Source organism: Setaria viridis, chromosome 4 (genome assembly GCF_005286985.2).
Source record: "Setaria viridis chromosome 4, Setaria_viridis_v4.0, whole genome shotgun sequence".
NCBI lineage: Eukaryota > Viridiplantae > Streptophyta > Magnoliopsida > Poales > Poaceae > Setaria > Setaria viridis.
Genome location: NC_048266.2, coordinates 31480776 through 31757873, shown reverse-complemented (window position 1 = coordinate 31757873; position 277098 = coordinate 31480776). Strand labels below are relative to the sequence as shown.

The window sequence follows — 277098 nt, the reverse complement described above, 5'->3', positions numbered from 1 at the left end:
GGATAACTTTCATGACTAGTGGCATGAGATGATGAGACTCATTAGCCAAAAAAATGACTTCATTAGTACCATAAAATGCAATTTTCCAAGCAGAAAATAAACCAAGCACTTATTCAAAAAGTTAAAACAACGTAAACAGATACCTACTTTGCACCAAGGCAGTCCATGGTACAAATAAACGGCTCGTTGTCTTCTCCAAGTCCAGCAATGACTGGCTGGCACAAATATGGCCCAAATCTGAAAGTTTCATGTGGCATGATAAAAATTAGATGAATATTGCCAAGTGCTGTAAGTCAGTATCAATACTGGAACTCAAAAACTAATTTATGACCAACTACGAATTAAAAGGCTTGAAAACCGGTGCTTATCAATCAGAATCTTCGTAAATACGAGCATACCTACCCTAGTTCCTCAGATAATGATATTCACCTTCCTCCTTGAAGAAGAAAAAACTTTGCAACATATCATCCTAGTTGTAATAAGGCTTCTTTAAAATTATCTACAAGGTTGGTTTATGTTCAGCTAATTCACTAATAGAAAATAGACAACTCATAGCTTGACCATAACAAGCATACAAAGTATATCTGAAGTACTCTCTTAGTGGAGTGACAAGTCTAGACAAAATTTTATATATGCATCTAGCGTCAAAGTTCTTTATCCCAAAACACCAATATAGTATGGTGTTGAATATTCTCACCAATTACAAAAAACTAATATCTTCTGCACAGAAAAATATGTACTTATTTATGGATCTAAATGAAACAACTGATGGTGACAACACGGATGTAGTTCATCGAAAGCACATTCAGCACAGAGCCACTAACCGTGCAACATACAGTGGTATAAAACTTTAGACATAACCCAACACTTTCATAGCATAAGTGCATAACAGTTAGTTACCCAGGTGCGGGAGCTGCTGGCCAGGGTACAAACCATGGTGGCACAAAAAAAAAGGCCCCTCGCTGGCAAGCCCTAAGAAATAGTGGCAGGGCACCGGCCTGTAGTGCAGCCCTAATAGGGGTGAAGCCAAGGTTTGGGACCTTTCCTCAGTCGGACGAATTGCTTCTTCTTAGTGCAACACCGTGGGGCGGTCTTTCCCCACCGGCTGAATTTTTTAAAACTCTAGCATAAATTTGTGTGATCACAAAGCTTCACTTCCATCTGTTCCCAAAAGTACATATCAACATTAAAATCAATTTTCTTGTCTCCGATAGACCTTCCTATGACCAAACACTCAAGCAGCATCAACCTATATACTAACAGCCAACATATCCAGTAAATTTTTTCATGGATTGTCTCATGATCTGGCAGGGAACTAAAACAAAAACTACCAAGCAAGACCTATCCACTATCCTACGCAATTCCACTAAAATTGCGCTGGTAAAATTCTCACCTCTTCTCGTAAAGGAGCGCAGAGACGAGGCTGGCGAAGGTCTCGGGCTTCATGTCCCTCTCCTCCCGCAGCTGATACAGCTTGTGCCTAAACACCAGCCGCTGATACCTGCACAGGAACCCAAAACCCTAAGCCGCCGAACCAAAAACAATATCCCGTGGGGCGGGCGGGGGGAAATTCGGCAACCGCGACTCACAGCGTCTGGGCGTCTGTGCCGAGCCCCGAGAGGCCGATGTAGAGCTTGTCGTGGATCTTGAACACCCGCTGGAAGTCGGTCGCGATGGTCTGCAGCTGCACGCCCAGCCGCCGGTCGCTGGCGATCGCGAAGCAGTTCTTCCCCACCATCGCCATCACGGCGGACCCGTTGTACTCGAAGATCTGCGAGGGGCGGGGGCCGAACCCGTCAGGAATTCGAGATCCGGGGGGGGAGGGAGGAAGGCGCGGTGGGCGTGGGAGGGCGGGGCACTCACCGACATGGCCGGAGCTGCGGCGAGGTCGCGGAGGAGGGTCCGGAGGGATGCGTCGCCGTCGAGGAGAGGAGCGGAGCAGGGGTAGTAGCGATGGAGATGGGCTTATGATGGAGGCCGAGTTGGGCTTCTTGGTGAGCAAGAAGGTCCAGCGATGCCGAATCGCCGAGCCGGAGCCGTCCGAGTCCCGACCTCAGTTCGTGCGCGGATTGTGCTCTCCTGGGTCTGTATTCGAGTGAACGTTGACTTATAAACACTAAAGTTATCCAAAAACGGATTACTGCAAAATGATTCAAGCAAGTATACTATAAATTTTCCGATTGTATTCTCCCTACATCCTATATGTTTAAGAAAACTATGTACCTAGAAAAATCAAAACGATTAGTAATTTGGATGGGGGGAGTAGTACCTAAAAATCTTTTTTTCCCAAACTAGCTCCAATTATTTTTCTTTTTTCTAGTTTGGCATGATTTGGTTCAAAATCTTTTTACCTTCACATAAGTTTTTCGAGTCAAATCAAGCCTACTCCCTTCGTTGATTATATTTGAAGTTATGATATGCGAAGAAGAAAGTGTGAAGATGACAGATTTCTTTTTTTAAAAAAGAAAGAGGGTCATAGATATGTCCAATTCATAGTTTAGAGGTTATGTTTTTCATTTCATGTGATCTAGCCTTATAATTGACCACAAGAGGAAATGTTAAATCTATATGGAAAAAAAGCCTCTAGAAAAACCTTGATCTTCATCTCATCTAGCCTAAAAGATTACCCGGTCCATGCAACACCCTACCAATCAAAATATCGCACAAGCATGGATTTACTAGAGCTCTTGATTCGATTTGCAACTATCATAACTTTTTTTCTCTTCCACCCTAGTGGACGTTCTCTTATCACCACTAGTCACGAGGCAACTCTTTTGCCTACTAGTTTTCGAATGGCAAAATAACCGAGTACATCCTTCAACTTCCCTCAAGAGGTCACTTTAGTTGATGTAGAACCGGTTCTACCGGTTTACATATTAATTTATAACATTTAGGAAACAATGAAATGAGAGAGCTCTATTATTTCTATCAATGAATTTACAAAAAACCCTTAAGAGAAATCTTTATATATTATTCTATAACCTACAATACTTTTTCTGTCTTTGCTTCAAATTATTTTTCCCCTTATTTTTTTGCCATCCAAGTCATCATTGGACCATCTTTATTTAACCATCCAAAAAAGTCACTAAGTTGTTGCGGTTATCTTAGGCACCATTTCCTAGCCATCACGAGCATGCGACACTCTTTGTCATTCAAAGATTGTACTGTCTTACTTTCCGCAAAATCGCATTACCGATAGAACTCTGTTGGCACCTTGTTATCAAAGATAACACCATGAGTTTTATTACTTCATGTCTTTCTCACCTATTGATCATAAAAAGTGTGAGGTAAAGAACAAGAGCACGAGCCAAGGGTATAGTTAGTAGAATCACACTGTGAGGAAAGAAATGATGGAAAGCAATTCATTCCATATGCAAATCCTAATAAATCCTAGTAGAAATTAATTAATGACTTAGTAATCCATGGATGTATATCAATAACAGCTTGCTTACATGCATTATACGTAGGCATATTTCGATGTTTCCGCTATCAACCAGCATTATATAAGTAGCTTCAACACTTAATGCGATCAATTGTGCTCCATCCATTATATTTGTTTGAGGATGGTGATGAAGATTACTAGGATGGGGAGGAAGACGATATTGATCCTCCTGTTGAACATTATCACAACAATTGCATCCCGTAAGTTACACATATAGTTGATCTAGTATGCCACAATTATTGGTCAGCTAGCTAGCTACTATATTCTCTTATATAATTACAATTATAATAATGTAGTCCTTCCATCAGTTAGAACTGACTAGCAAATTCTATTATGAATGTATACGATCAGATAGAGGTGGCCAACATGGGAGTAGGCGCTGGTTGTGGCGACAGGCCATCATAACATGTGTGGCAATGTGCATGCTGTCGAGCGAGCGTAACGAGTGCTGCAAGCAACATGGCTTTGTCCATAGCAAGTATACAGTGCTTGGCTGCTACTGCTGTACGTCAGAAGAGAAGACAAGACCACTACTTGACCTCTCATAACACGATCAGGCTTCCATCTTACTTCTTGGACCTAGCAAAATAATTACTATATGTATGAATGGATGTTCCTATCTGTGATGCAATTTTGGATTATAAGTCACATCAGTATTAACACGATAAACTAGTGCTCACTTATCAGTATGTCATATTAGACCGGAATCTCTTATCACAGCACAGTTATATGCATATTAAATTTTAGCGTGGAATGAAATGCCAACCTCTCTAAAGCCTCTACGATAAAAAGGTGAATGAAATGGATTTCTGGTACGAAGCCTCTATGCAAGAGTATTTTATGTAGCAGTATAAATTCTGATGGTATCTAGACTTCTGACAGTCCTTGGTGGCTTGTTGGATGCGCATGAACGGTGAAAATATCACTAACATGCATATTAAACTGTGAAAATTCACAATGGCACACCGTTTGAAGAATTCTTTCCACAAAATAGAAGCAAAGTCAACCAAGAAGGAACGTTGGATGCACATGAACGGTGGATACGCAGCCGAAGGGAACCCCGTGACTTACCATCCACGTCCAGGACACGGCCGCCACACGACGACCCCACACGCAGCCACCGCACGGAGTCCCTCCCCCCAAACGGCTGCGCGTTGCCGTTGCTTAGCCGTGTTGCCCCCAAACCGCGTGGTCTTCTTCCCCGATCAAAATCGTATCCAATCCCCCAATCCGATCGCCTCGACAAAATCCCCATTCGTTCCCCTCCTCGCCGCCGCGAACCCTCCCCCGATCCCCCACCTCGATCTCCCCCAAACCCTATCCTAGCCCCAGATCCAGCCCAGCCCTATCGACCCCCACTCGCCGGCGGCCATGGGGAACCCCGAGAAGCTGATGAACCAGATCTTCGACCTCAAGTTCACCTCCAAGTCGCTGCAGCGGCAGGCGCGCAAGTGCGAGAAGGAGGAGAAGGAGCAGAAGCTCAAGGTGAAGAAGGCGATCGAGAAGGGCAACATGGACGGCGCCCGCATCTACGCCGAGAACGCCATCCGCAAGCGCACCGAGCACATGAACTACCTCCGCCTCGCCTCCCGCCTCGACGCCGTCGTGGCCCGCCTCGACACGCAGGCCAAGATGCAGGTCATCGGCAAGTCCATGCAGTCCATCGTCAAGTCGCTCGACTCCGCGCTCGCCACCGGGAACCTCCAGAAGATGTCCGAGACCATGGACAATTTCGAGCGCCAGTTCGTCAACATGGAGGTCCAGGCCGAGTTCATGGAGGGCGCCATGGCCGGCTCCACCTCCCTCTCCACGCCCGAGACTGAGGTCAACAGCCTCATGCAGCAGGTCGCAGACGACTATGGGCTCGAGGTCTCCGTCGGCCTGCCTCAGGCCGCTGCGCACGCCATCCCTGCTGCCAAGGATAAGGAGAAGGTCGACGAGGACGACCTCTCTCGCCGCCTTGCCGAGCTCAAGGCCCGCGGCTGAGCGCTTTTCAGCGTTTTCAGGTGATGATAGATTGATCCTAGCCCCCCCGTACTAAATGTATGTTTTTCTGCGGCAGCCTATGAATATTGTTGCAAACTGCTATGTTGATCGCGTTGCTGGATAACATTGTGCCTGATTGCAAGTGGTGGTATCAGTTGAGAACCAAGCTTTTCAGAGTTTTTGAGTGTCACAATAAGAGTTTTTGAGTTACACAATAGAGCAGATAGACTCGGCAAATAATGATGTAGCTTCTCTTCAATCTTTCACTACTAAAAAGGATGACGATATCTTATCAGTGGTGGGGTACCTTTGTGTTTGGCATTTAAAATAACTGTATAGTTGTTTGTTTGTTACAGCTAATGTTAGAGATCATTATTAGTATGTAAGATGCCTAAAGCAGCATAGCACTCCCTAAAACCACCATCATGGGGTTAAGTGGTTGGCAAGGACTTGCATTATTATAACTAATCTCATACTGTCATAGATAGAAGTTTCTCTGGGTAGCATCTTGGAAGTTTCGCGTGACACCTGAAAAAACTATGGTTAATTCCGAGCGTGTGGGCTATGTTGTTTAACGCATGTGTCACAGTAATATTTTTGACTTCGAAGACCCTGCACATTTGTCGTTCCTTGTAATATTCAGGTTCCGTTTGTCTTAGGAACTGACCACATGAATACCTACTGTGTGCTGGCTAGTTAGCTGTTCCATACGATGCTAATACCAGATAAAACCTACATGTGTGCTTGGCAAATATTAATGGGAACAATAGTGTAATGCTTCTTGAACTTCCAGTGTTTGAAACACACTGATCTTGTGCTCCAGTGTAATGTCTATATCCATTTGTTGATGGTGCTGTTACCTGTGTGGCTGTGCATACTGACGGGGTGGTAATGGATCATGGCCCTCATGTCTCCTTCACAATCCAACTCAACCCTATATTTATTTAGCTCAAAATCACATATTATTTCAACCCGGCCCTTATTGAGCCCGATCCTTAAATTTTCTAGGCTAAATTAGAGGGCCCTTTACCACCCCTACATACTGTTGCAGTTTTTTCCTTCGCTGAAGGATGTGCATAAATATGCCTGAGAGATAAAGTTATAGTAAAGTTGTTTGATTGATTGGTTGGTGTTTTATGCATGAGGTTTTCCAGTGGGCATGCTAGAATATGCACATTTAGAGTTTATCAGATGATCCATATTGCCACATCTTTTTGCTTTACCTTATCATGTCAGGATGCTTGTCAATGAATATATATCTGTCCAAGCTAACTATGCAGGTTCGATTCCCGCTACCTGCTCCATTTTGTAGAAAAAGACTAAGTAAAAAGCTGGTTGTTCTGATAGTAGAGAACTGCCATATGACTGTCTCACTGTGTGAATGTAAGAGCATGTGTGAAAGAGATTGGTTTGTCTTACCAAGTTAAAGGTAGTTGAAGTCACAAAATTAAGGTTGGGATGAAATTAGTTCTAACAGTACCAGTGATATAATTATTCAATATATTAGCATGTTCACATTATTAGCTGAGCCCTTTGCAGTATGCGATGAAGTAGTGTGGTTCATGGTGTACCCCTTCAGTGTTATTATGATGCGCTCAACAGTGATTATGCATTACCATTTATATTGCATACCTAGGTGTACAAATATATTTCTGAAGCATGTTTTGCATTTTGCACACTGCCAGTAGATTTTGTCTTGTATGAAGCAGTTTTGGCTCGAATTTTATACCTGAGTAGCTGTTACTCATTTACTTGTGATCAAGACTTTCAATTTTCTCAGCTAATATTTGTTAACTCTGGTTTGTTTACGATAAGCCATAAATGCTCTGCAAATGTGAGGTTATCTGTGTGCAAATCTGAGTATTCCTCATTATTCTTCTCTGATTGCACATTTCCATAATGCGAATGCTTCTGGTTCATACTTTTGATTTATTGAACTTACCTTCTGTATACTAATGTTGGTGTACCTCTTTTGCAGATGCGATTCATGCTATATGCTGTTGAGCCGCAATGTCACGCGGACTGCTACTCTTATTTGGTAGATTCGTAAATACTGTTATGCTTAAGCGTGAGTTGGCATCACCATGTGGGGTCTGTGGACTTAATGAAAACTTTGCTGTGTCATATTGTACTATAAAATCTATAAATTGCGGGCTTGCAAACATCTGTGATTCTGTTGCTATCTGGACACTCCACATCTGTCCGAAAAAGTTAAGTTGTCGATGCTTGTCATCAGTTTGCCCTACAGTTTATTCTTTTATTTCCTTGGCCCTTGCCCTGAGATCAAACATTGTCAACAAGTTCAGTGTGGTGTGTATCAGAACATTGGCAGATTACTCGTGATATGGTACGGTTACTCCAATTAAAATGTGATCCAGAATGTTTCTAAATTGTTTCGATTGTGAATTGATCACAGTCACAATGTTGATTATCCTTTTAGTGGCATTTGGATGCACCATGGGTTTGGGGTAGTGATACGAAGCGATAGGTTTGGGAGAAGGATATGTGTATCCAGTCTTTTGCTAATGTTTGTAACGCTGGGTTTAAGATTGGAATTACAATATTTAATATCAAAATGCCCCTCATTAAATCAGAAGATAACTCCAGTTCTTTTCTTTCGAGTAGGCTTCAGCATATGAGCACAGCTCAAATGTCGTTATGACATCCGAAAATTTTCATCATATACCCCTCATTAAATCAGAAGGTAACTCCAGTTCTTTTTCTTCGAGTAGGTTTCAGCATATGAGCACAGCTAAAGTAAATCTGCAAATGTCGTATGACATCCGAAAATTTTCATCATGCAATCTCTTAACAAGGCCCAATGAAGAAAGCAGTAGGGACAAAAAAGAAGAGTGGCACTATTCAATGAAGAAAAACAGTGTCTCATCACCAATTAGGCGAGCAATGGGAGTGTGGGTAAAAGTAATTTTGTGCACCCGTAGGATTAAAAGTTGACAAAAAAAAAAAGATGGTGGTTCGTCGGAGTAGGCTGCGAGACCCTGTTGGGCCGAGAGCGCAGCGGCCCGTTATCCTTCCACCGTTGGAAGCGGGCAGTTATCGCTGCTCTGTGAAGCCAGCCTCACGCTGTGCCTGCCGCATTATGGATCGTGAGGTCAAGCTTTCGCACAAACCCCGCCGACCCACTACCAACTTGGAACGGGCGGGCCAGCAAGAGCGCAATCGGCCCGAGCCCGCAGCCATACGCCAACGTCCACACCACCTCAAAGCCCCCGCTCGGGTTACAAGCTCGCGCTGCTGAGCTCGGCGAGGGGCAGGGTGGGAGCCGAGTTTTTAAGCTGTGCTGCGCGCCTCTCGTTTCCCGAGGTGGGACTAAACGAGGCGGAATGGGAACTGTGTAGTCCTGCTGCTGGTGTCCTGGTGGGGACGGGGGGGAGTGCGGGCTGAGCTGTCAAGTCACATTAGCTCCCAGCCCAAATCGGAAACGAGCCCAGCTGCGAGTCCTGCGACCAAGCCTATCTGCGTGTCTTGCAAACGTGGTGCCTCATTACTCCTTTCCCTGAATTTCTGTAGGATAATGATAACTGTCTCCAATTTCATAATTAACCTTTGATCCAATCTGCGACCGTGTTTGTCAAATCAAATCACAGTTGAACGAAAATCTGTTATCCATGATATGTGGTAGCTGAGGTTTTCTCTTGCTCGGATATTTTCTTGGTACCTTTTCACTTGAGGAATATGGAAAAAGCTTCTATGCAAAATGGCTCAGGAAAGAGCACCTAGCAAAACACCACAAGTTATGTCAATATTCTGGATGGATGCCTGGCGCCTCAACCGAACATGATTATCATAGTCCTGATCCCGGGTGACAGGGAGGACATTGCTTTGGACCATGAGATAGAAGCCAGCTTAAGCTTTATCCGTCGACTGGCACATCCATAAAGCTTAGCTTCAAACTTAATCTGCCGACTGGCGATCAGCTGCTGATCATCACCCTCTCGCGTTCCATTCTTGATCCTCGTGTCAAACTCTACCAGAACAACGGAACACCATTCGATGCCTCTCTTGGGGCCGATCATCCCGTTGGCGGAACCCTCCTGCACGACGATGGGATCGTCCCTGCTGTAATTCACGACGTAGTTGAGCATGCCGTCCTTCTCATCACGAGCCGCTATGTACCCGTACAGCTGTACCGAGCCGTTGCTGACGACGGGACTCCGTGGACAGAACTGGAGCATGTCTTGTGGAAAATAGAGCATACGTTCTTGTGACCTTGCAGAGGACATCATCGGCTCCAACCGAGTCTCGCTGCGGTCGGCGATGTCGCATTCCCAATCCTGCAGGATTGTTGCCCCCTTGTTCGCCTCCGTCGCCATCGTATCTGCCGTGTCCACGCAAGCAACCTCGTTGCTGCTGCTTAGGGCTAGCGAGGGTTATGGAGTTCCTGCTCGCTGCTTGCTTGCTTGCTGTGTTGTTGTTGACGTATTTTTTGGCCAACACACACGAACGCATACGACCGTGCGGCGCGTGCTGGAGCTCGGTGCAGCACCTCGGCATAGGTCGGTCTGACCGGTTACAAGGATCGGTCTGATCGGTTGTCGGACAGGCCGACGGTAGACCTTCGAACGCTCGCGCGGGAAGGATCCTGTCGGGCAGGCGCATGCAAGGTTGCTCTATGATCGGCAGACCACCCAGAGCGCCTTCAAACGTCGTCGAGATAAAGGAAGAACAGCAAGTAGTAGATTGAAAAAGCTAGAGCAAAAGAATAAAGGAAAAGATACAAAATAGTAGATTGATTTTTGTCGATTGGGTTCTGTTCTCAATCGGCCGAATCCCTTCGGGAGGGAAGGTCTTCCCCACGCAGGAATCGAAACCCTAATACAAATCGTGCTAAATTACAACTCCTACTCGGATTACACAGAACCAGACTGGTCAGACCGGCCTGGGCAATCGGTCTGACCGGTCTGGCCGGGTGTAAATCTTGCAAAGGTCGTATCTCCCTCATCCAAACTCCAACTCGGACGTTCTATATATGAATCTTGATCTACTCGACGAGATCTACGCAATGATGAAGTCCAATTTGCACTTTAAGAACTTTTCCTAAACCGGTCCGACTGGTCTAAACAGGTGTGACCAGATTTTCCCAGCCACTTTTGGGCTCCAACAGTTGTTGCTTGGGGTTCATCAAGGAAATAAAACGAGCAGCCCACGGAGTGATATTAGAATTTCAGCAGTGGGTACAGCCCAGCCCAGCCCACCCATCCCTGCTGACAACTCCACCACGCGTGTCGCTCTGTTCACTTGTTCAGCTCCGTGCGGCCACGCATCCGGGCACTGCAATTGCAGCCGTTCTGAAACCGAATAGACGAGTAGATTCGTATTATCTTTTTTTTAAAAAAAAATGATACACTAGTTTAAATTCTGTTGCGAGCATCCAATTGGCGAGCAAGTTGCGCAACGCGACATGACACGTTTATCCAGGCAATGAATAAAGTTTGTCCCCGTCACTTGTGAATCGCACGGTTTATCTTAGTACGGCCATCTCGTGACATGAAAACACAGCCCCCCACATCTCCGAGAAAGACATGTGCGTATCGGGGGCGAATGCACATGCATGGGCCGCGCCACCGTTGCAATTAGCAGGACGGGAACAAGAGGATTTTTAGGCAGGACACATCTCGATATGATCCAACCTTGGACTTCCACGCAAACATCCAAATATACATGTACCCCGTGCATGCATCCTCTCACGTGGACAAATTAAGACATATGGATAGGAACAGTGATTATTTTAAAGGATCCCTAATCTACAATACATTAGTACCGATCGAATTGTCTACCGTAGACAATTCGATCGGTACTAATGTATTTGATCGTGTATAATATCGTTAGATTTATTGTACAAATTAAATGTGTTATATCTGCTGTTTGGTTCGGAAGTCCATTTATTTCTTTCATTCTATATATATAAAAGACATAGGTACGTGTTCGAATATTCAAGTTTTATAACATCTGAACATCTGACCAACTATTTGCCTGTCGATGTTTAGATACCACAACACATGTTTGAAAGTATGTTCGAATGAGAATGATATTGTTGCAAATATGCATTATACAATCACAAAAATGATATTATTGCTCATCAGCATCAGCAATTCAGCATGCGTGTAAATAGATGCATCTTGATCCCTCACGCGCAATCTACCACCTCAAACACAATCATCATCGTAAAGCCCTGCACTGCAGTAGGGCCGCCCGGCGTCGATCCTAGCTAGCCAAGGAAAACCACTCGTCCAATCGGACGCGCCGCCCATAGACTAGCGCGAGAGACCAGAGCCGGAATGGACAAGGCGACAAGGGCGGCCATGGCCAGGCCACGCAAGGGGACGAGCCGATGAGGGAAAAAGATAGCGCCGGCCAGCTAGCGATGGCCATGACCGGAAGAGGATAGCTGACCGGATAGGGTGTGGCGCGCTGGCCCCGGCCGGCCGCCGGGTTCACGAGTCGCACAAGGCCACGTCCAGTCCGCGCGCCCGGCCCACACCCGCCTCACGGACGCCGGATCGATCCGTCGTCTGCGGCTGGGGTACGGTGGCGCAGGCCGCAAGTGCAGTGCATGTGCATGATACATGGCCGCCGAGCGGGAAGCTGCTGCGTGTGCGTCGTCCGTCGCCTCCCACCGTCTCACGCGCGCACAGAGGAGGGACCAGCTGAGGCGTATCACACGCGTACTGGGCCGGTCGCCGCCGCCGACGAGGGTGTCTGGCTGGATACGAGCGCCGGCCGGAATCTCGTCGTGCGGGTGATCGCGCGCGCCCGCCGACGACGAAGCTGCGGCGACCGGTCAGTGGAGTGGTGGTGGTACGGTGGCGGCATGCTGGCATGGCCATGGCGTGTACCCCCACCAACCACGAGCTTGTCGTTCGTACGGGGCGCGTGGCGCCGACACGCAAACTGTGGGGGGAGTGCATGCAGGCGTATCCAATCGGCAGCTAGCTAGCAGCAATCCAATCGTGGGAGCGGCTGAGTACGGCGAAGGATTCGGGGGCATGAACCGAGTACGTACGCACGCGTCGTCGTCGCGCCTCGCCGCGCACGACGACGAAGGGCAGCGTTGGTCGGTCGGTCGCCCGGCCGGCCGGCCCGCTCCATCTCCGGACTACCTCCCACGACGCGTGATGTACCGGTGTGTACTGCAGTGCTTCACCGGCACCCAAGCTGCGTCCCCCGTGCATGATTTGCTCACCATGTGCAATGTGTGTGCGTACGGGATTTCGCTAGACTTTGGAGCTAGCGAGGACAGATTGATTCCTAGGAAACATACCATTGGGTTTGATTTGAGATTGGTGCAACTTTCTTCTCAGGCCAGTTTCTACTACTTTTCTTTTTGAGGGGGCTCAGGGGCACCTTTCCTTTATTTGTCCCTCTCTCGACCCCGTGCATTATGAATTGGTTTCATTGATGAATAACGAGTTTCGAAAATCTTTTGGCCTAAAAAATTTGTCAACCTATAACTACCATAACCCTTCTTGTTATACGACATATTAGGCTTTATACAAGTAGATTAACTTCTACACTAAGGCTTATTTGGCAGGGCTCCGGTTAAAACGGCTGTGGCTGCGGCTTCTTCGATGGAGCAGTTTGTAGAAAAACGTTTGGTAAAACAGCTTCTCTCGATGGTAAAAGATGTAAAATATCTATAGTACCCTTTTCTCTTTTTTTTCTTTCTCTTTTCTTTCCATTATTTCTTCCCTCTCTTTCCCTCTCCTTCTCTATCTTCTTTATCCATTCGTCACCCTCCAGCCCCCGCTGTCCTCCAGCCTGTGCCGCCGCTGCCGGCCTCCAGCTCCTCCACGCCCGAGCCGCCATCCTCCAACTCTCCTGCGCCCACGCCGCCACCTCTCCCTTTTCTCCAGTCTTGTTCCAAGCCGCCACCTCCAACTCCCTGTCACCGTCCTCCAGCCTCGCCACCGTACAACACCGCCACCTCTCACTTTTCTCCAGCCCCTATTCCCGTGCCGCCACCGCCATCCTCCAGCTCCCTGCCACCGTCCTCCAGCCTCGCCATTGTCCAGCGTCGTCGCCGCCTCTCCCTCTTCTTTGGCTCCTCTGCGCCCGTGCCACCGCCGCCATCCACAGACCCCCCCCCGCGCTGACGACATCCACCAGCCCTGCCGCGCCCTAGGGGCAAGTCCTCGGCGTCCTCGTGGGGCCCACCGAAGGGCAACTAAGTCCACCAACGCGAGGAGCCGCGGGGAGCCTATTTTTTTATCCCTCCCCACCGAACGGCTTCAGTCATCGGGATTTCAGGGGCTTCCCTCCTGAAGCCGTTTTCCACCGTGCCCTTTGATAGGGCTCCAGCAGAAGCCATCCAAGGAGCCGATAGGGCTCCAGCAGAAGCCATCCAAGGAGCCGGAGTTAGAGCCCTCCCAAATGGATTTTGTTAGTTTGATACTAAAAACTTATCAAAAGAAGACGGAGAGAAAGAATATAACACATGCACCCTAACTCAACTGTTACACATCCACGTGATCATCACGAAGAGATGAACTGCCAGTAAATCAAGTTAGTTTACTGCAGTCCACACACCACAGTAACTTGAGTACGTCAGTGCAGTGACTCCCACACTTGTACACATCCAGTACCCTAGCTACACTAGTACACTCCTAGCCAGAGTGCCAGACGCCCTAGTGTTCACTCACGGGCGTCACTTAACAAGCTCACTCTCTCCTATAAAACCACACCACCTCGAAACCCTAGAGTGCACACTCCTGCCCTCTAGTACCACCACAACCCACCAGCAGCCATGGCGGCGAGCGGTAAGAAGCTCCCGCCGTTCCTCTTCACGCTGCTGCTGCTGCTCTCCACCGCCGTGACGCCCATCCTCTCGCTGCCAGCCGCCGCAGCAGACCACGAGGTGGACTGCGACTGCGACAAGCCCAAGGCGCCCAAGCCGTCGCACCCGCCCAAGACCAAGCCCAAGAACCCCAAGCCGCCCAAGGGCCCCTCCTACCCGTCGCCGGTGACGCGCCCGCCCAAGAAGGGCCCCTCCTACCCGCCGGTCACTCGCCCGCCGGTCGTCGGCCCGCCCAAGGGCCCCGTCTCGCGCCCGCCGGTCGTCGGCCCGCCCAAGGGCCCCGTCACGCGCCCGCCGGTCGTCGCCCCGCCGGTCACGCGCCCGCCCGTCGTCGGCCCACCGGTCACGCGTCCGCCGGTGACCTACCCGCCGATCACCGGCCCTCCGACGACGCCGCCGGTCGTCGGCCCGCCGGTGACGTACCCGCCGATCACGGGCCCACCGGTCACAGTCCCTCCGATCACCGGCCCCCCAGTCACCGTCCCTCCTATCACCGGCCCGCCGTCGACGACGCCTCCGGTGACCGGCCCGCCCGTCACCTACCCGCCCGGCGGCGGAGGCGGGGGCAGCCCATCGACGCCGTGCCCGCCGCCGCCTCCCTCGACCCCGACGACGCCGTCGTCGCCGACTTGCCCGGCGGACTCGCTGAAGCTGGGGGCGTGCGTGGACCTGCTGGGCGGTCTGGTGCACGTCGGGCTCGGCGACCCCGTGGTGAACAAGTGCTGCCCGGTGCTGGAGGGGCTGGTGGAGCTGGAGGCGGCGGTGTGCCTCTGCACCACCATCAAGCTCAAGCTCCTCAACATCAACATCTACCTACCCCTGGCGCTCCAGCTCCTCCTCACCTGCGGCAAGACGCCGCCGCCAGGCTACACCTGCACCGTCTGATCGACAAGTTCATGCAAGTGACATACGCATGCTAGAGTGACTCTGTGTTTCTACGTGCAAATATGCAGGGGTTTTGTTGTGGGTTTAATTTCTTTGCTAGTTTGAAGAGAGATGGACATGAGAGGATGCCATCTGCTTCCTAGCTAGGCTCCGGAAGAGGATCGCTCTAGCTATGCTTGGTTGTTTAATTTCTGTCGTGGTTTCGTTCTTAAGCTGCTCAGTCAATGACCGGCAGCTAGCTTGATTATTTGTGTGGTGTGGTTTTCAGTTTGATGCATGCAAGATGCATGGTGTTGATGATGGTTGATCTCTATTGCCATGAGGTCATGAGATGAAGAAAGTTAGGAGACATTGTTGCGTAATGTCTCCAATAATTTGTGCACTTTGTTTCTGCCTGTGGTTTATGCTTGCTTGATGTGGAACTTAATTCTAGCACTCTCGAGTGAGACTGAGATCATGCACGAGTACGACATCTTTCGTACGGCAGACGATAAATAAAAGCGTGAGGTGTCGGTGACTGATTTGCTGCACGCGCTGTCGTGTACACGGATCTGAATATCTAATTGGAATTTTGGATTTGTATGCTTGGCCTCTCGATGCCAGTAGTGCGTGTGAGACACCGCACTGCACAGCCACAGGTCGAGTTGTTGCCGGGGCCCTCGGTCCGAGCGATCTCTCACTCACATGAGAGCAGACAACGCATCGACGTGCGTGGGGATCTAGCTAGCTACCAGTCTCCGCGAAACCCTAGAGAATAGTTTGACGACGACGGCCCGGCCGGAGCTGCAAGCTCTGCATAATGCGGCCGACCGGCGGCACGCCATGATAGGCGCAAAAGTGACGCGCAGGGCATGTGTCATTTGGCGCGACGCCACCCGTGAGCCGTGAGCGAGCGAGCGAGGGCACCCATCCTGCCATCCATCAGGCCCTCTCCAACGGACAGCTCTAAGGCAGCTCGTAGAGTTTTTTATTCGATGAACAGTGACAAAAGTGAAGGGTTAGCGCTAGAACCAGAGATGGCCTCGCACAACTCCCAGTACATTTCTCTCTTACGGCATGTCTTCCAATACTACCTGCTGCTCCTGTTTTTCACCTCTCTCTCTTCCGACTTAAAGCTGGCTGCTGGCTTATACTGTTGGAGAGGGCCTCAGCTGATTGCTGTTTGTTTCGATCCATGTGGCCTACAACAGTTGCTGCTTTGTACTACGCCGCGTCCTTGATGCACATAGCTTTCGAAAGCCGGACGACATGCACATGCATGTGAAGAAAGAAACTTGGAGTCGAGTCTTGAACGCCAGTCGGCATGCATTCTCAGCATGGCCCCCTCTGTCAGTCTGTCAGCCATCAGTTCATCATATACGATATGGTGGGTGAGTGACTGGCTTCTCATTCTCAGTCCACAAGATATAAACTCTGTTCATGCACCATCTTACTGCTTTCATCAAGAAAAGCTTGTGGAATCTTACTTTTCCATCTCAATTCAACGGTCCAGGACACTCGGGTCGGCCTTTCCGAACCATCCTTAAGGTAGATCCAAATTTGAGAAAATGACCGATCTTCAGAAATTTTCATTGGGCAGATATTCAGCAATGAAACAAGATTGAAGAATCAAACAATCGCGTATACTGCAGGTAGAAAATCCATTGTGAAACAGCACGCGCCCAAACACAGGGAAGTAAAAAGCCTTTACCTCTTCCATAGCATCTTGGAGCACATAAACACCAATGCATTATAGTACCTAGACATATATGTTTCTGTTCATAGCACTGGAGAGCTTTAGTTCCAAAAAAAAAAAAGCACTGGAGAGCTGCGGCACTCACAGGAGGACAGGGCAAATGTGGCCCTACAGCAAATTCCCCAAGAATACCCAACAGGCATATACAGTGAATCAGTGATACATACAATGAACCAGAAGACAAAGCGCGAATGGTTCCTACAGGTTTCAAGGGATTTCTCTCAAATGAGTAGAATATGCTGGCAACATATATACATCAATATGCTGTTTCCAAATTTCCATTGAAGACTAATGGATTGATTCCTAGCTCTTGTTCTGATTTACTTACGGGGTTTCACTTTCCTTGATGATCTTCTTGTAACCTGATCTGATTTATTGACTGCATTACTGTTGGCTTGGTCCAAACCTTGCTCGCCATTGCTATCAGTGACAGCCGTTTTCAGTTCCCCGGCCTCAACATGGGTACCTGGTTTCTTACTGCCACCACCGCTTCCCCTTGCTTTTCTGGAACTGGCACCTATGGTATCTTTGTTTTGCTGTCCCCTGGCAGCTCTGGAGGTGGCGGCTCGCTTTTTTGGCTTCAAATTATCAGCATCTTCTCCATCAGTATCTAAATCCTTGGCATCACCGTTCTCAGCCAGTTGCTCCAGGTTAGCTGCTATCATTTTGCTAGATTGGGTTCCAGTCAGTTTTTGCAATTGTGGCACATAGGCTGTTGTCTGTGTAAAGAGAGTAGATATAAGATCAGAAGCTAGATGAAAAGGTCTAATACTGAAGAGAGGACAAGCGCTTACCCTGCCACCAGCTGTTATGAATTCAATCTTCTTTCCTGCAAGGGCCAGGAACTTGATAAATCCTCAGAAGGAATCAAAATCCGATAATGCATATGAAGAATTGGAATTAACATGTTTGATTTGTTATATAGCATCACACCAAAAACAGAATCAGCAATCTTTGCTCATTCAGGAAAATCATGATGAATGAAACTTCACGAAAAGAATCTCACCATTGACTGTACCAGGCTTCTTGCCCCAACGATGATGAAATAACCATTCCTTTGGAAAGCGCTCAAGGTCAGCATCAACTTCAACAGCATATTTCACAACCTAGTAAATTCTTGGTCAGGACTTATGCATTCGGCAAGGCTACTTCAGCAGAATGTAATGCAGTTCCTCAAAGCAATCTGAGTTTAACGCACCTCTTGGATACTTCGGTGCAATGCTTCACAACCATCTCTAGATAGATTTGAAGCAATCTGCAATGGATGGATCCTTGACTGAAAAAAGGAAACAGATCAAATTTAATTGCTACCTTTTATGCAAGCTATACCAATTGTTGTAGAATGTACAAATACCTGATAAAGCACCTCATCTGCAATCCAATTACCAATGCCTGATATAAAGCTCTGCTCATTTTACAATAAGTGCAACAAGTCAAAGTGTGTATATTGCAGGGTAAACTTTTTTGCTGAGACAAGGCTTATATTGGTAGATGCTGATCACCTGATCAAGTAAAAGAGCTTTTATTCCAATCTTCTTTCTACCCAAGGAGTCCAAAAAATTGTCAACAGACATTGGCTCAAAGAGAGCATCTGGACCTAGCTCAGAAATTGGGGGTACAGTTTCTGGCTGCAAGCATTACCAAGGTGAGTAAATTTGGATGGTAAGATAGAAAGTAATAGAACGAACCTGTGACAGTACTTACATCTTCAAACAAACGAACTCTTGCAAAGCGCCTTTTATCAGTGAAGGAAAACTCCAAGCCATCATCAAGCTGTAAATCAAGCAAAAAGGGTTACAGAGTTCAAAATGGACACTACCCAAGTCAACTTTTGAGTTTTGACAGGATGACATTGAATTGAGATTTCATTAATTATAATTTTTCTTTCAGTCTTTCAACTAAACAACCAAAAAAATAGTCACCATAGGTGAAGTTGAGATTAAACAACAATAGAATATGTTTTTTAGCTTGCCTGCCATGTCTCCAAACTATACATCCGATCAGCCACTGGGAAATCCCGGACTTTGTTACTTATCCATGAGCCTATTCATTTTTATCAAACTAATTCATCACCTACAACCCAAGCCCTAAGTTGATCCCCAAGTCCTGCTTAGCAAGATGGGGGCATTAACAATCACTGTCCATTGGTCTCGTAAACGATTAGTCATTGGCTCATCTGAAGATGTATTTTGCTGGAAGGCATTTCTATTGAATGTCATGCTACAAACGAACAATAGTGTGCAAGAAAAGGAATTCTTTGTTGATTAACTCACGGATTGCTACATTCACATCACATTTCCTAGTCTATACAAGCACAATTGCAAAAGCAGCATATTACCAATAAGAGCATGGGCACCATGCTAAAAGGGACTGATGATATACTGTGTCTGGGCTTGTTACCTCAGCAAAGAATTTAGAGTACTTGGAGGGCCACTCCTCTTCAGAATTGACAACTGATCTGTAGCCATATGCGAAGAATTATTACTAACAACATATTACTGAACTCGCATAACCGCGAAGTATGAACCAGAGAAGACCACTTGCCTCTTATAATTCGTAACAGGAACGCCCTTTATGTATATCGCACCTGCCATCCCTGCAATCCACACAAAACTCTTACAAACTCTCACTTCCTCAGTATTAGACAGATGCAAAGCAGCAGAACTAGTGTGATTGCTAAGGAGAATTATAATTCAACATAAATCACAACTAACCATAGCAACTTTTGTACAATTGCATAGGAGCACGAACTAAATGGGGGCATTTCACCTAACAATTTCTGAATAGCAAGACAATAAAACAGGTTCGAAACAACAGCAAGACAAAAGCTGGCAGTGCCATTCTTCATGGAAATTATCATCTTAATGTCATGGTGCATCTGGACAGCGAGGAATGATTGGTTGTTCAATAACATTGACCCCTCAGTTGATTCTTGTCGAAGGAAGTTCATCTCTGAGTTTTCCTTAGTTATTTTGAGAGCAAAACCATCTTTGGCATCCAGCATGACGGCCTGGGTTCAATCCCTGTAATTTTCAGTTTTTTCTTCCTTTCTTTCTTTGTTAGTGTAGTTTCGTTTTGAACTCCTAGCCTGTAATTCTGTTCTTTACCTTTTTTAATATATATCCAGTAGGGGCTTGCCCCTCCTGCGCTTTCAAAAAAAACAAAAAACCAACAAGACATCGGGTACCGAAGCTAGTAGTAGCGAAGAGCCAAAGACCACCCGACCCATAGGGTATATAGTACGCGGAGACACTGACCGAACTGGAAGGACGGGAAGGGCGGCGCATCCAGCTGGAGCCAGAGGTTCTTGCCCTTCCGGCGCGCGGCGACGATGGTCTTGCCGACCATGGCGCGCTCGAAGACCGCGCGGCCGGCAGCCGCGACGACCACCTTGGAGTCATCCGCCACGACGCAGCGCGCGATACGCCTCCCCACGCAGTGCGCCTGCAGCGCCCGCCGCGCCGCCTCCACCTCCGGCAGCTCCGGCATCGCCGCTCTCTCTCTCTCTCTCTCTTCCCCTCTCGTGAGTCGTGCGTGTGCTCGTGTGAGAGGCTTCTTCCGTCTCCACACGGGCCAGTGACAGTGAGCCCATTCATTTGATTAGAGCGGCCCACGTTATCCAAGTCGAACAACCGAACCCTTTTTTTTTTCGAGGACACAACTGATCTTGTTTGAATGTTTGTGAAGAAATAATAGAACAGAAATCCGTATCCTATAAAACCTGAGATCGTACGGCTCTGCTACGGCCTACGGATGTACCGAAGTTGGATGCTAGGCTAAACTTTAGTAGTATCACATCAGAGGTTCGGATGCTAATTAGAAAAATTAAATATGAGCTAATTATAAAACTAAATGCAGAACCCTGTGCTAATTCGCGAGACAAATCTATCAAGCCTAATTAATACATCATTAGCAAATAGTTACTGTAGCACCACATTATCAAATCATGGACTAATTAGGCTTAATAGATTCGTCTTGTGAATTAAACTCAATTTGTACAATTAGTTTTGTGATTAGTCTATATTTAATACTTCTAATTAGCATCAAACATCTGATGTGACAGGTGCTATGAACTTTTAAACTTTAGTAGGGTGTTCCACCCCTTAACCGTGCCATCGCAACCGTCTCCGGCTCAACGCCGTGAAGCCGCTGTCCTCTCCGGCCGGCGGCATGTGGGCACGTGGGGCCAGGCCGACGACCGGCGGGGCCCTGCGCCGTGGGCCGTCTCGCGCGCAGTCAACTCCACCGCGGCCAGCTCGGCGGCCGTGGCAGGAATGCCTCGCGGTCGCGCCATGATTGGGTTGGCGCGGCGGGCACTTGGGCGCGCCGGCCCGGCTGACGATCGAAATGATGCCGACGGCGAAAAGCTCCCCCGCCGGTGGCCGAACGAGGCGAATAAATGGCACGAATGGACGGCCGGCCGGTCTACTGGACCGACAGCCAGCCAGGCACGACAGCCGCGGCCTGCACGCAACGGGAGGTCCATTCGGTTGTTGGGCGGGTCGTCCGCCGCGCCATTTATGAGTCCGGCCAGCCAGCCGGCCGGTGAGCGGCTGAGCGCCATCTCTAGACTACGGCTGACTTCTCCGTCTGTACAGTACAGGGCCTCGTCGTCTAGGCCACTCCGCCTGCCCTGAAAGCAACTGTGTACTCGAAGAGAAGAGTAGCTTGCTCGCGTCGTCACTACAGAGTACGCGAGACGTGTGACGCAACGATCGAGAAGCTTGGCATTGGCAAATGGCAAGCAACAGTAGTATCTCTACCTGCATCACCTCTTGATGAAAAACATTTGGATTTGCAATTTTGCAGGATCTTCAAGCCGACAAAGAATCTATTAGCTCAATCATAAGCTTCTTCTATGTACAAATTGAGAACGAATCTGTAAAAATTCCAATCAACTGTCATTCATCGGACGGTAACAAGACTAATATTGCACACTTGCTGCTGTAACTGTAAGTAAAGCCGCTGTAAACAAAACGAATCCTTTTCCACTCCATGCGCTAGCTCCCGGTCACTTTGCCGGGCATCCCATCTCGTCGCGGGCCTTGAGGAACACGATGGCGGCGCCGTAGTGTGCGAGGGCGCCGGCGATGACGAGCGCGTGGAAGATCTGGTGGCTGTGGCCGGCGAGGTCGAACGCCCCGGGCCTCCACCGCTCGGGCACCCGGCTCAGGTAGAACGCCGTGCCGACCAGGTACGACGCCGCCATGGCACCCTCGTACGCCAGCGTCACGTTCCGGGCAGGCTCGTGCCAGTTCACGGCGGCCGCGTGCGCCGCCGGCACCACGCCCGACAGGCCCATCCCGACGAACAGCAGCGCGCGGTGGGCGCGGTACCGGGCGGCGCTCAGCCGCGGGGACATGAGCGCGTACACCGTGCCAACGCCCGCCGCCGTGATCGCCGACAGGTACACCGCCTGCCACCGCGGCTCGCACTGGAAGATGTAGTAGATGGGCGGGAAGAAGGAGACCACGATCATGACGGCGATGCCCGTGTAGTCGAGCCGGATCAGGAACAGGTTCAGCCGGTGGGAGTGGCACGACAGCAGGTGGCACGCGCTGCTGCTCAGCAGGCAGAACATGGCGCCGGCAAGGAACACGAAGAAGGGCCACCGCGTCGTCTGCGACGCCACCGCCGTGCCGTACGACGCCAGCGTCGGGTTCGTCTGGATGAACATCGCCGCACCCTGACACATGCATCAATCAAATATACTTATATATGTGTATGTACCAAGTTAATCACTGTGCCATGTCACTTATTGCCGGAACAAACAAGTAAATTAGCATCGAATTAAACATCTGAAAGCAATGTTCTCCGAATGATTGACAGGGAATTAACAGTACATACTGCACCCAAGTACCCAACCATATTCTGGCTAATCAGGTTACTGCCCTTTGAACAGTTGGGAAGCCATGAAAGGTTTGCTATACATGTCGCAATTTAGGAATGTGAAAATGGAAGGCTATATGAATTATTTTATTCCACATAGCTTGATAAGAAAAAATTAATATTCACATGGAAATATGGCATAGCCTCCAAGATCATGCGAATTGAACCGAGTGCTACAATACCAAGTTAACCATTGGCATGACAGTTACCGAAAACTAACAAGTAAATTCTAACATACTGCCATTAAACATCTGAAAACGATGTGCTCCAAATAGTAGTAATTGTCTGCGAAGTGACAGTACAGTGTGAATACTACATCCAACCATAATACCATATTCTATTTGGACATTTGGGAAGCCATGACAAGCAAGTGATAATTCAGATGAAGACTTGCTATACATGGTCAGTTAAGCATCAGTATGTTGCAATCCCGGATCAACAGTAAAAAAAATCAAGTGAAAATGGAAGGTTGATATGAAATCCTTTAGGAAACAAGGGTTCATAAGAAAGATCAGTACACATATGGCATAGCCTCCAAGATCACACAAATCGAGCCCAGAGTGCTACAATACGTGACCTTTTCGCACCTAACCTCCAAACAATATTCATGATGATATATTGTTTCGAACAGTGTCTTGCTACTCTATAGGTAGACAAGCACGAGGATTTGGCCCGGAAAGAAAGCCGCGGCAACACAAGAGCCGTGTCGTGGTGGTCATGTTACTTGGATGAACATGAGCACATCACTAGATCGCAATCCTCTGAACACATCACGGAAACTTGTTGTGATGAAGTGAAGCAACAACACATTTGTGCCTTTTTATCATGGGGACCAGAAAAAAGGCGCCATAAAAAAAGTTAAATCTACCCATCAAGCCAAGCAATCAGAAGCTCACCCACCCTTGCCTTCCATATCATGCACATCAGAACAAACAAAAGGCAACAGACCAGTACAGAAAGGTTGATGCATTCAAAGTAGCAAAAAGAATTCTAACCATGGCAATTTTACTGCAATCCAGTATATTCTCCTAGAATTACCATATGGATGAAATGTTTCATGAAATGGAAGTTACTCACCGATAAGACATCCCCGATATTGCTGGAGACATTTTCAGCAACCTTTGAGATTGGCCTGCAGTAAAAACAAAGAGAGAGAATTTGTATAAGTAACTTCTCAATTGTAGAACTACTTTCTTTAATCAACGACCTCATCATAGCTGAAGCAAACATATGTACTATCGCTGTCGAGGTTGAGTATCAGAATTAAATTCAGTTGGTGAGACCTGCGAATACAGCTAGATTTACTTGCACAAAAGTTTCAGTACGAACTCAACAATCATTGGCCCTTGAACCAGAAGCTAGGCATGATGTAAAATCCTACTGGATAATTTATGGTGCTTCCTTAGTGTCACTGTAGCATCATATTGCACTTCTAATTCCGACCATGCATTCAACAAGATTAACCAATTTGCACTGAAACAAAGTAGCAGAATCTGAAGAGAAGCTCACCAGGAAAGGTGCCCAATCAGATCAGCAACCTGGGGGAAGTACTGGCCAAGATGCACCAGGGTGAGGCCGAAGAACAGCATGAAGCCAAGGAGATGCCTGAATTGAACCCACAAGAAACACCAGCAACAAGATTCAGAGGAGAAGAGACGGCGATGCGACTGAATCCAATCCACCGCATACTCACGTCCAGATGTTGATGGTCTCGTTGTGCCAGGAGAAGAGGCTGAGGACGGCATTGAGGATGGGCCACTCGGAGCGGTAGTAGTTGAGGATGAACTCGTTCTCCTTCATGTAGTCCGGCAGCTCGTGGTAGCTCACGAGCTTGTACTTCTTCCTCTCCCCGCCTGCTTCTCCCCCTCTCCTCTGCCCCTTCTTCCTCCTCTTGCCCCCTCCTCCTCCCTTCACGGCCGCCGCCGCCGCCGCCGCTTCTTGGTGGCCACAAAGTGTGGCTCCCTCCTCACTACTCTCCATGGCCATGCCTTCTCAGCTCTCTCTCCCTCTCTCACCCCTCTGTCCTCCTTTCTCTCTCTGGAATTATCACGGGGCCAGAAAAGGCTAGGCTATAAAGGCCTGGAGCTGGAGATGGGCGCACACTGCGCTGCAGCACAGACAACAGCACAGTGATATGGTGTGAGGCTGTGAGCTTACACACGGATTGAAAAGGAAGCTGCAAGCCAAGCCAAAGCCTGCAAGAAGCTGTTGCAAACAAGGCACACGCAAGGGGTTCAGGGGGTGAAGTGCTATTTAAGCCGCTCTCGTTTCCTCTCCCATGGTCCGCAGCTGAAGCGGAAGCGTCCAGCGCTGTGTTGCTCCAGGGCTCACCTCACATGTCGCCGGCCACGCACAAACTGAAGTTATTGTAGATGACAATGCCTTGTTTTTTTTTTGGCTGTGGTAACGTGCGTACACACGAGGGGGGAGGGGCTTGATTGCTTTGAAGGCGACATGGACAATACAGATACAGGTAGTACAGGTAGGGCAGGAGGACAACCACATCAACACTGTTGGGAAGGTGAATGGCAAGAGCCCCCACATTAGTCATCTTTTTTCATTTTATTAAAAGGACAAAAAGGCAGGGGAACGGTAATAATCAAACAGTACCAGCAGAACAGTTTTCACTGGCATGTGGCCCCCGACCGATTCAATTCCGAAGGGCGGACCATTTGTAATCTCAGAGCAGCATCAATATGGTAGCAAGAAACTGCATCTCTCTTGCTACATTTCCCCCAAATTTCACTGTTTCTAATGTAGACTCATCACAAGATGCGCGTACTTTTGTGTTTGTGAATGCACAGATCCTTGCACCCAAACCCAAATTCAGAGAGCTGAAGAATTTTGCTGCGTTGTCCAGCTAATCGCATGCATCTTTGCCAATCTTAGTAACCTTTTACTTTCAAACAAATAGTTCCATGTCCCAGCAGTCAAAAAAGAAAAAGAAATGCTTGCAAATCCATCACGGTGGCCTTGCACGTACAGTTTGGTGGTTTTTGCTCGCCCTGGGCCACTTGAAAGTTGAAACCTCCGAGTTGACCCGTTCGTTGGAGCTCGTTGGTGTTTGCTGGCCACCCATCCATCCGTCCTCCCCAACCGCCGCAATGAATTCTCCAGCCAACGCGCGCCCCCGCTGCCAGGAACCTTGAGGCGCCCGCCCCTTCTCCTCTTCTTCCCGCTGTGGCGTGCGGGCAACCCCGTTGGAACGCCGAGAAACAGCGCGGCGGCCGACCCTCCTGGTTGGTTGGGAGCTCGCAACCAACCGCCTCCATCCATCGACCCGGCAAGGGATGATAGGATAGGCCGCGTTCCGACTGGGATCGGACCTGGAGACTGAGCTCTTCAAGTGGAGGCACGGTGTGGCCGTGTGACTCGATCGACGTGTGCCGGTGGAGGCTGGCTGGTGTTAGCTGAGGCTGAAAACGTGCGAGGTGAGGATCGCCGGGCCGCCGATCGGTGATGATTCGTGAATGATGGTCGATGAGGAGTGCACGAACAGGTCAGAGAGGCTTCGAGTTCAGTGATGCCGATGGGGAGGCTTTTAATTGAGTGTGCATGTGCTATTTTGATACAGGAAAAGATGGTTAAGGGTTAAGAGCATGTCCTGTACACATACACGCGTCTCGGCCTTTCTTGAAGCGTATTGTCAAGAACGAACTTCTAGCTAGGTCGTAGGATCCACTTTTTACTTGAAAGGAAGGATGGAATCATAGAATCAGATCGCAAATATTACAATATTGGGAAAAAAAATCTGCTCCATATAACAAAGAAAATATACTAACGATGAAGTCTACGATGTTGTTTTTGGTAAAGTTGAAGTTAAAACTATTTCACGTATTCATGCAAATTTCAATTCAACTCAATTGCAAACATTATTCAATCATAATTAAACATTTAAGAGGTCGTACTAATTAATTATCACATTACTTAACATATGAGTATATGGCAGGGTAAAAAGATGTCAGATTAAAATGGATAGACTTAAGTGCTCAAAATATTGTCCAATTTTATATGCTGACAAAGTTCGTTAAGAGGACCTAGATTCAATAGTATGATCTAGCGATCATCGTGGGATCGTAAAAGATCCTACATACACCAAAGATTATTGAACTATGAAATTCAAATCGACGAAAGGATAGGATTATAGACAGATTCTAAGGTCTGTATTGAGATCCTGACAACATTGGTGAGTTGGTGTGAATACAAGGGAAAAAATGAGGGCTTGTGGTTACTCATCTGGAAATGTAAAAGTATATATAGCGACATCCCCGTGTAAAATAAATGCCACCCTAAAATCCATGTAGCCAATGCTTTTAAACATTAGCCACGCATTTTAGATTTGTTTTGCGCTGGTGATATATTTCATCATGGAAAGAACTCATTTACGACTGTTTTACCATTTTTAGGATTTACGACTGTTTACTGTTATACTTACAGAATCAAAATGGAGAAAACACATATGCATGCTTAGGTCAGCTTGAACTTGTTCTGTTGCATGAAGTTGTGTACAGAAATGGCAACTGTTCCTCCTAATGAACAAGAAAGGCAGAAACAAACGAGCTCAGGTGTGCAACCCACATTTTCTTGGCCAACATTTTCTCCATCTAATAGACACCTAATGCATACCCATAGCTATCACGACTTTGACTCTGATATTATTCCATGCATGTGTTCGAAAAAAGCAGCCATATCACAATCGTTCCTGATATAGATGGCCAACCATAAACCAATAACCAATCAGTCCAACTGCTCTCCAGTTTTTTCGGAACTGGTATCGGTTACCATCAATATTAAACTCTTTAATACATTGGAAAAAGGCTAAACGAAACCATTCCATGAACTCAGATGAATAGGCAACATAAGACCAAAACAGGTCAAACCAATGGCAAAAGGAAGTAAAAATGTTAAGTGTTTTACTGAAAAGATGACCATGGATGTGATGGCAGCAGTTTCAGCCATATGGAGCAGAAAATTGGGGAATTTTGATTTGTTGAACTCAGCCTACATCACCCTCCTGCCAAAGAAGGAAGAGGCCACAAGTATTAGAGATTTCAGGATGATAAGCTTGGTTCATTCATTCGCCAAACCCATCATGAAAATCTTAGCTAACAGATTGGCAAGTCGGCTGGACCAGATGATCTCCCCCAATCAAAGTGCATTCATTAAAGGTCGTTTCATACATGATAACTTCATGCTAGTCCAACAAACTGCACATTTTTTCCATCACCAAAAACAATCCTGGATCTTGCTGAAACTTGATATAACAAAGGCTTTTGATTCAGTGTCATGGTCTTTTCTGTTGGAAGTCATGAAAAAATTGGACTTTGGGCCGATCTGGTGTGACATCATTTGTGGACTTCTAGCCTCCTCATCCACACAGGTGCTGCTCAATGGTACTCCTAGAGAGAAAATTTTACATCGACGAGATCTTAGACAAGGTGATCCGCTGTCCCCAATGTTATTCATCTTGGTCATGGATGCCTTGTGCTACACGGTGAAAAAGGCTGCTGAGGAAGAAATACTACAACCTCTTGCTAGAAGGGCCCTACAACATCGGATATCCCTTTATGCAGACGATGTGGTGATATTTCTCCAGCCTTCAGCTAATGACATTGGTATCACATTGGACATATTACGTCTTTTTGGGGAAGCCTCAGGACTGAAGACCAATATACAGAAGAGCAATGTACTACAAATTCAATGCATAGATGAAGACAAGGAAAGAACATCTCCCCTACCAGTTGCTGAAATTTTCCTGCAAATACCTAGGAGTACCCAGTTGACAAGGGCTCAAATCCAACCAATCATCAATAGAATAGTAGACCAACTTCCTAGTTGGAAGGCTGATTTGTTAACAAGAGTAGGGAGAAAAATTCTTGTACAATGTGTGCTCACCTCTATGCTCTTGATCATGGCTTTGGACCTCCCACCTTGGGGCCTTAAAGCCATTAATAAGATCAGAAGAGGTTTTCTTTGGAAGGGGAGGAAAGATGTGAAAGGCGGACATTGCATGTGGCTTGGTCCAAGGTCACGCGCCCACCAGAGCTAGGAGGACTCGACATATCTCACATGCAGCATCTAGGTTGGGCTCTTAGAATGAGATAGCTTGGGTTGCAGAAAACAGAACGTAACAAGCCATGGGTTATCTTCCCTATTCAAGTTCACCACTCAGTCAAAGTGTTTTTCTCTATGGCCATCACTTCGGAAATTGGCAATGGCAAGAACACACTGTTCTGGATAGACAGGTGGTTGCATGGTCAGAGCCTAGATAAACTTGTCCCTCACCTCTTTGGCTCTGTATCCAAAAGAGCAAAGAAAAGATCCGTTTATGAGGCTCTTACAGGGAGGAGGTGGATATCGGATATACGAGGGGCACTCACAGTGGCTGTCTTGTCTAAATACCTTGGGCTATGGGATCTGCTCTCTAAGGTAGTACTGCAGCCAGAGGTAGAAGACCTGCACATATGGTGTTTCTCGACTTCAGGAAGATATTCAGCAAAATCAGCATATGAAGCCCTATTCATTGATGCCACTCAATTCAGACCTTATGAAAGGATTTGGAAGAGCCGGGCACCGGGCAACTGTAAATTTTTTATATAGCTAGTAGCACACAATAGATGTTGGACGGCCGATCATCTTGCCAAGAGAAATTTACCTCACCCTGAGCGTTGTTCATTGTGTGACCAAGAGAAGGAGATAATTAATCACCTGCTGGTCTCTTGTATGAAGACTCCTCAAGTATGGTTCAGCATACTTCACAGCGTTGGCTTGTAGACTTTAGCTCCACTGTTGGAAGATTCCTCCTTCGATGATTGGTGGGCAAGAGTGAGTGATAGAGTGGATGGTTAGGTGCAAAAGGGTCTTTTAACTCCATCATAATTCTGTGGTCTGGTCTGTTTGGAACCAACGCAATCGTTATGTCTTTGATGGTCTACCACCTGATGTGAATGCAGTTCTATCTTTCATAAGAGATGATATGCACTTGTGGGGTTTGGCTAGGGCTCGGAATTTCGCATCTCCTCACCCTCGTACCGTAGCTTTATTTTTGTAGGTGTTTTTCTGGTTCAGTTTGGGTCACATCCGGCTAGAAAAACGAAGTGTAATAGTTTTTTTTGTTAGTGTGGCGGTTTTCAGGTTGTTTTTTTTAAAAACCTGTGTAAATTTGCTCGGGTTCTATACACTTTCTCCTTCTTAATATATTGATATAATATATTGATATGCAACTCTCCTGCATGTTTGAGAAAAAAAAAAGATAACCATGGAAGCAAGTGTTCATCCCTGGGATGGTGGTATGTACAAGAAGAAAAGCATATGCACATGGTGTAATTGTTGCAGCTACTACACCAAACATAGCAGCTGCTTTGAGTGCAAGTCATATCAACAATGATTTTTATGTAGATAATACAAGGGTTACATGATGAGGTCATAGTTTGGTGAGAGCACTACAGTTGCCACAATAATTTCATAACCACCACAGCAGCAGATAGATACAGTTATTAATCCTGTAACCACAAGCTGTTGGAAAAACACTCAAGAAAAACATTTTTTTGCATACTAATTCGTGAAAACAAAAAAAAGTTGTATATATGTATAATGCTCAATTATGTCACACAGTATTTACACAATTGTAAGGCACCCCTCCTAGAGCAAAAAAAGAGTTTAGAGGGTTGCACAGTAATCATTTGCTCAACTCTGAAGTGATGTAAAATTGTGAGCTCAGGCAGCTTTCGTATATTGGAAGCTTGTTTGCTGAAAATGCTTCCATAAGATGTTTTTACTATCGACATTTGAACAAATTTGTTTCATCTGTACAGCTCGATGTATCCATTAACACGCTCTTCACTCCAAAAATTCCAGTGTGAGGATCCAGGGGAATGTCAATCACAGCCCAAGCAGGGACCACAGACACTAAATGACTGGCAGGCAAAATCGGGCATTTCCAATAGAGTGGAAATGATAGTATTTGTATCGTATATTTGTATTAATAAAAAATAGATTGCACTTGGTGTCATTGTGTGGGTATACCAAGCTGTTGCATTGCTGACCTGATGTCACCACTGCTGAAACCCTCAATTCCAATTATATTTGAGCTATCAAGAGCAACAACGTCCTGTAAAGGGTACCTTCTGACCGTATGGATCCTATTTGCGGGAGTGTTGAATCCACCCTTAAGGATGATTGTCTTGTGAAGACCTCCAAACAGTTCTTCATAATCAGAATCACCAGTCTCACCAACGACAACCATAGCATCCGGCAACTCTATGCCCCAACGAATAGACAAATACCTATAAACAGAAAATTTTGTTACTAGGTTTGCACAGGTTCGATGCAAGGTGCATATGGAAATTGGAAATTAAATACATAAAACATTTCCGAATGACCCCAATGAAAAAGTACGGATGCCGCATCAATTTACATTTTAGTGATGTGAGGCAGTATTCACTATTGCAAAACAGTTGACGATTTTTGGCAGGTATAAAATATAGAAACATTCATTTTTTACCAAAAAAAAAAGCACCCCTTGTACCATCAACTTAAACACTCACTTAGCCAAATTGGTTTTTGCTCATCTGAATTTAAATTGGTTCACAGCTTAAACACCTATTTACATCTAAATTTAAACTGGTTCGCATCTTTAACACCTACTTACATCTGACCCTGACCCATTTTGACCAAGTTATAGTTTCCCTGCTATATTCTGGTAACCATCCAGTTCCTGACCATGTTCCAGCAAACTGATGGGTTATGAGACCAAGAAGGTGAGAGCCACCCCTAGTTTTGGTATAACCCTGGTTATAGATAATCAGCTGGAATCCAGAAAAAGCAATAAGGGAAGATTTCTCAGTCTCACTATATGTCTATTCTTCTATTGAAAGTATTTTATTGGAATAGACCATCCAAAGTGAAGGAGAATATTGCTCATTGCCATCACAATGATTGCCAAGTTAATCAATAGAATCCAGTGTGGCCTTGAAATGTGGTCTCTGGCGCTACAGATCATTGTCACAGTTGATGGTATCTTCAATTGGCACCTTTTTGTGATAGCAATGATATAATTTCTCATAAAAAGAGGGGAAATCTGCATCTTGGAAATTTATTTCTTTTAAATAAAAGAAGTCTAAATTTATTTCTTTTAAATAAAAGAAGTCTTCGCGTTCAATTATGCTGCAACTAATTTGCAACAGAAAAGATAAATGATTCTTCTAGAAAAAAGGGAACATTTAATAAATAGTAGAACAATGAAGAAAATCAAGCACCAGACCTTAGAGCCTGAGATCGTGATGCATGAATTGGAATCACAGATAGCCTAGTAGCACCATGGTTATACAGAGCATGACATCGCAGTGACTGGATTCTCATCAACTTTTGCAGTTCCTTCAACGGAGGCAACTACAATATATAAATATAAACAAAGTTAAAAACAAAAATATAATGAACTGTAATAAAGCAACGAATCCGAATGGCCCAAATAATGAGAGTAAATTTTCAACCAAACGCTAGAAAATTCTGGAAAGAAGCTTACATGGTTTGGATTAACCACTCTAAATGCAAGACAGTATGTTGAAGAGTGTTCTGAATCTTCAAAGATGACTTGCTTTTCAGTTCTTCCCCTTCTCTCTACCACTGAAGAAGCCCACTTAACCAAGTACTTCCTTAAACCCTCCCCTCCCCAACGATACTCGATATGTGATCGGTAATTATTGTCCAGTGCAAATGTAACATGGGAATTATTTGGCAGTGAAGGATAATAAATATCACTCCCACTATTGCATATGAAGGCATCAAAATCTGTAGGGTGCATGCCTGTGCATTTTATTAGAGAACGTAGTTCTGCTATCGTCAATGAAGTCGACAGCACAAAACCTGTTGAACCTGACAAAGTACCAGTGCGTGTAGCCTCAATAGAATTTCTGATGATTTGGACTAAATCTTCCTTGCTAACAGAGTCTACAGCAATAACAAGGATATGCTTCCTGCAGTTCACAGGCACCTTCTGTTCTTCTTTGTTTCCAAAAGCAGGATGTCTTGGGCCAAGAGTTAATATCCTTGACAAGTAATTCTTGCAATGTTCAGGCCAAGAAAATTGGTGTATATTTTTCAGCCCATTCTCTCGACATCTTGACCAAAACTGCTTTTCAGAAAGCATCTTGTAGAGGGCATCTGCGATTGAATGCTGATCATGAGGATCAACAAGGAGACCATTGTCCAGAACCTGCGAGCAAAGATCCAGTCAGTTACAGCTGTAAGTTGGTAAGATATTAATTCAAGAAATGGTACAATGTGATTCATGAACCTGATGGATTTCAACAGGAGCCCCATTTTTTGTTGCAATTACAGGCAACCCATGCATGGCAGCCTTCACACCAAATGAACAGACAGGTGGTAAGGATGCAGAAATGATATGGCTACAAAAATGAATTTCAATTTCAATAGTTATTACCTCTATCAATGTGACACCAAATTGTTCAAAGTAAGCAACATTTACAAAAGCACCCTGCCGATGTTCAACAGATGATGTCAGCATTGATGTACATATAAAAAGAAAACTTGTACAGGTGAATGCCACTTAAAATAAGAAAACAGCTACTGTATTGCACACTTGGATATAATCATGAATACTTGTCGGAAGAAAATCAAACCAGATAGATATCAAAGGCAGGCACTTCAAGTTCTTGACATTCAAAAGGAAAAAGAAAGTACGGCATCACCAATTTTTCTTCGGTAAAAACAGTATACCTTTGTTCTTGCTGCTAAACGATAAATATCAGGAACTTCAGAGTTCTTGTGATGCTTTGGGTATGCCACTTGACCATATAAATCATATTCATCAATCAATGTAAGCACTGATGTCAAAACAGCCGCACTGACTTTATTCATTTTGGAAATAGCCTCACGGTTACCCATTATCAATGTCTGGAATGCAAAATCAAAAGGTAAAGGAAAAGAGTGTCAAAGTTCAGCTTTAATGCACTTATGATATTAAAACATGATATGTCCCAAACACGAAAATGTTAGGTTCTCAGTCTTATCTTACAAGATTAGCAAGTTCCCTCAATGCATGACATTCACCAAATGCCTTCACAAGTGTTGTAATATTCTTTTCAGCATATGGACGGGCAATAGCCAGAATCATAGGTTTCCTAGGATTTGTGAAGAATCGCATTATCTGCCACAACACACATATCATCAGCATACAAACTTTAAAAAGAACATAGGGTTAAAAGGAATACATTAGTCATGTTAATATCAATTATTGAATAAGTCAAATAAAAAGTGAGATCTTGCATGTACAAATCTGAAGATAAATTTCACGACCTCAAACCAAATGGATGGATCCTCAGAGGCTGGAGATGGGCTATCTTCATCTCCATACAAATCAAAATCATTAATCATGTGGCCAAATTCAACACCTGGAGGAATTATCTGCAGAGCAAGTATTTTAAACTTCTATAATAGATAAAAAAAACAGCAAGCTTTCAAGAAAATATAGTTGACATAAATGCTAGTAATAATTGATTGTTCAAGGACAGAGTAATAATGTTTACTTACAACCATACGAGGCATATAGCGACCATAACAGTTAGCACCACGCTTGACTAGCGCACGGAGCTTCCTTGCAAGCATGACCTCAAAACCATCATACAAGTTCCACTGCTCTTCTATCTCTTGCCTTGTGCTTGCGATAACTATTTCAGATGCATCAAGGGACAACTCCTCTGCCTCAATTCGGCGCATTATTTTGTACGTCATGTTTATTTGTTCCCTCGTCTGTCTCCCTTGCTTGAGAAGCCCTTCCAACTTATCTTTCCCAAGAAAATGCCCCGTAAACACCATGGGAACATTAAGTGCTCCAGATAGTAGGGTAGCAGCAACTCCTGCACTGGCATAATGGCCATGAATCACAGCAGGCCACACTGGACAACCACTGCCAATTTCTTCACCTATTGTTTTTGACATCCGCACTACATGACCCAGTGCACCATCAACAAATTCTTGAATGAAAGGCCAGATATTTTCTTTAGCTAGATGCTTGTCTTTGGGGCCAAATGGTATTCTGACGATATGTGCACCACTGTTCTCTCCTCTTTCACATTTTAAGTTCTTGAAGCTTGTCGAAGCCAGCATCTCATCTCGTTCACCGTAGCCACGATCAAAATTTGGGGCTAAGATTTGTCTTGTTAATAGATCAACCCGGTAAACTCCCGGAGATGAACTTAATGCTTTAGCAAGCTCCACGACATATTTGACCTATGAAACAACAGCACACAGCGGGTGCAAATGAAATTATGTCCTTTTATGATATTCTTTTAGTGGATATTTTCGAAGGATCAAATGCAAGTAAGCAAGTGACAGCGGCTCCCCTTAATTATAGGGTATGGTTTGAGTTATTCACTCTTAAGAAAGAAATGCACTTTTGTTTGGTTCTATAATAAAAAACACTGGTAATACTATTACCTGGCCACCAGTATCTGAATCACGGCCAAGCTCCATATTCTCTCCACGAATCAGGCCATGGAGGCTACAGCACAATACATCATAACACAAATTCAATGGCAAATAGATTTCAATACAAATACCAACAAGCCAAAGGATTAGATCATATTTAAACTGGACTATATGGACAAACATGTGAAACCACCAACTCTAAGAATACTATAAACAGTGTGTTCTGTTCAGGTTAGGAAACTGATTTCCTTGTGCGAACAAATTTCTTCAATTTGTTGTAGGTCATTTTGTAACAAATATGAATAGCATCACGTTACATGATGAGTTAGTCACATGCAACTTAATCAATTTGTAACATGTACTTTACATAAAAGTATTAAAAAATATACAGTAGAAATTGTTAATTAAGATACTCCATACCTGATCAACACTATGTATAGCTTGTCAAATGAACTGATCTTAGGTGTGTTCCCAGTTGTGCTGTCGCCATAGGCAACAGATGGATCGCCAGCATCCTCTCCCTTCACTCCTTCAAAGAGATCTTCAGACATATCTGCAGTAGCATCATTTCGTTGCTTCTCAGTCTCTAGACGGCGTTTTGACAAGCGATTGGCTTCCTCTTTCTCAAACTGAATTTTTAAACATTTATGTAACAAAGAAACACTACATTAAATGGAAGAGATAGAAGTTCAAATGTAAGTGATGAAGTAATCATCACAGAAGGTGGAAATGTAAAAATAAACTGGACAACAAATCTGCATTTCACGATAACTTATCAGACTAAAAGTCAAAATACCCAATGCACCAAGTGCACAAAAAAAATCTTGCTTATAGTGCTTAATGCAGTTGTCATCCAGCCAGTGGATTGCGCAGGAACAATAACGTTTATCTTGTATCCATATATCCCAAGCAGTCCAGACTCCAGATCATCTAAGACCTTGGTGTCTGTACTGCTGGTAACTAAAAGGAACTGCAAATTCATAAGAAAAAGGAGGAAAATGGCTATGTAGCATCTGAAGATTGACACTTTAGACAAATACCACAAGAAGGGTTCCATACACTCTAATACCACCCATTAGTCCTTTTTTCATCCCATCAACTTAAAGCACATTTGTTGTTTAGGACATCATTTTGCCCCTGCAGCTATTTTCTTACAAGTCGTTGAATACACTCATTTGTACTTTGGCCGGCACAGATGCAAAAGATCCCAAGCACTGGTGGCAGGAGGTAACAGTAACTAGGATGGCAAACGGCATAAGGCAAGAGACTTCATCAGGTGGGAGGAGCTCCTTAGTGATACAATTAACGCCACTGTTGACACTGAGGTGCCTCACCCTCAAATACCCCAATTGCGATAATGAAGTTCGCCACCTTGCTAAAGTAGTAAAAGTTTAATCCATCGTATCCTCCTAGTTGCGTACAATAGGACAAATTTTTATTATATTCTTTCCCACCTGCTAGTAGGTCAAAAACCCCAGTTTGGAGGCTTAGGTTTGGTGAAGACCAAAGAGTAAGGGCGATCTTGGAAGTTTAGGTAGGTCTTTACTATCTGTTGATCTTAAGAATGTGAAAATTTGGAGAAAGTCTAGTGGATGTTAACATAGTGGTAAAAGACTGACATACTGAGCAGAATTAAAATGTGCCAAAATCTTTCAACAGTGCATTGATAATGTGTTATGGAAGCTATATAGACAATTTTTCCCAAAATGAATCTTTGGCACATTAAAATCCAAATTCGCAGTGAAGACCTTGAAATAAGGTGTACACAAAAGTTGCTTTGCGTGAATGTCCTTCAGTTGAAAGTTCCACTTCAGCTTGTTCATCCAAACAAATATCAAATTATAGGTTTAGGGGAGTGTAAATGGAACACCCAATATACTTCCTGGGAGCGGATACAAATTGGCAACCAGGAATGGAGAAGACCATCGAGAATGTTTCCAGATTTTTTTTTGGTTGCCGTGTTTTCTTAGCCTACTACAGATTTAAATCTTTAGTCTCTTTCAACCACATGAGGCACACCTTGGCTGCTTTGTGGGCATTGAATGATGAATAGACTTAAGGGGCAGAATTAAATGCAGAAGTAGCAACTGATGGAATTGATAGAAGAAAATGGAATATTAAGATTTGAGAGTAAAACAGAGAAATTTAGTCTTGGTAGATAAACTTCTTGGCTTTTGAGTTTTTTTCCCAACACTTCTTGGCTTTTTAAGAGGTCATAGTACAGAAACAACCTAAATGGACCTGACACTCCTGCCAAACACAATATCCGGTGCATTTCTCTATAATTTTCTATTAGCAAAAGAAAAATGTCCTTTTCAGAATAATTTGGAGAACACCACGTGGCCTGCACTCTATTACCAACATGAGTATGCAGTTATTACATATTTTCCAAAGGAAAAGGAATATTATTCCATTGCCAGCAGCAGTATTGCGGATTTAGGTGACACTGATAGCAGTAAAACGCACTTTTGCTCCATCTAGCTAGATCTATAGAGTTTCGAGCTAAATTTCACCAGTCTCACTTTATCTGTTAGTATCGCCACTGCTGAAAACAAAAACAGACTTGTACGAGTGGCTGCTTAGTAGAAAGATTTGCAGTGCAGTGCGTCCTATTCTGGAATTAGTTTGATCAATCAGCACATGGTGATTATAACAGTATTTCCGTACATCTGTAAGGGAAGTGCTGATCGCCTGTATGCTCTTCACATTATACCACTTTATAAAGCAAATTTGATAGTATGACAAGTTACCAAGGGGAAAAGATGGCGAACAGGAGGCAAGGTGATGATATAATAGCTGATTTAAATAACCAAATTACTCATGGAGCTTAAAAGGCTTGGTATATTGTTCCACATCATTGTGACACTTCTTCCTCAATATCGCTCATCAAGAGAAATGAGCACTCGACTGATGCATTCTATCAAACAGATCCTGATGCTCTCTAAAATGCACCTAAGCCAACATCAATCCCAGTCCCAACTAAACGCCAATCTAACCCACGGCTCTTTCCGCAGCCCAATACGCGGATTGAGTTATCAAAACATCCCCTCGCACCGTATCAGGAACATAACAAGCAGCACGAAGAGAGAGAAGAAACGAACCAAGAGCGAAAAGGCGCACCTCCTTCTTCTTCCTGGCGAGGTTCCAGATCCTCCAGGTCATGTTCTCCAGGCGCGTGTTCTTCTCCTGCGGGCTCCGCATCGCGTTCGCCTGCGCCCACCCACCACGTGCACGCGCGGTCACACACAACACACAGATCGATCAGCACATCCCGCGGATCGCCAGCGAAGGGAGAACGGCAGCGAGCAGGGGAGCCAGGGATTCGGAGCGCGTGCTCGCCCTCCACCCGCAGCGCACGCTGGGGGAAGGAGGATCGGAGCCGCGCCGCGAGAGCACGTACCCGGAGCCAGGTCTTGTAGAGGTCGGTCTCGTCGTAGCCGGTGATGACCTCCTCGACGAAGTAGCGGGCGGGGGAGAAGTGGCCGCGCTCGCGGAGGAGCAGCGAGGGCCGGTCCCCGTACCCGCCGCCTCCGCCTCCTCCCCCGCCCCGGCCCCTGGCGGCGCCGGCGCCGGCGCCCGCGGCGCCCTTGCCGGCATCGAGGATGGCGTCGAGGTAGCTGTTGATCCAGTTGTCGTTGCCGTACATCGCCGTCGAAATCGAGGCGAATGAGGGCGCGCGGCGGGTGCGGGGTTGGGGGTGAGGGGGAAGTGGTGGTGGTGGCGACGAGGGCGGCGACGAGAAAGAGAAAGAAGAGAGAGAAACGGAAATGGAAAAGAAATGGGCAATGGAATTGGAAATGGGTTGTGGTATATCGCCTTCCCCCCGGATCGCCAGCGGCCACTCCACCGGGCCGAGTGCCGTGTGATCCTGGCCGTTGGGTCCGGACCCAACGGTGCAGTACCGATCGTATCTCAGTGGCCGTCCTTTTTGCAATTCAGTTTCTCAAGAAGAAAAGCTCATTCATTCAAATTCACAAGAAATTTAACAGGCAGTTGAAATACTAGTTTGCAATAATTCCATCTGGTCGTATCTTTGGTTTTTCGAAAGACCCATCCTAGCCGGGCGGCGTCCTCTCCCCATACACGATAATGCGTTCAAATGATATCCTGAGAATTTCAATTGACCTCCAGGAGAAGAGATTCTCGCGCGCTACTTGGTGGGCCAGCTGGATTGTTCGAGAACTCTACCAGTACGAGATGGGCATTTAATCATGTTCGTTTCACAAAGTCTATGCCATGCTCTGCAGGAAAAGGCATTTCGGCGAGACCATTTAATTTGCTCTACGTAAAGTCACGAAAAGCTTTTTTCAAAAAAAATAATAAACGTCATGAAATCATGATATATTCCGCAAAAGGGAAATTGAATGCGCGCCTGACCTTAGGACGCTTTCTCCCCCAGCTTTGTACGGATTCGGAAACCTTGCAGGCTTCAGGTCAGGCGTGACCGGGGCAACGGCACAGCATCGTTTACCTTTCCCGCTTGTCAAGGCAATTGAATTTGACCTGCTGGTGCTGCAGCAGCAGGGCTCTCTGCCTCTCTTGCCGTCAGAGACCATGCCACCAACAGGGCAACGGGGGTTTGGAAAGACGAGTCTGATTCGGCATTGACGCAATTTTAATCATGTTCGCTCTACCGATCGGTCAACTCTGAACGACTACACATGATTACAATACCATACGCTATGCGATGTACTAGTATTTACGTAACGTTTTGATGTTCTTTCACGGCTCGAGGGGACAAGGCGTTATTTCAGCTAGAGCAGCGTTCGAGCACATGTCAGCAAAAATCACTGAAAAAATCGAGATACCATGCAGACGTTAACTTCGAACTCCAAGAGGATTTCAAAAAGGGACAAAGGAATTGAATTGTATCCTACGGAACCACCTCCTACGCGGCTGCAAGCAAAAGCAACCGCGGTCCGAGCGATCCTAGCTGTCGCCATCCCCGGCCTCGTTTATTGCCCCACTTGCCGTTGTCCGGGCGCACCCCGCTGACGCGGCGGCAGTCGGTCCCTGTCCGCGCCCGCACGGCGCCCTTACCGTGCGCCAAGCGACGGCGGCGGCGGCGGCGGCCGCCGGAGCCAGCCCGGCGGCGCTGTCAGGTCCGCGGTCCGCCTCGCCGGTGACGCGATTCTCCGCCCGCGAGGTCACTCGTGGTGTCCGGTGATCATCGTGTGGAGTGATCCGAGTCACCGTGATCGAAGCTCTGAGCTGACCTGACCATGTGGAGTGGAGTACGGGCTGGGCTCAGCTATACCATCACCTGCAGTGGGGTGATTTTATTAATGCCCGTGCTTATCCTGAAGGAATATTAGCATACTAGGAAGGAAGGAAGGAAACCTGATTAGATTAGGTGTGATCTCCTCCTGTACAGCTTGGATTTAGTGTAGTTTATCTCTCCGTGGCAGTTGGATTTGCTCTTGGTTGGAGATGAACTTTCCCGTCTGGCCGTCTGTGAGACTGCTTGTGGCGATGGGGATTTCTATTCTTGGGAGAGTCGCTCTCCTGGCGCGACCCTTTTTTTTTTGGCCACGTCGATCGCGAAGCGCACTATCCCACTTGCCGGTCTTAAATTCTTGGGATCAAGTTTTTGAACCACTGGTAGGATCGGCCGTGTTTCAGCTTTTTTCAGTTTTTTTCTTTGTTCAAAAAAACTTTTTTTTTCAGATTTCCAGAGGGGCAGAAAAGAGGGCTTTCTTTGTGACACGAATTCAATTAACTTTATTCGAATAGTAAAGCGAGAGCACGTAGATTCTGACTGTGATGCGGATGATGAGGTGACAGGCAGTAGATTATGACTCTGTCTGACGTGGACACGATTCGGTGAGACGGCAGAGAGCCATTCAGGTGACGCGTGACCAATACAAGAAAGACACCGAATGGCTGGGCAGAGAACGTAGATTAAGAGATGTGGAAACCCGAAAGCTACCGGTCAAGTAGGACTAGTCCGTCATTACCAATTCCGGGGTTGGCTGCCTTCATGGGATTGGGCCAGGTCTCTCTGGATTTAAGAAATGGCCTAGTTGACCTACTGCACTTGGCGCCTGCCCGTTTCTCGATGGAACGGGGAGAATTCAGAATTCGTAGCACCAGCATGTGTTGTCCACATCAGCTCGTAACCCGGTGATGGCATGGAGAGGGATTAACAAACTCCTACCGGCAACGACGCTGTTTACTTTGTGTAAAATTTTTACATCCGACCTCGTTTTATTTTCACCATATTCACGCAGTCCAGCCTTTCAGATCACAGGGGCAGCATGGCTCCTTTGGCATGAAATCAGGTAGCTGGACTTGCCATTGCCAGTCTGATCATCACAGGTGCTGCTGCTCCGAAGAGCAACGGACACTAGCAACGGTGCTTGCTATCCTGCCATTGCTCCACAAAGTTTGTGCTTGTGCAGCGTATCGGCTCTTAGAATAGGGAGATCAGACCCTCAAGGTTCTCCAGATGGAAATGGTTCTTCTTCAGTCTCCTGCGGCGCGTGCTGCTTGTCCTGCGCACCAAACATTGTCCGTTCGATCAGATGGATGGCACCAGGAGTTAGAGGTTAGAAAAGCAATCGCAAATTATCAAAGGTTATAGTCTGCCTATCAGGACAAACTGGCAGGTTATTAAGCTCATAAACGAAGCAATCGATGAGCATGGCATTTAAAACAATACTTGCCACAGATATATAAAAGCTGTTTGTAGGGCACTCACCAGTATTGGTTATGGAACACCACGGTGTCTGCTGGAACGTGATTCCCATCGTCATTTCTATTCCAACAATAGACAGCATGAGTCCTGTTTTTCAGTTGTAAAATTGAATGGCCATAACTAGCTTCCCTGAATGCAGAGTAGTCTGGCTGGGGGTCCAAAAACCTGCAACATGGTGGGTTAGCCCATCAGGCAAGCCTCGTAAGAGTTTGGTAAAGCAAAAAAAGGAGCAATGTACGCAGGAGAAGTCTATCTCCAATGCTAAGGTGGCCAGGGACTTGAAAGGTCAAACCATGACCTCAACCACCACAACCTTATCGCAAGTAGGCCAGATGGGTGTAAAAGTTCAGTAAACGGAATAGTACCAATAATAAGTTTGCAGCTATTCCTCTCACCTTGAAGCAAGTCCTTCCTGGTTGCCTCCATCACCAACAGTTATGTAAACAGGAGCAGATTTGTTTGGCACCGGATATCTATTTCCTGATGTTATGTTGTAGTTGACATTTGAAATGCGATACTGCAAGTAATTTATAAGGTATCAATGAGAAATCAACATTCAGATCTCTGATTCAACTCCGACGGAACAAATTCGCAAAATGCAGACCACACTAAGCATTTCTACCAAGCGAAAGAGTTCAAATGGAAGGACACTGTGCCAAAGGGAAGAACTTACTGATCTCTCATAAGCATGAACATGTCCCGCAAACACCAAGTCAACCTTGTACTTAACAAACCATTTCTCAAAAGCAGCCCTCATGCTCTCTCCCTCCATATAGTGTGCCTCATTGCTGTTGTACATGGGAGAATGCATGAGAACTATAAGCCAAGGTGTCTTCTCCCTGTCCACACGCTTGAGTTCATTCTTCAGCCACCACCACTGAGGAGTGTATTTTACTAATAAACATCAGAAGTTTAGAAGTTAGGACACATACTTGAATTGGAATACGACACAAAAAAAAACTAACAAATCAGTTAACTTGGTAAAGGCGACCCAGCTACTAAATCAAATATGCTTCTGAAATCTAGTAATACATATATATGATGTCCATTTAAAGGGATTATTGTAGGCATGTTCTCATTAAAGAAGCATCAACACCTGTTGCCACACAAAACTACAGGTTACAAGTGCTTATCACTTAACTGCAGTTTCAAACTTTCACTAAAACCAAAAGAAATCTTAGATACAGAAATCAAAAGGAACAAAGTGTAACAGACAAATGACTTTAAACTTCTTGCAGACAAAAAAAAAGTCCATATTGCAATATGCACGGCAGAAACAAAAGAAAGCAAGCTGGAAGAGCATGTTACCAAATGGAGAGTAGCTAGACAGCACAATGATATGAGCAGATGCACGCCTGACAGCATACCACATAGGAGAACTACTCTTTGATGCCAAATATGGAGTCATATATCTATGCAGATATGGCTTGAACGTAGAAGTTTCTCCCTGAAAATATCAAATAAGAATAGAGATAAGAGTTACTGAAAGAAAAGACAACAAGCATTGGTAAAATTTTCCTTTTCAAAGCAGGTTTAGAAAGTTATGTTCAAATGAAAGGTATTGCTCTGATCATGTGATAATGATATGCGAATAAATCATTGGCAAGGTATGAAACCGCATAGCTATATTGTAGCTAATACTGAAATTGTCACCTTAAACCTAACTAATAAGAACGCAATTGTAGTCTATATCATGACCTCTCTGCAGTGGCCTTTTAGTCGCACTTGCCATCGCTTGAAGATGCTTAAACAAGATACAATAACACAGAAAAGCTTCCAGAGGATGCACGGTAAATGTCAGGAATTTTGCTAACTTGTTAGCATTGTCTGGGGCTTTCACTAACAAAAAATTGCAAAACCATGAAGATAAATTACCAGATCAGGCCTGTATTCTATTTCATGGTTTCCAGAATTCCAAATCCATGGCTGGTATGCAGTACTGCGTTCAACAAGTCTACCCCAAGAATCCCAACGAATGCCATCATCATGTTCATATCTATCAGCGTATGACAAGTCCCCAACAAATAGAACAGTTTGTCCTCCAGTTTTCTCATAATGTTGAAGAGTTGACAGAGAATTAAATGTTTGCCCCAGATCACCTGGAACAACAGAGACAGGAAGAGCTGAGATCAAGCTGCTCAAAGCACTAAATCAATAAGGCAATATCATCCACCTAACATTTGTCCATGATAACTAGTTGATTTTCCATTTTCCCAGTATGCTTTATATGGAAGGACAGAATGCATTTCGGGAGTGGTTTCAGGATATAAACTCAGGTAAGGTTGTAATTATAACCATTAGCCATGCTCAATCATTACATAGTGTAAGCTGATTAAAATCAACATATACTTGCTGTGCTCAAATGCAGCTCTTTGTGTCTCATGCACCACTAGGGCAGGAGTTGTTAGAGTTCCAATGCAATTACATGACAATATGAGTGAACCAAAAGTAATAGTAATTAAATAAAAAAGACAAACCTATGATGCCAAATGTGTAAGATGCATCTGGGTCAATTGCTGGAGGCGTTTCAAACCAAAATTCTCGAGCTGAATCTCCATTACCAATCTTATAATAATACTTAGTGTTATACTGCAAAGTGCAAACAGTAAAATTATATCATATATTTTAAGTTTACATAGAAACTGACAGTACAAAGGGCTAAAGACAACTCTGCAGAAATGAGAAAATGTCTCAAATCATCTAAAAAAAATATAAATGTCTCAAATTACTTTCAATAGCTGCACATCATGTTTCAAAGAAAAAAATTCTGTGGCCAGACCAACATGTGCATAATAATTGAATGGAAGCTGCGCAAATAGCATTCTAGAAAGTAGCTGCACTAATAGATTTTTTTCAACAATGGAAGTCATCTCTATCAGAGAAGCGTTGTGTTTGAACTATCATATTTAGCAGGGAGAAGCGTGCAGCGCAAACATTTTGAATAAGAATATAACATAAAGCCTGAAGTATATGAGAAGAAAAATGAAACCTATTAGCATATTACCTCAAGGCCACTAACAAGGCAGTGGTGTATGTATCCAGATTTGTAGTCGTAAAATGTATAGTTTGTTGTTGTTCCTTCTGCTTTCTGGTCATATTGCTTCTCCTTGCCATAAAACACTTCACTTGGCCCAGGTTCTTCTTGAGTAACCCAAGATACTATAACTGCCTTTCCATCATAGTCACCTTGGGTGATATGAACCTGAAACAACATGATGTAAACAATAAACAGAGTATACATGATAGCACTGATAATGAGCTGGAGTCTAGTGACAAAATTATTTTACCTGCTGTGGAGCATTGTATCCCTTCGGAACTGCAAACCATTCACTTTCTAGAGGTATATCAGTAGATGGGAATGCTGTACGCACGTAAGAGCTTGTGCGACTAGAGGTGACACCACTAACCAGGCATGAAAGAGCATGTAGTGATAACACCAGCAAACCCCAGCACATCATTGATTCAGGAAAGTGTTGATGCCCTTCAGCCAAGAATACAAAATCAATTTCTAAGAATGCTTAAGAGATTAATGGGATTGCAAATCTATTTTTTCTAATCACTGACCACGCAACAGAAATATTTACTGATGAACTAGCAATGGCATATTGCTACTCAACAAAGGACTTGGTGAGAAGGATAGCAACTAAAATTATTGTATTGTCTAAGTGCAGAAGAACACATAGGTCACATTAGTTTTGTTGGAAATCACTCACTATCTCGCTAGGTGTTTATCACAAACACACTAGCATTTCTTCTCTGGTGGTACACACATAAGAACACAACAAGACACAAGTATTTTGGTTGACACAAGCCACACTAGTCCTCGTCGTTTTCTCACGTATATATAGCTAATACAAGGCTACACACCTGCCCATGATATCCTTCTAATTAATGCAGTAAATGCCTCATGATCTGCATATTATTCTCTTAAACTACAAGCTGAAATCTAGCTAGCACTGATAGGAATGAACCTAGACACTAGCTGAACCTGGACAACTCTCTAGTAACAAGATTAGTGCTAACACGTTTGATATTGCAATAATTAGTTTGGCATCACCATTGCGCTCGTAGATCCAATGCCAGCAGATGGGATAAAGAAAAATTAACCCTGCCTAATTACTTGCCAAACCTTCTTTCAAAACAATTATTTGTCAAACCATGGCAGAATTGCCCTTACATGCAAATACGATTGCTCTTCTACACATATTAAAAGTAAATGGCAAGTTTTTTTTACGGATACCAAGGAAAGAGGAATCTTTTGGAAAATCTGACAGAAAAGGACACATCCAATTTCAAGCTATTAATTTGGTGGACCCTACCCATGACTATAGATTGTAACCATTTGTGGTTACCAGGAACCTATTTATATCCTCTTGCAAAAAAGATAGATAAAATTTTGAATAATAGAAACTGTGAGAAGGAGAAGAATAAGAGAATTCCACGATGATTCTCATTCATGTCATGCCGTGTATACACACAAGGCAGGCTGGATTTCAGGAGGGCAGGATTACACGCCTAACCATTAGTGTACAGCTAAGGAGACAGCTAGGGGATCTACAGCAATAACGCTATGGTCAATGCTATTAAACCTATGGTTAATGCTAGGATCCTGCCACCTGCTATCCAGGGATGCTCGGCTGCTATTATCCTGAATAGCAGCAACCAAGATTAATATTCCAACAGAAACAGCAGTCGTAAGTAAACCCCTTGTACCACAGAGTAAGAGAATAAGATGACACAACCAAACTATGCCTTTGTTGGCACGTAGGGCTGTCTTTCAAGAAATAATAAGAACAAACAATAGAAGAAAGAACACATGTATGAACCAGTGCCAAGTGTATGAGTGAGGAAGGTCAAACGAAGACAAAGAAAGTCTTATCAACAGGTTCCTTAGCGCGCTCAACCTGACAACAGGCTACCTCTCTTTACTGTTTTTTTTCCCTTAATGAGCTAAAGGTGTGTAGAAACTAGAAAATATATCCTAACTCCTGGATTTATTTCAGCTCGGGATTTGTACTCCTCACATCATCTTCATATGAGTAGTAGGCTGTGAAGGAATTTTCTTAATATATCAGTGGGCCATGTAAGATAACCAATGCAAAAAATGTTTGGTTTTGTTTATACCTTCTGCATGAAGGGCACAAAGAGTTGCGAGATCGCACTGGATTCAGTTGAATCCCGACATTTTTTTAATAATTTGTTTGGAAATAAGCTGGAGCAAACCTTAATCGGGCCCAAAAAGTCGTGTGGTGCCAACTACTCTTGACTCTTGATCCTGATACTCAAGAAGCAAACGAACCTAGCCCAAACATGGATGGATGGATTTGGACTAACAGCGCACTACGCAGCACAGAAACGCACAATACAATGAATGAATATAGAGATAGAGACAAAGAGATTTGGATCTGGTTGAGAACTAAGACACAACTGTTAGAACAATGGAGGCCGTCCTAGGATTACCTGCCAACAAAGAGGAGACCAATGGGCGCCTCGGATGAATGAATGGATGGGTGGATCTCCGCCCCCTACGACAGAGAGCGACGGTGGCGGCAGCGCACTCCGGAGCGGTGGGAGGAGGTCTGGAGGAAGCTCCCGGCGGTTTCGTGCTCGGCGGCGCTGCCGCTGCGTTGGCAAATCACTTTGGCGACTGGCGAGCAAGCCAAGCCGTTACGGAACGGGAAAGAGCCCACGCCACAGGTGAGTCGCTGAGAAAGGCAGCCGTATCCGTCACGATTCCCCCTCGTAACTCGTGAGATTGGTTGGAGGGCCCTGTCACTGTGGGCCCGCCGTTCTCGCCCCCATACGCCAGCAAAGCACTCTTACAAGATTCCATGGTCTTACGGGCCGGATCTGACCTTCCCGATTCACTAGCCCAACAGGCCCCAATACATAGCCCATAGAGTCTGAGCCCAAAAGAAGAGCCCCTTATTCTCCGTGTCCTCGAAGCCCACGCCGAGAACAACCCAAACCGAACCGAAGCAAGCCGAAGGCCGCGACGAGCTCTCGTCTCTCACCTTCCGGCCTTCCGCGACCGCGACGACCACGGCGAAGATGGCCGCTTCCTTTCCCCGCCACGGCCGCCTCCTCGTCCTCCTCGTCGTCGCCGTCGTGTCGGCGTGCCTCGGCGCCGCAGCCGCGCATCAGGCCGGGTAGGTGCCCCGCTGCCTTTGCCTCCGCTCGGTTTCCTCCGTGATCCGATCGGCCGGATGCTTTGCTGACCGCTCTCTCTTGTTGCTGGCAATTCTAGATCTGGCGAGGGGTACACGATCTCCGGGCGTATCAAGATCGAGGGTAAGTGATCCAGCTCCTATCCAACTCTTCCGGATGCGTATTTGAGTTGTTGCTAGGTTTGTAGCGTTTAGGGATCGTATACCTGTAGCTCAGTGCCAAATTAGATGCGCCAGCTGTTACATTTAGGAGTCTGATCTGCTGGAATGTTTGTTCTTAGATCTCGATGTCGCTTGCTGTGGACTTCAAACAACTTGCTTGTCTAAACCGGACATTGAAACAGTTTGGATTACTTGGATTTATTGGCCATTGCTCCGATGGGAAATGATTTTGGGCAAGTTTTAGTAGCTAAGGTTATAGCTTATACAGACTTAAGTGTAGTCCTTAATTGTGGAAGAGTGTGCTATACTGCTATTCCTGCTATCTGTTGTTTGGAATAACTGAATTAACAGGTGTGTTCTGTCCAAAATAAGGAGTTGAGAGACGTGTAATCTGTTTTTGAAGTTGATTTTTGCTACTTTATTTCAGTAACTGAATGAACTGGAGATGAGAATTCACTTTTATTTTAGATTAATTGATGCTGTGCCAGCATGGCTTCTGAGAAATCGCATGAAATTAGAGTAGACATTTTGATATACTTCTCCACCACGCTGCCCTACTCCAAGCTAGTTTCTTTCTTTCGTGAATGTTTCGCCATGATGTCTGAACCAATATTTCTTGACCGAGCTTACTGGAAGTGATCATTAGCACATTTAACAGTGAATGTTAATGTAATGTTTCCTTTTCTAGCCAGTCATAGTTTTAGAATTATGGAATTTTCAGTGTTGGATTCATTATCTAGATTGTTACTGCTCCTTGAGGTGTTTGGAGCCTAAGTTTCAAGCTGAAAGCTTACCTCCCTGTTGTCAGTCTGGTACTTTGGTGTCTGATGTTATTTATTTGCTATGGCTATAGGTGCGAATCCGAAGGGCTTTGGTCTTCCAGCTAAAACATCAAACACAAAAGTGATACTTAATGGTGGTCAGCGGGTTACGTTTGCCAGGCCAGATGGCTACTTTGCATTGTATCCTACAAGACGTGAATACACAAGTTTCAGCTTTATCTTGAAATTCTGATGGACGCAAAATCACCTATCAATCTATCATACTGTGCTACCATACTAAAGTAAATTAATAGATTTTGTTTTAAGAAAAAAGATACAATACAATAGTAGTGTGCTAAGCAAAGAAACTGTAGCTCTCATCAAGTGCATGCCACTGGTTTCTTGTCTGCTCTTGTGTAAATCTTTCATTGTAGATATTCTTAGTGCAGTATTAGCTTAGTATACTATATTGCTCTATTGTTGCTCCTTGACCATATATACTTAAGCCACAATGTGCCAGCTGGAACTCATTTGATTGAAGTCTCCTCAATTGGTTACTTCTTTTCTCCTGTAAGTACATATTACTACCTCTTGTCATGAATGCTGGAGGGAGTACTTGAATTGGTAAGATGAGCAAAAATGGGCGTATAAATTTACTCCCTGTTCTGTTGCATGATAGGTTCGAGTAGACATCAGTGCCAGGAATCCTGGTTATATTCAAGCAGCACTGACTGAAACCAGAAGAGTTCTGAATGAGCTTGTGCTGGAACCTTTGAAAGAAGAGCAGTACTATGAGGTAGCTATTGCTTTCTTAAAAAAAAAGATCTGTTTCTTCACTTGTTGATTTAGTAAAGTATCTTACGAAAGCAACCTCCGTAATTGTTTTCCTTTTCAACCTTTTAAGGTGAGGGAGCCTTTCTCCGTTATGTCACTTTTGAAGAGCCCCATGGGGTTGATGGTCGGTTTTATGGTCCTAATGGTCTTCGTGATGCCCAAGATGATGGAGAACATAGGTAAGCTTTCAACCCTTTTGCATCCATGAATTGGATTACTTCAGTTGTTAGTATATTACACTATATGTACTAGCCACCAGCACATAGCAGCTTTGGAGTAGTAGTATGCTCTTATGTATTAAGCTTTGTGCACTGGATAAATTATTGGATCAAGTATATTAGTTGAAACTGTTACTCTTCTGTACCATTTGTTCATGCCTGTTAAACAGTTTATGTATCTTTAGTTCATCATCTGCTATCTATACAGTTTTACATTGTCTTGCCTGTTTCATTGTAATACTATAAACTGACAACACTGGCGTTTGCTGATCATATGTAGGCTTCATGATGTCCTTGCAGTTATGAATCATATGTGCCCTTTAGAGAGCTTGTTGGTTGATTCTCTGTAGATAGCCATTATCAATTATTGATTCCGGATTTTTTTAGTTTTCGATAATAGTGAAATTGCAGTTGTGCTTTAATTCAATAGCTTTCTTGCTGAGGCATCAGAAATGCTAATGTTGATTTCATTTATATATGGGTAACTGACTTTACTCTTTGTGGTTGAAGATCCTGAGGAAATGAAGCAAGCTCAAGAACAAATGAGGAACAACCCTGTATCATTCTCTAGCTTGCTATCCAGAGCGCAGGGCTAGAAGTAGAACATGGGGATACTGCAAAGATGAAAGGTCTAGTCTATAGTGTGATGAAAAGCAGTACTAAAGTGCTTGACACGTCGCTCAGAGTAATTTCCTGGGGGAGAAGGTGGAAACTCTTTCCCCAATTTTTAATGTATTTTAAGCTGTAATTTGTCTGCGATGTAGAACATTCTGAAACCTATAGCTGAATTAGTCATGGAGTACATCAACATATACCTGGCAGATTGAGATATTTTGTTGGATATGTTTTGCTTGAATCAGTTCATTCTTTGACGCCTTGCCTAGTCATCGACCACAGCTATAGACATACTTGTTTTGACTTGTGGTGTAGACGCGTAAGAGACCTCACTGGATGGGCAAAGGGATGCCCATTCTTCTGTTTTGGTCAAAGGGTTAGGTCTATGCTGTACTTATCGAGCCCATGTAAGAAATTGACCCATCGTGCCCTTTTAGTAAGATTTTGGCTTTAGCATGTATGGACTTGGCTACAAGGATGATAAATTATGATCTGTCAATGAAAGTAGACGAATTTTACCATTGTCCAAAAGTGTTGGGGTTAGTAGTTGACAAGAGTACGTCTCTTGTCCAGCATTATGCTAAATGCTAAACGGTAAACAGTTGGTCACATGTTGTTTAGCCATTATTCGGTCTAAACGGCTGATTAAACGGGTTAAACAGTCGATTAAATGGAAATGGCTTGCCACCGTTTAGCGTTTAAATGCTGTTTAAACGGCCTAAATGACAGTGCTCTCGTGTAAAGGCACGCATGGATCATCATTAGCAGGGGAAGACATCAAGCATATCCTAAATTCCTAATCTATAACAGTTTGAAAATTGGTTATGCACTAAAGCAACCTACAGTCATTGGTTACCACACTCATGTCTTCATTTGTTTTTTTAACTTTTGCATACCGTGTCTTGGCAATTGGCATTAGTGGGTGTCGATACTTCTACGAAGATTGCTAGAACATGTGTACATCTCTCCTAAAGGTAGAAAGGGAGATTGTCACCAACTACGTAGACTTGTGAGTCTCCTATCTGCTGAAAATGACCATGCAGTAGGTAACTCGGTTGTGTGAATTCAGACGTTCACGTCTCTCTTAGCACTTTATTTTATCGAAAACGTGTGTGATCATCCTTCCAGATCTTTCCTAGTGATGTAGCTGATGCTTAGTATATTTCTTCATCTAGCCTTTCTATGAGCAAGAGTTCGAGATGTACAATAAAGAACTTATGATGCTGACACAGGATCAATTGCTTCATGCATCCTTTGAACTTTCAACAAAATTGTTAAATGAATTTCAACTATGAATTAAAAAAAGGTGGTTGTGTCGACATATTCTACGGTAAACCTTGATATACACACACAAAAAAAATGATTCCTTAAAACACTTGATCTGACATCCTTGATCCCTGCAAAGTGAAACCTGATGGAAAGAAAGTGGAAAAAAAAGTGACTATCAGAAAAAAAGGAATCCTGCTTAATTTGATATTTGGGCAACATATGATCTACCAGACAGGGCCACAGAACATGCTCTGCTCTAGAGTACAATATCTATGTACTACCTCGCTACATCCGGTCACATTCACAAGTCCCAGCCATGGGAATTTGTGTCTCCAATGGCTCGAAAGAGATAAGACGCCAACGGAAGCTGGACAATGCCTGGACCAGGTTGCACCTTGGGAGCCTGACGGTGACGGGGACATGCTCCATCCACAGAATCACAAGCCTCTTCCTGTGCTGAAGAACACACCATGCTGCTTCTTGATTTGGGGGCTTTTGGATCGGATCATCTGCCTCCCTGGCATTTTTTTTCCCCTTCCCAATCTGACTGTTTTCCAAGGGCGAAAGCTCTCCAAATTTGCGCCTTCGTCTCTTGTTCGAGGTTTGGAATCAGAGGAGCCATGGTGCTTTGGGACCATGATCATGATGGCCTTGGTGGTCCGTGCTGCTAGCTAGCACAAGAAGGATGTCATCGTCGTCTTCGATGCGTCGCTTGCAAACCCAAGCTGCAATTTGGCATTTCTTTCCTCTCTTTTTTGGCGTGCCAGTTTTGCCTCTTTTTTTTTCTTCTTTTTGTTGGAATATATTCCTGACAAAAAGATAAAGAATAATGTAGGGAAAGAGAAGGCCACTAGCAGTAGTAAATGCTGTGATAGATAGGAATCGAAGGTGATAATTAATAGAGAAAGGGCTGTTTGAGCTGCACCAACAGTTACTTCAGGCCACTTGATGTACACTGACAGTGCACCGCATAAACCACCTACCGGGGTTTCTATCTTTGTGGCAACCACCAAGAACATGTCAGTTTTTTGCACTTCCTCTCTAGGTGCACAGACACAGAAGCTAGGGCACAGATAGATTGACTTCTCTTACAGTTACAGGGCACTTCCATTTCAGATCCAAGAATGCTAATCAGGATTGATGCAAAGGTGTCTAGTACTAATTGATTAGCCTGCCGTGTTGATTCTCCTATGTGTTAACCGTGAATTATTGCAAGTAGGTCCCGTTCCAAATCTGACCAAACTGATGTGCTGCAACTTTCCCCCTTTGTATCTTTATTTATTCTTCCTTGTAGAGAAGAAAGTGTCGGCACCACCCCGGTGCATGGCAATATGCTGCTCCCATGAATCTAGAGAGCATTGGCATAGCATCACTATCAAGTGCCTCACCTGCCATTAACATCAAGACAAAATACGATTAGTAAATTAATCAAATAAACAAACTTCAATTCTTTGATTGAGAGTGAAAAAGATCTAGACCAGCCTACCTTACATGCTGGTTGCGCGTGAGAGAGATCTGCCTACCGTCCACCCACGGCTATGTGGGTGTGACAGATCATCTGTAGACAAACGTGAGCCGGCCGGATGCTTCTCCATAACTGAATCCATCATGTAGTACCAGAGTTTACTTTGTGTTAAATCATGAGATGAAACATCAAACATTGTTACTGCTAAGTAGCACCTCACAAGCATATGCTCACGTGCAAGTGGGATCTTCTTGTTCTTGATCCCATTCCTTGACCCCCAACTACCCTTGCTATGAAGTCTTCCAAGATGTATTCATTGTGAAACCAGTCATGCAACCTTTTTGCCCAGTTACACTACAGAAAATATTTTAGGATTATGCACTACAGAAAATGTTCTTATTGATTGGATCCACGGATTGCTCCGAAGACGCCATCAGGTCCCATTCGGATCAGATCCGTTACAACTCAATGCCAACTGCCATGAGAATGCACTCACGCATGTTACATATCCACATCACAAAAAGGTTCTATTTTAAAACGGTTATTGCATAAAGAGTTCCAGACAATATTTCCTTTAGTTATTACATTATAAGGTTCTATTTATCGTTTTGGCTTTGGCCGGGAAATTAATCACTCTGCATATAGTGGAAATAAGTGGCATTTAGTATTTACATTATAAAGTTTTTCAGGAAAATGTTGGTTTGGGAAGATGAATTAGCATGGTAGATCCACTAACGTTTGCAGCAGGTTCTGTCGGAGGATAACACAAAACATGTGTTAGTTAAAAAAAAAAATCGGGACCTCTAGATCTAACAAGTGTTAGGAAAGCTGTTGCTATTTCAGTGATGCAGCTGATGTTTCCTCCAAACCAACCAACCAGCAGCAGCTTTTGCAAGATAGTATAATTAACTATTTAAGCAATCCTGCTGCTAGTCTGTCACTGCAATACCGAGCTGCTGATCTTTACTGAGCATAAGGCACATGCAGTAAACTAGCATTATTACTTTATTAGTATATTTGCCCGGGCATGAATTTTTTTCTTCTCTTGTCTGACATAGTCATTGCTGTTATCCAATTAGATCTCCAAATCCAGCTCAAGTCCACTTCCGTGGCTGCACAGCACCATGCTTTTCTGAGCTGTACTTATGTCAAATCGAAAATATAAACCATAATTTAACCAAAAAAATGATGCATTTTATAAGCTAAGCACCGACATTGATTTATTATTACCTATGTCAAGTCCAAATAATTTAGTACAACAACAACGATACAGGGTGACGTATCTTTCTGAAGAGCATTTGGTGGATGCATGCAAACGCAATCATAGACCAAGGTGGTTAGCAACTAGCAGGTTTTTTGTTTTGTTTTTTTTTTTTGCGAAAGCAACTAGCAGGTTTGCCCAGGCCCATGCAGGCACCTAGGTGGCGTTTGGTTCAAAAATCGTAACGTAAACGTAGATGATATCAGGTCACAGCGTGAATAATTACCGAGGAAATGATTACTCGTTTTGTTTGGCTCAAGCTGAACAGCGAGTGCCGCAAGCGCTGCGGAGGAAGCAGGCCAGCAGGGTGCTTGCCAGACTTACAGCGACAGGATTCAATTACGCGCATGCGTGAGCGGTATCGGTTAACGCCACATTTTGTATTGGCCTGGGACTGATTACAAGACAAACAAGTTTAACGGAATTAGCTTGCGCTGTGATCGGATACCGCCCGCAAATTGCTGAACGAAACGGCTCCTATAGATCGATCACACCCCCTGCTGAATAGTTTGCAAGTAAATGACACCACAATTATCATAATTTTCCCTCAAATAAGCAGAAGAGCTTCGCATCATTTAGAAGAAGAAAAAAAAGTTGTAAAAGATTGAAGACTTGAAGATATGTCCAAGAATCAATTTACCGAAGATTCTTCGTAGTGCCAATTATATATTATGTGCAACCTTTATTATCTTAATGTCGCTACCGCGAGTAACTTTTACGAAAGTGAACCTAATGAATATAATTATTGAGGAGTGGAGTGCCATATAGAACTCGCTCTGCCTGCCCACCTCGGATATCACGGATGCTTCGTCTTTCTCCTTCCTTTTTGCGTGTGGATGTTTTGATTAAGTGGTAAAGCATCATACATGATTCCCACAACATTTTTTATAGGTCCTACACTTCTTTTTACAAGCACTTCTACATAATCTTTATCAAAATCATATATCCGATGGTGCATCGGGAAGGAGTTCCTAACACTGTGGCTGTACTCGGACGTGTTGGCTGTGCAGCGCTGCAGCTGCAGCTGCAGCAACCAGCCTCCAAACACTGTATCAGCTGCAGTCCTTGCTGCAAGCGATTTGATTGTTGTGTGTGTCAGAGAAGATAATATGCCGTGAATATCTTAGCAGGTTGCGGTGCTGCCGAGCGGTAGCTGCAGCCAGTGGATGTAGCACAGCCGAGCTCTGTATTTCTACGTAGTCTTGTGCAAATATAGTGCATTTTTCTTTAAAAAACTGTAAAATTGAATCCGTATAAGCATGAACGCTAGTACAGTAGTAGCAGCTAACATTGATCTGTGTGTTTCTGGAAAGTCGAGTGGTTGAGGGCTTGAGGCTTTCCTTGCCCGGACGCAACGAAGCTGACGTGGAGCCGAGTCGTACGAGCCCAGGCCGCCTTCAGCCGGGATTTCCCAACTACTTCGCCGCCGCTGCCGTTCTACGCAGGGGTCCGCCGCACCCACCAGTACCAGGCCTCCACGTCGGATGGCCTTGGGCCTGCGCGTGGAGTAACCTATCCTGTGGGTAACCCGCGACCGAGGGGAGAGATAGGGTACGTGGCCGCACGCTACCCAATGAAACGGATTGCCATTTGCTGCCACGTCACTTACCTCCAGTGTTCCTACCTTTTCGTCTCCACCAAAAGCGGGAGTAGCTGAGCTGAGCAGAGCAGTGCTAGTGAACTTGCTCCAATTTTTCTTCTGTATTACCGTAAGGTTATTGTATTAGTATTTTAGCGATAAATTCAATTCACGACGAAAGTGTATTACCATAAGATTATTTATATTACTCTCCCTCCCAAATTACTATTTATTTTAGCTTTTCTAGATACATAGTTTTTGCTACGTACGTAAATATAATATATATCTAGGTGCATAGTAAAAGCTACGTATCTAGGAAACTCAAAACAAATAGTAATTTGGGATGGAGAGAGTATTATTTAAATGTTGGAGAACTATTCCAACAGTACATGGTCATGTATAGTTATGGAGGACCATCTAATTTTAAATTAAACAAAAAAATAGACACCAATTGGGATTTTGTACTAAACGTAATTGCGTTACAAGTAGTTCTATTGTATTTGTAACACAACTGAATTTGTACTCTTCAGAAAAGAAAAAACCCTTGTGTTAGTTGGTAAGCTGGGAGACGAGGATTGAATGAGCAGAGTCAAGTAGAGTTTGGCATTGACTAACAACATGAGTAAGTGATGAGTCATCGCCTTTTCGTTTAAGCAACTGTTCAAATATACTACTACCACCGCTGTCTTGCTTGCTGCACGTTTCAGGCCGGGGCATATATTAGTGGCAGTCAGATCATGCAGGAAACATAATTATATACCACGTCGTTAATTAAACGCAGTAAGGAATTGTATATCACACGTATGACGCACCACAGATCATCCATCCATATCCAAGTTTGCAAGTAAAAGATCAAACATAAAAATACGTATTACATTTCGCATTAATTTTCTCATCAAAGGCAATATAAGCGAATGGGTCTCTTACAACTCGAAATATTTTTGTGCTGGAAAAGGAAATTATATTTCTTTAAATGAAAAAATGCTGTAGGGTTTATCCTGGATTCCCGGTGGATGGATAAAGATGAGCAGAATTCAAGAGAGTCTGATCCACATGCAAACCTTTATCACTGCGGCAACTGTTGGAACGAACTCCAATAGTACTGGGCTGGTAAAAAAAAATACACGATCAGTCCAAGAGATGCAGTAGGGTTTATAAAAGAAATGCTCTAAGTTTATTCTACTTCAAAACACTCTATTCAGTTATACGCTACAATTCTCTACAAGACGTACAATTTACTCTGGATGGTAATGCACTAGCACGACTCCCTTTCAACGCGGTTAGTCCTAAACACGATCAGTCCCAAATGGTAAAAAACATGGCAATTAACAAAAATTTTTACTCGTGGTCATACATCATGGGAACACATTTACACTAAAAAATAAATTAAAAAAACAGAGTCAAGATACGCACGGAATTTACCAGAGCACGGTAACAAACAGGAATCCAAACTCCCGAAAATTACCGAAATACCCTCATCCTCATCGCCTACACTCCCTCGTCCTCCAGTGGCCTCGCCTCCCTATAAAGCGGCGGCGACTCGCACCACCCGTCTCCTCCTCTCCCTCCTCCCTCCCTCCCCCGTGCGCTCGAACGAATTCCGCACGGAATTCTCCGCGTAGAGGAACCCTAGCGCGCCCCGGATCTCGCCGCGGGGGGTGCAATGGCCTCGCCAGCGTTCCTGCCCGAGCTGGCCACGCAGGTAATAGTGCCCGTCGCGGCCGTGGTTGGCATCGCGTTCGCGGTGCTGCAGTGGGTGCTGGTATCCAAGGTGAAGCTCTCCCCCGAGCCCCGGCGCGGGGACGGCTCCTCCGGGAAGAGCGGCGCCGGCGCCAGCGAGTACCTCATCGAGGAGGAGGAGGGGCTCAACGAGCACAACGTCGTCGTCAAGTGCGCCGAGATCCAGAACGCCATCTCCGAAGGTGAGGCAGAGCGCCCGTGGCCGTGCTCGTGTTTTTTGAATTTTGTGGATCTGAGGGCGCTTAATCATAGATGTTACGCTTAGTAGCTGATATTCGGAATTAGGTGGTAATTTTGCTGTTCTGGTTATTTTGTTTGCTTGCGGGGTGAACCTGAAAAATTGCTTTTCATATGAGGCATCTGAAGCGGATCGGTTTGCTGCAGTACAGAGTCCCTATTTAGGCATAGGAATAGAATTTTACTCGTTAAGGCAATTCACTCTAAAACTATGCTTTGGATCATCTGGTGTTGCGTGTTTAGCGTTTGTTAGTTTGTCGCATCGTCCTCGGTATTTTTTTTCTGCTATGTCTCCTGCGTTCATGGTAGCCGTGTGCCTGTGACCTGGGTTACAGATATTTACTGTTATATTACTCCTAGTTGCAAGCTGGATCTAACAATAAACTACTGATGTTCCCGCTTTACCCAACACGTGTTATAATAATCCTTGGTCCAGTGTGTCCTAACTGCAGTAAATAGTTTTTTTGCTTGCCCCACTAGATTTTGTTTTGTGAGATATTTGTGGTGGGGCGGAAGGTGTTCATATAGAAGTGGTAGTGCTCTGTTCTTAAGAGGTCCCAGTAAAATCTCTGCGGTGACCATGCTGTGGGGATAGGATAAGTTACTGCAGGTGGCAGATGCGTTGTTGCTGCACCTGTGGTCCTTGCTGCCTGATGTAGGATAAGAAGATACGAACTTTCCGTGCGTCCACATTATTGTAGTAGGTAGGAATTAGTTTTGTTTTCAACCGCATCCACCTTGCTTGGAACTTGGAAGGAATCCTAGAAACGATGCACATGGACCAGAGATCTTGTGGTCCACTAAACAGTGTTTCATGTAAGGTAATTATTGGAGCACAGTTCATGTCTGAAGGTACATGCTAATTCAGTTTGTCCTGTGCTGATGCTGCATTGTTGGCTGGTTCATGTTAGCAGTGATATTGGCTGGCTTCTGTCCATGTCTTCAGTCAGGATTTCTTTCTAATAGGATTAGGATGAGGAGGCTCTGGTTCTGCTTTCTTTGTGGCACCACATGAAAGCAGCATAGAAGGCACAGAAAGATTTTTTTTATGACTCTTAGTATGTGGACCCTATTAGTTACTTCAGCGTAATTACTTCTTTCTTTGCTTCCCCTTGTGAAATAGGAATTAAGCTTTGTTGGTTTTGTTGGATTTTGAGAAGATAAGGATTGCAGTCCATCATTTATTGTTTCACTTAGCTATTATTTCTTTGTCTGTTTTGATGCTTACAGCTTCTACAAGAAAATAGGATAATTGCTGCCATTTTTTTTTGTAAATATCTACTGCTATGTTGCTTAATCTTCAGTATTTTGATATTTGTGTCATCATTTTTCTTATTGTTAGGCCTTCTCTTGTAACGGCTATTCTCTAATTATGTTGTATAATTGTATACACACTTGTGTTTCTAAATATCCTTGCTTTGTTTTAACAGGAGCAACTTCTTTCCTTTTCACTGAATACAAGTATGTTGGACTATTCATGGGCATTTTTGCTGTCCTGATCTTCCTCTTCCTTGGCTCTGTTGAGGGGTTCAGCACCAAGAGTCAACCTTGCCACTACAGCAAGGGCAAGATGTGCAAGCCTGCCCTTGCTAATGCTCTCTTCAGCACCATCGCCTTTGTGCTTGGTGCAGTCACCTCACTTGTTTCTGGGTTTCTTGGAATGAAGATTGCAACATATGCAAATGCCAGAACAACTCTTGAGGCAAGGAAGGGTGTCGGAAAGGCATTCATTACTGCCTTCCGCTCTGGGGCTGTGATGGGCTTCCTGCTTGCTGCTAGTGGCCTTTTTGTCCTTTATATTGCAATCAACTTGTTTGGAATTTATTATGGTGATGACTGGGAGGGCCTTTATGAGGCTATCACTGGTTATGGTCTCGGTGGTTCTTCTATGGCTCTTTTTGGCCGTGTTGGTGGTGGAATATACACCAAAGCTGCTGATGTTGGTGCAGATCTTGTTGGGAAAGTTGAAAGGAATATCCCTGAAGACGATCCGAGAAACCCAGCAGTAAGTCTTTTCTTAAGAGTCACATCTTAAAAAATGTTTTAATGAAATCCTTTGTGTTGAAGTTTTGTAGTGACTCTATTGACCGTGGTAATGTCATTTTGATGTATATTTGTATTGAAATAGTACAATGAGCACTTCCTTCTGCTTCTTGCAGGTCATTGCGGACAATGTTGGTGACAACGTTGGAGATATTGCTGGAATGGGATCAGACCTCTTTGGCTCCTATGCTGAGTCTTCATGCGCTGCTCTTGTCGTTGCCTCGATCTCTTCTTTTGGGATCAATCATGAATTCACTCCTATGTTGTACCCACTCCTCGTTAGCTCTGTGGGTATCATAGCTTGCTTGATAACCACTCTTTTTGCAACTGATTTCTTCGAGATCAAGGCTGTAGATGAAATAGAGCCGGCTCTCAAGAAGCAACTTATAATTTCCACTGCTGTGATGACTGTTGGCATTGCACTTGTCAGTTGGTTAGGGCTCCCATATACATTCACAATCTTCAACTTTGGTGTGCAGAAGACGGTGTATAACTGGTACTGCCATTTCTTAAATGGATTTTCCATATTTTGATCAAAATCTTTTAGTACATGATCTCACTTTGATCTTAATTTGGTAGGCAATTATTCCTATGCGTGGCAGTTGGTCTGTGGGCTGGACTAGTTATTGGATTTGTTACGGAGTATTACACGAGCAATGCATACAGGTGCCAACAGTTTTGATCATATTTAGTAGTGGATGTAATTTGCAGAATTTTTTCAAGCATCTGACAACTTGAATATCCTTTTTGCAGTCCTGTGCAGGATGTTGCTGACTCCTGCAGAACTGGAGCTGCTACTAATGTCATCTTTGGCCTTGCTCTGGGATACAAATCAGTCATTATCCCTATTTTTGCTATTGCTTTCAGTATTTTCCTCAGCTTCAGCCTTGCTGCAATGTACGGTGTTGCTGTGGCTGCTCTTGGAATGCTCAGCACAATCGCTACTGGCCTTGCCATTGATGCCTATGGTCCTATCAGTGATAATGCTGGAGGAATTGCTGAAATGGCTGGCATGAGCCACAGAATCCGTGAGAGAACAGATGCTCTCGATGCTGCTGGAAACACTACTGCTGCCATTGGGAAGGTAAATGCCAATCCCACTGTTAGTTGAAATGTGCTTCTTCAAAGATGGGCCGACTTTGAACAAATGTACAATTTTAAGTACTAAATTCTCATTCTCATGATTTTGTGCATGTAGGGTTTTGCCATTGGTTCAGCTGCCTTGGTGTCTCTTGCCCTCTTTGGTGCTTTTGTCAGCCGTGCTGAGATCTCAACTGTTGATGTTTTGTCGCCTAAAGTTTTCATTGGACTGATTGTCGGTGCCATGCTTCCATACTGGTTCTCAGCAATGACCATGAAGAGTGTTGGCAGTGCAGCACTCAAGATGGTTGAGGAAGTCCGCAGGCAGTTCAACACCATCCCTGGGCTCATGGAGGGCACCACCAAGCCTGACTATGCGACATGTGTCAAGATCTCCACTGATGCGTCTATCAAGGAGATGATCCCCCCAGGCGCACTTGTCATGCTCACCCCGCTTATTGTTGGGATCTTGTTTGGTGTTGAGACCCTCTCTGGTGTTCTTGCTGGTGCTCTTGTTTCTGGTGTCCAGGTTGGTACTCTTTCCGTGGTTGCTTTCATTGTTATAATCTCTTGCGATGTCGGCATGTTTCATTCATAACTAATTATCTATATTCTCATTCAGATTGCAATCTCTGCATCCAACACTGGAGGTGCCTGGGACAACGCAAAGAAATACATCGAGGTAGAAACAATAGCACCTACCAATCAGCAGGTTTCTTCCTATCCATATTTGTCAAACTTGACTAACTTCGGTTCTCTCCATGGTTTTACAGGCTGGTGCATCTGAGCACGCAAGAACTCTGGGCCCCAAAGGCTCCGATCCACACAAAGCTGCTGTCATTGGTGACACCATCGGTGATCCGCTCAAGGACACCTCAGGCCCATCACTGAATATCCTCATCAAGCTCATGGCCGTCGAGTCCCTGGTCTTTGCCCCCTTCTTCGCCACCCATGGAGGCATCCTCTTCAAATGGCTTTAGAGGAAGAAGATCGATGGACCGGTTACTTTAATTTTGCCGGGGAGAGCACTAGATTTATCTATGCCATAGAGAGAAGTTTCAGTTCCCCATACAGTGCCTTTCTTCCCTTTTCTGTGTTGCAATCAAGTTGAACTTATCACTATCAGCCATGGTGTCACCTAAGTTTTTGGGTCTAGTTGCAGTAGCCGTGTGGAGCAAATCTCTGGCCATTCTACAGGTTTGGAGTTTGGCATTTGGTGTATTGGGAAGTTTGTATTGACTGTAGATATTTCGATGATGATGATGAAGGAACGCACAATTCGGATTCTTGTCTTTGTGAAACACTAGAGTTTTTGTTGTATATGCGGATGATTGGATGCCCGTTTCCTGTGTCCTGCCTCTTTTTTCTGTCAGAGGCCAGTTGGCAATAAGATGCTCGATGTCAGGAGCCATCACAAACAGGGGCGGACCAGAACGGGGCTGCGGCTGAATTGCTCGTTTGTGCCCAAAACACAGTGTAACCTTGCCTCCTTGACCTCCTTTTCTCTAATTAAGATCATACATTTTTTAGTCTAAACACCACAGATGCTAAAGGACTATATGGGCAGGGTCCTAGATCCGCCCATTCACAAAAGGAAAAAGAAGAAAAAAAACAATGGCTGTAAATTTAAAAGGTCCTCCTAATTTATAACTTATCGAACGAGGCATGATCACCAAAATGCCAATCATCCTGTCACATTTTTATTCTCTCACAAAAGCAAAATTGGTGATAGTCCTAATCTTGACAAGTCGCGGGGACACCACTGTCGTTTCAAGGACTTTGACGGATAGCTGATGACAGTCATATGGTCATATATTGGAGCCAATTTCAAAAGCAATGGAATTGGGCCTCATTCCATGTGAAATGATGGATTGACGAATTATCAATTTGGCAAGTAAGAAATTGTGGTACTCCTCGGGTTCATAGGCACATAGTGACAAATGGCTGGCGGGTCTAGAAAAGTTTTCCTTGGGTGCGTATAGTACAATTAGCTATACAATTAGGTTGATAATAAATCATGACTCTCGTGCTTCCTTCACAATCCAACTCAGCGCTACCTATATTGAGCTCAAAATCATATAGTATTTCAACCTGGTTCTCAGTGAGCTTGATCCTTAAATTTATTAGTTAAATTAGAGGGCTCTTTCCAACACAATTAGACCAACTAGTCCATCAACCTGTGCTCCCGCACGAGCTAATGTTTTTATAAGCTATTGGATTTGAAAATTATTTAGAAATAAAACTCTTAGCTAATAATCAAAATTGTTTACCTACTAATCTTATTTTTCCAATACTTCAACATAATACTTATATAGATATGTATCTATCTTTGTCCAGTTGTGATTGATTTTTAATTAATAATTATTCTATGCACTTTTTCATTCATATTCATACTTTTTCCATTTTGTATCGCACCTCCAATCCTCTATACATTATGTTTAGCATACAAATCAATATTTTTCATCGATTCCGCATATACACATACATGGTCTAATGGTGGCACTCATCATGTGTATATACTTTAATGTAGTATTTTTATATTAACAATGACATAAATAGGTAATTTAGAATCATATATTAGTTTACTTTTTGACATTTCTATATGATGCACATGAAGATAATTAAATTAAAATTTAGGTATTTACTTTAGGTTATTTTTAATAACAACATACGTGGGTAACATAGATAAAATTTTAGAATGACATTTTAAGTTATGCTTTATAATGATTTGCATTAGTAAATTGGATGAAGATTACGGGGTTACTTTAGATTATGTTTTATAATAGCTGAGCTCGGTAATTTAGATATAGGTTTAGAGCTCATTTTTGAATATTTCCACAATGACAGTGGTGGATAACTTTTTAGAAAATATAATAAATCAATTGCTACGATTATTAGAGTTTACAGGATTGGTGTTAGATGTTTTTAATTTTTATGAGAATCTCTCTTTTTTCTTGCTTGTCTCATGGGAACTAATGCGGAGTCTCTAATTGAAAAAAATGAGATTACATTGGTACAAAACTATTACCATAAGCTACCTCTCGTTTGTTAAATATTCGAACAGAATACTTATGTAGATATTATACTTAATATCTTCATCCAATTGTGATAGATTTCAATTAGTAATTACTCTATAATATTTTCATCCACATTTATAATCTTTAACTTTTCACTTTGGACCGCATGTATGGGCTTGAATTTTGTTTAATGAACCCTAAGTTTGAGTGCTCATAAATTTAATAGAACTATCCATAATGCTAAATATAATTTTAGCATACAAATGTACATTTCCATAACTTTATATCCTTATAAATGGTGACACACATCACACATCATGCGTATAGGCCTTAATTATTATATCGTATACCAATAGTGTAAGATATAGACGATTTAGAATCATATATTGTTGTATATTTTTAATTAAGGTTATTTGATTCAAACGTAGGGTTACCTCAAGTTATTTTTAATAATAGCATGTGTGGGTAATATAGATGCAAATTTAAGGGGTTACTTTAAAAAATTTTAAAGTAATAGTGGTAGGAAATTCAGTTGCAAATTAGGGAGTTATTTTAAATATTGTTTATAATGGTATAAGTGGGTAATTTTGATGAAGGTTAGGGGGTTACTTTAGTTTATTTTATATAATGGCAGAGGTGGGTAATTTATATATAGATTTAGGGGGTTACTTTAGGCTATTTTCATAATGGCACAGATGGGTAATTTTTTAGAAAATATAATAGATCCAATGGTTATGATGATTTGAATCTGTCGATTGATGGTTGGATATTTTGATTTTTTGTGAGAATTTTTAGGATTTCTCTCTTTTTCTAGAGTATCCACCTAGGAATCCTAGGTGGCTTCATCTGGAGACTTCAAAAGGAGTCTCCAATTAGTAATAGTAAGATGTGACGAGCATTACAAAGCTCATCGTTCGTGTTCACCGAATCCAACTACGGTACCCCCAAGGCCCCAATGCAATGCCTGCACAGAAACATGCCGAGGAAGAGGAGTAGACGATCTCCTAGGTGGCTCCGCCTCTTGCAGCTGCAGGCATAGTTGCTGGACACAACACACCACCCTCACGGTAAAAGCTGAGAACTAATCACCTTTCTTTCCTTCCACTTCGCATCCGAATTGGGGTTTCCATCTCGAGTCAGTTTAATTGAAACAGAGTACGATCTAAAGCGCACCTCGGGTGCTATTATTTGTCTCAATTCTGACTGAAATAATTGCCCTTTTCCTCCTTGCTTGTAAATATTTCCTGCCTGTCCTTGATACAGAGTTTGCTGCAAGGGTTGTGATTTTCAGGTCAAAAGCAGAGAGAGACTGACAATTTCTCGCTGTGTCTTCTCCAGTTTTTCTCTTGGACTGTTCCTCACCCGGCCTGATGTCAAGCACTCATCACACTGTGTGATTGGCGTCCCCTTCAGCCACATGGTGGGGGTAGGGGAGTTTCTCGCCTCGGCCGCATTGAAGCAGGTCGGCGGCATGCTAGGTAGTGCCATCTGGGAGGCGATCGCCTCGCAGCTGAAGCTAGGTGATGAGCTCAAAGGCCTCAAGGATACTGTGGATGCCATCCAAAATAGCATGGTTAGGGTGGAGAAGCGGTTGATGAAAGATGGTGACGTCTGCGTCTGGATGAGGGAGCTAAAGGCAGCAGCCTATGACATGGAGGACATTATTATGGAATTTGAAGGAGATATCCTGAGTAATAAAGATGGCTCTCAGAATAACAAATCTACAACGGTAGGTCTCGAGTGTGTTTGACGTCGATATGTCCATTTCCATTTCTCGTCCTTTTTCTTATTCACGACATGGATTTGCAGATCTCCATTCCTCTGAAGTTGCGGCTAAACATGTCTAGCAAGTTGAAGGCCATGAAACAAAGATTGGACAACATAGAAAAGCTGAGGCGGTTCGACTTGATGGTGGACACAAGCTCTGACGACCAGGACGTGATCCAGACTCGGGCTACAGGCCCTTGCCTTGTAGAAGGTATACTTGGGAGGGACAAGGACAAGGTAGAGTTGATGAAGTTGCTGCAAGAAGATTGCAAGCACACCATCATCCCTATATATGGCTTTGGTGGTCTGGGTAAAACCACTCTCGCCCAAATGGTTTTCGACGACAATACAACTAAGAGAGATTTTGATATCCAGATTTGGGTTTATGTCTCCACAAGTTTTAGCGATGAAAAGATTGGTCGATCAATTATCTCCCAAGTAGATGGACAGAGTAACCAGTATGACTTGTCCTCCGTGCAGATGCGCGTGGAGATGATCCTCCGTGGAAAGAAGTATCTTATTGTTTTAGATGACTTATGGGAAGAAAACACAGGACAATTGCAAAAGATAAAAGCGATGTTGAAAGGTGGCGCACCAGGCAGAAAGATAATTGTGACCACTCGAAGTGAACAGGTTGCTAAGCGGATGAATCGAGAGTTGCCATTCAAATTGGGTGCCTTGCCGTACGATGACTGCTGGAAGCTGTTCAAAGCTAAGGCATTTCCAAATGGAATTAAAGAATCTGAAATGGCAAAGGTACATATGGGGGAGAAAATAGTAAAGAAATGCGATGGAGTGCCTTTGGCAGTCAAATCTCTTGGGGATCGTCTGCTAGATATGCCGATGCACAAGTGGGAAGAAACGCTGAAGAGTGACCTGTGGGAACAGGAACGCGATCCAACGACTGGAACAACATCTACGGCAATATTACCATCCTTGAAGATTAGTTACTACCACATGCCATATTATCTGAGACCTTGCTTTGTATACTTTTCTGCCTTCCCAAAAGGCTTCGTCATAGAGAAGAGAGAACTGATTCACAAGTGGATTGCTCTGAGATTTGTTCTGACCACACATCGTGCTGAGGAATACCTACAAGAACTTTGTCAGATGTCATTCCTGGAGGCTACAAGTGCCTCTATCTCGGTGAGTTATATTATATACACAGGCTTGGTACAGTTAACTCTTTTCCTTCTATCGAGTTGTGCTGTCATTTCTCGCATGATTTATTAGTATTTTAATCTTAATTCAGAATATGGTGTTCATCTACTACTAATTCAATATAATGTTTGGTTTGAAGAATGAGATAGTCATAAATCCTTTGATTCTAGTTTTGAATAATCCACTTCATTTCGCACAAGCATATCGATCGCGGTGTAAAATTCATGGAGTGATCCTACGAGGAATCATTCGAACATGGTTGGCTTGGTTCCTCAATTCTAACACCTTATAAATATTTGAGTCAACGTTATTTGAAAGATAAATATAGTGACACGAACATTATTTCTAAAGTTGCCAGTTTTATGCTTACTGAAATCAACCAAGCAAATAAACATGACAAGTAAACTCCCTGGGTTGCAAATTACTAGTAACATAGCCTAAGTTTTGTTTTAAGTCGAGTTTTCTCTGCATAAGGTCATGGAATCTGTGCAAAAAGGGCTGAGTTGTATTGTTGGCTTAAGCTCTGCAACATTGCCAAGACAGTGAGTTAAGTTACCAAGTGAATAGTAATTGCAATAATTAAAACAAACCCGGCATTCTTTAGGAGCAGAAGGTTACTGCATAGGAAAAGGTACTCACTTTTTTACAACAGTCGATACATATATACAAAAATGATCATTATTGACCCACCATTGGTTACAAGATTTAGCTTTTATGAGTCACTACTTAATAGCCTAGATCATGCATCTCTATCCAGTAAAATTCTGAAGCTGAAAGGTGGATGCATATTATGCGTTTCATTTTGACCAAAAGATATCAATTAAATGGTATATCAATTCTATAAATTGGATATAGCAATAAATAAATCGGCAGTGTTCTTTTATTTCAGATAGAAGAAACGTCAACTTTGTTGTCTTGACACAATTGCTACTGGAGAGAAAATAATGTTCATTCGTTGCAATTTTAAACCCTTTGCACTCCCTTTGACTGGTCTAGCATCTCCATGCGGGACGTTGGGGTGGTGGGGAAGCCTGCCAGCTTGCTTCAGAGAATGCAACTATGGCTGCAGCGGGAGGGCACTCCACTGCTGTGGATGCATTCGGTTGCTACGCCTCATCTTTGCATGGTGGGAGTGGCGTGGGGCGTGCTGCACAGACCAACGTGGCCCAGTCCAAATCAGTTCAGGCAGCCGGCCAGGGATATCTAAGGCAGTGTTAGGGAGGGGCAGGGCAGTCTGTCACATGTTACCCGTCTCGTGTGGCAATGCCAGATCAGCGAAAGAGCGTGTAAAGGGTTCAAAATGGCAACTAGCAAACAATGTTCTCTCCCGTGGCAGTTATGCAAAGACAACCAAGTCGATGGTAAAATGATCTTTCTCAATCAATTTAATCCCCAAAAGTTTCTATTGATTCACTCAACCACCCTTTTACCTGAAATTGACTCACTTATTTTCACCTTTTTTTCTGCTCCATTCCTGGTTTTGAAAAAAAAAACTGTTACGTCAATTCCATTGTGCACAACTCGTGTATAATTTTCTTTAAAATCTTGAAATATCACAATTTGTGCTGAAGGTGATATTATACAATCATGTAGTTTTTACTCAATCTCGTTTCTAAATGTGAAATTGACATGCTCTTTTATATATATTTTTTTCTTTTGACCTACCGCTGAGTCCTTGAAAAAAATATCTAGTGCACTACTAATCGACCTGCAAATTTGCTTTTCAGATTTCTGCAAGATACTCCAAGCTTAATAACCCTCATAATGTATTATTCAAAATGCACGATTTAGTTCATGAACTTGCTAGGTCAGTTGCTATTGAGGAAGTTGCCATCTGTGATGGCGAAAAAGGAAGCTTCGGTCCTAAAAAGGACAACTATCGATACACGTTGTTGTTGAATTTCAAAGGTCAGTACCCAAAATGCAAAGATATGCCTTTCAAAGCAAGGGCTGCTCATTTTAGTGGCTGCACAGGATGTCAGCCTTCGAAGGGTGCCTTTTCAAAAACTAAATGGCTGCGTGTATTGGACTTCCCACGCATGCAAACTGTCGAGCTACCCAGTTCTATGGAAAACTTGCACCACCTGCAGTTTTTAAATCTTTCAGAAAATACCAGCCTCAAAAAGCTCCATAGCTCCTTTTCTAAAAAAGTAAGGCTCCATAGTTCCACTTCCATTTGTGACTTTCAGAAGCTACACTATTTGGATCTACATGGCTGCTCGAATCTTAGTGAGCTTCCAGGTCCCATTCACAGACTCCAAGTCCTGGAACATCTTGATCTATCAGGATGTACCAGCCTACAAAAGCTACCTTCACAATTTGGGGAGCTGCAAAAGCTTTCGTTCTTGAACTTATCATGTTGTTCAAAGCTTGAGATGCTTCCAGACTCTTTCAGTCTACTGAAAAATTTGGAACATCTGAATCTGTCCTCCTGCTGCCAGCTTAAGCAACTGCGTACCCTGTCATTCAAGAGAATGAAGGGACTTCTTTATCTTAATATGTCTGGTTGTACTTGCCTTGAGACACTTCCTGAATTTTGTGTGGGCAACGATGGCTGCATGAACCTGGAGATTTTGGATTTATCTGATTGTGCGGCGCTTTTTGATCTTTCTGAATCTTGTGACAGACTAAAGAAACTCCGATTTCTGAATTTATCTGGCTGTCCTTGCATTCCGAAAATTATCTACTTTCTTGGTAAATTTGTAAATTTGGAGTACCTAAACCTATCAGCATTATCAGGATTTGATGTAAGAAAAGATTCTGAAGCTCCAAGTTCCTCTACACAGCATTCCTCTGATTATTCTGGTGAGGAGTTGAGCCTGAAAATGCTGCATGACACATTGAAAAACATGCATCGTCTTGAGTACCTTTCAGTTGGAGGGATGTCACTGTTCTCAAAGGAAGGCATCTCCAGTGACCTACTAACCCTACCGGATTTTGTGGTCTCAGAAAGTGGCAGCAGTGGTGATTGCAGCAACATTATCCTTCTACAGAATATCCTTGATTCTACAAACAGTGAACTAAATATCAAATGCCTTGAGGTTGTGAAGTCTGCAGAGGAAGCAAAGGGGGTGCAACTGGGAAGGAGACATCGGCTTGCTTCTTTGAGTTTGGAGTGGTCCTTATTAGAATGGTCAGAGGAACCCAAAGTGACGACAATGGATGTGCTAGAAAATTTGAAGCCTCATCCAGCTTTAAAGCATCTCACTATAAAGGGCTATAATTACAGTATGTTTCCTAGTTGGATGAGGGAGATATGTTCTACACTCCCAAATCTGGTGAAACTGGTATTGTCTGATCTCGTAGAGTGTGACCAGCTTCCAACTCTAGGAAATCTATCAAACTTAGAGGAGCTTGAAATTCGTAATATGCCTAAATTTATGGAAGCATGTTTAGCACCATGCAGAAACCTAAAGCGACTGTCGCTTGTTGAACTAGCATCCGGATGCACCTTGCGGTTTTGCCAAGATGGTTCGGCTTTGAGAACAAATAGAATCTGCGAAGAGATACATGACATGGAATTAGATCCTTCAGAAGAATTCAAGAGGCTTGAAATGTTCAGGATGCAGTCTGGTGATCCTTCCCGAGGAAAAGGAAAAGCAAAGTTTACAGTAATGAGAAGGACATTACTGGGAGTGACTAAAAAGAGAACACTGATAACACACGTTCCTGTATCTTCTTCCGCACTACGTCCAGCCAAAGAAGAATTCCCTCCGCTTTGCTATCTGAAGATAGAACACTGCAATTATCTGAAACTAGAACCAAGAATCCCCAACAGCAAGGAGTTCTTCATCAACGAGTCGTCAATAATCCCCACATTGACACGTATTAATCGTGGTGATTCAATCCCCACGTTGACACGTATTAATAGTGGTGATTTAGTCATTGAACAAACCATCCAAAAACTCAAGATATCGAACTGTAAGAGGTTTGATTTTTGGAGACTGCCTGGCATTCGATCAGTACATGAGCTTGAAATTGATTGCCTCGAGAAGTTTCACCGTTTTAATGCATTGAGGTGCATGGCTCGTTTGGCGAAGCTAACTTTGTCATCTCCTGAGAATTTCTTGCACACAGACAAAGCTGAAATCCTAAAGGCTATTCCTCACATTCAATGCATCAAGATAAATGAGGTAATTTCTCTTGGCTGTGCTTCGTTACTCCTCTTTTACAATGGACATTTTCTAATTCTTATCTAGAACAGAATGGATGCATAAATATTTTCGTTGCATTTGGTAATAGTCTAACTCTGTCTCTTCCTTCACAGGGAATATATTTTGCAGTACAAGAAAGTGATTTTCTCCTCCTCCGTCAAAATACAGACTTTGGAATCACAGACCTATTTATTTCAAATCTTGAGAAGGTGAATAACGCTGATGAAGTTGGCCTTGGAGAGTTGGCTACATATGACCAGCTGCGCACGCTGAGATTGGTATGGTCCCATGACGCAAACTCTTATTCCAGCAATGGTTTATCTGGATCAGACGATAGGCCTAACAATGTATATCTTAATCTGAGCAAAAAATTCTCCAGAGCTGATGATTCTTCAGTTCTCCAAAGACTCCATCCTCATCCTAACCTATCAACACTTCAAATAGAAGGTTATCGAGATGCCACATTTTGTGGCTGGATGAGCGATCCAAATCTCTATCTTCCAAATCTTGTGAAGATAGAGCTGATGGGCATGCCAAGGTGCGCACGCCTCCCTTCACTAGGACAGTTAGCAAACCTTGAAGAACTGCACATTTCAGATATGCCTAATATTCGAGAAGTGGATACTAGTTTTTATGGAGGCAGGGACCCATTCAGGAAATTAAGGGAACTTTGTATTAATAAGATGGAGAATTTGGAGGTGTTGTCCACGAACTTGGAGCTATCTGCTGGAGAGATGTCTTGGGATGATGATGAACAGAAGGTGCAAGGAGATGAAATATTTCCACGCCTTGCACACCTCGTTGTTACGGGATGCCCTAGGTTGATTCACGGTTCAGCTTTTCAAGGATACATAGGGCGTATAGTTGCATCATGCAGTGAGGTAGAACTATCACCCGGGATACTCGTTGGATCTTCACACCTTTTTAGACTTGAAGTGGAACCAAATATCTTTGGCTTCTCTCACGCTTCAGAATTTCTCCAATACAGCACCGACTTGAGGAATTTAACTATTAAATCTGACAGTGATCTGATCACCTTGCCGGAGATCATTCGGAGCTGCCACTCCCTTAGGAGCTTGCAGATATTGGACAGTTGTAATTTTGCAGCACTTCCAGATTGGTTGGGGGATCTGGCGTCTCTGGAGGAGCTAGAAGTTCATTCTGCCAAACTGCAGCGTTTGCCTCACTCCATCAAGAATGTAACCTCCTTGAAGACATTAACCCTTAAGAAGTGCAATTACAAACTGCGTGAATGCTGCAGCCGTTTAGGAGAGGACTACGACAAGATTAAACACATCAAACATGTAGATGCACATGAGGTAATATGCACTGTTTTTAATTATTACTGTTTTGTTCTACAATGTATACTATAAATTACGGTTGCATAACAAGAGGCTCAATCTATCATGCAGGCATGTGATTTATTACTGTATTTTCATTAATTCTAGGGAGTGAATATCGTATATATGAATGAATTAATGGAATCCCTTTCTAACATAAATATTTAATTTATTGTTTGATATGCCACTACCTTGCTTAATTGTGGCACTTATAGTAGACCTGATTCTCCAAATTAAAATACTCCCTCCATCCCAAATTATTTGTTGTTTTGACATTTTTAGATTCATAGCTTCTAATATGTATCTAGATATAATATATATCTAGGTGCACAACAAAAAATCATAAACCTAGAAATACCAAAATGACCTATAATTTTTGGGATATACCAGGCGAACATCAATTTTTTTTAGAATTGTATTTTTGTGCTGTGTACGTGGTAGGGTATGTTTTTTTTTTTGAAAAAAACTTACTGATAGGATCTGTTGCCAGCATATCTTCTGTGCATATCCGTGATTGGTTAGAGTTAGGTAGGGATCCTTGAATGGCTCTGTTTCCATAAGCCTCATCCAGCATTCAATTGTCCAATGGTTTACATCTAAGAGTATCTCCAGCAGATCCCTATTCCTCAATACATCTACCATATTGAGAGAGTTCGTGAAAAAAATAGTGCTATAACACACTCCCTTTACCTTTCCCTTTTTCCAATAATTATTCGACAAATAATTCACCCTAACTCTCCCCAAATAAAGGAGGAGTTGTGACTCTCCCAACTCGGTAGTTGGATTGGGATGAGGTTACAAAAGCAACTCTCCCAATAACAATGAAAGAGATATTAGGATGTCCCTATTAACTAGTTATTTGGAAATATTTATTAGATGTGGAGATGCTCTAAGCTGCATGTTTGCACCTAGAGATGGTTTTATATAGTAAAGCAGAATGTTTATCTTGACTAAAGCAGAATGTTTTATTTTTGATTTTCTGTGTTTTTGTAAACTTGCAGGGCACTAGTTTCGCCATTGATTCATCAAACGACATGGCTATTCTGCAAAAGACTACAAGTCACCAGCTTATTGAACTTAATATTGAACATCTCGAATATCTATCAAGCTCAGAAGCAAACATAATTGAATTGGCGCAAAAAGAGGAGCTCCAATTTTTAAGTTTGGAGTGGAGTGAGCTCCAATTTAGTTTGGAGTGGTTCAATCCAGTGTCCAACAAGGTCGCGTTAGAAGAGCTCCAGCCTCATCAAAACCTTAAAAGGCTTTGCATAAAGAACTATGTTGGTGGTGATTATCCTAACTGGTTACGTTTGCTACCAAATCTTGTAAGGTTGGAGCTTTTCAATGTTCAATCTGGTCACCTCCATCTAGATTATTTACAATCTCTTGAAGACTTGTATATCTCGTCTGTCTCGGTGTTTGAGGTCATGAAGTATAGGCCAGAGGTACTGGACCTATATGCCAAATCATCAATATGCATCTTGAGCACACAGCCAGTGAAAAATCTCAGAAGAGTTACAATAGTAAGAGTAGGGAAGTTACTGTGGGAAACATCGACATCGCATTGTATTGAGCAGAAGGATGATAAGAACATATTTCAAAGAGAGCAGGAAGGAAGGCACAGTGATACTGGCAGGGAATCCTCCTACCAGCGCACATTATTTCCTAGACTTCAATATTTAGAGATAGACTGTTGTTTGAACGTAAGATTCGAACCATCAATCCCTTGGAGTGCCAGGTATATCATATCTGGAATTAAACAATATCCATTCTTATTCAATTGGCCATCATTCTACCAAGTCATGGGGCTATCAACATCTGCTTTATCATCCAAAATGGAAATCAAGTACTTCGAAAATATATATTCTGACTCCGATTCTCTTCAACTGCTTGACATTGAAGAATTAACTGTTGACAGTTGCATCGATCCTGTACCTTTGCCACAGTGCATTCTAGGCTGGAAATCCCTCAGGAAGCTAGAGATATTGAACTGTAGGGGCATCGATGGACTGCCAGATTGGTTGGGAGATATGGCCTCTCTCCGTGAGCTCAAAGTAGAGACCTACTGGATGAAAACTTTGCCTCCGTGCATTGAGAGGCTGACCTCTTTGCATACCTTGACACTATCACAATGCACAAAGAGGCTTAAGCAAAGATGTAGTGAGTCAGGAGATGATTGGAGCAAGATAAAGCACATTGAGAATGTACAAGTAGAGTTGAGACCATGAAGAGTGTTGGAAACTTGGAATGCAGTGTTCTAAGATGGCTGTGGATCGGAGGCAGTTTAACACACCAACCTGGGCACCTGGAGGACACCACACTGCTTATGTGACGTACAATCTCCACTGATGCATCCACATTGGAGATGATCCCCCCCTGGTGCTCTTGTGGTGCTCAGACCTTTTATTGTTTGATCTTGTTTGATTTTGACTGTTGAGACTCTGGATTTTGTTTCTGGTGCTCCCATTTCTTTTATCCACTACCATCATTGTAAGCTGTTACCATATGTCATTGGTGTGTGTAGTTTCTTTTCCCCCCCAAGATTGCCATCTCTCCATCCAACGCTGGAGGTACTCGGACAGTGCAGCGTTACACATAGAGGTGAAACCTTTTAACATATTAGCACATGGCAGTTTGCAGGTTTCTTTCTACCATGCATATCCACCAAATTTGGTTCATTTCCCCCTCTATTTTATGGTCTGGTGCGTCCTAGGATGAAAGAATCCTGGGCCGAAGGGTTCAGGCTTCAGAACCCCACAAGGCTGCTGTCATCGATCAGTGGCACGATCAAGGCTGTGATTAGATGCTGATTTTCTTTAGCTTTCTCTTATATCTATTAAACCTTACAGTTAAGGAGTTCCATTTGCAACACTCTCGCACGAAAAGTTTTAGCATCTGCATGTTGTGGCGTTGTGAGGTTGTGGACTACTGCCGGATCGGGCATCTCATACCGGTGCTCTCGCTGGCCGCGCATCGTTGTGTCGCTGTGGATCTTCCACAGGTCATCCGATGCGGGTGTTCGTGGTGCAGCAGCATCCCTGGTGCTTCCCCTTGGCGTGGAGCGGTGATGGTGGCCCAGATTCGTGGCCAACGTGACCGGATCCGACGATGGGTTCCTCGGAGATCCCTGGATATGTGGCTGCTTGGGTTCTCCTGAGGCTGACGGCACGCGGGGAGCCTCTCCTTCACGTTCCCCCTCCCCCGGGGATCTTCTGAAGTGTAGATTTTCACTCCAGAGATATTATTTTTTCGAACATCTCCAGAGATATTAGCCTCTAGGCGGTGGATTCCATGCGCCGAGGGTCGGATCTGACGACCGGCACCCTTCCGACTGTGACAGTCCGGCGGCATGGTGGGCTTGGTGTGGTGTCGCGATGACGCGACACGTGCATCTAGGCCTTGCTGGGCCGGCGCCTTAGCCCTAGCGCAATAGGCGTGAGTTCATGGCGGCAGCAGCTGGCTCTCGATAATGATGGCCGGCAGTTGCGAGCGTGTTCAGCACCGTCAGCAGCTCGGTGAGTACATTTTTGCTTAGGCTGTTGTTGACATGGTATGGTGGAGGGGTGAAAGCATGGTCGGTGATGCTGGTGGGTACCACTACCCCCTTGGAGGCGACTTTATTTGCACCTCCCCCGTATAGCGATGTTTTGATTCTTCAGGTGTAAACCTAGTCTAATACTGGGCCGATGATGATGGAGTCATTGGCATCTTGTTCTTCTTGAATGTGTTGTCGTGGAGATCCATATGGTGTTTCAGCATCCCCTGTTCATGCTCGACTGCTCGTGGGTGATCTGCATTCGTCGCTTTGGAGGTTACTTTCGGGGGAACATATTGATCGCGATTTATTAACGTGGTGTGAGGACATAAGGGAGACCGTCCGTTCAATAGTAGAGCAACGGAGGCTTTGGAAAGTTTTCGTAAAAATGGATGGATAAGCAATATTAAATATTGCTTATAATTATTTTCTCTTTTTATTTTTTAATCAACAACTGAGATGAAGATTCTGTAATAACTTGGTTGCGTGTTGATCGTAGAGGCCGGATGTATTTACGTTTTCTAAACAAATGTTATGGTGAACATACTTTCAGTTGGCCCATGATGTACCCTCTTTTGTTTTCAGTTTGCTGTTACTGTATTCCAATGATGTTGGGCTTATCAGCATCATGCTATTTCCTAGCTCCCCAGTCATTATTGTTGTAGGCGTAGCAGCCTAAGTGGAACAAATCTCTTTCTATTTTACAGACTACTGGCTTGAAGTTTTGACGAGGGACATCTGCTGCTAATTCTTGGCGACCTGTCATCTTCCCCCTTGCTTACACGGGATACTGGGGAAGTTGTTGATCGGAGGCCGGTCCATCCAGATGAACCACCGTCTGCTGCTATCGAGTTAACAGGCATGATGCGCCTATAGTCGTACGTGTATTTTTTTTTAAGGAACGGCATGGATTGTACCATTTCTATTAATATAGGAGAGATTTACAGGTGTTTAAAAAATAGGGGAAAAGAAAAACACGGTGCCAGCAAAGCATCCGCCTGCACTATGTACACTGTATAAGGCTATGCCCCCTCAAACAAGGCTACCAGGTGTTTCGCGCCGGCACTCTCCCAGGTACGAGCTTCGTCCTTAATTTGTGATAGCAGAACACGGGTAGCACGCTCGGTTCTTTGAAACGTTCTAGCGTTTCTTTCTAGCCACAGCTGCCAGCAGATGAGCAGGAGGAGGGACCGCAGTCCTTTTCGGGGAACTTCCGGCATGGTGTCCATGCGTGTCCACCACTCCTTGACAATTGACATGTGTGCCCACTGATCCAAATCCAGGTTGACTTGATTATTCGTACGTGTATTTGGTTACAGAAGCTTTTCAGGATACGAGTCCCTCCAAAAACTGCCTCACGTTATCAGGGATAAGAGTTAGGTAAGTTGGACTCCAAGGTATATGTACGTAGGATCACTCTTCGGTCCTGAAATTACCAATGGCTCATCATAACGAGTCGCCAGAGGGCCAGTCAGCGTTGTTGACAAGTGCTGGTGCATCAAACAACGCTTCGCCATTGTCGCGGCAAATGGGAGCATTGGATTTATCTTCCACGGGATTAGGCCGCCACCCACCCGCCAACTTTGTCCAGACAACGGTGTGCAACTGTGGGTGGGATTCGATGCTGAGACCACGTCTATTTTGCAACTTGTGAATAGACAGCTCGTCCGAATTGAAATGATTGTGTCCCACAAAGTGTCAGTGCGGAATCGCCTACTACATCTCGGCATACCTTCGCTTTCGCTTAGAAACTGCGGAGAGGCACTAAGACGCCGACGACGACGCCGTTGGTTTGGTTTACATACACTATTTTACCCGTGTGTGTGTGCAGCGTTACTAAGACTACTGACCTCTGTTTAAACGAGTCTGAAATGCCCAGCAGTCATTCACTCGCTGGATATTTGCGCCAATGCAGCAAGACAGCATGTAGCTCTGTAAACTTACTTCAGGCAGTGTTTGCTTACTGACTACTCTAAACATCCGGTCCATATTCTTCATGCAGCGGCATGGTCGTCGCAAGCAAGCAACTGGCTGTGTACGTGAATGAGATCAGAAACGATGCTGGATTTTTTGTTGCCGCGCGCTATTATCCAGCTATGAGAACAGGAGAGGGAATGCGGCGGTCGATCCGCTGCTCAAAGGTTCGACAATTCGATGACTATCCAAAAGTGATACAAAAGAACCTACTAGTGCACTTCCTTAAGATTGGGATGCATGATTTCGAAAACTCATGGTTTACCGTGAGTTATTGAACTCAAGAAGTCACTATTTGGAAGAAAAAAAAATTGGCTCCAGATCCAAGACCTTGGTTGGGTTGATTACTGGCTCTAGATTATGACAATTCACATTTCCTGTCGCCCATGACTATGACAATCTCTTGGAGTTCCTGTATGAAGATAAGATGGCCGCTATTATAAGTTTACTCACAGGAAAGTATATGGTTACTCAAAATTAATGGTGCAGTTACTTACTTTAATTTTAGAACGTGCCTGACCACATGCATGTTTCATTAAGAGGGGAAAATGCTACAGTTACTCAAACTGTTTTGCCGGCCGGTTAGCCCGAGAAACCGCGTCGTATATATCCAGATGAACCAACATCTGTGACTAATCAAGTTTAGGTCAGAATGATACCATAGTTTTCTACTTAATCTGTTCTTCGCATTCTCTGGGACTGAACTAGATAGAATCGTCTCTGGATGGCAGGATCAGTATCTAGCTGGACCTGGAAACCGGCAATAGGTCATTGATGGTATGTAGCTTCAAACCTAACAATGCGGGAGCCGATGATTGAAAAAAAACAGCTGCTTAGGTCGGATACGTCCACGTACTCCCTCCGTATAGAAAAAGGAAGTCGTTTTGGACAAGGTTTGGGTCAAATATTGGGAATATAAATCATGAATAACTTTTAAGTTGTTGAGTTTGGAAATGTGGAAGCCATATAAATAGATTTGTCTTGAAAAATACTTTCATAAAAATATACATATATCACTTTTGGATAAATATTTTTATAAAAACAAGGAGTCAAAGTAATGCTTTGGAGACCGTGTTGCTGTCCAAAACGACTTCCTTTTCCTATACGGAGGGAGTACATACTCTTCTTTGGGTCGGATACGTCCTGCACCATGAGATACGCAGGTGGGAGTAGCTACACGTGCGGGCGTAGAAAGGATTTTCCCATATAAAAATGTAGGAATAGTTAACTGATGTGCTTTGATTGAGCATATAGAATCCATCCATGTTACTTATATCTATCTCTTAGAACAGTACTAGTTTATTTCATTTATATCACTAAGCATAGTATGTATCTACAATATATGATGTATCCTATTCAAATCTAGAGGAATAATTACTTCTATGCATTAATTCAGGACAAGGCATTCCTTTAGCCATATTTATATATTAGAGAATTATTAAATGCTGTACCTATGATTTATGTGTCATATCCAAATTTACAATAATATTAATCGCTTTGGTTTGGTTTATTAGAATTATTTTCTTTAGCCATCTATATCCATTTAAGTATTCGAGCACCAATATGTCATCTATATATAAAGGGTTAGAACTTCCCGTCATATATATAGTGAAGAAGGATTCTTGTGGGAAAATATGTGGAGATTCGTCTGGCGTGCTATGCTACTCTCCATCTTCTGTTTCAAAGGAGTTGCTACATCATCTTTGTGCTCGTAAGGTCAATCTCTCTAGATGACCACTTGTAACTCAACTCTGTACTTTGTTCTTCTCTCTTCCAACGCTAATGAAATACGTGCCAAGGCATGGTCGCGAAAAGAGAACCCACAACTTTTCATGCGCATGCAATTCAAAGAATAGGTATCATCTAATGGGAGCTTGGTGCCGATCAAAGATGAAGCACTCGACCATTCAGCAGAAAGATACCATGTAAGTAGAACAATATTTTTTGGCCTTCGGGGCAAGTGTGTGTGCGCGCACACGTTGTATACTATTTTGATCTTTCTCCTATCTTAATGCAATGATATGCAGTTCTCCTGCATATTCGAGAAAAAAATAATATTTTTTACGGTTCTTGGAAAAGTGTTTTTGGAAAGTTACCGAGAAATAGCTTTGAATTTGGGTACCTCTCCAGGATGGTAAACAAAAGCTAAAGTAAAATACTTTTGATGGCACATGCATGTATTATCTGTATGTAATTATTTTGTATGTTTTTTGAGAGAATAAAGATATGGGATAATTATTGTTGATCTGCCCATTTGTTCCATGTTTTTTTTGCTAAAACTAATAACAAAGAAAATTGTTTCTTAGAAGTTATATTAAATATGTTAATTTACAATAATAATTCATACCTGTAGATGACCAAAAAAACGGTTGGACTGAAACACGAATGAACCATCAGCCCCACAATTTGCCCTCTTCTTCTTCACCAAATTTTTGCTCCCCTTCGAGCAGATTTGGCCCTGCCCTTGATCCTGCATCACCAAAATCTATGGTAACGAACACATCTCTACACATGGATTCGTGTGCTGTAACTAGTAATTATTTTATACATCTGTAGCTAGAAACTCGTCGTCTGAGACTAGGCACGCTGCCACTGTTCTACATCCTCTGTTCTAACAGGTTTCTCCACATCTCATCTCAGTAGCACCAGTGCGAAAATCCCTGATATCCAGTCCAAGCGAATCATACTCAACCTCTCCATTGAGAATGCCTACAATACCATGCATTAGTCGAAGACTGGATGAGGTTGACTATAATTTAGAGAAATACTATAGAAATTTTTCACAATTAGTTTTCATACAGTTTCATATCTTTAGGATCAAGTTTGTATTATATATTTTTAACCTATGAAAATAATTTTGAAAAATTTTTAATGTATTTTTCTAACATAAACACCATGTTCTCTATCTGCTCATGACATTTGAACTTACAATTCAATATGTGAACGGAGAAACAAAAGATACAAATCTCATTAGGGGTTAGAGTGGCCCAAGTGAAATGGTTCAGGGGAGTAAATGGAGAAACAAAAGATACAAATCTCATAATAAACCTGTACCGTACTTATATTTTGATTAAAGTTTCAAAATATCATTTTTAATGTTTCATGAGAAAGATAAATTAGTTTCAAAACTAGTAGTATACTAGTGTAGTGACGATTAAGGGACAACATAGAGCGTCACTCATGTCGAAAACAATCAAACAACCCCTATATTGAACTTGAACAAGACCTACTTAGTAGTTGCTTGTGGAGTTTATTTCATATAATATTAAGGATAATGCTTCAATTTATTTTGCAGAAAAAGGATGATGGAAATTGGTGGTTATACTTTGGTCATGATGGCCAAAACATTACTCCCGTGGGATTTTGGCCAAAGAGTATTTTCAACAGTTTGGCGGGCCATGCAAATAAAATAAATTGGGGTGGTCACACAGGATCTTATTCAGGAGATTCCAGCCCGCCGATGGGGAATGGGCAGTGGCCAGAAGGAAATTCTGCAACTTATCAAGATGTACAGTATGTTAGCGATGATGGCCAAGGCTATGATCTCCCTCCATGGCCTGCTGGTGTTCAAGCTGATGTGACCCATAAGAAATGTTATCAGCTGAGCCCATTTATGAATAACATGTTTTACTATGGGGGCCCTGGAGGTTGTACTGGTTAGAAATATTATTTACTAAAAATCCATGTTCGATAAAACAAACTTTATATTATGTTATCATTTTGTTTCTGTTTATTTATCGAAAGATGCAAGAGACCACTAGCGAATTAGTTGCACACACGTGCATCTGCTGAGGTTATTCTTACACGTGCGTGGTAATCTAATGATGATGGGGAGAGGCATGAATATGCATACCAGCTTCAAAGAGCAGCACGTGCATAGGCCTTCTCGCTTGGGCTCATGTGCTCCTCTCGTATGCAACGTGATAGCTTCATTTCCACATCTCTGATACTATAATTAGTCTGGAAATTATAATCACTCAGATAAGTGATAGTAAGAATGTTTGACAATATCTGGCATAGGTCGAGTTTGGGATGTCCAGGTGGACCAGGCTATTTACTAGGTCAGGATTAGCATGAAAAAAGATGAGCAATTATCTACGTCCGCACCTAATAAAGTTTAGAGTCAAAATTACACCATGATTTTCTACTTAATTACTATGTGAAGTTCTTTACATTGTTAGGATCTAAACTATATAGACCTGACTGGATGACCATATCAGTGTCAAGCCTTGGAAACAGGCAATAGTTTATTGATCTTAACGAGATTTAAATCCTAGGATGTCATTTTTTAAGGATAAAATTTAAATCCCAAAATACCATTCTTTTTGGGCGGGCAGAGTACTAACTTATTTAAATTTTAGTATTGAGCATAGTAGCATATATCTATTATTAATGTATTGTATTCAAATCTAGAGGAAAATTACTTCTATGGTTGGTTCAGCATAATGCATTCCTTTAGCCATATATACATATATATCAGATAACTACTAATTTATTTCCATAAATTGCACAACAATATCTATATATGATAATGTATTATATTCAAATTTACAAGAATATTAATTTCTTTGCACTGGAAGACCAAAATGATTTTCTTTAACCATGTATTCTACTAAAGTTTTAGAGCACAAATACTCGCTATATATCTAGGTAAGGAGGCCAACGGGGGCTTTAGGGTGTGTTTGGTTGGGTTGTGAGCTGTGAAAAAAGCTGATGTGGGCTGTGAGCTGTGAAAAAGCTGTTGTGAACTGTCAGCTATGAAAAAGCTGAAAGCCGTTTGATTGAAAACAACTGTGAAACTGTAAAAGCCTTTTCACCTTACATATGGAACCCGCGGTGACGCGTTTTTCTTTTTTCTCTTCTTTTCCTCTCTCTTCCCTCTGAATGGATCGTTTGTACAGATCTTGCAATTTGGAAATAGGGAATCATCCATAATACAGATTGTTTGTACAAATCTTGCAATTGGCAAGCGATGCATGTTTTCTTGCTTGGTGGCCTTCCGGTACAGCGCGACGGTGGCCTTCTGCCTCCAGCTCTCGCTCCCTGCAATCCAGAAAGCAGGGGAGACGCCGGGGAGCAGAGCAGGCAGGGGAGCAGAGCAGGGACACTGCCCAGTGCCCGCAGTCCACACTCCCAGACTGATTTTGGTAGAAAACAAAAGTGAAATGCACTGCTGATTTGGGTACCGAGATAGAGCAAGCTTGATGAACCTACGTGTTTGAACGAACTAAAATTATGTGTATTTGAATGGCGTAGGCTAGGATATGCCATATGGAGGTAAAACTATATATATCCTAGGATAGCCTAACGTCAAAACATGGAAGAAAGCTTAGCATGTTGGAGAAAATCTATCCTACGTCAGTGATTCAGTGGGAATCCCCATTGCATTCCAATCGGATCGTAACACGAAGCATCGAAGGGATCAAAGGGGGCATGGATCGAGGAGCCGCCGCGCGGACACCCGAACGACTCAGGAGGAGCATGCCGGCACTGCGCCACCGGTGAGCGCCTGACCGGGCAGCCGCCGGAGCTGCCGCATGTGCGCGCGAGCTGAGGCGAGCGGCGCCGCTGCCGGTCATCGGAACGAGAACTCAAATGGCTCAGGAGCTAGGTATGCATGGACCGTCAAAATTGCAACGCGGCGCGGCACAGGCTGAAGAGGAGCACGCCGGCCACGGCACCTCCGCCAGATCATCATAGCGAAACTTAATCTTACTACAAAGGATTGGCATGAACATGGACTCTACTACTGTAGGCGAGAGGAGGGGACTAGAACTCGTTGCAAGTTCGTGACGACATGGCCATGCATGTACCCGATCGATCGACGGCAAGCGCGCGAGACGTACGAACAACAACAGCTCGATCGATGATGACCGGCAAGCGTCGGATCGGTGTGCAGTGTTGTGCCAATCCAAGCCACATCCCGAACTGTGGATGGTAGGATGGGATCCAGCGTGGTGCAAAAGAAAAGGAGCCGACGCTGCGGAGCGAGGTTTATGAAAGAACATGTGCTGCAAGTACGTAGCAGCAGGCCAAGACAGTGAACAACGAGCGCAACGCGTAATTTCTTCATACCTCTCGGCCGGTGAGGAACGAAGAGCAATCTGATGCTGCGATCGGCGACGAGGAACCCTCTCTCCCTCCCTCCCTTTTTCTCTCCCTCCTTCTCCCTCTTTTCCGCGAGCGTCTCCCTCTGCGATGGACTGACAGGGAATCCTCTCTATTTGTAGTGCTACCTGAATACACGGGGAAATTAAAGGCGATACTGCACTTCAAGCCGGCAACTGATTGGGGGGAGGAGGAGGAGAACTGGAGATAATGAGTGAGACGAGCTACCGTTTTGGGAGTTTACATGTTTCATACGCCTCCGACGATGCTCTCTCAGACGCTGCAAGAAAAGGGATTTCCATGTCATTGACAATCCCTAGGTCGTGACGAGGTGGATAAATACATGCTAAAAACGTCGTTTGTTTCGATTTCTTGAGCGAAGAGATAGAATGGGATCACCTGCTGCTATTATACAGGTGTAGTCCAAGCATCCAACACTACCTTATTTGGGAGGAGGAGAAATGGAGATGAGTGAGACTAGTTACCGGTTTCCATGTCAGATTTCGCCAGGTCGTGACGCGTGACTAGGTGGATATGCTAAAAGCCGTATTGCTAGTTAGTGGTATATATTATATATAAGATCTAACCGTTCTAATTTACTAATTATTACATTGTAAAAAGTGATATTTTAAATGGAATGGTCTTTTAAACTTTATGCTACCTTACGCTAGTGTCAAAAATAAAATTATAGTTATGTCATTTGTGTTCGTTTACCATGATACCCTAATACTATCTATATTAGTCATGTATACTAACTATCGGTGCGACTAGTTATCACTGAAGGCCACAAATTCGGCACATGTCACCTTAAGATTGGAGCAGCACATGCACTTATGACATATCTACTTTTATTTGGCCCATAAGGCCCATCTTTATAGAGAATAAAAAGAATCTTGCATGCATGCATGAATGCAAGCGAGGACAAGTTTGATGACATCATCCACGTGCATGCAGTTTTGAAGTTTAAAAAAGTCATAACCCATAAATCGAGCATCTAAATTAAATTCCGATTGCATCATTAATCTTATTACAACGAAATCTTCAAAATAAGATCACACTCGACTATGTTTGGATGAAATTTATTTATAGATATTTTTATGAAGGTGAAAATATTTTTATGATATGTATAACTAGAACAAGTTATACGAAGTTACAGATTGAACAAATTATATGAATACATAGAACGAAAAAATGTATAGATCTCCAACAATTTGTACAAATTTATGGAATAAAAAATTGTACGTCTGGAACAAATTATATGAACTCAGTCCGAAACCAATCATCAAATTCAAGGAACAAAATTTTATATACTGGGAACTAATTGGACAATCTTATAGAACAAATATTTATACACGGAAACTAAATTATACAAACTAACAAGAACAGGAACAAATATATTAGAGACCGGATAAGTAAAAGGAGAAAAAAAAGAAAATAAATAGTATTCACCGTAGTTTTAATGGTATATATTTTTATTATGTAATTTGTTCCACGTATACATGTCTCAGAAAAAATATGCAACCTTGATTAAAAAATATGAATAAAAAAATACGTCCAAATATAATCAAGTGGGGTCTTGTTGTGAAGCTTTTATTGTCAAAAATCCAATGGTGCAATCAGAATTTAATTTTGATGCTCAGGGTAAGATTTATAGTTTTTTTAATTTTCAAACGTTTTTGCATGTGAGAAGACATCATCAGTTTTGTTTCTCTTGCATGCACGCACCAGTTCTTCCTACATGAAGGCGTAGAAGATGACAAGTGGTGAAATTGCAGCATATGCGATATATAGCATTCGCCACTACCCATACCAAAGGTGAAGGTTTCAGTAGTGTACAATTAATTTTGACCGTCGGATGTTTGTACACTAAGTCCTTTTCGAACATTAGTGTCATACCGTAAAATAGCTCTTGCTTGGTGCTTTGATTTTTAGTGGTACGTGGGATCACCTGATCTCGCTGACATATAGTAGGCGTGGTCAAGTGTCCAACACCACCGTATCTTGATCAGGCTTCTTATTGAGTTCTTAGGAATGTACGTATGTTCTTGTATGTACTGTCTAGTGTGGTAGTTGGACAGAAGTAATTTTGTTAACAAACTTCTTCGTTCCGCAGTTTCTACATGTTTCTGCATTATAATCCAATAACCATGCCTCGCGCTCAGGCGATCAGCCGATCAGGGATCGTAGTTGACGGCTTGGGTTCAGCGAGACTGGTGCGCGGGTTTGGTGGTGGCTTTGGCAGCTGCCTGGGCCGTGGCAATCTGCGCTAGGCCGTGTCCAGGTCCAGGCCGATCAAGTGTCGTCGTCGGTCAGCAGAGAGGCCGTGCAGTGAGCCAGTGAGGAAGTCGGCTAATTGGCAGGCTTCTCTCATCATCCCGTCAACGTGTCAAACACTTCAATTCAGACCATGCATGTGTAAATATCATAATTCATAATTCATAGAACTAAAACATTTTATTGATTATAAAGACCCACACAAAGAAAGAACGTACATGAACGCTACTGCAACATCCTAAAAAGATCAAATACTATATCTTATAAAGTCCTAAACCTAGCTATGTACTCCTACGTGCTAACAATACCGACGTATGACAGCTCTACCGATCCGAGATATATTTTGCCGTCATGTCTTTCCACCACCTCGGTCGGTCTCACGTTCTTGGGTCCCTTCATCTCTTGCAGCATCTCACCGTCAGCGTCGATCCTAATAGCGAGTAAATGTCTGTCCAAACCAAACGGAAGTTCGTACTTCTCGCGATGCAATGCTACCCAGTATCCTCCCTTGCCATCGGGCCTCACATTGTCCGGGTATCCCGGGAGATCAGCGAACGGCTCAGACGTGTTGGTCTTAGGCCCTCGAATCCAGTATCTCATTAGCTTGCATGGTCCCGTAAGCGCGACGACAAGGTGGGTCCTATCGGCGCTGATGGCAATGCCGTTGGGGTATGTCACGCCGGATTGGAGCACGGTGACTTGGTTAGTCCGTGGGTCATATTTCATGATGCGTCCCGTCGAGTCTCCTGACGTGGTGACCATCTGATGTTGCGCCCGTGTGTATGTCTTGCTACTGTCGGTAAAGTAGACGTCGCCAGTGACCTGGTCGATGTCCACGCCGTTCGTGAAGCGCAGTGGCGCACCACCCGCCTCCGTCGCCAGCACCGTCGCCTCCCCGCCATTTGGCCCGACGCGCATCAACCCCATGTACGCATCGGCTATGTAGAGGTTCCCGGAGTTGTTGTGGAACCGCAGGCCAAGCGGTCGGCCGCACGAGCTCTCCGTGGCGACGGCCGGAAGCTCAGAGAACTCGTCGCACTTGTTCTTGGTGTAGCTGGGGCTGTACGCGAACGTCTTCCACCCGACACCTTCGCCGCCATACTTGAGGACGCGGCCGTCCGAGATGCTGACATAGGGCCCGGCACCGTGCGCGTCGAACGCGACGCTCTCAGGGCCGACCAGATCGTCGGGCAGCTGCAGTCGCTGGGTCTTGCTTCCGTCGATGGCCTTGGCTACGGCGGCCATGGCAGCCGAGGGCAGTAGCAGCAAGATGGCGAGCAAGACCGCGAGAAAGTGCAGCTTCGACGTGATCCGCTTCATGGTTGCTACTCCGGCCGGTGATTCTCTCTTGGCTCTTGCTATTGTTTTTTCCCCCCTCTCGAAAGGCTCTCTTGCTATTGTTGGCTGATCGCTGCTATGCTTTTGGGTTGATTTGTTGGAGAACGGCCTCCCCTGCCTCCTGTTTTTATTGGGGGCTTCTTCAGGTGCGCAGTCCGAGTCGGCGTCACAACCCAGCATGTGAGCGGACTCCGAGTCTTTCTCTTGAGGCAGCTGAGTATATGGAAACGCCGACGGACTCCGAATTCGTTTTCTCTTGAGGCAGCATGTGAGTCGGCGAATACGACCGACACGGAAGCTGATGCCGTTTTCGGACCAAGGGAAGCAGGGATTCTGGCAGAGGGATCTCCTTGCTTTCGCAGAACTACTTCGCTGCAGGGACCATCATCTTCAGTTGATCAGCTCTTCACCTTGCGCTGTGCTCTTATCGCCCTCACAAGGACCAGCTACTGGTGTCGCCTGTTGAGGAATGAGGACTTGAGGGTAACTTGCTTCAACAGAAATGTAACTTGGGTTTAGCTGACTATTCGCCAACAAGTGAGATTCACTGTGCTGATGTGCTCTCATCGCCACAGATGCGTCTGCAGCAGCTGAATGAAATAGCACATGAATCAATTGTATGTAATGTAATTACATGGGGTTTGGTTATAAGCAATGCTTTTACATCGCATTGTTTTTCTCACACCTACATTTTCAAGCTGTTCGCCAACATACCAACCCGTGCATTATTCAGCAGGTGTTGTATATTCTTGTCAAAGATTAACAAGTGGCAAGAAATAGAAATGATAGCATGTTTCTTGCACAACTCTGAGTTTGCTTTTGAGAAGACACACACACCTGAAGAGAGAAGAATGGTAAAGTTCCTTTTCCATCGAAGTCACCTCTTGTCTCAATCTAGAAGGATACTTGGTCATGCAAGCAAAAAAAGTTGGGTGTGCCTATTTTCTCTGGTGACATCTCTAATTTAATAATGGTTATTGCGATTAAGAGTATCCAGAAACATCTGTCCGACAGAATGTATGTGCTATTTTTGCTAATCTTTTAGAGATACTCGCAAGGATAAAACATACGGAGAAAAATTCTGGTACAATACAATATTGTTCATTTTTCTGCGCATTGCTATATGCCTGTATATGATCATGGAGCACAACGAGCAGCACACCAGACAGGTATTGACTAACTGAAGCTATGATCAAAAGGAACTGCCAAATGTCCATTTCTACATAGAAGTTCAATTTAGAGATAAATTGGAGCAAAATCTAAAAACATCCATGGTACTAGAGGTGGAGCTTGACCACACATTTAGGGGTTCCATCTAACGTGGTTAAACATCAATGTACAGTGCCAAATGTACACTACCCTTGCATGGTACAGAACTGGAGACTTAACCTTCCATTGGACCGAAACTTGAATGGTTTGGCAACACACCCAAACCTAATTAGAGAAGCAAAGTACATTTGAATTTGCAAAGAATTTAAGGAGGGCATGCTACAAATCTATGAGATCAACCAATTAAATCTCTGACATAGAAAGTTAAAGAAGCAAAGTACATTTGCAAAGACTATCCAGAATGCCGTTTGCTTGGGCCTGACGAATATTTGTAAACCTTGTGTTGTATGCTTCAAAGTGCATGCTATGTTAAATAGAGGACATACTGAGCCATTGTTCTTCAATTGCAATGCTTTTATTTGCAGCATGCACAAAACAAAGGGAAAACAACTTAGGTAGCACTTATCCCAAATAAAAGTGAAGAGTATCTTATCCACCAACTGGTCTGGATGGAGTTACGAGAGTTGCAGGATTACTCTAGTTTCTTGCATATTGTCTTTAAATATCTTATATAGTTGATGATTAGTGGTTTGACACTTTGAATCTGGCTTCGGACTGGAAGGATCAGTTCGGGAAACTTTGAGATTTCAAGGGTCCACATCCAGATCCTCCAGTCTGACAGGCCCAAACTTTGAAACGAGAAGAACCGAGGTCCTGACACGCAAAACCCGACATCCCCATTGGCCAGGCCTCAACCCGACCTTCCCTCTCGTTCTCCGCCTCCGGCCACGCTCCTCACGAGTCGCCTGGGCTGGGACAAACGCAATCAACCAACACCCGGTCAAACACTCCTCCCCTCCTCCCTCCCCCGTACCCCCTCGCCGCCTTCCCTGACCCGTCCCCGCCCCCGATCCCACCCGGCCCATGGCGTCGGAGATCGAGGTGCTCGAGGACACCACCACCTCCTCCTCCTCGACCTCCCTCGTCGCGGCGGCGTCCACGGCACCTTCCGCCGCGGATGGCGCGGGGGCGGAGGCGGGGGCCGCGGCCGCGGAGGACGAGTCGCTGAAGAACGACGTGTACACCGCGGCGGCGTACGGCGATCTGGAGAAGCTGCAGCGGCTGGTGGAGGGGGAGGGCCGGCCCGTCGGCGAGCCCGACGGCGGGGGGTACCACGCGCTCCAGTGGGCCGCGCTCAACAACCGCGTCGCCGCCGCGCAGTACATCCTCGAGGTTGCTTTGCCTCCCCGATTCCCCCCCCCCCCCCCCCCCCCCCCCAACGCCTCGTAATTGGGCTTTTATAGTCGTTTGTTCTGTGTTGCTATTGGGGAATTTCGGCAGGCTGCGTCGCTATGCCGTTATGCAATGCGCTTCCTGAGCTGGAATTTTGTGTATCGTAAACGTGGGCTGCTTGTGTGATTGTGTTAAGGAGATATTCTCCTTCGGGTGGTCACCATTCCGGTCAGTTCCTATGGCCAAGGTCCCCTTGTTTGTGAACAAGTGCACGGCTTTGAGCTGATTTTGTTGCTGTGGTGGGTTTGGAATTTTGGTGCTGGTTTGTGTGGAGGGGTTTGGATTGGTGTAGGTTGTCAATACAGCTGGAAATCAATGTACTCCTTATGTGCTGCTTTTGAGGTTTGTGTTAATCTGAGATGTCGTGGGTGAAGATTTTCCAGTTTGTCATTTGATGTTAGGCAGGATTGAGGTGAATGTCATTGGTAACTGGCAGGTTTGGATGGTAAAATGGTATCAGCAAGACCTCCCAATGCATGATTCCTGCCTGAATTGTCTCATTGATGTATATCTGGGTTAGCTAGCTGCATCCACTTATTGCTTGTGGAACAATATACTTGCTGACGGTTGCAGCAAGGCGGTTCAGGAAGAATGTAGATGGCTTTTGTGGTTTCAACTAGCTATGTCTATTTATGCCTTCAACCTTTTCAATTAACGCATATGCATATATGGTATGCTTAGGATAGAGTCTGGACCAAGATGAATACTACTAATGCTATGCCTTTTATGTGTATATAAATGAATGATCTCACACAACTCCCACATTGTGCTGATACGGAAAATTTGTATCTTGATGCAATAGTAGATATCAGTTTGTTATTCTGATCAGGTGGTTGTAGCTGTTGATGACTCTGTTCTTGTTGACCATCCTCTGTGAAATTCCTTGGTTCCCTTTGGTGATGATTTTGTGCTTATATTGGACAGCATGGCGCAGACATAAATGCTGTGGATCACACTGGACAAACAGCACTTCACTGGAGTGCTGTACGTGGTCATATTCAAGTTGCTGAATTACTTTTGAAAGAAGGAGCTAAGGTGGATGCTGCTGATTTATATGGGTATCAGGTCTGTATTATGTTACCTGCTGTGTCTTTGGTCCTTTTGTGCCTGTGTTCACTTTTAGCTGCTTGTCGTTAGTTCACAACCGGTAGCCAACTATGTATTTTTGGATGTATATCTACCATCTGATCATTTGCATCCAATTCAGAGGTTAACGGTAGACTAAAAACATAATTTGGTCATATGATTGTTCTGCGTTAGGAAAAAAAGATCCAATGAAGTTGATGTATGTAGCGAATTTGTCATCACTCTTTAAGTCAATATACTTCTGTGTTCAGGCCACACATGTTGCAGCACAGTATGGTCAGACTGCATTCATTTATCACATCGTTGCGAAATGGAATGCTGATCCAGATGTCCCTGATAATGATGGAAGAAGCCCTTTACATTGGTTTGTACCTGTATATATGTTTCTCATTTGCCTACTTGTAATTTCTGCTGGTGCACTTTGTAGACATACCGCCCAGCTGAAATTTAACTTTTTTTCTGCTTATTTCCTTCTAGGGCTGCTTATAAGGGATTTGCAGACTCCATACGGCTTCTTTTGTTTTTGGATGCTTATAGGGGACGGCAAGACAAAGAAGGCATGTGTAAATTTATATTTATTTTATAGTTACATTATTTATAATCCTTCCTTTGGCAATTACCTCATCTTACTTCGGCTGGTGTTCCTTTTTAACTGCCAATGCTACCCTTAGGTTGTACACCTTTACATTGGGCTGCTATTCGAGGGAATCTTGAGGCATGCACTGTGCTAGTTCAGGTTGGCAAAAAGGATGACTTGATGGTGAAAGACAAAACTGGTTTAACTCCAGCACAGCTTGCTGCTGATAAGAATCACCGGCAAGTTAAATTTTTCCTTGTGAGTAAGATTAACCATGACATTTCTATTTCGTAATCTACATGAAGTCCTTTTTGTTCAGCACCTTAAGAGTTAAGAGTCCCAGTGTCCTATCAGTATTATCTGATAGGGATTATGGCAGCAAGTTTCTCACTATGGTTTTACATGCAGACATGTTATAACCACAACAATACTTTAGTTTTAAGATAGTTGTGGTGGGCTTTAGATGAAACCTGACAAGAGCCAAATGGATCGAAAGAGAAAGAAAGTAATAAAATAAAATGGTAGTATATAACACTAGACTACTAGCGCTACTGACCGTTGTAAAGGATGTTTGGTTTTTAAGTTTTGATCGTGGCACATGGATCACTAACATACAGACATGTTACTGGTAGAATTAATTATTTGGATCATTGTATGCTTTGTATGCCTGCTGCCTTGTCAATTATTATAAATTGATTAGGAACAAAGTCATATGCTGTCTAAATCTGGTAAGTGGAAATTTTCCTCTGAGTTTGAAGTAGCAACTGGATGGTTTGGTTTAGTTTGACCTAGCACCTTTCTAATGCTTAAATACTATATCTGACATGTTACGTAGATTCCATATGAACTTTTAAATGATCACTCTTTATCGAGAAAAAAAACTTTTAAATGATCACTTAGTGCCTTAGTGATTGCTCTTGTAAATGGATACCTTCTATTTACCACTTAAGCTGGATGAGAGTGATTATATTGACCTTGAGCTGAAATGACTTGTATTGTATTGCCAAAATTTTCAGCAGGGAGATTATAGCTGGCAATTTTATGTGTCCATGGTGTTGGAACAAGCAAATGACTTGATTTTGTTGTTCTATTTCAGGACAATGCTGGAAGGGTATATGACAGAGGGTGTGGTGCGAATACCAAATTTGGGAAATTATCAAAATTAGGACTTGCACCACTTCTTTGGTGCATCATTATTGGCATGCTTATTACATACATACACTCCGTTATATCAGGTAAATTAAGTAGTATCTTATTGTTTTTCAGATTTCACTCACTTGATCTTCTGTAATATGGTATTGCCTATGTTTCAGTACAATATGCCACAAATATGACAGCACCATTTGGGATGTTCGCATGGTCAGGAGTTTTTCTTGCAACTGCTGGGTTGGTCATGTTCTATAAATGTAGCAGGTACTTCTGAAAATTTTGCATTGGATGATAGTTATGAAAAGGTCAAACCAGACCTGAAGGCATTGAGGGCTTGTTTGGATGGAGACCTGGCAGGCAGCTTGCCGGCCAGGCAGCGATCTCAGCCCCAGGCGACCAAAATCGGATGCCTGGGAGCGCTGCCTGAGCCAGGCAGCTCCAGCCAGGCCCAAAGCAAACAAGCCCTGATTGCCAGTTACTAATTAATTCTTGATAGTATTTTGTGTCAGTTTTTTTTGTTGCGTATGTGTTCAAACTCTATATATTTGCATACCATGTGGAGCAGGGGTGAAGCCAGATAAAATGACCACCGGGGTCTGCTTCATTACTCAATGGGCTCATGTAGCTTGTGAACAGTAGATTTCCATGTAATTTACAAAAATTTGTTGGGGTCGGAAGACCCCTATAGCATAAGGCAGCTCCGCCCCTGATGTGGAGTGTGGTAAATTAAAGATTTTTCCCTTTTTTTAGTTAGCTGACCGTTTGATCACATCTTGCATGTTCAGATAAACACCAAATTATTTAAATTGCTATATCCTTTTTAAATAAAAATATCTGTTGATTTTCTTCATACAATTATCCTAATTACTTTCATAGTGTGCCCAAGGTATACATACATAGTCAGCCTTTATCATCCAACACCATCATGACATTGACCTTTGCTTTATGCAGGAAAGATCCTGGCTTCATCAACATAAATACAAGGGGCTCGCAAAATCAAAGGGATGATGTAAGTTTGAAATATCAACAACATTAATGTTGTTTCCTGCACGTAGCTTTATCTTTTGATTGAACTTTGGTTCTTTCAGCTTGATGCATTTCCAGACTTCAAAAGTCAAAACATACTCCCAAATTTTGTTATCTGAATCATGAGCATTTGTTCCTTCAGGAACCATTGCTGAAGATGGAGTTAGAAAATCCTGCACTTCTTTCTGGCAACTGGTCACAACTTTGTATAACTTGCAAAGTAAGTAGCACTAGCACCCAATTGAGCGATCCAGTTGTCTCTTTCTTGATTGATATTCTCATGGATTGGATTTCCTGACTTCATTACAGATAGTCAGACCTGTTCGTTCGAAACATTGCTCTACATGTGATCGTTGTGTGGAGCAGTTTGACCATCACTGCCCCTGGGTATCTAATTGCATTGGAAAGGTACATGTTTCTTTTGTGATTGTTTTACTAGCATAGTTAATTGTGATTTAATGCAGCTGGTTTCTCTATTGGATTTGAGTTTAAGGCCACAAGCAACATATCCTGAAAACTTGAATTGAATGTATGTTCAACAATGAAGCTTGAAATTTGTTAAAAGTTGAGACAAAAGATTATGGTACTCGCTCTCTAAGATTGCTGATTTACTCTCCATAACATTAAAAAGATAATTATGGTGCCTATTTACTGTTTTGTTTACATCCTTTCTTTGAAGTTCATCGTTTCTTGAATACCGAATTGTTGGTCTAATCTACTGTGAACTATAACTGCAGAAGAACAAATGGGAATTCTTCATGTTCCTCACTCTAGAAGTTCTTGCAATGATCATTACTGGTTCTGCTGCCATAATGAGTAATGTCTTGATTCCTTTGTCCTTACAATTTACATTGGAAGTTCTAGTTGATTCATTGCTTTTTTTTTGTTGTTGCAGGAATTGTAAGGGATCCAGATTCTCCATCATCCTTTGGTGCTTGGATTCATTATTCTGCGTTTCAGCATCCTGGGGTGGTTTCCTTTCTTGCAATGGATTTTTTCCTTTTCTTTGGCGTTGCCGTTCTAACAGTTGTTCAAGCATCGCAGGTATGTCAAAGTTGTTTTTTCTTTGTTTAATATATATGTTTTACCAAAGAAAACAGGTTATTTTTTACAGATTGCTTTTATATTTTTGTACAACTGTAAATATTGTTTGATCATTAATTGGAACATCAACAAATTAAACATCATGAACTTGAAAATGAAACTGTTTCTGCCTTCATTTGTGTTTACCATTGAAATCTTTGAAGTCATGGCTTTGTTGGATTGATATGCCATTTTCAGCTTGATCATGAATCATAAGTGCACGGCTTCTGATAGTATATACTACCATTAGTACTTATCGTGGCTTCGAATTCTTAAATATATCAAGAATAAAACTGCTATTTTATTTTGGACTCATTGTGAAGGTCAAGAATCCAGTTAGCTTTCTGTGAGATTTCTGTGTAGGATGCTGTGTAGGATGGTGCTTTTCATCCTATAACTAACCTTTTGATCAATCCATCATACATGAATGGCATGCTTGCCCCCACTGTTTGTACTGTGTTCATGCCTTGCTTCCATCTCACTTGCAGATAGCAAGGAACATTACAACAAACGAGATGGCAAATTCCATGAGATACGCCTATCTCAGAGGCCCAGGTGGCAGATTCAGAAACCCGTATGATCATGGGATTCGCAAGAACTGCTCTGACTTCTTGTTAAATGGATATAATGAGGACATTGAACGGCTAGAACAGACATCGCGCACTGATGAGGAAATGGGAATGATACAGATGACAGGTGCAGTCTCACAGAATGGTGATCATGGTAATGGCACTGACCATAGTTGCACTGATTCGCCAACAAACTCAAAATCTCATAGCAAAGCGGGTTCTTCTCAGTGTTGTGACCACAGTAAGAGGACTGATAGGACACCGTTGGGCCTAGGATTGGGCCTTGGGCGAAACAGTGCATCCCGACAGTATGTTCGGTCTCTTATCCCATTGTGATCCAGCAGTTGGAAACTTGGAGATCAGGTGTTTGTTTCACTGTAGATTGTATGTGTTCACTGTCAGGCTCCATCATTTGTTTATCTGCTCTTACATGATTTACCATATAGCATTGGCCACGCAGTGTTAACATTGTTGGGGCATTAGCTCGGAAATACCCAGGTATATCTGGTGCTGTAGTTTTGCGGTGAATACAAAGGAGGTGAATGTAGTGCTCGCGAATATCAGCTGATCTGCAGTTTGGAAACATCAGAGCGCCTCTGCGAAAAAGAGATCAGTTATGTATGGCAGTTGCAGTGGCACGAAATGTCTTCACAGTTTTTGTGTACATCAGGTTCGGTGGTACCCCCATTGTAACTGTAAATCCAGAAAATTGTAAATTGATTAGTAAGCTCATTTTAGTAGAGCTGTTTTACTTTTTTTTTCCATTTTGGGTCAGATTATTGTTATGAGGCACGGAAAGATTTTGTGGTTTTCCGTTGTGGATACCCCAGTTAGTCTAATTATGCACTGTACTGGTGGTGCACGATTGTGAGTGCTTCGGAGTTTAGGATGTTCTTGCTACGAAACGTGTTACAAACTGACAAGTATCATGACTGCATCATTTCTTGTTTGGTACAAAAATCGAGTTCATTATTGTTGATGTAACTTTTAAGCTATCGGTACTCGTCGTGTGGCATTACCATGTTTGTATTAATTTCTACAAATTAATGACATCAAACAGTAAAGAAGAATTCATTAACACAAGTTGAGAATCAAAAGGAGCAGGCAAGAAATATTTGGTTTAGATACAAAGACGATTCAGATTGAGAGTAAAAGATACGCTTTTAATTCTCAGCTTGAGCGCCCAGTGCATTCAGAATCTGCATATGAATTGCCCTTATTTGGATCTTGGCATTGGTGCTCCTTATATATGGTATCTTCAGAGCTGTTTGAAGGAGTATCATATGATGATCCGCAAGATGGCTTGTGGAAATCCTGTGTTTACTTACTTTTTATGATAATTAAGATCTTTTATTTAAACTGATTTATAAATGTAATGAAAACTCGAATGCAATTTGGGTAGCAAAGTGAAAAGTGTTTGAGAAAAAGAGAGAACAAATGAATGTTAGGGATGGATAAAAAAATAAAAAAGGGAGAAAAGACAAGATGTGGGCTCGGTCCAACACACCAAGGAGCCCAGGACCCAACCCGGCCCACCTAACACGCCAACCCGCCCACCCGACCCAACCAAACTGACCTACTCGGAAACCCCCCCGTGCCCCGCCTCCCGCCGCCGCTCTGCCTCCCCCTTGCCAAACCCGCTCTAAAACCCTCGCCGCCGGCGCGCCTGCCTCGCCTCCTGGGAAGCGAAACCCTAGAAAAGCATCGGCGGCGGCAGCAGCCGGAGGAGGAGGAGGAGGCGTGGAGGCCGGAGAGGGATAGGGAGAGACGATGGGGATCTTCGAGCCGTTCCGGGCGATCGGGTATATCACGGCGGGCGGCGTGCCCTTCTCCGTGCAGCGCCTCGGCAGCGAGACCTTCGTCACCGTCAGCGTCGGCAAGGCCTTCCACGTCTACAACGTAAGCCGCCACCCTACCAGCACGCCGCCGTCCCTTCCGCGGTTGGAAAAATTTGGACTAGGATTCGTGCGTCGAGTGACTGTGGTTTGGAGTAGCTTGCTTCGGGAGCTTGCAGGAGCCTATTGCTCTGCTGGAATTCAGGATTGCGAATAGTAGGAGCAAGTGAGTGTAATGAGTCCTAAATCATGTTTGGAGCTCGTGTGAAGTTGAGAGTTTAGTTATTGGTTGTTCTTAGGGGATAAATGTAGTCAACCTAGCTGTGTGATGTTCATTTGAGCCTTACCCTGCCTCTGTTCTCCGCCTTACATGCCTCCTTTGCAACCGAATTTCACTCTAGGAGCTTGACAGACTCATCTATTTTTTGCTTTTCTTTTTCTGCAGTGTGCTAAGCTGAATTTGGTTCTAGCTGGTAAGCCTGTTCTTTCACACCCATGTTTTCCTTAACATTACTTTTTTCTTGTGGTTTATGAGTTTTTTTATGTTATCGAAGGACCCCAACTGCCCAAGAAGATCCGGACTCTTGCGTCCTACAAGGATTATACATTTGCTGCATATGGAAGTGATATTGCAGTTTTCAAAAGGACTGATCAGGTAGGGAAATTGTTGTGCTACCTTCATCCGTTAGTTATATCGAGTTTGTACAAACTGATACTTATTTACTGGAAAGTTTGTGCATTTTTTGTGTTTAGAAAGTAATCAAGACATGCTAATATCATGTGAAATTAGAATTTTTGGATGGTGCTTGTGACGTGTTCACTTTACAAACTTACAAAGGAGATCCATGGATCACCATATATGTCCATCAACTGCTACGTAGACAAGCCTTTCTTATTTATGCTCTGACAATCACTTTCAATCAGGTTGTTACTTGGAGTAAACATGAAGAGAAGGTCAACATGCTATACCTGTTTGGAGAATATGTTCTGAGTGCAGATGCTAAAGGTAATATATTCATCTGGGCCTTCAAAGGAGCAGAACCAAACAGTGAGCCAGTTGGAAGCATATCATTGGGAGACAAGTTTACTCCAACCTGTATCATGCATCCTGATACTTATCTAAATAAGGTGCTTGAAGCGATCTGAAATTTTTCTTGAGAAATAGTTTGCATTCCAAACCTCATGCACATTCTGTTTATTAACAAATCTGTTTCTACATCAGGTAATTGTTGGTAGTGAAGAAGGCCCCTTGCAGCTGTGGAATATCAGCACAAAGAAAAAATTGTATGATTTCAAGGGTTGGGAGTCACCAGTTCGTTGTTGTGTTTCCTCACCTGCTTTAGATGTAGTTGCTGTTGGATGTTCTGATGGGACAGTTCATGTTCATAATATACGATATGATGAAGAATTAATGTCTTTCAACCATCAGATTCGTGGTGCTGTGACTGCACTGTCATTTCGAACAGGTAATTTAATAAACATATTGTTAAGTGTAATCTTTCTTACTGTATGTAGTCAGCCATACTTTTAAAAGAATGGAAAAAATCCTTTCTGGTTCATTGTTCTGTGCTTGTTAGTTCAAGCCCTGAACTTCTTTTCCTTAATATGAATGACTATTATCGTATCGAATACTTGTTGACACGGGTGCCACCCACTTCCTTAATACCTGAGATCCAGCTCATCAACTATACTTACCATCGTTGACTACTAAGCTTAAACAAGCTTGTAACAATACAATTTCTGTTGAAGTCTCCTCCCTAGAAATCAAACAGCAGTAAGTTATTATGGAAATACACCTGCATTTTCTGATAAATTGCCTAGGTGCTTTGAACATGTTTAGTTCATGTATAAGCATGTCATAACTAAGCTTAGGCAAGTGTGCCATGCCAAATATTTTTGTGGCTAAGAAACTGAGCCCCTGACATATGGGTACTAAGAAGGTTTGGTGCGCCAAAATTGTGGCAGCAGTAAACCAAACAACTACCTAAGATACGGTGGCGTGACTAAACTGGCATTGCAATGTTTGGCAACAAACAAAACATGGCCAGGCCATCAAGAATTTTATTTCTTGTTCTTTTGGTTATGGGTGTCTTAGACCTACCATTTTATTACCACTCTCGTGTCTCGAACTAAAGTGTTCTTTCCTAAATTTATCTTCCCCCAGATGGGCAACCCCTTCTAGCCTCTGGAGGCTCTTCTGGCGTTATTAGCATATGGAATCTTGAGAAGAGACGGCTGCATTCTGTGATTAGGGAGGCCCATGATCAATCTATAGTTTCGCTTCATTTTTTTGCCAATGAACCTATTCTGATGAGCTCAGCTGCTGATAATTCAATTAAAGTAAGTAACTATTTTTGCTTTCAAGTAGCTTTCAGTGCATTTTATTGATGATGCTAATTCGATTAATGTAAGCTTTTGTATGCTTTATCTTCCTGATGCGTCAGTGCACTGAAATCATGCAGACCATTATGCCCCTCACCTAGTTGTATTTTCCTGCATGTTTGCAATATTTCAATGTTAGCCTGCAACTAGCATCTTCCTTCTAGCAACTAGCGTCCAGCTTGATAGCTGCTAATAAGTGCTGTGAACAAAATAGCCAAACAATCACCTTAGCCAAACAACTTCCTTCACAATCACCTTAGCTACCTATGTAGGTAGCTGCTAGATTGCTAATTACCTCGTTTAACTTTTAAGTCCTAATATGCACCAGATGTGGATATTTGACAATAATGATGGAGGTGCTCGTCTGTTACGGTTTCGAAGTGGTCACAGTGCTCCACCTAGATGCATAAGGTGACAAGCACCCTCCAATTTGTGCTTTATCTTTTGCTTCCAGTCGGTTTTGCTTTTGCTGAGTCAACCTATTTTTGTTGTTAGATTCTATGGCAATGGGAAATGCATCTTATCTGCTGGTCAAGATCGTGCCTTTCGTCTTTTCTCAGTTGTCCAGGTAACTAATTGCATCTTACATTTGCAGTATTTTTTATTTTTTATAAGAACATATCAAACGTGATGTCTAATCTAGCAGGAGTAAAATTTTCCTTTTGTTTCATATTCTAGTCACCATTTTATGGTTTAGTTTTATGTATCACTTGATAAAATCATATATATTCCAGCCATGCTAAGTCATGTGCCTTATTATTGTTGCATCACTAGATTGTCACACAAAATCCTGCATGTTTTTCTTCTTACATCGCATTGCTACTTGGCCTCTTCAAGCCAAAAACTATTTCTCAATGTTTAATCCTCTCTTAACAGGATCAACAAAGTAGAGAACTTTCTCAGCGGCATGTCACAAAAAGAGCAAAGAAGCTTAGAGTAAAGGTGCAAATCTTGTTTTATTCATTTATTGCACTCAAATTCTTTGATCTTTCCTTATTCAGGGTGTTGAAAAGTTCCTTTTTTTCTGCAGGAGGAAGAGATCAAGCTAAAACCAGTTATTACATTTGACTGTGGTACTGTTTTGGTTTCTTGCAGCATTTCTGAATGTGTTTGGTAATCTCGTATAAAATTGTGTTTTTTTCCTAGGAATGATTTTGCTTTATTTGGGCATACAAAAGCAAGTGAACGAGCTATGATTTTTTGTGTGTTAAGGCATAACATGCCAGCAGCCCAGTTTACCCTGCTCATTGCTAGTAGTATTGAAATTAAGTGTGAATGTGTTATCATTTTATAGATGACTTCATTTCTGGACCATATGTTATTCTTTGCATCTATTACCAAATGTGGATATTTAAGAAAAGGGTGGGAAGAGAGCAGTAGCTGAAGTAGAGAAACTGTAGAAGTAGGAAGGACCTTATGCTAGCTATTTCATAGGACACACATCATCTCAGAGTGTAGTCACTTATAGGCCCATTGGAATGTTATGATTGTGCTGCTAAGGTTAGGACTAACGCATATCAAGGTCTAGTCAAAGAAATTAGGACCTCTGATGGTTTCCAGTTGGGGCCTTTCAGTATCGCCTATCATGTTGTTTATATGGTATCAAAGCATGGCAATGGGCTCTCATGGCATTGCAAATGCCAAAAAAAAATTCACATGTCAATTTTGAATCTGTTAACTTGCTTGTTATGCAATAAAACTTGCTAACTTTGGTGATTATCTACCACACCTGCCACAGCTGATGGCACAACCACACACCGCCATCACCTCGTACAATTTGTGTGCGGGATATTAGTGTACATCTTTGACCTGTTCACGGATTGCCATGTCTTCTGTTTATATTTCTTTCTATACAAATTTAGACTGAGGAAACCCTCTCTTTTCAGCTGAGATACGTGCACGTGATTGGTGTAATGTTGTTACGTGCCACATGGATACTCCACGGGCATATGTATGGCGTCTTCAGAACTTTGTTATTGGTGAACATATTCTAACACCATCATCAGGCACTGAGACACCGATCAAGGTAATGCTTGTTTTTGTAGTTTTCATCTATGAAATTTCATCATAGAGTGCACAGTGTGACTTCTAAGACTCAAGATCTACTGTTAAAAGTATATCCCTATTATTTTTACAATTTTCATTTTACTGTTGTGGCAGGCCTGTGTGATTAGTGCATGCGGTAATTTTACTATCTTGGGCACTGAAGGTGGTTGGATCGAAAAATTTAACCTTCAATCAGGGATTAGTCGTGGTAGTTACATCGACACTTCATTGGCAATGCAATGTGCGCATGATGGAGAAGTTGTTGGTTTAGCTTGCGATGCTACAAATGGCTCCCTGATTACTGCTGGATACCATGGTGATATTAAGGTATTGCCTTCTCTGTTGTGATGTAGCGTGTATGTAAGCAGCATCTACTTTAAGGAGTACTTGCTTCATCCTTCTTCCATGCCCTATCTACTGGTTAAAATGTTTCCTTAACTGCTTTTTTAGTCTCATTCAATAGACCTGTTCCTTTTAGTCCTAGAATCAAGGATAGTTATGTATTACTTCTCTTTACAAGTCTGAGTGAAATCCCCGCAATGATTGCATTACTTAACTATAGAATTGTTTATCTTGCAGGTGTGGGATTTTAAAACTTGCAAGCTAAAATCTAGATTGGATGTTGGTAAATCTGTAACTAAGATTGCATACCACCGGGCAAATGGTATGTATATGTGTTCAGCATATTTGGTTATTCCCATGTAGAGTTTTTTTTCCAGATAAGTAATAACTACTTGCTATTTATTGCAGGTATTCTTGCAACCGTAGTAGATGATATGATACTAGTATTGTTTGATACGGTGGCCATGAAAATGGTTCGTAGATTTGAAGGACATACAGACCGTATCACTGATCTGTGCTTCAGTGAAGATGGAAAATGGCTCATCTCATCTAGTATGGATGGGACTCTTAGGATATGGGACATCAGTTTAGCGAGACAGATAGATGCGATGCATGTTGATGTATCTATAACATCTCTGTCTATGTCGCCTAATATGGACGTGTTGGCTACCACTCATGTTGATCAAAATGGCGTCTACCTCTGGTAGGTTTCTGTTGCATCTCCTTGTGCTCACCCTGTTACTATGTAACCTCAGTTTGTTTTGTATCTATATAGTTTGGAAAAAGATACCATAATCCAGTTGGTGCAATCTGATTTACAGTATGCAACTAAATATTACTATCAGTTCACCCCATTTCAACATATGCACTGAACTTTTATTATAATCTTATTATAATTTGACAGGGTTAATCAATCTTTGTTCTCGACCTCAACAAATATTGAAAATTATGCAAGTGGTAAACATGTCCGGAATGTTTGTTTGCCAGCTGTTTCATCAACGGAAAGATCTGAGGAAGAACAAGCTCATAATTCAGGGGACTCAAATCAGTCTAATGTTAAACCTTTTATCATAATGGATGATCAAATACCAAATATGATCACCCTTTCCTTGCTTCCAAGGAGCCAATGGCAAAGTTTGACAAATCTTGATATTATAAAGGTAACAGCTTGTTTCATTCTAACTATCAAGTTTCAACTTTAGTGACTAATTATGTGGCCTGGTCTCTATTACTGCTGTACTTTTTAATAAGGCTGCCTTGTATTGTAAAACTAGATTAAAGGGCTCATTGTTGCTCCTTTTTCTTTAGGTTCGGAATAAACCAATAGAGCCGCCTAAGAAACCTGAGAAGGCACCTTTCTTCTTACCCTCTGTTCCATCCCTTTCTGGGGAGATATTGTTTGAGCCCCCTGCCAGCAGTAAAGAAACTAACAGCAGTACCACTGAGAACACAAACCAGAAGAAGATGGCTGAACTCTCCTCTCAATTCAGTCAGCTTTTACAATCATGTGGAGAAACAAAGAACTGTGAGTATTTACGTGTATTCTTGCTAAGTAAATGTACCTCCTTAATGCAACTTGGGTGTTCTAGCTAATAGATGAAACTTTGAGAAGTTGCTGTCATTCAGTCTTATTATTGTTCAAAAATACTTTATTGGCGTTTCTTTTCTGTCTATAATACCATCATATACAACCAGAAAAAAGGCCTAAAACTCTACAATGATACATTTTGTGTTGATTTTGGTGATGTGGTGGTTTCTAAGAGCTGAACTTGAATCTGGTTTGCAGATTCGGCTTTCACTGACTACATGAAAGGCCTGTCACCTTCGTCTTTAGATATGGAACTACGACTGCTACAGATAATAGATGATGAAGAGTCAGAAGATCTGGAGCAGAGACCTGAGCTTCAGTCTATTTTGTCACTATTGGATTATTTCATTCATGAGCTTTCCTGCAGGAATAACTTTGAGTTTGTCCAGGCTGTTCTGAAATTATTTTTGAAGGTATATGACATGTTTACTCTTCAGGCTGGCCTAAAAGTATTTTCAGAAGCATGTGATAGGCACATGCCATCTTAACCCATCAAGTTTGTACTTAGAAATTATATTTCTTGAAAGCAGATACATGGTGAAACAATACGGCGGCACTCAATTCTTCAGAGCAAAGTAAAGAAGCTCCTTGAGGTCCAGAGCTTAGTTTGGCAGAAGATCGACAAGATGTTTCAGAGTGCACGATGCATGGTTACATTCCTCAGCAACTCACAGTTTTAGTGGCAGGTGGTTGCTCACCATTCAATTTGTCAAACAGGTTAGCTTCATTAACTGGATGGTTAAAATTTGACTTGCCCTTTTCTTAGAAGACTTGTGTTAGAGTATTACTTAGTTTGGAGCTAGAATATTTCTAGAGCTCAACTCAGCTTAGAGCTAGAATATTTATTTTTCAGAGCTTAAAACTCGGCGAGATCGTAGTGATCTAGTTTCTTTATAAGATTGCTTCTTCACGCGGTTGTCTACATTAAATAACCCTTTTTTCCCCTTGCACGCAAATAGGTCCCCAATCTCAGCATACCTTAGCCACTGCAAGGAATCGTGGCCTCGATTGAGCCACTTGTGGAGTGATGATATGATGGAGTCTTTGAGATGAAAGGAAAAATAATCTCCCAAATCATTTCAAGGGTGGTAATCCAAACTTTCCTTACGAGATCTTGGAGCATGTAAACTTCGCAGTGTCCATGGCGGTTGTACCCTTCACCATTTTGTCATAGCAGTGAAGCTGCAAGGAGTCGCTTGATGTATGTCAGAACAGTTAGCTACCAAAACTGCTCCAGATCATGGTGTAACATTTTTTGTAGTTTAATAGTTGTTCCCTATCCTTTTGTAACAAATTGGTGTAGCAACACCGTTTTACAAGAAACCTGAAGCCTTACCACCATTGCTGTTTGAGCAAATTTCCCATCTGTGGGAGTTACATTTGCTTTATACCAATCGCAAGTAGTGTTCGTGCTCTCTTGCATATCAGGTGAAAACATCGGGGGTGTAGCAAAATTTGCAAATATATTAGAGGCCCTACATAGAAGCTTTTAAGAATGTTTTTTAAAAAAAGATCGGCAATATGTGAGGTTATTGTGTACATCAATGTAGTTTTCAAGAGCAAACTCAAATCCTGTTTTCATTTGAGAGAAAAAAAAAGTAGAGATTCAAGCGAAAATGTAGCTATATTCCACCAGAAATTTGCAGTTTTATATGTTGCAAATCTAATCTGACTTCGCGCCTGAAATATTTAGGATTTTGAGAGCTGTTGGGTCAAGGATTTTATTTGACTTGCAACAATTAGGGCGTTTGCAACTTTCAAGCGCTTATCTATCTGACTATTTCCAGAGCATCAGGCTGATATGAAAATCTGCACCAAATGTCTAAATAAGAACCAACCTCCAAAGTTCATACATAAAACTGCAAATGTCGATAAAATCATAATAGGACAAAAAAAACATCATGTGCTGGGATACGAGTTTTCAATATGAAAATTCTATGGCAATCGTATGTTCGAAACAGTCCTAACATTCATGTTGTAGAGACGCTCAAGCTACAACAGAACTGGCTTTCTTGTGTTGCCTTGATCAAAAAAATAAATCCAGGACCTCGTAAAATCGTTACATCAAAAAATCTGGTATAAAGTACAAAAAGAATTGCCTCAAGAGCTGTTACATGATGCACCTTAGAAGGTAAACAGAATGTATCTGAGATCCTGTGGTTCTCTCGAACAGTATCATTCCTGACTACTGTATAACGACCATGCTTACACTTTCTCTGTCTGCCGTGAAACACCATGTCATGGTGTACAGCTTCCTCTAACCTAGCTACCAACTTGTTCATCTTCGAGAGATCAATCAGACTTACTCTTCAGGGTGTATACATTTCCGACAACTCCAATGACGCTGACAACTATGGACAGCCCCAGCAACCCAAGTGACAGGAGCCTCTCTCCATGCCCCAAGCGACTCCCTTCCTTGTCCAGCCTCAATGCCACCAGGGCTGGGAACATGAACCCCAATGCCAACCCTGTTGTCGCACCAGTGAACTTGAAGGCCATCCAGATGTTGGGTATCATCGTTGAGCCAAGGTAGATGAGCGCCAGTAGCACCACTGTCAATGTGAGCGTCTTCTTCCTGCTAGGGGTTGCCAACTCCCCAAATATCAGCGAGTCCACAGTCTGTCTTAGCGAGAAGTGGACAACAGGGAACACAAGGACAAGGTGGATGACATAACCAATCCTGACAATGTAGTTGAGGACCGAGCTGAATCGAATCCCAAGATCCTTGTCAAAGTTGGTGAGAACGTCGGACTCTGTATCGTCGCCAAACAAGAGGTAGCCAGAGAGAGCAGTCAGGGCATAGACCACAACACATAGCACTGTACTGATCCTCCCAACCTTGTACATGTTCTGGGGTGTCTTCTCCTTGAGCTCATTGTAGATTGGCTGGACATTGAAATGGCAGATGTAGGCATTCGTCATGATGGGTATCACGACAAGCAAGTCAAGCATCGCCTCTCGTGAGCTGAAATCTGGCCCCATCCTGGGCATACTGATCTTGCCCTCGGCGATCTTGATCAAAGCAATGATGCAAGACACAACCACAAACACGACAGCAAGGGCAACTGATGCGGCAGATGACAAACTCAGCGAGTCAATCTTCTCAAGTGCGCACAATGGCGCAAGGAAGATCACAAGAACCACCAAGATCAGCAGCTTCCGGTTATCCCACTCGCCATGGCCAATCAACTGATCCATGACGCCGATGTGCTTCAGCGACCCGGACATCACGTCTCCAATGATGATCAGGTACACCACTAGGACTCCGGCGTTGTTGATGATGACACACATCTGCGCTACGATGCTTGCTGGCCGGCCTAGCGCCCTGTGCACGACCTCGCCGTACGACAGTGCACGGCAGTACGCCGAGAACCTCACGAGCAGCTCGATGGTGATCTCGGAGAGGACCCCCATGACCAGGATCGAGACGAGCCCGACGGCGACGCCGAGCACCTTCATGGTGGCCGGGAGCGCCATAATGCCGGCCCCGATGATGGAGGTCGCGAGGTTGAACACCGCGGCGGGCACACTAGACCCCTCCGGCGGCCCGGCGGGGCCGTCGCCAATGAGCGGCAGCTCGTCATGCTCCCCGCCGCCGCCGCCGTCCTCGAGCTCGCCCAAGAATGAATCTTGCTTGGAGATCTTGGCGTGGCCGTTGAGGACGGCGCCATTGGCGGCGGCGCCCGATTTGGCCCCGTTGGATTGGAGCTCGATGGAAGAGGAGGTCAATGGGAGCGCCGAGTAATTCGTGCTCATCTCGCCTCTTGGCGCATCAAAGATGGATCAGAAAGCCCCGAACAATATGGAAAATTCTTGGCAGGACCGGACACAAGAACAAATTGTGCCAAGAATAGAGGGGTTGACAAGATCCCAATGCCTAATCCAACCACGAACGGAAAGGAAACACGCACCCAATCTACAGCTCCAAGAGCAAAATTGCTGCAGAAGGGGGAGGAAAAATTTGAGTACCTATCTATTGACGGGGGGTTTGAGTTGAGATCTCACAAGATATGGTGGGCAATGGCGATTCTTGCGGCGCAAAGCACTTTGCTTTTCTTTTACCCCTTCCTTGGCGAGATTTGGAAGCCAAAATTATTCCTCTCTATGGAGAACAGGAGAAGAAATTGGAGGATACAAAGATGAATCTCAGGGAGGAATTGGCGGGGAGCACCAAGGGGGATTGGATTGAGAGAAGGCTGGGGCGTTTAACTGTGGAGAGTGAGATCTGAGCTTTATCTCTCTTGTTTATTTGTAATTTTTTTTGTTTATTTTCCACTCTTTCCCCTGTTCTTGCTTCTCCCCGATGAAAGTATCTCTCGAACTAAAGAGCACAGTCAATTTACGTTAATTCCGAGTACGGATGGCTACACCAACCATGTGACTCCCGTGTCACCTCGTATAGTATCAATGACGTGTGGGCCCAGAGAAACGTGGGGCTACCTGACAGAGGCGGGGGTAGGCTTGGGATTGGTGAGCATTGCCTGGCTTGAGCCGACGCGTCCGGCCACATGGGACGCGCGGATACAGCTCTTCGATCTGATTGGCCACCGAAACTCGGAGCGGGGCCCACTTGCTTGCTAGTGGTGCCACCAACCCTCCTGGCCCACCTGTCTGTGAGCAGAAATATCATTCCTCCTGATTCTCTGGTAGAATAGAACAGCTCGTCTAACTTGAGATCTTCCATCATGTGATGTCACGAACTGAAATTTACATATTGTTTGAAGCAAACCTATTTTTAGATGAAGCAAAGCTAAAAATTTGTTTATTTTTTCTTAAGTTGGTTATGGATTCCTCTCTTCAAAAGAAATGACATTTCGGCCTTTTTTGTGTTGTATGAACTTTGTCGGTCTACTATTAAATTATTACCATTGATTTTTTGTTTGATTTTTTTTTTACTTCTTAGGTCCTCTGTAACACAAAAGGGGAGTATTCAGGTTGCCTTGAAATCTTCAAGTCTCTCGGTTCACAGAACACCATCGTTGAAGATATCTTCAGTTGACCAAGTACAGCTCGAAGTTTATTCTTTCTTCGCATCAGCATAAAAAAAATCAAGGAGATCTTCTTGTTTGACTTAGCACAACGCGTTGGTGTCCACCCTCCACTGTATGCGAATTCAGAATTCTCCTTACTTCCTTAGCCTACGGTCCACCAATTTCAACTTATGATATCCTAATGAAGGCGATATGTAAATTGTATGTGCAGCTCGAAGAAAGCTTTTGTATTGTAGTTTTGTCGAGCTTTGTTATATTCTTTAATTTAATTACATGGTGAAAATGTATTTTAGGAAACATGTCTGTGTCCAAACACCATTTTCAGAACTAGATGTGAGCTGACATGTTTTCACCGAAGCACATGCTTGGGCTTTGTATGACACCGTAAAGCTGACAAAAAGAAAATTAGCAAAGCATCATAACATGACATAATTTTACTTGGCCCTCTGAGGCTCTGACTGAGTTGCCTTAATCTGCACTATAAGAACAGGTGCCTTCGTTTTTCTATGCGCTAATACAGTCACGGTCCATTTTATAGACATTTCAAGCAAATGTTAAGTGTCTCAAAATCGTTTTCTTTACTAATACAGAGAAACTCTCTTCCTTTTTAATCATCCCCTATAATTAGCTTTGGAGACTGGTGATCTCAGCCTGCTTTACAAGCAGCACCCGGTGCCACTGTACGGTTCATGGGACAGTCAAGACAGTGATATTCAGTTGCCACTGCGCCTCCAAAATAACAGTTTCTCTACATGACATACATTATTGGAGGGAAATCAAGTAGCATAAGCTGTGAAATCATGTAGTTCATCCTGATCGGGAATGATTGAGATCGGCGCTTCTTTTGGAAGCAAGTCGTCCTCCACAGTGACCCTGGGTTCTTCTTCAGCAGGCAACTCGTTGCAGTGGATGGAAAGGGTGCGTTTTTCTTGATGGAACAACCTGCACAGAACAACATGATGAGCTTAGATATTGCAAAGATAGAGATTACTATAGGAGGAGAATGTTAGCGCTTACGGGTTTTTGCAAAGCATCGGGCTTTGAATTGTTACAACATATTTGCAGGAAGAGATCTCCTTGATTGAGCTGATCAGGACAGTAGGTTCCGAGCAGACAAATCTAACCTGTAGGAAGAAGGCAGGGTGTGAGCAGTCAAATGTAGTGAAATGGATACTTGATCCTGTAGTGACAAAAATCCCTTTACTTAGAAACAAACATGATAATAGATCCATAGTGTTCTTTTTTTCTCACCTCAGTCTCCCGGGGTATCTCTGTGAGGTCACATACAGTCCCATTTGTGTACAAGTGGACATGATATCTGTACAACAAAACAGGGACAGCAGGAATTCATTCAAGTGAGCTTTGAACCCAGATATATTATGTCACTCCTCTCTACGCTTTCATGAGATATTAGTACAGCACCTCTTAGAAATATCTTTAACGCGATGGTCATCGTCAGCGAATTCAGAGGTGTTATTTTCATGGTAAGCAGTAGTTGCATCATTGTCGTATTCACCTAGAACATATTCTTGAATAACCTTCAACAAAGCAAACAAAATTAGCAATGGCATCTAGAGGCCTAGCAACTTAAGACTGCATATGAGAACGTCAGATTATAAGGATATCAGAAATGCTCCGGTAGACCCTTTTCTAAGAACTGCACGGATTCCAAAGCTAAACTAATTAATCCAATAAGCTTACCCATTAACACACCTGCGGCCAGGCCCTACCCAGTCCAGTTCAGCCCATCCCACCTGAACTATGACGATCTAACTGATCACGTTTGCTTTGGCTGTTTCCGCGTTCTGCTCGCCACCATTCATTGCGCTACAGCCGTTGCTGCACGCTCCTCTGTTTTTCCCTAATCGAGGCACAATCTGCCACCAGCCCTAATCGCCGGTCTCCTGTGGCCGCCGGCGGCTTCATAGACTCGTCGACAACCACCATGGCCTAGACCGGCTTGAGGTCATAGAGGCCAAAGGGGCCAGAAAGCGGCACCACACCTAGCACGTAGCTCACATTGGTGGTTGGCCCCCGACAGCAGCTCCTCATCGAGGTGAGGGATTGGTCAACAGCCAAAGCCAGGCGCCCAGGCAGCCAGCTATGGGTTCTGCTTAGAGCCTCAGATGACTTATCTGAATTTTGTACTAGCGACTAGCATTCCAATGGAATTAACATGTAGATGTATGTAGTACGGAGTACTAGTTGTTTAGATTCCCCATAAGTTCCCCTCCACAGCAACCGCTCATTGCTAACTCTTGCTAAAAACTAATTTAGACTGAAATTGCCTTAACCAAACAGTTGGCACTTGGCACACCATAGGCAAGTCAATGTACTGGCACCTAGCTAGAGTAATACAACGAATCTACCATGGATTAATCGGCCTCCTCCGCTGGCAAAAGATACACCGATCACCAATGACCAGCGAGAGCAGAAGGCCACCGCAACGACATGTGCACGAACTTCACCTGCACCCGTCCACCCCTACAAATTGGAGGCACTCGATCTGATCACGCGGAATCGAGTTGGGTGCTGGGCTGGACTGGACTGGGTAGGGCCAGGGCGGTATCACGGTTAAAGAAATAATAATATGAATTAATTTGTTAAACATGCTTTGGGATTCGTGCAGTTTTTAGAAAGACGTCTACTGGAATTGAAGTTGCAGTCAAGATTATTCAAAGAAATGGCAAAGTATTTAAATTTTATGTAGTTTAACTCAGTTAAGAACTTCTTTATCCAGTTAAAAGTTAGCGAAACTTGGACCGTTACCTCCCAAAGTTTGTTTATAATGATGGAAACAAAGATAAACAAAAATACCATAGTTGCAAACCAAAGCCAAAAGAGAAACAAAAGTGAAGGGGGAGAAACTCTTACCTTGTCACCTTCTACATGAACCTGTCGGATTTTCCCATGATAACAGAACTCATACGACCACCAACCTTCGTGCTGCGTCAAAATGGCATAATGATCAGATTTTTTTTTGCCAGGCACGCATGCACATGACCAATAATTCATTATGTGTACTGTGCATAAAGAAAAAGAGTTGCCTGCTCACCCTGTAGAGACACTGATCCTTGAGAGGCTCAAGCAGCTCATCTGGCTCCTTTGGCTTAATTCTCCTGTCACTTTCTATTATAACATTAGTTGCATTTTGTGGGAGGATTGACTTCATGGTTTTAGTTTCCTCAACTGGTAGAAAGCACATATAATGTTTCCCCTCATGGTTAGCCATTGACTCCGATTCCTGGCCATTTTCCTGTTGAATGCACCACAAGTACCTCTGGTTAGGATAAAAGAGTAAGGTTTGAATTATTCCAAGCAGCCATCTTTTGAGCAACATAAGAAGAAAAATTCAGATATGATTTTTCTGACAAAAATGGTATGAAAATTATATGATTCAGCAAAAACATGGTAAGTTAACATTGCCAGAATTGAAGTCGCTTGTCTTTCACACCCAATGACCATTGTAGTAAAGTCAAGAATGATTTATTCGCATATACATGTTCAAGAATTGCTGGTAAATTTTAATTAGTACTCCCTCCGATTTGTTTTAGTTGACGTTTCAGACAGCTTCGCTGAAATTAAGGATCGCTTGCATTTATCCTTTTGCCCCTGCTGTGAAGCAGCGGCATGGCTTCGTCCCGCCTGCTGCTCATGCGGACAAAATTGGTCGAGGGGAGTACACTGCTGCCGCCAGGGGCAAAAACGGCAGGCCACTTTTTCCTTTAACTGCGGCGACAAATATTCTGGCTCCTTTTGCTTTGAACCACCGGCGACAAACAAAACGATATGGAGGGAGTATCAATTACAGTTCACTGGAACCTAATTATCCATACATCCACACATAATGCCATAACCAACTACGAAAATTAAGTTAGAACAAAAGAAAGCTCTTGCTTTGCTACAAACAAGGATTCAGACAGAAAAACCATTAGAAATCTTACCGGTTGGTAGGGAGAATCAACTGGATGGAACTCGACGCGGAACCTCGGCTCACGCGAACTCCGCCCAAATGGGACACCTGATGATCAGCAGAGAGTTCAGGCCAAATCAGTACTCAAGGAAAGTGGGCCGAAGCACAATTAACACTATGAAACCACCTAGCAATCCATTAGCATAACCAGACGGCACAGACTGAAAAAGGAGGGTCCTTTTAACTACAGGGTTCTAGATCTGGGCAAGAAAGTTGTAGCAATGAGAGCACCGGGCAACTCGGCACAATCGACATACAGCCGGATCGCTTGTTGACTCGAGGACCGAAATTCGTCCAAGAAACATGGAAGACGCATCGACGAAGCGGTGGATTCGTTGGGTTTAGCAAGGCAACGCGGCGAGGGGTTTGAGGGGGTGCGGATTTAACAAGGTCCCGGTGAGATTTGGCGCGGCCCCGCGGTGCTCACCTGAGGCGGTGAAGATCTGGTCGGAGGAGACCGCACCGGCGAACAGGAGGAGGAGCAGCGCGGACACCCGGCCGGCGAAGCCCATCGGAGACGGCAGGTGGGTCCTCGCTACGACTCCGAGACCCTTCCCGTCGTCTGCGCCAGAGCCCAGCGTGTTCAACGTTGCGGTCGAGTGAGATTTACGCCTTCAGACTACTGGATACGCCTTATCTTCGTTTACATAAGTCCATGTACTCTTAAAAAAGACGCTTTCATAAGAGGTTGGCGTATTCCTATCCTCCGCCTTCGTGCCCGGTTGCAACTTACCCGGGGAAGTCGATGAGCGATCACGAGGTGTTTGCATCCTTTCTCCCCAACCCCTGAACCAACCCGAGCTAATTCTGCCCGGCCAGCAGCTGTCCGGCGTCCCTTCCGGCGCGGCTACGCATGGTGGCGCGCGCAATCGGCCACGACCCGCGCCTACCTGCCGAACGAATGCACCATTAGTGTGGCTGTGCAGCCGCGGGGTGTTGATTGCCGCGTTCTGGATGCGCATGCGCGTTCAGGATTGTTATAACATGATCGTCGAGCGCCCGGGATCGGCGTGGAGCTCTCTGGAGCTTGGATTATGGCAACTGATCTTTCAACGCTACCGTCGCCGCCTTCACCGCGGCGCGTCTCTAAGGCGACGACGGGGCCGGCGGCGGTGGCGGTGCAGAAGGGCAACGCCATCACGAAGCCGTCGCGGCAGCTGCAGCGCCTCCCGGCCATCAGGGGCGGTGGCGGCGGCGCCAAAGCGGACGGCAGGAATAAAAACAGCGCCACCGCCACATGGAGCGCGGAGCGCGCGGCGAAGGCGTGGATGCGGCAGGCGCTGGCGAAGCGGGTCGCCACGCGCATGCTGAAGCGGAGCACGGCGCCGCCGCGACCGCCGGCGGCGGCGTCGGCTGACGAGGGGAGCGGTGGCGGGAATAAGGCCCTAGCATGCGGCTGCGCGCGACTCCCGCCGGGCCGGCGCTATGCACTGCACCAGGCCGCTGCACCGGGGCGGGCCTGGATGCGCGCGCAGCAGCGCCGCGGCGGCGATGGGGAGTGCGTGGCGGTCGCTGCGCTGGCGCCGCCGAGGGCGTACGGGTGGGCGTTCAGCGAGTACGCGCGGTGGCGCAGGCACGTGTGGATGCCGAGCCGGTTCTACCTAGAGCACGTCGACGAGCACTGCTGGAGATCGATGCGTGTAGACTCTGCTCTTAGATAGAGCGATGATTAGAAGCGCGTACCTCAAATGAACGTGCATGTAATCGATGTGATTATGTTGTGTGTTTTCAATTTCATCTTTTTTTACGTATTATTAATTGCAGGAATAGAGATTTTATTAGGTTCGATTTCACAAGTAAAAATGAAATTATGAATGGAACGCAGAGATTCAATGCAAAATCAACTTGACCATATTTTAGTGAACATGTGTATGGAGCTACTGATTTTGTTCTTGCTGTGACCCTTATCGATCAAATATTTATGGTCTCTTGTTTTTGTGGTGATTCAGGTTACTGTTGTTTTGTGGTGATTCAGGTTACTGTTGTTGTGAGCTATCCTTCGCGTGATTCTTTAGGTGTTTTTGGACTTTGATGTCCCCTGTTCACTAACTAGATCCAGTGATTTCACAGATAATCATTCTAAAAGATTTTCTTAATAGTATAGCTGAACCAAATTTCATATATGTATGAATTGGCCACTCATGGGATTCCAAAAAGACTGCAAATTAGAAATATTTGCTGCTAATGTCCTTGCATGTTTTGATGTCCTCGGATGGTTGTGCTCTATGATTTCATAGTTCATCATCCAAATTTTTTTTCAATAATCAACACGGTTGAATCAAAATCCATTTGTGAATTGGCTACTCACGGTCACGGGTCAAAAGAAAAAAAATTACTTACCCTACGTGCATTGCCAAAAAAAAAAGTTTACTCGCCTGCGAGTAGCCCCGAAAAGGACAAAACCCTAGCCCAGTAGCCCCATTCGCCGCCCTCGCTCGAACCCCAGCCCCGGCCCCTACAGCGTCACGCCGGCGCCGCGACTGTCGGAGAGGAGGCCATGGAGGACGTGTGCGAGGGGAAGGACTTCTCCTTCCCGGCGCAGGAGGGGGCGTGCTCAAGCTGTGGGCGCAGCTCGACGCCTTCCATGAGCAGCTCCGCCGCACGGAGGGCGCGAGGAGTTCGTCTTCTACGACGGGCCCCTCTTCGCCACGGACCTGCCCCACTACGGCCACATACTCGCGGGCACCATCAAGGACGTGGTCACCCGCCACCAGTCGATGCGGGGGCGTCACGTCTCGCAGCGGTTCGGATGGGATTGCCACGGCCTCCCCGTCGAATTCGAGGTCGACAAGGCACTCGGCATCACCAACCGGCAGCAGGTGTTCGACCTCGGCATCGGCAAGTACAACAAGACGTGCCGCAGCATCGTCACCAAGTATGTCTCCGATTCGGTTGGCCAGAAAGAGTCGGACAAGGATTCCGGCCCGTCCATCGATCGAAAATCCTAGGCCTAGGTCGAGTCCGACGACTGCACGTACAGCGGCCAGGGCTATAAATTAAAACATCGCGCTACAGGGAGCCATGGCAATACACGCTCTTTGGCAATTGTTGAGACACCGACATATAGTCAGGGTAGCAGGAGATCGGAACAGTTCCGCGCCGCCAGGATCAGAGACCGCAATGATCGACGGCTGCGCAGCTGCTAACAAATAGCTCGGCGACCGCGGGGACGATGAAGAGACCAGAGGTAGACCATGAGACGATGGAGGAGATGAAGAAACCACACGCGGCGGGGTCGAGGAAGAGAGCGTACGAGCACGACGAGCACAAGCCGGATGTGACGATGGAGAACATCTTCAAGTGCAACTACTGGGAGGACCCTGCCTACGCCAGCAAGCTGCAGTACTACGGCCTCAAGCTTGCGCGCGGAGCCGCGCTTGACAACCTTATCGAGCGCCTGGACAGGCAGTATGAAGCATATATGGCCGGACGCCTATTCAACTTCGATCACTCATTTTCTTCTTTTTTATTTATAGATTATGCCAGTTTATTATCAATCTGCCTTACTTACTGTTCCCTTAGTTTCAAATTGTAAGGCGTATTCTATTTGACCCATCTACCAAAATAAAATTATCAAAGTGAATAGCCCATGTTACAATGCAAATTAATCCGCTTAGAGATTCCTTAGATGTACGAGTTTACTGCTTAAGTTATCCAAAGTATTTTTTGTGTTTTCAATTTCATCATCGGCAAAATGACGTGGATGCAAATGCAAGACAAGGATCAATGCAGATTATTAACTTAATTTGACCATGTTTTAGTGAAGATTGCTATAAATTTCGCGGCGGACCTTGTTGATTAAATGTAGGTTCTGCTTGGAACAACGCTCTGCAGCCACACATCGTGGGGAGCCAGTTGCGTTTTGTGTTACATGCGTTGCCTTTGAAATCTTGCTTTTCACGTATCGCGATGTGTGCTGAGACATGCTCCAGACGCAGACACATTTGTGCGTTGTTATTGCTCGCCATCTTCAGGTGTTTCATTATGACTAGCTAGCTCATGCCTTCTTTCTATATGGACTCCGATGCCCTCTGTTCCTAATTCACTAGATCCAGTGGTTTGAAAGTTTATCATCCAAATAGAATTTTGAATAACACAGTTGAATAAATTTTATATATGATGGTCCAATCATGGAATGAAAAAATATACCATATGCTTAAGTATTTGTTGCTGATATCTTTGTATGTAGAGATGACAAAATTTTATAATGTATGTGGATGTGGATGCAAATCTCCACCCACAGATGACGGTGTGGGCAGTGATGGAGGCATGATTGATAAAAAAGAGATCAATCAAATTATATCATATAAGTTTCTTAGAACCAGAGCTAAACGAAATAGATTTAAATAAATTTTAATACAAACCAAACGAACTAGGTTTGAGATCCGTCATTGAGTGTGGGTCTATAGCTTCATCCGACGGGTAAAGATGCGGCTGTAAAATTTTAGCGGTGTGTCGTGTACATATTCTTTACTACACTTTTACCTTACCTCATCCATTATAGTCCCTACGTGCATGCGTATTTTATGTCTAGATGGTTCTTCTGATTTCGAGGTTTGCCACTCGAATATATTTTGTAGCCAACACCTTTGAATCAAAATTCATATGTGAATTGTCCACGAGAGTCGCCCTGCAAATTTAAAATATCGGTTTTTGGCATGTTGCATGCCGACATTGGGATCACATAGGCTATAGTTGTACTCAGCTAAAAGGATTACTTGACTAATATTACTTGCAACCATGAAAAGAAAAAGGTTTTACTTGAGCACTACTCTACCAGCGAAAATAAAAATGGTTTACTTGCCTGCTACTGCTAGCACTGCATATAAATTAGGAAGTCTTGAGGGGTCGAGGTGGAAATTTCCTTCGGACCCAATCCGGCAAGGGAAGGAATGCACGCCCGCAGCACGTGAGCTCCAGCTCTAAACCCTCGTCTTCCCCTCCCAAGCAAATCCCACTCCCACCCTTCCCTTCGCCGCCGCCGCCTGAAACCCTAGCCCCATTCGCGGCCCTCGCCGCCGCCTCGCTCGAAATCCCAGCCCCCTTCGGCGCGTCCGCTACCGCCGGAGAGGAGGCCATGGAGGACGTGTGCGAGGGGAAGGACTTCTCCTTCCCGGCGCAGGAGGAGGGGGTGCTCAAGCTGTGGGCGGAGCTCGACGCCTTCCACGAGCAGCTCCGCCGCACTGAGGGAGGCGAGGAGTTCGTCTTCTACGACGGCCCCCCCTTCGCCACGGGCCTGCCCCACTACGGCCACATACTCGCCGGCACCATCAAGGACGTGGTCACCCGCCACCAGTCGATGCGGGGGCGGCACGTCTCGCGGCGGTTCGGATGGGATTGCCACGGCCTCCCCGTAGAATTCGAGATCGACAAGGCACTCGGCATCACCAACCGGCAGCAGGTGTTCGACCTCGGCATCGGCAAGTACAACGAGACGTGCCGCAGCATCGTCACCAAGTACGTCTCCGAGTGGGAGGCCGTCGTCACGCGCACGGGGAGGTGGATTGACTTCAAGAACGACTACAAGACCATGGACCTCAGCTTCATGGAGAGCGTATGGTGGGTGTTTGCGCAGCTCTGGGAGAAGGACCTCGTCTACAGGGGCTTCAAGGTCGCTTTTCTAACCTCGCGTATAGTTCTTAGTTAGTTTTTATGAAGCTCGACGAGCTTAGGACTCAATGAATTTAGTTTGACAAGTCAGGATTCAGTGAATTGGTCCTGATGGTGTTTTCAACTTTGCCACTAACTATTCATCTTATTTCGGGTGTAAAATTGCTGTGTTGGTTATATGTGCAATTGTCAGTATTTTGCAATTTTGCAGTATCTCAATGTGAGAAGTACATATCATTACATGGAGTATACTACTTTTTGACCCTGCTTTATATATATTGCTTCTGTAAGGGAATGCTTTGTTTCTAATATGTTGATCTGGCATCTGTGACCGCACGCATGTCTTTTAGGGGTGTGCTGTGGTTGTCATCACAGGAATTATGTGTCGATTCTAGGGTAATCTGTGCGTTGTAGTTACCGCTAATGTACAACAAATATTGAAATCTCTGTACAAGTTGCCTTTTGATCCATCTTGAAATAGAAGAACTAAAAACATACATGTTATCCGGTAATAAGCTCCTATCTAAAATGACAAAATGGATCGGAGTTATGTTTTTGTTCTTTGTAATGCAAGGAGTTCCTTAAAACCTCCTGAACTTTTGTTCTTTCTCCAGGTGATGCCTTACAGCACAGGCTGCAAAACCGCACTGTCTAACTTTGAGGCAGCACTGGACTACAGGGTTAGTTATTGCCTTCCTTGCACTAGCTAATTTTGTTGTTGCAATTTACAGTAACTGATTTTTAAATTGTATCATAGACTGTACCTGACCCAGCAGTAATGGTATCCTTCCCTATTGTCGGTGATGCGGACAATGCGGCTCTTGTTGCATGGACTACAACACCCTGGACACTTCCGAGTAACCTTGCATTATGTGTCAATGCCAATCTCACATATGTAAAGGTTGGTACTTTTCTGCTTCTGGACCCTTTTTTCTTTTCATTTTTGCATGCTGTCTTCCTATTCTGTTCCATGTCTACAGGCCACCCCAGGTTGGTTGTCACGAGAGAACTTTATTATTCATGCACTTCTCTACCTGTAAACTGTTGTTTGAGGATGCTTACTGTGTACAAACAGGTTAAGGACAAGTCAAATGGAGCCGTATATGTTATTGCGGAATCTAGGCTTGGGCAGTTGCCAGTTAAGGCCAAAGCTTCAGGAAAGAAGCAAGCACCTTCAAAGGGAAGCAATGCTGAAGCTGTTCAGGATGGTTTAGATAAGGAATCATATGAGCTATTGGCAAAGATTCCAGGGTCATCCTTGGTTGGCTTAAAGTGAGTTCTTTCTTTCGAATTTTGACCAATCTCGTAGTTGGTCTTGTTTCCTTATGATCTGATATCCACAACATAGTGTTCATGCGTTTTATATTACATGCATCTTCACTTGCCTGCACTTTTTAAGTGTTTGGTAGAGCTTGTGAACTGGAATTTCTTATGCTATTTACTCGAGGTGTGGCTTGAATATAGAGCTCTTCCTTAGATCAGCTTCCTGTTATCCTTTTATTTAACCACTGACACACTTTGTAAGACCTTACTGCCATGAGCTAAGTAGTCTATATAGCTTGGGATCTGAACACCAAATGTAATTCTACAAAATTGTTGCATTTGGATATCTTGCACTGGTAGCTAGGTTGCTCAACAACGGTTCCACTAAGTCTACTGAACTTTTATAAGTGGTAGATGTTATTCATACGAAGCAATACCCATTCTTGATTATTGCTGAAGATTGTCTGAGAATCTCGAATTCATGAGATGTACAAAATATTGAGCTTTGTTTTGTTCTTGTTCTCGTTGCCTTTTTCTCTGATTGCAGATATACTCCTCTATTTGATTTTTTCTTGGAACTTCGAGAGACTGCCTTTAGAGTGATTGCGGATAACTATGTCACTGATGATAGTGGAACTGGTGTTGTCCATTGTGCTCCTGCTTTTGGTGAAGATGACCATCGTGTTTGCCTTGCTGCTGGGATATTTGAGGTTGGATTTATTCTTCTTTAATCATGAATATTCAGGCTAACTAATAGCTGCAAGGTATCCAGCGCTGATACAAACGAGAATATTACTAGAGCAGCTAACTTCTTTTCAGAAACGCAGAGCAATAACCTTATCTATTTTAATTAAAATGAATACTATCAAACTACCGATGATCTGACAGCAGGACAGTTTTGGAGAAAAGGACACGGTGGCACAATGCCTTCACCCTTAATTGACACTTGGAGTGCATCCATCAGCATGCTGCAACTCTAAAGATACAACATAAAATGCTAAATGCTTCAACACTCAATTTTTCTAATACCTCTCTCTAAATTTTTCTTTTCATTTTTATAAAGACTTTTAGATCAGTGAAAGTACTTACTACGCGCATTTGATATAGAGCTAGAGCTCAGTTCAGTATTTTTCTATTATCTTAAACAGTTTAGCTAGTCTGAGATTTTGATTCATTTTCCTTTTTGCCACAATGTTGTTAATTTTCAACGGGTACACTTTACCATGCTGCTTCATTGATTGATGCCTCATCTCTGGTGATGGTGTGCAATGGTGATATCTGATTTTGTGCTCTTATTCATGCAGACTGCTGGACTTGTTGTTGCTGTTGATGATGATGGGTGCTTCATTGAAAAAATATCTGATTTTAAAGGGCGATATGTCAAAGAAGCTGACAAGGATATCATCAGTGCTGTTAAGGCAAGTTGCTGTTTCAGTTTTCTATGGGGTCATATCTCTAGTCTTTAAATAACCTTTGATTCTTGTTGCCCAACCAGCATTCCTGTAACTATTATATACAGATTTCATACACTGGTTTGATAAGACACTACAATGTGTCAAGTTTATAATGTTTATCACCCATTATTTCTATTTTCTTGAGGATTGCACTCTGAAAAGTGATAAACAACATGAACAGGATAAAGGAAGACTTGTTAGTAAAGGGAGCATTGAGCACTCTTATCCATTTTGTTGGCGCTCGGGTACTCCTCTTATTTATCGGGCTGTTCCAAGCTGGTAACCTTCTACACAGTGCATATATATTTTGTCCCTATGCTGACAATTGATGATTTTGTCATTCAGCTTGATTTAAGTTAGTACAAATGGGTCCTTGTTCAGATATTGTGTCAATCCTGTCCAATACCTCTTCTTACCATATGGAACAATCACTTTATGGATTTTTTTTATCATGCTATAGTGAGCCAGATACATAAATAAGCCCTCCTGATTTGTTTTGTTTCCTTTATCCCTAGTACTACATATGAGATTCATCTCTAGCCTACTTCAACTTGCTTGGGACTAAACAACTTTTTTATTGTTGGCTGGTTGTATGTTACTTCAGCTCATCTGCCCTTTTCTTCCATTAGTTTTCCTGCTGCATTACTTGTATCCTGAAGTAGCTGTTCTTTAGGTTTGTCAAGGTCGAGAAGATTAAGGACCAGTTGCTGGAATGTAACAAGGAGACCTACTGGGTGCCTGACTATGTTAAGGTATTTTACACCTTTCTGCTCTTGACGCAGTACCATCTGGAAGAAACCTTGTAGAGAGAAATCCCATGTGGAGGCGCCCCTCTTAGTCCTTAATCTGAGCTTTGAGTATTGTGGTTATGGAAGTTTATTGCATGGAGACATGTATTTAAGGCACACAATAATTAGGGTAGGGCATTAATAACTCTTAATACACCCATTACACAGGGTCAGTAGGCTTCTTTTTTCAGACCTTGAAGTTATCTGAAATGTGCTTATTGAAGCACCTGTGGTTGGCATGAGTGCTGAACCACGCCAAGTAGGTGTATGGCAGCCAAATAAAATACTTCCTCTATTGGAAATATAAGTCTATTAGGACATTGACATGATCATGCAACACTTTAAGTAGCAAGATCTATAACATTATATCATGTTAAATGGAACGGATTATATATCATGAAATATTTTTGTAATAGCAAGGTCCAGCATTCTTATTCCCAATGATGAAGTCGTCTGACATGTGATTAGTTTTTGGGCATATTTAATGGTTTCCTTGAACTGTGTTGGAATAGTGTGCTTCATAATCATTTGCATATGTGCTTGATCTGCTCGTAGCTGCATATTGTTTAGATGTGCCACCAATGCGCACATTGTTTTGCCTTTTCAGTTCTGTTTCCATCCCATGTTTCTAACACTGCTTCCTTTTTCATTGTTTTCAATACATACAACTGTTTCGAGAGTCTTATTTATTGCCATAAGACTTTTTGGAGAGTTTATGGTTAATACCAACATATTCACGAAGTATGATGCAAAAAGGTTTCTGTTTTTTTAACTTAATTTATTCGTTAACAATGAATTCATGCAGGAAAAAAGATTTCACAACTGGCTTGAAGGAGCTCGTGATTGGGCTGTTAGCAGAAGTAGATTCTGGGGTACTCCACTTCCACTGTGGATGAGTCAGGATGGTGAAGAAATTGTTGTTATGGATTCCATCGAGAAACTAGAAAAATTATCTGGAGTCAAGGTTAACATCTATCTAATATTGATTCAATTAATTTGATGTATATTCTTCTGATCTTACTGTATATTGAATATTTGAAACAGTGGTGAACTTGTTATTCCCGATTCTTTGTTTCTGAGACATTTCTTGTGGAAAATAATAAGTAACCTTTGTTTAGTCTTTCTAAAATACCATCAGGTCACTGATCTTCACCGACACTATGTTGATGATATTACAATTCCCTCTAAGAGAGGACCTGAGTTTGGGGTGCTCAAACGTGTTGACGATGTAAGTTCCTTTAGGCCCTTATCAAGGGATTCTTGTTTACATGTGGTGTACACCTTAATTTATGCTGATGTTCTGTACATTTTTCTTAAGGCAGTACAATATTTAGACTGAATATACCAGTAAATGAGACGTTGTCATAATAGACCTGCAACGATTCAAGTGCAAAATGTTTGCTCCTAGTAATCTCTAATATGATTGAATGTAGCAATTCTGATCTCAAGAAAACAAAAAACTTGTTTAAAATATTTAATTAATACGTACCAATCAAGTTTTTGAATTAAGTGTCTAGGTGAGAAACTCTCGTGTGGTCATGCCTTCTCTTATTGTTGCTTAGAATTGCTTTAGCATCAGTTGTTATGTTGGTTTTGCTGATGTGGTTGGTACTCTGCAAGCTTTGAAGTTTGCATTTCAATAGATGGTTGAAATTGTACTAAATTTATGCTGCATCTATTTCTGCTTTTATCAGAGTTATCCATGTTATGGCTTCTCAATGCCATGGATGTGAATGCTTGAACATATCAGTGTTTTATTCGGTTTTGAAATGGTTTTCACTAAGCAATTGTGGTTGTTTACCCAGGTTTTCGACTGCTGGTTCGAGAGTGGGTCAATGCCATATGCCTACATTCATTATCCATTTGAGAATAAGGAACTATTTGAAAAGAATTTTCCTGGCAATTTTGTTGCAGAGGGTTTAGATCAAACACGCGGATGGTTAGTTACTCTCTTCAGAATAATAGGAAGTTATGTTTCATTTGTTAGTAATGATTGGAGGGTGCATTTCCTTCTGTTTGTTCAATTATGGCCTTTTGTGATGTTTCATGATCATATGCGATATGTGTTTTTTCTTGTGGTGTATCCGTTCAATTTGTGGGACACATATGAAGACATATCTATCTGTTTGAAGCCATGTGCTTCCTTACACTTTGCTCCACTGGGCCTCGGGCTTTGCTTCCTTGCTTGTGCAGAAGACATGATTAGTTTACTAAGTGATGTTTGTGCTTGGGTGACCTCTCTCCATTTCTCTACTTTCATATTCATCCAGTAATAAACATATCATCACCATTATTTTTCAAAATCTTGGTGAAGAGAATGTGGTGGATGTTTTTACTCAAAAGAAGCGAACATATTTCATTTCTTTAAAGTCACACCCTCTATTTTCTTATGTTTTCATATAAACTTGCCTACTTACAAAAATGTACAGATGACAGAATATATCGAATGAGAGTAGAGTTAAATGGGAATAGTAGGGACTAATGTTCTTAGGTAACTAGTGGACATGAAATTGCTGTTTGCTGATAACATGCACTAAGAGGCACCTAAATTCTCCCACTTCATACTTTTGTTTTTATACTTTTATGTCCTTACAAATTTGAGTAATCTTACTTTTGAATCTTATCTAGTTCTTAATATTTTCGTTTTCTTTATCCTATATTACTTCCTCCCATGGTTAATGAGAATCCTTAATATTTTGGGTCTAGGATGTATATGGTATGGTGCGGAAACCGAAAAGCCTGTAATTGTGACTGTCACTGTGCTTCAAGCTGTCATGCCATACTCAATAATAGTGGATGAATTTCACCTTTATGATGTGGCTTTATACTGCAGGTTCTATACTCTGATGGTACTCTCAACAGCACTGTTTGGGAAGCCTGCATTTAAGAATCTTATATGCAATGGTCTTGTCTTGGCTGAGGATGGTAAGAAAATGAGCAAGAGTAAAAAGAATTACCCTTCACCCACAGATCTCATTGATGAGTATGGAGCGGTATGTAGTGCTTGCTTTGAACAAGTCAATGGCTGTTTTCGGTAGATACATATGCATATCGATTCTGTGTTGCCCTCAGTAATTAAGATGGAATTTCTTTTCTTTCAGGATGCTTTGCGACTATATTTGATAAACTCGCCAGTTGTACGGGCAGAGTCTCTGCGATTCAAACGTAGTGGTGTTTATGGTGTCGTAAGTTGATTCTTGAAAGCTCTGTGCTCCCTTAATGTTGTTTGTTCAGGCTACTGGTCTGCATATAGATCACATGATGTTAATTAGCAATTGTTAATTGCTACCTTTAGGAAAAGAACATGACCCCCAATTTGACATGCTTTAAATTTTTCAGGTGAAAGATGTCTTCCTCCCATGGTATAACGCTTACAGATTCTTTGTTCAAAATGCAAAGAGACTTGAAGTTGAGGGTCTTGCTGTATTTTCTCCAATTGACCAAGCGTCACTTCTTAAGTCATCCAATGTGTTAGATCACTGGATAAACTCTGCAACTGAAAGTCTAGTTAGCTTTGTTCGACAGGAGATGGATGCATATCGTCTTTACACGGTTGAATGCTTAACTGTTTTTCTGGATATTTGTTCCCTTTTAAGATCTGTTGTGTTATGACCGATTGATCTAATTTGTTATCTTTCATGCCCCTTCAGGTTGTGCCTTATTTGGTAAAATACATCGACAACCTTACTAACATATATGTGCGATTGAATCGCAAACGGTTGAAGGGACGTACTGGAGAAGGAGACTGCAGAATTTCTCTTTCAACGCTGTACCATGTAAGTACTTACGGTGATGTGAAGTAGTGCACAGTTTTCAGCTTTCTTTGGTCAATACTTGCTGCAAATTGTCTATGGATTACTGAAAATAAGTATTTTGAAGCTAGCTCATACATCACTTGCTCTTAAGGTGCCAATATCATCTGTTCCGCCCATCTATGACTGTATCAAGATTTATATTGTTTTTTCCACGATGCTGATGAGTCATTTTTATGTAGCTTTTTCCCCCCTTCCATTGCTTATGTAGCTAGGGTGGCACTGTGATGATTCTGTTGCTACTTTGCTTCACTGTGATTAGAAGTTAGTCTGAGCTTCCAAAGTAGTCATGTCTGGTGGCACCAAATATCACCCCATTTCGTTATTTCTGTATTTTTTTATATATTCAAAGTCCCCTTTCACGCAGAATTATTTTTTGTGCTTCTTTATCCAGTTTAAGACACAACTTACAAAAATGTAGGCTCTTGTTACAACTTGTGTGGCGATGGCTCCATTTACACCGTTCTTTACTGAAGTTCTTTATCAAAATCTGCGGAAAGTGTCAGATAAATCTGAGGAGAGCATTCATTTCTGCAAGTTCCCCTCCACAACCGGAGAGGTAACTGGTCTTCATCTAATTGTTCTATTTTGTCTTAATTTATCAGATTGACTTATGACTTAATGTGCAACTGATTTTGCTGAATTATCAGAGAGATGAGCGTGTTGAGCAAAGCGTAAGTAGGATGATGACCATAATTGATCTTGCACGCAATATTCGTGAGCGGCATAACAAAGCTCTCAAAACACCACTCAAGTATGTCCAGGCTCCCTTAAAATTATGCATTTATATATTTTCTATAATGGTGCACATCATTTTGGAAGATTACAGTTATTTTGAAATCAATGAAATCTGAGGGTAGTAGTAGTTGTTGTAACATTGATACAATTTGAGCTGTGTTTTTCACTCCTGTACATGGAACTAGAAGAAGAATATATGTGTATGAATATCAAGATGGTTGAAGCTGCTGAAGTCAGATGGAAATACAGTCCGAGTTTTATACAAAATTTACTTTAATGGCATTTTAAAAATGGGAAAAAATGCACAATGCATTTAGTAGCATTCGACTTTGTCATATGGTACCTGATTTGAGTTTCAGGGAGATGGTGGTTGTGCATCCAGACAATGAATTTCTTGAAGACATCACTGGGAAACTTAAAGAGGTTTGTTTGTCATACTGAAACCTATCAGCAATGAGTTTGTTAATTGTTTCCAATTCTGGAATTATACAACTGTTTTGCTGTCACCAACCAGATGCGTTCATTGTTATTCAATTTTCTTGTTACTTAGTTTTCTACATTTGCTTCTTCTGTGTTGAATGCTGACGGCATCTACTTTGTACCATGTAGTATGTCATGGAAGAAATCAATGTTAAGACTGTCACTCCATGTAATGATCCATTGATGTATGCTTCTCTGCGGGCTGAACCTAATTTCAGGTATGATTAGTCCAGTGCACCAATTATTTCCCATTTGTATCTACTGCTCAGTGCTTGTGGTGTTTTCAAAGTGTCCTAGGCAAAAGACTTGGAAAAGACATGGGCAAGGTGTCAAATGAGGTGAAGAAGATGACACAGGAACAGATCTTAGCCTTTGAGGAAAGTGGGGAGGTTACATTCTTTGGTCATTGCTTGAAGCTGGACGATATTAAGGTAATATTCCATGTACATGCGTTTCTTGTTTGATGGCACAACAATTGCCAACAATCACTTTGGATATAACTGGCTGATGTGTCTTAGTTTAGCAGTTCATCTCCTCAAGTTTATGCATAATCATAACTAACTTCACAGCGCTTGGATGCTGTAGAACATATCTTCATTGAGCAAATAGTTCAACTTTTATGATGAAACTATTTTTTTTTTGTTGGGAGTTTTCTACCCACAGCCTCAGGAGCAGTCTGTAGCATCTTTGTTTTACAGAATTAACATTTGTATTTTCTTTTTTAGGTTGTCCGACAATTCAAGCGTCCTGAAAATGTGTCAGAGAAGGAGATTGATGCTGCAGGCGATGGTTTGTCATGAATTTGCTACTTTGTCATATTAGCTTGGCTAATCTTTTTTTTGGTAACATTGTTATCTTTTTTTTGTAGGTGACGTTTTAGTCATTTTAGATCTACGAGCAGATCAATCATTATTTGAAGCTGGAGTTGCTCGAGAGGTAGATGACCGTGTCCTTTATTTGTGTCCTGGCACATTGTTTCTCAAACTTTAAGTTACACAAATGAAAAAAGAGAAACCATCTAACTTTCTCCAGGAACTTGGTTGCTTATAGCTAAAGTTGTAGTTTAATATATGGTTAACACAAGCATCTATGTCCAGGTTGTGAACAGGATCCAAAAGTTACGGAAGACTGCTCAGCTCGAACCTTCTGATCCGGTTGATGTGTATTATAAATCTTCAGGCAATGACAAAAATACACTGGAACAGATTTTGAAGTCACAGGTCAGCTAAAATTGGTTGTTCTAAAGGATCCTTGTTTTCGGAACACCTTTCTCAGGAAAACTGCTTTATTCTTTACAGGATCAGTATATCAGAGACGCACTTGGTTCGCCACTTGTCCCGAAGGAAATGGCACCAACAGATGTGGTAAGTTTGGATCTTCAACCCCTTTTTGTTGCATCTTCAAATTCAACTCTAGTAATGCATCCTACTCAACTAATTTACATCCCTGGTAGCTTCACCAATATATTTTTTGTAGTTTAATAGTATAATGCATTTGGGAGATATCTCTTATCTGTACTCTGATAGTGTTTTTGGGTTCCATAGCAACCGATCTTTAAGATTTAGATTTCTTATCAATTTTTCTTTTGCTTGGCTTGGTTTGCAAATTTGAGCAGCTATTTGAAGGACAAAACTAGCAGCCGATAGCATATAGTTTGAGCCTGTCATTTAGGTTTACATTGGCGTATTTAGAGTTTATCAAACTAATGTTTAATAACCTGATTTTTGACAAAATTCAAAATGGCGATGTTTGCAGGTAGTACTTGGTGAGGAGTCGCATGATGTACATGACATGTCATTTGTCATATGCATTGCAAGGTCCTGCCCTGTTCTTTCACCAGATCTTGCTCATGCCTCAGGTAAATCTTTCAGACAGAATTGCAAACTTCCCATGCAGATACTTGTCATTTCAGTTTTGAACCATATGATCATGTGGATACTCTGCTGAGTAATGTATGCATGCGCTCTGAAACAGTCAACGATGACCATGTGGAGGCGTTGAGAGTATATCTTTCATCAAGGTCTCTTTCCAGATTGAAAAACCAGTTTCAAGCTGGAAAGGGCATGGTAAGCAGTCATTACAGTCAACCACGAATATTTCCTCCAGGAGGAATGAAGGTATTCTCAGTTCTTATAGTTTTGTCTCCATTCTTCCAGATTACGGTCGACTGCATTGAAGGTTACCCACCAATCACTCTACAGCTAGGAAAGCACGTTTTCCTCAGTGCAGGCGATTTCTATCTAGCTAGTCGATCCTGATTTTTTTGTTTGCAGCATCCCAATTTTGAGTGATTGGCCCTTTTGTTTTACAGCAATTATTTTAAACAGCTCAGTTCCATTTATGCACCTCACTGTTTTCACATTCATCGCTTGTTAAAGATGAATGGGAGATGTATGTATGTATGCTATAGCAAAATTTGCATTGGCTCCCCGGTTTACAGAGAGCAGTCTAAGAGTTATCTTTATGTGATAGCTAGGCACGTCTCTGTTTGCTGGCATCTCGTAGTTACTCGCGTGGCTTGTGGCCACTGATTGATGTTACTGCAAGTCATTGTGGAGTTCAGGTCTTCGCTCCGAATTGTGGCGACTTCCTATCTCAAAACTTGTTTTTTTTCCATTGCTGTAATGCTCGACAGTCTGATAATGACTGCCCTTTCTATTTACGCTGATAAGGATCTTGCAATTCAGACATTGGTTGTCTGGCGGTTTGTCCATGGACTATCGGGCACGAGAGCATTCAGCCACCAGCCGACCAACAACTGCGTAACTATTGCGACGTTTAGAGCTTTTATCCTACGATGATGAAAAGAGTAGCACTGCCTTTAAGTAGAAAGAAATCATTATAACGCAGCAATAGCTATAACGATGTCGCGTGCTCGTTGCTTATTCTGTTTAGAATATGGATGATGTTTGCGCTATGTTGGCAATTTATAATGTGCCCTGTTTTGTTTGGTCATAGTCTAGTGCTCCACGTTTATCTAACTCTGTATAATTTGGTCAGGAGAACTCCAAAATTTGACAGGTGTAAACATTGCCTTGCGTTGGTCAGGCATTCATCATTGTGAATCCATGATGCGGTTTCTGACCCAGGCGAGGAAAGATCCGAGTTCGTCATGCATCAGGCCATCAGCAATGTTCTTCCGTACTTTCATTCACCCTGCCTATTGACTTATTGCAAAGAGGGACACCGCGTGCAGGGCTCGATTGGCCTTCATTCTTGCTACAACTTGACACTACAAAACTGCGGAAACTACACATTTCGAAATTATTCGCTGAACATTGCGAGAAAAACACATCTTCCCATGTTCTTCTCTTCTGAACGAGAACAAACACCACCAAGAGAGTTGTTAAAATTCTCTCACGCCACAACTAAACCATGACGACGAACTCACGCGAAGACACCAAACAACAGAAGCAGCAGCTGAAGCTCGTGGAGGAAACAAGACAATGCAACTTGACCGTCACGTGGGCTTGAGGTCCTGAAACATGGAGTCCCACTTGATGTCGTCGTCGCCGGCGCCGCCGTCCTCCTCCTCGTCGTCCCCTTCGCCCTCCTCCTCCTCATCGTCGTTGTGGTAGCAGTCATGGAACATCAAGCTCGCCTTCTGGGAGGACGCCGACAGCCGCGCGGCGCCGCAGCCCCTGGCGATGGCGAGTCCGTCTCCTGCTCCGCCGGCGCCGTCGGTGATCATGAGCACCATCTTCTTGGTGGCGCTCTTCCGCTGCACGGCGCCGACGCGGACGGCGTCGTCGCCGCTGCAGATCCTGGGCACGACGGTGACCGACGACGCGCCCCTCCTCCTCCTGCCGCTTCCTCCTCCGCCTTCGCCGGCCAGCCGGCGCACGCAGCGGGCCAGGCACCTCGTGGCCCTGCGCGCGAGCCTCGCCGCCGCCCCCGACGAGGCACCCTCGCCGCCGCCCTCCGCCTCCGCCTGCTTCTTCGCCAGCTTGAGGATCTCGAGCCGGTGCTTGGCGACGGCGATGCCCATGCTCTTGAGCAGGTCGTGGTCGAAGTGCGCCGCGTCGCCGGGCTCCAGCTCGTTCCGGCTGAAGAGCCGCCCGTACTCGTGCGTCAGCGACGGCGCCAGCCCCGTCCTCGACAGCCACGCGTACCAGTCCATGGCAGCTCCCTCTCAATCCTCACTGCTCACCGCAACTGCTCGTGAGAGGCTTTATAGAAAGGGACAGGCCGGCCGGGACACTGGCCGAACTGGTAGGAGCTCGCAGCTCGCAGCTGCACGGGTCAGCTCACATGCCTTGCCCGCCCCGGCCCCTCCGGGCACAAGGATTACCACCACCAGCAGCACCAGTCAGTCACTGCGGCTTCTCTGTAGCAGCAGCCAGCAGCTACAGTAGTAAATTCGGGGACGTATTGCTACGACACCAACCAATGCGTGTGGTGGCGTAGCAGCAAATAAATCTGGCGACACATATGGCTTGGATTCTGCGCACGGGTACACAAGATCCAACACCACATGAACAAGAACCTCACCAGTGTACACACTCACAGCGTACTGTCTCGTGTGCAATCTCTTAATCCAAAGTGGATAGCAAAGGGAGATTAGATTACACCAGCAAAAGCTAATTAAGATGGAGATAAAGCCTGTCAGGCTGATCTGACGCAGATCGCGGTGCAACCGCTGGCTGTGGCCGCTCACATGCCCCTGCAAAAGTGGGGGCTGCAGCAGATGATGGATGGATGGATGGCTTTCCTTTTCAGCATAGACTACTCTGAAGTTGTTGAGTTGCTCAACACTCGGGTCGTTGCATTGGGGTTTTATGGTACTTTTCCACGAGAAAGACCCATGCAATGTAATCTAATCCACTTGAGATTTCCTTTTGGGAGGCAATGCAAAGATCACTTGAGATGCTTTGAGGCACGTATGATGATGGCTGTTTTGTGTTCGATCCATGCGAGGACCACCACGAAGGCTCGAGTAAAGCGGTGGCATGGGTGGCAGGGGAGAATGTGGGTTGGGGCCTACGTGTCTGTTACTGTTACGGTTTTAATCCGACGGTAGAAAATTCAGCAGAGGCCAAGCCGACGGCCGGCCGTAAAGGATGTGGCATCGTGCGAGATGCATTTGCCGGCAGTGCGATAATGTAGGGGAGGGAAAACTGTGACGGGTCCATGGAGCCACTTCCATGTGTGGGCCTTTAGGTCTTGTCCGGTTATGGGGAGCGCGTGTGTTTAAAGGTGATAAAAAGATTAGGCATGGGCCAAAGTGAATTGTGGCGCGGGGTAAATTAACATGCAAGTGAGGAGTGGTGATGAACAGGCCGGGACACTACTCACTTGTGGTTGGAATCTAGGGTGATTCGAGCTTTGTAGATCTTTTGTTTTGTACGAGTGCCGTCTAGCTAAAAAAGTAAAGAATCTTCGCCTTTTGAGTTTGTACGTAGGCATGTGCAGTTTGGCGCCAAAAAGGGTGGTAAAGGATCATTCATAGTATTCCCTAAGAGAGTGTAGGGGTTGACTATACCAATGCTTGTAGCATTGCAAAAAGTAAAACTTTTATCTTTGCATACTGTTTAACCCGCCAACCACCCCATTTTTTTTATACTTCCTCCGTTCCAAATTTAGGTCGTTTTAGCTTTTTTGTATTATTATGCATCTAGATATAGTATATGTCTAGGTGCATAATAATATTTATGAACCTAGAAAACTTACAATTTGAAACGGATGGAGTAGAAAAAAAAACAGAAGAAAACTCCAGGGCCGGGCCTCCGGTGTACTAGGAAAATTACGCTCATCTTAAAAACGATTTGAAAAGAACTTGGTTACGACACCGGTGGAATTGATTGGCATGCTATGGAACCCGGCCGTAGAAAGGCAAAGGCTGTGCAGGTTGCTGCGGCCAAGGCAAGTGTCAACGCCGGTACGTGACGAGAGTTAACTGAGCAGAGCAGAGCTCCCCCCGCCCGCCCCGCGTCGGACGGCGGGATCGGCAGAAGCGCGTGCCATCAATTCGGCGTCCTCGCCCGCGCGATCTCTCGCCACCACGCGCCCACGCCGCCGTCGTCAGCCTCGCGCACGGACGCTTTGAAACCTCGACTCTGAAGTCTGGATCCTTCCTGAGCAGCGGGGCCTGGGACTGGGAGGGCTCGTTGCAAGCGGGGCGGGAAGGGAAGGGAAGGGAAGTCGTCCGGCTCTGAGAACACCCGCGCCTGGTAATTCGCCGCGGCGCGCGGCCGGTAAGATGATGGCGCGGTGGGGTTGGGGAAAGGACGGGCAGGATCATTGCGCCGGGAGCACTTGGTGTCGTCGTGCCGGCCGGGAGCACTTGGTTTCTGCGCGTTTTCTTAAGTTATCCTGTGTACTCCTCGTATCATCACGTTGCTTGCTTGCCAGTTTTCTTTTTCCACGTACCATTATATATCATCACTGCCCGTTGCCCGTAAAAGGACGCTAGTTTCCCTTTGCCATTCCGTGGTTCGTGGATGGCCGATTCGATCAGGCCTGTTAACCTGCCTGTGCGTCGCCCCGGGCCACAGCTACCAAGGCAACAAAACCAGTCAGCTCCTGATGCAATCTAACGAAACGTCAGAGTTGCGCGCGCCAGCGCCCGGCCTGCTCGTCGTAGGCCTGCTGATGGGGGCGCTCTACCCGCCCCCCACCCACCCCTACCCGCAACACCTGAGATAATTAAGCAGATCTGCCCCCACCCAAAAACCTAATTAATCAACCCTCCCCAACCCGCCCCATTGATGGTGGGTTTTACCACGGGTTGCTGCAACAGGACAGGTGCGCACCACAGTCGGCGAGCACGGGTGCAGGGAAGGGGCAGCGGCGGTGCCCACGGGGACAGGCTGCCCCGATCGGCGAGCAGGAGCAGCAGGGAAGGGGTGGCGGCGGCCGGCGGGTGCGAGGACAACCCCTCTTCTCCTTCGACGGCGCCCCTCCTGGCCGATGAGCACGAGCGCAAGGAAGGGGAGGTAGCATCCGACGGGCGCGGGGACGGCCCCCTCTTCTCCTTCAAGCGGTGCCCCTCCACGGCGCGGGTGACGGCCACGACCACCTCGGCGGGCACGTGCGGGGACGGGGCCAGCGGGGTGGTACGGGACCTCGCCAGTCTGAAAGAGGTGCTCGAAGGCGTGGAAGGATCCCGCGGCAGGGCTCAGGAGGATGAGGATGCGATGTGTGGGGAACCGTTGCCGCTGACGGCCAACGGCGCAAGGAGAAGGCGGCGGGCGACGAGGACTCCGCCGAGACGTCGGCGGCGGCGCCGCTCGCGCGCAAGAGAAAGGCCCCGGATGACGAGAGCTCCGGCGCGACGGCGGCACCCACGCCCGCGCTCAAGAGAAGCAATGGCCGGCGGTGGTGGCGCCGCCTTTCTGCGGGACTCACGCGGCACCCCTATCGTGCGAGGTAGGACCGGTTCCAACCCTCTCCGATCCGTACTTTCAGTATACCCAACCCGCCCTGACCCGCTAGCGTCTGGAACCCATTACCCCCCATCCACCGAAACCCGTGCGAAGACCTGCCCCGAAATACCCACTTCAACCCGGCCTACTAGCAGGCCTAGCTCGTCGCCGGCTGGGCGGCGGCGTCCACCTATAGCGCCCGAGCTACGTCATGACCGACTGCCACGCGCCGTCGTCCGAGCTCCCGCCGGCCGGTCGCCATGCGTGGAGGGCTCGTGCGGACGGGCGCTTGCTTGGCCTGAGGTTTCATCGAAACTCCGGCAGCGTGTACATGCCAATGCGGCTCGGGCCATCGGTCTAACGCCAAATTCACTTGGCTGGACATTACAAGCACGAAACTGTGTCGGGAATCGTCAGCCTTTCGTTCGGCTGCTGCAAACACATCCATGGAATTCACGCAACACTAAACCCAACTCAAGTTACATTTCTATGGAAGCAAGTTTCCCTTGACAGACGACACTTAACAATCCCAGCCTACAGGGGAAAAGAAAGAAAGAAAAGGCAACAGTCCAGCCTAGGAAAAACCGGCCATCCCATCTAAAAACTTACAAATCACCGGTAGCTAGCTGTTCCTTGTGAAGGCGATGAGAGTACAGGGCAAGGTTGTAACACCGCAGGCGCTACAAAGATGCAAGATGTCACTAACATACTTTTCACATGCTGGAGTAAAAAATTCGGCAGCATAACCCTATAAATAGAGTAAAACGCGGAAGCAACAAAATAAATGATATACAAAAGTAAATCACACACCAGCATTTAATGAGCAACTTAACAAGATAACAATTAACAAAGGTCAACCACACTCATTATTAAGAAACCACAAATGGTCACCACAAGATCTACTCTATGTTCATTACAGCAAGACAAATGTATCATTATTATTATAAATAGAAAGTGGCAAAGATGTGAAGACGTGCAGCTAATCCCATCCCTTCAAGCAAAACATCCACTCAAGCACCTGGAAAGATAAAATGGATGTGAGAATAAATCTCAGCAAGCAAACTGCTTTAACAAGTTATTTAAACTATGAGTTCTTTAAACATAGATACATAATAAAATAAGATAAACCGAATCATTGTGAAAGTCATCCTCATATGAAAAAAATGAATAAATCATGACCTCTTATTTACTTCAGATGATCAAGACCTCATATCCACTTCCATATCGATGCATAATACTCAAATATATAAACCACAATGAGTGCGAATGCAATGCAAATGCTATGTCCAATGCCTCCGTACTCATCAAGGTATGAAGCTGCATTGTACCTCTCCTCGGGCAACGATGCTGTATTGGTACGGTCGCGGCTAGCAAGTAGTGACATCCACGAATGATGTGCAATACAATATGATGCAATGATATGGTGCAATTGCAAGTAAGGTTACCACTTATGCCTCATATAATCATGTACATAAACATACCTCTTTCCTTATGATAAAATAAACAGCCACAAGCTCAACATTTATGAACATATTTAAAAGAACAAGTTAAACTTCAATTAATTTAATCATATTGGTTTGGTTGAGATTCTGAATTTTAAGGTGCAGGTAGGATAAACAACAAGTTAAAGCTGTAGCAAAACCACCGCTACGACTTGCCTCAAAGCGATGATGCAAACGGCACTAGGCATGAGCCGGAGCAATACCACCTGTTTAGCATCATGAACTTAGTACATACAATTCAAACAAACATATACGAACAATAGGCATATCGCTCCTATGCCCGAACCCTTAAACATACAAGAAAAATCAAAACAGCAAAACCACAATCATCCTACGAGAGCATCAACATTTCTCTTTTTTTAACTTTTAATACAAAATCAATGCTAGTAAATAAATGCATTTTCAGAAACTACAGAGAAAGGAGAACAACTTTCATTAGTAAAAACATTTTTATTTACAAAGCAAACTATCCTATCAGACTATAGAATCTGTCTTGAGTTCTAACAGTCAATGGTAAAACCTTGATATCTACTAAACCACTCATCCAAAAATTATGAAATTTTACCAGAGAATGAAAAATTATATTATCCATAACTTTGGTTACACGTCTCTTTGCAGTAAAAATCACCAATATTAATTAATCATTGTAGCAACCTCGAGTGCTGAATCTGACAACACAAGACATAGTCCACTTTAGAATTTCATATCTGGAGTTCTACTAACTAAAAATTATGATCTATACCCATCTGGAAAGCTTGATATAAACACTAAACCTTTGGTATTCATTTGAAGAGCTGACTATGCCTCTAAGGTGCCTTAAAACTGAATACTGAATAGATCTATTACTAGTCAGAAACTTGTTAGAATAAGTCAACCATCTTTGAACTGCAGTATCTCTTAAACCATATGACCAGACGTTATGTTCTATGACTTCATGGAAAGGCCTCTGAGTCTGCTACAAAACCTTCTTCAGATTCGGGCTGTAACGTGAAGATATTCGAAGAGGAGCAGAAACCGCCAAATCTGTCACCTAGTAGGGATTAACCACGAGATCCATCTCTAATCCCCTTACTAATCCAACAAAAAGGCTAATTGCAGGCCCTAAAACTCGTTCAAAAGAGGGGCCGCCGCGCTCGATGATCGTCTGGAACGCGCGGCGCACGGTGGCACAGCTCGCCAGGTCTCGCAGGGCGGGCGCCTGCCGGCGCAGCCCGTCGCTGACGCTGGCCACGGTGAGCATCTGGGACAGCATCGCCGGCGTCAGGCGCCCGACCGTCGCGCACACCTCCGAACCCGACGCCGCCGTCGTGCGGCACACGAACCACTGCCACACCTGTTGTGCGTTGTTGGCGATGACTTCGCCGGCGGCGCAGCGGCGGCCGGAGAGGTCGGCGTTGTAGGAGTTGCAGAGGAGCGGCACGGGAGGGCCGGACTGGTTGTAGTAGAGAGGTGGGCCGGTCTGGGTAGGCACGTTACGGTGGGACACGTTGGAGACCAGCTCGTTCAGCTTGGATACGAGCTGGTAGTTGACCTCCTCGCTCCGGCGAAGCGCCTCCGCTGTCACCGCCGCGTCGGCGCAAGGGAGGATGTCGTCCAGCGCGGTGCTGCCCTGCGGCTGGACCACCCACTCGTCCATGGCGACGCAGGTGTCTCCTATCACGCTGAAACATGGATAAGGTTGCAGCATGCTCTGTTAACTTGTAACAACGATGTGTGAGGTGCAAATGCAACGAGAACAGTGTTGTACTACATTGTCACTGATATATCGAGTATTTCAAATTTTGATCGAAATTTGGGTGAATTAGAAGAGAAATGATGCAAATTATTTGATCAAATTTATGTAAATTGACAACAAGTGGCAAGAACGAACTTGTGCAAGAGAAGGAAAGTGCTAGACAGTATTAGTGTCGCTGTAACTATAATCCATCCAAGAAACACCACCCTGCAAAAATACTTCAATTGCAAAAATACTTCAATTCAAGTTATCGTTTTCCATAATTATTTATTTCTAATTTACTATTTATTGATTGTATTAGACACATGCGCTCTTTGGCTCTATTTTTCCCCCAGATTAACATGGTAATTTGTAGCTCATCTTGGCGAATGTGGTGGTTTCATCTTTTAGCATTCAACCAGGGTTCTTCATTTCTATATAGATGAGTTTTCTTGAATATGTCCATAACAAAGATGAACAAAAATGCATGCCGCAGATTCTTGTAAAAAAAACAATACGAGTACTGGTCTACTTTTCTGTGAATTAGCACTCTCTGCTGTCATGCTGTGTCAACATTCTCCATTAGCTTGGCTAGAAGCCCAGAATGAACTGCATGTCTGCTTATACGGAGTTCATAAATTCTATTGCTTTCGAAAATTGCAAATAAAGTAACATATCCTACTTTTGTCATGGGAGCCGATACAGATACGGAGTTTTTCCCGTGAGCAATTGTTTCCCTCGTCTCCTTTGCCGAGGGAGACTCCGACTCCGATTCGTCTGCTGAGTGCTGAAGCCGATTAGGAACCTTGCAAAAGCCCAATAAAACGAGCCATAGGGTACGCCCCTCTTCCACCAAGCCAAACCGCATACAGCAATCAGTCAGCCAACAACAGCAAGAAAGAGCCTTCACGTACTCACAGGCCGGAGTAGCAACCATGAAGCGGACCACGTCGAAGCTGCCTTTGCTCGCGATCTTGCTCGCCGTCTTGCTGCTCCTGCCCTCGGCTGCCATGGCCGCCGTAGCCAAGGCCATCGACGGAAGCAAGACCCAGCGACTGCAGCTGCCCGACGACCTGATCGGCCCCGAGAGCGTCGCCTTCGACGCGCACGGCGCCGGCCCATACGTCAGCATCTCGGACGGCCGCGTACTCAAGTATGACGGCGAAGGTGCCGGGTGGAAGACGTTTGCGTACAGCCCCAGCTACGCCAAGAACAAGTGCGACGACTTCTCGGAGCTCCCGGCAGTTGCCACGGAGAGCTCATGCGGCCGACCGCTTGGGCTGCGGTTCCACAACAACTCCGGCAACCTCTACATAGCTGATGCATACATGGGGCTGATGCGCGTCGGGCCCAACGGCGGGGAGGCGACGGTGCTCGCGACGGAGGCCGGTGGTGCACCTTTGCGTTTCACCAACGGCGTGGATATCGACCAGGTTACGGGTGACGTCTACTTTACCGACAGTAGCAAGACGTACACACGGGCGCAACATCAGATGGTCACCACATCTGGAGACTCGACGGGGCGTATCATGAAATATGATCCACGGACTAATAAGGTCACCGTGCTTCAGTCCGGAGTGACGTACCCCAACGGCATTGCCATCAGTGCCGATAGGACCCACCTTGTCGTCGCGCTTACGGGACCATGCAAGCTAATGAAGTATTGGATCCGAGGGTCTAAGGCCAACACATCTGAGCCGTTTGCTGACCTCCCTGGATACCCGGACAATGTGAGGCCCGATGGGAAGGGAGGATACTGGGTAGCATTGCATCGCGAGAAGTACGAACTTCCATTTGGTTTGGACAAACATTTACTCGCTATTAGGATCGGCGCTGACGGTGAAAAGCTGCAAGAGATGAAGGGACCCAAGAACGTGAGACCGACCGAGGTGGTGGAGCGAGATGGTGGCAAGATATATCTTGGATCAGTAGAGTTGTCATACGTCGGCATCGTTAGCACGTAGAAGTATAGCAGTTTAGGATATCAGTAATTTAGTATTTGGTCTTCTCAATATGTCACACTAGTATTTGTGTATCTTTTTTTTGTCTTCAATTAATAAAATTTTTATGTTCTAGGAATATGAATTATGATATGTTCATGAAATTCTAATTGGTTGACTGGCGTTTCTGAAGGAACTTGTTTGCAAAATTAGTACTTTTGTGCAATTATCGCAGTACAAGAACATTAGATCGATTGCGGTATATAATTGTAGTTCCAACACTGCAGCGTACATACATCCAATCAGGCCCAGTCCAAAACACAAATTTTCGCTTAATGCAGAAAAATGATCCAAATCAGGAACTTGTTGATGGCTTATTGCAGAGAAATGTAGAAAATGAAGAATGCACAAGTTTATTTACACAATTATACTTCTGCCGAACTATCGCAGTACATGAACATAGATTCGTAAGTAAAACAGTTTGTACTCCCAAAACTGCTGCGAACATACACATACAAAATAAGCTCAGTTTCAAACAACGGATTTTTGAAATTCCAGCGAAATACATGTGTTCCAGAGGTCCGTTAGCCTCGAGCAGATCAGAAGCCGTCACACTCGCCTGTACGGCCGCCGCGGGCTGTTGAGCAGCACCTTGTCCTCGATGGGGAGCCTGTACGGCGACACCCGGAACCGCTCGCTCTCGCGCCGCCGCCGCCGCTCCCGGGAGTGCGCCACCCACGCCGCCGCGGCGAGCATCGCGGCCACCGACGCCGCGAGCAGCGCCTGGTACACCCGGCTGCTGTCCCGCCGCAGCGGCGGGCAGCCGCGCTCGCTGATCGTCTGGAACGCGCGCCGCACTGTCGCGCAGTTCGCCAGGTCCCTCAGGGCGGGCGCCTGTCGCCGCAGCCCGTCGCTGACGCTGGCCACGGTGAGCATCTGGGACAGCATCGCCGGCGTGAGGCGCCCGACCGTCGCGCACACCTCCGAACCCGACGCCGCCGTCGTGCGGCACACGAACCGCTGCCACACCTGTTGTGCGTTGTCGGCGGTGACCTCGCCGGCGGCGCAGCGGCGGTCGGAGAGGTCGGCGTTGTAGGGGTTGCAGAGGAGCGGCACGGGAGGGCCGGACTGGTTGTAGTAGAGCGGCGGGCCGACCTGGGGAGGCACGTTGCGGTTGGACACGTTGGAGACCAGCTCGTTCAGCTTGGAGACGAGCTGGTAGTTGACCTCCTCGCTCCGGCGAAGGGCCTCCGCCGTCACCGCCGCGTCGGCGCAGGGGAGGATGTCGTCCAGCGCGGTGCGGCCCTGCGGCTGGACCACCCACTCGTCCATGGCGACGCAGGTGTCTCCTATCACGCTGAAACATGTGCAAAGGTCGCAGTGTTATTTAGTAACTTATCACTAAGAAATGCGAGATGCAAATGCTTCAGAAAATCTTGTTCTACGTTGTATGATTGTAACTAGTGCCTAGCATTTGGAAATTTGAACGAAATTTGGCCGAATTGGAATAAATATTATTCAAATTTGATTCAGATCGTCTAAATTCATATCGATTGACAAGAACATACTTGTGCAGGAGGAGGAAAGTGCCGGAGAGTATTAGTGTGGCGGTAACTATGATCCATCCAAGAAACACCACTCTGCAAAAATGCACCAATTGAAACCTAATCAGTACACCAATCTCTGAAAGAACATGTTCAATCAACTGCAATCCGAAGATTCTGTATGTGTGTTCTCTGCATGCTGTCTGTTGATGTGCTTACGTGTACACAAGCGACTTGAGCCCAGTCAACGAGAACACTGCAAGAAATTGTTGGGAGAAAATATAAATTGTGTAAAAAATTCAAAAGGTTGAAGAGAAGTAAATAATGTTGCAGTTTCGAGCAGATTAGGTAAAGAGCAATTTTTTAATCATTTAGAGGAGGACTTGGTAAGAGCAATCTGTGCTCACCAAAGCCAAGAATCACCAGGACCAGCATCACGGCGGCGACGCCGATCAGCACCTTCCTTCTGCAATCAGGTAAACCAAAGAAACAGGTCAAGATCGTCAACAGATCCAGGCCGCAGCCAATGAATCAGCTCAGCGGCGGCGTTCCGTACATGGTGTCCAGCACGGTCCGGATCCTGCGCGAGTTGCTGGCCGTGCGCACCGCGAGCTCGCCGGAGGCGGCGTCCACCCGCCGCGCGACGTCGTCGATGGCCCTCGCGACGTCGGGGGGCAGCGACGCCACGCTGCCGCCCGCGGACTTCGCCGTCTCCAGGAGGCCGGTGAAGTCCCGCATGGTCGCCGCCGCGCCGTCGGCCTGGCTCACCACGTAGTCCAGCGTCGCCGTCGTGCTGCCGTGGAGCTTGCCCTGCCCGTGGTACAGCACGGCGCAGCCGATTCTGCACCAGCCATTGATTCCACATAAGAAACATGGAAGAAGAACAAGAGCGGCGAATGAGTTGATCGATCGATTTCTTACATGGCTGATGCTGTGAAGACGATCAGGAGCACGAGCGAGAGCGCGAACACCCGGCGGGAGTAGGAGTAGTTGCTATTGCCGCCGCCGCGGCAGCAACGGCAGCAGCAGGAGACGAGCGCGGCCGCCGCGACGGCGACGAACCAGAGCGCGGCGATCACGAACACCGGCGCGGCGCTGAAACCTGCCGACTGCACGCAACAGCACAAGGGTCACCGGAGGGCATGGGCATCAGGAGCTTTGAGCTGTCAACCGGCAGCTGGCTGGCCGGCGACGGCAAGAAACCAAGAAACTCACCGCCAGGTAGTGCCTGTTGCTGATGTTCCAGCCGCCGGTGTAGTACTTGAGCCCGTCGAGGGGGTCCTTCCGCCGCGTCCGCTCCGCCGCCAACACGGCCGTGTCGGACGCCGCCGCTGCGATCGGTGATCAGGTTCGTCTCCATGTCAGTTCACCAATCTTTGTTCCATCGCACTCTAGAGCACAAGCTGTTCTTCAAGCGAAAAGGGGCTACCTGATACATGTGCGCAGAGGGATGCAGCGACGAGGAGCAGGCCTACGAGACAGCGTCCGCGAGACGACTCCATGGCTGGTAGCTGCCTACACAGGCGAAGCTCCGTCCGATCGATCAAGGCGACGACGACAGAATTGAATGAACTAGGAGTGTGGATTTTTACATGACCAAGTATAAGGTGGTTGGAGTCGGCAATGGGTTACTGGGTGAAGCGATTGGAACTGGTCGTGCGAAATTTGTACTAGTGGCGTTTTATCTGTCGTCAGAGATGTGGATGCATGGGCATGAGGTGTTAGGTGTGACCGTGTCCGTGTGAGAAATATGCAAGCGCTGGCTGGGTCTTCATCTGTTGCCAAATTATGCAATACAGCACTTGTTTGTAAGCAAGCCACTCCGAAAAGCGATTACTGTTGCGAGTAAAGAAATCCAGGTCATTTCGCAGCTTCATCACTGACGAATGCAGCAAGTTTTTGCCACTAGTTTTTCTTCTAAACAGTTCTTTTATTTTTAGAGTTCCAGGAGCAATTAAACAATTCTTTTATCAGTAGTTTACACATCTATGTAAATGTGTGTGTGATATCACAGATCAGATGTTCCTCTGCCTCTCAACAGATAGAAGTGTGATCAATACGAAAAGAACATGAAGCAGGTGCTAAGTGACTGAGGTATCTTTTTCCTCTGTCCTGATTCCTGATCAGAGGATCCAAACGCCACCGTGTGTTTCAAGGTTTTCTGACAGTTTGCTTAGCAGTGTGCAACTGATTGGTAAGAGCATCTCAAATCGAACATTTAAGAGCTGCTGGTGCTTGTACTACCTGGGTTGTCTGCAGTTCATGTGAAGCGTCAACATCCCTAGATGTATAAACATACATGGCAACCTTTTTGTGCAACAAGTAGGGAGAAAAGGGAGTACGCCTAGCACATTGTTATAAACGATGATTACTTACCCAGGTGCATTAACGTCCAATGACATCGCCGTGAGTACTCAGTCAAGGTCTGCACATCATTCAGCCAATCGCACAAGTTAGGCAAAAACAACTTCGCTGGCGTTGATGGTGCAGGTTGAGTATTGACAAAACAGGTTGACGGCAAAACAACTTTGGCCATCCATATGGCGGCTTTCCGATTAAGCAAAGCTTAAGAGATGCAACCATGCCAAGAGATACATCTTAGACGGCGAAGAGCTCTCGACCTTGGTCATTTCAGCCTGATTCACATTCAGGTATATGCATTGCAGTTCAGAGTTCAAAATAAACAGTTCAAGATAAAGCAACGACGCTGCCGGAAAATATGGTGAACTAGACAGCCTGCACCCAGTCACGTGGTTTAATGTTGCGCGTTATATTTTCATGCTACAATTGAAGGTGATTCATACCCGACTGAAAGACCATCGGGTTATTAGGACAAATAAGTCATGGATATGGACAAGTTACACTACACATTTTTACAACAAGAGGGCAATTGTTACAGCGAACCCTCACTTGACTAACCTAGAGCCTGTGTACGTCCATCATCTCCCAATACCAACAGAATGTAAAACAGTTGGATTTGGGATTGCATGTACACTACTGCCAGGACTCAAAAATGTACAGCTACCCTTTTCCCCCCTCCTACAGATCAGCAAATACATCATCTATGTTAGGATATAGCAAGTTCTAAATGCTAAGTCTAATTATTGTATTAGTGCTCAATAGCATCTTCCGCCTCGGCGAGCTCATCTGCGCTTTCGTCAAGCAGATAATCGCACATCTCCATGAGTGCGTCCGCAAGCGGAGGGATGTGAGGATGTCGCTCATCGTTGTAGATGTGTGCGTTCAGTTGTATCTGTGCTACGTCGTGCCTGAATTCATACCGGTTTCTGTACTCCATCTTCCTCACCTTGTCTCTGATGGTACCGAGATCCATTGGCCGTTGTATGATTTCAAGGTAATCGGGAGCATCTTTCCTCGTTACTGGTTTTAGAAATAGCAATGATATCTGAGTGTTTCCCCGCAGGTCATCAACTATCTTTTCCAGTATGTTGGAGAGCTCAACCTGCATCAGGATGAAAGCAATTAATTAAGCCCAAATTCCTTGTCCAGAAAATCCATTCAAGTGTAATTTAGTTTATTCCTATTAACAGTTACAGTGATGAGTGTAGTAACCCCTACACCCCACTGTATCAGTATTTGCACAGAAAATATTCACAGAAACAATTATTGAATAGTTTCACAAATACTCAAACAAGTAGCAGACAATAAAAAATAAAACCACGGAATTTACTCCACTTCAAAATACAAGACATGCTTTTGCCATCCTGTTTCAAAACATAGAGTGCATTTATTTTAATGCTATTTTACCTCTTTTAACCTGATTAATCTGTTTCATGAGTCAAGACATTAACACTACTAAAGCCATTGTCATTATCCAAAGCACTTGTTAATCCAATCAAACATATAGGTGAAAACTAAGTAAATGTACCTCTCCTCCTCTGCGACGCTTAGCAGATGGTGTATGTTCAATCATATCAACCGGAATAGATCGTTTTACTGCTCGTTGTCTTTCAGGTACCCTTCTGTCATTTTTGTACGGCCTGTGATCCAGTAGGTCATCATCTCTAAATTCATGTTTCTTCTTTTTCTTGTTTTTCTTTTTTGCCTTCTGATGATCCTCCTCCCTCGATGCATATATCCTAGCATCAGTGAGCCTCTGTTGTGGCATTTCTCTTTGCTCTTCAAAATCTCTCCAGGACTTCTCACTTTCCATTACAGCTTTGCTTCTTCTTTTCCCTTCCAGACCCAGCCCCCTCTCATGCGAGGAATTCATCTGGCTGGGTTCTCCACCAAACCAATGATCATCCTCTCTACTTTTCCCCTCAAAACTTGATAATTCAACCATTTTTCTTGTCTTTCTAGTAGGCTCCTGACCACTCCTAGGTTCAACAAGTTTTTGTTGATCTACTCCCTTAGGCTGCTTGATGGTGATCTTTTTACGAGGTACATCCTTCTCTTCAGCAGGAGGCCGAAATACAACAGATGGCTTTGGAGTGTCAGGAGGGTAATCATCAGACTTTATCCTATTAGGTATTATTATCTTGTTTACCTTTCCAGTAGATCTATAGTCTGTAACATCCATGGTGCGTTTCTCAGAAACCAGCGAACTAGAGAGTGACATGTTCCTCTCCAAGGACTTATCAGGTGCCCCTAATTTGAATTTTACTGGGACAGATTTTGTCTTCTCAATACATTCTGGTCCTTCAGTTTCAGTAGCTTCAGAGGAAACTTTGGTTATCAACCTTTTAGGTGTCTTTGTTGGCAAATGGTTCACTATATCTGTAGGATTGGACTTAACTGAATTTGCATCCATTTCTGACGTTTCTTGATCCTCCCGATACTTAGGACATAGTTTGTTAGTTCGCATATGCCCAAGCTATACAACAACAAAGAAACAAAAACTAAGTCATACAATATAATAACATTTTTTAGAAGGGTGCATGCAAGAAATCACTTTACTGAGCCTACCTGACCACAGGCTCCACAAACAAGAGTGTCCCCCCTTGCACCCTGTCTCTTTTCCTGAAAATATGGAAAGGTGTGCCACTTAAGAGCCACAATACCAAAGACTAAATCAGCTTCAACATGAATCATAAAACCGATACATTCAAACTTCTGAACTTCAAAATTTTAGCAGCATACTTCCCACGTAACACTTTTATAGGCACAATGGCAAACCAATAACCAGTGGCACTGCCACTTTCAGTTTAGATTAGCACCCATCAGCTACTTCGTGTGAAGCCTTTTTTTTTTTTGTCAAACACATTGTGAAGCCTGATGGCAAGGAGAAGATCACAAGTGCAACATAATAGCCGTACCAAGTACCATCACACCATAAGTACAACATAATATTCACGCTTAGCACACGTTTAAGTGTCCAATATAAAAAATAAGTACGATAGAGAGAATGCTGATTCGAGTTGACAAATAAAACAATAATGTGGATAGAACTTCACAAGTCATAATCATGTTCTGGGCTTACCTTAGGTCCATCCTTTCCTAGAGCACTTTTCTTTTTAACTAGAAGGATATCATTTCCATCAAATGCCACCTTTGTTTTTAGTTTTGTGGGCAAACCACCTTCAGCAAAAGAATTTTCAGCCTGCATGCAGTAAGATGAATAATTTCTTTACAGCTTGTTTCTGCCAGAGTAGCAACAAATCAACAAATCAAGAACCTCAGATGGAATTATACCTCTTTTGCTTCTCTTGGCGTGCTCTCCTTTGGGGTCGATGCACCAGCATAACCAGATGATTTGATCATTTGTCCAGTCTTATTCTGCTTTGTTTTATTGGCACCTGTAGAGGTGCCACAGTTTGTCAGACCCTCTGGCTGCTTTTTCCTCTTCATATCATTACCATTGTCTGCACCACAAGAGACCATAAATCATATGCACTAGGGTCATTTTTGTAAAGAAAAACATAAAAGAAATAACTACCTTCAAGTAGTTTTTTTGCCAGAGAAGCTTCTGCTTCATCATCTTCAATTTCCTCGTTAATTTGAGCATGAGTAGGGCACCTTCTCATCTTAAGTCCTCTCATTCCATCTGCTTTGTCACTTCTCAACTCTGCTGTACTAGTATCCTCGTCATCAAATTCTTCTGCATCTAGCAAGTTTTCAAGATCCCCAGCAAATGAGTCCAGATCACTGTTAGCTTCTGTGTCACTCCCATTGTCATCACCATCTATAGCTGAAAGTGACTGGAGTTGTCTATCCCAAATTTCCTGACATTTCTCCCTAGTTTGCTGTTGAAGTTGCAGAAAAGACATCCTTTGTCCGCGTGCAAACTTACTAACAGGAATTTCATCAATAGTAATTCCTGATGCAGCTTGCTCACTTGACAGCTTCCTCACCATAGCAATCCGATGCCACCTTGTTAGTTTATCGATTTGCTCTTCAGGAACACCGAATTTCAGCAACAACTATACATAGCAGTGCATTAATTGCACGTGTTAGTGAACAAAAGATTAAGGTGGAACAAGGGGAGGAATGCAATTCATGCGAAGGTTTGAGGTGGTTCTTTTCACCAAGAATGGGATGCGGTTTAGCAATATGCTCTGTGATGGATGATACATGATACACATGCAGTCTATTTTTTTTTTCCCTTCAACTTCTCAGCTGTGAGCCTGATGTAATAATGAATGGACCTATGCAAAATGTGCAAAGACTGGAACAAGTTTCCATTTCCTAAAAAGATTAACATATTTTTTATTCTCCACAAGTAGCACACATACTCTACAATAAATGAATGAAAGAGATCACAAAAATGACTTGAAAATCATACATGCCATGGAACATCTGCTTCAACAGCACTGGTGAAAGTCACAGTGTGGCAGCGTGCCAAAATACCACTGGGTTTGTCTTAAGCTTACGGGAGTAGGTCCCATCTGTTATTCGTTACATACAACACTATATTGGCAAAATGAGAATTGTTTCCATTGTATGGAGGCAAGTGTTCCTTTTGGAGAGGACACACATGTGGCTTTCACAATAATCCTCAAAATAAGAGTACCATAGGCTATCAAATACTAATACATACATCTCTCAGTTCAGACTGAAGCATGTTGCATGATATTAAGGCATGCCAAAAATTTAAAGAAAGGCAATGTTTCTATGTAATTGTAAAAAACACTACGCTTGATGGTACCTCTCGGGCTGCATCCATGCTCAACCTGCGGAGATCAGCATCAGTTCCAGTTACAGTGGTACCCTTTGCAGCAGCTGACTTCTTCTTGAGCATTGAATTGGAGGAAGGTGCTTTTGGTGCTACTCGCACATAACTGAATCCTAGCCCACGGCCAGATGGATCACCGACGCCAGTAATTTCTAATCTTTCTATATTTTCTCTGTCCTGCACTCCAACAAAAATTAGATTAAAATTTTCAGGAAGATATTTACTAATAAACATGAACAAGGAAAATTAGCAGCATATCTCTGCATTTACCATTTATAGAAACGCACAAATAGACATGCATTCAAACACAAATAACCCAACCACTCTAAGACTGCCATTGGGTATCTTTTTTACTTTGCAAGAATAGAAACACTACCAATGAATCTGCTTGTAAACCTCTGTCTCTCCCTCTCTATGGCAGAGGGCCAATGGAGGAGGGAATATTCCACGTAACACGGCTATCCTACGGAATGGACTAGGATTCCCCACATTCCTTCTCATTCCCTGTGCACCAAACAAGCCCTTACGAAATCAACAACACATTTTCATTTACAAGTTTTCTTTCCATTGATACCAAATAGTGACCCTTATCTCTCAATATTATTCAGGAAAGAATAAATATGAAGGTTATTTGTAGCCTCTCGAAACATAGAGCACATTAGTACTCAGTAGTTTGTACAAACAATACTTAGTTTTATGTCAATGAGCTGGTACTGAATGAAAATAGTGTTGTTCTGGATCACTGATCACATGAATAAAATGCCGTAAGAAACTAAGGTACCTGATTCGTACAAGCAACAAAATTACTCGTAAGATTCCAGCTAGTGATTTGCAGTTCCCTCTCGATATGTGATGCAGCAGCAAGCTCAATAGCTTCATCAGGAAGCTGATTCATGGCAGAAGCCAGTCCAACAGGCTGAGTAAGCTTCACAATTCCTAAGCGCTTGAGACGATACAGACCAGCTTGCATACTCTCATAACAGCAGACCTGAATAATGACACATTAGTTGAAATAATCCCAATAGCAAGTCATCGTGATATTTTCTGATAAGAAAAGGAAACTGTTATTAAACACCAACACAACAAGGTAAGGTAACCTTTGAGGAACAAATATCCTCGTTATTTGTATAGTTTTGCTTTCAATCTTGGCCTCATCTCCCAATCTTCATACACAGTTACACACACAATTCCAGCCACAATGACTGACAACCCACAGAAGGAAGACAAGTTTCGGGACCTCCAATGCAATCTACTATCTAATACCACTCGATAACTAATCTGAAATAAACAGTAGTGAAGAAATTGAAACCATTTTTTATATATGCAAATCCTCTGTTTGGGAACTATCATAAAGAAACTAACCACTACTCCCTCTGTTTGGGAATACAAGGCCTATTCTTAATTGGTACTTTCATCCCTAATAGAAATAGCATGGTCCAGATTTTCTTCTTTTCTATCTCATTATTTCATTTACATATGTGCAAAGAACTGGAGCCTGATATATTTGGAAATGTGGGAGGAAGGTAATAAACCATGCTGATGACCAGCCAGCACAATGTCATGAGCAATCACATTTCCTCAAGAGTTCCACTCAAAATAAAACGTCTTCGAAAGATAAGGCTTGTCATCATGAAGAAACAACTGAGTGACACAAGAGTAATAGTAATTCTAAGAAACTCACACTTTCTGGTGTCAATAATCTTCTCAGTTCTTCCTCTGATGGAACCCGAAAATCAGGTCTCTGTGTCCAGAAAAAATGTCCCTTTGGTCCTTTCTGTAAAGAAAGTGCAGGAGAGCAATAAATCTGGTTAAATCAAGACCTCAAAATTTTATATAAAAAATGATAACATGTGATAGACATCTAACCTTAAAATCTGCACAATGCTTCAATCGTTTTTTCACTATAGCTTCTGTCAGAGGACTTTGAATGGGTAACTCATCTGCCCGAATCTGAGGAATACCATCAGGCCTCTCCCTAGCACGAAACTCACGATAAACATATGCAAGCACTCGATTTAGAAGATAATTCTGCACATTTTTAGTCCCAGGTGAAAAGACTTCCATATGAGGTTCCTGCAGGAGAACATGGCTAATACGTTATGGATAAAATTATGAAACTTATTTTAGACAGACTAGGTCCTATAATAGTGCCACTGAAGATCTGATGTAACTGTGCTGTTCTACCAGTAACAGAATTTGAATGGCAACAAGAATTCAAGGAGTATTCTTGACAAAAGAAAAGCAAAAAAAATCAAGTGCCATTTACATTTTGTTGATAAATAAAGTGAATATAATGGAAGATAATTCTTCAAACTTTAGCAGAAATATATCTGAATCATATTCCAGTCATTATGAGTACTTTTGTTCCTCACCTGCTGGCAACACACTGCCAGCACGTAGGGTCATTCAATAAGTGCATGATGCCATGCCAAAACAGTGCCAAAGAAGCTTCTAAACATGCAGCTTTCAAGAGCAAAATAACACACTGCATTATTGAACTTCATAGCAGATCCATATCAATAAAACAAATATTGAATTCCCATGCCAAATATTTTTTTTTGACGTAAATACAGCAAGGGAGGCCCCTGCTGTGTATCCCATGCCGAATATTAATAAAACAATGCAGATAACGTGATGGATGAACGCTATTCGTACGCTTGTAACAAAGGAATATCCAGCCCCCATTCAAAAAAAGGCAAGGAAAAAACCGGTCAACCATTTCTGCTATTTTGCTAAATGCCCCACACTAAAACTGCACAAACTAAACCCAAGAGGAACCAAAGAGTATTTCAGAACATGTCTGCAAAGTAAAGCTTGGTAATGCAACACAGCAGAGAATCCAGTAAAGGAACCCTATCATTGACAGTATTTGGTCAAACAGCAGATATAAAAGGATTGGAAACATTGCACATCATACTTATACAGAACATAGTTTTTCAGGTAACAGAGCTTACTTGTTGACCAACAGCATATAGCTTGTCAATGCGACGAAGGGAAAGGACCCCTTTGGCTGAACGAACTAATAGGTAATCAGTTGGTGCAACCTTATGAGGAAATATAGGTGCTCTGAACATGTTTGTTTCAAGACAAGATTGATGGGACCCAGAACGTATGTCTCCTAGAAAGGGGGATTTGTCAGCAGGATCAATCGCAAGTACTGTGCCCAGTCCATCACCGTTGTTTCGCAGTGATGAAGCAGTCTGATCAGCAGGTGAAGTTTTCTGGTAATATGTACAGAGTCGGGCTCCCATTCCTGCATTTGAAAGAAGCAAAGGTCTCTCTTCACAATATCTGCATTCAAGGCAATAAATGACAAATTAAATATTATATTGGGAAAAAATTACATAATAAAAAATTGCCCATGTGCATAACCAACACAATTTTACACATAGTAACATAATGATAAGCACTTGGCTAAACTAGAAGTAAGAGAAATGAATATTGAGTATTAGAGATCTCTCCTAACAGTATCTGCATTGAATGATTAATAACACATGTGCTACTATAATAGAAGTCATATGCACAATCCACATAGCAGGGAAGCAATCTCTCACATACTAGTACTCCATAGCACACACGCATAAAAATTCAAACATGGTAACTTTTAGCTAACAACTAGGTCAACTATATATGAGTTTAGAACGATACAAAACTGGTTAAAACATATTCACATTTCAAATACTACTACATTATTATGGTTATAATTTTGCAGCCCATAACATATAATGAAATATATGGTTATGGTCAAATTGCAACTAGAAGGTCATGCCAGATCAAAGGGCATGCTATACCATATGGCTGAACTAGCAACTAAAATTCAATAAATCTGTGCCTGTACAAAGTCACATAAGATTCGTCCATTGAAATTAATACTTCCAGTATATAAAGCAAAATAAATTGGACTTACTCCATTAAAAATACATGTCCATCCTTGACGGACAAGTCAGTTTTTTTCCTGAAAGCCCCAGGAGGGCGTAGAGGCTTGTCCTCACCAGGTAACTTCTGTGCTTTTGGCCATAGAGTCACTTCAGTGCGAACAACATGCAGAATAGAGTTTGGTCGCACATTTTGCATGGCTAATGAGATGTCATCCTGAAGCTCTTTTCCAGAACAGAACAATTTGATCTTCTCAGAAGGCTTCAATTCTGCATCAGTTAGGGCATCAAAGAAGATTATCAAAAATTAGTGACCATTTGTTTGTTTATTTTTATTTAGTTCGAGGGAGCCTTAAATTACACAGGAAATGTATAAGAAAACAACTGATCAACAAAAAGCAGAAAGCTGGGGTAGTAAACGAATACTGACCTAACTTCTTTGAAGCTTTTAATTTGACAGAGACCGGAGTGTCCTCTGAATTTACCAAAATCCTGACTCCTTTTCCTCCCAATGTCATAAGAATAGCAGTCATCCTCCCATGGCTACAAGCAGCTCCTTGTAATTGCGCGGCAATTTTATTTTCATGTGGATACCACTTAGCTTTTGGTCTATGAAAGTTTGCAATTTCCTTACTGCAGAAAGTTGGTAGCAAGAAAAATTATTAGAGATAAAGTGAGCAAGGAACAATAAACAAAGTGCAGTGGTTGATGTAAGCATGACAGTTAAGGCCATTTTTTGTTCCATTACCAAGGGCAAAACATGCAAATCTGGTTCCTTTGCGTAGCCATACTTTTGGGCAAAGTGCACAAGGACTTCCTTGCTTTTGAGGGAAAGCCAAGGTGGCTATCCTCTTCTGGCAAGGATTTCCTTGCCCACTAGCAAGGCTAGGCAAAGTTGGGCAAGGACACCAGACGTACCCTAAATCTCAAGTCAAAGAGTTGTAAAAAAAGGCAATATAATAAATGCCAAATATGCGCCATATATTGATTATAGTCCAGAGCAAGAACAATCAAGGAGTGCAAGAACCCAATGCAATGGCCAGTGAAACAATTCACTACGTGAATAGTACCGCACAATGATGAATCATGCACTGCTCCAGCAGAAGATTTAGCTTCCACTTAAACACACATGACTGGAATTACAACCTATGACCAAACTGTCAAGTTCTGAAAGTAGAATTTTATGTTAAGAGGAAATATCAGGTGCGCAAGAGTATATTTGTGAACATACAAAAATTAAATCTTGTGCCTTGGATCCTATCTGGATGACCCAAGTGGGAAGTGGGGTTTCTTCATCTTTCTTGAGCATGACTTAGATCACATCAGATTCAGTCAAATGAAAAGCTGAATAGGAGGGATGATAGAATTTCCACCTCCCACTTGGGCGATTCAAATTGGATCCAAGCTATGCGATTGAATCGGTGCGTATATGTTCACCAATATGTGCACCTGATGCTTCCTCTTTATCTTATTCATATACCATATCAACAGGAGCATAACTATCTCCATCATCAAACAGCAATGCAGACTACAGAGCCCAGTTTTAAAATGAAAAGGATATTCATAGTTACAGAATTATTTCCTCAAAACAATAATACTGACAGTTGGTCGCTTGATTGGATATGATTGATAAGCCACACAAACTTTTGGCTAAAGAGAGATATACATTAAAAAAACATTATTCACTACATCGCATTTCTGGTCAGTAACAATGTAACACAGTAACAGCAGAAAGCATGAAAAATTCATTTGAATACAGGCTTGTAAGATAATAGAGCATGAGAAATCATAGATACGCATATTCAGAATTTGACAGGAAGGAAGGGAGGCCTCATACTTGCTCAATACTGGTTTCATGGTTTGCAGCTTATGAGCTGGAGCAGAATGCACCACCTTTATGCCCATTAGAGCACGTTTTTTAGTATGAGATTTAGCTTGCTGTGGCGCCTTCCTATTAGAATAAAACTTGTCATTGGAGATGTTGAACCTGCCACTCAATGCCTTTACTTGACTGTCAAAATTCTCCACTGTTGTTGTTGATGTCTTCACTGACTGACTAACAATCATGGCACGAGCATGAGAGCGGAGGTGATCCACATTCTTTTCATCCAGGATCTCAAAAAGCATATGATCATCTTTGAGGTCAAAGATCAGTTTAGGCTTTGGGGTACCCTCACTGGGATCCCAAATTATGTTGTCCAACCATGATCCTTCTAATAATTCCCTGTTCAGTAAACTCAGGTGGTTTAAACGCAGCATGGTGTCAGTTTTAACTGCCTCATCTAAATTATTTGGCATTATGTGGTCTATGTTATCCTCATTTGTCAGTGGAGGGTGATTATTCCCAGGAGAATGGTAATTAGCTGGAGCAGGCATTTCTGTACAACCGAATGGCTCTTCTATTACTGGAGAACCATTGCTTTTGCTCTGTACATCCCAACACCTGGAGGCCTGACCATAATCCTTACCCTGGTCTTCACCATGTGTGTCCACACTCTCTTCAGATTCACAGATTTTGGCATAAGGCTGACAATCATTTGATGGTGAATTATTCCAAATGATATCATTTTCCCAATCATCATGCTCAAGTGGATAAAAATCAGGACAAACTGGAGATCGCTGGACGGTATGTGCAACTTTCATTGGTTGTTCAGAAAGACATGAGTCCTTCAGCCTTAAAGTGACATCAGCAACTGACTCGTCACTGTCAGTCTCAACAAAATCTTCATTCATTTGGATATGCTTCAAAGTTGAGAAATTTTGAATAGTGGTGCTTCGCAGAATTATTTCCTCATCTTCTTCAACACTGTCAGCAACATTTGAGATCTGAAGCTCTGGAAGTAATTACAACAAAACAAATACAACATCAGATTTATTCAAATGTTTTGGCCAGGATTAACTGCCATGGGTACAAAATTAAGCAATAATCATCTATTAGCAATATTATGCCGCAAAAGGATCAATCGAAAAAAATAGATGCAGATTAGGTTTACATATTCACACTTCTCTTAATACCAATCAATTAGAAGGTGTGTAAGCAATAACCTGCTCATCTATCCATATAATTGCCCATTTCAATGAGCTAAATCTTTTTACAGTAATCAGAACGAGAATGGTGCTTAGTCCTCACATGCAGCATTTTTTTTAGCTTAATAAGCCTAGTTTTAGAACACTGTAATAACTAGGAGAAGTCAGAAGAGCCAATTTTTTATATAATATAAAACTAATGTTTCATCAAATTAGATACTTGCTCTCAGACACAATGAACATAATGGAAATCAGACTGGCAATGATAAGTATATAGTGTAGACATAGACTGTGGCAGTTAAATTTTCTCATCTCAAATTGAACAACCTGAAAGCAGTAAGGATAACTGTTTCAAGTAACCATTGCTTTCAGGTAACACCATCCAGCTACCCACTATCTATCCAGAGTCTCGGGTATATGGGGGAGGATGGTGCCTTTTGGATCTTTTTGTTACAACCAACGTGCAGAATACCTTTATTCACTGGACGTTTGTGGTGATCTGTCTTCACTTTTCTTACAGGCTCCTGGATACCAAAAATTTCAGAGAACCTCAGGATCACATTCCCTTCCTCTATGCATAAAACAGGGAGGGAAGTTACAGTTTCAGGCTCAAGTTGACCTTCCTCGGTCCCCATTTCATTCTGCTTAATTAGAGACGAATAAGTGACGTTAAGGCATTGGTTGTGCAATATTAACTAAATATGATACAGGACGCCATGAAATGCTAATTTCACGGTTCACGCTTCATATACCTCCAAAACTTCATATTCAAAGTCCATACTTTCTTCTGGATATGATAATGAGCCAGTCTTTTCTAAGGGCAGGTGATCGCTTGAGGTTGCCATATCTGCCTGCTCACTTGAAACTACATCCAAATACATTATGGGAAATGAGAATCATGTCAGTTAGCAAAAACAAATATAAATAGGTAAAATTCAGATTAAACTTTGATGTAGCTCTGACAGATGACTGCTCTTTTTATTCTCAAACATGAACTCAGCAACCGAAATCAATTGTGCTTTAATAAAAAGGTTGCATAACGTTCTCACGAGTTCTCATTTTCAATCATTAAAAGTGAAGTTTATGCTTACTCTGAGTTAATGACCACCAAAGAAGAGGTGAAAAGGGATGGTCAATTCTTCAGTTTAGGTTTTATTAAGTTAGAGTGGAACATACTTGACCACTACCATCAATGCTTGCAAACATGAAAATAAATACAGTTGCAGACAAAAAAAAATGACAAGCTACAAAATATCTAACAGTAGATGGAAGAAAAAAATAACAGGGTGGGAGCCAGAAAGTAATAAGAAATGGAATGAATGCTAACACGAACAATGAAACATGAAAGCAGTTAGGCACATGATCCAGTATCACCTGAAGAAAGATTTTGAACAGCATTATCACCAGTAGACTTATTGTCATTGGGTGTTTCTTCATCCTCATCGTAGTTCTCCTCGTCAAACACTGAAACTGTATTATTGACCGATGCATACACTGCAGATGACAAGTAATCTTTTTTTGACAACACATTATCCTCCTCTGTAGCTGCTTCAACTTCAGGTCCATCATATTCTTCATCAATATCTTCATAGTCAACAGCATCTTCTGCCTTCTCATCATAGTCTACACAACAGCAAGATTTGTTATCAATTATGTGCATAGTCTTACGTGGAAGAGAAGAATTAAGGCCTTCAGAAGCAACAAAAAGGAATTGGTAATTGGCAAACTTGGCTTGATGAAAGCGGTTGGTGTAGCTTATATGGAAACGGTAAGATGTCACCAACCTTGCTCAGAAGGATCAGTTGGTGCTGGAGAAGACTTGATTAGCTACATTAGCAAAAACATAGTATTAACTTGTTTGGTAATGAAAAATAATTAAGTAATTGACTATATGCATAAGATAACATACGTCAATGTCTTTGAAAGATGGACCAAGCTTGTCTGCCAGTGCAAAAAGGTGTTCCTTTGCATCCTGAATTGGGCAAAACAAAAGTAATAAGACATGCAACATCTGAATTACATTGTAAACGCAAATAAATAGTGTATTGCTTTTTTGCGCTGAGAGATTCAATGGGAAATAATAAAACACAAGTACCCCGAGGCTGCACAAATAAACTATTTTTCTGGCCAAATTTCCTTAAGTCCTACCAAGGACTGCTCATGTTTTATCCTAATTATGAGAAAATTAGGATGCATGGACTGAGAAACAGCTGGTGTATGCCCTATATCATCATTTTCAAAACTTGAATCAATTTAATTCAATCAGTGGAATATGATTTATTTTAGTAATGCTGATTTGTATAGAGCAACTGAACACTCGAAAATATAAATCATACAGATCAAAATGGTAAGTAAGAAAAAGAGCGCCCACAAATAATTCATTCAGCACAACAATGTCACATCATGGAGAAGCTTCTTTTGGCAAGGGATTGGCTCTTGAAAGTACTACTTTTCTAGTTTTATATGTATCAGTTAGTTACTAATACCTCTCTTATCTTTTTCTACTCTTTATTGGTGGTTCTTTTTGTGTTTCATATCTCGCCTATCCTAACTTGCTTGGGATTAAAAGGCTTTGTTGTTGTTGTTCTTGTTGAACACTAAATTAGAAGCATCTATTCAGGATCCATAACAACAAAATCTAATGAACACTCCATAACTAACTAAACTGATTCCACAATGCTTTGCAGCACAGCACACAAATCGCAGTCTTGCAATTATTTTTTTCATCAAAGCCTATAGGCATCAGTTACAGACATCCGGCATATAGAACTATCTGCAGCTGCATGATATCTGCTGGAGGCAGTGTGGCAGACACATGAAAATAAAAGGATCATAACAGTCAAGAAAATCAGAGGTCAGAAGTCTTTACCTCATCAAGATAGTCAGCATCTAAGTCACCAGAATCATCTACATTGCCGAACATAAACCCCAGGAAGTGATTTCCTCCACCAGGTTCCTCATAATCCTCATCGTCGTCATCATCTGTAAGGATGACAATTCATTATTAGTATCAACCAGCATTTAATGTAATTGTTATAAAAAATTTAAGATCCATATCGCAGACAAGTGGGTCATGACAGTTAATGATGACGCAGTGCATTCCCAAACAGAAGCTTACATTTGTTCAAAAATTTTTTTAAAATAGAGCATAGAAGAATCTCAGAAGAACTCAAATTCATGGAATTCAAAATCCTAACAGATACAGTGGTTGCAGAAGATCATCTCTATGGAACCATTAACCCTACAGAAGATCAGCTTCATAATTCATAACAGCATTTTGCAGTTTGATAATTCTCACAGGCGACTCTAAATATTGCAACTTTCCAATTACAAGTGCATGGTAGCTTAGCATGCTAACCACCTCATTGCACAGGTTCTTTGTGTACCTCCAGCCACCAAAGTTTCCAAAACAAAACAAAAAAACAGAAAGGAACATCCAATCCTACATGGCACCAGATAGTATGTCATAAAACTCATCAAGTCGCATTTGCAAACAGGTACCACAAGTTAACATAGCACACCCAACACCCAATAGAGTACGAATTCACATCAGGACGCAGCAATTGCACAACCCTAGGTGCTGCCAATCGACTCGCACCAACACCAAACCAAAAGCATGCAGTGACTGTGATAAAACTCCGGGGCATCGTGTTCACCTGCGGCACTGGCGGTCGGGTTCTCCTCATCGCGGCGCTCGCCGTCGCTCATGGCTGCGGCTGCCGCTGTCCACCACTGCCTCCCGGCCCCGGGACGGCACCACCAGCTTACAAACCCTAGGCCGCGGCGCCCTCAGGCCCCCAATCGGAATTCGCGAACTTTAGAATCGCCAGGCCGGATTGGATTGAGCAGATTAAAATTCTCGAGGGGCAGCGTGAAGGGCGAGGCCTAGCCCCGAGGCGGTGGAGGGGGAGACCGGGAGATTCCCCACAGGTCTCCGCTGGAATTTTGGCACGTGCCGGAGCCGCGTCAACGGACGGATCTCTATGCGCAAGATTGGCGGGGGCAGCGGGGGTTCCCGGCGACGATGAGGCGGCGGTGCGGCGATCAGGTGGGGGCGGCGACGGCGGCGGCGGAAGGGCGGAGAGGAGGGGGGCGTGGGGTGCTAGATGGGGAGCAGAGCGGAGAGGGCAGGGAGAGGGCGGGCGCCGACTGCGGGGGGCGGCGCGTGTCGGGGCGCCGAGCAGGCGGGCCAGGCCGGGCCGGCGGAGAACTGCGGCCAATAATGGGAGGCCCAATTGCCCTGCAAATTGGGCCAACTAACCTTTAGAATTAGTATTATTACATAAAAAGTAAAAACATCGTTTGGCGATGCTGATTTGAAAATCGCTGAAGTGCCCGGCGGGTACGACATATTTAACTTGAAGAACTGAGAAAACCAGTCTACTACTCCCTCAATTTTAATATATATATATGGAAAATCCTTTCTACATATATGACATTTAGGAGAAGCTAATTAATCTATTTTAAAACTATAAAGTATCTTGTCATAAATATCATATGTTTAAAACATATGTTCTATATCGTACTACTTGGAAGTTTAAACTCTTCACAACCATGAAATTCATTCAATCAGTAGAACCTAATTGCATTCATAAACGAGCAACATGAAAACATTAGAATAGAAAGCTGAGTCTCCAAAAAAACATAACAGAAAGTTGAGTCTCCGGTAATAGTTTTATAAGACCGTATGGGTCCAAGATATATCTTTCTGCATTCTCCTGCCACCACCTCTTTTTAAAAAAAGAATGAACCAGGAGAGCTGCCGATTATATTAAAAAGATGATGAAGTTCAGATTGAGCAAAACAATAAATGGAAGAAAAAACAACATGAGCAGGTTGGATTGGGTCTGCCACCGCCTCGGTCAGCCTAAGGTTCTCGGGACCCTTATCTCTGGCATCTTCAGCACAAACTCCTAATGGCAAGGTGCTTGCACACCAGATAAAAATCATTCTTCTCTCGTGTTATTTTCATTACATACAGGCATTCTTCTTCTGAAGGCTGGCGTTCTTCGTCTTACGCTACCCGAACGATGCGTGAGCCTGGCACTGTTTCAGAATAGGCAGAAAGGTTAAGTGAAAACAGTTGTATTTGGTATTTTTCATTCGTGCTGCTTTGAAAGAAAGTGTTAAGACTCCAGAGAACTTGGCATGTTGTAGCACTTGCACTTCGTGTTTGCAGGTAGTTCTAACTTGCCACCATTTGCATGAAAAGCCGATGCCTAGTTACATAAGTGGACTCTTATTATGTGGCTTGCCAATTAGTCCCATCTGATAATAGAGGAGCTCAAGCCCACTAACGGACAAAGAAGAAATCAACAACTACCAAGAAATACTAATGAGTCGGCGAGAGCGTCTCTTTCAGTGCAAGAAATCCTTTTGTACAGCAAAAAAAAAAAAATCCTTGAAACAGTGCTAGCTAGTTAGTAGTACGTATTTTGGTGGTTGGTACACAATTTTGTAAGTGGCAACACAAACATCATGCTCACCAGGAGCATTGCCAAGCTTTGATGGCCCCTTTCATACCTTATGACAGTCATTTAGGTTTTACTACGTTATGTGAACTTGTGTTGTGTTTGTGTCACAGACCATGTGTGACTGCCTATGGTGATAACCTAACCACTGTTATTGCTAGTACGTTGGCTACCTAGGGATGTGAGAACTTGGTGTTATTCACAGCATGTGGTTACTCTTACGAAGACTTCTAGTTTAGTGGTAACTACTCCATCAACCCGTGGTCCCGAGCTAATATTTTTAAAAGTTATTGTATTTGAAAAATATTCAGAAATTTAATTCCAAGCAAATTATCAAAATTATTTACCTACTACTCTCTAATTTTTCCAATACTTTAACATAATACTAATATAGATGTGTACTTATCTTTTTATCCACTTGTGATTGTTTTTTAATTAATAGTTACCCTATACATTTTTTCATCCACATTCACAATTCTTTCATTTTGTATCACACCTCCATGCATTGTGTTTAGCATAAAAATCAATATTTTTCATCACTTCCTCACATACATGTATAAATGGTCCACATGGTGCCACTCATCATGCGTATATACCTTAACTTAGTATTTGTATATGAACAATGATATAAATAGGTAATTTAGAATCATATATTAGTTTACTTTTGGGCATTTCTATGTGATGCACATGAATATAATAATATTAAGATTTAGGTGTTTACTTTAAGTTATTTTTAATAACGACATACCTAGGTACAAATTTAGAATGATATTTTAAGTTATGTTTTATAATGGTATGCATGAATAAAGTGGATGAAGATTATGACGTTACTTTAGATTTTTTTATAATGGCAGAGCTCAGAAATTTATATATAGGTTTAGGATTTATTTTTGAATATTTTCATAATGATAGTAGTGGGTAACTTTTTTGAAAATATAATATACCAATGACTATGATTATTAGAGTTTACAGGATTGATATTTGATGTTTCTGATTTTTTTTAAATTTCTAGGATTTATCTTTTTTTAGAGTGTTTCGCGAGAACTAATGAGAAGTCTCCAATGGAAAAAAAATAAGGCCACATTGCTACAGAACTATTATCTTGAGCTACCTCTCATTTGTTAAATATTCAAACACAATACTTATATAGATATATACTCATTATCTTTATTCGACTGTGATAGATTTTAGTTAGTAATTACTCTATAATATTTTCATCTACATTTATAATGTTTAACTTTTCACTTTGCATCGCAGGTATGCGCTTCAATTTATTTAATGAACTCTAAGCTTGAGCTATAATTTTAACATAGGAATCTATTCTCATCACTTCCTCTATATCTTTATAAATGGTGATACACATCATGCGTATAAATCTTAATTATTATACCATATACCAATAGTGTAAGAAATGGACGATTTAGAATCATATATTGGTGTATTTTTTTAATTAAGGTGATTTGGATTCAAATGTAGGGTTAACTCATGTTATTTTTAATAATGGCATATGCATGTAATATAGATGCAAATTTAAGGGTTACTTGTTATTTTTTAAGTATTAGTGGTGGGCAATTAAGTTGTAAATTTAGGGGGTTATTTTAAATATTTTTATAATGGCATAAGTGGGTCATTTTGATGAAGATTAGGGGGTTACTTTAGTTTACTTTATATAATGTCATAGGTGGATAATTTAGATATAGATTTTGAGGGTTACTTTAGACTATTATCATAATGGCATAGGTGGGTAATTTTTTAGAAAATATAAATAGATCCAATGGCTATAATGATTTGAATCTACCGATCGATGGCTAGATGTTTTGCTTTTTTTTTAGAATTTCTTTGATTTGTCTCTATTCCTAGAGTATCCACGATTCTAGGTGGCTTCATCTAGAGGCTTCAAAAGGAACCTCTAGTAAGATTGCCATGAGCGATTGTCCATGTGGATTTTCATGTAAACTTATTTATCTCATCTAGACGTCTTACTCTATTAATAATTACATCATCCTGCTAGAGGAGAATGTTGCATGGGCACCCCACTGACAATTTTGGTCTAAAAAACTCCATGTAAACTGCCATCTCAGCCTCCTCTGTTAGTTAACAGTGCTGATTGCTTTTCATGCAAATGGGTGCCAAGTTTGAGTACATGCAACGTAGAAGTGTAAGTTCCAGGTGCAAATCGAGTGAGAGGTGCAACGTAGAAGAAAAATCGAGTGAGAGGTGCAACATAGAAGAAAAATCGAGTGAGAAGTTGCCACAAATCACTCGAATGAGTGATAGCTTTCTCTGGATTCAATAGATGACGGAATCAAGGATTTCAATAGGAAACTATACCTTGCCCAGGCCAGCCGCCTGATCTCCGACGGTGCTTTAGGGTTCCAATCGCCGGAGCCCCAGCCTTCGATCCGCCGTGCGTGGGGCGATGAGGACCAGAAGGGTCTTTTTTTCTCCTTTTTCTTCTTTTCCTCAAGGGAGGACGGGACGGGATTTTGCGGAAAGTAGAAGAGACCAACTGAGGGCAACCGTCGTATATCTACTGCTAAGTTTGCCTAGTACTCTGTATACTAGGTATATATACCAGTATTATTATTGAAAAAAGCTCCCCTATTATTACCAAAATGAGGGATGACGAGTTCAACGCGAACACACCACATGGACACTAACGTGAACGGATATGGCTGCGAAGATATCGATACATACTTGTAGTAGAACTGGGCGGACTGGGATTCGAACCCGGGTCCTCACGCCATGTTACTTGGGGCCTTCACGATCTATGTTCCCATGTCCGGCCTCTCTTTTTTTTTCTCCAACAAGAATGGCCACAATGATTTTGTTTAATTGTATTGTATACTCACTCTGTTCCAAATTATACATTGTCTTGGTTTTTCTATGAACTCGATTCCTTCCAAATTGTACGTTGTTTTGGATTTTCTAGGTTTATAGATATTATTATGTACATACATATACATTATATCCAAGTGCATAGATAAAAAGTAAAACGACCTACAATTTGAAATGGAGGGAGTAATATGTATTTTTTATTTACCAGTACATCGCACAAGTAGTGTCAGAAGTTCGGATGTGGCCACAAACACTTCGACGACTTTGGACGAAGCTGGAGAGAATGCGTGCGAGAAATCTTCCAAATCCTAAATCCGTACTAGGCGCAAACAAAGGTCAGTCAGAGCAACATAGATCGGGACAGTGGCAGCTCCAGCGTGCGCCAAAATCAAACCGTGGCGTGCATAAATCAATCAAACATAGCACAATGGTCATAACCGTGGTTGTCAGAAAGAAAAATCGAAACAGCGAACGGTACTGGTTCTAACACACAGAACAGGAAGCACTCATATAGTCATATAGGAGCTTACTTGGGCCTCGACTAACCATGACCCTAGGGCAGCGGGGCTAGGCACATCAACATATTCAACATCCGCAGCATCCCCCATTTCCGACCAGCACAGTGGCGAGCATATCTACTGGCCCAATGCCCTGCCCAGTTGACAGGGCACGCCCACCACCAAACCGAATATGAAGAGAGTTATAGGCGAGAATTTATAAGATTGGTTATCAGCACACAGGAACTGGCAACTCGGGGGGTATCCAAGGCTCAGGTGTTACCTTTCATTGTACAAAGATGTATAAACAAGATTCATTTTACAGACCAATTCAAGACCTGACGCTTCAGGGAACCAACATGCATCATCTGGCAGCATCAGCTGCATATATCACCCAAGCATCAAGACCTGCTAAGAGTCAACAGAAGCAGCATGGCTTGCTAACAAGAAGCGAGCCAACAGCATCAACTGGGGTCGGTCCCATCAATTTCGATACCAGGAATAACATTAGGGTAATGGTAAGATAGGATCCTTACTGCACCCATTAGGGTAATGTTTGGACAAGCAGGTGTGACACCAAAAAAACTGGTGGCCAAGGGGGAAATGAGTGCTACATTGTAGAGCTCAACTTTTTCTGATATTCTTCTCTCCAGTGCTAAGAGGTTCAAACATTGACACTGCAGACTAAACAGTACAGCTGCAAAAAGGCCTTTCTGGTGACCAGCATGGATAAACTGCACATCTCATCACACACTAAAAACAACATCAGTAAGAGGAGGAACTAGCTACTCAATGGCAAGTATTTATGCTACCTTTTTCTTCCATTCCTTATAGTAGAAAGCACCTGCAAACAAGCACAAAAAGGGTTGCTTTAGAAACAATCTGAATGGAATGAATATTCCCATTAAAAAGTGCTCCTTCCATTCAGACTTAAAGGGCGCACATGGTTTAGACACATCGCGTATATGTGCTTACACATAATGCATCCATATGAAGCGTCCCCACATAAGCAGAGACTAAATGTGATCCAAATTATCAGTCCCAGGAGGCTGATAACACATTTATTCAACAGATAGTTCAGAAACCGTACAACTCCCGAAGGAGCGGGCGGGCAAGCCACACCCAAAGCAAGACTAAAGCAATAACAATACAAATCCAAGTTGCAGTCCAGTCGGATTCCGGGCTGCAATCGGAACTAAGCGTCAGCGGAAGCATCCTGCAAAAGGGCCAACACCGCAGGCAGCGTTGGGTGCAGACGCAACCTCCTACTCGAAGTCCTCGGCGACGAAGTCCGGATCCTCCTCTGAAGCAACAACACAAGGGTGAGTACAAAAGTAATCAACAAGTCCAACCCCATCCACGGAGGGGGATACAACAAGAATATGCATATGATTCAACAAGGATATGGTTAAGGTCTATTTGCAATAAAGCTAGATTTTTGACATATGCAGGGTTTCATTTTAAAGAATTTTCATAAAACATTTCCTTAATAAACGATATATCAAATGGGGTTGATCCTACACAAAGGATCCAAGTTTTATCGCTACCGGACTCCCCGTCCGCCGTAGCGCACGGCACAACTGCCGGACACTTCCAAAATTCTACACACACACACCGTAAATACCAGTCATCTCCCAAAAGCTAGTTGTGTGACCGAGCCGTAACTCGTCCAATGCCGTGGACACGGCTACCCGGATAGGTTTTAACTCTGCAGAGGTTGTACACTTTTCCCACAAGTAGGGTACCGTATCACGATCACCTTAGTGATGGTACGGATCCTAACAAAGCCATTACCCACCTTAGCCAATACTGACTAGTCATCACGGAAGCACCCAAGGGGTTAGCAACCCATCCACGGGGCCGAAACCGGGACCTAAGTCACCAAGAGCTTAGTCCTTTTCCAAGGGCTCCCGTTGCTCACCAGCACACCTGAAGCCTAGCAGTTTAGCTAGTGAGGTTTATGCTAAGCCGTTGTCCATACAACGGTCGAGTGGTTGTACGATGATGGAATTAGGCAAGATGACATATCAACTCGGTCCTTAACCATGACAAGATGGATATCTCCCAACTCTGCTCAACCACTAAGGTACGAGCTTAACAATCCGGCATTCCACACAAGAAACGCCCATCCATCTCATCCACCACCTCTCTTTACACCCGAAAACCCAACTCCTCAGTTGAACACACTCACACATTTATTTTCCGAATAAACAAATGTAGTCATGATTGAATTTGGGTAATGAGTTCCTAAGCATTCTAGCTGTATTTATCACCTAAACAGAGCAATTCATATTTAGAGATAAATATGGGACAACAAGGAATAATCATAACAATCAAGGGGTGGCTATCCAACCATGTCTTGTGATAAAACAATGTGCATTTTATAAAACAGGCCAGTAGGTTGTGTCTGAAAAACTGGGTATTAAATATGCATCAAAGGGTGAGATTGGACTTGCCGTTCTCAAAGCCTTCCGGGAGCTCCTGCTCGCGGTACTGGTCCTCGGGCTCGGGCTCGCGGTCGAACTCCTCCTCGCGCTCCTCCTCGGGTACTCCGCGATCTACGGCACACACAAACGAGCACACAATAAATAAAAAGGAAAAAGATTTTACCCGTTGAGCTCCGAACAGGAAATATGAACGGAAAATAGGTAGGAAGGGTATTTTCATGAACTTTGGATATGCCTCGGCGGAAATATATGAGAGGAGGCCGTGGTCGAATTTGGGATCGATTGGAGGAAGTTTGGCGCATGAAATGACGGGTTAAAGGAGTATTAGGGGCTTTAAAACAAGGCTTAGGACTGGATTGTAAGGGCCGAGGGCCTATTTGTAATTACTTTAAAAGGTGGAAGGGCTGAGCTGTGAAAGTCCTTGAAGAGAGGTGGAGGGGCTAGATTGCAATTAAAGGGAATCAGAGGGGTAGATCGGGAATCCACCCCTTTTCCTCCTTCTTCTTCCCTCTGTTCCAGAACAGAGAGGGGGGGGGGGGGCGCACGGCCGGCAGCAGCCCGGCCGGCTTGGCCTACCGGCGGCAAGGCCGAGCGGGGAGAGGTAGAGGGGGGGTAAGGGGGTCCATTTGACCCCTTACCTTGGGCGATTGGGGGGGGGGCTGTACCCAAGGGGCGGCGGCGGCAAGGAGGCGGCGGCGGGACTCGGGTGGCGGCAGCGGGAACTCGGGTGGCAGCGGCGGTCGGCGCCGAGGAGGCGGAAGGAGGAGGCCGACGGCTTGGGGATGGCGTTGGTGGCGTGGTGGGGAGGTGCGGTTGCCGAGGGCGCACAGGACGGCGACTTGCGCGGGGAGGCGCGCCGGAGGGTGGTGTGCGGCGGCCGGCGGCGCTCAGCGCGGCACGTGCGGCCTGGCGGGCAGAGGGGCGCGGCGCGGCGCGGGCGAGCGCGGGCGGAATAGGCGGCACGGCTCGGGCGGCGCGGTGTGGGCGGCGCGGCGCGGCGCGGGCCCCGCGCGCGTGCGGGTGCTGTGCGCGCGCAGAGGAGGGCAGCGCCCGGGCGGCGCCAGGAAAAGAGGGCCGGCGCCTGAGGGGGAAAAAGGAGGAGAGAGAGAGAAGGAGGGAAGGTGGAGGGAGAAGAAGAGGAAGAAGGAAAAAAAAAAGAAATGGAGTAAAAGGAAAAAAGAGAAAGGGAGGAAGAAAGAAGAAGAAAAAGGGGAAAAAGGTGACGAAAGATTCGGGACTTGACCGGCGTGCGTGATGGATTGGACGGGCACGCGGTGAAAATTACGGGGAGCGAAAAAAGAGGGTTGACGAGTCGGGGCCGGGACGACGAGTCTGACGAAAGGGAAAGGATTTGCCGGGGCTCAGCAGTCGGAAAATTTTGGAATGCATTTTAACGGGTGATTTAATTTGGTAGATTTTTACGGGCGTTACACCATCACACCTTGTGTGCATGATCCCAATGTCGAAATTTGAAACCGTGAAGAACAGATTAGGGGGCATAATAATTACATAAAGAACATGTATATAGTTATAATACCAGTAACAGGGCTCCATTAGAGCATTTGGATTGAGACGGACATATTTCCTCCCGGCAAGTTTCAATTTTGTGAACAAATGCTTAATCAAGTGCGAAAAATAAAATAACTAAACAACACCAAGATAGAAGATTTAGCAGAAAGCCATACCTGGATGACACCTCAAAGATCAGAATTATCACCTTCATATGACAAGAATATTTGGTGTGTTCGGATGTTTTTTGGATTCATCCTACCACATATGAATTGTTTGAGGACTGACTCCAGAAGGAAGAGACACTTCTTTTAGACTCTCCAGGTGCTTAATTTCAAAGTTTGGCATACCAGCTAGGCTGTTGCACAACAACTGAAGTGATACCAGATGTGGGAGAGCTCCCTCTTGAACTTCAGGGAGGGTGAAGTTTGATTGACATACCACAAAATGCAGCTTCTGTAGACTCTAGAATGCCTCCGTATGGATGAAAAAATGATCAGCTTGATCTGCAGTCACTTTCAGATACAACAGGCAGTTCATTTTGCTAAGTTCTGAGATCAAACCTTGGGTCACCCTGGCTGGTGAAAGGCATAGCACACTGAGACCGTTGAGCAACTAGACAAATTCCAGCAGCATGATAAAACTACCACGGAGCTTCAGAGAGCTCAGATGAATTGGATTTCCAGAATGCAAGCAAAAATTGTATATTTCTCGCAGGGCATATAGGGAGCCTTCAGACACTTCTTGAAAATCCAGGGATAGTGACCCCATGTTGCCATCAAGAATAGGTTCCTTTAGGAATCCTAGGATGACTCTAGCAATTTCATTGTTCAAATCCACGCCATCTCCATGTAACTGATCTAGATCTTAACCTTATTCAATGTCTTCATATGGGGCATCAGTTGCAGAAGTCCAGGGCTTCCGCCAGCTACAAATCCTGCTAGCATCTCAAGGGTACTCCTGACTAGGTACTTCTAAAGCTTCTCTCTGTCTTTACTCCCTGGTACATGAAGTGTAAAACTTCCTAGTAGATGAACCAGACGACGAAGCCCAATGACCACCCAAGGCAGCACATTCACTATCGTTTTGGAGATATCTAGGGTCTCCAGCAGCTTCAGTTTTGCAATTTCCTTTGGAATTGCTGAGATATTGGGCCCAAGGCTTAGATATCTCAGGTTCCAAAGTTTGCATATCTCCTCCAAATGATGATCATGCAGATCAGTGCAAGCTTCAAGGTCGATTACTCTAATTAATTTATACTTCAAGAAATCAGAAATGGCACAACCTCCAGTTCCAAAAACAGTCAAGGACCGGGCTCGAGATACATCCATCCTTAAGGTCTTGCCAGAATTAGTGGTGTTACTGTAACGAACAACAAGATGGCGCACTGCACCATGCCTTTCTACATCAAACATATTGATGAATTTCTCAGAGACAGACTTGTGCAGCACAAATGCATATAGGAGGCCATGGATTCTGCACATCTTAACCGAAGAGCTTGAGCTCGGAGCAACAGGCTGGATAATGTTCCGGTCGACAAGAAAATTGAAGTACCTATCAGCCACCATCTGTTCACTAACTTCATCAGGGTCATTCCTTGCATATCCCTCGGCACACCATCGCCTGATTTTAACATTTCTTTTAAGGACATTGTCTACTAGGAATATACCAAGATATATCATGCAAGTGCAGACAAAATGATCTTGGAGACCAATGAAACTGTCAAAGAGCACACCCCGGAGCCTTGAAAAATTAGGCTCATCAGTCCCATCCCAAGTCAGAAAAGAACCCAGATTCCTGTACAACTCCATACAGAATTTCCCAGTGGGCTCATCTTGATAGCTCAAAAGACTTGCAACACAAGAAAGTGCCAATGGGTGGCCATCACATTTCTCTAGTAATGTTGCAGAACCATGCACTAACTCAGGTGAACATCTCCATGGAAGGGATACCTTCTGCGAGTCTTCATTACTAAGAGTTTTCATGTTGCACACATAGCCAAATGGCATCTCAGAACGACTTGGGCTTATCTCTTGAGGTGAATGGTTGGTGCATTTATTAGCAATAGAGTGGAAAGTTGTAGTCAGTAGAACTCTACCGCTACCTTTAAAGATACTCCTTATGGTGTCCCAGTGCTCCATGTGTATCTCTTTTATTCCATCAATGGCAATCAGATACCTAACATACAAAATAGAAAATTAAGGCAAAAGTTAGTAATATGAAGTGGCATGTTGTTGACAAGAAACTAAGAAAGTAGCAGCAACATTTGATTTTATTCAATCGAATCCTTACGTGGACAATTTTTTAAGATTAATAATGAGAATCTATTACTCCTCCATTGAGTGATAACTAATTAACCTGATGAAAGTTATCAATTAAATGCAGCAGATTTGCAAAAAGTGGCTCCACATAAATTAGAAACAAAAGTAAATGGCTAGTTGTCTATCATAACGCACTCCTACACCAATACAATATCTCCCATTGGCAAGCATAATGTGAATCTATTACCGAGGGAAGGAAAAGTCATTAAAGTAGGTATGATGCCCACCTCTTTTCCTTCAGCTTGAGATAATCTTTAAGAGCAGGTAGCGAAAAGGGCACTCTAGGAAGAAGTTGCGGCTGTATATCAGTTAGTATTCCAAGATGATCACTTTTTTCCAACAAATCGACAGAAATCCAAGCACAGAGAGAGAATGCGCCATCGGCGACACTGTTGTATACTACCCTTGCAAGAGTGATATTTCCGGATTGCGATCAACATCACCTGATTAGGTTGTTCCGTGAGAGCAAAGAGGTCTTCCATGGCCCTTCCCAATGCCCACGAGACAATCAGTGAAAGCACCTGCTACTAACCGCGGCACAGTGGGGGTACAAGAGGCTTGGCTACCGCCAGGAGGGTTGAATACCCTATTTCCTGCATTCTGTAAGCGCCTCTTGAGAGCCCTGATCTCAGCTGCAAATTGGAGACATATGGGCACTGACTTCACATTGTGCGCCATCAGGTGGAGGCGAGTAATCCCTCCTTGCAGGTCACGCGGTGTAAGAATCGCTCCAAGCAATCTTCAATGTCATGCGTCAAAGCATGCATCTCTTGACCATAAGCTCTGGCCACAGCAGTGCGAGGAGCACCCCCGCACTTGACAAGTTCATCGTCCATTCCAAGAACAAGGGTGTTCAAGCATCTAATCAGCTCCTCACTTTGACGCGGTAGCCCCCTCCAGATCATGTACTTCTTCTCAATCTCATTCACTATTTTACCGATGACAGCATTGACAAATGCTGCTGTCGCAGCTCGCTCCATGGCACCTGTGGAGGGATCTCTCAATTAGCAGAAAAAAATCATGATATTTTGGATGCAACGTGAGAAACAGTCAAATAAGGAGAGTGGGGAGGGTTTACGGAGGAGGGTTTACCTGACTTGATTCGCCTCCACAAGTTTAATCGAATAGCACGGTGCAACCTTCATGGAAGCAACTCACCCCAGCGACCGCCGCAACCGAATCTTTGTCACCGCCGCAAGACAGCCCCGGCGGCGGCCACCGAAGAGCCCAAGGTGGGGTGAATGCCCCAAGGTTCTTCCGCGCTGCCAACTAGTCGGAGGTCCCCGCACGGGCTCGGCGTGGATGCAAGTAGACCGCACGAGGGTCTGGTGTCTGGCCCGCCGACGCTGCCCCCGCCTGCCGACGCCGCCCCCAGCTGCCGCTTTCTCGTGGCCTCGCCTCGGGGGTTTTGCCGTTCTGGAAGGCACGGCCCCGAAATGGACCTTTACCAAAAATTCCCTAACATTATTGCCTTTGTCACTTTGGTCCTACTGGAATTTTCTTTCAGTAATTGCCATTTCCAGTAATTTCACAAGACACACATGCTTGCATTAATTTTGAACTGTATTTTCAATGATAAGTCTAGCACGAGATGAGACTTGATCTGGCTGAACCTGACTCTCCGAAGCACTAGCACGGGCGGTGTACCGTGTAGAACGCAAGGGACTCGATGAGCCCCGGTCCCTTGCGTGGAAAAGAATGTGGTGAACGAATTACCAAGCTAAAATGTTTTGTTGCTCTTTGATTGGAGATTGGATAGACAAAATGGTTCTTGCACAGGGGCGGCGGGCTACGGCGGCGACCGCGTGTGGGTGAGGTGGCTTGTGGCTATAGCGGCCTTGGCTGGAGAGAAGACAGTGGCCCCCCTCTCTTCGGAGGAACCTCTGCCCAAATCCTGGGCGGGCAGCGGCGGCGGCGGCGATGTCGCATCCTCCCTGGAGACGCTATCTAGAAGACCCTATCGCTTTAGGGCCTACTGGCTTGGGTGGCTCGCTTTGGCCATCCTTGGCTGCACTGCGACTCTGCGAGTCATCGATCACCTCGTCGGAGGTGCATCTGCGTTGTGTGGTGGTTTGGTCGGCAACGACGAAGGTGTAGCCGCGGCAAGCATATTAATAAAGTTAGTTTGGTAGTAGGGAGGGTTAGTAGAGTTAGTCAGAGGATTAGAGTTAGTTGAATCGAGAGATGTCTTTAATTGTGCGCTAATTTGGAAGCTGGTAACCCTGCAGTCCGATCAAATGTATCCTTATTAATAAGCTTTCTTATAAAGTCGGGCGGATGCCTTTGATCAAAAAACCGTCTAGTAAAGTAATAATAATCAAATAATCATCGGGTATTTTGAAATGGAGGGAATAGTAAACAACAACCAAAACTCATAAAAAAACAATTAGATCTCCCCTCCCTTGATATAGGTAGGAGTAAAGGAGGATAATGGTTGATGATGGACTCGTGAAAATGCACCTTTTTAGAGCTTTAAGACCCCAGCTAGACTAATTTTTTTTGAAACGAAGACCATCTATTTAGGATATATTGCAAAACATACATGAGGACACAAGAAGGAAGAGAAAAGATTGAGTACTTATGTCCTAGCCACATGCAGTAGTCCAACACCACCTGATATTTGACATTCCATTTCTATATCTCGCATAACAAGGACACAAGTTATGGAGCTTCCATATGTGAGGAATTTGGTGACACATGGACTATCACGGTTGCTGACGTACTTTTCCCCATAGTTTTCGGCAATTCAAGCATCAAATTTAAAAAAGTGGGGTCATACAACTTTTTTTCAAGTAAAAACAGGAGATTAAACTACCATACTGCCTGTCGAGCTTCTGATGGATGTTTGTATTCTTTACTAGCCAATCATAGAAGCTATGGAATTTGAAGTACATCTGCCACTTTTTAAATCATGGTATGTCAAGCAGAACTAAGGCCAGTTCCCACCATGGACTAAAATTTGGACTAAAATCTGCACTTTAGATGGACTAAAGTCCCAAACACTTGGACTAAAAGTGGACTAAAACACTTTAATCCTCTAGTCCAACCCCCCCTAAAATGGACTAAAGGGTGCCCTAGACACCTCATACCCCTCATTTACTGCCCTCTGCCCACCCCCCGCACCCTCCCACCCCCGCCGTCAGTTTCTGTTACACAGCACCCCATCCCCCACCGCTCGCTCCCCCTCGACGCCGGCGGCCGCTCCCTCCGCCACCTCCCTTCACCGTTTCGATCGTCACCACTACCTTCCTTCTCCGCTACCTGCCCACGCCGGATCCACCGTGTTCGCACCTCCCCACGCCGGATCCATCACGTCCGCTCGTCCCCACACCGTCGGACCCGGCCCTCCCCACCACCTCACCCATGGACCACTACCGGGATTTCTTGTCTCAGGCGTCTTCCCAGGACGATGGGGATGAAGATGACTTCGGCCCCTTCGCCTCGCCGCCGACCCCCTCCCTCTCTGCGCCCCACCGCCATATGGAACACCTCGACCACAACTCCGAGGCCGACGTCTTTCCCAACCTCGGCTCGTACCAAGAATACGTACAGGTGGGGGAAGTTGGAATCGACCATCATCTTCCTCCTCGTGCCCCTGGAACTAGGGTGGGTGTACGTGGTGGCGGAGGGCGTGGTTGTCGGTCGAGGTCCGCCGCATCCGGTGGAAGGAGAGTGGGTGGAGGACGTGGTGGAGCCGTCGCTACGGGTGGAGGCAGAGGGGGGAGCCGTGGGGGAGGAAGAGTGGGAGGAGGACCCGGTCGATCCTCTGTTGGAGGCATACCTTCGAGCCTCAACATCATCTTGACGCCGGTGAATAAGAAGATGATCACGGCTTTGAAGCACCCTCCCAAGCGATAAGATCATACCCCATTTTACTGTAATTGGTTTTGTATCCCTGTGAATGCATGTGAAATGGTCTATATGCCTGTGAATGCTAGTGAATGCTTGTGAATCAATATAACTATGATCATGTGAATCCATTTTGAGCATGTTATGATATGATAGATGAATTTCTAGATGAATGCATGTGATCTGTTAAGATCATTTTAATTCTGTCATGCCCATTTTTTCTAGTAGTTTGTCATAGCAATGCCTAGTGTGACACCTTTATTTTCTGTAATAGAATCTTCATGACAGGACTGATCGGTCCGAGGAAAACACACATATTTTCTATGATCTTGCTGTTGAACAAATAAGGTCAGGAAATTGCTGAAATTGAACAATGTCACATAGAGGTTATCATATGATGAGATAAGGATTTCTCTTTAAGACTAGACTCAACCTTAGTATCAAGCAATTGAGGAACAGATGGACACAATGCAAGACTTTGTACACCTTTTGGATTATATTGAATACTAGCACTGCTCTAGGCCAAAGACCTGATGACACTACATAGCATCTTCAGCATGGTGGGATAGAGAGTTAAAGGTAACTGATGAGTTTTTTGTTCACATGTACTTTCTATCTTTGCTATGTGTTATGTAATTGATTACTTCTTTATGTTTTTTAGGGTAAATCTGAGTGTAAGAAGTTTATGTTTGGAGTGCCTACATATGTTGATCAACTTGCAAAGATGTTACATGAGGTTGTAGTGGATAGATGTTCTTCTGTCATCCCTGGTTCTACACCTCAGGACTCGGAAGGAGTGTTGGGTGATGAGGAGGGTGAAGATGCAGATGGAGAAGGCTTCATACCAAGTCCACTGAGTAGTAACAACTGCAAGAGAACAAGCAGTACTACAGACACAGCCTCAAGTCCACCCAAGAAGAGCAAAAGCCCAATGATCAAGATGTTCTAGGGGCTTATAACAGAGTTGCAAGTTTGTAGGACTAAGGAAGAAGAAGCACTAGTCGAAATGGCAAAGCAGAGGGAAGAGGAGTTGGAAAAGAGGCAAAAGCAGAGGGAAGAGGAGTTGGAAAAGAGGCAGCAAATGAAGGAGAAGGAGTTGGAAAAGAGGCAGCAAATGAGGGAGAAGGAGAAACAGAAGGAGAAGTATGAGAAAAATAAGATGAAGGATGAGACTAGGGAAGACATAAATAGATGTTTGGCATTGGCAAAGGAGGCTGGAGCAAGACCCAACACAGATGAGTTTTTCGCTGCTACTAGACTCTTTCATTCTGAGTACAACAAACATGTCTTCCATATGATCGACACTAAAGAGGACAGATTGATTTGGTTGAAGAAAGCATGCCAGGAATTTCATAACTAGTGAAGACCTTATGTTATGACCATCTGTTATAACCTTATGTTAAGAATTTTAGTTAAGAACTTATGTTAACACTTTGTTGTTGTTTTCCTATTTGATATGGTACTATCTTGATGGTAATGTTTAATGGTGTTGTTGTTTATGTGTGGAATGATACTGTAATGATGATGGTGTTGTTGTGGAAAGTTGCTGTGTGGAATAATGTTGTGATTTGGTACTGAAATGGTGTTATCTTATTAATGTGGTTATGAGTACTGACTTTTTGTTCCTGTTCCTGATTGTTTTACTTTGTGAAATGATTACTGACTTGTTCCTGTTGCTGATTGTAGGAAGAAGAAGATGGGTCTAATGATGGGTTCGATGATGGGTTTGATGATGATCAATGGGAAGAAGAGGATGATGATAGAGAAGAATATGATCGAAGAGTACAAACCTACATATTGGAGTGTCAAAAGAAGAGGAGAAAAAATCATGACTATGGCTGCTACCATGATGGGTATGTACCATTTCGACACTTACATGAACAAAGCAGAATATAGAGTAGCAACAGAAAGTGGATTTGAATGGGTCATAAACACACTAGAAAGTAGGACAGCTTGCTTCAATATATTTAGGATGAGTTAGGATGTGTTTCTGAGGCTCCATAGTTTGCTAGTTGAGTCATATGGATTGAAGTCAACTAGGAGGATGTCATCTATGGAGGCTTTAGGACTGTTTTTATGGATATGTGGTGCACCTCAATATGTTAGACAAGCTGAAAACCGTTTCACTAGGTCACTAGAGACGATATGTAAGAAATTTGATAAAGTACTACAGAGTGGGAACAAGCTACCAGTTGATATCATTAAGCCAAATGGCCCTGAGTTTAGGAGTGTGCATCCTAGGTTGCAATCCCCTGGTTCACTCCGTTCTTTGACAATTGCATTGGAGCAATAGATGGGACACATATTCCTGTTACAATGCCAACTAGCAAGGTAGTACAATATACGGGAAGGCATGGATATAAAGGTCAGAATGTGATGGTCATATGTAACTTTGATATGAGGTTTACTTTTGTGGTGGCGGGATGACTTGGATCAGTTCATGATATGAGGGTGTTCAAAGATGCTATTGACAAGTTTGGAGACAAGTTTCCACATCCACTTGAAGGTAATGACGAGTTATTTTATGTATTATCTCATTATTAGAATACTTGCCATGTGACTTACATAATCCATCTATTATGAATGTGTAGGCAAGTTCTACCTTGTTGACTCGGGTTACCTAAACTGACCGGGATATCTCGCACCGTACAAAGGAACCAAGTATCATCACCCTGACCGGGATATCTCGCACCGTACAAAGGAATCAAGTATCATCACCCAGAGTTTAGACAAGGGCCAATGCTAAGAGGTAAAAAAGAACAATTTAATTATGCACATTCTTCACTTCGTAATGTCATTGAGTGATCGTTTGGAGTTCTAAAGATGAAGTAGAGGATATTGCTTGATCTACCTAGTTATCCTATGCCAAAGCAAAGTCAAATAATTATTGCGTGCATGGAAATACACAATTGCATTCGAGAGAGTTTATTGGGGAACGCAGACTTTGATTTGGTTGATCATGATGAGAACTATGTTCCATTCTGCAAAGGATTGTCTTCTCAAGGAAATGTATCAAATACACGCCATGGAGACGAATATCAAAACATGAATCAATTCTGTGATTGGATAGCCGATGATTTGTTTAGTAGGTCATAGATGTGTATGAACTATGTTGTATGGACGATTTTTTTCGAGTGTATGAACATTTCTATGAATGTATCACAATTTTAATTATATCACATGCACAAACTGGTTGACACATATGGTAGAAATGCTAGAGCAGGGAAAACAGAAATTGTTGGTGGCGCCAGAGAGAAAACAGAAAGAATTGGCGCCAAGAAGAAAGCAGAAAGCAGCCGCAGCGGTGTTTTGGCGCTAGGGAGAAAGCAGGAAGCAGGGCAGCAGTGCTTTGGCGCCAGGGGCAACTGGTAGGTTGGGGAGGGGCAACTGGTAGGTTGGGAAAGGGTAGAAGGATCTTTCTTCCACAGCATTTAATGACTTTAGTCCATTTTAATCCAAGGAACCAAACAGCCACTTTAGTTAGTCCATGGACTAAAGGAACCAAACGGGACCTAACCGGGACAACATTGATCCCGAGAGCCAGCACTTGGGGTCATGGGCCGCAGGCAGACAGGGTCGGGCTTGGCTACCCCCCACGACCGCATATGCGGTCCCGCTTGTCAGTGTCACCGCCTCCTCTGCCTTCTTCCACCTTCGCTCGCCGGCTCGACCTCCACTCGCCGCCGGTGCCGCTGCGCCGCTAGGTTAGGGTCTTCAGGCGTAGGGTTGTCGGGGAGGTCCATTGGCTCCCGATCTTAGAAAAGGGGTGGAAGGAGGAGTAGGGAAGCCCGACGGCGGAGGTGGGTTGTGGGGTGGCGCGGCGCAGAGGTGGGGACGCAGCCAGCTGGGGTGGACGGCTTGATAGCTAGTGGACCAGGGACTGGACGGGGGGAGGGGTGTGAGTTCTTCGGTGAGTGGCTACCGGTAGGGTTAGGGTTTGGGGTTAGGGGTCGGGTTCGGGTTGTCGGGGCTGTGGGGTCTCCGGTGAGTCTCATCTGTAGAGGGAGGGTCTTAGGCGGCGGCGGACCGATGGCGGCGATGGGTTGTAGGCAGGGCGGCGAGGCGGCAGGTGCCGCCGGCCACGGGTGGCGGAGGATTACCTGGTGGCCCAGCCGTCAGCAGCGAGTGCGTACGTGCACCAAGTCCACCATGCTAGGTGTCTCAGGAGAAACTCGTTCTGCAGCACGAACGTTGTCGAAGAAGGTGGCGGTGTCGCGAGGAGAACGACGTCTTCTTAAGCCGGATGCTAATGGGCCTGGGTTTGTCGCCTGCCGCGATAGGGCACCGAGTCCAAGCGGGCCAATGCAAGCCCGGCCATCAGCGGCGAGTGCCTACGTACACCGAGTCCACGGCGCTGGGTATCTCAGCAGAAACTCGTTCTGCAGCAGTAGTCTCGATCTGGTCTGTGCCCGATTTTTTATTTTTATTTTTTTTGGAGATGGGGTCTGTGCCCGACTTTGGCGTATGGTGTGAGAGGCCCGATGCCCCGATACGCACCAAAAAAGAAGGTTGGAACTGGAAGACCAGCCATCAAGCAAACCATCGCATGTCCGTCCGTAGGCACTCAAGCAACTACTACTACTACTATGAACTCGTCATGACAATACCTTTTCTTCCTCCAAACAATTAATGTCTCCGTTCTTTCTTCCTTCAACAGATCCAGAGCTATTGGCAGAACGATCAGCAAAAGACTTCCTGGCTGTGATTATAGCTTTACCAAAAGAGATGCAAGCGAGAGTTGAAACCTTTTCTCCGGTGCCTATGGAGTGCAAGAAACGCAGCAGATGCAGGTGAAATGCACTTGGCATGTGCTCGCAGAGCTTAATGTTGTGCTCAAGAAGCTATTGACCATCTAGGGGAATGAAGAAGCCAGAGCCAATTTATAAAAGGCTAAGGAACCTGTGAAATGTCGTCAATGTAGACCATGAATGTCGTCTTCTGAACAAAAAAGAAGCGGGAGTGCTGAAATCCTGCAAAAATCGCGTGCGGGTGCGCTGGTTTCAGCCCGTGCAATGCGCTGTCGTACAGGGTTCCAATCTCTCCAGCCAGGTCGATCGATGCCGCGTACATATGTGCAAGTGCAATGCAGCCGGCGGAGGAGGGACGACGCTGCTGGTGGGCTCGAACGAATCTGCACATGGGCCGTGATGAGGCACCGAATCTGCTGCACAAGCATTCCGGACCGCAGCCCATTAAGGTGGTTCGAATTTTTCTGATTTGGAACAGCATCTGCTGCAATTCAGCAGTGTGTGTTTGTGTACGGGTCTCCCTCCCCCGAATTCAAATCTACTCCCACCGTCCTAAAAAATAACTCATTCTAAACATATTAACAAGGTAGTAAAAATCATCTTGTTTGTCCTTGTTTATTAGACGGTAATTGACAACCGCATGCGCATGCACGTACTAAATAGGTAAAATGACTTGTGTTTAGACAAATTTTAAATCGACTTGTTCTTTTAAAATATACAAGAGATGGAAGAACGAAAAGGATCAAATACATCTGAGAGATGGAGTAATAATGTAAAACAATATCCATTCAACGTCAACTCTTACAAAAGAAAATCCATTTAAAAACGACAATTAAAAGATAACCTGCATAGTACCATCTTAAATATACACTAAACCTAGGCACTAACAATGCTAACGTACGATAGCTCTACGGATCCAAGATATATTTTGCCGTTATCTCTTTCCACCACCTCGGTTGGCCTGACGTTTTTAGGACCCGTCATTTCTTGTAGCTTTTCACCTTGGGCACCAATTCTAATGGCGACCAAGTGCTTGTTCACACCGAATGGGAATTCATCCTTCTCCCGGTGCAGTGCAATCCAATAACCTCCATTTTTATCTGGTCTCACATTATCTGGATATCCGGGCAAGTCGGCAAATATCTCGGATGTGCCAGCCTTGGGTCCTTGGATCCAATACCTAAGCAACTTGCAAGGTCCAGTGAGCGCTACAATAAGGTGGGTCCTGTCATCACTGATGGCGATGCCATTAGGGTAAGTCACGCCAGATTGGAGCACGGTGCCTTGTTTGGTCCGCGGATCGTACTTCATGATACGTCCCGTAGAGTCTCCGGACGCGGTGACCATCTGGTGCTGTGATCGTTGGTAAGTCTTGCTACTGTCGGTAAAGTAGATGTCGCCGGTGACCTGATCAACGTCCACCCCGTTGGTGAAGCGGAACGGCTCGCCAGCGGCTCCCGTGGCCAGCACGGTCGCCTCCCCGCCGCTCGGCCCTACCCGCATCAACCCCATGTACGCGTCGGCGATATAGACACTAGTAGAGAATTGGCTTTCGATACGCCACCTTTTGTTTCGGTTTAAAGTTGGCCCGAGACAAAAGGTTCACCAACCGGAACTAAAGCTCGGTCACTGATGGGGGGCTCACCAACCGGGACCTTTTATCCCGGTTGCAAAGGCTAGTGGGAAAAAAAGATCATGAGAGGCATTTTATCCCAGTTTGAAACACCAACCGGGATAAAAGGGTCGAGAGCCTTTTATCCCGGTTTGTAATACCAACCGGGATAAAAGGGGGTCATTTATCCCAGTTGGTGTTTCAAACCGGAATAAAAGGGTCCCCAACGAGGTCACTGGAACAGGACTAAATCCCTCAAACCCTTTTATCCCGATTTGTAATACCAACCGGGATAAAAGGGTTCCCCATGAGTTAATACAAAAGGATAGCATCCCCTACATAGTCAGATGTGGTGTGTAGGTGGGATGGAAAGGAAGCTACGCGCGAGGCTGAAGGTTGTGGGTTCGAATCTCACGCAGCGCGCACGCGCATATTTCACATGAAAAATCGCGTGACTTGTGGCTTACGACGTGCGCGTGTGGGGGGGCTCCTGGGAGCTCGGGAGATTTGCACCCTACCAACCGGGACTAAACGTCAAATCTCTACTAGTGAGAGGTCGCCGGAGTCGCGGTGGAACCGCAGGCCCAGCGGCCGGCCGCACGAATTGAACTCTCCTTGGCGACCGGCGGGAGCTCGGACGACGGCGCGTCGCAGCCGTTGTTGGTGTAGCTCGGGCTGTAGGAGAACGTCTTCCAGCCGCCGCCGTCGTACCTCAGGATGCGGCCGTCCGAGACGCTGACGTAGGGCCCGCCGCCGTGGCCGTCGAACGCGACGCTCTCGGGGCAGACCGCCAGCGTGTCGGTCAGCTCCAGGCGCTGGTTCTTGCTCGCGTCAATGGGCCTCGCTACGATCGGCGGCGGTGGAGGAGGGCAGCAGCAGCAGCAGGACGGCGAGCAAGGTCGACAGCAGAGGCAGCTTCGACGTCCTCCTCATGGTTGTTGTCACGTCGATTACGATTTACGAGTACGCTGTGTGGTTCCGTCTTGCTGTAGTTGGCTAAGCGTTGCCGTTGTGTTTGGCTTGATGGCAAAGGGCCCTGCCTCCAGTTTTATTTGGGGCTTCTTCAGGCGTCAAGTCCGAATCGGGTGCGGCACCCGGCACAAACTCGGACTCGATTTTCCCTCGGCAAAGGAACAGAAACGGGCTCATAATCTGGATCCCTTTTTCCATTAAAAAATGGTGCAAGTATGTTACCGCGCAATTTTCACAAGCAATATGATTCATGAATTTCATACATGCAGTCAATTATAGCCTCCTAGCCAAGCAACGAACCGAGAAAGTTGAAAAAGAAGAGTGCGCTAATAAATCACAGGGAAGTAGGGCACTTGTAGTGTTTCTCTCAAGAATCTGCAGCATGCATTTTTGTACATCATTGTTTTGAATACATTCAGAAACACGTATCTATACAGATATGAGGAACCCTTAGCCACATTATTCTCTATTGGAGATGTAAATATAATAATTTTTAGTAAATACATTTTACAAGGAATCCTGAAGAATCAGTAGAGGTTGGAGAGATATCTTCAGTATGGTTTTTGCCCGGAGAACATGATGAATGACCTCTGAACCTTACTGCTGTAGTTAACAAGGCCACACGATTTGCACAAGTCCTCCAGCTCTCCTTCGGTGAAGTAGTTGTAGCTGGTGTTAACTGGTCCAACAATCTGCAACACAAAGAAGTAAGAAATAGATCAATTATATAAGCTCAGTTAAGCAAAGGAGCAAAAAAGATGGCCACTTACCTGTCTCAGTGGCCTTAATGCTTCAACAGAGAATGGGTTGTTCCTGGGAGATGATAAAAAAGTTGTGCCCACAAACACACCACCGGGTCTCAGGACACGGCTTATTTCAGCTACCTGACAATTAGAAAGCAGTAAAGGGTACCATTATCATGCGTGGATTCACAGTGTTGGATGGCAGTTGACTAACTGTACTCTTACAACTCTGATTTATGAGTTTGCCAATATGTAATGTCATATTCAGTTAAAAACAGCATGAATATGATCAGGAAAGCTGTATGAGAAACATGTACGGGAAATTTTATCATTGCTTAATATCGGATAATGGCCTTCCAGGCTTTCATGCTTCTATGTGCTTTGTTAAAATAATTCGAAATGGTCAGAATGGAGAAAGTAAGAGTACAGTTAACATGCATCTTCATCTGCTATCTTTCTTACGAAACTAATCTTTAACCATTGTATACTTATGGTTGAGGTTGACTAGAAAAAAAATTTCTTGTCAATTGTAACTATAAATTTGTTACGCATAACATAGGCAGAACTTTCAGGTAAGAAGTTACAGTATTGTGCTGTTACATGGTGAATAACAACACAAATATGATATTTTAATGAAATATTTACATATCAAGAGTGCAGATGATAAAGATGATGTACCGCATTAGACGGTGATGGCCAACAATGGATAGCAGCTCCAGCATGAATGGCATCTACAGAACAAGAAGCGAAAGGGAGCCTTGAAATATCCGCTCTCACAAGTGCTAGATTCCTGCAGAGTCAATAGAGGAAGACGGTGTTTGCGATGGCTTGATCTTGGAATAATGCTAAGTTCTTGACTTACATAAGGTAATCTGGAAGTTTTACTATAACGCTTGTGTGAAAAAAAAGTTCTCTTCAGAGTAATACGGATCGAAATAATGGATGTACTGTTGATTACAGACTTACAGGTCAGCACAGTGTTCAGAGCAATTGATATTAGTATAGTTGGTATCAAACTGGCACAAAATCTTGGCTTCCAATGAATAACACAGTGATACCCAGTAAACCATATAATTGATAACATGTTTGGGCTAGTTTGTTTCCATCAAGAAAGTTCTTTGTCCTTCCCTAACTTCTCCATAGCTAGTTTGTGAGTATGAAGTGGTACTGGTTTGGAAAATTATGGCTCCTAATTCAACTCCAAACCCCTCTTATTCTGCATCCATGATCCTACATAAATTTTTCTATTTGAAGTATGCAAGCCATTTCTTTTAGTATTATTGGGAAATCTCAAAACAAATGGCAAAACAAAAAGATTCAGAACCAGGACAGAGATCTTACGCTTTGAGGAGAGTATCATCTTGCTTAATGAATTCATAGCATTGGCGGAGCATATTCTCAGAGAAGTCCAAAGCAATCACAGCTGAGTATGTCCCAGATTTTGCAAATTTCCTAGTAAACAAGCCACTGCCACAGCTGACATCAAGAAGGATACCACCAGCAACAGGTTGGAAATAGTCTTGAGCCATTTGAAACTGGATCAGAAGAGGGGCATGCATAAGAGTGCGGAGATTTTACTAGATGAACTATTTACGAATCCGTATGAATTAAAGAATCTTTCATTGCAACAGAAAAACAATAAATACCAAGTGCTTACTATCTAAAATGTATTTCTTATTGAATCACAGGAAAGGCTTTTATAACTTGTTGTGCAGTAACACTGTGGAGTTGAAGATGAAGCATTCCAGCAGAAAAGTACCTCTTCATCAAGACCAGGAAAGCCACTCCGATTGAAGTTTTGACGCCATCCTCTCTCATAAAGAAATGACACAAGCGGACTCCTAAAGAGCTCAGTTCTAGCAGGCTTCTGTTCGGTATATTCTTTTGTCCCTGAAGTCACAGTGAGGTCCAAGAAGATGTCTTTGCTGGTAAATGACTTGTTGCATTTTGAACACTTGAATCCTGACCTATAAATTGCTGGCCTGGGGCATGCATAACCCAAAAGGACATAAATGTCAATAAAGCCAAAACATTTGCTTGAAGATAAGCAGAAACGGACTAGGACATACAAGTTTATGCCTGGTGGGCCTTTTCTTATCAATGCTTCGTAGCAAACAGGGCATGCAAACACCTCAGTTTCTGAAATGCTATTCTGCTGATCTTCCGTTTCCTGTAAAGAATCCATTGCAAAGGTTACAGGCTCTCCAGTTTACATGGTACAAATGAAGACAAATTGTTAGGGACGAACCCAAAAGTCCTAGAGAATTGGATATCAGGGTCTAGTAAGAAAGAACAACCCACACCACAAAACAGTAAATCCAAAAACAGCATCCACCAGAAGTTATCAAAGACCCTCGGAAAAAAAAAGTTATCAAAGACATCATGTCCCAGCGTACACCAGGAGTCGAGCATCAGAAGTAGGAACCACTGCAGTCCTTGCTTTCCATTTAATTAGTTCTCCTGGAAGCTCGTTATCCATGATTTGGATGTACCAAAAAGCAGACCAAGGTGGTTTTAGGCAGATGCCTGGGTTCATGTGCACGGCTTAACTTGATTATCCAACGCGACAGCTCTTTGGTGTGAGCCTGAACACTGACAAACTACCAGAAATATGGATCGGCAGCACCTAAACCATTTAGCTCAGCTATAAATCTCACCAGCAGGAAGCCTTAACATTACCCTGACAACCTACCAGAAACACGGATCGATGGCACCTAAACCATTTAGCTCTATAAATCTCACCACCAGGAAGCTTTAACATTACCGTGAAGGTCTCCATTTGCAGCAGCACTGAAGAACGCCGCGCTAATGGACCTGGCACTAGGTTGCTTCCAGCTCGGCATAACCGCAAACACGTGGTGGGCAAGGCAACCAGTCCGGAAGCAACCACAAGTCAGCGCTCGACAAAATCGCTATGTACAGCCGACGAAGGGAACACGTACCGGCTCAACGGCGACCGCCGCCGCGGCAGCTGCGGCGCGGAGCGAAGGGTACCTGGGGCGGCGGGGACGGGGGCGGCAGGGGCCAGGGACGACGCAGGTGCTGCGGGGGAGCTGGAGCGAGGGGTGCGGGGATGAGGACGCGGCTGCGGCGGCCGCCCCCGCTCGCACTAGCAGCTCCATGGCGTGCAGCGCAGCGACGCTCGAAGAGTTCGGCAGGGGCCTCCCGGGCTAGCGAAGCTGCGTGCTTGGGTTGCCGAGCAGAGCAACGGGAGCGCTCGCCTTGTGGTGGCAGCAGCTACGGCGTGGCGCGATGCGCGCCTGTTCGCGAAGGGGAGGGGGGACGCGTGGCGAGTCGTGGGCTTGTCCCTTCACAATGGACTATGGTTGCGTTCGCGCGCTTGAGATTTTTTTTTTAGGACTTCCACGTGCCTGGCTGCAAAAATCAATTTATACAGTTTTTCTTATGGACAATAAATAAAACTTATAATTTGAAACGAATACAGTATCAAATAAGGTCTACAAATTGTTTATTTGGTGTGAGATGTTTTTTTGGTGAGCTCTCGTCGCCTCAATGATTATTTTAGAAACCTACACTTACTTAGATCATGTCTGGACAATGTTAAACATGACGGGCTCTCGCCACGTTTTATACAATGTACTTTTAGCAAGCTATAACAAGGAAAATGAATTGTGCTCCTTTTGTCGAGATGGGGCGACGCCATGACTCAAGCAACCAACCAAACGCCGGCGTGAACTGCGGCACAGGAGTTGTGGTGAGACGTGGTGTCGTGTGGCTACAAAACAAAACAAAAAAACTTAATAGTGCTGCTACAATCACATGTTATCATAATGACGTTCTTTCACTTATTATTTTTTTCATACCATCAGTTTGTCGATATATTTAATTAAACCAGTGATGAAAGTCCGAAACTGTTCACTAATATAATCATGAAAATATCCGCTATAAATGTAATCATGAAATTAACATATCAAATTAAAACATTTTATGTCCCAATTAAAAAATAAACTAGAAATATCACGAGGCATATCTTATTTCTCTCTCATTTTATCTTTCATTAAGTGATTGACATGTGAAGGTATTCTTACATGTTTGCCACTCATGTTTTCAAATCGTTTTCCTACTACGCGTACACATACTTAGAGATGGCAATGGGTACCTGAAACCCGAAACTCAATAGGTTTTTACCCCCATTAGGGCACGGGTGTGGGTCAATTTTCGTACACATGGGTTTGTTAATGGGCACAAATCTCTACCCGATCGAACCTAGTGCATATTGTCATTTTATTTTGCAAATGTACAATGAACTTGATGTCTCCCCCCTTTACTTCCTAATTTGTCAAATGGTGAATGTGTTGGTGGTGGGTGAGGATGTTGCTTGCTTGTTATTATAGTGCTTACGTGTATTATATATGTGGTGGATTGGTGACTTAGTGCAATATTGTGGTCACTTGATTATACAACTTGTTAATTGTATTTTATTCTCTCTATGAATACTTTTTACAAAGAACCATGGACTTGTTGCTCATCACATAAATATTGGACTATGAACTCATTGATCGTTATGATAACTTGTTGATTATGAGAAGAACTAGTATAGAAGAGGTGAAACCCTGGGCGACCCATAGGTACCCGCTAACTGTGGCGGAACCGCCCAACTTAAGCTGGTTTAAGTGCGCCTAATCGCTGTCGGAACAGCAATTATCCGAAACGCACCTAAAACAGCATAAGTCCGGTAGTCCGTCGAGTGTCCCTAGGACTCCTCGAAGGATCCACGACGTGTCTCATAGCCATACATCAGGATAATATCCGCGATGGGATAATATCAACAAATATTACATTTTTAAAGACATATCAAAGGTACGATATATTACAACCATAGTTTGAAACAAACTTAATAGTGCAGGTTAGCGTGGTTCTAAGAATTTAAAACATAAACCAGTCCGGAAGAAAAATAAACATTTAAGTTTTATTCTAGAGTATCATGAGACTCATAAGATACCCTAGGTCTTCGGGGCTTCCTCTTCGGTGAGTCCCTGCTGGTTTTCTGAAAATAACAACAAGGGATCTCCTGAGTACGAAGTACTCAGCAAGTCTTACCCGACTAACCAATATAATAGCTTTCCTTGGAAGTGTATGCTTAGCTTTTTGGTGTACTTGGCTAATGCAATTTTTGCCGAAAAGCTTACTACAAGTGATGCCTTAGTTTTATCTTTTATTTGGGTTAAGTTATTACCTAACCATTCTAGATGATGAGAAAAGAGTAAATACAACCACAAGGTGTTTAAGCCATACATCACTCATTTATCAGAAAGGTATATCATTTATGAATTTACACTACGATGCTCAACAGTGATCAAGTGCATTCATAACCGCGAATTGCGGTGATCCGGATCCATTTACATCCTGCAGGAGAGTACCCTGATCACCAGCTATATACGACTGTACAAGTCGTACGTAACAACTTTTCGATCAGCAAATCCAATGATTGGGAATAAGACTACCCAGACCCAGGGACGCACCCCCACATGGGACCCCACGTCTGGCCCGATCACCATGTGAGTTTCAGGCTACGCCCCTGCCAATCTCCAGCACGTCAAGCGCAGGTACGAAGTATTCCCGATCAGAGAGTTTACTAACCTACTGGGCTTTACTGGTCCCATACCCAGTAAGTGATCAGATGCTTATCACTTGATCAAAGGTTAAGATAACGAATCGGGCCTTAACCAAATTAATCTAGCAGACAGAACTACATCTCTAGCTTCTGTCCGCTATCCAAATTCCAAGATAACCTTCCATATATCACATGTATGACTCAAAGTTTTTCCTTAAGGTTGGTAAACCAAGCATTTAAGCAGCTAAGCATTTCTAGACTTGGGTTATCTTCTAAGGTTTGAACAAGTGGCAAAGATGTCCTTAAAGCAAGGTATGATCATACACAAGAATAGGTTTCAAGCAACTCCTAGACTTAGTGCATACATATAGCAAATAACCGATAATTGGACACATGAAATAATAACTCTCAAAATAGATAGGTATAAATGCACCGGGGCTTGCCTGGGATCAACAAAGGTTAGTTCTTTGAAAAACTTCTTTATTAAAAGAGGCACTCCACATTCCGCGAGTGCTATCCATCTCCAGCTGAATTCCATGAATTCCACTTCAGGAGTTGTGACGTCTACGATTCAGTATATGCAAGAGTTAGAGATGCAAACTTTTGAATACAAGACTATACAACTTTCCTTCATGATAAAGTTGCAAGCCAACAGTGACTACACAATTTATCATGATAAAGTTGCAAGCCAACACACAAAAACCCCAAAGATTAATCCACCATTTTTATTTTCTTTACTAATCCTATCTTAGACCTTTTTTTCTTTATTTTTAAAAGCATTATAATTATTTTCTAATCTCAAAAACTTATTTCCTATGACTTAATAAGGATTTGTGGATAATAAAGCATTTTTCAAGTTTTATACATTTAATAATGTTTAAGTATTTATTTAAATACCTTAAATAAAAAGGCATTAAATAAATACCTAAATTTTTATTATTTTTCCTAGGGTTTAAGAATTTTAATGCATAAAGGAAAATAAAACAATTCTAATAAAATTGGTTTCACTAATTTTGGGCACTTCTAGAATTTCCTGTGAATTAAATGGTGAAAACCGTATTTAATCTATTTATCTAACAAAAGAAAACCTAAGGTTTATTCAAAAAACCCCGGCCCAAACTTTTCTCACCCAACTTGCTTCTACCCACCATCACTTCCACCTAGGGCCCACCCGGCCTCCTACTTCCTCCCTCTCTTCTTCACTAACGAGTGGGGCCCACGGCCGGCACCCTTCCTCGGGCCGAGAAGTGGCCCGTCAACTTAACCTTCCACGCGTGGGCCTCCTTGCGGCAGCCCCTTTTTGGGTCGGCTCCCCCTTCTCTCCTCTTTCTCAACCGCGATCGGCCCACCTTTTCTTTTCTTTTTCCACTCGACCGGCCTGCTACTCCGGCCCACCTTTTCTTTCTTCTAATTCCACTTGGGCCGCACGGTCCACTTTCCTTTTAAACCAACAGTCGGCCCACCGGTTCTCCCTTTCTTCTTCAAAGGTCACCGGCCCAACAAATGCTTACGCACTAATGGGCCTCCTTTACCGCAACTGGGCAACACGGCCCAAGCAACACGACCGGCCTGTCTTTCCCTCCTTTCTTCTTTTATGCCGCGCGGGCCAGCTGGGCCGGCGCCTCCCTCCGGCCCAAGACGGGTGGCCGGCTTTTATCCTCTGCGCCTCCCCCCCCTTCTCCTTGCGGCTGGCATGTGGGCCTCCTTGGTCAGGGGTTTCTTCCTCCCCTGGCCAAGAACAGAGGCGCACGCCGGCGATAAAAAACGGGACGGGCTCCGGCCAACGGCGGTTCGCCGGCGGCCGAGACGGCCAGGGCGGCGGCATCCAAGCCAGGCGCGCCCGCGCCCACCGCCAGCTCGCCGGGAGGCGGCCCGAGCCGGCCCCTCCACGGGCGGCTGCGGCTTGGCCATCGGTCGGCCCTGGCGACGCACGGAGGCGGCACGAGGACGACCGGTGGCGCACCCTACGGCTTCTACACGACCCAAGCACTCCCTAAACTCGACCAAACGAGTGAAAGAAGGGGCGGCGCGGAGGGCTCACCGGAGGACAGTAGCAGCGGCGGTAGACAGGAGATGCGGCAGGAACTTGAGCTCGACGGCGGGAAACTGAGCAACGGAGTAGCGTGGGGCGTTGAGGAGGAGCTGATGGAACCTTGGGCGGGTGGAATTGCAAAGAGGGGCGGCGGCGTGGGTGAATTGGCCGGCGGCGGCACTGATTGCTCAACTCGGCTCGCACGGCAGTAGAACCAAAAAGACAGAAGATTAACTGGATGAGGGCGAGGCGATAGCGACGCAATTCACCGTGCATGACACCCAGCTTAACTCGTGGTAGGCGGCGGGGTGCGAACGTGGCTGTCGCGCTGGCCGGCATGCGCGAGAGCCGGCGGCAGCACGGCACTGTCGCTCTGTTCTTTCTGTTCTTTTTCCTTCCTTCCAAAACGACCTGTTCATCCCTCCATTGCTCAAGATATTCCATCTCAACTCGTAGAACTTCTTTAAGCAAACTTGTAGAGTAATCCAAGTACTCCATTTGATAGATTGGCCTCCAACCGAATTAAGCACCCTAAGGTCGAGATTTTGGAGCTCCAGGTTTCTGTCAGCTTGTACTGTTACTGAACTTTAGCGATTCAGTTCGACAGTCCTAAGCATGGTCATTTACCCTACTTTGGTACCAATTTCAGTAGCCCAACTGTATTCCATATAGGCCAACCACTACCCATTCGTGCTCTACAACCAGCAAGGATTCCATTTTGCACAAGAACTATATAACCTTTGCACTGGATTTTCCTGAAATTTGCTCCAAACATTGCTAGTTAACACTGTTTTCAGACTTAGAATTTATGCAGCTCAAGAGTTGGCCGAAATAGTTAGAGTGCTGACTTTGAGCTTTGATTTAAATTTGATTCTTTCGCTATCTCTGAGCAACAACACCTTATTAAACATGTCCAAGGATCATACTTCACCGCTGTCTAGTTGCCTTTGCTCACTTTTAAGGAAATTTGTCCAGAAATTGGTTCTAAAGTCATGTACTCACTACCATTTTCAGACTTAACCAAATTCCAGCAAAGCTGCCTATTGTGACAAAGTGCCAACTTTAGGCCTCCATTTGAAATAGTTCCCTCTGCTATTCCTGATCAACAACACCCAGATTTAGGAGTCCAAAGTTCATACTTCAACATGGTATAGTTGTCCTGATTTACTTATTTGAGAAATTTATCAGAATTCACTTTCCAAAATGGACTCTGAGGCTGTTTTTCTGATTTCTTGTTTTCGTACGGTGAACAGTAAATGTAGTTTTTCATTTCCTTCTCTGATTTCTTTTGAGTGTTTAGGATCAAATATTATTCCAAATTTTTGACCCTTAAGTTCTAATCATCTTTACACTTCTATTCTATATTTTTGCCGAATTTTTCTGAATTTCAAATTCAAAATTCAAATTTCGGCCAAATTTGACCCGAATTTGATTTTCGGTCAATCTCTTTTTCCTTTCTTCTTGAATTACTTCCGATTCATCCAAGTCACTTAAATGACTAAAATGGCAGCTGTTACAGCCTCTCCCCCTTAACAGAATCTCGTCCCGAGATTCCCGGGGTTAAGTCCTCGGTTTTTGAGAATGGAAAGGAAACTGCCTCAGACATAATATCTTTCTCTTGTCTGTATAAGGAAAGTGAGGTGGTGGCTTTTGTTCATCTGACAGTGACAGTTTCAAATAACTCAGAATATTTAGACTCTAGGTCTTCAACCTGTCCCCAAGTAGCTTTATCTGGAGCATGATTCTTTCATTTGCACCTTGTACAATTTGATACTCTTAGTTGGAGTATTGATGGTCTTCCCATTCAGAATTTTTATACGAACCATATATTTTGGAGCAAAATCCTTTGATTCCAAATCGGTGTACTCCTTTCATCGGGATACTCCAAAATGTACAAAGTCTCAAAATAAAATTCCAAGGATCCTCCTTTTTTCATCCGAATAACTTACCTGTCAGGATTAAGTTATTTCAAGGTTTACAATTTTTCTAAACTTTTTTCTCAACTTTAATTGACTAGATCTGGTTCCAAAGGTACTCTTTCTCTTGATTCCGATCAAATTAAAAGCAAACATTCTTTCCATTTCTGCTAGAGGCAAATATTCATCTCATTTCTTCGAGAAGGTAAGAGCACAGGCTCCAAGCATATCTTTTTCTGTCTAACCAAGCATCCTTTGCCCTTAATAAGGGTAGTTCCCATTGTCTCATGCATTTGTTCCCAGAATCCAGAGACGAATTGAGAATCTCAATTAAAGACAATTATCTTGGGTACTCCATGTAACGATACTACCCGATACGTATAAAATTCTACATGAGCTGGCATACGGTAAACGGTCTTGACAGGAATGAAATGGGCCGTCTTAGTGAGTTGAGCTACGATAATCCATATGAAATCATACCCTCTTGAGGTAGTAGGAAATCCTACCGTAAAATCCAGGGAAATGTCTTCCTACTTCCATTTAGGAATGGTTAAGGGTTGCAATAAGTCGACCGATTTCTGATATATAGCTTTCACCTTTTGACACGTATCACATTCAGATACATACTTGGCTATTTCCCTTTTCATTCTTATCCACCAAAATCATTGCTTCATGTGTTAATACATCTTAACACTTCCCGGGTGCATAGAGAATCCTAATAATAAGCTTCATCTAAGATCTCTTTTCTCAAGCCCATCTTCTTGAGTACTATTATTCAATTTTTGAAATAGAACACCTTCTTTTCATCCTGGTAAAACAAGTAACATCACTTTAGCTTACTCATTTCCGAAGTATTCTTATTCCTTTGTCCTTCTTCTGAGCTTGTTCTATCTTTTTCTTTAAGGTATCGTGCAAGATATGGTTATGCAGGGTACATTAGTTTTGTTCGGATGATACAATCTCTAGTGTATAGTCTTGGATTAGTTTCAGCCATCTCATGCCTCATATTCAGATCTGACTTCGATAGCGTCCGGTTATTTTAAGAAAACTTCTTACTTCCTGAACAGTTATTGGTGACTTATGTCCTTGACCTTTCCAGGACCCACTTCAATTTCTTATTCGGACAAAGCATGCCTAATGAACGGAACCTTCTTTAGCCAAAAATTTATATTCACTAAACTTGGCATATGGTCAATGCTCCAGAAGCTATCCAAATCAATGCGCAAATGCTCCGCATACTCTTCTTTATTCATGTTCGTCAAAACCTTTGCTTAAAAGCTTGACACATCTTACTATTCTCAGGATTCCATGCAATTTCAACCTTTTAGAAACTCGTTAATATTCATATACTGCTTACGCCCCTTCCTTCTAGTTAAGGAACTTCTTCGGATAGACTTTTGACCCGATCCTTGGCGCGAAGTTCGAGCCTTCTCATCCATATATTCCCCTTTCTTTTGAAAATGGAGATCTCTGGTGAAACCAGTCCTTCCATAGTTATGTTATAATATGGCTGTAGAATTGCAAAGATAGTGGTGCTTTAACCTTTCAGGTACTCATGGGTTTGTCGAACATGGAGTATTATCTGGGTTCTGGATAACCCATGACTGATATGACAATTGTAGTTGGGGCCTATAAGTCGATCTAGCAGGTTCTCGGCAGACAATCCTTCAGTTCCTAAGGAATATTTTCCGATGCCTCGAAAGAAATGTCCTCCCATTCCAAGGACTCCTCCCTTCCAAGGGGCTTGTCCATAGCTTTCATCTTCTCTGGGGATTACGATGTTTATAGCAGAGCTATAATCTGTAAAAGTACTTAGGAACAATTTATTTTCTCAGACTCAGCGTTCATATATTCGGGAGCATATTGTGCCAGATGGTCGATTGCGCTTAGATATTCCCGAACATTCTTGTGCCTCTGCTAAACTTTTAAAAATTATTCCAGTCGCACTCTCATAATCCCTTTTAACAAGAAACTGGGTACAAATAATTGTCGTGAAATCTTCCCCAGCTATCTTCTTTCTAACGGATTACCTAGCCAGATAGCTGGTCCATCATGTGCCTGCGGAACCTTGGAGTTAATGTCCTGCAAACTTAATTTTTTGAGTTTCCGTATATCGAAGAATCACACATGTATCCATATATAATGTTTGGATTTACGTGTAATTCTACAACAATTTGTCTCATATTCATATAATGATTAGAGGCTGACATGTGCAGGCAAATGCCACTCTTAGCAGCTTTAACAAGCATGAGTAGACTGTGTTATCTTCTTCCAAATCTGCTCCAGAAAACTCCTTGCATTCTTTTGAACATCGAGGATATGAAGTATCTGGTCTGAAAAATTCTTCTCGATGAAGGTTATAATGCTCACTCCATTGCAGAACACAGGATCTACTAGCTTTTTCCCTGTTAGTGTCTCTGCCAGCAATACTCCAAAATTGTACACATCTCCTCAGAGTTTTACATTCTGACATAAAACTCCCATCGGTACCTTATATGTTCATGTCAAAAACCTCCACAGCCAGCAACCCGGTTTACCTGGATCAGCTTTTCTCCGTAAACTGAACTATAGCTTCCTTTCCTAATCAAAGACTCCGTGAAATTCTCAGTGACCTGAACTCAATCCTTGTAGAAAACTTTACAGAAGTTCTTACTAGAAAAAACCAACGGTGATGGCATTATATAGGACTTTCTCTATTGAAGTATAAGGCATCACTATAATATGAATAGCGCCATAAAACCAACAATGGGGATACATATTTTAACCCAAAACTTTTAATCTTGTTGTATGCAAAGAAACAACATCGCATGCGGGTATATGCAGCTCACATACTCCGCCGCGAAGGTCTTGATTGCCATTGAGTGTAACAGTTGTAGCCCTTTTGAAACACTCGGCACTGTTCCCATGAGATGATTGCGAGACGAATTTAGCGGACTGAGAACTTGTAGATCACATACAGCAGCTGGGAAAGTACCTATCCAGTTGTTGTGTGAAAGGTTAAGAATAGTGTCTTCCCAAAAGTTGGTGGTTTTGATACTGCTTCCATTCCCAACAACCCCGTTAATTCCCTATATTCTGAATGTCCTTGTTCAGCAATCTAGCCTGCTCCGCTCTTGAATTCATAAGACTATCAAATAGCATCAGCTAAGGTAAGAATTTGTGGTGGCTCTACATCACGTGTTCTGACCCGGATTAAATGTATCCACTCGGGTCCGACATTTTGGGGTCACAAAAATCCATCAGATCTAAACTCATTAAACTTCCTCTGGTGCTTTAATATCATTATTCCCTGCATCTCGCAAACCTTGGTATATGTTTCAAAAACAACCCCCTCAACATTGTCCTTAGCTTAACAGTTGATTAGGTTCTATATGACTCTTTCTAAATTCTCTTCCATTTCCACCCCGAGGCTATCCCGATTCTCACAAACATGCAGATTTACCTTTTTAAGATGCCAATTCAATCATACTCATATGGTTACCCACAATATCCTCCTTTCCCTTCACTGCTACCGGGCGAATAGATGTTGTCTTCCTGAAGGTAGGATAGTTACCTAATCTTTGTGCCAGCAATTTGAGCCTGTATCTCCTGTATTATGAATCGGAGAGAAAAAGATTTCATCTTGTTGTTTTAATTTCTTGACTTCCAATCGATTTACCTTAGCTTTCATGGTTTTCCAATATATCCCCGAGACATTAGGATCAATAGATCCCTGGGTTGTCGTCAATTGGCCTTATATTCATCCAATTTCTTTAACCGCTTTTCTCATGACTTTTCCCATATTACGATCTCGTGCTAGAGTTGCTTTCTTACTTATATCGAAATCCTATGGAGTATCATTTTCCCTCATCCTTGAATCTTCATTCCTTTCTCTCTAATAATATTACTTGAATGGCATCTTGATGAAGATTATACATTGAAGTCTTCTGAGCTCATGAAGTGATTGCGATAATGTCATGTCCTACTTGAGAAAAATCCTTCAAACCTTTATACAATGTTTCCAATATTATGATCCTAATTTCTGATCCCATACTTCTTGTCAGACTGAATCCAATTTATTCCTTATCCTTCTCACACCAGACAGTCTAAGTTGTCCTAATTGCTTATCCAAATAAGATTTGGTGTCCATCCGTCTATCTTGATCTTCTCTTCTGTAGTTCTCTGCTGCATCGACCCCCTTACTACATCTAGCTTCTATTACACGGGACGGGTTTTGGTCTAACGGCACTCTCCAAACCTAAAAGTTTTGAAACATGCAATGCAAACATGATGCAACGATTCCTACGTACTTTTAGACTAATATACACACTCGTAGAAAAATTGGTGGCATCGTAATCTCTCTCTAAATAATAGACTACCGAATACTAGCGACACGCAGCAAACAGTTAGCATCTGCAAAACAAACAACCAATTAACACTACTGCCACCTGTGACTCACATTTTCTTATTTTAAAATAGAGTCTCAATTTTTTTTTAATGGTAATATCTGTTGATTATCCCAACCTATGGCTCTGATACCAGCTGTGGCGGAACCGCCCAACTTAAACCAGCTTAAGTTGGGCAGTTCCGCCACACTAACCCGATGGGTACGGGTTTGGGCAAAATTTTAAACCTATCATGGGCATGAGTTTTTTAATGGGTTTAGATATTTTTCATGGGCATGAGTTTGGGATGGCAAAACTCAACGGATTTGTGCCCGTTGCCATCTCTACACATACTTCTCCCACCTTGGCACTCTTACAGACGCCTGCCTCACCTCATGTACACCTAGGGTAGGATGTCGAACCAAAAACTTGTGAGCTGGCTTGGCTTAGCTCAACTTGGCTCGGTGAAATTTTTTAATGTTTCTTATTTTGTTAATGAGCTAGCTCAAGCCAGCTTGCAAACTTCTCACGAGACAAACGAGCTACAACATAGGGAGCCGAGCTGTTGAAGCCGAGCCAGCCGAGGTGCTACATGCATGGTGGATATTAGAACTTTATAATTACTTTTTTTTATATTTCTCATATGTTGAGATGATAATCCTAGACTAACATCTGGCTCGCGAGTCTAACCAGCTGGCTCGAGCTACTAATGAGGCGAGTTAGTTTTTTTTACTTGTTTTGTTAATGAGCCGAGCCGAGCTGAAGCCTAGCCAAGCCAACTCGGTGTCTAGCCTTACGTACACCCGTACAACTTTTCTAATACTATTTTTGTTTGATTGCAATGACATAATGTTTAAAAAAATGCAATGGCATAATATTTTTTTTCCTTTGCAAGACGCACACCTAAAGACTGAAAACCGCAAAGTGTTCCAGTCCAGCTAGCAGTGATCCAAAGTTAGACGAGTTGGCTGACACACTGCAGAACTAATGCTTGCGAAGCACTCATTGAGGGTCTCCCCTGAATCGGTATGACAGTCAGACTAGGTTCAATGCTTCCACTGATTGCGATACAAGTGCACATCATCCTAGAAATGAGATACTCCCTCCGTCCCGGAAAGGACGCAACTCTAGCATTTGAAATTTGTCCCAAAAAGAATGCAACTCCAACTAAATGTGGGACCCACCGATGCGTGGATATATAAAAAAAATCAATAGCGGTGGGGTGCGGGGTGCCCATAGCAATTTCAGTTGTGGTGGCTGTAAGCCACGTGCACTGGTCCGTGGACCACAGAGATGGTTCCAAGCTTCCAGCACTTGAGAACGCAAAAAAAAATCGACATTGCTTTCCTTTTTCTATCGCTGCACAAGACCGAACCGTCCCAAGCTTATCCGATCTTTCCAATCCACCGCGGCACTCATTTCTCTTTCCCATCTAATTTTCCGTTCTTCCCAATCCAGAACTCCTTCCCATCGATCCAGCCCTATGCCCTATGGCTGCAGGCACCCACAGCAAGCTCCGTGGAGGAGGGAATGCGGGTGGCCCTTTCTGCGTGCAGATCCGTGGCAGGAAGCTAGGAGGTGGCGATAACATTGGGAAGGTGGACGACGACGTCACTACGAAGCTGAGGGCGCGTGAAGGCCAGATCGAAGGTAATGGAGATCAAATTGAAGAGGGACGAGGCTGGATCTTTGTGCGCAGCCGCCGCATCGGACGTGCTAGCTTGCGCATCAACAGTCAAGGCGAGGTTTACGTCCCCGACTCAGAGGATGAAGACCTAGACATGAAGATGGACGATGTGGCCGTGGAGGGGGCTGCTGCTGTGATGGTGCCTGCGGTGCGCTCTCCTACCGTTGTGATCGTCGCGGCCGCGGACGGGGCTCCGGGCATGGAGGCGGCCGCCGACGAAGCTCCAAACGTGGAGCTGGCCCTGGAGGTGTTGGCACGCCTGCAGGTGGTGCTTGTTGGTATCGATCCAATCTACCATGCCGTCTTCATCAGCTTCTACAAGGTCATGGTGTCTGCTTTCTTCAAATCCAACTAGTTCTTTTGTTGTACATTGATGTGTGATGATATTTGATGATGTGGTGCTTTTCTGGGATGATGTAGTTCTTTTGTGGGATGGTATAGTGCTTCTGTTGGGTGAGGAAGTGCTTTTGTTTGATCTTGTAGTTTATTTGGGATGATGTATAGCTTCTGTGGGATGATGTATAGCTTATATGGGATGTTGTAGTGTTTATGTGGGATGATGAAGTGGTAATGTGGAATGGTTAAGTGGTAATGTGGAATGGTTAAGTGTTCGTGTGAGATAATTTGACATCTACATGATGAAGAGTATATTCAACATCACAGTAGCAGTGCATTGAGCAATTACGCACACATTTAGCATCACAATAGCATCATTATTTTATACACACATGTAGAGGCCTCACACACATGAGCAAAATGAGTCTATATACACACATGTCTAGCAAAATAAGTGTGTGTTCTAAACCTTAACCACCTACATCAATTATGCACCCAGGTACTCCTTCACACTCTTATATAGTTGAAGGTCACAATTTAGGCATTTAGGAAGAATGCCTATGGCCTCCAGCCTATCTTTGTTCATGTGAGGGATCTTATACTTGTTGCCCCCACGAGCCTTCATAACCTCAATCAAGCAACCCTGTAGTGTTAGGAAAATATTTCTCAGATTGGTTGCATCGTAGTCATGATATTCCTTCTCAACATTTGCAAATAACTCATCCATATTTCTAGATATCATTGTATATGTCAACGATTGAAGGGAAGCGAAGAATCCTAGGCCTAGGACATTCATACCAGGGGAATTAGCTGGTTGGTTCATGAGGTGGATGTCAAGCCCAGTTTGGGCTACTGCACGTGCAAATTCTTCATCATTAACCGGGACATGAGTTCTTGCATTGTCCTGTTGAATCCAAATTGTTATTCATGTATCTTCTCTAGGCCAACGAGCTACAATAGTAGGCAACACTTTAGTGATCATATATGATCGTATAATATCTCTACCAACCTTCATTATTTTGGTAACTAGTGTGCCCCTTGCTCTATTGTCACTTCTCCTTTGTGTTGGTTCCTACAAGTAATGACAGATATGTTAGATTGAAACCAAATAATATAATATAATTCTAGTAAATGAAGCATGTAGGATATGCTACCTTTCTGATAAAAGGCCATATGCTTATCTTGCCATCAAATGTGCAATTGTCTTCATTGTCGTACCTAGGCTTGGCTACTACTTTTCAATGCAATTTTTATTGTGGACAGTCCTATATAGGTCCTCCTCTTGTGGAAGCAGGTAGTAAGTCTTATCCTTCTTTGTGTTGTTGAACCACTTCTTGTCTAGATGGATGATGTTTTCCATTTCAATAAACTTTGGTTCAGTTTGCAATGTGCGCTGATATAGCATTGAAAGACACCACCATAACCTTTCTTTTTTATTAGCTTTCTTCAAATAAGGCTTTAATGTGTTCGAGTGCCGTCTTAGTAATCCATCTTTGAACAACCTATGCATTGTGGATTTTTTCATACCGACAGCTTCAGCTAAAGACCTTATGGTACTCCTTTTGTGCAAGGGAATTGCTGCTACGTGTGACATGTCCACTTCAACTTTTTTGCGACCGTAATTCTTAGGCTTTCTTGAGCTGATATCAATTGATAATCCGTTTGCACGACATTGCTTCACTCGCCGCCAAATACGCCATACTGCATGACGATTGACATTGAACAATTCAGCAATTATTTTCGTAGTGTTTTTCCTTAATTTTCCACGATTACTTCTCTCAAGCAATGCTTCATATATCTATTTTCTTTGAGTGGCAGTAAGTTCTTTTGACCTAGTTTGAGCACTTCCATTTGCATGTTCATCTTCTTCGTCGGTTGAGTTTTCCAACTCTTCTTCCTCAAATACAATATCCAGATCATTGACTATAAATCAAGTTCACAGGTTAGCTATTGCTAAAAATAAATTATGTTGAACCATATCCAATAAGTACTGGAGTAATGAGAATCGATTACCTAAGTTGATCCCTTGTTGTGTCTCATGGATTTGCAAAAATTCTTCCTCATTTGCAGGTTGCTCATTGAGGTCTGGAAGGTAAGCTGATCCCTCTCCTCCATCAACTGTTTTTATGTGGATCATCAGCGGAAGGTAAGTGTTAAGGTAAGATGATATAAAAGTCTTGGTGCATTCATATTCATCAATTAACATAGATATTAAGTCATGAGGTAATCACCTGAACTGATGATAAGTTGTTGCCCTCCAGCAAACTTAGCTCCATCAAGATTATGTTGCTGTTGCAAAAGCTCTTCATCATCTAGTGGTTGGTTGAGGTCTGGGTAAGCCCTCTTCATCATCTGGTGGTGCTTTGTTGAGTCTAAAGCCGTGGTTGGTTGAGGTCTGGTAAGCCCTCTTCATCATCTAGTGGTGCTTTGTTAAGATCTAAAGCCATGGATGCCGAATGGAAGAAGAAAACGACATTGAAGCTATGGCTAGCAGACTTTTATAGGCCAAAGAAAAGAGGGAAAATGGCGGGATTTCAAATTTTGCATTCTATTTGCTGTAGAACATTCCGGCAACTTCTTGTACTCGGTAGTTGGTAGTGACCCGGTGCTTATAAGTATCTCCTATTTAAAGATTGTTGGATATATTGATATGTTGTTTGGAACTTCAGAATATTTAATGGATCACCTCAGTACAGATTGTCTGTTGTAGAGGCACATGCGTCATTTTACATGTTCATTGATCCATGTGAAGAATACTAGACTTGCATCTTTTTTTGGATGGAGTGGGATGGAGGGAGTACAAGTGTATCCAGATTTCAGTTTCCGGATTTGAAATCCCAAGAATTCAGCATAATGATTTTGGTAACCGCAAAATCAAGAAGCCAAAGTACGCACAAATCAATCACAGCGTAATGATTTTAGTAATAAACAAAGAAGCCAAAGTACGCAACAAATCAATCACGTACCACACCAACATGGAAATTGACAATTTATTCCATTTTCTCAATTTCTCTTTTATTCATTCGATGCTGCCAGAAGGGCCCCACAGAGTGGTGGCCCCACGAGACAGAGCACACGGTGGCACGGCATGGCAGTTGGCAGTGCTATGAAACACGACACTAGCGAGGCAAAGCTAAATTCAACAGGGCAAAGGTCCCAAAGAAACGCTGAAATCCCCCAAATCGCTCCACCCGACGCGCATCCCCTGTTTCCAACGCCTTCCCCTGCTCACGCGTCCACGACCTCGTCGTCCTTGGACGCCATCACGAACTCCTCGCGCCACACCTGCGGCACCGTCTGGGCCGTCCCGTCGATGGCGTTGGGCCTGCCCAGCGCCTTCAGCGCCAGGTGCGCCGCCTTCTGCCCGGAGATCATCATGGCGCCGAACGTCGGGCCCTGCAATCGCAACAGATTCGGAGATGTTCATCAGCCACTCATTCCAAGAACCAGGAGAAAGATAAGATTACCAAGAAATCCATCCTTCGATTCTCACCATTCTCGGGGCGCCGTCGATCTCGGCGACCTCCATGCCGGTGACGATCATGCCTGGCACGACCTCACGCGTGAGGCGGACGATCTCGTCCTCGGCGGTGTTCATGTCGAGGGCCTTCATCCCGGGCACGGCGCTGATCATGCCGATGTCCTGCAGCCTCTTGACGCCGGTGGCCCCGAACGGCCCGTCGTGGCCGCAGGAGCTCACCACGATCTTGGCCTCCATCACGTTGGGGTCCATGCACGACTGCGTGTCGTGGTTCATGGACACCAGCGCCCAGTTGGTGACCACGCCGCCGACGCGGCCCTGCTTGACGATGAGGTCCTCGACGGCGACGGCGTTGAAGAGCTTCACGTTGGGGCGCGCGAGGAGGCGGCTCATGACGGTGGAGGTGAAGAGCGCGGCGTGCTTGATGACCACGTAGTCCTCGGCCTCGTCGTACGCGATGCCGAGCTCGTCGAGGAAGAGGTGCGCCGGCTTGCGCACCACCATGGCGGAGAAGAGCTGGCCGCCGAGCCAGGCGCCGCCGCCGGGGGAGACGGACTGCTCGACGATGGCGATGCTGATGGAGGGGTCCTTGGAGAGCTCGTACGCGCAGGAGAGCCCCGCGGAGCCGGCGCCGACGATGACGACGTCGGTGTCGGCGTAGGTGATCATGTCGGTCATGTACCGGCGGGTCATCTCGCGGGAGACGATGGACTCCTTGATGGGGCTGAACCGGAAGGACGTGAGGTCGTAGGGCGGGTTGGAGGGGGAGGAGGAGATGGAGGCGCAGATGGGGCCGGCGCGCGGGGCGGCCACGACGACGGAGGACGGTGCGCGCGGGGCGGACGGGAGCCGGGCGCCGGCGAAGGAGGACTTGAGGAGGGTCGACGCGGTGGTGGCCATGGCTGCGGGAGTTTCTTGCCTTCTTGGGTTGTGGAGAACTGGAGATGGATGGAATGGAGTGGAGGGGATGGTGCTGCGGTGGCAGGGTATAAGAAGGGGAGGGAGGCGGCAACAAATATCTGGGCGCGGTGCCTGGCTACGTGTTAGCAGATGGGGCGTGGTTGGCCACCACGGGCTCTGGATCGCTGGCAACGCTGTATCGGCGCAGATATTTTGCGAGGGTTTATGGACGGAGGATGGCATTTGGCTTTTGGAGAGTGTGTGATCTGAGATGGCCAGATGGGGACACCTACACTTGCTGTGCTCAGCTCTCACTGAATTATTACACTCAGCCTGCGAGTTCTTCCTTTTGCAACTGTAGTCTTGTAGATGTGCCGGTTGTGGATCCTTCTACAATCCACGTAGTGTTTTAGTGGGAGTAAATTAGCTTATTTGGTAATGTGCAAAGTTCCAGTTTATCTACTTTCATCTATTTACGGGTACCTTTTTCAACACAATTTTCCAATATATATATAGCTATGGTTACAAGTAGATTGATGTAGTTGCATCAAAAAAGTAGATTGATGTAGAGATGAGGATGAATAGAAGTTGAGCTCCATAACTTGGTGATTTTTCGGTGACACAGCAGTAAAATATCAATGGCTGTTCCAACATCGTCCACACATCAGACATATCTTTGTGTCTCCCTTTCTCGATTGATATTTCTACGTCCTTTTCAAATAGATACATTACATGCTCTTGATATTTGAAAGTGCATCGCCTAAATTCTAACCGTTGAAGTACCTATCATGTCTCATCAGCAATTTAATGACACCACCTGCAACAAGATGCCATGCAAATAAGACCAACCGGGCTCATACATAGGATTTATACTATCTTATTAATTAGCAAATTATTGTGATGGCATTGTTTCTCTATTGTAGTAGTGATAGAGCCTCAATTGCAAATCTACACTAGACTACAAAATAGGTCATGTTCATTCAAATATCTGTGGCACGTATTTGGTCCATATGATTCATGAAAGCGACCCTGCATTCGGAAACCTTTTCTATGAAAGGATGAGCTATTGTCCACCTTTCCTTTCCCTGGTCGTGTGATAATGATGTGACCCTTGTATACATTTGCCCTTTTCGGGGAATTGTTATGAAAATGGAAAATGCAAGGAGATCTAGATCTTTCGGACCACTGGCCAATGGATCGACACTTGATATTTCATCAGGACACATCATGAGCGAGTTTTGAGTCATCTACATAGTCAAATATCATATACTTCGAGCTACAAGCCATGCAGTGCCAAATGGAACTATTAAATTTTAGCGACGGGTCAAAGGAAAATTAGAAAAGTTTATTCAAGAACAAGCTAAAATTAAATATGAGTGGAAAAACATTTCTAATGGTTTCATATTAATTTTTTATAGTGCAAGGGCTCGAGCGAAGGGTCCAGCAAGAACCCAACAACCTGATTATGTTTGTGTGTGGGTGGGGGGGGCAAGGGATGGTGGTGGTGGACCCAGTGGCGGAGGGAAGCGGAGGGTAGCCTAAAGGAATAGACGCAAGCAGTCTCAATCAATCCGTTAGTAGCTCTAGGCGTCGAATTGGCCAGCTCCACCCCTAGATGGGACCAGTGGTTGGGGATCGGAGCTGGGGTGGTAGTGGCTGCACGACGAGGGTAGCAGGCTCGCACACGGATCGTGTACTATAACTACAGGCATCCTTTATAAAAAGGATTATAAGTTTTAATACCTTATCAATTCTCTTAGGCACCCAGATTTAGTGAGTGTTTGGTTCCTTTAGTCCATGGACTAAACTTTAGTCCCTACCCTGTTTGGTTCCATGGACTGAAGTCCATTAATGCAGTTGAACAAAGATCTTTTTACCCCTGCTACCCACTAACAATTTCCGCAAATGTACAATTTCAGAGTAATGCTAACAATTTCAGAGCAATGCTAACAATTTCTGTTGATGCAAGCGACTAATAGTCCTGCCAGTGGTTTGAACAAAATTGAAGCAAGTCAAGCAAAACGGAGCATATACCCCATCCTCTCTCCAATCCCCCTTGCAAAACGCCAAGCAGTCCCCACACTGCCTCCCTATCCCCCCCCCCACTGCGCCCGCGCGCGGAGAACTCCCCGCACGACCTCCCTCTCCCTTAGCCCGCACGCGCCTGGGGCAGCTCGCCTCCCTCCCTCGACGCGCGGACGCACTAGGCGAGGAGCGGCCCCGACCTGCGGGGAAGCCGTTCGTGCGGGGCGGCGCATGGGCCGGCGCACACAGCCAACTCCGACCTGCAGGGATGCCGCGGTAGCTATGCTCTGGAGCCGCCGGCGCTCTCCTCCTCTCCGGTACCTCCCTCTCCCTCCGTATGGGGGCGCACTGGGCGGCGAGAGGGAGGCCGACGGTGGGGGCCGGGCCGGAGGCCGGCGGCGGGGGCCGGGTGAGAGGCGGCGGGAGGGAGGCCGGCAAAGGAAGCCGGGTGGGAGGGAGGGTAATAAACGAGGGGCAGGGATGTCCCCAACATGCTTTAGTCCACCACATATGGACTACTGTTTAGCACCTTAGGGACTAAAAAAGTGCCAAAATGAGTGAACTGACCTCTAACCAAACAGTCCGAGTTATCGAGACTTAGGAGAGATGGCCTTGAGAGGCAAGCGGAGCAATCAGGACAGCAGGCTGTGTGGGAAGCAGATAACCCCGAGGGCGTGGGGGATGACAACAAAGAAGATTGATTCCAGTGGCTGCAAACGAAAGGAGGTAGCCGGGCGGATCAGAGGAGTGCGAGCTTATTGTACTCTTTTGTGCGTCAGTAGGTTACTAGGTCCAAGAAACGATTCAATCCCTCGAATCGACATCCAACGGACACAACTGGTCAAACGAAAACAACAACGAAAATCCATTTATATTAAATATATCTAATCAGGAGGGGCAAGCCTCTCCTGTTCATTAAAAAAAACAACGAAAATCCAGAGGCAAGTAAGATCCCCTTGTTTGTCAAAGGTGGAGTACCAACAATTCCAGTAGTTAGCACAATGCGAAATTGTCATGTGGATTTGTCGAGTATACTTTTTTGGTACTAATCTTTGTTAGGCCATGTGAGTTGTGACCGAGCTCTGAAACTAACACAGAAACCGATCCACATCGCTGCAGTTAAGTTACATGTGGTCGATCTGTGGCATTCTAGGCGAGCTAAGAACGGGCGCCGGGAGCAAGACCAAATGGTGACGGCGTCGGCAGAGACCAAGACCAAGCTTAGCTAGCTCTCCGATAAATTAAATCCGGCCGGGGTTTGGACATGCAACTGCAAAGCTCTCTCATTCTTGTGGAATCAGCAGGTGTTAGTATGAGTAATTGGGCCAAGCAAAGGACAAGTGGGCTAGACTACTGATTTTGTATCGGCCCATGGAGACCACCTATGAGAGCTGCAGCGGACAAATACAGCAGCAGCAACGGAAGGGAAATTTCTCAAGAGTCAAGAACGATAACCACGAACTGCTTTTCAAAAAAAAAATGATGATGAAAAACACGAACCAGCAACGGCGGCGACCTTCGTTTCGATGGCGCGAGTCTCCTATTTGATGGTGAGCTTCGGCTCGATTGCATCTCCTACAGTCCTACCCCAACTCCCCCCTCCCTCCCCTTCCTCTAGGACCTGCACTCAGTGCACACACCCAATTCAACTGGACAAGGCCGGGACAAAACGAAAGCTGGATATCAAAGTAATGCTCTGCGAATTCTCAATTTCCTTCAAATCAGTAATGACTATGGGATACCATTTGCAATGTCCTTGTTGGGCATAAAGTATCAGAAGTTTAGCATACATACAGCTCAGGTGAGATCTGCGAAAGCATTATATTGGCTGCACACAGAGCCTGTCTTACTGCACTAGCTCTGAACTGGATTTTTTTCTCTCGAAACATTGGCAGGAGCGCTGCCTATTCATTTCAGAGGAATAGAAGTTTGAATTGTAGCATTACATGGATATTACATAAAAACTAGTTACTCTCGTACACAGCATGAAACCAAGACTTTCTAAAGACATTACAAAACAATAGGATCTTCACGGATAAGCGGTGTGCCACATCCCATTCTTCTAAGTAGAATGTGCACTGGATTTTTGTTTGAGTGAAGTAGAGGTCAGCACCATATTTGCAATTGAGAAAAAGTATGGCTATCATTATCAATGGAGGGCAAGAACTATACGAACTGCAAGTTTACAACCATACAAGATTGAGAAATGAGGCATCTTGAAGCTGAAGCTACACTATACATCAAGGATCGGCAAACTGTGTGGGATTCAGGTGGTACAGTGTTCACTCCGGATATTTCAGCAACGGCTTGGGGACAAGCTGTTAATGAATCTTTAAAAAAAGTATTTCAAAAACAGGCCGTTAATAAAGGAGTGAAGGGTGTCGTGATGCTGCACAGTTATTGGTCCAAGCAAATGGCGAGTGGGCTGGCCTCCTGTATCGGCCCATGGAGGCCAGCTATCAGAGCCCATACAAATACTGAAATACAGCAGTCTCAAAATTTTTTTACTGAAATACAGAGGCAGCACTGCAGCAGCAGCAGCAGCAGCAGGAACGGCGATCTTCTAGAACTCGTGTTCCCCTCGTGTCTCTTTTGGTTGTTGCCTGAGATCAGTAGAGGTCAGTGACACGTTTTACCCGCGCTGTTATTACGTGGCGATTGGATTGGGCCTTTTCCGGCGTCATCAAAGAGTCCCATCAGATCAGATCGAGAAGAGATGGCGATGCAGGAGGGAGAGGCATTAATCCCAATCATGTGAACGAGTGCGAGTGCGAGTGCGAGTGCGAGCACTGAGGACCAACTAGCCCGTCATTATACTAGCTTATCGCGCACGATCGATTTGGAAACCGAATCGATCCTTATCTTCTGTGTAGTTCTAAGCTTGTAGCTGGGAGAATGGTGATTCTTTTTTAGCCAAAGTAGCTGAAGAGGATGGTGATGGTGATGAACAGAATCCGCCGTGCCGGCGTGCCTCACGTTGGCGGCGGCAGCATGCATCGCAGCTGCTTTCGCGAGCTGCTCTATCCGCGCATTCTTTTTTTTTAAAAATTTCTTTTTCGCTGGACCGATCGGATATTATTCCCAGCAGCCGACCAACCAACCGAGTCGTCGTTACGGAAAGCGGGCAGCCGAGGAGCCGAGCGCGAGCGGCTACCCGAGGTTCCGAGCCCCTCGCCGCCTCCCGCCTCGCCTCCGCCGTCCGATATGCCTCGCCGGCGATCGAGCATCCGGTTCCGGCCGCGTTCACATCACCCTTCCACTTTTTTTTCCCTCTCGTGCGCCTTTTGCCTTAACGCGGATCAGCCGCAGGCGCGCGAGCGCTTTTTCTCCCGTCCTTTTGGCCTTTGCAAGGACGGAAGAACGCCGTCCTCTCTGCCTCTTCCGTTCCTTTCGCTTTCGAATGAAGCGAAGCCATATCCAGTTTCGAGCAAAGAGCGTCAAAAGCGTGTTGTTTTTAATTCGCTGCGTTATGTTAGGTGGGAAGGGGGGAAAAAAAAAAGAGGCCGTGTTAAGGCACTGACGTAGTGACGATCGGTCTCGGACGCCTGACGTGGCGGCGCCGTAGAACGGCATGCACGGCAAGCTGAGTACCCTGAGGTGCCAAGGTGAGGTCAAACGTCAAACCTGGTCAGCAGGGCGTCTGGTGTGTCAAGAAGTGCGTGGAGTAAATTATGGCTGTGAGTGTTTGCATACTTGCTCTCAGCAAGAATTTGTTTTTCAAGACCACACGGTAATGAATTGCATAAAAGGTGCAATTTTTTTTCGTGACGCCCGGCAAATATCCATGCGGGAAAATTGTCTGAAATTCTAAAGTGAATCAAGAAAAAAAAAACATTTTGCCCATTAGGTTTGCTTCTCTTGAGGAATCAAACTACGTATCTAGTGGAATGGTCCAAAGTGTTTTTTTTAACGAAAGCGGCACGAGGAATGGTCCAAAGTCACTCCATAGATTTTTCGGCGAGATATGATGAACTGATTCGAAATTATTAATCTAATAACTAACCACCGTGATCACAACGAATGAGGTAACGACGAGCAAGCCAAGCAAAAGTTTGAAGAGATCAACCTCCAAGGCTCCAATTCACAATGTTCCTCGAGCAAACACCGCATGGGCTCACGTTGGTAGGTAAGGTACGTATTTGGCGTGCGAGTTTTTTCTTCTTTATCATATTCATTTGTCATGTACATTAGGCTCTCGTAACTGCCTAATGGTATTTTTTTTTCAACTTTATTATTAGGCGAAAATTTGCGCTGCTTGTCCCTTTTGTTCCCCTACTACTGCTGGTTCGCCAAAAACTTCTGAATTTTGTTAGGTCTGTCTTTTTTTTGTTTTTTGAAGTAAGTTACTTGGTCTGTCTGGGACGGAAGCGGGCGGAAGGCTTTGCAGCCGTGCACCACTGCGCAGCACCGGTTGGGCACGTGCGGCGCTGCGTTTTCCCATGGGCGGGCGCCGTTGATCCGCCGCGGCCCGCGCGAGGCCCGGCCACCATGTGGCTGACGTGGTGCGCGCCTGTGACCGTTACCCGTTGCTGTTCGCTCGCCCTCCCGCTTCCGCCGCTGGCACTGGGAGGGCGGCGTGGGCCCCACGGCGCCAGCCAGGCCGTCCCAATCCGAAACGACCCTCCCTCTCCGACGCGGAAAAATCCCCGTACTGCCCTTACGTCTAACCCCACGCGTAACGGCGCCCCTGCTCCGCTGGCCCGGGCCCACCTCCCCGTCGCTTGGCGCTCACGCCGTCTCCCGCCCGCCGTACCCCACGCGGCCTCGCGCGCCTGTCCTTATCCGTCCTTTTCCCCCGTAGTAGGCAACTAGGCACAGCCCCCGACCTCCTTATTAACCGTGCCGCCACCCCTCCCATTCTCCAACTCCAACCCAAACCACTTCCACTTGAACATCTTCCCAAATCGAAGCACCCATCAGCGCGCGAACTCTCCAAGGGCAGAGCAAAGGCGACCGACCGATCGATCAAATCCATCAATCCGGCACTGACGAGGAGATCCATGGACGCGGGAGCGGAGGCGTCGTCGTCGTCCCCGTCGAAGCTGGGGCACAGGCTGCGGACCACGGTGTGTTGCTGCTTCGGCGGCGGCTCCGGCGCGGGGCCCGAGAGGGTGAGGTGGCGGCGGAGGGGCGCGGCGGCGGGGGAGTTCCGGTACGACGCGCTGAGCTACGCGCTCAACTTCGACGAGGGCGGTGGCGACGACGACGACGCGTGCGCCGCCGACCCCGCCGCGGCCTTCCGGTACCGGAACTTCAACGCGCGCCTGCCGCCCTCGCCGGCCGCCGCCGCCGCGCGGACCCACCAGCGGGCCACGGCCATCGCCATCGCGTAGGAGGACTAATCGAAGATCGCTGCTCTGTGACCTGTTTTTGGGGGGTTTCCTCTTGTAATTGAAATTGTATGATCCGGTGAGAGCTCTGTGCAGCGAGATACTCCAGTGATGAATTGTGGTATACTAGTAATAGTAATAGTAGCATCAACGAATGCTCCAATGCGACGGGTTTCCACTTTCCACTACTGATGAACCCTAGAAATTGGGGGCTTTGATTCGCCGACAACATTCAAAGAAAAGTTCCCCTTTTGGCTTCTGTTAATTCTCCGGCCAGAATCTGCTCTGTTTATCCCTTCCGTCTGGAAAAAAAAATCTACTTTTTCAAAGGAAAAAAAAATCTGCTACGATTACTGATTATCCCAGCGCCGTTTATCCCGTCCGTCTGAACAAAACAAAAATCTACTACTACTGTGATGACAAAAGGAAAACATGCGGTAATTCTGAGACCTGAGCGTGACATGCGGGCCCGCGCGTGCCGTGCCATTGCTTCTTGCCTTCTCGAGACGGGACGACGTAGAAGATAGGATCGAAATCGAACGGGGTCTCTGGATTTTTGCGGTGATTTTTGGCGACCGGGGACGAAGCCGTAATGGCGAGCGGATTTTTTTTCCAGCGAGGGGGCAGAAAAAAAAGGCCTGCGGAATCGGGCCTTGTCGCGTTGCTGACCCATGCGTCCACTTGGTCGTTGGGAGTACCCGCTGACGTGTACTCACCCATCCGGTCAACAGCGAACCCTATAATTTGTCGGTAAAAAAGTTACGGTACTCCCTGCTCCAGTAAAAAAAGCTGTCACGAGATTTTGCGGCTGGGATCGGATGCGGGGAGCGGGCGGGCGGGCGGGACTGGCCGTCCGCGGGGCCGGTCGCTACCACGCCCGCGTGACCTGTGTGCGGCAGCTGGCGTGGCGGCAACTGCGTGCGACGGCTCCAGCGGCCGCGGCAGGGCGTGCAAAGTGGCTGCCAAGGTGTAATTGCAACGGCCACGTTGATGGTTTCAACGGGGTTGCTATCGAGCCCTGTCTTGGATTGCTCGTGAGTGAGAGCGAAGGTTGCTGGCCTGGCCAGCAGTGCCAGTGGACGACGTGGTAGTCTCTGCTCTCTGGTCTGTGGACTAATCATCGGTACGGCCGGTTGGGAGGAGAGGCGCGTCGGCACGTACAGACAAAACCCCGCGATGGTAGCTTGCCGAGCCTGCCCTTCTCTTGATCTTTCTCTCTTCGTTTCTTTTTTAAAAAAAAACAACCCAGCATGTCTGTTTACGGGGAGTTTCATAGGTTGCCCCAGCTGCGATAGAAAGAAGCGAACATCGTAATTGAAAACAAAAGGAAAGGAAGGAAGAAGAGAACATCTGCATTCTGCAAGCAGTGAAAAAAAAACCTGCTTTACTTTCAAAAAAAAAAAATCCGTGCTTTGAAACGCGAGAAGTTATTCCTTCCTCGTGCCAGATAAAATCACAAACGATGCCCAAATGAGTAAATGACACGACAATTGGGCTTCCCCGATGGTTTGAGCCTTACTGGAGATTTGGCCCGTGGCGAGGGAAATTCCCATGGGCCGAGCAGTGAACGATGCCCAACCCAAAGCCCAAAGGAAACTCGACGACAGTACCTCGATGGCCCAAGAACAGCCCAAATAAGCAAATAGGTCACTCTGCGTCGGTCATCATTATGAAAAAAAAAAAAAGGAGATCAAGTGGCTGTTGGGCATGCATGCGGACAGATGAATACAAAATGCAGGATAGAAATAACTCAGAATGAAAAGAGGATTTTAACTGCATGAATCAAAAGCAACCGAGCTATTTTTAGGTAAATAACTCAGGAGATCTATCTGCATAAATAACTTCAGAATGAGAAGTTTTTGAATTGGTTTTTCTTTCAACAAACATTGTTCTAGGATTGCATGGTGTTTGGCTACCAGTAGTAAGGGTGGACTGATTTCTTCTTCTTGGTGTGATGAAGTCAAAAAAACGATTTTTTTTTCCAGGATTGTCCTATCCAAAGCCCAAAGGAAACCTTTCAGTTAGCGGATCTTGCTGGGCCAAGAACAGTGAAGACTAATAATAGCTGGGCCAAGCCTCAAATACTCACCTCTGGGCCAAGACGATGAATGGGAGATTGGGAGAAGACCAAGCAGGACTGCAGGAGGGAGCGAGCAATCACTTCAGAATGCAAAGAAGAATAACTGCACAGCAGCTGAGCTATCATTAACCCAAACTCCCAAAGTAATTAGGCTTTGGAGATGGCCGGCCAGATCGGCCTGCTCGGTCTTCTGATCACAGAAAGGTCGTGCATGGCTGCAGGCTTGCAGCTACACATGCTTGTGCTGCAGCTGCACAACCAAACCGGACGTAGCCGAGCCTAAAGGCAGGGTAAAAGAGGGAGCACCAGTACAGGTAGTATAATTTTGTTCCTGTCCTGGGCCACGTCGAGCCGCTTCGCAGATTGTCCTCGGCGATTAGTTAATCCCCTCAGGCTTCGTCCTCAGATCTCATACGATCGATGCATGCCTACTTTCGCCGTTGCTGTTCCTAGATTATTTTAGTATTTACCTGGTAAAAGCAATCAGAAATAAGATACCCTGAACATGGTAGACTGTAGAAGAAGCCCTTGAGCAATTAATGCAATAAGCTGGAGCCTGAAGCTGAACGTACTCCTGTGACTAGATGTTCTCTAACAGAGACATGGCATGATCTCGTACAGGACAACAATGCTACTATTTTCCCAATGAGAACTGGACGTTTTGCTCCTATAAGTGTTCTCTAACAGAGTAACATTGTCTATGAAATGAGAGCGTCAAATGTAGCAACCTCTGAATCGAAAGATCCACATGCCAATCAATGAGTCCGTCGTTGTTCTTCAGCTAAACCTCCTCACGCCATCTCCTCTCCACATGCGGATGGGGAACGCTAAAAAACACACACACACGATGGAGTAGGATCAAAACAAAGGCTGCACCAGCACAGCACGGGCACCACCAGCTTATGCTTAACTAAGCCCTAGCCAGGGCACGCTGAGCGGGATGCCGACATGGGACGCCAGGATTAAACAAAAGGGGCACGGGCGCGCCGCGCGATGCCAGGGCAACGGCGTGGCGCGGCGAGCGCTGCCCGCCCCGGGCTGAGGGCGTGAGAGGCCTCTGAGGCCGAGGCCGGAGACGCAAGTTTCAGGGCGGGGCGGGGGAGTTGCCGGCAGGAGGCTGTGGAAAAGGACGCCGCGGGCGCTGCGGCTGCAAGCCATCTGGGTGTCCGCCGAGCTGGATTCCAGGGGCGCGGCGCGGACACATGGCCCGCGTCACGGACCCCATGTGGGGCCTTCCCTCCGAACCAGGCGCCATCCCCGTCACAGATTCATTATCACAATATCTTACTGCTAATCTAGTACTACTCCTACTAGTGGTAGTATTAAGCATCTACGAGGACATGTACGGTATTATCCAACTCTTTTCTCAATTTTTGGCGTAAATTTAGATTTAATTTGAGACAAATGGATGTAGAAAAGTACTTGAATTTTAAAAGTATGATACGATTATTGGAAAGAATGATTTAGTTCAATGGAAAGTGCAAGTATCTAGGGAAAGGGGCATCGGTGCACGATGGTAGAATGGATCCTAGATTCTAGAAGTCAGTATTCTAGCGTATCGGATTTCATCCGCCAACTAAACAAAACAACGCATCCAAGACTCCTTCAGTAGTATATTGCTCGATGACCCAAATTTTATTTTCTCAAAACTAGATAGAACATCTTCCTTGGATTCGTAGCAATGGAAAACTAGATTTTCGTCGGAAAAAAACAAAGTGGCTGGAGCCAGATCTGTAGTGACTGTGAGCCTCCTCAGCTTTGACTTGACTCACCCCATGCAAGATGCAGGCACACAGGCACCTGCGTCCGCCACAGATGTCATGTGAGTTTTGGGAGTGGAGGCAGGCACACATCTAGTGTTTCTGTTTCATGTGCAGGTGAACTTTTCGGGTTACTGCACCTTTTTACTCATCTTCAAATGTGAATCTTAACAAGATTTTGCTTCATATGATGCTCGTTTCTGAGATATACAGTACTAGGAAAGTTCAGTTCAGGAATTGAAGATTGAAGAATACAAGAAGAAATGGATATGGGAGCATACTGAGCAAACTAAATACTAAACCATAAGCAAATTTAAGGAGATTATGGTTTTCAGATAAGATGAGAGGCATACTGATACTGCCATACTGGTGCTATTTTGATTGGCACTAGGTCACACAAGAGGCCAACGTACAAGGAATCTCAGGCAAACACCAAGCAGTACGCCAGTGCAATGGAAAAAACTATGCTCTGCCGATGACAACAAAAGTGCAGGCTCCAAAACAGGACAAAGAATACAAGAACGACCGTGCACCTTTCAGTGTTAAGATACGGTGAAAACATAAAGTGCAGCCAAAACGAATGCGTCCAAGATCGGATTACATTTTTCACCGGTCCTCCAATCTTCGTTTACTAATCTGAAATTAAACTATGAAGTACAGGCACGGATTCATACTAAATTCATGTGAAGATGTGAATGAACGGGTTGTTAATAATTTGAACTTGAGGAAGAAAGGGCAAATCAGGTGCTGTCGCCTGCAAATTGGATAAGGACATGGTTCGGCGGTCTTATCTTCGATGGATTACGCCGAGTGGAGACGTGATGTGCGGATCTGATTACGACATGTGTTGAATAATATCAGAGCGTAACGAGAAGAACACCAAGTCTCATATCAGCATCTGCTTTTACTCCCATGCACGTCAACAAAAATATCTCTAGCGGCATGGTTTCATGCACAAATCTTAAAAACATTAAAACTTGTAATATCATACACCGAAGATAAGCCGAATCATATTTTCATAGTATTTGAACACGGCGTTAAGCGATCAATGGTTTATATTACAATTTACTTAAAAAAAGCATCCTAGCAATTCTTGTCCTAAACATCATGTATTTAAGAACTAAATGGAGTACACAAAAAGTGAAGTTGGAACTTGGAAGTGCAACACTGCAATCCGACCCTACTTGCATAGCCATACCGTTACACAGATGCAGGTTAAAAAGATGATCAACGCTCATGATTGCATCACCCGTGAGGAAGCTGGCAGAGAGAGAGAAAGAGGATGCTTTGGCAAAGTGAGCTACTAGGTAAGAAGTATCCTCTTCTCCAATGGAGATGTTGGGCTGGACACCAGCACTCCCGGCTGGAGACACAACCTCCATGCATGGCCCCACCGAGCGTGCCTCCCTTCCTCTTGTATGGTCGCTTTTGCTGGATGTATAGTTTTAGGGTTCATCTTTCTGTCGGGCCCACCGCCCAGCTGATTAGCGCCCCAGCATGATGATTAGTGACAACTAGAACTGACATATTCTTGCATAAAGAAGGGAGATGGTGGTGTGGATTGAACGTCCAAAAAAGGAAGGTACCATGTTGTGCTGGCCCATGGGAAAAATATGATTGGGTCACTTTTGCTTCATGCACTAGAGATTAGAGAGGCTCAAGTTGGTAGAGGGTGTTTTCGAGCACCATTTACTTAGGTCCAACCTAACCCGAGTGACAATTTTCTTGTTGTTAAGTGAATGCCAAAGCTGCTGTCATCATTTCAATAACTACTAGAAACTCACTAGAGTTGTCAAAGCTACTTATAAAGTCACATTTAAGCTACTTATAAAGTGCCATTTATAATATGCAAACATGAATCTTGACAAGATTAGAAAGAGGTTAATATTTTCACCGAGCGAGATCCGCGTCGGGCATCAAATAAATTTGATTAAACGCCTCGTCAATACTAGAGCATTTTTTTCTCTAACATAATGATATCACAAGCTGTTACTATTCTATCAGATTAGTGAGCAAATCTGGAGAAAGAGGAAACAATTTAACAGTTGCAAAGAAAAATGAAAAATGTTGGTGCAGATGAGACATTAGTTTCCTTGATAGTGACCTAGTACCCTTTTCCACTGGGAGTCGTCAATCTCAGTGATATGCTGAGTGACCTCTTTTCTTTAGCTTTGGCTTGAAAAGCAAGAGGGATATCAGATCACACAGCTGAAGCTGCTTTTGTGGAGTACTAGGATGCTAAAGCCACCATTGCAGTATTGCACCCAACCTGTCGGGGATAGATCCCTAGTACCCGCAAGGAAGGAAGAAGACGGACTCCTATTAGGATTCCCCTATAATCCTACTAGGACTCCTCCTTGTAACCGATTAGGATTTCCCTATAATCCTACTAGGACTCCTCCTTGTAACCGATTAGTAATCCCGCCCTCTGGAGTATATAAACGAGAGCAGGGGTCCCTAGATTGGGAGCTCAGACCAACAAAGGCTAAGACCTCATAGAACCATCATCAATAGCCAACAATCAGGCTACACAACACCCAAGCGCATGGCGCAATATACAACACCCCAAACAGGATGTAGGGTATTACGCTACTCTGGCGGTCCGAACCTGTATAAATCCACGTCTTGTATCCTTGCTTTTACCTTCGAGTTCCAGGTTCGGCGATCCCCCACAAACCAATCTACTACCTCGGGATACCCCTCGGTAGGTTGCCGGGTATAAAACACCGATATCTGGCGCGCCAGGTAGGGTGATCATCGAGATTATCGGGCGAGCTTGAAGGACCTCATCAAGATCAATCTACTCGACAAGAAGCAAGTCGCCGAGTCAGAGTTCCGAGCAGACAAATCTACGTCGAGATAGAATTGATGCGCTCCGCGTTCCAATCGAAGATTGAGTCGGTTTCCACCGTAGGCTACTGCATACGACTCGTTGATCAAGTCATGCGCAGATTGAGTCAAATAATCAAGTCGCCGGCAACTACTTCGACTACTCGTCTCGACTAGAAAACTAGTCGAAAATGGTTTACTTCGACTACTCGACTAGAAAACTAGTCGAGAACGGTCGACTACTCGTCTCGACTAGAAAACTAGTCAAGGACGACTACTTCGACTACTCATCTCGACTAGAAAATTAATCGGGGCAGACTTCACACCATCGATAACTGGTCGGAATCGACTCCGACTAGTCGACTTCATCAACAATTGATATGGCTTCGTTGACAATCATCCACGAATCAAGCTAACTCACCTTTTTAATTATTTTTTAGCTTGTTTTCCTCATGCAGGGCAACACACCAATTACTTATTTGTGTACGCCTCTCAACGGGAATTACCCTCCAGAGCTACACTTTGCCAATTATTCCTAGGGCATGTTGACCGATAGCCATGGGCTTGGTACACCGGATTATCGAGGCTATCGCCACGGGTTTGGTGCACTGAGTTCCAGAAGCTCCGCCACAGACTTGGTACACCGAATTAGGAGGCTCTACCATGAAGTTTGGTGCACTGAGTGCTGGAGGCTCACAGCGGCTACACCCTAAGGAGGCACAAATCCTATGCGTGGCAACACGCGCTCTTCTCGCCAAAAGGCAGAAAAGTCTCAACGACTACTTTAAGCGCAATCGCGCTCTCTTTTTGTTGCAATGCTGACTACTTATTTTAAATGTCTTCTCTTAGCGATCGTCAATATCCTTGAGCAGAACACGCCTTAATTTGTGATAGCCTCATATCTTCTGTCATGCCAGTACGCGTACACGAGACAAAGATCTTACATGCAATGGCAATAGCTAAACAGGGACTGAGAGCCTAAACGTAATAGGCTAACTACTCGGGAAAAATATGGCCGAAACAAGAGCATGACACACAACATTTACATTATATTCGTCACTAAATAAATTTCAGTAGTTCCAAATTCTACAAATATGCTACATAATGTATGCATTTCTTTTTTTAGGTTAAGTCTCGGCAACGACTCTCCAGGACGCTCAGCGTATCTATAACGGCTCCACTAGCTCCCAGGCTCGGGGGGTAAGCACCAATTACTACTCGGAATATCTCCAGTGGCTCAACTAGATTCCAAGCTCGGGGGCTAAAACGTCAATTACTACTCGGAATACCTCCGGTGGCTCCGCTAGCTCTCAAACTCGGGGGCTAAACGCCAATAACTACTCGACGTGGCTCCTATGGCTCATCTGGCACATAAGCTTGGGGGCTAGACGACGCAAAACTACTCGGATGATGACTTGTGTGAAGACTAAAAACTCTCGGATTGATTAATTAATCATTCCAAGGCTCGGGGGCTGATAAGCTACACCCAACAGTTGATTTTTCTAAGATGAAAGAAGAAGATTCAAGATTTTATTGACTCTCAGCCTGATTCTCCGATTCAACATAAGGCTCGCGGGCTACTCCATATGGAGTGCAACTTCCGCCGCCCTTCATATCACATTCCAAAGATGAAGATTGCAAAATCAAGACCATCAAGGGCTTGAGCACACCATAGCCTCATGGCAGCTTTGAGAAAACTTTGAATATTCAGCCAGACAAAGTACTCAAGAAGCACTAAACTACTCGATGAGGATCTGAAAAGTACTCAAAGATTACTGCATTCGACTATGAAGCGCTCGGGGGCTTGTCGGGGATAGATCCCTAGTACCTGCAAGGAAGGAAGAAGGCGGACTCCTACTAGGATTCCCCTGTAATCCTATTAGGACTCATACCCTGTAATCCTACTAGGACTCCTCCTTGTAACCAACTAGTAATCCCGCCCCTTAGAGTATATAAAGGAGGGCAGAGGTCCCTAGATCAGGAGCTTAGACCAGCAGAGGCTAAGACCTCATAGAACCATCATCAATAACCAACAATCAGGCTACACAACACCCAAGCGCAGGGCGTAATATACAACACCCCAAACAGGACGTAGGGTATTACGCTACTCTGGTGGTCCAAACCTGTATAAATCCGTGTCTTGTGTCCTCATTTTTACCTTCAAGTTCCAGGTCCAGCGATCCCCCACCAACCAATCTACTACCTCGGGATACCCCTCAGTAGGTTGTCAGGTATAAAACACCGACACCCCCCCTAAGCATCTCATTAATGAACTGAGGCCACTTTAAGATTCTGACGGTGCATCCGTGTAAGACTCTAGCTATATTTTTAAATGATGGGATGATGCCCAGTAAATGTGTGCCACCTAAGGTCAAGGCTCTTCAATTTTCTTCTCGCGTGGCTACAAGATATGTCATTTTTTGCTTCTTATTAATGTGGTTGTTATACGTAGGCCAAGTTTTAATAGAGTTGTAAATCTAGTTATAAGGCTAGCCTTTCTCACTAATCAAAACCTTAATCTTTCACCTCGGCCTGCCTCTTCTTGCTCACCACTCTGTTTTTTTCTCTTAGTATCCATCTACAAGGGCGTCTCCAATGTATGGAGTCACCTTGCATCTTAAATGGGACCCATTAGCGATGTGATATCAACTAACATATTACATGCAATGTGAAGGAGCAGCACCTGCATCTATATGTGGGTCCACATGAGTAAAAAAAATCTCCTACTCCTCTGTCCGGTTCTTCATCTCCCTTCATGCATGCAAAATTGTGTCAGAACTAAACTTTTTTAATTCCATGGGAGCTGGGTCTATGGGAAGAAGCTACTCCTTCATGGATTCAAGGTCACAATGTAAAGGACCTACATCTATACAAGCATTAAATGTATGGAACCAGCTTGGATGCGCCCATGGAGAGGCCCTAATGGGCCCCTTACCATCAACTCTTTTGATGCTGGTCAAGATATCTTCTTGTCACCCTCTTGTGCATTGCGCATGATCCTCTTCCATGACTTGTAGCTTTGATCCGCCGCAAATCTGATGCATCAACCCTCCTTTCTTAAGCTTAGCTTTCCACCCAAAAACATGAGCTCTAGCACCTTGCCTTTCCATTGTCGAAGCGAGCACTAACCTCAATAAAAAAAATGTGCGCTTCCATAGACAAAAAATGTGCGCTTCCATAGACACTAATCAACAATTGGATAATGGTTGATGAACTCACTATATGCACCCTATCATATACTTAGATTTAGTTAGCGTGTACAAGGTGTCACTGCTAAACATGCAAGTACATTTGTAATAAATCAATAGGGCATATTTTGTATATGCAATGCTCTTCAAGTTTCATCTTGTGTATATGAAATGCAAGATATATATATTTTTGGTTATTTATTATTTGGTTATATGCATGGAAATTTTATAGGGAGGTGCAAATAGCTGCTCTTTTAATGGTTTTGTTCCTCCCTAATTGCATGAAAACTATACAAATTTCCTTAGTTTATTGTACATCATTGTTCGATCATCACTAAATGAACAACAATTCATCTTCCTCTTTAGGTTGCCCTATATCGCTTGCCACACTGCCTTTGATCTTCGTATATAACAACTCTTTCCATCAAATCCGCTCACATCATCTCATGAAGCTTCCTAGCCAGTCCTCCATGTTGCCCTAGCAATATCATTTGCATATTATCTCTCTTCATTCCCTTGCTTGAACCTCTATGTTGCCACCGGTTTGGCCATTGCCACAATATTTTGCCCCTCCCTCTTACCATAGCCCTCCGCCAAAACATTAATCCAAAAGTTCTCTGCCCTAATCTAATTTAACCTAAAACCATGTGTATCGATATACAAAGTGAAACCAAGATTAAAAAATCATATCAAGTGAAGTCTATATTTGGTGGCACGGAAAATTATAAATGGCATTTGTCATTGTAAAATGTCTCTAGTAGTGCTGTCGTATACATTTCCATCAGTTGGTTATTAACTTTAAATGTCACTTGAAACATACAAATGGCATTCCTCCATCTAAGCATAACCCTTGGCCAGACCTTAATCCTAAAGCCATTATTACCTAATTACTAATGTTGAAATGCACACATCACTAGAAAAAAGTGAAATCAATAAGAAAGTAAAAATAAAAAATCTATATTTGCTAGCTTGGAAACTATAAAGTACATACGCTACTTCATGATAACATTGTTGTATACTTTGGATAACTAGATTTTAGTGCATAATGACATTAACTTCCTTAGGTTAGATAGTAGTAGTTGAGACCTAGCTATATGCACTTTATACACTAATTACATTCAATTGTCGTATACAACTTATGGTTGCAAAATAAACAAAATGATTTGCACATCCCTATTGGTAACCGGTGGATCCATTCTCATATCTGCATGCTAGATTTGATGTGTCAGCGAAGTAACCCTCTAATAGGGAAAAGACCATCAGATGGCTTCTCATGTGAAAGATCATTTGCATATCCCATCTCCGTACACTATTATATCCAAAACTAAGCATATAATGAAATATCAAAAAAGATTTCCAATATTCCAACACTTACCAAAGAAAAGGAGCAACTGAGAGGAAAAAAAATGCCACATTTCCATGATTGCCTAACCAGTCCTATGGTTGCCCTTGTTGGCTATCAATGCATTGTAACCTCTTTCCTAACTTGAAGCTATAGACTGCTACTGGTTTGGACATTGGTTCAAACTAGCATTCCTTCATCTAAGCGTAGCCCTTTACAAGACCTTAATCTAAAACCCCTCTACCCTGAATATTAACCTCAGTGGAAAATATGCACACCATTACAAAAAGCAAAATTGAGGAGAAAAAGTACATATGAAAACGTCTATATTTGGCAGCAAGGAAACTATAAGCGCTACCCGTTACTTCAAGACCGCTCTAGTAACATCATCATACACTTTGGATAACTAGATTTTAGTGTATACATATGTCAACTTCCATTAGTTAGATAACGGTTCTGGATCTAGCTATATGGAATCTATACGCTACTTAGATTCAATTGTTGTTTACAACTTACTGCTACAAAATGTGCAAACGTTGGTCAGTAGGCAGTGGATCCATTCCCAAATCTACGCGCTAGATTCAATGTGCTATCAAAGTAATTTATCTAAAAAGGAAAGGATCATCGGCTCTAACAGAAAGATAGCTTCTCGTGTAAAAGATTCTTTGCGTATCCTATCTCCACAAACACAATTTCTTTTCAACTGACACTATAATTGAATAGCAAAAACTTTTCCAATAATCCAACACCAACCAGACAAAAGGGGAAACAAAGGAAAATTGTCATCATTCCATAGCCTCTCATAATTAGCTCTCTTGTTGCCCTTGATGTCTATCAATGCATTGTAATTCCTTTTTCATTATTTAGAAGCTACAAGCTACTACTACAGACAATAGCTCAACTCCGCTAGACCATAAACCCAAAACCTTGCTTCCCTAAACACTAACCTCAACGAAAAGCGTGCACACAATTAGATAAGGTGAAATTGGAAAAAATACATCAAGAAAAATCTATATTTGATGGCATGAAAACTATAAACGGCATCCATTACTTCACAATAGCTCTAGTAACGTCATCATATACTTTGGAAGCTAGATTTTAGCGCATAAAGATATCCACTTCCGTTAGTTGGATAGCGGATTTGGATCTAGCTATATGTAATATGTACGCTACTTAGATTTAGATGCCGTATAAACTTACAATCGCAAAATGCACAAACATAATTGTACATTATGTTTGGTACTAGAGAATATCAAATTTTGTATGCTAGATTCGATGTGCTATCAAAGCAATCCTCTAAAAGGGAAAAGAACATCGGGTCCCATAGAAAGATAGTTTCTTGTGTAAAGGAGTCTTTGCGTATCCTATCTCCACACTCAATTTCTTTTCAACTAACACTATAATTGAAAGCAAAAACTTTTTCAATAATCCAACACCAACTAGAGAAAAGGGAAAACAAAGAAAAACTGTCATCATTCCACGGCCTCTCCTAACTAGCCATGTTGTTACCCTTGTTGTCTATGAATGCATTGTAATCTATCTTTCATGATTTAGAAGTTCCAGGCTACTACTAGTTCAGATACTAGCTCAACCTTGTGTTCCTTCCTCTAACCATAGCACTTTCGCTAGGCCTTAAACCTAAACTCTCTCTTCCCTAAACACCATTAGAAAAGTTGTAATTGAAAAAAGCAGATCAAGAAATGTCTATATCTAGAGGCATGGAAACTAGAAACGACATCCATTACTTCACAATATCTCTAATAATATCAATGTATACTTTGGATGACTAAATTTTAGCGTATAAAGATATAAACTTCCATCAGTTAGATAGCAGTTCCGGATCTAGCTTTATGCAATCTATATGCTACTTAGATTCAATTGTCATATACAACTTACGGCCACAAAATGAGCAAACATAGACCGGTACGTGGGGGATCCATTCCCAAATCTGCATGTTAGATCCAACATCTTATCAAAGTAATCCTCTAATGGGAAAAGGTCCATCGAGTCTAACAAAAAGATAGCTTATCGTATGAAAAATTCCTTGCATATCCCATCTCCACACACATTTCCTTTTCAACTAACACTATAATTGAAAGCAAAAACTTTTCCAATAATCCAACACCAACAAGAGAAAAGGGGAAACAAACTGAAAATGTCATCATCCGTGGCCTCTCCAAACTCCTCTCCAAACTAGCCCTTCGTTATCCTTGTTGTCCTCAATGCATTGCAATCCCTATTTCATGACTTAAAGCTCCAAGGTATGACTTCAAACACTAGCTCAACCTCGCATTCCTCCATCTAAGCATCGTCACCACTAGACCTTAAACCAAAAACCTCTCTTCCCTGAAGACTAACCTCAAGGAAAAACGTGCGCATCTTAGATAAGGTGAAATTGAAAACAAAAGTACATCAAGAAAAGTCTATATTTGGCGGCTTGGAAACTATAAACGACATCCGTTACTTCATGATAGCTCTAGTAACGTCATCGTATACTTTTGATAACTTGATTTTAGCACGTAAAGATATCCACTTCCATCCGTTGGATAGCGGTTTTGGATCTAGCCATGTGCATTCTACATGTTACTTAGATTCGATTATCGTAGACAACTTACGGTCACAAAGCGCGTAAACACATTTGTACATTTCGGTCGGTCCGTGGTGGATCCATTGCCGATTCTGCACGTTAGATTTGACGTGTCATCGAAGTAATCCTCTTCAAGTAAAAATCCATTGGCTCTAATAGAAAGATAGCTTACCATGTGAAAGATCCCTTGCGTGTCCTATCTCCATACACATTTCCTTTTCAACTAACACTATAATTGAAAAAGTAAAAACTTTTCCAATAATCCAACATGAACCAGAGAAAAGGGGAACAAACGGAAAATGTCATCATCTCATAGCCTCTCAGAACTAGCCCTCTTTTGTTATCCTTGTTGTCATCAATGCATTGCAATCCCTTATTCATAACTTAGAAGCTCCGGGGTACTGTTTCAACACTAGCATTCCTCCATCTAAGCATAGTCACCCACTAGACCTTAAACCCAAAACCTCTCTTCAAGACTAACCTCAAGAAACATGCGCACCTTAAATAATGTGAAATTGAAAACAAAAGTACATCAAGAAAAGTCTATATTTGGCGGCTTGGAAACTACAAACGGCATTCGTTACTTCACGGTAGCTCTAGTAACGTCATCGTATACTTTGGACAACTAGATTTTAGCACATAAAGATATCCACTTTTGTCATTTAGATAGCGGTTCCGGATCTAGCCACGTGCATTACACACGCTACTTAGATTTGATTGTCGTATACAACTTACGGTCGAAAGCGCGTAAGCACATTTGTACATTCCGGTCGGTCCACGGTGGATCTATTCCCAATTCTGCGTGCTAGATTCGACGTGTCATCGAAGTTATTCTGTAAAAGAGAAAATTACATTGGCTTCTAACATAAAGGTACTAAAGATCCCTTGCGTGTCCCATCTCCATACATAATTTCTTTTCAACTGACCTGTAGACGTGAAGTAGAAGAACTTTTCAAATAATCCAACACCACTCGGAGAAAAGCAGAAACAGAAACGAAAAACGCCACTAACAAACCCGATCCGAGTAGGAAACTCCAAACCCCCTGCATAAGTAAAACCGCCGCCGAAAGAGTAAAAAACCAAAAACACGGAGGAGAAAAGGGAAGCCAGCCACCGAAGCGAGCCAAGGGTTTTTGAGTAATCCGACGCGAGCACGCAGCCCCCCGCCCGCACCCCGTCCTCTCTACTCTAACTACTACTACTTCCCCCCCGTTCTCCCTCCCATTCCCCGCAAACTCTCCTCGCAAACCAAGCGACGACGCGGCCCACGCCATGAGCTAAGCATTGAGCCAGTCGCCGCTCGAGTCCTCGGCTCTTCGTCCCGCCCGCGCAAGCGCCCCGGGGCCGTGCGGGGGCTAGGGTTTGGATTCGTGGGTGGAGCCCGAGGCTAGATCCAGCGGCAGGGGGGGAGGGGTGGTGGGCCCGGCCGGCGCGGGTGGCCGCCACCGCTACCGCCGGGATGGCGGACGACGGCGGTAGCGTCGGCGGCAGCGGGGGCGGGGAGAGGATGAAGCTGCTGTGCAGCCTGGGCGGGCGCATCCTGCCGCGGCCGGGGGACGGGACGCTGCGGTACGCCGGCGGGGACACCCGGATCGTGTCCGTGCCGCGCGGGGTGTCGCTGCCGGACCTCCTCGCGCGCCTCGCCGACGCGTACGGCGGCGGCACGGGCCCGCACTTCGCGGTCAAGTACCAGCTCCCCGACGAGGGGCTCGACGCGCTCATCTCCGTGTCCTCCACGGAGGATCTCGACAACATGGTCGAGGAGTACGACAAGCTCAGCGGCGCCAGCCCGAAGCTGAGGGTCTTCATCTTCCCCATCCTGGATGCGGCGGGCGGCAGCGGCGCCGCGGGGGAGGAGTTGGAGGGCGGGAGCTTCGACGCCGGCCTGCGGTATCTGGAGGCCGTCAACGGCATTGTGCGGAAGGACAGCATCGCGAGCCTCTCGTCGACGCAGTACTCCGATGGGGGGCTGCCCCCTCCGGCGCCGTCAGGGGGTGGCGGCCCGGGGTCTCCGGCTGCGCTCTCCCCCACCTCCACTAGCTCCAATGATGCTGCGAGATCGAACATCAGTGGGGCTGGGGCGGCGCCTCCGCCGCTTGTTGATGTCTTCAGCAATGCTGCTCCTCCTCCTGTACAGGCGAAGCCGCAGGAGATTGCTGCTGAAGGGAGGGCTCCCCAGGCGAATCCACATCCACATCCAGAGGTGGCAACACATCCGCATCCACTTCCGGAGGTGACAAGGTACCGGCAGCCGCTGTCGCAGCTGCCACCGCTGCCACCCGTGTTTATGAACGATCATAGAGATGCCATGCAGGGTCTGAATCAGCCGCCACCAGGGCATGGGGCGAGATTTGATGACTGCCATATGTGCTTGAAGGCATTGCCTCACGCTCACTCTGATCCGGTGATGAATGAATATGGCAATGAGGTGCACGGAGGGGCGGTGCCTGACCCGGGGCCTGTGTTCATGAGCCTGCGGCCTGAAGATGTGGCAAGGATTATGGTACCTGAAAGGTCTGCTCAGGCTCCGATGGGGGCTTATGGATACACACATATGCATCCAGTGCCGCAGGAGAGGGTGTATGTGCCGAAGGTGGAAGGGGTTACAAACTCAGTGCTCATTGATCCAACTGGCTTGCATCAGCATGTGTATCTGCAGCAGCAGCAGGTGCCATCTACCTATGGGTTTAGCCATATCCCTGTGATTCCTAGCGAGAAGGACAGAGTAGTTTCTCCAAGTTCTTCCCATACTGATGTTTCGAGCTCTCATTATCAATTTGTGCAGCAGCCGCAACAGCAATTGCCTTCTGGCCATCCGATGGCTCAGTATCCAGCGAAGCCACCTAGTCCTAATAATCCGCTTGCTGGTGAAGGTAGTTTAAGTGGCAATGCAAGGCATCGTGAGGATGGGCAGCTGCATCGTGACAATGTGTCTCCGGTTGCACCTGTGGCTGTGCCAAATTATGTGGCAAATGTGGACAGGATGATGGATTCCCTCCGGGTGAGTCCCAGTGAGGCTTCAGGATCTACCGAGCAAAGGAAACCCGCCATGTCTCCTGACAGTGGTTTACCCCAGAATGCAATACCAGAACACTCTCAGGGGCTCCCAGAGAATAGTATCAGTACCAGGCCAGATACCCGAGCAAAAGAGGTTCATCCAAGCAACACCAATACTTTTTTTGATGTGAATGAACCAAAGGTACTGATTCAAACTGAATCAATGCCACCACCATCTGTGGCCAGCTCTTATTTGCATAACGTCCAGCATGTTAATATGAGCCACATGCCACACATGATGAGCATTGGAGGACCCTATCCTAGTTACGTTGTTGCTACGGTCGGGCCTGGTGGGGTGCCTCAATCGACCTATGGTATTGATCTAGTCTATCCAAATGCCACTGTTAATACAGTGAGTGAGCAAAGAGATGTTCCGCCTGAAGCTTATCACCAGGAAGCTCCACATGAAGTCGTTGCTCCTCCAAGTACAGCTCAGGTACCAACACCAGCATTGGCAAATCATGCTCCTAATGTGGATCAATCAGCTACAAATGCGCATGCACTGCCACCAAGACCTAAGAGGGTAGCAAGCAGGGAGAACATCAGCCCAAGGGATCCCCATACGCACAACTCTTTGCTGAATTGCAAAGGGCCAGATCTGAATATTCCAGCTGAGGATGTTTCTCTCCAGCTACAGTCAGATCACAAAGGTACACATGCAGAACATGGTTGTTATTATATCAAATATTCCATTCTTAGCCATACTTTCCTAACTTGTCAATGTACTTGTAAGTTGAATTCATATTTGCGTCTATCATCAATCTAGGTGATGATATCTCTAACCCAGATTTACTGGGTATGGAGGATGGGTTTGCTACATCTAAAGCTCAGCCATCTGATCACCAACCTCCTCTGCTGAATGAAGGAGCTGGGGCTGTTGCTAATAAAGTAGATGGTGAAGTTCACCCGAACGAGGTTAGGAACTGATTATTTATATGATCCTAAAATGTCCTTATTTACATTAGCTTAATGCTAAACCAGAGAAGTGTGCAGGTTGCCAAGAACAGGCCAGCAGATTGGATTTCAGGATTTCCAGCTACAGATGGACGTTTGCAGGTTAGGATCATCATATATCCTTTTGAGCATGTTCATCTCAAATATTGTACTGTGGCTAAACTTTTTTTAATCCACGACTGTTCCAGATTATAAAGAACAATGACCTTGAAGAGCTCCAAGAGCTTGGTTCTGGAACCTTTGGAACTGTATATCATGGTAAATGGAGAGGCACTGATGTTGCAATAAAAAGAATCAATGACAGATGTTTTGCTGGGAAACCATCTGAGCAAGAAAAGATGGTCCGTTGTCATACTTCCTGATCTTTGTTTTTGGTTATGCTTGTCTGTATATTGATTGGCCTTAAATATTTTCAGCGGTCTGACTTCTGGAACGAAGCATCTAACCTTGCGGATCTCCATCACCCGAATGTTGTCGCTTTTTATGGTGTTGTTCTAGATGGGCCTGGAGGATCCATTGCCACAGTCACAGAATATATGGTCAATGGCTCACTTAGGACGGCTTTGCTGAAGAATGCCAAGTTTGTTCCTTCTTCAATGTTGCATATACGTTTATTCTGCATTGATCTGCTGCTCAAAAGCAGAAATCAATGATGTTACATGGAAGTGATGTTTTATTTCTCCTGGGCAGGACTCTTGATCGACGTAAGAGGTTAATTATTGCCATGGATACAGCTTTTGGAATGGAATACTTGCACAGCAAAAACATAGTGCACTTTGACCTGAAAAGTGACAATTTGCTTGTTAATTTAAGGGACCCTCAACGTCCAATATGCAAGGTAAGCAGCACGGCCAATCTATATTATTCTGTTCTTGCGCTTTGTTGTCTAGATTATTGTTGGTTCTCTTGTTTGTCATATTCATTGTGCTAGACATAGGGAGTCAATCCTGTATCACATTTTTGGCACTGCATAACCAAATACTTCTGCGAGTTTGAAAGTAGCTTGTTACTATTATGAGATGGCCATTTAGTTTGGCAGATCAAGTATTGCTGATAGGATTGGACTCTTATCCACTAGATAATTACTTGTTACTCAGGCAAATGATGATGTGTCTAAAATCATAAAATATTAGCTGGGTATCATAAACTGAGGCATCCTTGATTAGCACTTGAAGGAACGCTGTGATATGTATATGCTTGGATGGAGTAGCTTCTGTCATGGACTCACGGTGCTGTGTAATAAAACCATAAAAGACAAATGGGGTGCCCTGCTATACAATCTAGGACTAAACACTTTAGCTGGGGATGATTTTTGGGTTGTCGTTAAACTGAGGCATCTATTGTTAGCACTTGAAGGAGTACAGAATATGTATTATCAAATGGGGGCACAGCTTCATTTCGTGGTTGTGTGAATAAAGGTACATAACTTGAACGGGATGAATTGATGTACAATTTAATGAGAAAGAACTGCCAAAATGTGAACAGCATGAAACTGTTTTGTTTTAGCTATATACGGCAAAGATCTCTTTACGTAGTTTCAGGATTGCTTGTTTGCTGTACAAATTTTGTACTCAGTTCAACTAGCACTTTCTTTCAGACTGGCTATATGATATCAAGGATTGTTGAATGCCATATTTTAACGTCTTGAATCTTAAGGTCAAATAGGGTTATTATTTTTTCTAATTTGGGTGAAAACTGAACAGTGCCTCTTTCCCTATATATCTAGGTTGGTGATCTTGGGCTTTCAAAAGTGAAGTGTCAGACCCTCATCTCTGGTGGTGTCAGGGGAACACTTCCATGGATGGCCCCAGAACTTCTGAATGGTAGCAGCAGTTTGGTCTCTGAGAAGGTATGAGTTCATTTCTACTCTACAGTATATGCATGATTTGGAGTATCTTTTGGTTCTGCAAGTCCTTTCAAGTTCACATAGAATTGACAGATAAATGTTGTCATGGTGGCCTCAGGTTGATGTGTTCTCTTTTGGGATTGTTCTCTGGGAACTCCTAACAGGAGAAGAACCATATGCAGATTTACACTATGGTGTTATTATAGGTGGGTACAAATCCAGCATTGCAGATATACATAATGCAGTATTTATGGTTAATATTTTTTTATGAATTAGATCTCAATGTAAACTGTTCTTTTGTATGCAGGTGGCATTGTGAGCAACACTCTACGGCCGCAGGTGCCTGACTCCTGTGATCCAGAGTGGAGGTCACTGATGGAGCAATGCTGGTCAACAGAACCATCCGAGCGGCCAAGCTTTACAGAGATCGCAAACAGACTTCGCTCCATGGCCACATCCCAGAAGGTACAGCACTAAGGTTCACCAACATCCAGATATTGTGCCGGGACCAGTTCGCTACCCTGCCATATATGCCAAGGATCTGTTCATACCCCCCACCTCCATTTATTCCCGTATATTGTAATCAAAAGTTACCTGCCGGCGTGTCTACAAGTGTCGCAATGGACGCAGCAGATGCCTATTCATTCATTCATACCGTTTTGGTCGAGAGGTGCGTTCAATAAGTTACTAGTCTAGTGTCCGTTATAGGGGAGAGTCCAATATTTATTATTTTTCTCTTTCATTTTCTTCTTCCTTTAACACCCTTTTTCTGGGTAATAATCGGGTTACTTGGAAACATGTCAGTCAGTCGGTCGGTCGGTCAGTCAGAATGTGAACTGGTTGTTGCTGGGTAAGTATGGTTTGTAGGAGTATATTACAAGTTTGGGAACAGAGAGTGAGGTCCTGCTTGTAACTAGACCTGCTTTGGTTTTGTGATTGAGTTATAGTGTTATACTGAAATCAAAAAAAAAAATCCCCCGGTGCCATTGTACATCTATCATCTATGCTGTTTTGGTGCTTGCTACATGTTCTGTTGGGATCATGGGAGCATCGTCTCCAGATCTGTGCTCTCTTGCTGCTGCAGTGCTGCTCACAGTGAAATCTGAGCTCTGCTGGTTCTGCGGCTCGGAGCTGTGGGTAGGACACACCGGAGCCAGCCAGCCAGAGCCAGGGCGTGCGCTGGAGGCCGGGAGGGGCCAAGGGAGCAGCCAGTCCACGGCCGTGCGGTCGTGATGGCGACGGCGAGGCATGGCCCCCGGCTCCGGGGGGGCGTGGCGGTGGCGCGCGCCCCCATCATGATCCCGCACGCCGCTCGACCCGGCGCGTCACGTATGGGGCGCACGGCACGGCACGCCCCGTGTACGTGCTCGCGCGCGAACGCACCCTCCAGCTCCGATCCCCCGGGTCAAGTGGGGGGCGTGGGGGTGGTGGATGGATGTGATCGTTCCGTGGCCCGGCATCGACGCATCGTCTGTACCGTCGCCAACTTGGGGGAAAATCTCTGCACTCTCCACGACGCCATCGGGGGAACCCAGATCCAGTATCGCGGGTCGCGGCGTGGTGGTATTTTTTTCTTTGTTTTTTTTTTGCTAGAAAAGAAACTATTTCTTGGTCTGGCTGGACGAGTAGAACGAGTGGGCCCTTCGTGTCCTTTCGCGATCCCGAAAAATCGGGGGGTAAAAGGGACCGGGATCTCATCTCATCGAGTGTTTCCCCAGCGGCTAATAAGATCGAGGGCTTAGCAACTGCAAATGCTAGCATTATCGAGAAACTAGCAATCTCTCTCCCGGAGACACATACTCACTTTCGTGTTCATGTACCCCTAGCTCGATGAAATCTAGGCTGAGTGTGAGGGGTCTCTGGCTGAATCGGCCACGAGTTGGATCTCAAAAAAAAATAGCAGCAGAACTTTGAGCGTGTTTTTTTCTTTTCTTTTTTTTTTTGTACAAGAGGGGCTACTCCATCAATCATCACGGCGGCGTTCATGGCGAAACTCCCGAATTCCCAACCAACAGCGAACAGGGGTGGCTGTCAGGCTGTGCGTATGCACCCATACCCATGCATCTCGTGCACCGTCCGGCGGCGTACTGTCCTCTGTCCAGGCCATGCAGCTCCAACCCTGCAACTACAAAGTTCACTTGGATCACAAGCCACGCTGTACAATTGCACATGATGCACAGCACTCGGCCAGCTGGCTCCGAACTGACGCAGGCCGACGTCGAGCAGGGGAGGAAGCCCATGCCCGGAGAGGAGGAGGGAAGGAATAACACGTCCATATGCTTCCGTGCGGTACCGGCCTTTGGAAGCCCATCGAAAGATTTGCGTCGCAACCGTAGGCGATTGAAGGCCCACGTGCGCCTGCAGCAGCAGAGCGGCGGACGGCGGGAAGGGAACTGCGAATTGCTGCGGATTGGTTAACGACATTTATCCGGTCGGGTCGAGTTTTTTCGCCTATTAGGTCACATGCCCGACCCATCGCCTGATCAGGTTGGGTTAAACCCATATTTTTTTCTGTAACCTTAGGATTAGGTCAGGTTTTTTGGAGGTCTAGGTGAAAAAAATTAGCTCGTGCCCAATCCGTATTTTAGATCGGATCATAAATATTGACCCACACTCGCTCAACACGCTGACCGGGTCGAGTTAGGTTTCTCGGGTGGGTCAGGTCGGATTTGTCGGGTCGGGTGACCCATGATCAGGTCACTACTACTCTCCGTAGGTTAAAATCTATTGGTTAATCCCACTTCTATAGCGGCACCAGCCAATTTCATACAGGAAAGAATGAGATAGGAGGCAAGCTTGACCACTACATTCTCATGTGAAGATTAACCGTCGTATAGAAATCCCCCGCCGCAAGCCCGCAACCAGGGCCAACATCGAGAGCCCGAAATGACACGCTACGCTCTCACCTTTCGTTATCCAACAGTCCAAACACACCATTAGTATGGAGGGGTGGGAGAGCGCTCTATCTATCTAGCGAGCCGCATCGTCGCACAACCCGTCGGATCCCATTACACCTCTATGCAATGGGGACATGGTCCACTTCCAAACCTGGTGGCAGTTGAAACGTTGAACTAGTTTATTCGAATGTTTGAAATTTAAGAAACAATAAATATGTTCATGTTGAATCTTATTCTATTGTATTTATTCTATAAACAATATTATGGTACAAATGGTTTAAAAAACGGATACACTTGGGAAATCAAAATAGCTTCACTCACTCCCAATAGCAGGCTGCCACCTATCATGCTCTCTTTGCACCTGAGTGTTGTAGCGCGCCTACGCCCCTGTCCATGTGCGCACAATCTCAAGCGTCCATCTCCAGCACGAACCTCCAACAGGGGAAGATGTGTAAGCTTTTTTTCCTTACGAAAGATGGATAGGGATTCCTGGGGAGCCTCTAGTTAGTCGTGATTTGGGCCGCACAAGTTGGGCGGGCCGCTCGGGGTATTTGGGGTATGGGTTTAGGGAGATGGTTTGTTTTATAAAAGTATACAAACCGCTTAAATATATATATGAGTTTAGGTATTATAGGTATAGAAATTGACCCTATACAATGTATCACCACTTGGTGGATCTCACGAACCTCTTGGCCTCGCAAACGGCAAGGACGATGCTCATCTGCATCACCATGGAAGGTCACGAGAGGATTCAGGTGTGTCGCCTTAGTTTTTGTTCTCATCTAAAATGAAGCAACGCCGCAACCTGTTGCAATTAGGACAGATCAGTGCGGGGGATAGATAGAAGAGTAAGGAGAGGAGAGCAAGCGGGAGAAAGAAAATAATGAGGGGTGAACATCCGACCCTAAGTGATGCTGCTCCAACTAGAAGCTATTCTCTTAAATCGGCCAGTATCCATATCATGTGGCACATGTTAGTCTTGTTTGGCTCGGACTAACTGATGATTCGGTCAAATTCACCAAGTTGGCAAAGATCAGGCACGCAATAGGACCGCGGGTGCTGAAATCAGCCCTTAAGGACAGAGGCACTTGTCTCTCGTTGCTCTCGTAGCCTCACACGATAGCCCGAGGTTAACACCTTGTCACCTCACCCAGCCTCATGCCGTCACTAACTCTGGTTCTCCCGTTTATCATGAAGATGGAACACCACCATCCTCTCCGTCGTCATCGCGGAAAACGTTGATGTCCGCCAACACCACCATCCTCTCATTAGCTTTTGTTTTCATGTCAAACTTGTTCTTTAGTGATGTGGTACTCAATACTGGTACGAGATTAATACGAAAAGTCTTTTTTTACCTTGCTCCCGTCTTCCCCTCCTCAGTTTCTTTTTTGAAATAATCTCCTCCTCAATTTCACCGGCACACATCTGCAGCTTGGCTACAAGCCTACAATGTTTCTGCGTCTTCTTGCAGCTGTTTGTGTGCGAACGATGGGATTGAGCTGCTAGCTCGGAAGTCGAGAGTGCACCGGATGGCCGGAGCACGAAAGTGGTGGTGGAAAGGCTGCTGATTGGCACACGTACTTATAGGACAGTCAACGATGGTAGTTGGAAGAATAGTGTGTGGTCTCGACTCTCGATTGGCGAGTTCTTTAATTAGCACAATGTCAGAGACTAGTACTGGTGAGGCAGTTGAAAAATGATCCGTTCAAATGAGTAAGCGTCGTCTCATTAGCCCTGCGGTCGTCTCATGGTCCCATTGGTTCCCGCCAGTCTCAATGCACAGTTTTATTGTATAGTTACCAATATAAAAAATTTGGTAATTATGCCAAATGAGTATTACGAGGATGAAACTTCTCTCTTATCCGATAAAACTTCCCTCATAATGATCTTGTCAAGTCAACAATTTTGTTGATGTGACAACAAATTTAATGTTTATGAAACTTCCATTGAGACTGGTTTTAGTTGATCGAAAACTTTGCCCTTTGCAATGCCAGTGGAATTTGAGGAGGGAAAAGAACTAAAGGGGGAAGTGACTTTCCGCATTGATCTCATAATACGTTGTGCTATATTAGTAGAAGGATGAGTTTGAATTAAAACCGAAAGTTGAGGAAGTAGGTCGACCAATCTTGACGAAATTGACCGTCGAGGGCTCGAGACAAAAGCTAGGAGATCAATACATCTATTTTGCCCGGTTACAACTAACATGTTCTTCCATCAGAAACTGAATACCCAGAAATTCGCGGCTGCCCCGAGGAAGAAAGCCGTAGACAAGTTGGTAAACACGAGAGCTGCCAAAACGAAGGTAACCATGTGATTGAAATACTTATGGTCAAACATAGATCTGAATTGCAGATTGCAAATTGTTATAATTCACAAACTGAAACAAACTAAGTCTTTCACATACCGGATTGTTACGATTAAGTAATCTAATCACCCAAGCGCACGCTGCAATCTTCTACCTGTATACTGGAATATACAAGGCCACAGTGCGTCTCTACAGTTTCACATATAATTCAAGGTACAAATACAGTTATGATCCACGGTTTTACATGCCATACTTCCACAAAAATACAATATCGAATGCTAGTCAAATACATTCGAACCGTACAGTACAGACACAGCACGTCCAAACAACTTAAACTATACAATACCGAAAGTGAATGCTAGTCTCTAGTTATTCACTATACAAATTATTTAGTTTACGTGACTACTTACAACATTATTACATCGTGTGGTATCTTTGTACGAATATGGGGCTCAGGAAATGCTGGTGGTCGTTTCCCGAGCAACAAATATGGTGCCATTCTTCTCAGTAGAAGCGTTATTTACATATAATTCTTCTCCAACCGCGCTCTACCAGGATTGCTCTGCGTTGCCATCACCTGCAGTGCTTCTTTATTCCAAGAATAAGCATACAGGAAACAGGAACCAGAAAGGTACCTGTAGTACAAGGTGAAGCTTAGTGTAGTTTCTCGTTGCCGTACCTTTTTCTCTTGCTTTTGTCGGATGAGGATGAAGCCGGGTTGCTGTGCCAGTTCCGCTTACGCTGATTGATGAACCAGTTATTGATCTGCTTTAGTTGCAGCCCTGTTTCCTGCACCAGTCTAGCCTTGTCTTCCTCCTAAACAAATGTTAGGGAACAATATGCACATGAGTAACTGGGAAATGGTGCTGGAAGTGATAGGATCCATGTGTTGTCACCTACAGTTGGGTATGGCCATTTAGAATGAGCTTGCCACCAGGCTTTCAAAGTGGAAGCTGTGTCACCTGGGAGTTTCCCAGCTCTTCGCTTCCGCATTATCTCCTCCCTAATATCCACAAGTTTTTCTCTGTACCCCTGAAAGATGAGAGTTCTGTTTAGATATCACTATGCTTACGACTGAAAATTTAGAAGGTTGCAAGTTGTAACTTTACCTGCTTAAGCTCATGCTTCAGCTCCTGCCGGACACGCTCAACTAAGGATCTCTCACCCTCAGTCAACATTAAGGGACCAAATCCCATTCCATCTGACCCCTCATTTCCATCAAACATGTTGCTCTCACTGTCTACCTGATTGTCTTCATCGTCAGACATAGTAGCCCCAGTGCCTTCACCAGGAGATGCCCCTGCAGGAAGAGTACATATTAGCACAACTCAGTGTAGGAAAACTAGTAGTATGTCTTCCTCAGAAAAAAAAAGAAAAGAAAAAGTTTCAACCATGTTTTCCCAGCAGCAAACCCTGTGTAGAAAGAAAACAAGATCTCGATTTATCACTGTGATTCCTACAAATACAATGCTCACAATTTTCGGCAGGTAAGTTTCACGTGTTCAAGCATACATGTGCTTCAAGGGAGATTGTGACAACTCTGCTGGTAGATAGACTGACACAAGCTAGCTGATGCTAACATATTTAAGTGGGTCAGGCAATGTTGCAGTGTCCACTACATGGCAACAGAAAAGAAAAAAAGAATAAACCTTCAGAAGGTCATAACTTTGGCCAACGTCTGTTTTCAGTGTGTAAAGGGCCATTGACAGTATTTCAGAATGCATGACGCCTAATACCCTAAGGAAGATGTGGACATGTGGTAGCCAGTGGGGTCAATGAATACCTTTGGAATTTTGCAGATAATTACTTTACATTATGTAAAGGACCACCTACTGAACTTTTCTTCTACCACTGTCTAAAGGTACAACAAATGGCAATTGACAACTTTCTGATCCAAGAAACACTGTTTCAGATTTATATCTGGAAGCATTTTTCTGATCCACAGGATTCCTCTGAACTGCCAAGAATTCCTGACCTCATGAACCTATATGGAATTATGGCTAGTTTTTTATACTTGAAATGCTATTATCGCAAAATCAATCGCTACTCCAAAAAGAAATATCAAAATGTCCTAAGAGGTGCCTTGTATTGTGGTTATTTCCATTCCCCAGAATATACATTAACTGTCCTGAGAGGAACCTAAATGCGCTAGAGACGCAATAGGGGAAACTTTGATACTGTTAGAGTTACGCTAACTAAGGCACCATCAGTTGATGCAAGAAAAATATATATTACCAATGTTGGTTCTATTTGCAGTTTCCTTGTACCAAATAAAACCAACATATAATGAATTTTTGGTCAATTACCTAAGGAAAGACAAGAATGGAAGAATGGTTTGTGACTTTTCTTTTGTGGCGAAAAGCTTGAATGAGATGGTTCACTTTATTGCTTGAATGGAAACTTATTGTGACCACCATACGAATAAAATGGTGGAACACAGCAAATATCAAGAATCTGAAGAATGTTCCTCTTGAACATAAGAAAGCTTGCAGCTACCTGTAAGGCTTTGTAAAGTTTGTTCAAGCTCCCAGCAAGCCATCACTGCTTCCATTGCATGAACACGCACATGCTGCTGGAGTTGTTCCTTGAACGAACAGAGGAGCAATACATAATGTGTCTGCACAAAAAACAAGATATACATTAGAAGCCGAGAAAAAAAAGGGAGATGATATACATTTTTTTTTGAGGCGGCAACGGGGGGCGGAGATCGCCCACCTGAACTCAATTAAATCAGGGCAAAGCCCACATGATATACATTAGAAACCGTTCATGAGGCACAAACGGAAAACAATAAGCGTAAGCGGTGCACGGGCATGCGTCCGCACCGGAGCGGTTTGCTACGGATAAAGCCATAAAGGGAGATTTATTATCTGTTCATACTGAAAAGGGAGCTACAGATAAACGCAAGTGGAAAATTGCAAAAACGAGTTCGCTATTCAGAAGCGATGCAATTAAGGAAGAGAAGCAAGTCAAGAGATGGTATCTTCAGTTCATAAGGCAATTCTACACTTAAATTTCCAGCTCCCTTGCTAATTAGCTCGGTTAATACCAAAATCTATTTTGAACGAACTAGACACTTTCATCCCTAAAATTCCCGAAATACAGAATGTTTCGCATGCTATCTACACCATCCAGGTCCACCCATACAATCCGCCCCAAATTCAATCACAAAATCCACACAGCGAGCTACCAGGCAAACTTACAGCAGCTTCAATATCGTAAGCCCGTGAGAGAAGAGCGAGAGGGTTCGGGTCCTCACCATGAAGAGGTCGAGCTCCTCGCCCCCCGACTGCGCCCCGCCCGCCGCCGCGGCCGCCGCCATGGGCGGGGGCCTGGCGGCTATCTGCGCGTCGATGCGGGGGAGCTGGTCGACGGGGGTGGCGACGCGGAGGCAGGCGACGTGCGCCTCGAGCAGGCGCTCGTACAGCGGGTGCGCCGCGATGGCCGCCTTCTCCCGCTCCCACCCGCCCGGTCCCCCCACGCCGCCTCCTCCGGGCACGAAGCTAGGGTTCACCGCCGCCCCGACCCCGGCCGCGGCCGCCGCCGCCGCGGGGTCCATCGCCAGCGCGTGGTCCGGGTAGTGGAACGCCATCCCCCCTCCCGGCTAGAGAGCCAGCCAACGGCGGGGCGGCGCGCGGCGGAGACCGGGAGAGACGAGGCGTGCTCGAGGGACAAGGGGAGGAGGAGGAGGAGGAAGAGGACCACGCGAGAGGGGACAGGAGTCAAGTGGCGGAGGACCGGAGGCTTTGAAGAGGCGAGAGGGAGGACGCGACGGCGAGAGGCGTGTAGTGGAGGGGACCTCACCTCTCTCTCTCGGGGGTGTGGGGGTAGAGGAGAGGACGGGTGGATAGCGCCTCCTGTTTATTTCTCGTGCACGTGACTCAATTTGGAAGAGTAAATTGCACAGCAAACATGTTTCGTGGGCACAACATTTTTCAGAGTATATTATTCTCGTACTTTATAAACTAAAAAAACTGAGATAGCCACATTCTCGTATGGACTGAAAAAATTATGGGAAATTCTGAGTTTGTATTTACGGTATTTTTCAGAAATGGAATAACTGCCATCCAAGAAACACATGCGTGTCGACGCTGGAATTAACAGATAGACCCACTTTAGATTCGGTGGAGTGAAAAAGGAAATCACTAATAAGTGATGGTAAAGATTCTTGGAATCTTGGTTGACCCACCTCGATGCCCACCTATTTTTCCTTTATGTTTCAAGAAAAATCTCTACTCATGGGAATGCAAACAGCAGTAAAACATAAACAGCACGATTATATGTACTCCCTCATCCATATTCCATCCCATTCAATTTTAAGTAAATAACGTCAAATTAAACCGAGAGTAATACTTGTTTGGATATTAGGTGCTAAATTTTAGCAGTGTCACATCGGATATTAGGATGCTAATTAGGAGGACTAAATATGAACTAATTATAAAACTAATTGCAGAACACCTGTGCTAATTCGCGAGACGAATTTATTAAGCCTAATTAATCTATCATTAGCAAATGGTTACTGTAGCACCACATTATCAAATCATGATCTAATTAGGCTTAATAGATTCGTCTCGCGAATTAGACTCCATCTATGCAATTAGTTTTGTAATTAACATATGTTTAATACTCCTAATTAGCATCCAAACATCCGATGCGACAAGTGCTAAACTTTAGCATGGAGTATCCAAATGAGGTCTAAATTACTTTCTAAGTGCATAGTATTTGCTATACATATAGATATATATCTAGATATATTTTTAGATACATAGCAAATGCTATGCATCTTTAAAAATTAAAATAAATAGTAATTTGGTACGGATGGAGTATATACTGTTGTTTCTAACGACCTCCGGATCATAAGGATCATCGTCGCTCGTCGGCCGTCGGAGGCCTCATGATTGCCGCCCAATTAAGAGCTGAAAATTCGATTAATCTACTCCCCCTCCCCGATGATTGCCGGCCGGGCGTTAGGGCACGACGGCAGGCCGCACCAGTCGTCCACGTATAGTAGACGGTATCCACAAACAGCTGTGCACCTGTTTGTCTGTAGCCTCACAGTTTTTCATTGACCAACTGCACACGTCGTCGTAACCACACTAATCTAAACAGCACGAATTTGATAATCCTTTTACGTTTTTTCATTGAATATAAAAAAGGGTTTGAGAAAGAAGACTGTGCCCCAGAAAGGGACTCGTGACGCGTCCATTTTTTGTTTCTTTAACGAGCCCAGCCGGATCTCCATCGGCTATCTACTTGGAGGGGGTAAAGGCCTGTTCAGGCACTGCACAGGGGGGCCCTCCTCGTCCTCGAAACGTGATATTTTTTTGCAGTGGCTAGAAAGAAGGGCCGGGACAGCGACGAGGAGCGGGCGTTGGGCCACGGGCGCGGGGCCCGCGGGATTTGACGAGGAACGGGCCGGCCCCGTGGGGCCGGGTCCAACCGCGGCCTGACGCGTCGGCGTCGGCGAGGAGGGGGGAGACCGCGACGGTGGACCCGGCCGGGGTCATGCTTAAGGTTAAGCACATGAGCGAGGGTTTTCAACCCTTTTTTTCGCGATGAATGGTAGATAGTTTCAGTCTTGTTTTTTTCCCTTTGCCAGGAGGGAGTTTGTGACTTGCGAGCCTTCCTATCACGTAATCTTTGTTACTGGTTAGTTTCTTTATTTTTCCCCCTGACGAGAGCTGTGATCATTTTTATATGATGATGTGATTAGCTAATACTGATAGCTACTCCTCCAGTTTCTTTAAATTGTAGGTCGTTTTGATTTTTCTAACTTGCATCTAGATATAGCGTCTAGGTGTACAATAATATCTATAAATCTTAAAAAGTTAAAACGACCTACAAATTGAAACGAGGCAACAATACTGTATCAGCTAGAATTAAAAATCTAGATAGGCTACGTTTGTCTTCTCCGCAGCGTCCATGTTGTATTTTATCTATTGGCCCCTTTGCTTGGTCTCTCCGATGGCAACGATGAGCTCGATGTTATTTTCAGCAGGGATCAGGTGAGGTTTCACTTCCTTCGGGACCGCTCCACTCAGCAGTGACAGCATCGATGAGGATGCTTCCTCTATGGAGGGTTTTCTGAGGTATTTTTACCACCACCTGTGAGATTAGTTGGTGTGCTTTTGTATCCTCTTCGTCGGTTTTTCGTTATTCGTCATTGGTTGCTGTCTTAGAGGTGTCAGGCAATGGATTCCAGTCTTCGTGACCATATTGTGGTCGACAATCGTTTGGCGGTGTTTCATGGTTCAATCGCACGTCTCGTTTTTGGGTGTGTTCAGTGATTGAAGTGCATGTCTCATTTTTTTTGTCGTACCGCTGATGTTACTTTTGAACCTCGTTGCTGCTTTGTTCTGACAGGAATCGGCTTCAAGCTTCTTCCTGAGTGGTACTCCATCCATCGTTGTTTTGAATTTTTTATTTCATACATTTTAATACGCATATCCATATAATATATATTTAGGTATATATAAAAATTTATTAATTTTAAAAAACTAAAATGACTTAAAATTTGAGACGGCTTTAATCTAATTTTATTTTGTTTTATTTTTATTTCAGGCGTAACATTTCAGGACGGCTGGATGTAAATTTATGCTTATAAATAAAATCCTAAGGAAAATAAGAGAGGAAGTTGGCCCAGCTGGTCGGCCGGGTGAGTGGGCCTCTGCCATCATTCCATGGAAGCCCATCTTCAAGAGTGGGCTCAAGAAGTCATTTACCTTTTCGTTTGCAGGTCCCTGACGATTTTATCTCTTTCGTTTTTGAATGGTTATAACTTGCAATTGGTCATCGGCTTATCGCAGTTATCCATGACGTTCGGCAACGGAAAGAACACCGAATACAAAATCCTAAAATAACATTATGGAAAACTCCGAACCAGCATCCACAGACACTTGATTGGATACCCAACACAAGGAACAGCAAAACTCCAGCTTCAAAAGCTTGAACTATATATGTTTAAATGAAAGTTAAACAAGCTACATCGTTGGGTTCACTTTCGAATCCTCATCACCTACATATGGAAATATTTAAAAAAAAAATATATATCCCTCTGCGCATTCATCCACACAGAAGCGCGGGGCACCAACTAAAGAACCTTAATCAGAAAACGGAAGGTAAATCGATCCCCCTATCTGAACATACAACAATTCCATTCAGACCGGAGGACCGGGATGGTGGCTCTAAACCCTAGATTTCAACAACTTATGAAACAACATGAACTCCGTTTTTCTTCTTCGGTATCATGGCGTGTGATCAGAATTGAGAACCCCTTCTGGGCCAGCTTCGTCTATATGTACAGTTAATTATCAGGTTAGCGCGCTAAATCGGTCTGAAGATCGTAGACACCGACGAAATTTCAGCCATCAGTCGTCTGCCGGGAGGTTGAGGTCAGGGAGCACGAAGCCGTTCCCAGCATCCTGCTCTGCCTCTGCCTCTGCCTCTGCCTCTGCCTCTTGAGAACCAGGCTTTGGCTTTGCTTTATCCTCCGCGGAGATCATCCCGTTCCGCTTACTTGAGTGATCTAGCCTTGTCTGCAAAATCGTGAGCAAAAAACTTGTCAGCTATCGCACTATCACAGTAGTATGAGCACGAACCATGTACTAGGAGTACATACAGCTATGCAGTATGCACAAGATTTACAGCCAACTAAAACGAACTAGGCAGCAGACAACAGCAGCGCAGAACACTGCATTGCAACTTGGAAGGACTGTAACGAACTACACGCAGTGCGGAGGCTGAAACTAAACGGTGATTACGGCGAAAATTAAAGGGCGAATGAGCTGCCACCATGATGGATTTCATGAGTACAAGTTAAACAGCCTGAAACAGGGAGTCAGCGGATCCAGGATGTCAGCCATTACAGTGCTGCGTGGTGTGTACTACAGAGATCCTCTCCTCCTGCCAGATAAGAGGAGAGAGCAACCAGGGACCATTCCAGCTGGATCGAAGTAGCCCAGCCTAATAGCCACGGCAGCCATTGTTCTGGCCGTCATCTCTTTGAAATCGTGCAGCGCAGTGCTGCAAGGACACGCAGGTGAGTGAGTGGGGGACGGCGGGCATTAAAGAAGCCCAAGGGGTTATCGTTTCCGGGATTCGAGTTTGGTGTGCATCCAAGTCAGTCAGGGCAGGCAGGCAGGTGGTTCACTGGTGTGCTGGCCGGCCGGGCGTTGGGTTGGGTGGGTGGGATTGGGCGATCGGCAACTTGGTGGTGTTCTTTATGGGCAAAGATTCTAGGCGAGCGTACGGCCCGCAGACACCGAAGCGTGCGTCCACAGTCGCCGAACACCTCGCCGCGTCGGTTGCGGCCACGGGTGGTGCGGCGGCCGAGTGCTACGGTGCTACCCCAATAGCATCTGGCTACTGTTAGAGCCTTCTAGTGCATGCTCGGAGGGGTCTATGGGCAGAGAGAACTTGGTCTCATCTCCTGATGGGCAGGCAGCTTGGTCAGGAACTAGTTTATAGATGAGCTTATACTAGCCCTTCAGAGACAGTAGCTTTAGACTCTCTCAGGAAAGCAAAATACCTGCCACATGAAGATGCAAGCTCCGTCTGACCTAACTTAAAAGTTAGTTGCTTAAGATCAACGACCGGACGTTGTCCGAACGAATCCGGGCATCGGCATCAGTAGCCTAGGACCTCGGGGGCATTCGGCTAGTGCGTCACACATCAACCCCTTGGACACCACGACACGCATCACCGCACTCTCCTTTTGCGGGCAGTGAATCCAGTGATCATGAATTGTGTACGGTCACACGGAGGAATTGGCAAATGGCATCTCTCAGACCTAACGAGCCCCAAGTCTAGATGAGTCGCTGCAGGTGGGGCCAGCAGCCCACCTTGCCCCAGGCCCACGTGCAGAGACAACACGGTTCACAGCGCGTGCTAGGCCAATCTGGGGATGCCAAGTCAAAAGGCACGGAGGTTGACGTCTAAACCCTCAGCTGCCGTATGCTTATCGGCATCCCTATCTCTATCTGTTTTACCAAGGACAACGGTTGTTGAGAGGGATGCAGAGTGAAATGGAGCTCTCTGCCCACCGAACCAACACACCGTAGCACTTCTTCTGGGAACAGCCTAGATTATGGCGTAAAAAGGGCTTAAAAAAATATCAAACCGCATATAATACTAGCATGGAGTCAGGGACCACCTCTAATGGTCCTAGCGGTTGCAATTCAGAAAGCTTATTACTATCACTTATGCTTTAAGCTAAACCAAGTGCAGCTGTTGTTTATCTGTGCACTACTCAACAGTCAACAAGCTGGTCCTAGCGTGGAAGCATATGCATATGGTGGCTGAACGCCACATGTGCGCGAAAAAGGAAGGGAGTACACAGTTCAAAGGCCGCTGGTGTGTGTCACTGACCTCTAGCTTGCCGTTCTCCTTGGACAGCGCCGTGCAGGCCCTCTGCAACGCCTTCATTTCCTGCTCACGCGCAAAGAAACATGTCAGCAAATCCGGCACAGAACCACACAGGGCTTATTCAAGCATCAATGATGTCGTCGAATTTGAATCAGGTGTTGACCTCGCGGAGGGCGTCGTTCTCCACCGACAGCGACCGCACCAGCTGTTGGATCTCCGGGAGCCTCTGCAATGCGAACAAACCAGAGCAAAATCTGAGCAGGTTGTCAAGCGACAAACAAACCCGGCTTGCTTTTGTTTAAACGTGAGGCGTGATCTTTTTGGTCGCGGGCCAGAGGGTGATGATGAGGTGCTTGTGTTTTTTTCGATCCTTGCGGGCAGGCGGCCTTTGACACTTTTGTCCTCAGGATGCCATGCCACTTTTGCCTCCCTGGCCACTCTTTCCTTCCAATGGCAGGGCTTCAGGGCTGTGCCTGTGCCAGCAGGCCCAGCACGTCTTTATTCCAGCCTACGCTACGTGCCACTAAGCACCGGAGCAGCCTTTCCACTAGACCAACTGGGTAAGCAAGTGAAGGAAGTGAAGCGAAGACACTGACCAGGCCAAAGGCCACCTTTTGCCTGGCCGACCTGCGCAGCGCAGATGCCGTGAATGATGCGGGAGATGCGGGGCCGGCAGCAGGTTGGTGAGACGCATTCAAAGGTTCCGAAACCAAAGCTACCATCGACAGCGCCCATGTCCTGCGCGGCTGCGCCAAGGTGAAGCCTGGCAACCCCGCTCGTGACCACACTTGATTACCTCTGTACTTGTGGCTAGTGTAGTGAGTGGCTACTGCTAATGTGGTTTCACGTGTGGTGCTGTGAGAATTTGGGAGTGAGAGAGAGGACAGAGCCAGAGGAGGAGTTTACCATCTTCTTCCGCGGCCGCTGCCCGGCGGGCCGAGGCGGCGGCACCGGGAGGATCGACCGCCGTCCGGCGAGGCCACCCACCTGCTGCAGTGGCACAAAAGGGAAAGAACATGCTCGGTTAGTACGAGATGCTAATAATAAAGTGCAGTACGAGATGCTGGTATAGTGAGTGGCATGAGCGAGCAACACGGACCACAGCCACAAAGACTAGACGCTAGACACCAGAACCAACCCGGGATTGGAAAAGTCCAGCCATCAGTACACAGGCGTCGAAAGCAACACGGGAAAGCAACTCGGGGCCCAGGTAAGGTAAGGAATGAGCGTGGCATGGCTAGTGTTCACCCAACCAACTCCTACCACAGATTTGCAGCCGCAGCGGCAGCTCGATTAGGCAATCACATGAGACACGTTACGGGATGGAGGGAGCTGGAGCGGGGGGCATCAAAGCGCGGACGCGGACAAGCGACCTGCTCATGTTCATCCGTCCGTCCGTCCGTCCGCCCGTCACCTTATCTGTTTGCAATCAATGACCAAATTGCGAATTCCCCACAATTCCAAAATTCGAAAGGCTCATCATATCAAGCATGCTGGCATGGGGCCCGCCATGCCACGCGGACACGTGGCAGCGCCGGAGTGGCCGGGCGGGCTCGGCCGCGAGGCCCGGGCCCATGCGGCGCCTCCTACGCCACCACGGCACACAGAACGACCTGCCCTGCCCCTTCGGAGCAGTGGAGCACACACGCAGGCTCACAGCGCACCGCGTTGGTTTGACTGCTAGGCTGTGAGTGGTGAGCGTGGTGAAATGCCCGGAATGCCCACGGGCATTAGTAGGTTCCCCGGTGGGGGCGCGGGGCGAGGGACAGTTTCGGGAGGGGGACAGCGGAGCGGCCGGAGCACGGAAGCTCGTGGCGAGCGAGCGCCGAGGCTGCTGACGAGCCCGGAGCCCCCCCACCTACCCGTGTGAATTGCCGCCGCTGCCCCCTCCTCCCCGCCGCCGTCGGAGTCAACCGAGCCACGGCAAACAAACACCAGGGGCACGCACGATACGGTGCAGCCACGGGCGACGACGAATAAAATCTCAGGAAAAAATAAAAGCAGCGGCCGCGAGTGCGAATCCGTCAGGAGACGGTTCCGTCGACGGGAGATCCGTGAGGTATCCGACCACATGGTGGCCTCCGGAATCGCCATCGAGCGCAAAGGGGCGGTGGCGAGATTGGGAAAAGGGTCGCGCGGACAAAAAGCGGAGGGGGAGGTGAGAGGAGGGTGGAAAAGCGATGTGTCATCGGGAAGTCATCCTCGTGCTGCTGACACGGAGGGGCAGTTTCGTCCGTCCGTCCGGGCAGGCAGGCACGAACCAACGCGAGTGCGGAAAGGAAAGCAACCAACCGCCCACAACAGCAGGCGACCAAACCAACAGGAGACGGGGACGGAGACGGGGCCACGGGGGGCGATGCGAGGTAGGCGACGACGCGCGAACGCACGCACGCACGTACCTTGATGCTGGGCGCGGCGGTGGCGGACGCGGGAGCCGGCTGGGAGCAGAAGGCGCCGTCCTCGCCGCCGCTCGTGGACGCGCCGGAGCCGGACCCGCCGCTGTAGTCCAGGGGCGACGCGGGGCTGCCCCGCGCGCCGCGCCTCCCCTTCTTCTTCTTCTTCTCCTCCTCCTCGTCCTCCTTCGCCGCCGCCCCCGCGGAGGCGGAGCCCGACGCCGACGGGGTCCCCGCGCGCCGGGACCGCGAGCGCTTCCCGCGCGCCACGGCCGGCCACGCCATGCCCCGCGCGTCGCCGCCCACCTCCTGGCCGCCGCCGCCGCCGTCGCAGGCGGAAGGGAGAGCCGGAGCAGCGTCCTTGCGCCACGGCGGCGTCCATCCGGCGAGGTCGGCGCCGCGCAGCGAGCAGATGATGTCGGCGGCCGCCGCGACCACCGCGCAGGACTCCGCGTCCACGGCCGTCATGGCTGCCTGCTGCTGCCCCGGCCGGTGAGCTGGTCTGGGACCGACCGAGCACGCGGAGGCGTGTGGAGAGAGAGAGTGAGAGAGGAGGGAGGTGGCAGCGGTCTGGGTTTCCGTGTGGCCATGGGCGTGCGCTCGCTATAAAAGCGCCTGCTGCCGCCTGCCGGTGGCGTGGTGGTGGGCGAATTCGCAAATCCGCCTTCTTTCTTTGACGGGAAAAGGAAAAGCCGGGGCAATTTTCTGGTGTGTGCGCGCGCGTATGAGATTGAGAATTTGAGGTTGCTGCCTTGCTGGCTGCACTTTGTGGAGCTTTCGCAATTTCGTAGTGTCAGGGATTTTTACCCCGGTTTTCAGCATCCACTGCGGATCTCGGTGGGACTTGACTACTACTGGTTATATTGTTTACTAAAAAAAAGAGTACACTATTGTTTCTTGTGACTGCAGCTTTCTGCTACTCCTAAGTCCTATCACAACCCAACCGAATGAAAACGACGCCCGGTCAGCGGATGGGCCCTGCCCCTGCAGAAGTGTTCTCCTCGTGCCGTAGGGATGGCAACGGCTCCGATTTCCCGCGGGGAATTCTTCCATCAGTGAATGGGGACGGTAGGAAATTAATCCCCCACGGGGATTTAGGCCCTGTTTGGAGAGAGGTGCTAAACTTTAGCATCCCACATTTTAGCACCTTTTAGCACTTGGGCTCGCAAACAGGGGTGCTAAAAGGGGTGTGCTAAAGTTTAGCACCCCCATTTTCTTTAGCACACCCAAGGGGTGCTAAAAGTGGTTCCAAGCCCATTTTTTCCTCTGCTGCCCCCCTCTCTCTCCTCTCCACTTTTCTCCAAACCAGTCATAAATAAGGGCAATGTAGTCATTTCTCACCCAATGTGCTAAACTTAGCACTGTATCTAAACAACCCCAAGTGCTAAACTTTAGCACTTCATTTGAGGGTGCTAAAGTTTAGCACTGTGCTAAAGTTTAGCATTGTGTATCCAAACGGGACCTTAAATGGGGCTCATTCCGGTCGGGGATGGTGGGAGCGGGGATGATCACCATCCCCGTCCTTGTTTCCCTGCAACCCCGTTTAGAGGTTCGAGTAGATATGCCGTGCAACAAAAATAGCCTGGATCAAGACACCAGGTCCGGCTCCGGCCCATAAGAAGGTCCAATGGTAGTTACCAAACTACTGCTAACCCTAATATCCATCCGTTCCTTCAGAGAAGCTTTGCTCACTTTCTTTCCTCTCCTGAGCTACGCCGCCACAAGCTGTTGTCGCGCGCTTGGCCCCTGTGCTGGTGAGGAGGTAGGGGCTCGGGGTGACAACGACCTCGCGCTGGCGCCAGGATCCTTCGCGCGCACCAAGGCACCAGGATGCCATGCTCGCGTAGCGTCGTTGTCGCGTGAGACAGAGACACCAACGCAAGCTCCAGATCACGAACAGGGCAACAAAGGATTAAAGGAGCTGGTGAGTGAGTGGAAGATGCTAAGCATAGAGATTAATTCCCATTCTTGAGCTCTACGGTCTCTTTTTTGATTCTTTCCTTTTCTCTGTATTTTCTTTGGACTTTATGAAATGAGAAATGGCATGTTCTTGCCAATCATGGTATGTGGAGAAAATTTTGCTTGATCAATTGGTGTCTGTGTTGTTACGCTGTGGATTCGATTTTGCCCTTCTGCTCCAACGTCTCGAATTCGCTTGATGCATGTCACAGCGCAGAGAATTGCATTTTGTACATATCACAGGGATGTGAACTCCGTGGGGATAATTCCCCGTGCGGGGACGGGGATGAGGAGAAATTAGCCCCCGTAAGCATTGACGGGGATGGGGACGGGGAGAAATTGTCCGCGTGGAGATAAGGGCTGGGGGACATTCACGGGGAATTCCCCGTTGCCATCCTCCTCCGGCCATTGGATCTTGGAGCTGACGAAAACCCCCTCCCTGCCTATTGGTCTTGGATCCGTTGGCCATTTCTGGTTCAGGGTGGTCAGCAGACCCGATGCCTGTCTCTCTGTTTTCTCTCTCTTCTCGCAGTCTTCCGTTCCCTTCTGGGCTTCTGGCATCAGGAATTTGTGCTGTCAGTGGCGTCTAATCTGCGCAACTGATGATAGGCGGGCATCCATTGGAGTTATCGCCAGTAGCCACTCTCTCTCACACCCTTGTCTCTGCCGTCGCTGTCGCCGTGGATAAGGCAAATGTGCTTCGCAAGCGTCGGCTGTCCGGTCCGGTCCACCTGGCGCCTGATCTGTCCATGTTGCTTTCGGCCCGCCCGCCCGGCCGCCGGAACGCCGCGCGAGTGCTCTTTATCTAAGCGTGCGGTGTCGAGTGTTGCAGGTGTTCGGTGATGTGCGCAGCATGCCTACGCAACGCTGTCCTCTCCTCTCCAACGCGTGGCTGTGGAAAACGCAGTACAAAGCGCGGAATAGAAAAGGGCAGGTTTCTTCCGTGCGCCCGCAGAGAGGAGCAGCAAGTATCAGGGCTAGATTTCAGGATTTGTAGCCTGCCTGGGATGTGTATAGCCTATAGCCTACTGCCTACGTACACAGTAAGCAATCGACACGTCACGGTCTCTGATCGATGGTCACTCTTCGATGATGGAGCGTAATGCTATCGTGTGGATGCGAGTGCGATCCGATCCTCAATGTGCAGTGCGCACGCACAAGAAAGAAAACGGCGCGCGGGAGCTGCCAATCGAATCGGCCTCCAGATGGGCATCACGGTGTACGGTCCGGATGGCGGCCGTACTACACATACCACTTACCACAATCGCATGCGTTTTTCATATGCCCCTGCCGAACGAACCAGCCTAGCTGTACTCTGGACTGGTCCACTGAACATCTGTGCAAGCCAAAGCAAGCGAACAACCCAGGATGTGCGGTAATCGTCGGGCAGAGTTGGCCTCTCTTCTGCGAATCTGCAGTGCCTCTAGAGAGGCAAATGGCAAACTAAAACAGTCGCACACGCTAACGCGTGCTTACCATCTTGAGGACAGAGAACTCCAGCGGCGTAGCGTTTGTGCGGTCAGTGCAAGGGGCGCGGGCTGAAAGGCTACGCGTGCCGTTTTCAGGCAGGCACATAAAGCACAACTGCTACTAGAAGCCCCGGTTGGAAGGAGAAAAAACGAGATAAACATGCGACATCACGAGCAAAAAAAACAAAGAAAAGAAAAGGGCAGTCCGGCCGATCGACTGAAATGGAGTTCGTTGAGTTGAACGGCGTTCCGGCGCTGACGGGGCCGCGTCTCGGTCTCGTCTCGCAAGACGCGTGGGGGACTTCAGGTTCGGTGACCGGGCCTGCTGCTTCGTCAAAAGGAGGCTTTGCTTCGCCGCTGTGGACAAGGTCACGTTAGCGTTGGACCAATCTCAGTACATGGTTCCATTGTATTATTATCAAAAATGCTATATCAGTTTTTAATAAAATGAAGCCGTCACTTTTAGTGCATACTCCCTCCGTTTATGTTTGTAAGGTGTACACGCATATCAAGATCACACTTTACTATCTTTGACTAATAATTTAAACATTTTTTATTTTTTTAAGTAAATTTGAATAGATTTGTAATCAAATGTACTCTCTAATGAGTATAAGTTTATAACCATGGACAATGTAATATAAGATAAATTAATAATCAAGGTATAATTGGGAGATCCTACCATATCATATCTGCCTTATAAAAATAAATGGGGGAGTAGTTTCATTGTACGGTTTCATAGGTACATTTAATTTTTGCGTTCTCCTATAATTAAATGTGTCATGCTATGAAATCAAAACATGCTAAGTGTAAGTTTTATTAGATTTCATGGGATTAGGTAACTGTACCAAGTGGGTTTTATGAGGATGAAACTCCCCTCTCCCTTCTCTTCATAAATAGCCTACCAAATTAGTTGGTGTCATATGATTAAATACCCATGAAATTCAGTGATACTTCCATTGAGACTGACTACGTGTGCGACTGCTCGAGCAGGTTCAAAGTCAACTCTTGACGCGAAAAGGGCTATGTGGCCAAGACGAAGCTCTCTCAGATGTTCTGGAAACAAATGTTTCCGTTGCTGATCGGACGCGACGGAATGCGAGCTTCTACTCACGGTCTACATCTGTTGCTGTTGGGCACCGCCAATTATGTTGGGAAAATTCGGTAGTGCAGAAAGATGCCTACTCCTGTATGTGACACAACCTGAAACAGGAGAAGTAGGAACTGATCCCCCGATTTGGAAATTTCGGGTAGTTAGTAAATAGAAAGATGCCTACTCCGAGAGAAGTCCATAATAGGCCCACGATGCTTGCTTTTGTAAAGCCCATATTAACCTGTTTCTCTCTATAAAGGCCTACGATGGTGTACTCATTTTGTGGCCCAAGGTAACGAATTGCTAAATTGGGCTTAATGGTCCACAAACTTGGGAACCCAAACAAACGGCCTTCGCTGTTCTTATTTTCCAGCGGAAATCCTATCCATCTTCCGGTAGGAAAGATGCTCAAGATCCGTGCAACAGAATAAGATCCGTTAGATGCATTAAACCCAAACCCTAACTCCCACCCCCTCCCTCCCCTGCCTGCGCTACCATGGCCGGCCCCACTATCGCCTCCACTGGCGCCATCACAGCCTGCCACCTCGCGCTGCCACCCTTGGCGACCCCCGCGCCTACCATCGCTCCTACCCGTGCGCAGGCCCGCCGACCGCTAGAGCCGGAGAAGGCGCGGCCGACGGCAAAAGAAATCAAGAAATTTTTGAAAAAATATTGAAACAATTAAAAAATATTGGATCAACTTTTTTGAAAAAATATTGATGCAACCTTTTTCCGAAAAATGGTAGATTCAACTTTTTCTTTAAAAAACGTTGGCTCAACTTTTTCGCATAAATATTGGTTCAACTTTTTGAAAAAATGTTGGACAATATTTTTTATCCAACATATTTTTCAGTGACCATCATCAAATGAGAGGGCGGGTTGGGGAAGAAGAAGATAAGGTTAAGATGGATCTCGATGGGCTGGAAGTTTCAACTTCTATCTATCTTTCATAAAGATAGGAGCCCCTTTTCAGATCTTTATTTATTCTATTGCCTTGAGAAAAAAAAGAAATCCAAAAAACGCACGCCGGTATTTACCGAGCCGCGAGTCACCAAAATACTAGTACCAGTATCATCTTTAGCATACAACTGATCGTGATTTTGTGATCATGATTTTTTAAAGAAAAGAAAAGAAAAGGAGAGACAGGAAGATGGAGTTGTAATCATAACTCCCGTCGCGAGTTTCCAGCGAGGAAGACAGGACACTTCCGTTTGCAAACTACCCCCGCGCGATCATTGCAAGGGATCGCCAAAAAAAAATCTCTCGACCGCACGCATAATTGTGAACCAATAATCACCGAATCATGGGCGTGCCCGTGCATGCACCGGGGGGTTGTGGCCTGTGGGGGCCTCGTTCGATCGCAAGCAGCTGCCGCCGGTGTGGTGGTCGATCGGTCGGCACCGCCTGGCTGTGGCCGCCGGCCGGCCGGCCGCGGCCTCCATGACGTGCAGCAGTAGTTAGCGCAGCCCAGACGTGCCCTTCTGCCGTCTCGCGCGTGCCATCGCTCGTGTTCCCGTGACGCGCGCCGCCGTCGATCGCGAGATCCGGGGTGCCGTACGCCGCCCGCACCCGCGGGGGTTGGAGGGCTCGATCGCATTCGAGGCGTCGGCGCGGCAGCTGGCCGCGGCGGCGAGATCTGACGAGGTGCTCCGGTCTGGTCCTCGTCACGGGGCGGGGAGCTCCAGGCTCCAGCCGCCCTGCAGGTCAAGTTGCTCGTCTCGTGTCCCAGTTTGCACCGGTCCAGACGTCCAGTTGCGCGGCACTTGCGCAGCGAGCCAGCAGACGTTCGTTCGGTTGGTCGATGACGTCCCTGAACCAGACACCCCAAAAAGGCGCAGACGTGTTCTGACATGACACTTGCAGATCCTGAAAACTAAACGCCCCTCATCGAGACGTCTTTGGCTGGACGACAGAGCGATCGTGGATCACGTTTCGGAGAGAGAACTAACCGAATCAACCTGCTGAAAAAACTGGTTGAGGGAAAAGAAAAACAAGGATGGTCAAGCACGCACGGAGCAGCATCTTTATTTCTCCCCGCCGCGGCAGTACCGGTACTGAACTCCTTTCGCTGTCGCAGTACTGAACGTTCGTTGGAGCTAGTACTAGCTGCTAGCCATAAACCATGGCCAAAACGGCACGCACGACGACGCAGATCCTAGCTAGCTATCCATAGGCATAGGCATAGGCCCGTTTGGTTCTTTGTCCCTCCTGAACTTTCTGTCCTTCCTGAACTTTCTGTCACATCGAATGTTTAGATACTAATTAGAAGTATTAAATATAAATTAATTATAAAATTAATTGCACAGATGGAAGCTAATTTGCGAGACAAAACTATTAAACCTAATTAGTCCATAATTTGACAACGTGGTGCTACAATAAACATGTGCTAATGTGGATTAATTAGGTTTAATAGATTCGTCCTCATGATTAACCTCTGAATATTCGACGTGATATGAACTTTAGTTCGGACTAAAGATTCAAACATTGCTAGCCCGCTAGCTAAGCCAGCCAAGGAAAGAGGCCCTGTTCCATTCAATAAAAAAAGAAAAGGAAAGAAAGGAAACAAATCCTGCATTTTCCGTTCAAAAAGAAAAGAAAAGAAAAGCATGCAGCCAAAAAACTACTCCTGCTAGGCATAAACCCGAATTTGTTCTCAGATGACAAATTTGTATCCCAAAAATACCACCATGGCCGTCCCACGCCACACCCCGTCGAGCGACAGTAGCAGTCAGTGCGGACGGCGACGGTGGACGAGACATTCCGAGATGCAAAGTACGGCGACGTACGACCGATTTGCCGAGCCAATCTTCCCAAACCAAGTACCATTAGCTCCCTACCCTAGCTAGCCTACCTTCTCGATGGATCCTACAACTCAGCTCCAATGCCGGGACAGGGAGGGAGATCGGAGGAGTCAGGAGAGTACAGCGTACAGGGCGGGGAGGACGATGGCCCAGTGCCGCACTGCGTTGCACAGGGGCGCCCGTTCGCCGGACTTGATGGTGGTGGCGCCCATGACGCCGGTGGGCCTCGCCGGAGAGGCAGAGCTGATGCGCATTGATTCCCCCGGGGGAGGTGGCGGATGGGCAACGAAATAATGCCGGCCCGATGGGGGCACCCCGATCCCGGATCCCCTCGTGGCGAAAACTGAAAAGAAAAACGCTGATGCCCAGGTCAGCATCTGGTCTGGTAAGTTTCTTGTTCTTTCATCTCGGGGTAAAAACTAAAAAAAGAAGTAAAAACCAAGTAATCACCGCGCCGGGAGGTTTGGAGTGGCGCTTTCGAGTGCAGATCAAGCGATCGACTGACGGACGTGCTCTGAGGTTAAGGTTAAAAATTACGAGTGCTGACAGAGACGACGTGGACTGAGCAAACACTCGAACGATGACGTGGCGAGCGGGCGAATCCGGGTGCTGAGATGCTCGCCCGAAGCTGCCGCAGTCGCAACTTCATCCAGCGTTGTTGTTTCACTCACTAGCTGACAGGTCTGAAAGACGAGAGACAGACCTGCAGAAGAGTGCCAGCGACTGAACAAGAAGCCAAGAGACGTATGGCATGGCATGGGTCGCTACAAAACAAACAAGGATTTTCAAAAAAATTACCAGTACAAACGCCACGTACGACCTCGATTCCACAGCTCCAGGCCTTCCCGTAACCACCGCACATGGCCGCTCTCACTGGCACGCGGGCCCTGCGCGGCCAGTGTCTCCTTCCTGCCCCACATCTCCCCTTGCGCCCCGAATATAAAACGCCCAGCCGCCGAGCTTCTCTTCTCTAGTTCTAGCTCTCTCTCTCCCTCTCTCTCTCTCTCTGCACGCACAGCGCTGCCATACCAGACTGCTCTCTGTCTCCCTCTCCCTCAAGAAAAAGACTAAAGAAAAGAGAGAGGGGAGAGCTCTGTGCGTGTCTCTCGCTCGTGGCCTTCTTGCATGCCCAATTGCCGGAAAGCTACAAGGTCTCGTGTTCCAGTGGCGGGATCTCCTCTCGCGAACGAACCAGTAAACAATTCCACGGCTCGTTTGCCTCTTTAACCGGATCGGAAGAGCAGAGAGGCGCGAGGGGGGAGGCGGCGGGAGTGGGGAGCATGAGGTTGGCGCCGCCTCCATTGCCGTTTCGGTGCTCCTCCGTCTTGGCCCTGCTTCTGCTGCTGCTGCTGGCGTCCTCCCCGTCGTCGGCCAATGGGAGGGCCGCGCCGTCGTCGCCGGGGGCTTCGCCTGTCGCCGAGCACGTTCGCGCCGCCGCTGCTGGTGCCAATGGGACCGCCTCCGTTGCTCCGGCGGTGCCGGCGCCGCCTCCCATCGGTAGGTGACTGGTTTGAGGAATCAGATGAACAGTCATTTCTGTTCCTTTTCTTAATTTTTTTGGGTGCATTTTTCTGTTTATTGTTTTGATTTTGGGGGAAAACTGGTGTGAGAATCTTGCAAAGTACTCCGTACTAGTATTCCCTGAACAGCTAATGGAAGCTGTTTTTGTCTCGCAATTTGCACGAGCGAATTTGCTGGGAAATGTTATCCTTTTTTATTCGAGCCCTGAAATTCTTTTTTGCAGTCTGGGATCTTGCATTTCGTTCAAATTCGAGAGAGGAGAGAGAAATAGAACCGTTGCGGAAAATTCGCTGCAAGTTTAATTGTCATCAAACCTGTTCTTCCGTTTGACGGTTTGGGTTGAAAAAAAAAGCAAGTGGTGTTTCCAGAGCAATTAATCCTTCTGAGCTCAGCGCCGTTTCGAAATACCTGATCTTTTCAACGCCCAAAAAGAAAGCGGTAACTCTGGAGTCAGTTGATGCTGTTCCTGAATTTACCTCCCTGTCTGCCTGTTGTCTCTGCAGTGATCATCGTGGAGCGGCGCCACCATTTCCACCGCGAGCTCGTGATCGCCTCCGCCCTCGCGTCCGTCGCCATCGTCGCGATCATCCTCTCCACGTTCTATGCGTGGGTCCTTTGGCGGCGATCTCGCCGCCTGGCCGGCGGCAAGGCCTACCGGAGCTCAGGTCTGCAGGACTGCTTCAACTGATTTCTCAAGCTTCTCACATGGATTACCCAAGTCACCCCGCTCACCTGCATTGTGTAGACACTGCAAGGGGAATCATGCTGGTACCGATCCTGAGCAAGTTCAGTTCACTCAAGACGAGCAGGAAGGGGCTTGTGGCGATGATCGAGTACCCGGTGCTGGAGGCGGCGACGGGGAAGTTCAGTGAGAGCAATGTGCTCGGTGTCGGTGGCTTCGGTTGCGTCTACAAGGCGGTGTTCGACGGCGGAGTTACCGCGGCGGTGAAGAGGCTGGAAGGCGGTGGGCCGGAGTGCGAGCAGGAATTCGAGGTGACAATTCTTGTCCATTGCTGCCAGTGATGACTGATGATGGTATTCTTCTGTTGTTGTGGTAACTGTTCCGGTTGCGGTTGCTGGCAGAATGAGCTGGATTTGCTTGGCAGGATTCGGCACCCCAACATTGTGTCCCTGCTGGGTTTCTGTGTTCATGAGGGGAATCACTATATTGTTTATGAGCTGATGGAGAAGGGATCCCTGGATACACAGCTGCACGGTACCTTCTCCTATGATTAGCCTTGTTGCTTATGGATGCAGCTCTTTCTTGAGATCTTCATATTGGGAGCTTTTCATGTGTGGTTGTCTTCAGGGCCTTCACATGGATCAGCCCTGAGCTGGCACATCCGGATGAAGATTGCACTCGACATGGCCAGGTTCTTGTGATCTTATCCCTGCACTTTCCTTCAAAATGAGTGAATTGGTGATGAATTTTAAATTGAAGTGCTGCTGCTGATTGGCTGGCTAGTAGTTTATAACATGCATTGGTGAATTAAAACTGGCAGGGGATTAGAGTATCTTCATGAGCACTGCAGTCCACCAGTGATCCATAGGGATCTGAAGTCATCTAACATACTTTTAGATTCAGACTTCAATGCTAAGGTACACACTGCTTCTCTTTTTCTTTAAGGTCAACTTATTATTCATCTTGACTGCAGGCCAGTGTTGGAAATCAGTAAAAGTTGCAAAAGTTCATATCTTTTTTGCTCACATGTGCAGATTTCAGATTTTGGTCTTGCAGTGACCAGTGGGAATATTGACAAGGGAACTATGAATCTTTCTGGAACCTTGGGCTATGTAGCTCCTGAATACCTATTAGATGGTGCGCCCTCACTTTCTTGTCAAGTTAGAATCACATCTGTATGTTGTAGACGACTTGATTAGCAACAGCGAAATTATACTTCTATCTCGTAACTTTTAGCTATTGTGTCAATTTCAGGGAAGCTGACCGAGAAGAGTGACGTATACGCTTTTGGAGTAGTGCTTCTTGAGCTGCTAATGGGAAGGAAGCCTGTCGAGAAGATGAGTCAAACTCAGTGCCAATCAATTGTGACATGGGTATGATGCACAATTTACTTTGAACATTGCAAATCTTTGATTAAGTCAAACTGAATGATTGAAATGTTCAGTAACACTATTGTCACCAATCATTCTTGCAATGTGCACTGCACGGTTTGACTAATGTAGAAAATATAGATTTCAAGATCAGTGCTAACATTTTAGCAGTTAAGTTGCAATTTATCTGTGTGCTAATATTTTACGTGCTGCAAAATCATAAACAGGCAATGCCGCAGCTGACTGACAGATCAAAACTCCCCAACATAGTTGACCCAGTGATCAGGGACTCGATGGACCCAAAACACCTGTACCAAGTACTATTATGATTACCTGTTAATGTTCTTTATTTCAGATATAGTTATCTTTCTAGCTATTTTGATTGCTGTTCTGTACTTCTGCAGGTTGCAGCAGTGGCTGTTCTATGCGTGCAACCAGAACCGAGTTACAGACCGCTGATCACCGATGTTCTCCACTCCCTTGTTCCTCTAGTGCCTGTGGAGCTTGGCGGAACACTGAGGGTTGCAGAGCCACCTTCCCCAAACCTAAAACATTCTCCTTGTTGAGATGTCCTCATGACCTCATCGGTGGAAGCGGAGCACAGATTCACCCTGATGAAGTTGGATCTCTGTTTATTGTATAACTTATTGCCCTAGATGCGTGCCTGAAGATGACAGTTCCAACCTGCTGGCCTGGTTGTTGGTTGGATCAAGAGAGAATTCTGGTCTGAAAAGAGTTGCCTCCTATGTTTGTACAAAGAAGTGAAAGAAACACCACTCTTTTCTTTAGAACTTAGGGTCCTGCTGTACAGATCAAAGTTTCTCCAAACACCGTAACTTGAAAGAATTTGAGAAAGTTGTGCTTTTGGCTCCACATGGGTACCAAAGCACTTTGGCTTGCTGCACTAGTTTGCCTCTTATCATTCTCTGACGGAACTGAATATGTTTTTATGTTATTCTGCACTCCATGTTTATTTTTGCACTACAGCCATTTTACAGTCCGAATCAGAATATCAATAATAAGTTGCTTGATGCAAAAGTTCTGTTCGGTTGGTTTTGGTCTGGCTAGGGCTTTCAGCTGCGGGATATTTAATTATTTGTCATTCTAAAAAAGACCACTCCTTAAGAAGTCACTTTTAGAATCATACCTACATATTTGTCATTGGTGAGATGATTAGTCTACATTTTTACCATTTTTGCTGACGTGGCGAGCCACGTCATCGCTCCAGCGTGGACTGAACATGACAAATGACCATAATACCCTTACTTTCCTCCTGTTAGCCATCCATTCTACCTTCTCCTGCCACTTACGTGTTGGGACCCACGCGTCAGGATCATCTTCAACCTCCTGCCACATCCTCCCGTGCGTACGCAGCAACGCCGCTGCAGTACTCCAACACGGACCCGCGCGTCCGTCCCCTGCGCCGTCCGCCGTGGCCGCCCTCCAGCCCAGCCCCGCGCATCCAGCCACGTGCGCCGTCGGCCGCTGCCCTCCAGTCTGGCCCCGCGCAAGCGCCGTGACGCCATCCGCCGCCTCCACTGCCTCCCTCCAGTCCGGCACCTGTTGATGGCCTACAACTAGCTACTGGTATAACTTTGCTTCGTTGGGAACAAAGCACGGAGGAATCCAGCGTGGACGTCGGACAAAATGGCAAATGTGTTGGTAAAACTTCTTTCCAGTGGCAAATATGTAGGTGTCATTCTAAAAATAAAATGATTTCTCAAGGAGTGGGCTTTCTTAGGATAGCAAATAATTAAATATTCCCTCAGCTGCCGTCCAGTCTGTTGATATTGATAATGGGGCAAGCATCTATTGAACAGGTAATAGCCCGATAGGCGAGAAGGAGGCGTCGATTATTGAAACAAGATAATAATTGTACTACCTCCAGAAGCTGTTCTTATTCGGTACAAAAAGAATCATGGCTCACTATTTTAAACCGTGGACAAAATGGATCAAGCAACCGTGAGTTGCCAGAGATGGCTCATGGGACATGAGGCGGTTGGAGTTTGAACTTATTTACTGACCTTGTTTGATATCTTTTGCTGCTGAGTGTTGACAGTCTCATCTCAACGAGAACATCAATTACTGCCTTGTACTGCTGAAGGTAGGGCGTCAAATCTCTGAACCTAAAATTTAGTGTTCGATTCAAGGTCCATTAGAATTTAATCCGGTCTGCTGCTCTGAAATCCCTATCTGCCTGAAGTCACTTTCTTCTCGACGACGAGCTAAAACTTTACACGAGATCATTGGGACGCCATCTTAAATTTGCAATCTGTAAGGCCCTGACCAGTTGCTTTCCATGCTGAATTCGCCCAATCATTCAGAGATGCTTTGTGATGCCACTATGCCAGGTCCACTGTGAGCTCAACAACTCATGCTGATGTTAATGACTCGTGGATGCTACTGGCGTCCCATTGAATCCCTTGCTGGCATTGGCGATCAGACGAGAGGTTGCTGGGCGCCGGATTTGCTTCGTCGACAGAGAGATGGCATCCGCTTCATCCGTTCATTCAATCGGACAATAACTCCACATGCGTGGCCTTGCCGTAACAGCCTAAGCAGATCCATGGATTTCACTGCAGGTTGGTGCATAGGGCTGATTGGATTGGAAGAACTTGCTGTTGTTGCCTGTACTTGCAGGTCCAAAGTTTTCAGATGACCATTCCTGGTACATGCTTCCTGCCTGCCTGTAGTCAGTCCTTTGCTTATCTTGGGACGCAGAGGCCGGGATTCATGCTTCATTATCTTAAGCTCATTTATCGTCAGCTCGATCTTTCTTTGCCAAGTGGTAACTATTGCAGTTGCATTTGATATGTATATATGTATACTCAACTGACAATGAAGTGCTGGCTGTATTCAGTTCAGCGTTGCCATCAGAGCACAGGACAGAGCTGTATCCATGGCCATTGAGAGTAGGTAACAAGTCGCTGTGGTGTATGAAAACAAGGCATTCTCTTCTTTGAGATTGAACAAAGCGAAATATTCAAATACTGGAGGGAATTTAGGAGAAGATAACATAACAGAGATTAAAGCCAATCGTGAACCCACAACGCGACACAGGGACGTGCCAACAGTGGCCAGGGCTGCAACCTACTCGCATCGATGCGCCATGCTCCTCTCTTCTTCTTCTTCTTTTTTAAATCCCCCTTCTTTCTTAGTTTAATTTTTAAAAAGGTTTTCTTCACGATCGTTTTACTCGTTGTCGAGTTGTTTTTGATAGCGACGACACTTGGATCAAAGTACGCGTTGCATGACGATGTTCATCTGACTTTCCCGCGGTTGTTTAAAACTCGAAGAGAGAAGAGGAGACGGATCAGGCAAACAAAAAACCCATCGTGTCGAGTGTCGGTCTTCCTCTATCAGTGCCATCCTTTCCTCCTAGATGCTCTCCTCCTTTCGGGAGTACATACTCCCTCCATTTTAAATTGTAGATCGTTTTTAATTTTATAGGTGCATAATTTTTATTATACACTTAGATATAGTGTATGTCTAGATGCATAATAATCAAATAAAAACTAAAACGACCTACAATTTGGAATGGAGGGAGTACTTATTTTAGCGTGAACACTTCTCTAAACATAAGATCCAAATAAAACTAGCATAGTACAAATATGAATGCCTGACATTGCAGGTTGATTGTATTCAAATTGGAACTCTGCTCAAACCCTAAGACCGAAAATAAACTCTTATTGAATTATGTGCACAATAGTAAGACAACAAAGCACAAAATGCTTCAACTAAGAGCATATACATCCGTTGGTGCTAAAGAGAAGCAAGGAGAGAGAAATGAGTTGGCGCTGGTGCTAGGTGATATACACGCATGGGTGCTAAGCCTAGGTACCGCGTACCAGTGCTAAAATAAATTAGGAACAAAATTAAATATTTAAAATCACTTTAGCACCTACATTGGGGGAAGGGATAAAGTGCATGATGCTACTCCATTTGTTCTAAATTATGGATGTTTTAGTTTTGTACTAAGTCAAACCTGTGTAACTTTGGTCATATTAACATCTACAATACAAAATGAATACACTTTCAAGACATACTCCGTATTTCATGGTAGATTAAACGTTTACTTGCACCAAAATAAAGGAGGCAGGAGGATCGGCCTTACAGTAAACGTTTGGGCCCAAAAGGCCGTAGTTGAACTGCAAGGCTGAAAACATCTCGGGTCTCAGATAATGGGCCGAAAGGATTACACGGCGTTTTAGAAATGCATCCATTTTTAATGTACAACATGAATCGTTTGAAATGAACTGTTGTATCTGCAATTGCGGAATTGCATCAGAAGTACTGATTTATCTATGCCATTTCTAATCTGATATCACAATGTTCACAATATTAGACAATGCAACTACGCTGCTAGTTTTGGAAGTACATCACATTTACTGACAAGGAAAATCTCTTTAGAAAGAACAATTGTATCTAGAGCTCCAAAAGTGCAGCAGATGTACCATACCATTCTAATTTGATATTCCTCTCTGAATATATGACGTCTATGGCAAGCTAATTAAATGCCATATGTTTTGAAACAGATAGAGAGTATCACAATTAAACAGTGAAATTATGCTGCTAGTTTTGGAATTGCATTCATATTTACTATACAAGGGTAAATCTTTTAGAAGGGAATAGTTGTCTCTACAATTGGAAATTCGCAGCCAATGTACATATTTTTAATCTATACCATTACAATTTGATTTTTCACATTTAATCATTCTCTTTTTATATCAGTAGTGATAAATTTCTAGGATTTTTTTTGCAGTGAAAATTTATGCTTCCTCAAAGTAATTAACACAATTATAATCTGAGGCAAAAAATGAAGTTCTGCACGAAATGAACATGCATGAATGAAATTCGTATGCATTCCGAAAAATCTTGTATTTGCATGTCTTCAATAAGAGAGAAAAATTACAGCTGCCTAACACACAAAGAAAGAGATATTAATAAACCCCTAGCCAAAAGATCAACATTTACCATCGCCTGAATAGTTGAACAAAAGTGATGCATGGCATTAGAAGTAACCTTGAAATTATTCTGCTCTGCAGCAAACACACATCCTTAGATTAAATCCTACTGTTTCCTGGAATTATTTATCTCACCTACCGACTCGATTACGCTGAAATGTAAAAGAAGACAAGTAAAACTGAATCCTACAGTTCTTCTAGATCGATGGCACGAGCTGCTTCTCTGCATCGATGTCTCTCACTGCATGTAATTAACTTGTAGCAATATCTACGAGGCGAGGAAGCCAAAACCATGGAGAGGAGGAGGCCTCGTCCGATCGATGGAGATCAGACGGTGTAGTTATGTTGGATGGTGTCGATGTCGAGCCCCTTGAGCTTCACCACCGACTCCACGTGGCCTTTCAGCGTGTGGAGCTCCCTTAGCCTGGCGATCTCGGCGCGCCGCTTGGCCTGCTCGGCAATCTCCGAGAGCTCGATGAAGTCGTTGTTGTTCTCGGTGTTGAAGAGGCCCGACGACTCTGGCTGCTGCAGGCCGTGCAGCGACCGCTGCGCGATGGCCCACTGCGCCTCCCGCTTGCTCTTGCCGTAGTCGAGCTCGTTGGCGAAGGCCGTCTTGTTGTCGAACACGTTGTTCCACTGCTTGCCGCTGAGGAAGTAGCGGATGGCGAACTTGAAGATGTCCAGCGGGAAGAAGGTGACGATGGTGAAGAGCCAGATCACGGCGCCCCAGCCCCAGCCGATGCCCTTGATCCGCGCGAACGGCCAGTGCGCGTACACCGCGATCAGCGTCGCCACCAGCTGCGCGGCCAGGAAGGCGACCACCAGGAGCAGGCCCGGCCGCTCCACGAAGAACCAGCTCCTCGCGCGGGTCACGAAGATGAGCGCCTGGCTGATGATGCTCACCTGGAGGTACACCGCCGCCATTAGCTCCTCCGTGCTGTCCCCGATGTGCCGCACCCCGAACGTATTCTGCATTGCGTGCAAAAAGACAGAGTGAGCAACAGAAGAGATGCATGGTCTTGCATTTTGAGAGGAGATCAAGGAGGGTTATGTGTAACCGTGAAGAAGGAGGTGTCGCGGACGGCCCAGAAGAAGAGGACGGTAGCGAGAGCCTGGTAGGTGCCGAGGACGACGCCGGTGGCGAAGATCTCCTGGAGGCGCCAGGCGTCGGGCACTGGGGACGGCTTCACGCGGTCCTTGGAGATGGTCATGATGGTGCCGTCATTGAGCACGGCGATGATGAGCACCATGAAGGGCGCGAAATCGAACCGCCAGATGAGCGCCAGGAGGAGGAAGCCGAGCACCACCCGGATGGTGATGGACACCGCGTAGATGGTGTAGTTCTTCATCCTCTGGAAGATGGCGCGGCTCGTCAGCACGGCGCTGATGATGACGCTAAGCCCTGGCTCCGTGAGCACGATGTCCGACGCGCCGCGCGCCGCATCCGTCGCGTCCGCCACCGCGATCCCGATGTCCGCCTTCTTCAGAGCCGGCGCGTCGTTCACGCCGTCGCCGGTCATCCCGCAGATGTGCTTCCGCTCCTGCAGCCGCCGCACGATCTCGTACTTGTGCTCCGGGAAGACGCCGGCGAACCCGTCCGCCTTCTCGATCAGCTCGTCCACGGGGAGCCCGCCCGTGTCGCCGTCCTTGAGGAGGGAGCTGGACGGGTACATGTTGGTGCCCATGCCGAGCCGCCGCCCCGTCTCCTTGCCGATGGCCAGCTGGTCGCCGGTGATCATCTTCACGTTCACGCCGAGGTTGAGCGCGCGGCGGATGGTCTCGGCGCTGTCGTGCCTCGGCGGGTCGAACAGCGGGAGCACGGCCAGGAACTGCCACGGGCTGCCCGGCGCGTCCTTGTTGCCCTCGGGGACCCTCTGCCGCGCCACCGCCAGCGAACGCAGCCCACGGTCCGCGAACTTGGCGATGATGGCGTGAACCCGCCGGCTCACGTCGTCCCGGAGCCGGCACAGGTCGATGATCTGCTCCGGCGCGCCTTTGCTGATGCGGTGCCATGTCCCGTCGGAGTCGATGTAGGTGATGGCGGTGCGCTTGTCGACGGGGTTGAACGGCATGAAGTGTACCTCCTGGATGCCGGCACGGGCCTGTGGAAAACGTCCATGACTCGTGAGATCTGTGAATCGCCGCGGCCTGAAGCAAAATTCAGTGGTTTATGCGTGCACGCTGTCGGCCGATGAGATGAACATCGCTTACCTCCCTAGGGTCGGCGAGCATTCCGACGATGGACGCGTCGATGGCGTCCTGGTTCTCAGTTCTTGATGCTCGAGCTGCGTAAAGGACTACGGCGTCCTTGTCCAGATCCTTTACAAACGGCTGAAACCAAAGAAACATTTGATCAATGTCAAACACAACGCAGAAAAAAGAAAAAAACAAATGTGCACCTCGATCATGTTCTTGTCGACGGTGAGCTTGTTGAGGGTGAGCGTGCCTGTCTTGTCACTGCAGAGCACGTCCATGCCGGCCATCTCCTCTATGGCCGTCATGCGCTTGGTGATGGCGCCCTGCTCCGAGAGCCGGTGCGACCCGATGGCCATGGTCACCGACAGTACGGTCGGCATGGCGATGGGGATCCCGCCGATGAGCAGCACGAGCAGGTTGTCGATGCCGTCGCGGTACTGCCGGTGCTGGATCGGGTACATGACGATGATCTCGATGAGCATCCCGACGGCGATGGAGCAGATGCAGAAGTTCCCGATCGCCGTCAGCACCTGAACGCCAAAACACCATGAACGCGTGAGCCCTCAGCGTCACGTGTCGTGAACAGTAGCATCAGTGGAGGGGATGTCGTGTGATGACCTTCTGGAAGTGGCCGACGTTGTTGGTGCTGTCGACGAGGTGGGCGGCCTTGCCGAAGAAGGTGTGGACGCCGGTGGCGATGACGATGGCCTCGATCTCGCCCTGCTTGCAGGTGGAGCCGGAGTAGATGCTGTCGCCGGGCATCTTGTTGACGGGGAGCGACTCGCCGGTGAGCGCCGACTGGTCGATCTTGAGGGGGTCGCCGTCCATCAGCCTCGCGTCCGCCGGGATGATGTCGCCGAGCTTGATGCTGATGATGTCGCCGGGCACCAGGATCGCCGCGTCCTGCTCCGACCACTTGCCGTCCCTCAGCACCTGATCCACGATTTACGTCATCATGCACGAATAAGAAAAATGAAATATTAAAAAAAAATCACTGGTGGATCACAGGGCCGTGAGCGTGCCTTGGTCTGCGGGGCGAGGCTGGCCATGAGGGCGGCGGCGGCGTTGCCGGCGTTGTTCTCCTCGATGAAGCTGATCGTGGAGTTGATGAAGAGCAGCGTGACGATCCCGACGAAGTCCTGCCAGTCCGGCGGTCTCCCCTGCACGGACACAGACACGCTCGCACCCGTCATTCACTGCACGTAACGTCTCGAAGCGTTGCGACGAAACAGGCGAATGCGGCGGCGCGCGGCGTACCCCTCCGTTGGCGAGGACGATGGCCATGATGGCGGCGGCCTCCATGACCCAGGAGAGCGGGTTCCACATGAATCCCAGGAACTTGAGCAGCTTGCTCTCCTGCAGAATTCACATGCCACATCATTCGTGAGATCTAGGATTGAAGGATCGTCACGGATCAATTGCAAATCGACGAGTTCTTGATCGGACAGGGTGGGACAGGACATGACCTTCTTTTCCTCGAGCTTGTTGGGGCCGAAGATCTGGAGCCGGCTGGCGCCATCGTTGGAGGTGAGCCCGTGCGGCGACGACTTGAGGACGGCGAACACCTCCTGGATCGGGATGCTCTCCTGCAAACCGGCCGGCGCCACACAAACACATACAAACCACGGCAGGATTAGCCACGGATGGATGGCGATCGATCACTCACGATTCACGAACACAACAAGAACACACGATCCGCAGAACATCTCTTGCAATCAAAATGGCAGGGAGGAGGAGAAGGAACTGACGAGGTCGACGTTCTCGTTCTTGAGGTCCTCGAGCGACGCCATGGCCGCGGCGCGTGGATCTGACACTAGCGAGCGAGAGCTAGGTCTTGCAACAACGCAGCCTCGAGCTGATGAGGCTCTTGAGACTCGTTCCAACAAGGTCCGGGTGAAAGAGTGGTTGTGGGGTGAGAAGGCGGCAAGAAATAAGGGGGGGTCGCAACAGCCCGTTCCAAGAAGGCCCCCCCGGTATTACGGGAGGGGATCCTGGGCACCGCTATGGTTTACATGCCGGTCGAATCGCAACGGCTTCGTTTCTGTGTGAGTGCATCTCCTAACCTTCATGGGAGGAGGAATAATCGATTAGTTTCTATATGAAGGTCTTATGAAGGATTTCACTACCAGGGCAAGGGTAGTCTTTCCAAGCAATACAACTAAGGAAATAAAATTAGATTTACTCAATAACCTACATTACTCGCACATTGGATGGTGCCACATCCTCAAAAGATCAAGGAAGAGGCGGTACTATGGACTTCAGTCTTTAGCGGAGCCAAGACACTTGGCACGTCCCTGCTAGAGATATTGGGCTTTCCATGTGACTAATTCGACCATTCACCTTTTTGTTTTATTTTGCCTCTACTAGTTTTTATCCTTACTCCTCTTTTTAATATAGTTGGCAGCACTCCTACCAGTTTATTTAATAAAAAAAGAAATCAAGGAGGAATTAAATTGGCCAAATCTAGAGTCGAGAAAGAAGGCAAGAGACTATTCTAGGGTAATATCTTTCTGTATTTCATATGGTGTTAAGCAAGGAATTGAGGGTAGTTAATGTGGATCATTACTAGGATTAGTTTCTAATAGAATATTAATTGTTACAAACAATGTTACATGGACAGCATTATTTTCCTCAATTAACTATTTGTTTGTGTGATCAGCTTTTGGTTAGCCATATCAAGGAAAAATGATGCGCACATTGAGACTAAAGTTACACAAACAAAATATTACAACCTACAATGGTGATGTACAAGCACACACTTGACACTTTACCACTAAGCCATATTCATGTGGGTAGACAATGAGATTCGTGGACTAGTTAGTCATATGCCCACAATAATCCACTCCACTGAGTGAAATGCCTCCACTTGGTACCTTCACGCTTCCAGAACAGATAATGAATTTTACATGTCTATACCAGAGGTGTTTTCCCTGGCATGACTTTATTACTACACAAATGGTATAAGTAAATACTCGGCGTAGAATAGCTGCAAACATATAGAAAAAGCAAAGCATTAGATACAAAAATTTCAACATAGTGTGACTTGTCTAAAATTTTTCTTTAAAGATTGATAGAACATATTGTAAAATACAACTTATTACGCACCTTCCAGATGAACATGTAAAATTCTGTGACGCAAGTCTTATTTGCGACGTCCAATTGTTGTGCTCTCTGCCAAAGCACAAATGCAAGCAAGCCATGGCCAAACACCTGAACAATTTTGTAGACTGATGAAGTGAAATAAAAAGAAAAGTCATATACTTTTTTTTAAAAAAAGCATAAGATATCACTCACAATGGCAATCTTTTGATACAAGTTTGTAGTTGATGCTCCTACCAAAATTGCAGCCGTATATGCTGTCATGAGCATACTGATGCAGAGCCTATACACCTGAAGCATGATAAACAAAAATTAATTTTGCACAGTTTGCAGACCTTAGGTTTTTGAAGTTGAATAAACATATTCTTACTCTGTGCTGGCCTAACTGTACACTCAAGGATTTAATGCCAAAATCTCCGTCTCCATCGACATCAGGGATATCCTAAAAGTTCATGTGCGGAATTGATTATTAAATTTTGGTATCATATAACCATACGTATTCTTAAATCCTGGATATTATAGGATACAATGGATAATTACCTTGAATAGAGCTATTACTGCAGAGAAGCAACACATAAATAATGTTGCAAATACCACCGACCTTGTTGGCGTGAAGGGCCTCTTCAGAACATGTTGCTGCCAAAGCCACCATAAGGCACAAAACAAATGAACAAGGAAGCATTTGCACTTCAGTGGGCACATATGTCAATAGTGCTAGTACCTGCATGTGTGTAAAGAAAGCTAATTGAACTAATATAGCCCTCACAACGAGTATGCAGGATGCAGCGAGAAAGGGATGTCGCTTCCACCGGAGCAATGGAACCTGAAAAGTAGCAAAACGAATTCAAATTGAAAGAAGTGAAACGTATATACATTATGAAACTACACTTTACAAAATGAGGTAGAATTACATACATCAATAGAGTAGGCACTTCCAAGAAGGAAGCTTACAAGCAAGGCACACATCAATGGAGCAGATTTGGATCTTATTCCAATGCTAATGCTCTGAAAAATGGAAAAATATGTATATGGACATATTTTAGGCAGATTATAATGGATGGTTATTCAGTTTCTGTGTTGAGCCAGTAGCATACCATGACCAAGAATGCCACAACTAACAACACTCCAGTTGCCACTGAAAATTCTCCGGAAGCCAATGGGAGAGTTGGCTTATTGACCTTCAAAGGAGGCATAAGTTTTTTCTGGATAATACAAGCAGTAATGTTGGACAATATGATGTAGATTCAAGAAAAATACCTTGTCAATTTCAATGTCAAACAGCTGATTCAGCCCTACTACATAAATGTTCATGCATAAAGCGGAGGCTAAAGCCTGTATAGAAGTCAGAAGTGTCAAGTGAAAATGGTATGTGTTACTCAAAAAGATAAGGTATATGTGTTCTGAGTATAGCATTCATAAGAGTATTATACCTCAAGAAATCCCCATAGAACTGTCACACTTAAATCATCCAGGCTCTTCATTGGTAGGAGGGACACAGAAGTAATGCCTAGTATCTGGTACATTGTCAAAATATAAAGGGAAGAGCGTAAGTATGAGGTTTATGCATATATAGAGAAATAGAATTACTGCATCCAATTCAAATAAGAGATGCTAGAGCTCACAGTGCCAATGATTGTGTGGGGCCGACAAAACCAATAGAAAGATCTCAATTTCTTCGTTAATTCTATGCCAATTTCCTCAAACTGATTGATATTGAAATCATGTTGAGGATGAGTAGCTGCACTGCATCTGAATTGGATCAAGGAGTGTCTGCATTGTCTCCCTGTAGTTCTCATATGACTACTGCCATGTAGAGTGGCATTTAGTATTTATAAATGGACATGAATGCAGCAACACTGCTTTTTGGAATCAAAATAATGACATCAGCAAGATGCTAACAGACCACATATGAAGGCATATCACTGGACGTTGCCTGTTGCCTGCTGAAGCTTCCGGGCATAATGGACCTGCAATTCGTAAAATGAAAGACAAATGTTTACCATGTTATCCTTGCTAACAATTTGTGAGAAAAAATATTCAGTAATAGTGGTTTGCGCAAGGGACCAATTTATTGTCAAGTTTTGTTAAAAAACATGTATTGTTGATTCGGGAGGCCAGCAGATAGATAAATAGATAGTTGAATCAGAATATGGACCTCTGGAAAAAAAGAAAGAATAGTGGACCATTACATGTCCATCTACATCTCGTATCAAGCCTTATTTTTCTTTTAGTACTCTTTGATATATAACTAATTTAGTATGGTGTTATCTTACCATCTTTCAACTACGGAATTCAATTGATTCACTCAAAGCGCATATCAAGTTTATGAATTACGAGTATCACTAAAATTTAAGATCTCATTTATTGGGTCCTGAATCGGATTTAGCGGTGGGGCGGGCGGAGCTCAAACCCCCCTACCACTTCTCGGACAGTGGAGCCCAGCCCCTCCATGATTTTTATAAAAGAAGAAGAGAAGGGAAGAAGGAAAAAGGAGGATGAGGAAGACGAAGCCCCTCCTAGGTTTATGGGTTGCATCCTCCACTGGGTCCTTTCTCCAGTAAAATTTATCAACAGGACCAGAAAAAGAAAATTGACTCCAACCTTTTTCTGAAACCAACCAGGCAGAAAAAAATTGACTCCAACTGAATAGAAACAGGAACGGAAAGGGACCATACACGGGTCCTTTGATAACTACTACCACACTCAGATACCTGAAGAAATCAAATCAAATGGCCACAAGGAAAGGGAACTAATAAAGCCCTGGTTTTCTCTTTTACGCGGTCTGTTAATCATAAGAGGTATAGTTCTGTCATGTGACTTCGTTCTTTGTCAATCAATCTCCCAAAGAACGCAACGTACTGTACCTGTCCATGAGAATTTCCTCGCTCCCAGCCGAGCCCTCTTGGTCGGTCCGTCCCTATGATCTGCATCACAGCACAAAATTACCCATCACCACGCATCCATCAATCTCAAATTCTCAATCCCCACCACGTCGTGCTGAGATTTATATCAAATCAATCGGAAACCAAGAGGACACATCTCGAAGTGAAAGAAAGAAAGAAAGGAAGGAAGGAAGAAAGAAAGAAAAGAAGATAAAAGAGTCGTCGTCGAAGCGACAGTTGCCTGTGGACAGCCGCAACGCGTGCCGATGCGCCGCCGGCGCCCGCAAGGTCGCCGCCTGCATCGTCGCCGAACGCCGTTCTTCGGGATCGGAGAAGCGGCGCAGGGAGAGGGAAGGAGATCGAAGGACTCGCCCGCCCGCCCGCCTTTCTTCAACCTATACGGCGGCGAGGTGCGGGCGCGCGGCCAAAATGAATCCGCGGCGAGCAACTGGACGCGTTGGGTTGGCGGACAGGCAGGCAGGCTATTGAAGGCGGCGGCTGTGGGAGTGAGACTGGGAGTGGGGGATGAGGATGACGGACGATGGAGCCAGCCAGCCAAGAGCCGCCGGTGACGGCGCGTCGCGAGTCTGCGCGCACGCTCGCCTCGTGTTCGCAACGCATGCAGTGCAACCAGGGCGTGGCAGGTGTGGCCACTGGGCAGCACAGGTTTACTGAGGCGGTTAATGCCAAAAAAAAAACCTAAGTCGTCAGAGTTTGGCAGTACAAAACCTCCCAGGTACAGTGATGTGAATGGAACAGATGTCCCTAGGTTACTTTCATTGCATTGTATCAAGTCAATCTTTGTAATCTTCATATAAGTACAATATATGATACAATCCACGTATTGCATAGTCTCATCGTCGTATATTAGGAAACACAAGTTATCTCTTATTTATTGTGTGCGGAAATTAAATACTCCAATATTAAAAAAAAATTAGTACTACTAGATGCAGCCCATGCATGAAGGGAAGAAGATGTGGTTCTACCTCCATCACACTCAATGTGGCCACCCGCTATACAAGGCACCCAGTCTCTTTCTCGGAATCCTCCACTTTGTCTCCTGCCTTCTTGGCCATTTCTTCATCATCGACTTTGATCCTAACGGAGGGAAATAAATCATGTGTGCATGGGCTAAAGTTGCTGCGATTTGTGTTGATTTAGACAACGACGAGATCGATCCCTAAGATTCAAATTACAAGGAGGTCGATCCTAAAGGCAAGGCAGTGCGAACCACCTAGCAGTCATCAATTCAGGCAGCTAAGATGGGGTATTGACTTAGAATGATTAGAGCTTGATTCCATAGATGGATCTATGATTTTGTATGTTGCATAACTTAAATCCCAACGATTTTTTTATGCGTGTAGAAGAAGTGGGGTCGTGAAACCACAACAGGTAAATTTTGGGGGAGTTTGGCTTTTAATACTGTAACAACTAATAATCTAAGATGTGGCCATAAGTGTTTCATGGTGTTTTCATAAAGGATTTGAGATGTTGCAATTTGACAATTTGGAACGTTGCAACAAGTGGTTAAGAATGTTGAAAGAGAAAATTTTAGATGTTGCTACAATTTAAAATGCAAAAAAAATCATACAAGATGACGTCCAATTGGTCATCTTGTAGCAACATCTAAAATTTGACGAGTTTGCATTTGGCAATTTGCCATTTTGTATGATTTTAAAAAAATGATTTTTCATCTTAACTTTTGCGATAAGATACATATACAGAACCGTGAACACATTAAGTGTCATGTGGTCGAGAGATACGCCTTAAGAGAGAGAATTAATTCTGTCCAAAAGGAAAATGGTGCAAATTAATAAAACATACTCCCTCCATCCCAAATTATAAGTCATTCCAAGAATCTTGGAGAGTCAAAGTATCTCAAGTTTGATCAAATTTATATGCTAATATAATAACATTTATGATGTTAACTAAGTATCATTAGATTTTTCATCAATTATATTTTCATAGTATACCTATTTGATGTCATAAATCTTTATAATTTTCTCTATAATTTTGGTCAAACTTGAAATGCTTTGACTCTCCAAGATTCTTGGAACGACTTATAATTTGAAATGGAGGGAGTACCTTTTTTTTTCATAATAGAGGGTCTACTAACTTAAGGTTTGTTAAATATAATTTCTTTTCAACATAAAATGGGGAAGAATATTTAAATTCATTGCACATATTTAATCCTTGTGATGCATATCTAGATTACTTTTGAGCATCGATCAAGGCAGTCTTATGGAAGTTACCTATGGTATATGATATTAGCACAATTCTGAGGCGGTTTATGTGTGAAGTTCCACCTTAAACTAAATGTATTTTGATGGCTGTTTATCACATATATGGAACAACTTAGCTGGAATTTGAGGAAAGTTTTCTCAAACAACCTGTTCTCATTTGCAAGGAAACATAACGATCATGATAAGAGGCGACTTTAATATATACTATAATGAGGAATCTGGCTGAAAAGAGGAATGATAAATACAATGATTGATGCTTCTGCCGAAAAGAGGAACCACAAATACGATGATTGGTGTTCTTTTCTGTACGCGACTATCAACAGCTTGGATTTAAAAGAGGTCAAAATTTCTAGATGAAAAAAAAACTTAGCACACGTTTTCCACGTGTTGCAATGCTCGTAACATGTGGTGCAAGAAGGTATTCTCTCCGTTTTACTATAATCACATGCCATATGTACAAACTAGAAGCCAAGAAAGTATATATTAGCTTTTAGAAAAAAATCGATGAAAAATGGCTATACATACTCCTATTAAACGTCAGAACACTATATTTTCCTTCTAAAAGAGCATTTGGTTAGGGGTAGGAAGTGAAAATATTACAATAAACTTTTGAGATCGTCAATGCACAAATATTATGGAAAGTTTTATCATAAGATCAATGAAAAACATAATGAAAGAGTAGGAATGTTTCTCTCTCTCTCTCTCTCATGAAGCGTACAGTTTCATTTATTTTTTCATTTAAGTATTTGTGAGCATAACTGTGGGATTAATTTTTGTGCACTAATTTTGCGAATGGAAATGGATGGAGATTGAGGCGACGAGAGGACCAAAACGTGATTGGTCACCACGAGCACGTGGTCAGGGAAAACGTGGACCCACGCTACTCCCCTTCATTTCTTTTTTCCCCTAATTAAGGTTGTACACATTTCAAATGAATAACAATTAGTCTAAGAATCGGTAGACTATAGCATGAAAATTTAGTACAATTGTACTTGAATTCAAAAGTATTTTCATACGATATCGATTTTATGGTCATAAGCAACGCAATAAGAGATATTAACCGTGAAAGCATACCTTAATTAGCTGGCAGGTTTGTTGTCGTGGAACATGTTTTTTGGGTGCTTGCATTTTACTATTTTAAACAATGGGCGTTGTTTTCTGGAAAAAATATGGACGCGATCTGATCCAGCCATTTCAGGCCTAAATACTATTGGGCCAACTAAAGCCCCACTATCCGTCTTACTGCTTTCCGCCTAAATATGAATGGCCCAATTGCAGCCTCTTCGTCGTCGTAACGGCCGGCCCACTCGCCGCCTAGATCGCCTCACGCTCCCTGTGGGCCGGCCGTTTCGGCAAACGACGGCCCGCGCGACGCAAAAGCCTGCGCCCGCCCAACGGCTCAGCACTATCTACCCTCGCCATCCGTCCGCAGCCTATCCGAAATCCGCAAACCGAAGCGGCAGCGAGAGAAGCCATGGCGCTGTCCCTCTCCCTCGCGCGCGCCGCGCCCCTCGCCGTCTCCGCCGGCGCGGGGGCCAGGAGGCTCCCCGCCGCCAGCCTCGCCTTCCCGCCCAAGTCCTTCTTCGGCGCGCCGCTGGCCGCCACCGCCGCCTCCGTCGCGTCGCCGCTCCCGCGCAAGCCGGCCACCACCTCCACCTCGCTCGTGGTCGTCGCGGCGGGGAAGAAGGGGTACAAGATGAAGACCCACAAGGTGTCCTCCTTGCTTACCCTTTCTAGCTCCTTCTCGGTTCCTGTGGGACGAGACTTGGGTCCTCTGGGAATTTTCGCTGAATGGGTTTCGTACTCTCTCTCTCTCTCTCTCTCTGTGTCGCGAAGGCGTCGGCGAAGCGGTTCCGGGTGACGGGGAGGGGCAAGATCGTGCGGCGGTGCGCAGGGAAGCAGCATCTTCTCAGCAAGAAGAACACCAAGCGCAAGAAGAGACTCTCCAAGATGGTATGCTTCTGTTCTCTGTTCCTCCGTAGTGCAGATCAAATTTTGTTCAGGTGCTCAAGTCATATAGGCGATTTAGCTGCGAATACGAATTACGGCTGGTCCGTATCCTTGATTTGGATGCTAATTTGGTCCGTCGATGTCAATAGCACAATCTGCCCTCGTACTGTAATTGCTTGACCGCTTTATATCGTGGTCATTGGCTCTCATAATTTGGAGTGCTTCATTTGCTAACATGGAGTTAGCTCATGCCCGGTCTCCTCTGGAGGCTGAGTCTGTTCTTGGATCCTCAAATGTAGTCTTGGTATGAGGGCAAATTTGATGGCTTATGGAGCTTTCGGCAACGATTGATTTTGTCAAAGTTAATGAACTATCATCATTGGTCCTTGACTCCTTGTATAACATTGGTTGTTTATTACTGGATTATAAAATGAAATTAAAGTCCGATACATCAAGAAATTACCTCTCCTGGACTTTGTAATATTGGAAAGACAGGAGGAGGTTGAAGAGGTTATGGGTAATCGGGTATAAGCAGACCTATCAAAACTTCTAATGTTACTCCAATATAATCGCTCGGGGTGTACTTGCTGCCCTGAACCGGGCATCAGGTTCTTCCATTTTATGTGTTCTTATAGTAATTTGCAAATGCAGCAAGGTTTTAAGAGGGTCTTAGGACTTGGGCTGCTGTAGAATGTGGTGGCATTCCTAAGAATCCATGATTTTTCACTAGTCTGCACTTTAGTCAGTGTGTGCTTGCATTCTTAGGTGAAATGTGACACGTTAGGGAGGTGCAGTTTTTTTTTTTTAAGCTGAAGTCCAGTTTTCCCAATCCTTCACCCTGATCCTAACAGTCTACTCTGCTGCTCTACACATACTTGGGAGTCGATGTTTGGCAATTTAGCACCATGATGCTACCCAAAGTCCCCCCTTTTCTAGGCTATATAGAATATCATTAACTTCTCGCCTTACAGTTGCAGGTCATATTAGTGTATTCTTGAAACTGTGGCAATTTCACCAGGCGTCTGAACTTGCCATTTTTTCTGCAACATCATTCTGCATGTCATCTAAGAGAAACACTGCTATATTTCTTGCAGGTCCAAGTTAACAAGAGTGACTACGACAACGTGACAGGGGCACTGCCCTACCTCAAAGTGAATAGGAAAGCAGACTGAGTTCTACTTGGTCTTCAAAAACCATTCTGTTTCATTCCACCAACTTGTAATTTGTGTATCTTCTCCTCTATTTCCCTTCTGAATATCAAGGCCTTAATTCATTTTAAGAGAGCATAAACAACTGTTCGTATCAGCAGTTTAGCAATGTTTCAAGGTTCACTGCTTGCTGTAGTTGTTATTTGGTTGCAGTTTTTTGCAAAAGGGACTGAGACTGGAGCCATAGCGGGTGGTTTCTTTTGAGAATATCAAATGTTAAAGATGGGCCTTCCTTTAGCTCTCTTCTGTCTTTCATAACGACCATAGAAATGGTTCAAGGTGCACTGCTTGCTATAGTTGTTATTTGGTTGCAGTTTTTTTTTTCTTTTTTGCGCAAAGAGGACTTGGAAGCTAAATGAGGATATGTTTCTCTGGCTAATTTGAATAGGCAGCAGTTCTACCATTCATGTTTGAAAAGAAAAAAAAAGAATGCTGAATCTGGCCGATCCCTTGTGGATCAAGAGCAAGTTCTCTTTTTTGGATTGTCTTTTAAGTCAAATATTCCAAACTTTTGGTTACAGATTAGTTTTCATGTGTTAAGTTTGGATACTTAAAAAATGATAGATCTCAATGTTTTGCAAAAGTTTGTTAGTTGTTGCTACAACTGCAATCTCTTTGTCGTCCTTTTCTGTTTAATATTTTTAACTTTCCGTGATTTTCAAAATGCAGCTTTGCCCATTTTTTCTCTATGTGTTCTCCCTATCCTTGTTTTGATATTAAGCTTTGATAATAGCATATATGAGGACTACTATTTGTACAATCCAGTATGTAACAATGTTGTCATCAATTGTTTTTGGGGGAAAAGAGAGATGGGAGGGGCCCTGTTCATTATAGAGTAATTAAGTTCCATGCCGAAGGAGGACACAACACCTTCTACTAATTCTACAGGAAGATTTTCTGCTCAATGAAAACAGGACTGAATAAAAAACGTCCACTGTCATGTATCTCAGATTATTGGGG

General features: G+C 44.8%; 30 protein-coding genes and 3 pseudogenes across 38 annotated transcripts in view; 14 read left to right on the top strand and 19 right to left on the bottom strand.

The window, feature by feature from the left end:
- The window catches only part of LOC117854208 (proteasome subunit beta type-3), a 3733-nt gene extending 1655 nt beyond the window's left edge, over positions 1–2078 (bottom strand). The window contains exons 1-4 of the mRNA XM_034736510.2: positions 1864–2078; positions 1590–1771; positions 1394–1501; positions 148–237 (exon numbers count right to left, since the gene is read on the bottom strand). Of these exons, the coding sequence (XP_034592401.1) occupies positions 148–237; positions 1394–1501; positions 1590–1771; positions 1864–1869 (386 nt within the window). The 5' untranslated portion in view covers positions 1870–2078. The remainder of the gene's footprint in view (positions 1–147; positions 238–1393; positions 1502–1589; positions 1772–1863) is intronic.
- Positions 2079–4596: 2518 nt separating this feature from the next.
- Positions 4597–7610, top strand: LOC117852694 (ESCRT-related protein CHMP1). The gene is made up of 2 exons (XM_034734900.2): positions 4597–5448; positions 7407–7610. Exon 1 carries the CDS (start codon positions 4814–4816, stop codon positions 5426–5428), a length of 615 nt encoding a protein of 204 aa, XP_034590791.1. The 5' UTR covers positions 4597–4813; the 3' UTR covers positions 5429–5448; positions 7407–7610.
- A 6517-nt stretch (positions 7611–14127) lies between these two features.
- Positions 14128–15510, top strand: LOC117852853 (uncharacterized). Its single transcript, XM_034735134.2, has one exon. It carries the CDS (start codon positions 14193–14195, stop codon positions 15126–15128), a length of 936 nt encoding a protein of 311 aa, XP_034591025.1. The 5' UTR covers positions 14128–14192; the 3' UTR covers positions 15129–15510.
- A 1471-nt stretch (positions 15511–16981) lies between these two features.
- Positions 16982–20438, bottom strand: LOC117852851 (formamidopyrimidine-DNA glycosylase). The gene is made up of 10 exons (XM_034735133.2): positions 20121–20438; positions 19408–19459; positions 19264–19321; positions 18568–18636; positions 18366–18491; positions 18218–18268; positions 18062–18139; positions 17870–17969; positions 17658–17692; positions 16982–17582 (listed from the first exon to the last, which is right to left on the bottom strand). The coding sequence occupies exons 1-10, from the start codon at positions 20350–20352 to the stop codon at positions 17184–17186; spliced, it is 1200 nt and encodes a 399-aa protein (XP_034591024.1). The 5' UTR covers positions 20353–20438; the 3' UTR covers positions 16982–17183.
- A 1238-nt stretch (positions 20439–21676) lies between these two features.
- Positions 21677–25133, bottom strand: LOC117853710 (heptahelical transmembrane protein ADIPOR1). The gene is made up of 4 exons (XM_034735998.2): positions 24446–25133; positions 24262–24357; positions 23830–23884; positions 21677–22549 (listed from the first exon to the last, which is right to left on the bottom strand). Exons 1-4 carry the CDS (start codon positions 24736–24738, stop codon positions 21875–21877), a joined length of 1119 nt encoding a protein of 372 aa, XP_034591889.1. The 5' UTR covers positions 24739–25133; the 3' UTR covers positions 21677–21874.
- Positions 25134–30314: 5181 nt separating this feature from the next.
- Positions 30315–39846, bottom strand: LOC117852965 (probable sucrose-phosphate synthase 3). 3 transcript variants are annotated; one of them, XM_034735290.2, is made up of 13 exons: positions 38600–39846; positions 38301–38409; positions 35620–35752; positions 35209–35272; positions 34303–35001; positions 34069–34176; positions 33788–33919; positions 33490–33666; positions 33194–33247; positions 33047–33109; positions 32276–32965; positions 32015–32142; positions 30315–31037 (listed from the first exon to the last, which is right to left on the bottom strand). In XM_034735290.2, exons 1-13 carry the CDS (start codon positions 38843–38845, stop codon positions 30761–30763), a joined length of 2880 nt encoding a protein of 959 aa, XP_034591181.1. In that variant the 5' UTR covers positions 38846–39846; the 3' UTR covers positions 30315–30760. The 3 variants fall into 3 exon arrangements, with proteins under 3 accessions (XP_034591181.1, XP_034591180.1, XP_034591182.1); XM_034735289.2 differs by having other exon boundaries at positions 35620–35828; positions 38320–38409; XM_034735291.2 differs by lacking the exon at positions 38600–39846 and having other exon boundaries at positions 35620–35828.
- A 1495-nt stretch (positions 39847–41341) lies between these two features.
- Positions 41342–47601, bottom strand: LOC117852967 (phosphoenolpyruvate phosphatase). Of its 2 annotated transcripts, XM_034735295.2 has the most exons (11): positions 47357–47601; positions 47120–47236; positions 45184–45377; positions 44901–45098; positions 44374–44485; positions 43772–43995; positions 43205–43343; positions 42570–42790; positions 42292–42413; positions 41900–42061; positions 41342–41693 (listed from the first exon to the last, which is right to left on the bottom strand). In XM_034735295.2, the coding sequence occupies exons 3-11, from the start codon at positions 45352–45354 to the stop codon at positions 41612–41614; spliced, it is 1431 nt and encodes a 476-aa protein (XP_034591186.1). In that variant the 5' UTR covers positions 45355–45377; positions 47120–47236; positions 47357–47601; the 3' UTR covers positions 41342–41611. The 2 variants fall into 2 exon arrangements, with proteins under 2 accessions (XP_034591186.1, XP_034591185.1); XM_034735294.2 differs by lacking the exon at positions 47120–47236 and having other exon boundaries at positions 47357–47600.
- A 239-nt stretch (positions 47602–47840) lies between these two features.
- On the top strand, positions 47841–50910 carry LOC117852968 (ER membrane protein complex subunit 7 homolog). The gene is made up of 7 exons (XM_034735296.2): positions 47841–48045; positions 48144–48187; positions 49079–49187; positions 49493–49556; positions 49666–49782; positions 49891–49999; positions 50549–50910. Exons 1-7 carry the CDS (start codon positions 47948–47950, stop codon positions 50632–50634), a joined length of 627 nt encoding a protein of 208 aa, XP_034591187.1. The 5' UTR covers positions 47841–47947; the 3' UTR covers positions 50635–50910.
- A 6875-nt stretch (positions 50911–57785) lies between these two features.
- LOC117852966 (pyrophosphate-energized vacuolar membrane proton pump) lies at positions 57786–62613 on the top strand. Its single transcript, XM_034735293.2, has 8 exons — positions 57786–58149; positions 59635–60209; positions 60364–60743; positions 60827–60913; positions 61001–61331; positions 61446–61856; positions 61950–62009; positions 62101–62613. The coding sequence occupies exons 1-8, from the start codon at positions 57891–57893 to the stop codon at positions 62305–62307; spliced, it is 2310 nt and encodes a 769-aa protein (XP_034591184.1). The 5' UTR covers positions 57786–57890; the 3' UTR covers positions 62308–62613.
- A 3148-nt stretch (positions 62614–65761) lies between these two features.
- Positions 65762–74994, top strand: LOC117853962 (uncharacterized). The gene is made up of 5 exons (XM_072293470.1): positions 65762–66073; positions 66154–67257; positions 69000–70343; positions 71540–72745; positions 73768–74994. The coding sequence occupies exons 1-5, from the start codon at positions 65762–65764 to the stop codon at positions 74992–74994; spliced, it is 5193 nt and encodes a 1730-aa protein (XP_072149571.1).
- Positions 74995–86620: 11626 nt separating this feature from the next.
- Positions 86621–88207, bottom strand: LOC117852862 (protein STRICTOSIDINE SYNTHASE-LIKE 10). Its single transcript, XM_034735142.2, has one exon. The coding sequence runs from the start codon at positions 88173–88175 to the stop codon at positions 86949–86951; it is 1227 nt and encodes a 408-aa protein (XP_034591033.1). The 5' UTR covers positions 88176–88207; the 3' UTR covers positions 86621–86948.
- Positions 88208–90060: 1853 nt separating this feature from the next.
- On the top strand, positions 90061–97031 carry LOC117852861 (protein S-acyltransferase 24). Its single transcript, XM_034735141.2, has 13 exons — positions 90061–90497; positions 91482–91622; positions 91895–92007; positions 92121–92200; positions 92315–92478; positions 93317–93455; positions 93534–93633; positions 94321–94378; positions 94538–94615; positions 94705–94803; positions 95133–95211; positions 95291–95439; positions 95967–97031. The coding sequence occupies exons 1-13, from the start codon at positions 90189–90191 to the stop codon at positions 96381–96383; spliced, it is 1926 nt and encodes a 641-aa protein (XP_034591032.1). The 5' UTR covers positions 90061–90188; the 3' UTR covers positions 96384–97031.
- A 598-nt stretch (positions 97032–97629) lies between these two features.
- Positions 97630–105581, top strand: LOC117854053 (U3 small nucleolar RNA-associated protein 21 homolog). Its single transcript, XM_034736332.2, has 19 exons — positions 97630–97946; positions 98328–98355; positions 98437–98537; positions 98807–99010; positions 99105–99348; positions 100047–100222; positions 100593–100675; positions 100760–100832; positions 101141–101206; positions 101295–101337; positions 102151–102290; positions 102425–102637; positions 102890–102974; positions 103061–103355; positions 103557–103812; positions 103961–104177; positions 104439–104653; positions 104771–104957; positions 105200–105581. The coding sequence occupies exons 1-18, from the start codon at positions 97818–97820 to the stop codon at positions 104918–104920; spliced, it is 2718 nt and encodes a 905-aa protein (XP_034592223.1). The 5' UTR covers positions 97630–97817; the 3' UTR covers positions 104921–104957; positions 105200–105581.
- Positions 105582–106233: 652 nt separating this feature from the next.
- On the bottom strand, positions 106234–108562 carry LOC117854054 (amino acid transporter AVT6E). The gene has a single exon (XM_034736333.2). The coding sequence runs from the start codon at positions 107994–107996 to the stop codon at positions 106533–106535; it is 1464 nt and encodes a 487-aa protein (XP_034592224.1). The 5' UTR covers positions 107997–108562; the 3' UTR covers positions 106234–106532.
- Positions 108563–109790: 1228 nt separating this feature from the next.
- LOC117854055 (protein OS-9 homolog) lies at positions 109791–113827 on the bottom strand. Its single transcript, XM_034736334.2, has 8 exons — positions 113632–113827; positions 113176–113252; positions 112287–112487; positions 112106–112177; positions 110654–110769; positions 110483–110549; positions 110249–110355; positions 109791–110173 (listed from the first exon to the last, which is right to left on the bottom strand). Exons 1-8 carry the CDS (start codon positions 113714–113716, stop codon positions 110008–110010), a joined length of 891 nt encoding a protein of 296 aa, XP_034592225.1. The 5' UTR covers positions 113717–113827; the 3' UTR covers positions 109791–110007.
- Positions 113828–115701: 1874 nt separating this feature from the next.
- Positions 115702–116152, top strand: LOC140222649 (isoleucine--tRNA ligase, cytoplasmic-like; annotated as a pseudogene).
- A 1951-nt stretch (positions 116153–118103) lies between these two features.
- Positions 118104–129820, top strand: LOC117851413 (isoleucine--tRNA ligase, cytoplasmic). Its single transcript, XM_034733228.2, has 27 exons — positions 118104–118815; positions 119429–119494; positions 119572–119715; positions 119890–120086; positions 120625–120787; positions 121382–121495; positions 121713–121810; positions 122205–122283; positions 123125–123283; positions 123458–123547; positions 124125–124258; positions 125153–125312; positions 125421–125504; positions 125659–125871; positions 125970–126095; positions 126553–126690; positions 126782–126885; positions 127229–127292; positions 127479–127567; positions 127639–127780; positions 128075–128138; positions 128218–128285; positions 128447–128569; positions 128648–128713; positions 129105–129207; positions 129324–129415; positions 129506–129820. Exons 1-27 carry the CDS (start codon positions 118282–118284, stop codon positions 129605–129607), a joined length of 3516 nt encoding a protein of 1171 aa, XP_034589119.1. The 5' UTR covers positions 118104–118281; the 3' UTR covers positions 129608–129820.
- Positions 129821–130590: 770 nt separating this feature from the next.
- Positions 130591–132089, bottom strand: LOC117851417 (uncharacterized). The gene has a single exon (XM_034733235.2). The coding sequence runs from the start codon at positions 131467–131469 to the stop codon at positions 130810–130812; it is 660 nt and encodes a 219-aa protein (XP_034589126.1). The 5' UTR covers positions 131470–132089; the 3' UTR covers positions 130591–130809.
- A 6258-nt stretch (positions 132090–138347) lies between these two features.
- On the top strand, positions 138348–140010 carry LOC117851416 (protein STRICTOSIDINE SYNTHASE-LIKE 10). The gene has a single exon (XM_034733232.2). It carries the CDS (start codon positions 138865–138867, stop codon positions 139891–139893), a length of 1029 nt encoding a protein of 342 aa, XP_034589123.1. The 5' UTR covers positions 138348–138864; the 3' UTR covers positions 139894–140010.
- Positions 140011–140266: 256 nt separating this feature from the next.
- Positions 140267–143364, bottom strand: LOC117851415 (uncharacterized). The gene is made up of 8 exons (XM_034733231.2): positions 142843–143364; positions 142629–142744; positions 142335–142522; positions 141970–142254; positions 141821–141879; positions 141633–141669; positions 141438–141509; positions 140267–141226 (listed from the first exon to the last, which is right to left on the bottom strand). Exons 1-8 carry the CDS (start codon positions 142913–142915, stop codon positions 140479–140481), a joined length of 1578 nt encoding a protein of 525 aa, XP_034589122.1. The 5' UTR covers positions 142916–143364; the 3' UTR covers positions 140267–140478.
- An 800-nt stretch (positions 143365–144164) lies between these two features.
- On the bottom strand, positions 144165–159571 carry LOC117851412 (transcription initiation factor TFIID subunit 1). Its single transcript, XM_034733227.2, has 21 exons — positions 159107–159571; positions 158320–158432; positions 157360–157422; positions 157235–157277; positions 156825–157073; positions 156203–156315; positions 155923–156091; positions 154261–155257; positions 152854–153056; positions 152456–152693; positions 151503–151839; positions 150415–150621; positions 150230–150322; positions 149330–149536; positions 148522–148725; positions 147313–147796; positions 147069–147238; positions 146857–146976; positions 146343–146396; positions 145303–146250; positions 144165–144876 (listed from the first exon to the last, which is right to left on the bottom strand). The coding sequence occupies exons 1-21, from the start codon at positions 159156–159158 to the stop codon at positions 144523–144525; spliced, it is 5418 nt and encodes a 1805-aa protein (XP_034589118.1). The 5' UTR covers positions 159159–159571; the 3' UTR covers positions 144165–144522.
- Positions 159572–180006: 20435 nt separating this feature from the next.
- LOC117853618 (protein STRICTOSIDINE SYNTHASE-LIKE 10-like) lies at positions 180007–181891 on the bottom strand (annotated as a pseudogene).
- Positions 181892–182059: 168 nt separating this feature from the next.
- On the bottom strand, positions 182060–185654 carry LOC117853963 (uncharacterized methyltransferase At2g41040, chloroplastic). 2 transcript variants are annotated; one of them, XM_034736240.2, is made up of 7 exons: positions 185400–185654; positions 184527–184627; positions 184217–184439; positions 183799–183992; positions 183136–183247; positions 182485–182598; positions 182060–182406 (listed from the first exon to the last, which is right to left on the bottom strand). In XM_034736240.2, exons 1-7 carry the CDS (start codon positions 185577–185579, stop codon positions 182266–182268), a joined length of 1065 nt encoding a protein of 354 aa, XP_034592131.1. In that variant the 5' UTR covers positions 185580–185654; the 3' UTR covers positions 182060–182265. The 2 variants fall into 2 exon arrangements, with proteins under 2 accessions (XP_034592131.1, XP_034592132.1); XM_034736241.2 differs by lacking the exon at positions 185400–185654 and adding an exon at positions 185222–185371.
- A 13119-nt stretch (positions 185655–198773) lies between these two features.
- Positions 198774–200719, bottom strand: LOC140222648 (uncharacterized; annotated as a pseudogene).
- A 611-nt stretch (positions 200720–201330) lies between these two features.
- Positions 201331–202820, bottom strand: LOC117853273 (thiamine thiazole synthase 2, chloroplastic). Its single transcript, XM_034735663.2, has 2 exons — positions 201861–202820; positions 201331–201763 (listed from the first exon to the last, which is right to left on the bottom strand). The coding sequence occupies exons 1-2, from the start codon at positions 202746–202748 to the stop codon at positions 201596–201598; spliced, it is 1056 nt and encodes a 351-aa protein (XP_034591554.1). The 5' UTR covers positions 202749–202820; the 3' UTR covers positions 201331–201595.
- Positions 202821–209615: 6795 nt separating this feature from the next.
- Positions 209616–210368, top strand: LOC117851540 (uncharacterized). The gene has a single exon (XM_034733366.2). The coding sequence runs from the start codon at positions 209774–209776 to the stop codon at positions 210104–210106; it is 333 nt and encodes a 110-aa protein (XP_034589257.1). The 5' UTR covers positions 209616–209773; the 3' UTR covers positions 210107–210368.
- Positions 210369–225027: 14659 nt separating this feature from the next.
- LOC117852267 (uncharacterized) lies at positions 225028–230737 on the top strand. Its single transcript, XM_034734285.2, has 9 exons — positions 225028–227596; positions 227713–227861; positions 227940–228002; positions 228089–228241; positions 228317–228480; positions 228591–228738; positions 229627–229749; positions 229865–229952; positions 230054–230737. The coding sequence occupies exons 1-9, from the start codon at positions 225349–225351 to the stop codon at positions 230221–230223; spliced, it is 3306 nt and encodes a 1101-aa protein (XP_034590176.1). The 5' UTR covers positions 225028–225348; the 3' UTR covers positions 230224–230737.
- A 4380-nt stretch (positions 230738–235117) lies between these two features.
- LOC117853057 (homeobox protein knotted-1-like 11) lies at positions 235118–238744 on the bottom strand. Of its 2 annotated transcripts, none has more exons than XM_034735415.2 (6): positions 238208–238744; positions 237445–237565; positions 236058–236248; positions 235849–235980; positions 235628–235764; positions 235118–235525 (listed from the first exon to the last, which is right to left on the bottom strand). In XM_034735415.2, the coding sequence occupies exons 1-6, from the start codon at positions 238538–238540 to the stop codon at positions 235522–235524; spliced, it is 918 nt and encodes a 305-aa protein (XP_034591306.1). In that variant the 5' UTR covers positions 238541–238744; the 3' UTR covers positions 235118–235521. The 2 variants fall into 2 exon arrangements, with proteins under 2 accessions (XP_034591306.1, XP_034591305.1); XM_034735414.2 differs by having other exon boundaries at positions 235118–235536; positions 238208–238743.
- A 3134-nt stretch (positions 238745–241878) lies between these two features.
- Positions 241879–247537, bottom strand: LOC117853991 (uncharacterized). 2 transcript variants are annotated; one of them, XM_034736274.2, is made up of 5 exons: positions 246711–247537; positions 245218–245298; positions 244475–244537; positions 244315–244374; positions 241879–242483 (listed from the first exon to the last, which is right to left on the bottom strand). In XM_034736274.2, exons 1-5 carry the CDS (start codon positions 247170–247172, stop codon positions 242316–242318), a joined length of 834 nt encoding a protein of 277 aa, XP_034592165.1. In that variant the 5' UTR covers positions 247173–247537; the 3' UTR covers positions 241879–242315. The 2 variants fall into 2 exon arrangements, with proteins under 2 accessions (XP_034592165.1, XP_034592164.1); XM_034736273.2 differs by having other exon boundaries at positions 245218–245301; positions 246711–247536.
- A 7454-nt stretch (positions 247538–254991) lies between these two features.
- Positions 254992–258500, top strand: LOC117851442 (probable receptor-like protein kinase At1g80640). The gene is made up of 10 exons (XM_034733259.2): positions 254992–255520; positions 256048–256209; positions 256290–256537; positions 256628–256760; positions 256854–256917; positions 257047–257143; positions 257261–257363; positions 257481–257599; positions 257824–257913; positions 258001–258500. Exons 1-10 carry the CDS (start codon positions 255304–255306, stop codon positions 258160–258162), a joined length of 1395 nt encoding a protein of 464 aa, XP_034589150.1. The 5' UTR covers positions 254992–255303; the 3' UTR covers positions 258163–258500.
- Positions 258501–262559: 4059 nt separating this feature from the next.
- LOC117853099 (plasma membrane ATPase 4) lies at positions 262560–266675 on the bottom strand. The gene is made up of 9 exons (XM_034735463.2): positions 266505–266675; positions 266223–266342; positions 266014–266112; positions 265779–265916; positions 265375–265689; positions 264960–265286; positions 264772–264891; positions 263619–264662; positions 262560–263529 (listed from the first exon to the last, which is right to left on the bottom strand). Exons 1-9 carry the CDS (start codon positions 266544–266546, stop codon positions 262888–262890), a joined length of 2847 nt encoding a protein of 948 aa, XP_034591354.1. The 5' UTR covers positions 266547–266675; the 3' UTR covers positions 262560–262887.
- A 756-nt stretch (positions 266676–267431) lies between these two features.
- LOC117851826 (homogentisate geranylgeranyltransferase) lies at positions 267432–271262 on the bottom strand. 3 transcript variants are annotated; one of them, XM_034733727.2, is made up of 14 exons: positions 270979–271262; positions 270720–270779; positions 269759–269822; positions 269478–269658; positions 269286–269369; positions 269113–269187; positions 268950–269033; positions 268771–268860; positions 268622–268678; positions 268396–268491; positions 268226–268297; positions 268051–268146; positions 267862–267966; positions 267432–267742 (listed from the first exon to the last, which is right to left on the bottom strand). In XM_034733727.2, exons 1-14 carry the CDS (start codon positions 271037–271039, stop codon positions 267704–267706), a joined length of 1164 nt encoding a protein of 387 aa, XP_034589618.1. In that variant the 5' UTR covers positions 271040–271262; the 3' UTR covers positions 267432–267703. The 3 variants fall into 3 exon arrangements, with proteins under 3 accessions (XP_034589618.1, XP_034589616.1, XP_034589617.1); XM_034733725.2 differs by having other exon boundaries at positions 268577–268678; positions 270979–271256; XM_034733726.2 differs by having other exon boundaries at positions 268577–268678; positions 269478–269655; positions 270979–271255.
- A 3150-nt stretch (positions 271263–274412) lies between these two features.
- LOC117851445 (large ribosomal subunit protein bL35c) lies at positions 274413–276375 on the top strand. The gene is made up of 3 exons (XM_034733261.2): positions 274413–274691; positions 274817–274933; positions 276025–276375. Exons 1-3 carry the CDS (start codon positions 274455–274457, stop codon positions 276100–276102), a joined length of 432 nt encoding a protein of 143 aa, XP_034589152.1. The 5' UTR covers positions 274413–274454; the 3' UTR covers positions 276103–276375.
- The last annotated feature ends 723 nt before the right edge of the window (positions 276376–277098 follow it).

Bases quoted from the DNA above. Each gene is read 5' to 3' on its own strand.
- LOC117852861 (XM_034735141.2), top strand. From the start codon at position 90,189: ATGGCGTCGGAGATCGAGGTGCTCGAGGACACCACCACCTCCTCCTCC. The intron at 92,201-92,314 runs GCATGTGTAAAT...TGCTACCCTTAG, and splicing joins GGGACGGCAAGACAAAGAAG to GTTGTACACCTTTACATTGG. The intron at 92,479-93,316 runs GTGAGTAAGATT...GTTCTATTTCAG, and splicing joins GGCAAGTTAAATTTTTCCTT to GACAATGCTGGAAGGGTATA.
- LOC117854055 (XM_034736334.2), bottom strand. From the start codon at position 113,716: ATGGGCTTCGCCGGCCGGGTGTCCGCGCTGCTCCTCCTCCTGTTCGCC. The intron at 113,253-113,631 runs GTGAGCACCGCG...GCTGATCATCAG, and splicing joins CCAGATCTTCACCGCCTCAG to GTGTCCCATTTGGGCGGAGT. The intron at 110,174-110,248 runs GTAAGCGCTAAC...TGTTCTGTGCAG, and splicing joins CCGATGCTTTGCAAAAACCC to GTTGTTCCATCAAGAAAAAC.
- LOC117852965 (XM_034735289.2), bottom strand. From the start codon at position 38,845: ATGTACGGCAACGACAACTGGATCAACAGCTACCTCGACGCCATCCTC. The intron at 33,667-33,787 runs GTAAGATAAGAC...TTTGCATTCCAG, and splicing joins TGAGGGAACTTGCTAATCTT to ACATTGATAATGGGTAACCG. The intron at 32,966-33,046 runs GTTCATGAATCA...CTTTGCTCGCAG, and splicing joins CTCCTGTTGAAATCCATCAG to GTTCTGGACAATGGTCTCCT.
- LOC117851540 (XM_034733366.2), top strand. From the start codon at position 209,774: ATGGACGCGGGAGCGGAGGCGTCGTCGTCGTCCCCGTCGAAGCTGGGG.
- LOC117853710 (XM_034735998.2), bottom strand. From the start codon at position 24,738: ATGGCCATGGAGAGTAGTGAGGAGGGAGCCACACTTTGTGGCCACCAA. The intron at 23,885-24,261 runs GTGAGCTTCTCT...TTTTTACTGCAG, and splicing joins CTGATTGGGCACCTTTCCTG to GCCAATCTCAAAGGTTGCTG. The intron at 22,550-23,829 runs GTGAGTAACTTC...TGCATGTGTCAG, and splicing joins ATATCGGGGATGTCTTATCG to GGTGCGGCGATGTTCATCCA.
- LOC117851445 (XM_034733261.2), top strand. From the start codon at position 274,455: ATGGCGCTGTCCCTCTCCCTCGCGCGCGCCGCGCCCCTCGCCGTCTCC. The intron at 274,692-274,816 runs GTGTCCTCCTTG...TGTGTCGCGAAG, and splicing joins ACAAGATGAAGACCCACAAG to GCGTCGGCGAAGCGGTTCCG. The intron at 274,934-276,024 runs GTATGCTTCTGT...TATTTCTTGCAG, and splicing joins AGAAGAGACTCTCCAAGATG to GTCCAAGTTAACAAGAGTGA.
- LOC117851442 (XM_034733259.2), top strand. From the start codon at position 255,304: ATGAGGTTGGCGCCGCCTCCATTGCCGTTTCGGTGCTCCTCCGTCTTG. The intron at 257,144-257,260 runs GTACACACTGCT...TCACATGTGCAG, and splicing joins ATTCAGACTTCAATGCTAAG to ATTTCAGATTTTGGTCTTGC. The intron at 257,914-258,000 runs GTACTATTATGA...GTACTTCTGCAG, and splicing joins ACCCAAAACACCTGTACCAA to GTTGCAGCAGTGGCTGTTCT.
- LOC117853057 (XM_034735414.2), bottom strand. From the start codon at position 238,540: ATGGCGTTCCACTACCCGGACCACGCGCTGGCGATGGACCCCGCGGCG. The intron at 235,765-235,848 runs GTAGGTGACAAC...ACATTTGTTTAG, and splicing joins CTAAATGGCCATACCCAACT to GAGGAAGACAAGGCTAGACT. The intron at 235,537-235,627 runs GTACGGCAACGA...CTTGGAATAAAG, and splicing joins GACAAAAGCAAGAGAAAAAG to AAGCACTGCAGGTGATGGCA.
- LOC117853963 (XM_034736240.2), bottom strand. From the start codon at position 185,579: ATGGAGCTGCTAGTGCGAGCGGGGGCGGCCGCCGCAGCCGCGTCCTCA. The intron at 183,248-183,798 runs GTAAGATCTCTG...TTGACTCTGCAG, and splicing joins GATGATACTCTCCTCAAAGC to GAATCTAGCACTTGTGAGAG. The intron at 182,407-182,484 runs GTAAGTGGCCAT...TTTGTGTTGCAG, and splicing joins CATTAAGGCCACTGAGACAG to ATTGTTGGACCAGTTAACAC.
- LOC117853273 (XM_034735663.2), bottom strand. From the start codon at position 202,748: ATGGCCACCACCGCGTCGACCCTCCTCAAGTCCTCCTTCGCCGGCGCC. The intron at 201,764-201,860 runs GTGAGAATCGAA...TTGCGATTGCAG, and splicing joins TCGACGGCGCCCCGAGAATG to GGCCCGACGTTCGGCGCCAT.
- LOC117852966 (XM_034735293.2), top strand. From the start codon at position 57,891: ATGGCCTCGCCAGCGTTCCTGCCCGAGCTGGCCACGCAGGTAATAGTG. The intron at 60,210-60,363 runs GTAAGTCTTTTC...TGCTTCTTGCAG, and splicing joins ACGATCCGAGAAACCCAGCA to GTCATTGCGGACAATGTTGG. The intron at 61,332-61,445 runs GTAAATGCCAAT...TTGTGCATGTAG, and splicing joins CTACTGCTGCCATTGGGAAG to GGTTTTGCCATTGGTTCAGC.
- LOC117854054 (XM_034736333.2), bottom strand. From the start codon at position 107,996: ATGAGCACGAATTACTCGGCGCTCCCATTGACCTCCTCTTCCATCGAG.
- LOC117851417 (XM_034733235.2), bottom strand. From the start codon at position 131,469: ATGGACTGGTACGCGTGGCTGTCGAGGACGGGGCTGGCGCCGTCGCTG.
- LOC117851413 (XM_034733228.2), top strand. From the start codon at position 118,282: ATGGAGGACGTGTGCGAGGGGAAGGACTTCTCCTTCCCGGCGCAGGAG. The intron at 119,495-119,571 runs GTTAGTTATTGC...ATTGTATCATAG, and splicing joins AGGCAGCACTGGACTACAGG to ACTGTACCTGACCCAGCAGT. The intron at 128,139-128,217 runs GTTTGTCATGAA...TTTTTTTTGTAG, and splicing joins GATTGATGCTGCAGGCGATG to GTGACGTTTTAGTCATTTTA.
- LOC117852968 (XM_034735296.2), top strand. From the start codon at position 47,948: ATGGCCGCTTCCTTTCCCCGCCACGGCCGCCTCCTCGTCCTCCTCGTC. The intron at 48,046-48,143 runs GTAGGTGCCCCG...TGGCAATTCTAG, and splicing joins GCAGCCGCGCATCAGGCCGG to ATCTGGCGAGGGGTACACGA. The intron at 50,000-50,548 runs GTAAGCTTTCAA...TTGTGGTTGAAG, and splicing joins CAAGATGATGGAGAACATAG to ATCCTGAGGAAATGAAGCAA.
- LOC117851416 (XM_034733232.2), top strand. From the start codon at position 138,865: ATGAAGCGGACCACGTCGAAGCTGCCTTTGCTCGCGATCTTGCTCGCC.
- LOC117852862 (XM_034735142.2), bottom strand. From the start codon at position 88,175: ATGCTGGGTTGTGACGCCGACTCGGACTGCGCACCTGAAGAAGCCCCC.
- LOC117852267 (XM_034734285.2), top strand. From the start codon at position 225,349: ATGGCGGACGACGGCGGTAGCGTCGGCGGCAGCGGGGGCGGGGAGAGG. The intron at 228,481-228,590 runs GTTTGTTCCTTC...TCTCCTGGGCAG, and splicing joins GCTTTGCTGAAGAATGCCAA to GACTCTTGATCGACGTAAGA. The intron at 228,739-229,626 runs GTAAGCAGCACG...CTATATATCTAG, and splicing joins CTCAACGTCCAATATGCAAG to GTTGGTGATCTTGGGCTTTC.
- LOC117852694 (XM_034734900.2), top strand. From the start codon at position 4,814: ATGGGGAACCCCGAGAAGCTGATGAACCAGATCTTCGACCTCAAGTTC.
- LOC117853991 (XM_034736273.2), bottom strand. From the start codon at position 247,172: ATGACGGCCGTGGACGCGGAGTCCTGCGCGGTGGTCGCGGCGGCCGCC. The intron at 244,538-245,217 runs GTAAACTCCTCC...TTCGCATTGCAG, and splicing joins AGCGGCCGCGGAAGAAGATG to AGGCTCCCGGAGATCCAACA. The intron at 242,484-244,314 runs GTCAGTGACACA...ACGATTTTGCAG, and splicing joins AGGAGAACGGCAAGCTAGAG to ACAAGGCTAGATCACTCAAG.
- LOC117853099 (XM_034735463.2), bottom strand. From the start codon at position 266,546: ATGGCGTCGCTCGAGGACCTCAAGAACGAGAACGTCGACCTC. The intron at 266,343-266,504 runs GTCAGTTCCTTC...GCCGGTTTGCAG, and splicing joins AGAACGAGAACGTCGACCTC to GAGAGCATCCCGATCCAGGA. The intron at 265,690-265,778 runs GCACGCTCACGG...ATCGTGGATCAG, and splicing joins GCCTCGCCCCGCAGACCAAG to GTGCTGAGGGACGGCAAGTG.
- LOC117853962 (XM_072293470.1), top strand. From the start codon at position 65,762: ATGGTGGGGGTAGGGGAGTTTCTCGCCTCGGCCGCATTGAAGCAGGTC. The intron at 67,258-68,999 runs GTGAGTTATATT...TTTGCTTTTCAG, and splicing joins CTACAAGTGCCTCTATCTCG to ATTTCTGCAAGATACTCCAA. The intron at 70,344-71,539 runs GTGCAACTGGGA...CTTCCTTCACAG, and splicing joins CTGCAGAGGAAGCAAAGGGG to GGAATATATTTTGCAGTACA.
- LOC117851412 (XM_034733227.2), bottom strand. From the start codon at position 159,158: ATGAGCGACGGCGAGCGCCGCGATGAGGAGAACCCGACCGCCAGTGCC. The intron at 148,726-149,329 runs GTACCTTAGTTT...GTTGGAGTGCAG, and splicing joins TTGTTGCTTGTACGAATCAG to GACAGAGAAAATATAGAAAG. The intron at 147,797-148,521 runs GTACCATCAAGC...TGCTATGTATAG, and splicing joins GCATGGATGCAGCCCGAGAG to TTGTTGCTGAAATTCGGTGT.
- LOC117854053 (XM_034736332.2), top strand. From the start codon at position 97,818: ATGGGGATCTTCGAGCCGTTCCGGGCGATCGGGTATATCACGGCGGGC. The intron at 101,207-101,294 runs GTGCAAATCTTG...TTTTTTCTGCAG, and splicing joins CAAAGAAGCTTAGAGTAAAG to GAGGAAGAGATCAAGCTAAA. The intron at 103,356-103,556 runs GTAGGTTTCTGT...ATAATTTGACAG, and splicing joins CAAAATGGCGTCTACCTCTG to GGTTAATCAATCTTTGTTCT.
- LOC117851826 (XM_034733725.2), bottom strand. From the start codon at position 271,039: ATGCAGGCGGCGACCTTGCGGGCGCCGGCGGCGCATCGGCACGCGTTG. The intron at 268,298-268,395 runs GTAATTATCCAT...ATGAACTTTTAG, and splicing joins CAGTAATAGCTCTATTCAAG to GATATCCCTGATGTCGATGG. The intron at 267,743-267,861 runs GTGCGTAATAAG...ATATGTTTGCAG, and splicing joins TTTACATGTTCATCTGGAAG to CTATTCTACGCCGAGTATTT.
- LOC117852967 (XM_034735295.2), bottom strand. From the start codon at position 45,354: ATGATGTGCTGGGGTTTGCTGGTGTTATCACTACATGCTCTTTCATGC. The intron at 42,791-43,204 runs GTAACATGCTCT...GATGTTTATTAG, and splicing joins GTCTAGCTACTCTCCATTTG to TAAAATACACTCCTCAGTGG. The intron at 41,694-41,899 runs GTGAGTGCCCTA...TTTGGTGCGCAG, and splicing joins GTGTTCCATAACCAATACTG to GACAAGCAGCACGCGCCGCA.
- LOC117852853 (XM_034735134.2), top strand. From the start codon at position 14,193: ATGGCGGCGAGCGGTAAGAAGCTCCCGCCGTTCCTCTTCACGCTGCTG.
- LOC117852851 (XM_034735133.2), bottom strand. From the start codon at position 20,352: ATGCCGGAGCTGCCGGAGGTGGAGGCGGCGCGGCGGGCGCTGCAGGCG. The intron at 18,637-19,263 runs GTAACAAGCCCA...CTTGATTTACAG, and splicing joins ACTCTAAATTCTTTGCTGAG to CTTGATGATGGCTTGGAGTT. The intron at 17,693-17,869 runs GTGAGATTCTTT...TGGCCCTTGCAG, and splicing joins GAAGCCTGGTACAGTCAATG to GAAAGAAGATTGAATTCATA.
- LOC117851415 (XM_034733231.2), bottom strand. From the start codon at position 142,915: ATGGAGTCGTCTCGCGGACGCTGTCTCGTAGGCCTGCTCCTCGTCGCT. The intron at 142,255-142,334 runs GTAAGAAATCGA...TGGCTGGTGCAG, and splicing joins GTCTTCACAGCATCAGCCAT to AATCGGCTGCGCCGTGCTGT. The intron at 141,510-141,632 runs GTAAGCACATCA...GCATTTTTGCAG, and splicing joins CTCAAGTCGCTTGTGTACAC to AGTGGTGTTTCTTGGATGGA.